This window comes from Colius striatus, chromosome 16 (assembly GCF_028858725.1).
Source record: "Colius striatus isolate bColStr4 chromosome 16, bColStr4.1.hap1, whole genome shotgun sequence".
In the NCBI taxonomy this organism is placed as follows: Eukaryota; Metazoa; Chordata; class Aves; order Coliiformes; family Coliidae; genus Colius; species Colius striatus.
This window is the reverse complement of record NC_084774.1, coordinates 9503172-9738067: the sequence shown is the minus strand read 5'-3', so window position 1 is coordinate 9738067 and position 234896 is coordinate 9503172. Positions and strand designations below refer to the sequence as shown.

General features: G+C 50.6%; 6 protein-coding genes across 8 annotated transcripts; 1 reads left to right on the top strand and 5 right to left on the bottom strand.

The window, feature by feature from the left end:
* Positions 1-5955: 5955 nt before the first annotated feature.
* On the bottom strand, positions 5956-21206 carry EEF1A2 (eukaryotic translation elongation factor 1 alpha 2). The gene is made up of 8 exons (XM_062009029.1): positions 21105-21206; positions 19485-19709; positions 15545-15724; positions 14215-14511; positions 9283-9433; positions 7633-7889; positions 7299-7533; positions 5956-6285 (listed from the first exon to the last, which is right to left on the bottom strand). Exons 2-8 carry the CDS (start codon positions 19626-19628, stop codon positions 6158-6160), a joined length of 1392 nt encoding a protein of 463 aa, XP_061865013.1. The 5' UTR covers positions 19629-19709; positions 21105-21206; the 3' UTR covers positions 5956-6157.
* Positions 21207-28796: 7590 nt separating this feature from the next.
* On the top strand, positions 28797-31601 carry PPDPF (pancreatic progenitor cell differentiation and proliferation factor). Its single transcript, XM_062009389.1, has 5 exons — positions 28797-28907; positions 29962-30051; positions 30714-30791; positions 30964-31060; positions 31241-31601. The coding sequence occupies exons 2-5, from the start codon at positions 29997-29999 to the stop codon at positions 31344-31346; spliced, it is 336 nt and encodes a 111-aa protein (XP_061865373.1). The 5' UTR covers positions 28797-28907; positions 29962-29996; the 3' UTR covers positions 31347-31601.
* A 2966-nt stretch (positions 31602-34567) lies between these two features.
* Positions 34568-43080, bottom strand: LOC104553890 (tyrosine-protein kinase Srms). The gene is made up of 8 exons (XM_062008932.1): positions 42597-43080; positions 40592-40713; positions 39093-39259; positions 38152-38290; positions 36906-37064; positions 35771-35952; positions 35475-35631; positions 34568-35148 (listed from the first exon to the last, which is right to left on the bottom strand). The coding sequence occupies exons 1-8, from the start codon at positions 42950-42952 to the stop codon at positions 34955-34957; spliced, it is 1476 nt and encodes a 491-aa protein (XP_061864916.1). The 5' UTR covers positions 42953-43080; the 3' UTR covers positions 34568-34954.
* A 2260-nt stretch (positions 43081-45340) lies between these two features.
* LOC104553892 (peroxidasin homolog) lies at positions 45341-89020 on the bottom strand. Its single transcript, XM_010196712.2, has 23 exons — positions 88857-89020; positions 78844-78915; positions 72343-72414; positions 72057-72128; positions 70139-70210; positions 68608-68679; positions 66188-66357; positions 63856-63973; positions 62191-62360; positions 61503-61775; positions 61228-61344; positions 59573-59731; positions 58210-58322; positions 56385-56541; positions 54310-54418; positions 53382-53539; positions 50732-52235; positions 50138-50272; positions 49308-49516; positions 48541-48655; positions 48118-48211; positions 47680-47797; positions 45341-46364 (listed from the first exon to the last, which is right to left on the bottom strand). Exons 1-22 carry the CDS (start codon positions 89018-89020, stop codon positions 47702-47704), a joined length of 4221 nt encoding a protein of 1406 aa, XP_010195014.2. The 3' UTR covers positions 45341-46364; positions 47680-47701.
* A 3315-nt stretch (positions 89021-92335) lies between these two features.
* PCMTD2 (protein-L-isoaspartate (D-aspartate) O-methyltransferase domain containing 2) lies at positions 92336-104997 on the bottom strand. Of its 3 annotated transcripts, XM_062009135.1 has the most exons (7): positions 104541-104840; positions 102019-102078; positions 101596-101930; positions 100133-100235; positions 98236-98407; positions 97163-97286; positions 92336-95642 (listed from the first exon to the last, which is right to left on the bottom strand). In XM_062009135.1, exons 3-7 carry the CDS (start codon positions 101900-101902, stop codon positions 95260-95262), a joined length of 1089 nt encoding a protein of 362 aa, XP_061865119.1. In that variant the 5' UTR covers positions 101903-101930; positions 102019-102078; positions 104541-104840; the 3' UTR covers positions 92336-95259. The 3 variants fall into 3 exon arrangements, with proteins under 3 accessions (XP_061865119.1, XP_061865117.1, XP_061865118.1); XM_062009133.1 differs by lacking the exons at positions 102019-102078; positions 104541-104840 and adding an exon at positions 104851-104997; XM_062009134.1 differs by lacking the exon at positions 102019-102078.
* A 13505-nt stretch (positions 104998-118502) lies between these two features.
* On the bottom strand, positions 118503-153340 carry MYT1 (myelin transcription factor 1). Its single transcript, XM_062008992.1, has 21 exons — positions 153286-153340; positions 151448-151478; positions 148466-148528; positions 147415-147664; positions 144720-145578; positions 143758-143892; positions 142280-142370; positions 140285-140398; positions 138687-138901; positions 136215-136339; positions 134781-135050; positions 133883-134037; positions 132049-132111; positions 131731-131799; positions 127678-127740; positions 127006-127089; positions 122019-122240; positions 121368-121459; positions 120345-120448; positions 120086-120229; positions 118503-118643 (listed from the first exon to the last, which is right to left on the bottom strand). Exons 1-21 carry the CDS (start codon positions 153338-153340, stop codon positions 118503-118505), a joined length of 3345 nt encoding a protein of 1114 aa, XP_061864976.1.
* Between the last annotated feature and the right edge of the window lie 81556 nt (positions 153341-234896).

Genomic DNA, 234896 nt, shown 5'->3' with positions numbered 1-234896 from the left:
GCACTGCCCCAGCTCCCTGAGCAGCCTGGCACAGGGGCTGACACCCCTCTCAGAGAAACAGCTCTGCCTCAGCTCCAGCCTCAGCCTCCCCTGGGGCAACTCCAGCACCTTTCCTCTTGTCCTGTCATTCATTACCTGAGAGAAGAGGTTGACCCCCACCTCATTACACCCCCCTTGCAGGTAGTTGCAGAGAGTGCTCCTGTCTCCTCCCAGTTTCCTCTTCTCCAGGCTGAACATCCTCAACTTCTCCTCATAAGATTTGTTCTCCAGACCCTTCCCCAGCTCTGTTGCCTGAGGGTCCCTGCAGGCAGGAGGGGCAGCCTGGGAAGTGATGGCTTCTGTGGCTTTAGAGACACAACATCTCCAAACATACATCAGGCAAAAACCTTCCTTATCATTGCAAACTCTTTGTCTTTTCCTGGGAGTTTTTGTTTGTGGGTTTTTTCTTGCTGAAATGACAAAATCTCCAGGTTTGGCAATCAAGACAATCAACCCCAATCACTGAATTACTCAACAGCTTTGAGAACAATTGTTTTATCTCTTCAATATTGAAAGAGGGGGGAAAAAAACCACCCCATTCCAAGTGTAAAAATCTGCTTTCCACTTTTTTTGCATGTATTCCTTTCCTTTTAAAACATTTAGGGGAAGATCAGGCTTTGGGGTTAATTAAGATCCATGTTTCAGGTTAAAAAATAAACCAAGGCAAGTATTTGGTTGGGAAGTTGCCAGGCAGACTGTCTCCATGCTCCTGCCTCTGTCACAGCACACAATGTGTCATACACAAAGAAGAAAGTCTGCAAGTAACTAAATGCATCGTTTCTCTGCACAGTGAGCTTTTGCTGCAGGTGCTTCAGCCTTCCAGCCTGGGCACCTGGGAAATCAGAAGAACACGAAGGGACAAGGGGTTGTGATTTATTTCTCTTTAACCTGAGGTCCTGAGGAAAGCTGCTGCTTGTGGATCTTCCTCTCTCTTCCTTTAGTAGTTGCAGAGCTTGTGGGTAACTGTTATTTTAATTCATTAAAGGTAAAGGGACCTTTCAAAATGCTACAAGTGAAACTATTCACTCAGGGGACAGAAACCCTGAGCCCCCTCTCTGAAGGAGATGGTGATGCATGCACACAGCTGCATTGACATCAGAGAGCCCACCCTTTGCCTTCCAAAACACAAACCCATGGGCTGCCCTGCTGCTGCTGCTCATGAAACTGCTGCTCTGTGGGCTCCTTTTGGATGCCACCTGAGGAGCAGAGGAGAGGCAGAGAGCCCCTGCTAAAGCTCTTGGTGCCTGAGAATTCATCAAGGCAGGCAGGAGCTGTGCCAGAGGGATGACACTTCCTCACTTCCAACCTTATTTTCATGCAGCCCCTGTTTTGTTCTTGCAACTGGCCCAAAGGATGTTCCTGTCCTCTGGGCACTGGGAGGCTCTGCCTGCAAAAACATCTCATTCAGCATCTCTGTGTCCTGTGTGTGTGCTGACAGTGGGCACAGCAGGGCAGGGTGGGCTTAAAAATGAGCTGTGTTTGTAGCCTGATGGTTGGCAATGGCTCAACTTCCCAGGCCACTCTTCACCTGAAGATGTGGTCAGCCTCAGCCACCCCTCCCCATCCTCCCTCTCCATCATCCTCATGGAGATTTATGGTCAGAGATGTCCTGAGGCACCAAAGCACATTGACGTGCAGCAGCACGCTTCCCTCCCAGCAATTGCTCTAATGGGAACAGCTCAGAGCATCCAAGAGGCAGCTCCATCAATCACAGCTGCACAGGCTGCTCCTCACTGCAGTCCTTCAGCTCTGTGCTGGAGGAGAAGTCCACCCCATGTCCTTGGAGAGGAGCTTGCCTCTGATGTGTGAGCAGAGGCAACAAATCCCCCTTGTACTCCCACTCCACAGCAGAACACAGGCTCAGAAACCTGCAGCCTCTGCTAAGTAGTTGCTATCACACCCATCATCTCCCCACAGAGGTGATATTTGGGGCTCATCCTCCCCTCTTTCCCCTTCCTGCAGCCCCATCCTAAAGCCTGGCTGCTTCCAAACTCATCACCCCTCAGTGGTGGGCAAGCAGGGACCTGCTGCCCCTGGCTGGGGATTGCAAAAAGCATTTAACAGATATAAGGCACCAAAATAGTGCCATACAAGGGGTGATTAGAAATCATTCAGACTAGGGGAAAACAGGCCATCCTCAATTTGCAGGGAGCAAAGGAATGGAGCTGAAATGAGTTATTTGAAGATGCTGCAGTACCTCTATGTACAACATTGGAGCTGTGGCCAGATGATACCTGAGCACTCAGGTAGGATGATGGGACACTGGTAACAGACTAAGGGAGCAATGGGAGAGGAGCTGCCTTCACCAGAGAGCCTTCTTGCACATTCAGCTACTGTGCTGCCTGAGCTGGGTTTCTGCAGGGTTGTGCCCAGGTTGTAGCTGATGCTTTCACTCCCTCTGAGTGAGGAAGGGCAGCAGGCAGTTCGAATTCCCCCAGCTCAGCATCTGCAGTGTGGATTCCACTTGCAGCCTTGCAAAAGCCTTATGAATTTTTTAGAGCAGCCCAAAGTGCCTGCTGAGTCAGCCAATCAGCTCTGGGGAACTAAGGAACCTTACCTTAAATTATTAACAGCACACAGCCAGACACCAGGCCCAGGGGGTGCAGGTGGGAAAGAAGTTATTCATTCCTCCTGCTCCAGTGGGTGCCATGAGAGCAGCCAGCCCCAGGCTGGGGATGGGCAGAGGTGTCTGCTCACACCTTGGAGGATGGTCCTTCTCCCTCAGGAGACCCCAGTGAGGTGTTACCCTGTGCACAGGACGTGTTGCATTGTGGCATCATGTCCATTTTGGATACTGGATGCTGCTCCACATCCACCCCCCCCCTCCATCTTCCTCTTCTTCCAGGTCCATTGCTTTCTTAAATAACCTCTTGAAGAGCTGATCTGCTGAACCAGCCTGATGCTTTTGGACTTTCCCCTTTCCCTTTAGTGATTCCCCACCTACCCAAGAGCTTTACATTTCAGGTAACACGATCACGTTTGCAAACCCTGGTCCCCAAAGAAACAGCAATGAGCACTTTGCTTTGCTGGGGACAAGCTGCCTGCCAGGGCTGGGCTTTACAGAGGTGGCCTGTGGGGATGGATTTCTTCTCCTTGGCAGCTGCTTAAGAAGGATTTTGTCGTTGTTTCCACGAGATGGCATCGCTGAGACTGTTACAGGGGGGAAGCATCCACTGCCCGGAGGACAGCCGGGGAAAAACACCTCTAAGTTCTCGTTAGTGAGGTCTCAGCACACCTGGCTGTGGCAGGGAAGGATTGGAGGAGAAGTCAGTGTTTTAAAAAGTATGTCTCCAGCACAGCCCTATATATCACCTGCCACAGGCCACACAGCACCCAGCTGCCTTCCCACGGTGCTGGTGGCTCTCACATCAACTTGAGCTCCCTGCAAGGTTTGCTAAAAGCCATCTGTGGCCCAGTTCAGGGGGATGCTGAGCTTCTTACAAGTTCAGTGTAGCCCCAAAATGGGTCACCTGCACCAAACAAGGATCATTCCCAGTGTGTCTGCAAGCCCTGGGGGGCTCAGGCGATGATTTGCATGGGGAGGGTCATCGATCCAGTCCCAAAATCCACATCCATGATGAATCTTCAGACCCAAGGCTTGGGTGGAGGCAGGTTATGGCTTCATTTGGTTTTGATTTAAGAGCCCCAGCAATTCAGCACACTTCATTCTTGAATCTCATGCTTGGAAGTGGGTCTGCAGTGGACTATTCCTGTTAATTCTGTCTAAAAAGCCCAACTTAAACCTCCCCAAACAAGGGCTGCTGATGCTGCAGACATCTCACTTCAGGCTCTGTCTCTTCTTTCTGATCCTGCAGCTTACCTGGGGTAGCAACCACATTGAAATCAGGCTGAAAATTGGGACCTGCTGTGAGCCATGATCAAGTTGGAGTTAAATCCCCTGGGGTTTGCTTCTTTCCCCTCTCTGCAGCTCCTGTTAATCACCACACCACTTGTGCATCACTCCCAGAGCACTTCCACAGCTTTCCCTGGCATATTCCTATGGAAACGTGGCTGGGGTTTTGTCAGCCTTGGGTTTGCTTTTCAAATCACTCTAGAGGAGCAGGTGCAGGCTTTGTGCCTGCTCTTCCCCATCCCTCACTCACCCCAATGTTGTCTCCATGCCTGCTGTGTCAGGGTCCAGCTCCTGTTGGGGACCAGAGAGCTGGAGGTACCTGCACAGCAGTGGAGGGGATGTCCCCATGGAAGCTCCTGTTTGCTGCTGCTTTTAGGGATGAAGGATGTGGTGATGTTCTCCTGTCCTACTTGGAAATACCCAGGCAGGGACACAAGACTGCTGTGCTGACTCAAGGACAGTGTGCCTCAGGAGCTGGGAAATGCATGAGGAGCTGGAAGATGAGATTAAATCATTAGTGGGAAAACAACCTCCACTCATGGTCATGCTGCTCCTGGGGGGATCCACAGGTCTCTTTCCAGTTTGTGGTGTGCCAAGGACATGGCACTTCAGAGCCCAAACACTGCAAAGACCTTGGGCAACACATTGATTTCTCCAGATGGTGGCTGTTTGGGACAAAGAGCCTGGGTGGGCTGTGCACACAGCTTGGGGGAATGGGGCTCAGTGGGCTGGTAAGTGTGTGTCTGCTGTCAGGCAGGGCCAGGGGATGGGGACAGCGTGGGGGGAGCAGTCAGAGGTGACTCCACACAACCACCTCTGAAGTTCAGCTCCTGGGGGCACTTAGCTCTGCAGAGTCACATGTTAATTAGGATCATTAAAGGCTCCTGTAACACAAACAGTGATGATGCTTGTGCCTCTGGAGCTCTCCTGGGAAGGACCTTGCATGATGCCATCCTTCACAGAGTCTGTGCATGGCATCACCTCCCAGCACTGTGGCTTCTAAAAGCCAAGCCATAAGCACAGACAACCTCAATGCTCCAGCAGCCTCCTCACCCCACTTTTGAGGAGGAAATAATCCTTGGAAATGTGTTTGGAGCCCTGTGGCAGGGTGAAAATAACACCCTCACACCTCCTCCCTCCATCCCCTGTCCCACTATCCCAGCCCCTGCTCCTCCCCACCCTCAGTGCACCCACCCTTTCCCCCTCAAAGCACCTGTCTACTGCATTTTGGTCACTCCTAAAAGCTCAGCAACCCCAAACCCTCTGGATTGGGGCAGGAGATATGGGGTGTGGAGAGGTGCAGACCTTGCCCAGGGCTGCAAGTTTGCAATGGGAGCCCAAAACACCATCCTGGGTGAAGCCTTTTACTTTCAGGGCTTCTTGGGAGTCCTGAATCAGGTCTGGGCTCGAGCCTGTGGCTTCAGTTGGGGAGAAACATTCCTGTTGTGTAGTTTGGTTGGGAGGATCCATCATGTGTGAGACAAAGAAGGGTGTAGGGAGGAGGCAGCCTTGGCCACTCCTCCCAAAATGGGGGGGTGTTATAAGGAATAAAGGTGATGCTGCCAGCCCTTGCAGGGGCCATGGGTTATGCTGCTTGCTTTCTTTAAATGGCACAGCTTTGGGGGATTAACTTAAACTTATTTTGCCTGGAAAAACAGATATTTAATGCCCTGAGGATTTATATCAGAGGGTTGATCAGGGGAAGGAGAGTACCAAAACTACTGCAAGAGCAGCCCTTGCTCTAGGCTGGGGGAATCCACCCACACACCTGCACTAGCTGATGGGCAAGAGCTTGGTGACACCCTGAATCTTGGTGCCCAACTCTCCTCCTTCCTCCAGCTCTCCATCCCAGCCCTGCCTCTGCCCATCCCCACCCTCTGCTCTAAGTGAGACTGCAGACAACCCCCCCAAAGCAGCCCCTTCTCAATGACAGACACACACACACACCGAGCTCCACGCCTTTGGGGTTGGTTTTTGCTTTGGTTGGGGCTTTGAGTTTCAGTTTGGGGTCGGTTATTTGGGGGGTTGGTTTTTCCTCCACTGTGGATGTTGTACCAGTTTTATTGGTAAAATTAACATGAAGCCTCACAAACGCTGGAACATGCTTTTCCTTTTAAAGAATTTCCACTGGACCTTAATGGTGAGCATCCAGTCGTTGACATATAAACTCTTACAAGCTGATGTGCACACATGCGCCCGGGGGAGACGGCGGCAGCGTCCTGGTGTCAGGGATGGTTTCTGAGCGATGCACTGCGAGCCCACGATTCATTTCCCAGCCTTCTGGGCCTTCTGGGCAGATTTGGTGACTTTCCCAGCTCCACCACTCTTCTTCTCCACGTTCTTGATGACGCCCACGGCCACGGTCTGTCGCATGTCACGGACGGCGAAGCGACCTGTGGCATGGAGACACACAGAGAGAGAGAGAGAGATAGAGAGAGGGGATGTGAGGGGACACAGCCTCACTCCACACATACCCAGAGTGAGGTGGGGGTTGGTGTCTTCTCCCCAGTAATGAATGATAGGACAAGGGGAAATGGGCTGAAGTTGCCCCAGGGGAGGTTGAGGTTGGAGCTGAGGCAGAACTGTTTCCCTGAGAGGGGTGTCAGCCCCTGTGCCAGGCTGCCCAGGGAGCTAGGGCAGTGCCCAGCCCTGGAGATGTTCAATAGACACATAGATGAGATGCTGAGGGCCATGGGTAAGTGATGGGCTTGGCAGGGTGAGGTTAGTGGTTGGACTGGATCTTAAAGGTCTTTTTCCAACAGTTATGATTCTGTGTGAGGGGAACACGACCATATGGCTTTCCCCAAGGCTGAGCTCTGGGATCTACACCCACCACTCATGGTACCACACATTGCCCCTGGCCTCAGGGCAGGCTCCTGCAGGAACAAGCCCTGAGCCATCAGCCCTTGTCCTGACCATCCTGTTGCTCCTTTCTCTTTAAATGACTGTTTCTCAAACTCAGATCACACCTGCTGTCTTTGGCATCGCTAAAGCTCCCAGATGGGCAGCATCATCCAAGGAAAGCAGGGCTTTTCCCTGCATTAAAAGGTGACCTCTGCTGAGAAAACTTCCCTCCTTTCCTCTCCTGGGATGGAGGAACTGAAATGTCATTCAGAAACTTTGGGGGTTTAGTAACCTGGAAGGAAAGGTCCTGGTGGTCCCAGAGGGAAAGCCCAGCCCTGCCTTTGGAAACCCAGCTTTGCAGAGAACCCATCCCACCCCACCAGCCCTAACACACTTCATGCATCAGCTTTGCACATGAAGGAGCAACAAAACATCCTCATCTCCCTCCCCAGTCTGACTGGTGGGGGTTACTGGGAGAGTCTCCACACGTCTAGCGTGAGCTCTGCACCCGGAGGAGCCTTCACCCACCTCTCAGGAGCCCTCCAGAGAGCCATTCCCTTACCAAGAGGTGGGTACTGGGAGAAGCTCTCCACACACATGGGCTTGCCAGGGATCATCTCCACAATGGCTGCATCACCAGACTTCAGGGACTTGGGGTTATCCTCCAGCTTCTTGCCCGAGCGCCGGTCGATCTTCTCCTTCAGCTCAGCGAACTTGCAGGCGATGTGTGCGGTGTGGCAGTCGATGACGGGCGAGTAGCCGGCGCTGATCTGGCCCGGGTGGTTCAGGATGATCACCTGAGGGACACAGAGGAGTGAGGGGGCAAGGCTGGGAGGCTGCAGGGAGGCGGCAGAGCGCCTGTGGTGGGTAGCAGGGGGTGGGGGCGCCGTGCTGACCTGAGACGTGAACTGCGCCGCCTCCTGCGGCGGGTCCGACTTGCTGTCCCCGCACACGTTGCCGCGGCGGATGTCCTTGACCGAGACGTTCTTGACGTTGAAGCCGACGTTGTCCCCGGGCAGAGCCTCGCTCAGGGCCTCGTGGTGCATCTCCACGGACTTCACCTCCGTGGTGATGTTGACGGGCGCGAAGGTGACCACCATGCCTGGCCGCAGGATGCCCGTCTCCACCCGGCCCACCGGGACCGTGCCGATCCCTGCGGGGGCGAGGGCACGGCCCAACGTGAGCGGCTTGGCAAGCAGAGCAAAGCCAGACCATACACCCATTTGGGTTGGAAAACAGCTTTTAAGGTCATCAAGTCCAACTACTGACATGTGTCCCTAAATTATGGAGATCTCTCCAATGGTTTTCACCAGACACCACGTTTGCTTCTTGCCCCAAAACTCCGACTCTTTAGCTGCAAGATCAACAGTGAGGGCTTCCAAAACATCCTGAATCTGTCCTTTCTACCCCATGCTTGGTAAAGAAAAAGGAGTAATCCCATAACCAAAAGGCCCTGGGCAATCCATGTGCCCTGAAAGCTCCTCCCTCCTCTGTAGCATGGAGAGCTGGGCACATAGTGTGCTGCACATCTCTGCTGGCCACACCAGCAGCATGTGACAGGGCCCAGCCATGCCAGGGCATGAGGGCAGCTAATTAAATGAAGGGGATCTCCTACACCCTGTGTCATCACTCACCTTTGGATACAAGTGAAGAATCATTAAGAGAAACAACCTTGAAGAGGGGTTGGGGAGGTTGGCTGGATGCATCTGCTCCTCCACACCCACCCTGCTGCCTCCACTTCCCCTCTTCCCACAGTGTCCCTGCTCTCTAAGGACCTGCCCCATGGTAAAACCAGATCTCTTTGCCCCAGCTGAGCCAGGGGAGGATGCAGACCTGCTCACCACCTTTCACCTCCATCACAGACAAAAGACTTGCATTGGAAACCCTGCTAAAGCCCACGTGCCTGGTCCCTGCAGCACACATGTCCTTGGAAAAGGGCTGGAGAAGGGGCTGTGTCTGTCTGATCCGGCAGCTGGGTGAGTCAGCAGGGCTGCCCGCTGCTGCCAGCAGCTCAGAGAGCTCACAGGGTATTTATAGCTCAGGAAAGCAGCCCCATCACTGCTCCAGAGGGAGAGGGAGAAGCGTGGGCTGCTGCTCTCCCTACATGGCTGCGCTCAGCAGATGGAGGTGCCGGTGATGGACACCAGCATTTGGGAAGCAGGGGCAGACTGTGGCCAAGCTGCCACACAGCAGCCTCAGCAGTGGTCTTGTCCCTTATCTGCCTCTCAGGGTGCTTTTTAGCAGCCTCCAGCCATGACCTCTGGGACATGGAAACTTGCAGCTGTGTTGGCATGGTGTGTTCCCTGGGAAGAGTAAATGAACCTGCTGGTCCCTGGGCACCTTTGGGCATGTTTAGCTCCACCCTAGACAGACAGTAGAGTCTTTGCCCTGGACCCACCACCCTTCTCCCCAACACTGTCTCCAGTCTGAAGAGTCCAGTCCCTCCAGTTTCTCGATTTCCTGCAGATGTCATTCCCAATTTACCATGGGCCAAAGACACTGGTTAAAGCAGAGGGAAGAGAGCCAGGGGCAAGCCTTTTGCTCACCTCCAATCTTGTAGACATCCTGGAGGGGCAGGCGCAGGGGTTTGTCTGTGGGGCGGGTGGGGGGCAGGATGGTGTCCAGAGCCTCCAAGAGGGACACCCCACTGGCATTGCCTTCCTTGCGTTCCACCTTCCAGCCTTTGAACCACGGCATCTGCAAACACAGCAGGGACATGGCTCTGAGCCCGCCTGTCCTCAGCATCCAGAGGTGATCCCAGAGAGATGTCCCAGCAGGAAAACCTTCATGGAGTCAGTCCAGCCACATCCTGGCTTTACCTGGAGGCTCTTTCCACTCCACTATCCCTGCAGGCTTCTCTGCAGCCCTTTGCTTAATCTCCCCCACTCTGCTCTAGAAACGTGCAAAACACCCATTAACAGGAGAAAAGGGATGGAAATGCTTAAAGCCAGCAAACTCACAGCCCCCTGTGTGAGTTCAAACATCAACCCATGGGTCCTGCACAAACTGCCTGGATCCTGCCCTCCAGCACTGGGATCACAGGGGATCCAGCCAAGCCCCAGCTACAAAGCACCCAACCTTCAGTCCTAGCAAAGGAGTTTCTTCAAGATGAGTCTCAGACAGACAGTTGTCCCTGCTTGCTCATGCCATCACCTCTCCAGGGTTTGGGTTTTTAACTCTGGCTTGGGAGGATGATGGAAACCTGGAGCTGCTGAGGAGCAGGATTGTTTTTCACAGATGCTCTCTGCTCCTGCCCCAAATAGGATTCTTGAAGTTAAAATTGGCCAGGAAAGAGGCAGAGAGGTGGGGAAACGTGCTCAGCAGGGGCCATGGTTGGGAGCAGGAACTGCAGCGCTTTCTTGGGCTGATGCTGCAGATTTGGAAGCTGTAGCAGTGCCTGGGGCTTGCCAGAAAGAGAAATTTACTCCTGGGTCTGAAACAGCCCTGATACAACAAACAGAGATCAGAGCCCACAAGGGCATCTCCCTTCCCTCTGAGTGGGAGCCAATATCTCCCACTCAGATGTAAAACACTGTTCGTGTGCTTCAGCACCACCACACATTATGAATGTGGCTTTTCCCTTGGACCAATGGTACAGGGCATGGGGCTGGGGGTAAATAGAACCCCAAAGTGTCCTCAGTGCCACAGCCATCCCTGGAGGGCACATCTGTGCCAAGGCTGGTTTCCCACCCTGCAATCTGCACTACTTTTGGGAAGAAGTGAGGGAAAGGGCCAGGTCCAGCCAGGGAATTCAGCTGCATCGAGTGTGTTGGGGTGAGCTCTCTTCAGAGGGTCACATCTGACACCAATTGTCTTATTAGAGAACCATTTCAGTTGGAAAAGCCCTTGAAGCTCCTGGAGTGCAACCCCTGCCCAGCCCACCACTAACCCCTGGCCCTCAGCACCTCAGCCCCATGGCTTTGGGATCCCTCCAGGGCTGGGCACTCCCCCAGCTCCCTGGGCAGCCTGGCACAGGGGCTGACACCCCTCTCAGGGAAACAGCTCTGCCTCAGCTCCAACCTCAACCTGCCCTGGGGCAACTTGAGGGCATTTTCTCTTGTTACTTGAGAGGAGACCCCCACCTCGCTCTATCCTCCTGTCAGGGAGTTGCAGAGAGTGCTCCCGTCTCCTCCAGGCTGAACACCCCCATTCCCTCAGCCTTCCTCATCAGATTTGTGCTCCAGCCCCTTCCCCAGCTCTGGACACCCTTCACCTCCCTGTCTTCCTTGGTGACAGTGGCAGGAGGAGCTTGGAGACACTTTTGCAGAGGGATCCTCCCTGGGCCACTGCAGCTATTGCCATGCAGGTGGCCCCAGTGCTGGGCAAACAGCTCAGAGCAGTGAGAAATCCCTCCTGGTGCTGAGGGAGCTGCATGTGATGCTCAGGATGACTCAGAGCCCACCACCCTTCCCCCACAGCCCCAAAGCTCTAGGCAGGTGCCCATGCACCAGCTGCCCTGGCAGCCACTAGCCCACAGGCTCTGCTCTGGAGGCTGATGTGTGCACACAGCTCCCATCCCTCCATCCCTGTGCAGCTCACGGGACAGGGAGAGATGGCAATCTCTGTCCTGTTGTGCCTGGCTGACAGAGATGTCCCTTTCCCTTTAGATGCTTCAGCCAGAAAGCTTCTGACATCCCAAGAATGGGATGAAGAGGCGTTTTAACACCTTCTGGGAGCAAATCTACTCTTTGGGTGAGAAGCATCTTCAAAACCTGGTTTGTGCAGCCTCCTAGGGCCACCCATGTAAAACGTGGCTCATGTGTTCCCCAAATCTGCTTCCCAGAGAGTAATCCCTATTCCAACACTCCTATGGAAAAAGCAGGATCTGAACAAACCCTTCAAAGTCAGACTGCAGGCTCAAGCCCTCATAAATAACAGCTGAGCTCCAACTCTTTTGCACCCCAAGTGCATTTTACAGAGCAGTTGCCTTTCTCTGCCTTTACTCAGACCATGAACATCCCAACACACTCCCCCCCACCCCCTCCCCTCCTGAGGCTGCAGCCCCAGGCCACCACAGCCCCTCAGCCCACAGATCAGGTGTGTTTGGGTTGCAGCATCCCACAGGGAGAAAGGCTGCCAAACCACATCATACAGCCCAGCTCTGTCAGTGCAGCAGCAGCAGCAAAGCTGGCTCCTCACAAAACCCCATCTGCCAAAAAGCTCTGCAGTGTCCAACTTTGATGAGAGCACAGCCCAGATGTCATGGGGTTTTCTGTAGCTGGCCTTGGGCTGCTGTGCAAGGGGACGTGGGCTGGAGTCTCCTACATAGAGCTCCAGGCTGATGTACCACCACAGCTCCCCTTGCCTGGAGGTGACAGGAGCTGCACAGACATCACAGCTCTAATCCCCACTTTCTGATAAGTCTTTCCTCTGACAGACAGACAAGTCACTTGACTGCCTTGTGCCTTAGTGAAACCCTGCCAGAAACTGCAAGTGAAAACCCATCAGAGCTTTTTCTGGCACAAGGGATGAGAGGAGAGAGATCCACCCCAGCTCCCTGCTGCAGCTCCCCTAGATGGGCTGCAATATGGAGAGGAGGAGTCTGTCCCAAGACAGTGGCCTGGCAATGGCAGGATGAGGACCTCCTGGGGACCACAGCATGAGGAGGACCCTGCACCTTCTCCATGCTGATCCAGACCTCTGGACAGGCTTTCTTCCCAATCAGGCAGCTCCTGGGAACCCACCCTGTGGCCAGCTACCTCCTTACAGCAGAAGAGTGAGTTATTTCAGCCCCTGCCTTCTCTCAGGCAGTGCATCATATCAAGAACATGCCCTGAGACCTGTCCAGAGGCAGGGGGTCAACAAGCTCCATCCTGCTCCATCCTCTCCTCTTCAGCCTATTAATAGAACTGTTTGGGATCATCTTCCCAGCCCAGCAGCTGCTGACATTTGGAGCTTGCCTGGTCTGAGGCATCCAGGAGCTATGTGGCTGAGTTTGGCATGGCCACAGCTGACCTTTATCCCAGCTCTTCTCCTCAGGGGACAGGAATCTCCCAAGCTTCCCAAAAATTCCTTCCTTCCAAGCAAGCCCCAAGGGAGCTGCCTTTCCCTCTGAAGGCTCTGAGCTGTGCTCCATGACGCTGTGAGGTGGCATTGCAGCACTCTTCTAGCTCAGGCTCCTGATCCCTGACCTCCCCCCATTCCTGCTGCACTCATCTGTTGCCTCCCTCCTCACACAGCCCTACAGGTGAAGTCACAAGAGCTTTCTGGTCTGAGCAACTTGCTCAAGGTGACCCAGAGCAGGGACCTTCCTCTGGCCAGAACATTTCTTTAGAAGGTTAAAGCTGGGGCAGCTTTTTCTCCAAAAAACACAGTGTCAGTGTGTTATTGGCAGCCTGTCTGCCAGGAAGCCCTTGTCCTTCTTCAAGCCTTTCTTTCTCCCCTGCTGCCATATGAAATTACAGCAAGGGCACACCCAGAGCACCCTGCCTTTGTGTCCCCACCATCCCCATCACTCATGCACAGAGGGAGAGGCATGGGAAAAATCAGCTGGACAGGGAGCAGCCCCAAATGGATGCTCTGGGAAACTGTGGGTTTGATGTGGGGAAACCTGGCACCTCCTCAAGGAAAAAAAATCCCCTTAAGAAGTGAGATCCCAGCACTGGAAGTGGAGCTGTGGGCACCACAGTGGCACAGAGATGGGAAAGGGTACATGATATGCAGGGAGTCTGGCTGTATGGTAGGGGCTGTTCTAAGCCTGGTGAGCAGAGCCTGTTATTCCCCTCAGAAAACAATGCCCTCAAAACACAGCCCATGCTCCTGCTGAGAGTGACAGCTGCTGTGCATGGCTCTAACATCACCATGGCTCTGCCAACGAGGAAACTTCCCACCCAAGAAGCAAAGCCATACAGACCATCTCCTGGAGATGCCCGTGTTTTAGCTGCTGGGGTGTCTGGCCAGGGTACAGCAGCCAGCATGCCCATGAACAGTGAGCCCATTCATCCTGGCTCAGGGCAACCAGAGCTACGTGACAAACATAACTGTGCTGGCAACACAGGCCACTACACACAACCATAGAATCAGAACAGTGGGGGGTGGAAGAGCCCTGCAGAGCTGCTCCAGCCACAGCCCCTGCTCAGGCAGGTTCCCCTTGCTCAGGGGGCACAGGAACGTGTCCAGGTGGGGTTGGAAACCTCCCGAGAAGGAGCCTCCACACCCTCCCTGGGCAGCCTGGGCCAGGGCTCCCTCCCCTCAGCACCAAAGGAGTTTCTCCTTGTGTTTAAGTGGAACTTTGTGTTCCAGCTTATGTCCATCACCCCTTGTCCTGTCACTGGAGACAACACAAAATCAGTGTCACCCCATCCTCCTGACACCCCCCTTGCAGTACCTGTGAGTGTCAATGAGAATCCCCCTTGGCTGCATTTAATGCAACAGATGCATGAAACGTGCTGGTGGTTTCAGAGCACGGAGATCAGCTTCAGCCTGGATCAGAACAGCCAGGGTGGGGGGAAAAGCCTAAGGAAAATGCCCACACTTACATTGGGAGAGGGCTCCAGCATGTTGTCTCCGTGCCAGCCCGAGATGGGCACGAAGGGAACTGTGGCTGGGTTGTAGCCGATCTTCTTGATGTAGGCGCTGACCTCCTTGACGATCTCATCGTAGCGCTTCTCGCTGTAGGGGGGCTCCGTGGAATCCATCTTGTTGATGCCTACAATGAGCTGCTTGACCCCCAGGGTGTAAGCCAGCAGGGCATGCTCACGAGTCTGCCCGTTCTTGGAGATGCCAGCTTCAAATTCACCCACGCCAGCAGCCACGATCAGCACGGCGCAGTCAGCCTGAGACGAGAGAGCTGGTGAATGGCTCCTGCCCCCAGAGACCACTGCTCCAGGTGACACTCCTGGGAGCTCTGAGTGAGCCACAGATGAACACAATTCATGGCTTGGATAGATTCCCTGCCAGTTGCTACCCATGACCCTGCTGATCTACCTCAAAACTGACCTGGGTGTGTTATGAGCTGTTTTGCCAACTGGTTTTGCAACGTGGGTTGGAAACAAGGGAGAGTCCCTCCAGGGTGCATGACTCAAACCAGGAGCTAATCAGGACAAGGCCTTATCTAAAACCCTACTAAAATCTTACCAATAATGTCCCTGGGTGATGGGTGAGACTCCAGCCATGGAAACTGTGCTCCCCAGGTTACTTCTGTACCCAGAGCCTAGAGGAGACGTTGCCTGGGTTTGGCAGAAAGCCATGCCCAGCCCAAATGGCACTGCAATGGGCATCTCTCTGAGCACAAAGTGAGGCTCATCCAGCACCCATCAACCACAGGGAGATGCAGGAATGTCCTGCAGTGTGGTGAGGGGAAACAACCCTACTCTGGAAGGGTTGACCATTGAGTTTGTCTGTATCATGTAGTTCATGGGGTAAAGTCAGCTCTTTCAAGAAAAGGGAAGGAGGAAAGATCCATGGAGCCTCCTGGAGCCAATAAACCTTCAGGGATTGTGGGAATATCTGAATATCTCCCTTGCCTGGGGCTAAAACAATGTGGAGATACACTCACACACAGGCCTGTAGCTCACAGCATCCCACCTCCCAGAGAGACCATATCCATCCTCCCCTCCTCCAAGTATGGGAAATGAGGTGGAGAAATCACCTTCTCGTGCCCAAGAACTCCCTTTCTCCCAGGCATCCAGGGAGGTGCTGGGTCCCCTGGTGCTACACATCCTCTTGTGTGGATCCTGCTCAACACTCCTTGATGTCTGCTGTCTCAATTACCCACCTCCAAGCATGCCCAGGTGACCCTGGGCTTGTCAGCAACAGTCAGCCTCCCCACCTCCAGCAGCCTCTCATGCCCTGGCCACCATTTCTCACCTGGGAGGTCCCAGTGATCATGTTCTTGATGAAGTCCCTGTGGCCAGGTGCATCAATGATGGTGATGTAGTACTTGGTGGTCTCAAACTTCCACAGAGAGATGTCAATGGTGATGCCACGCTCACGCTCAGCCTTCAGCTTGTCCAGCACCCAGGCGTATTTGAAGGATCCCTTCCCCATCTGGCCAACACAAAGGCAAGAGCTGGTGAGAAACACAAGCCCACTGGTGCTGGCAACCTACCCATCCCAAGCACTGAAGGCAAAATTCCCTACATTCCATGGCAGCCATCATTTATTTACTAATGAACACAAGTGAGAGGAGAGATTGTCCTCAGGGCTTTCCTCAACGGGATGGAGGAGAGGCTGGAAGATCTGTGGAGTGGGGCTGGGAGCTGGAGCCAGTGACCCATGAGACCTCCTGCATGAAACACCACGGTGCAGTGCTGCTGCTGGGAAATCCTGCTGCTCCAGAGCTCCACAGCAATGCTGGGAAGCTTCTTGGTGCATTTCAATCTGTTGCCTGAGCCTGGGAGGCAGCTGGCTCATGGGGAAGGGCATTGCTGCATGAGTGAGCCCATCACTGACAAGGCTGCAATAGGGGAATGGGTTAAAAGACAATGAAATGGGAGATGGTTGCTATGAGCACGATAGAAAGGGATTGATGGGGGTTTTTTTTGCCACAGAGTGTGTAAATTCACATGCAAAAGCTCCTGTGAGCTGCAGCCAGACCAACTGCTGCTGCCAAATGGCCAACATCTCAGCCAACCTTGTAATGCATAAGAAACCCCACTCTGGGTGAGATCAGCTGCAGGAAATGTCTCTGTGCTGGGACAAAAGCCCATTCCTCAGCAAAACCACAATGTCACTTCTGCATTGCTGTCTCCTTTGGGTCAGTGTCCTTTGACATGGTGCCATCAGGGAGAGCCAGGGCTTTCCCCCAGCACTGACGTGGTGCTCCCAGTCTGAGCTGGGCTCCTGCCAATGTGGAGATGGGGCAGGGGGAGACCCCCCCACACCCTGTGCCAAGCACACCATGTGCCAGGGAGCCTGGCTGAAGCAAAGGGTTAATAGGCATTGCTCATCAGCCTTTGGCCTCGGATGCAAGGGGTATTTTTAAGATGGAGAATGGAATTCGGGTCATTTGCAGGTCATAGAATCATTTTGCTTGGAAAAGACCTTTAAGATCAAGTCCAAGGTGATTTAATGGACTACTACTGTTGTGCAAGGGCAGAGCTGGAGAACCCTGCTCTCACCTTTCCACCCCAGTGCTCTCTGCAACCACAGTTTCTCCTGGACCATCAAGGCATAAAATTCATTCTGGGCAATTACAAATCACCAGAGGTTCCAGAGGGAAAGGTTTGCTGATGCTTCAGTGATGACCCTCACCAGGAAGGCTAATGCAGCATCACATCTGAGCCTGGCCTGCCCACACCGTGCCAGGGGGCTGCTGTGTCCCTGGCTCCAGCCCTCCCTCCAGCCCCTGCCCAGACAGCACAAGGAATTAAGGGTGACTGACGGCCCGTTTATGTAACAGCCGAGTGCTGCGATGACTTTGCAGCTTCCTCTGCAGGATTACAGGCAAAATCCTGAAGCCAGGAGCATGGCTCCCCCTCCTCAGAGGGGACACAGGTCAGAAGGGTGATACCCCATCCCCTCAGAGCAGCTGGGAGCTCTCAGCCTGAAGGAAGGGGAGGTGGAAAAATCCAGAATCAAATCCCTGCTCCTAAGCATCCTCCTGGCACCAGGCTCAGTGAGGGGGCAGAGCAGGAGCTTGGAGGTTAACCCTTTCCAGCATGCACATCAAACCCATCTCTTGCCAGGGAAAAAGAGAGAGGATTTATGAGACTGTGCTCATTTCCTGCAGGGAATGGTGGAGATTCACCAGGGAAAGGTGCATCCTGAATAATGCATTAACAACGGGGAGTTCTCAGGCAGGAGCTCGATCAACACACCCCACAGCCCTTCACCCACTGGCAGATGCCTCCTTCACTTCTGGGTGGGGAAACTGAGGCACAGAGCAGCCCCTCCTTGACTCTCCCATGGGAGCCAAGCAAGAATCAGAGCCATAGAGCCACATCCACCACACAAGCAACCAGCCATCTCGTGTGACACCCCCCCTGCCCAGAACTCAGCATCATACGGAGCTTGAAGACAAACAAGATCCTTTATTTAGCAGTTTCCCTCTGTTCATGGGGTGTATTCAGTTACCCAGAGCTGTCCTTGACAAAAAACCCAGAGCATTATCTAGCTTTGCACAATACCTTCCCTGTTCAGTGCCAGAAACAGCCTGATTTCCCTGATCAACCCCCAGCACAGGGACAGCTCTCTCTGAGGAGACCACAAACAGGGATGTTTTTAATAGAACAACTCCTCTTTCTGAGCTCCTGTTACCTCTGCCCTCCAGCCAAAGGGCAAAACCACAACCCAGAAACAAAAAATCCTCCTTCTTTGCTCTTAAAAACATCAGCCCCTGGGGTTTTGTTGTTGTTATTGGCTTTTTTTTTTTGGGTGCATTTGGCTTCCATTTCCTACGAATGCCACCTAATGGAAGAAAAGCTTTCCCCAGCCCTGCATCAGAAAATGGAGGCTGTAAGCTCAGTCAATAGGCTATTAATAGCAGCTCCCAGTCCCCACGTCTTCTTGGCAAGTCAGGGAGAGTGTCTGCTCCATTAAAATCCCTGCAATCACAGCTCTGGGAACCTGATCACACCAGACCCCCAGCTGTAGGGACGAGGATGGGGGGGGGGGGGGGGGGGGGACAGATGGAGGGATGGGTCTAAAACAGGGAGGAGAGAGATCATTTTGTAGGAAGGAAGAAGCTCTTCCACTCTGTGGTTCTGTGCTTTCCAAAGGGCTGGGAAATCAGGGGCTGGTGGAGAGGCAGGGAAATGAGGGGTTTAGCTGGGGTGCTATTAGCAGATCGAAAGGGTTAAGGCAGACAGACAGCCAGCAAAAGGTCTGAGCAAGAGAGGCAGCTGTGGAAACCTTTTTTTTTCCATTGAAATGCAGGATTTTGCTCAGAAAAAAACCCCCCATGAGAATAAGAAATGGAGGAGAATCTGCATGAAAGGTTCTGGGAAGGATGACGACAAGCCATCTCCTGAGAGATCAGATCTGCCCTATCAATAGCACAGCCAGGCTCCTCCTGGCTCACCCACCTCTCTAGAATGTACCATCATTCATTTCCAAGAGCTTCCAATTCATGGTTTCCTTCCCAAGACTATTTTCTCCCTCTTTGATCTCTGTATTTGCCACATTATGGGGCTTGGGTGGTGCTTTTCCTTGTACCAGCCCTGCTAAAATGCAATGCACCATTCAATGCCTCTAAATGCCACCATTATAGCAGCTGAACAAAAGAATTTAACCTAAATGCTCGTGCTTCAAGACAGCTTTTCTGTGTTACAGGCTACACTAATCAAGCTACACTTTCCTTAGGAGAAATGAGAGCGTGGTTTGGAACAAACTGATGCTGCACCTTGTCCCCAGCACTGGAAACAGATGCTTCAGAGAGAAATTCAGAGCCCTGCACTATGCAGTGAGGGATTATCAGGTTCTTCCTCCTTATGCATCATGTTTAGAAGGAATTTCATGCCCTGAAGCATGGTGGTTTGTGACTCTTCCAGAATCCTGGTGATTACTGCTGCTTCCCTCACCCATCTTTCAGTCCTGGCTGTGCCCTACCCCCATTACCAGCCCATGGCAGGGAGTCCCCCAGCTCCAGGGAACAAGGTGGCAAGAGCCCAAATGGCCTATTTTCCCAAGGCCAGAGGAGTCAGGAAGACCCAGGAGTGCAGAGGGGGGAAAAAAAATAGATGGGAACAAAGGGAGAAAGAGAAGGGATGAGAAGGGCAGCACCAGGAAGAGGGGAACGTTGCCCCTGGGGAGCATCCCTGCGGGTGGGAGCGCGGGCTGGGGGGATGCTGAGGGACGGGCTCCTCACCTCAGCAGCCTCCTTCTCGAATTTCTCAATGGTCCTTTTGTCAATGCCCCCGCATTTGTAGATGAGGTGCCCCGTGGTGGTGGATTTCCCAGAGTCCACGTGCCCAATGACCACGATGTTGATGTGAGTCTTCTCCTTGCCCATGCTGGGGGGCTGCGGGGGGCTGCGCGGGGCGGGCGGCGCTGGGGAGGGCTGAGGCCACGCGGCTGCGTTTCAGGGGAGGCTCTAAGGGGAAAGAAGGAAAGGTTAAAAAGAGTCTCTCCTGGGACAGCATCCCTGCAGCCCCTCAGGGGAAGAAGGAAGGGTCAAAAAGAGCCTCTCCTGTGACAGCATCCCCTCAGGGAGGGCTCCGCTCCCCTCATCCCACCTTCCCACGTGCCCCATCCTGGCCAGGGGTACCCGGCCTCGTCTGGCAGCTCTGCCCAGGCTGGGCTGGAGCCAGCTCAGTCCTGGAGGAGACCAGCTGGGCTATTTCTGGTCAGCAGAGTCAGCCTCCAAGTCTCAGCAAGGCACCACGTTCACCGGCGTCTCGGCCGGAGACCCCCAGTTCCCAGCGCTACGTCATCGGTGCCTCGAAGGTGCCCTTCCTCCCCTGGAAAGAAAAACCCAACCCCTTCCTCCAGCCCAGGGCTGCTCCTGCTGCCTTCTCGCTCTTTCCAAAGCCCAGGGCATCTCCTCCATGTTGTGGGTGCCCATCCCTGTCCCCTGTGAGCTGCCCTCAGCGCTCCCAAAGCTGGGCACGGTTCAGGTGTCCACAAAATGGGACAGACAAAAATAGCCCTTCCCATCTGCCCTGGGCAGAGGCTACAAATAGAGAGGGGCTGCAAGGCTTGGCTGGGGTGCTTGGAGGTGGTATGGAGGGGAGTTCATTATATTTCACTGCCACGGATCTGGATGAAATGGAGGGAAGAGGCTAAAAAAGCCAGAAGTGGCTGTGGCCAGCCCGGGAGCTGCTCTGGCATGTGCCGGCGTTGCCATGGCTCTGCAGCTGCCACACAAACCCGGCACCGTGAGCAGCTTTAATTCCACCCCTAATAAAATCCAATTCTACCAAGCTGCCTATAAAAGTAAAGGAGGTCAGGAGGAGTTTGCTGCCCTGATAGCAACGCAGTCATGCGGGTGATAACATCCCCGCCAGAAGCCTCTGCCCCGTGCTCCCCCCTCCACCCTCCCCTCGCCCTTGAACAGCTCCAGCCCGGATCTGGCTGTTTCGCAGCTCACGGAGATGCTCGGTCCCGGTCCCTGGCAGCGCCCAGCCCGCCTGCGGGTCCCTCTCCATCCCCCCGCACCCACGATGGGAGATGCGGGGGTCGCTTTAGGATATCCCCCCCCCCCTCCGAGCAGCTCAGGGCTGGGGGATGGGGGAGCGAAGCGGCTTCTTTCCCACCTGCGGGATGAAGGAACAACCCTGCCTCATCCTCTCCCTCCCTCCCTCCCCACCACCCGCGGGTACCCCGGGGCCGGCAGCACCCCACGAGCATCCAGCACACGGGGCAGGGGGTGTCCCTGAAGCCCCGCAGCCCCTGGGGCAGGACACCCGCACCCCAAAGGCCGGGGTGTGTGTGTGTGTGTGTCCCCCTTTCCCCTCGGTGCGCAGCGGCCCCGGCCCGGAGCTCTTACCGGAGCGGCGGTCGGGGCGGCAGAGGCTGCCAGGTTGGGCTCCGGCAGCTTTATCTCCCCGGGAGGGGCCCCCACCTATTGACGGCGGCAGCGCAATGCAGCGGCCCCCCCGCACTACGGCAATGCGGTACCGGGCGGGGGAGAGGGGGAGGCGCCCGCGGGAGGAGGAGGAGGAGGAGGAGGAGGGAGCAGGGCGAGGTGATGGGGAAAGAGAGACGGGGGACGAGGCTAGGAGAGAGGAAGGAGGGATGGGAGAAATGGAAGTTGGAAGGATGGGAAAGAGGTAAAGGATGGAGATAAAGGGATGGGAGGAAGATGGAGGGATGGGGGAAATGGAGAGGGGGGAGGGATGGGAAGGAGACAGAAGGATGAGAGAGAAGCAGATGGTAGGAAGGATGGAGGATGGAGAGGATGGGAGAAATGGAGGGGTGGAAGAGAGAGGGATGGGAAGATGGAGGAACAGAAGGCAGAGGGAGACAGCAGGATGGAAGACAGAGAGATGGGAGAAATGTGGGAGGGTAAAATATGGAGAGATGAGAGATGGAAGATGAGAAGAAGGTGGAAGGATGGGGGAGATGGAGAGACTGGAGATAGTGGGATGGGAAGAAGATAGAGGGACAGAGGGAGAGGGAAGGAAGGGCTTTTTGGAAGGCAGAAAAAGTGATGGAAGTGCTGCTCCAGGGAGGGCAGTGGTGATGGAGATACAGAGGGGCTTGGACCCTGGGGGTGAAGGGTTAGAACTGGCAGGAGACAGAGGCCCAGGACCACCAAGTACCACAGCTCTTGCTCTGCCCTGAGTGGGGCCAGTGGTGCAGGAGGGCTGTTTTCTTACCTGTGCTGGGAAGATACAGGTCCCTGCCCAGCACAGGGGCAAATGCCTCCCTGGGCAGAGCCCCCCAGGCATTGGCCCACATTTCTGCCTCGATGGGAATGCACCAGCCCTGGAGCAAAGAGCAAAACAGATTTCTGCACCTGCAACCAACGTTGCTGAAGCATCTGTGGCTTATTAATATCATCTCCTTTAATGGGAGATGGGGTTCAAGTCCTATGAGGTCAAGGAAATGACAAAGAATCTCTTCTGGTAATACTGCCAATAATTCTTTGCAGGAAAACAACAACATGTAGTGGTCAGAACATTTTCACCTGTGTCAGCTTTGCAATTACCAGGCTAAAGCCACTTTTTTTCTGTGAACCAAAAGGCAAATGTAGGCCAAAAGAAAGCTCATTTTGAATTCAGCTACATAATAGTCCAGGGCAATTTTAAGGCCCAGACCATCATTCCAGTGAATCTAACAGCTGAATCGGGTACTCTCAGATACCCTTATGACAGCACTCTCACCTGCATAGCCTAAGAGTTAAAACCTTACACCTCCTGCAGATGAAAATGTCACCAACCTCTCATCAGTGCTAAGAGGGAGAGTTCACTTTTTAATGGGTGCTACAAAGCCATTGGTATTTGCTTAGAAACATGATAGGAAAGATAATCTTTCCCTTTTATGCAGCATTCCTTGCAAAACATAAAATGCACTGAGTGCCAGAGAAAATAAGAAGAGACTTCCAAGAGAGAAGCTCTAAAGAAGCACCTCAAGGGATTGACCCAGCCTTGTTTTGGGGTAGGAATAGGAGTGTTACCTATTTGGATGTGCCAGGGATGGACAGCAAGTGTGAGAACATGGAAGAGGGATGGGTTTATACAAGCCTTCCTCTTCTTACCTGTATTTCAGTGCCTTGCCAAGAAATAATCTCTTTTTTCTCTTGCCTGGGAACTGCCCTCAGCAGGCAGCTGTTTGCTTGTGAAGATTTCAGCCTTTGTGGAGATGGAGTAAATCCCAGGTCCCACTGCTGCTTGGGCTGAATTTGCCCTCCCCAGGTGACTGTGTGATGCACATCTCCTCCCTCTGTTCCTTCTCCACTAAAGAGAAGTTGAATTTTCACCTCTTTTCACAGGCAGGATAAAAAGGGCAGTGCACTGTGCTGTGCTTTATAATGAAACAGAGCCTGATGGCCCATCAGACTATAAATAGCAAGGGACAGGAGTAGGAGAGAGGGCTGGCAGACCTGGATAATCCTGGCTCAGTTAAGCCACTTTATGCCCAGCCTCTGAGAAGCTCTAAAGCCTCAGCTGTGTGCCCAGGTCTGGCTGGCACCTGGAGAAAAGGACTTCACCCAACACACATAGTCCCTGGGGACCACCACAGCCAACTAGAACTGTCTTCCCTTCTGGAAAAGAGTGACAATCTGTCCTTAAATGTTCAGTCATGTAAAGTAAGAGACCTGAGCAGACAAAAATCCCAGGGTGCCTGAAGTTTAGCACCTTGTCTCCATGCTCCTGGCTTTAGATTCAGGTCCCAGCTACAACAATCCCCATGCATCCTATTTAGGCTTCATTTCCTCAGCCCTAAAAGCCATCCATCACTGAATGATTTGGGGCTCACTCAAGAAAACAGACCCATCCCCCAAAGGGATGGGCAGGCTGCACACAGGAATAGCAGGTACCTCTTATCCCTTTCATCACCACCTTGAGCATCCAGCCTGGCAGCCCCCAGGTTAGGACCTGATGCTTTAAGCTGTGCTAAAGTTACCCAGCCATAATAACTGAGGTTCCTTTCCTTTTTCCCCTTCCAAAGAGGCTCCTCACAGTGTGATTGGGAGTGTGAATAATCTGCAGTGCTGGTAATTGGTATGTATCTGGGATGTGAACACCCCAGGCTGTCTGCCTGCATCTGCCTTCATGCTGGGGGTGTTTCTTCCTCTGAGGAACACGTTCAGCTCACTGAGCACTCGTGTTTTTCTCACTGTAAAGTGCATCTCTGAAGGTTTGGGCAGAGCTGGCAGCAGCCAGGAGGGATTCCTGCCCTGATGTCACTCCAGAAGCCTCTCTCTTGCTGGGGAAAAGTTGTGGTTGGACACACAGGCTGTAAATAGCTCTTTTCTTCGTTCTTCCAGTGCAAAACAATAGAGGCATTACCTCTGAAAGGAAGAAATTCAGGGCACCGTGGCAACAGCCATCAGCAAAGCAGCTCAGAGGAGGGTAGGGCAGTGAAGAGCAGCTTCTCGGAAGGGCTGAATGCTGTCAGGTTTCCTTCTTCCCATAGTCAGGCTTCCAGATCCTTCCACATCAGTCCTGGAGGCTTTGCACCCAGACACTTCAGCATTTATCATCTGCTGGGAGTGGACAAGCTCAAAACACAGAGACATTGGCCATCCTCTCCTTGTCTAAACAACATGTATCCCATGGCAATCCTCAGTGCACACAAGCCAGGCATTCCCAGCTCAGTTAAACCTCACCTTAATCGAGGTTAGCATGGGATGAGGAGTCCCTGCTACATCTCCCACAGGTTTCTAGGGCATATTTGCCTGGGGTTGACTTGGAGGTCAACCTTTCCAGTCCTTGTCTTGGTGTGTCATGTGTCACTGTTTGTCTGGCAGCATTTCTGTCCCAAGGCACCAAACAGGAGAAGTCTTTATGAAGCTTTTGATGCCAGCAGGTTTTTCAGCTCATGCTCACACTGTAGACCTGGAAAGGGGAGATAAAGACCAAAGTAATGGGGCAGAAAGGCAGATAAAAGAGGAGGAGGGGAGCATTTTGAGGTCCTGCCCTCAGCACATGCTGCTGATACCTTTAAATTGGAGACAGAGGTTTAAAAATAAACGTTGGAAGCAATAACAAGATGCCCAAGCCCAAGTAGGGATGGTGTCTGGTGTCATCCCTGATGGGACAGCAGTGCACCCTGAGCAGGGCAGGCTGCACCCAAGGACCCACCATCATGCTCACACTGCTGGGACCCATCTCCAGGGCTTTGGTGTAGCCACAGCCATCGGGCTCTCGGGGCCATCTGAGGTCACAATGCTCAAGGGACAGAGCTTAAAGGCCTTAAAAACTGTCCCCATCCATCCTGGGTGGGAATGGTACCAGGAATGCCATGGACGTGCTCTGCCAGAAACCCTTTTTCCACAAGTTATAGGGTCAAGAGGGGGAAATCCCACCTCTCTAGGCTCAGCAGCACCCCAGGGGTTACAGGACACCCTTATGTTCCCATTCCCTGGTCTAACACAGCAGCTCCTTCCCCAAACTCAAATTTCCTCTCAAGATTTTAACTCCTGCATTGCTCTTCCCCTTCCTCACTGTCATTTTAATATTGCTACTCTATTTCTTCCGTCTCCCTGAGATGCCACTGGCAGAGAAGAGGTTGTGGAGGATAAACCTGCTCAACCTGAGCTGCTGTCCATCTGGGAAGCAGCCAGGATGCACATTTCCATGCTCTGAAATCACTTTTAATACCAGGGGAGGAGGAAAACACCACTTGAAGTACATCTCTTTAGGGACACTCTGACATGCCCATGCCTGGATGTAGCATCTGCAGGATGCTGACCCTGTAAATGTCCCCCTGTGCCAAGGAGAGGACAAACCTTGGCCCAGGTCAAGCACAAACGAGATGAGACACCTCTGCCCTGTGGTTTAATGCTGTTACAGGGTGCTGGCTTGCTCCTGGACCACACTGGTTTGACAGCTAGGGTATCTGGTGCTACATCAAGCTAGAACAGATTGATGTGTTTGTGTTGGCAGCCATGCACACCTCTGAGTTAGGAACAGCCTGCATTAATGCTGGGATGGCTTTCCTTGCTAAACCACAGCCACAGAGCAAAAACCCCAACCCTGGCTACTCATATCTCTGCTCACTTTAGTCCAAGGGCTGTTAATGGAGATACCTGGCTAACAGCAGAAGCTTTGCATGCATCCAGGGAGAGAAATAAGGACAAGGGAGCTTTATGAGGAAATGTGTTGCTGAACCAACCCCCATCAGAACCCAAGGATTTGTATCAGAGAGGAACTTGTTGGCACATGGCAGTGAAATCTCCCCCAGTCCCACAAACATAAGTCTCCCCTTGAAGTTCCAGGACAGCTCCTCTTTTTCTGATTCAAACAGGTGCAGGCAGGAGAAGATGACACAGAAGGTATGAGTTTGGCTTCTCAGCCACTCTTGCTCTGACCTCAGCGTGGCTGCAAAGGTGCTGGGAGAAGAGAGAAGAGGGAAGGGAGACAAGATTGCCCTAAGGTGATGTCTGAGGTGCTGATTTTGGCTGTATTTTATCCATAGGTGGCAGCAGCTGCCTGTGCTGGGTGGACACTGCCCGAATCCCAACCCTGACACTGAGCAACGCGACCCAGAAAATGCATCAGAGGAGGAGCAGCGGAGCAGAGCCAGAGCACAGCTCATGTCTGCTCCCTCCTCTGCTCTGAGAGGTTCTCAACACAGGGAGAAGGAAGCAAAACCTTCAGTGGTGGACATCAGGGTGTCTCATTGTCCCCAGCCTTACCCAACATCTTCTGTGCTGTCCCACGTATGCTGCTGGAGGCCAATGACAGCAGGTCCTTTGCTGCCTTCCAGGTGTTTCTGCCAAGCACAGGCTGTGACAGGAGAGGTGATTTCCCCAAAGCACACACAGCAGGCAGATAACAAAGGCCAGTTGCCAGCTGTAACATGGAGCCCTGGGAGTCTAATGGGTTTTTAGAGGAAGGAAAACACAGAACCCTTGTTCATAAGTAAACTGGAAAGAGTTGAGGTCCACTGAGAGGCTCTAATTAGAGGGAAAACAAAGAGGAAAATCTATCCAAATCTTGTCACCCACCTGCTTTAGAAACAACTGGTTCTTGATCAATACAAATGAAATGAATCTTCTTCTCCTCAGCACACCCAGGACAGGCTTTGACCTGGGAAACCAGACTGGATGCTCCATCAGTCTCCCCTGGCTGCTCTGAAGCCCAGCCACTGCTCCTGCTGCACCATGAAGGCAAAATGGCTTTGGGATGAAGAGCAGTGAGACATGTTTTGCTGGAGAATGTAGCTCCCTCCCAATCCAGCACAGCCCTGGTCCATCCCCCACTGCTATAGGTACAGCATCCTGCCCCTGGTGCTATCTGCTGCTTAATGAGCTGATCATTTAAAAAGCAGCCACAATTGTGGGGGTGAGGAAGTGTTTGTTCATCTCTCCTCCATCATTAATTAAAGCAATTAGCTCCCTCAGGCTCGGTGGGGTACAAAGTCAGCCAGTACCAGCTGGGAGGAATAGACTCCATTAGAGACTGTGAACTCTCCATCAATATTGCTCTGTAGATTATTAGAGGGGCTGAGGATGCAGCAATACATCTCCTGGGAAGGATTTGAGGAGGAACCTGAGAATTGGCACAACTTCACTGATACAAAAGTGACTTTTTGAAAGTGCTCAATTTTAACCTTTCTATCTTTCCCCTCCTGGGCTGAGAAATGTCCCCAGCTCATGCCCTGGGGCTGTCTCTGTTTTGCAGGGCTGGGAGCTGGACACAGGGACCCCAAAAATCAACCCTCTGATCACGAGGCACAGAAGTGAAGCCTAATGCTGGGCACAAAACCAACCACGTGGCTGTTTAAACTGCCCGTTGGTATTTGTCTACTCAAAGTCCATCCCAGCCTTCAGCCAATTCCTCCTCTGGAAAGCGCTGAGTCAGTATCGGCAGCGGGGAAACTGAGGCACGGCTGGAGGAACTTACTCCCGAGCGTCATCCACCTTGTTCTGTGGGTCAGGAGGGGGCACCTGGGGACACGGCTCACGCGGAGCGTTCTCGATGCCCGAGGAGCTCGTCTCGCTGAGAAACACAGTCCCAGGAGATGCTCAGCCCTGGGGCAGCTCCCTGAGCTTCGCGGGGACATCGATGCCCCACCGGGAGCGGCTCAGCGCTGCCTCCCCCGGCGCTGCCCGCCAGCCCCCGCTGCTTAACCAGCAGCTCCAGCTCAGTAAGGAAACAAATCACAGACTGGGCGAGGAGTGAAGCCCGTTGCATGAAGAGTTTGTGCCAGAAGCAGCCCACGCTGGGACCCTGGCACCCTCCCGGCTCCAAACCCCGAACCGGCTAAGCCATCACAGCCCATTCCCGCTGCTCCACCCAAACTCTAAGAGTTTATGGCCAGGCTTGAGCGTGCTGGCTGCAGCACCCTGCTCGGCACCATCACTGGATGTGAACGAGAGAACCCCCGAGTCCCGCGTCAGCTCCCGCGCACATCCAGCCGCCTGCGCGCAGGTACCGCGAGGCTCTCGCGTCTCCCCGCGGCTCTGACACAAACCGGAGCCGCTTTTTCTCTTCCCAGCCCCATTCCCATCCCACTCAAACAGGAATTTCCCGGGGAGTTGCTGTTTTCCTCTGCCACAGCCGCGACACCGGCTCCGCTCACCCCTCCGGGAGCTCTACCCTGCCATACCCGCGCCTTCCACCACAGCACCCAAACACGGAGATGGTGCGTTTCAGACCGTGCTGCAGCCTCTTCCTTCCAAAACACAGCATTCTGCCCCAAAACTGACCCAGCCCATCCCGCTCCCAACCCCACCAGATCCATACGGATTTATTTCTCCCTTCCCACTCCCAATTTTAAAGGCGGCCTCGGCCGCTTGGAAATGTTTCAGATCCTGTCTCTCCACACTCCCGGTGCCGTTTGAGTGTGGGGTGCGGGTTTGGGGGGACCCCGGCACGACCCCATCCCCATCCCCGGCTCGCGCTGCTCCACGCTGCGCACGGCCCGCTGGTGGGCGCGCGGGCTGGGAGGGGGCGTGGGCTGGGAGGGGGCGTGTCCTGCCGCGCCCCTTCTCCGATTGGCTGTTTGGCCCGAGGAGGGCGTGGCCAGAGGGCATATAAGGGCTGGGCGCGGTGGGGGGGCACGGCAGCAGCGCGGCTCAGGCCGTGCGGTGCCCAGCGGAGAGCGGCGCCGCCGCCCAGCGGCCCCCCGGGTCCTAGTGCCCGCCCGCCGGACCCCGCCGCCGCCAGCCCCCCAGGTGTGCTGCCCCCCGCGGGAAACGAGGCGAGGGGGAATGGGGTGACCTGTAGCAATGGGGGGGGTGGGGAGTGATTTAGGAACGATCCGAGTCTCTTCGGGGTGAAACTTTGTGTGAGGCTCCGTGCCTCAGTTTCCCCGCAGAGCGCTGGTGAGCGGAGGATGTTGCGTGTCAGGACACTCAGTAAGTGGGTGCATCGCGAGACGGTGGAAAGCTGCTTCAGGATCTGGGGAGGACCTGGCTCACAGCCCGGGTCGGTGCATTTTCGGTTCCTCGGAGCAGGGTGTTGGGAACTGCCTTGTGCTGACAAGGGGCTCTTTGACTGCCTTGTGGAGGTCGAACGGAAGGGATCAGGGCGTGGGAAGAGGCTGCATCTTAACAGAGTGGTGCTTTGTGCCAGGGGAAGGAAAATACTTCTCCAGCTCAAAAGTGGTCTTGTTGTGGGGCAGGGAGAGCAAGTCTTTAGCCCGTGCTGGAAGCAGATGTCTCAGGAGGGGGATGTGTTGTGTGAGAGGGTGCAGGGCTGACAGGTTTGCCCCAGCTCAGGGCTGATGGAGGCAGTGCTGGGGGCAGGCTGAGGCTGGAACTTCTTGCTTGAAAACCCTCGGTATGTGCCCTGAGCTAAACACTCCTTTGCTACTTACGCAAGCTCTGCCTGGGATTTCGTAACCCCCAGCTGTTGATACAACGAGGGGAACTGGATGTCTGCAAGGAAGCAAAAGCCCGGTGTGGGGCTGGGGGAAGGTGCTGTGCAGACTTAGCCAGCCTGTGCTCTGTGCAAGCTGTTGCTCTGCAGGGAGTGATTGTGGCTTTGCTCTTAGCCTGAGCTCTCCAGCTGCAGATTTAAACACCAGCACTAATCTCTGTACCCAGAGCAGTGCCCTGGGTAGGGATCCGTGGCAAATGGCTTGAGAAATCCCACTGGTACCATTTAAACTCCTGCAGCTCTTTGGTGTGTGTGGCTGCAGGTCAGGCCCCAGGCTGGTTGTGGGGGTCTGTAAGGGCTGTTCTGTGGCTCCTCAGCAGTGACAGCTGCCCCTTTGCCCTCCCCCAGGTTTGAGATCTGCACAAGAACCAAGATCAAGAGCCATGGCATCCATCCCATCAAGCGGCTCGCTCATGGCCACGCACAACTACTACAGAAGTAAGGGCCCATGCTGGAGGTTGGGGTGGGCTCAGGGTGGTGGGATGCTCTGCCAGGCTCAGGGAGATGTGGCTTCAGCAGAGATGCAGCCCAGCTCCAGTGGGAGAGCTCCCTCCTGCTGCCTGGACCCTCTCTGCCACTGCAGCCCCTGCCTGGTTGTACCAGCTGGAGATGGGGCTTGCAAACTCTCCTCAGGAAGGTTGTAGGTGAGGGGAAGGCGACACCTTCAAATGCATCTTGTGCTGTTGCTGTGGAAATGAGCTGCAATGTCAGTCCCTGGTACCTCTCCAGGAGAGAGACTCTCAGGTTTAATGGATTGCTCCTTTGAGCTGAAACCAGCAACAGGAATCTCTATCCTCCTGGCCTCAAGTCATCTGTGAAGGCCTCCCAGGTGTCACATACAGATGCAAAGCTCTTAAATCCCGTCCCTGGAGTTCCTACAGAGGTGTCCAGGTGCTTTTCTGCCACCTGCTCCTGGCCAGCTTGTCATCTCACCAGGGTTCCTTCCTCAGTGGCTTTTATTGGCCTGGCACTGGAGTGAGACAGTGCTGAGACTGAGCTGTGGCACCCCAGGGATGGCCACACCAAGGCTGTGCTCTGCTCTCCATGGCACAGCCCAGGGACAGGGGTGGCTCTGACAGCCGTGGTTTCCCCCTCCGCAGGGCGCCTGAGCTCTACATCCAGCAACAGCTCCTGCGGCAGCTCTGAGTACTCTGGGGAGGTCATCCCCCATCCCCCAGGTAAGTGCCACCCCCTCAGCTCAGGGGTTTGGGGAGTGGGGACTCTTCTCCCCGCCCCTCCACTCCAAAGCTTCCTGGAGGTGAGGCAGTAAGCGATGGATGAGATGGAGGTGGTGCCAGGGCTGCCCGGTTGGCACTGACCTGGACTTTCCTGGCATGTGCTGTCCCTCAGGTCTGCCCAAATCTGACCCTGGCCACTGGTGGGCCACCTTCTTCTTTGGGAAGACGACTCACCCAGCCATGACAACCGTGTCAGAGTCCCTGGAGGGGTGAGTGCTTCCCTCATGCCAGTGCAGCCCTCAGGGCACGTGGGGCCATCCCTGCAGCATCCTCACCCCAGGAGGCCACATCCTCGTGCTCTGAGCCACCTCTGCTGCCAAAAGAAATGCTGAGAGGTAACACAAGGCCTGAGTGCTGGCCTGACCCCTTTCTCTGCTCTTGCCTTGCAGCCTGGGAGCCCCAGGGGTGCCGCCAGCAGCGATGGGCTGTGTGCTGGTACCAGCCCCGGGACGGAGGCGTCACGCCAGCGAGCCCAGCGCAGGGCCCTCGGCCTGAGGGGGTCAGCGGCTGTTTCCCCGCTCCCTCGGCGGGCACAGCCCCTTCCCTCCCACTCCCCCTGTAGAATTAGGCAGGCTGCTCCAAGGCAAAGGTGCTGCTTTGCAATAAAGCCCAGCAAACCCACCCTGAGGATCCCCACACCAGCCTTTGCCTCGAGGTACAGACGGCGCTTCCACGCAGCCCCAGTAACACGGTTCATTTACCTTGTGCTCACACGATGGCAACTAATAAAACTGGAGCAGCCTTTGGAAATGCTGGGGGTGGTTCTTCATCATCCAGGGCAGGGGGACAGAGCCAGGGCTGTGGCTGGAGCAGGATGTGGCACAGCCTTCAACCGCAGCAGCAGCGTCTGGCCATGGCAGCCGTGCCAGTGACTCACCAGGGCATGTGTTTTGCATGTGAGCAAGATCTGTCTGGGCTGTGGTGATGCTGCAAATGCCTCCCCCACCCTCCTCCTCCTTACTTGGCTGTACAGCCTGTCCCTGCTGGCATTGAGCTCATTTTTGCTCAGCAAACATGTTGCTGCCCTGCCCTGCTGCAGTGCCTGGTTGGGGTAGGAGTGAGTGTGTGGGCCTGAGCTGGGGCTGCTCAGGGCTGGGGGGAGCACACCTTGGTTTTCTAGGTGGTCTCCAGTGACAGAACATGATGGACTTAAGCTGGAACACAAAAAACTCCACTTAAGGAGAAAGTCCTTTGGTGCTGAGGTGAGGGAGCCCTGGCCCAGGCTGCCCAGGGAGGGTGTGGAGGCTCCTACTCAGGAGGTTTCCAACCCCACCTGGGCACGTTCCTGTGCACCCTGAGTGAGCAGCTTTGGCACATGGTTTGGACCCCCCAAGGCTGTCAGTGCCTGCAGGTCACCTCCATGTTCACAGCAGCACATCACCCCATGGGTGATCTGACAGGACTTCCAGCTGAGCTGCACTTACCTGCATGGGGCTGTGGGGCACAGGAGGCACGTGGCAGCCTTGAAACTGCACAAGACACGGGAAAATACTGTAAACAAATCCTTTCTGAGTTAGACAAGAGGAGGTGGCTGTGTGGGTGGTGAGCTGGGAAGGGTGACTGGCACTGGCTCATCCCAGCCAGCACTGCTCTGGAGCTGCAGATTCAAGTGTGCACACACAAAGGGAAAGTCAATATTGAAGTATTTGCTTGTTGGTCTTGTGATCGTGGAGGGGGTCAAAGCCAACAGCTGTCCCCAGGCAGCTGGGAGAGGCTGTGGGAGAGCAAAGGCACCAAGTCATGTGTCCCTGGTTTTCATCTGGGCACCTTCCTCAGCCTAACCCAGCCTAACCCAGCTCTGGGTGAACTCACCAGCACATGGCTGCTCCTGGGCAACAGCAGCAAGAGAGCAAAGGGACTCTATATCACCCCCCTCCCTAAGCATCCCCCTTTCCATTGGGAGTGCTCCCATGGCACCAACCCTCCCCAGGGAAGCACATCCCCTCCTCTGGGGCTGCCCTGTGCTGCTGGATGAGCTGCTGGGCTTTGGCTGTTGATTAAATCACATATTTGGGCAAACACCAGCGGGTGCTTTGCTTCAGCCTCGGCCCTTGCAGCAGCCCTTGTGCCACCCCACTGGGAGAAGTATTTCCTTTCACAGCCTGCCTCTCACAGCCTGGGGAGTTTGTTGTTGTGGGGTTTGGTGGGGGTTTTTTCCCCCTCCAGCAGCTTTGCTTCCCCCTCACCCTTCAAAGGACTTTAAAAATAGAAGCAGCCTGTGCAGCCTTTGCCTGATGCACTTTTCAGATGCCACTGGGTCAAGCTGAATCTGCAACAGGGCACGTGCCAGGCTGAAACCAGAGCAGGAAAATGCCTTAAACAGCAGCACTGGCAATGCCCACTCCAGAGGGGCTGGGAAAGGTGTGGGGTCCTGGCAGCTGTGCCTGCACAGGATGGGGTTTGGGAAGAGCCCAATCCCTGCAGCAGCCCGATTTGATGGGGGAGCTGCAGTGCCCTGCCCAGGCTGAGATCCTGGGGTGAGGAGAGAATCTGGACTCCTGCCCTCTAACTCTACTTTTAGAAAGGAAGCAGTGACTCAGAGAAATGCCCAAACCCAGCAGACCTGAGCAAACCCAGGGCTGGTTTTTAATGCAGAAGGAGAAGCTGCCATGGGCAGCCCTGTGTCCCCATTTGCCCCTTGGCACTGCCACTGCAGCCAGCTTCATCAGCCTCTCTGCCAGCCCTGCTGCCTTCTGAGGGACCCCAACCACATCACCCCCATCACCCAACACAACTCTTCCTCCTCCTGCTTCATTCTGAGCTGCAGCTGGTGGCAGCCAGACCTGGAAACTTACCATTGTGTTGCTGCAGCAGCCCTGCCCTACCTGTCCTTGCCCTTTCTTGTTCAATAACCCATCACTCACCTGACATGGCCTCAGTCCTTCCTTTCTCCTCAGAGGGGGCCTGGGCTGCACACACACACACTCTCTGCTCCAGTGTTTGATCAGGCTGGGAAATGCTTTTGCCAAATGAGAGTATCTCTTACAACACAGCAGCAAACCCACCCTGTTGCTTTTTCCAGCTGGGAACACTCACCTGGAGCTGCTGCCTTCCTGGGGCACAGCTGCAGCTCCTGAGGGCTCAGCAACCACCTCACCCTTGCTCAGGCTTCAGAGGAAGCATGAATCACAGAATCCCTGAGTGGTGGGGATGGGAAGGGCCCTGCAGAGCTGGAGAATAAGCTGGAGCACAGGAGGTTCCACTGGCACAGGAAGAGAAAGTCCTTTGGTGCTGAGGTGAGGGAGCCCTGGCCCAGGCTGCCCAGGGAGGGTGTGGAGGCTCCTTCTCAGGAGGTTTCCAAACCCACCTGGACACGTTCCTGTGCCCCCTGAGCCAGGGGAACCTGCTGTAGCAGGGGCTGGGGCTGGAGCAGCTCTGCAGGACCTTTCCTGCCTCCAGCACTCTGAGAGTCTGTGATTTGAACCCAAACATACATCTTCCTTGGAATAACCACATGCTGGTGAGCAAGACAAGGAGCCAGAGAGGAGCAGCCTGGGCAGGAGCTGCCTGTGCAGGGTCCTTGGGGCACAGGGGGCTGCTTCCTGGGAAAGGGGTGAATGAACCTGGATGAACAGAGACTAGAGAGACATGAAGATGGTTCCATCTGTGATTGCAAGAGTGGGACTGGTTGGAACTCACTGCTTCCTGGGCAGGGAGGGGAGCAACATGGCTGGTCCCAGCAGTGCCCTGTCAGGTCACACCCAGATGGATGCACACACATTTATTGATAAATACACCAGACACACACGAATGAAGCTGAGTCACGACTTGAACACAAACTACAAACCTTCACATTGGTGTGGGGAGCGCTGGGGACCTCCCACACCACTAAGATGTAAACTCTGGGTGATGCCTTCACTACCACAGGGCTTCTCCTGGCTGCTTCACAGCCAAGCACTGGCAATGAGCTCTCTGCAGCTCGGTGCCTTTTCCCTTGGCCACCTCCCTGCATCCTGACCCAAAGGAACCACAGACTGGGGTTTTTTAGGGGGAATATGTGCTTTCCTTGGAACCCTGTCAGAGGACAAACCAGAAAGAAGGAGCTTCTTGGCAAGAGCTGGCCTGGAGGAGCTCGTGCAGGAAGGATGGTGGGAAGGAGACCCTCAGGAGAGGGAGCTGAGCAGCCGTCTGTAGATGAAGCCCAACTTCTCCCTCAGGGCCAGGAAGGTGGGCCGCTCCTCTGTGTTGCCATTCCAGCACTCCAGCATGATGCTGTAGATCTCAGGGGGGCAGGAGCTGGGCCGGGGAAGGCGGTAGCCCCTGGTGATTTGCCGTACGGTCTCTTGGTTCGTCATTCCTGCAAGGAAGGAGAAGGTGTCCCTCAATCTGACATCCCCAAAGGATGCTCTGAAGGTACACATGTCAGCTGGTGTCTCTGTGCCTCGAGGCTGGTAGAGGAGAGGCTGTGGGAAGATCTAAACCCAACACCACCTTCCTGCCCCAAGCTCCTGCACCCGCTCTGCAGGCACTGGAAACCCCTCTAAGCAATCCTCAAAGCAGACAACAACTTGCTCAAGCTCTAGGAGCTGCCTCTATCCTTTGTGGAAAGGACAACACTGCAGTTCCTGATGTGTTGGCTCTTAGAGCCCAAGGGCAGGCAGTGGGGAGGGCTGTCAGCCCTACCTTCATACGGGATCTGGCCGTATGTGAAGACTTCGTAGAGCAGAATCCCGTAGGACCAGACGTCGGACTTGAGGGAGTAGGTGCGGTAGTTGGCTGCCTCTGGGGCTGTCCACTTCACTGGGATTTTAGTGCTGCTGCTGGTGGAGTAAATGTCATCCTGACAAGCAATGGGAGATGGGTCATGAGGGATGCTGTGCTGAAGGCACGTGCTGCTTTGTGGCTTTGCTGCGGGTTGGGAAAGGGAGTGGTGGGGGAACGGCTGTGGCTCGGAGGACCAAAGCATCCCCCTGACTCACCTTGAGGAGTCGGGCAAGTCCAAAATCAGCGATTTTACAGGTGAGTTCCTCTCCCACCAAGATGTTTCTGGCTGCCAGGTCCCGGTGGACGATGTGCTTCTCCTCCAGGTACCTCATGCCATCTGCCACTTGGCAGGCGATGTCGAGCAGGTGGGACGTGCCCAGGGACTTCCCTTCAGGACCTGTGAAGCCAGACATTCCAAGCACTGAGGGTAATCTAGCAACATTTGGGGTGTTCTGGTTTGGAAGGAAAGCCTGTGCTGGCACAGTAGGACCAGGGGGATGTGTAAACCTCAAACTGAAGGTCCTGCCTGACTGTCTGTGTTGTACTGCATGGGAAGTTCAGCACAGCCACGTGCTCCTCACTGGGGTGAGCTCTGCAGAGTGCCCTGTGCTGCAATGAAGCAGCAGTCATCCATGGCTTGTTCAAAGCTAAAGGTGACCTTCTACCATGCAAATCTCCAGCCAGGCCTCTCAACCTGTCCTACCTGCAAAGCTCCAGCTCCTCCGGCACCAAATGCTGCTGGAGCCCCAACCAAAAACGAGGTCAGCGTGGGGGAGGAGGAGGGGGGGTGTACTCAGTAGAAAAACAGGTCTTGGTGGGAGTGGTTTGTCTCATTTCCCTTCAAGACTGATTACTACACCAGGAAAAGAAAGGCCAAGAAAAATAAACTGATGGTTGGGTGATGAGTGGACTGTGGCCTGTTCCTACCTCTGCACACAACCAAAACCCTGCTCCTGGCCCAGGCAGAGGTTTGGCCATTCCATTCCCAACCAAGGCAGAGGGAGTAGCCCAAACACAGCAGAGAGGTTTCTGTGCAATGGATGGGTGAAGAAGGAAGGATGAAGTTCCCCACAAACACACTTGGGCTCCCAGGCACTGACGTGGACTCAGGGCAGATGGACACCAGAAGGATCATGCCAGACTGTGTCTTTGGGCCTGGGGGTCAGCCAGGACTGTCCCCACCAAACACCCATGGGTTGCTCTGCACTTCCACTGATCTAAACAGGACTGACACCAGGTTTGTGCTCTCTTAAGATCCCCACTCAGGTTCATAGAGGCATTCTGGGGCACAGAAAGCATCTGCAGAGCAGCCCCTGCCCCAGGAGCCCCCTCCCCAGGGTGGGTACTCACTGTTGAGGTAGCTGTGGAGGTTGCCTTTGCGCATCAGCTCAGTGATGATGTACACAGGCTCATCCAGCGAGCACACGGCGTGCAGCTGGATCAGCTTCTCGTGCCTCAGGCGCTTCAGGTTCTGAATCTCCTTGGTGAAGTCTTCTGCCTTCATGTCAGCTGGGGAACAAAGCCAACAGGGCCATAGTGAGCTGTTTTCTCTTGTGGATGTTGGGAGCTCAGCACCTCCCACTGGGATGAGGACTTCTTTCCTCCTTACAGCCTACTCCTGCTCTCAAAGTTCATGTGTGCACAGCCTGCAGCTCAGATCCAAACACCCAGGAGATGTTTTCCACGGGGCTTTAGCTCCCATTTGCAATATCATGGTCCCACTAGGGCTTATCACAAACTCATTGGACTTGACTTGACGTGGCTCATGACAAACCCACTGGACTGAACCATTTCATAAGGGTGCAGCCCAACCTTAGGTGGCTCCACAGAAATAGTCCAGGGGCTACTGCCAGGTCCTGCTACTGTTTGCTTGATAAGATACAGTACCCAAGAGGACTTGGAAACAAAAGGCAGCCAATGATGTGGCAGTGAATGAGACCCAGCTTGCCTCTGTTAGCAGCTGCTTCTCTACTAAACTAAACATGAGCCAACAACATGCCCTCGTGGCCAAGAGGCCAATGGCATCCTGGAGGGATCAGGAAGAGTGTGGGCAGCAGGTTGAGGGAGGTTCTGCTGCCCCTCTGCTCTGCCCTGCTGAGGCCTCATCTGGAGTCCTGTGGCCAGTTCTGGGCTCCCCAGCTCCAGAGAGACAGGGAACTGCAGGAGAGAGGCCATGGCAGGGACACCAAGATGATCAGGGGATGGAACATCTTCTTTATGAGGAAAGGCTGCGGGACCTGGGACTGTTCAGTCTGGAGAAGGCTGAGGGGACCTTCTCTGTGCTGATCAATCCCTAAAGGGTGGATGTCAGGAGGATGGGGCCAGTGTTTGTTGTGTGGTGCCCAGTGACAGGTCAAGCTGGCACACAGGCAGTGCCCCTGGCCCAGGAGGAGAAAGTGCTTTGGTGCTGAGGTGAGGGAGCCCTGCAGAGCTGCTCAGGGAGGGTGTGGAGGCTCCTTCTCAGGAGGTTTCCAACCCCACCTGGACACGTTCCTGTGCCCCCTGAGCCAGGGGAACCTGCTGCAGCAGGGGCTGGAGGAGCTCTGCAGGACCCTTCCCACCCCACCACTCTGGGATTCTGTGTAATTCCACCTACCTTTTATGATCTTGATGGCCACTGGCACCGTGTTCCTCCACAGTCCTTCCCACACCTCTCCAAAGTAGCCTTCTCCCAGCTTCCTCCTCAGGCTGAACTCCCAGCGTGGTCTCTCCCACCCATCCCTCTCAGGTGGGGTCTGTAAAATGGACACTGTGAGCCAGGACATGGTTCTCCACCACCTGCATTGCACAGGGGCTGCAGCCTGGGCGTTGCTTTTCCCTCTGCTCAATGTTCATGGGAGGCATCAAGCATGTGGGGCATTCCCTATGTTACCTCTGCTGTGATCCAGCATAGCCATTACTCACACCTCACCAGACCTCAGAGGTGACTCCTCTCCATTTCCATCAATGAATGAAAATGACTAAATGGATATTATTGCACATTGTGGCTGGTTTCAACTTCAGCTCATTAGGCATCTCCTTTTTCTCACGCCTTTCAGTGTCTCCCTTGGCTCACTCACGAGTCTAATTGTCATTTCTAAGTCATAATCAATGGCTGAGATTCTAATCAGGAAATGAGAAGGCAATTTGAGATCAATACTCTAATTGGCTTTATGGCTGGCACGCTAATTGCCATGAAGACTCTGTATTAGCAGCGTGGTGCTATTCTACTCTGGGGGAAAGGCACAGGTATTTCCAGATTCAGCATCAAAGGGTTTTGTAAGGATGCAGTTTCTAGTCTCTGACACGGAGAGGACGTTTCAGAAGAGCCTCTGTGTTTTGGCCAGTCAAAAACATACAGAAACACCACATCCTGGCCTGAACCTGGCTGGTAAAAGGTGATGCTGGCAGCTGCACAACTGCTGTAGGTTAGATTTAATTTAGGAAAGCTCAAATCCCAACTGGATGGACGAATTCTGTCTGTTCTCCCCTAATTTCTGTCCCCTTGTTGCCATCCTGGCCGTGCGTGGGGCCGAGCCGAGCCGCCGGCGTACGCACCGCGGGGCTGCAGGGCTGCAGCAAGGGGCTCTGGATGACCTTCCAGTGCTCGGTGTAGAAGCTGAGGAGCTCCTCCATGTCAGGGAAGAGGTGTCCCTTCTGGATGTAGAGGCTGCCCCCAGGGCTCTTGCAGATTCGGAAGTGGCTGACCTTGGTGTGATTGCGCACTGTGGGAAGCCCAGGAGAGGGAAACTCAGCCCATGGACCCACTGGCTCCTTCCCACCCCCCTGCTGACTCTCACCCTCTCCCCCTTTCCAGGCACTCAGTCTGTTTAATTCACCCCAAAGCAACTCAATTCACCCCTGGGGTATCACACCCCACTTCACATCACCAGCTTCATTCTCACTTCCTACCTCAGAAGGCCACAGGCAAGTGGGGGTTCTTTGGACTGCAGAGGTGATGCTTTATTAACAAAGATCATTCCCTGCACAAACAAGCTGCTCAGAGAAGAGCAGAGCTCATGAGGTGTGCCCTCATGGCCAAGGAGGCCAATGGCATCCCAGAGGCATCAAGAAGAGTGTGGGCAGCAGGTCAGAGGAGGGCCACCAAGACGCTAAGGGGATGGAACATGTGAGTGAGGACAAAAGGCTGTGGGACCTGGGGCTGTTCAGCCTGGAGAAGAGAAGCCTGAGCTCAGGGGCACCTCAGCAACACTCACATGTTGGTGGGTGTCAGGGGGATGGGGCAACAGTTTTTTTCTGTGATCTCTAGTGACAAGACTAGGGGTGATGGACATCAGCTGGAACACCAAGTGTTCCACCTAACACAAGGAGAAACTCCTTTGGTGCTGAGGTGAGGGAGCCCTGGCCCAGGCTGCCCAGGGAGGGTGTGGAGGCTCCTTCCTGGGAGGTTTCCAACCCCACCTGGACACGTTCCTGTGCCCCCTGAGCGAGGGGAACCTGCTGTAGCAGGGGTTGGGGCTGGAGCAGCTCTGCAGGGCCCATCCAGCCCCCACCACTCTTGGGATTCTCTGGGTCTATGACCACAGCCAGGGACTGACAGGCAGGACACTGGGCTCGCTCTGTATTTCTCAGGGTTGTTTTGATGGGGGTTGAACTAGATCATAACAACACTGACTGGTCCAAACCCCCTTGGATTCAGGTTTGTGTCTGTGGGAGCAGCCCAGGCCCTGGTAACCTGGAGTGGCAGCATATTTACAGACAACCCTCAGATGACAAAAGCCACTGGAATGAAATCCTGGGAGTTAGTGCCACGAAACCATCATTAAGCTGCTGTGAATCCTTTCTGGCTTTCATAGCCTGGATGGGAGCAACATGCTTCCCTTTGCCACAGTCATTCAGCCATCCAGCCCTGCACCTCTGAGCTCTCCCCACGCTCTTAGGCAGTGGCCACTTCACTTTAACACGACGCTCTAAAGCGCTTTAAACCTATTTCCGTGTTTTTCACCCTGTGCTGACCAAGCCAGGAGCTGCCCCTAAGGCACAGCCTGCTTCCTTTCCCTCTACTAATTTTCTCTGGATAATTGCCACAGAATTACCTGAGAGAGAGTACTCGCCCTTGCTGCTCTCACTGTCCCGGACGAGGAAGGAGCCGTGCTGGTTGGGAGGTGAGAGCAGGAGCTGCTCCGCTTCGTTTCGGCTGATCTTGCTGAAGTACCAGCTGATGGGAGAGAGCAGAGGGGTCAGTGAGGTACAAAGAGATGGGCCACATCCACCCGAGGGACTCCTGCACTTTCTGAGCCAGGGAAAGGAATCAGCTCCCTCCCACAGTGGCCAGCCCGTGGCTCAGAGCCTGTGGCTACCACACACACCATTGTCAGCCCACGCCAGGGCTGCTTCACTGGCTTGGTTTTGCAGGAGCTTGTTGCATTTTATTGCAGCTTTCTGACTGCAAACCATTCACTCCAGCTGTGTCTGGTCATTGCTTTATCAATCTAGACTTGTCTCAGCTTCATTCTCCAAATCAGAAGGTCTACACCCATGGCACCGGGGCTGAAGCCTGCATGGAAGATGCTCTGGTGGGGTTGTACCCGTGTGTCCTGCCACAAAAGCAACAGCACAGGATCACTTTGCACTTCTTGACCTGCAGCTAATGGACACAACCAGCTCCCAGGAGCAAATAGCATCAATGAAAACATCTCTGGGAACTGCCTTTTGCTGCTCCAACTTAGCAGTGCTGGTTGGACACCTCAGCAGCACCCAGCCAGAAGGGAGGACGCAGCCAAACCCCTTTACTGTGCTTGATCAGCACCAAGGCCCCTCATCGAATCTCCAGGAAGAAAAGGCTGTCTGGGATGGAGAGAAGAGGGATGGATGGGGCTGTGGGGAAGAGGCTGCTTCATCCAGCCTAATGCAGCCAGGACAGGAGACACCAAAGGTTTCGTCACCAGCTGCAGCTGCCAGCGTCTGAGAAGGCGTGTAGGAAATTATACCTGATGGGGTTACAGCAGCTGAACAAATTACCACCCAGTTCCAACCTGCCTCTCACACCTTTGCTGCCAGCTGCCCTCCTGCAGTGCAGCATCCCCTCACACACACAGCTGCAGCCTGCTCAAGTGTCTTGTGCAATAGGACTAAAGCTGACCCCACAGTCATGGTCCAAACCAGATGGGATTTGCCTTTCCTAAAACACATGCAGGAGGTGAGGGAGGGAGGGTCTCTCCCACCTCACCAGCTTCAATCGCTGCCTCTGCACATTGGGGGCCCTTCCCAGGCTCTCCCCGCTCCTCTGCTTTGCCCTTGCTCCAGGCAGCACAGGGTGAGTGCCAGGGGAGCTGCAGGGTGATGACACCAGCCCCGTCCCTGCGCTTCCCATCACTCAGCGTGACTCAGGGCCCGGTACAGAGGGAGCAGCAATATCTCGGGGCGCTTTGCCTGCGTGTCGGGACCAGGCTGCCTTATGCAACCATGAGCTTGGGCTTTCCCCAGCTGTGAGAGGGCTGAGGCATTGACTCAGGCTCCATGGCCGGTCGGGGAGGCACCCACAGGGAGGGCATCCCTGGCCTCAGGTGATCAGGAGCCAGATGGCAACAGCAACACCATGGTTTGGCCTCACAGAGGTCCCAGGAGGGCCCAACCCAAATTGCTTCTCCCCATGCTCCTGAGCTCTTTGGAGCTGGCAGGGCTCAGGTACAAGCTTCCCCAGCTCCCTGTTGCCTCCTCTTTAATGTGGGGCAAGAGGAGCCAGAGAAAGCAGGAGCCCATTTATTCTACACCATAGCTGTACCCATGTGCACCTTCACACCTCATCCCAGCCCAGAGCCACCTCATTCTGTGCTGGGGCAATGAGCCTGGAAAGAGAGACCAACACCTCTGCCCCTCAGTGCATCCCCCAGCCTTTACCTGCCATGCTGAAACACCCCCAGCCCTCTGCTGCGACCTGCAGGGATGCCCAGGGGATCCCCACTCAGTCCCACCACCACTGATGGCCAAAGCAGCGGCCGAGGAGGTCGTGGGGAGTCACAGAGGGGACACCCCGCAGAGGGACACGCTATCCCAGCGCAGCCTCCATCCCTCCACAGCCCCAGAGCATCAGGTACTTACGGCCGGTGAGCGGAGGTGCCCTGGCTGAGGTTGGCCACGTAGGCAGCGGGCAGGTAGCCCATGGCCGGCTCCCCCAGCAGCCGCCGGGCTAACACGTACTCCCCTTCCTCTCTGAGCACACGCAGCTTGTCCCCTGCGCTGACGCTCAGCTCCTCCTGGCTCCGGGCTCTGAAGGAGTACAGAGCGATGCAGAGGGACGACTTGGGGAGGAAGGAAACAGAGCTGGGCTCGGAGTGCAGCGAAACGGAGTCAGAACCCAGGTAGCCCAGGGAGCAGCTCTCGGTCACGGAGCGGGGACGGAGCTTGTTCCAGAAGGAGGTCAGGAAAGTCAACCGCTTCCGCACAAACTCCTCCATGGCCGTGCGATGGGATGGGCTATGGCACGGCCGGGCTGGGGGCTGCAGGAGGGGGCGATGCCGGGTTCATGCTGCTGTCCCCTGTCCCTCCTGAGCGCGTCTGGGCACTCCTGGCCCTGCCCCTGCCAGCTTCCTATTTCTGAAAGTGAAACTGGTTCATCTGGTGGGACGAGTCTGCAGGTGGGACGAGTCTGGGAGGCGGGAGGGAGTCCCAGGCTGGGAGCCAGGGGCACATCTGGGAGCGGGGCACAGCTGGAGCCTCGCTGCTCTCCAAGAACAACAGCTTATTTTCCTTTTGCCCTTTTAATTATTAAGTGCTCTCTCCTGCTCGTTACCAGAGCACCAGTAAACACAGCTCTCTGCTCCTCAAGCAGCTCTTGTGACAAGTGGCTGACTCCAGTTAATAGACTCCATCTCGCTTGTGTGGGAGAGTGGGGCTTTACTTTCTTTCTTTCTTTCCCACAGGATAACAATTGCAGCCACAAATGTGTGAGAGTAAAAACGGAACTAAGGAAACAACCTCTGAAGAGATCTGAAGTGATCTGGGCATTTGCTGAGTGGACAGTGTGGGGGTTATAACACAGGACCCTTTTGGTCTGCAATGACCTCCCAGGGTCACCCTGCTAAAGTATTTGCCTCCTCCCACTAACTCCCCATTGCAGAGGATCTCCAGGGAATCCACTTCCCAGGATCTGGTGCTTGCTCAGCCTCCAGCAAAGACAGGTCCCCACTAGCATCAGCACCTCACAACATCAGGAGGTCTGTGATGCAGGGTCTGGATCAACCCCAGGTGTGTGTGTGGCATCTGGAGCTGAGCACACGACAGCTCCTGGTGCCACCAGCACACCCACGCTCCTCACAGCCCTGGCCACCCCTGCCAAACCCCAGCAGCCACAGCCATCAGCCAAGGCAAGGAGATTTCCACCTCAAGTCTTACACATGCACTTTGAGGCACCTGGAGATTGCTGCCCCGGTGAGAAATCCCAACCCCAACACCCCCAGCTCCTGCCTGGGTTTGGTTATTTGACTGTTCCATCTAATTAGTGGGAGTTTTGTGCCTGGTACCTTCTCTCCTGGCCTTGAGTCCATTATTTCAAGCCTCCTCTGCTTGTAATTGGGTCTGTGTGGCTCATTTTGGGTGTGCAATTGGGTTTTTAAAGAGGCTGCAGACTACAACTCTCTGGTGTAGGAAGAACCATCTGCACCCATCCCTGAGCCAAAAGCTCTAGGCCTGCTGTGTCCTGGCTGTCCCACGATGCCCAAACAACATGAAGAAGTTGGATTTCAATGTCTGGATTTGGAGGTGAGCTCTTTCCTCACCCTCTCCCAGGCAGAGAAGCCCAAGGCAGAGGGCAGGAGCACACAGAGCTTCGTGAGGGTGCCCTGCATGTTGCTGCACAGATGAGAATGAGGGAAAAAGAGAGCCTTTAATAAAATGTTCTGCTCCCTACTTACCAAAGTATCACCTGAATATGGTTAGTTCTCCTGAGCTGCCCAGCTCACAGCCTTGCCCTCGGTGGCACACGGGGCAGGGAAGAGAGGATGGAGCACAGAAGGGTTTGCAACACTTGAGGAAGGGATATCCCCTCTTGCTGTCCTTCTGCAATGCTTCTGACACTTCTGCTCCTCACCTCACCCTCCATCAGGAGGAAAAAGGGCTCCTTGGTTATGCATTGAGGGATTATCTGATTAGATGGAGCAGCAAGCATTTGTGCTTTACTGCTTTGAATGGGGACTGGGTAAACCTGTGGTCTGCAGAAGGAGACTGGAGACTGATTTACCTCTATTGACCTTTGCCAGATTAGGCTGTCTAGTGGTATAAGCCACAGCCAAGTGCAACTGATTTATACCAAGCCAGGCTTTGGCTCTTGATTTGCACCTAAATGAAAGAGTACTTCCAAATGACAAACACCCCTGAGGACTAAACACTGCCTCTGAGCTGAACTTCACCAGACACGGATAACACACACTCATCACTGCAACCGTGTGTCTGCACAGGACAGAGTCCTGGAAGCCAGGAAGCAGCTGATAAATCACAACCTTTATTTTCCTATGAAGTTCCAGGAGCATACCCTGCTGCTTTGAGTCCTTTTGGTACTATAAATCACCTAAAAATGGAGAAGAAGAAAAGGAAAGGCGTGTTCATCAAAGTCTCTTGTCCTTGTGCTGTGGAAGGATGCAGAAGTGAGGAAGATAAGGAAGGCACAGAGATCTGATGGATCAAGTATTTTCTCTTTAGTCCCTGTGACCAACTTACAGAGATGTATTAAAAACCGACCTGTCCACAGCTCTGGGGCTCTGGTGGGTACACAGGGACTTTCTAGTTCTAGCACCACGAAAAAAAAAGCACCTCCAAAGAGCAACAAAACCAGAAGGCCCTGTCAGTAGAGCTGGTGACACAGTCCTGGTTGAGTTGCAGAGCACCTGGCAGCAATAAACACAAACAGCATTTCACATTCACCGTGTGTCAAACACTGCACATCGTGTTCTCCCAGACTAATTGACAGCAACCAGCAGCTCCCCTCCACTAATGAGAGCACACATTACATCTAATTAGCTGAGGTTCTGTTCCAAGTCCTGTTACATTTGCACTCAAAGCACATCTTGCAGCAAAGAGCCTTTTGGGAAAAGAAAAACCAAAAAGGAAGAGAAACATCAATGTAATTCAACCCCTCAAGGGGCAGAAGGTTGGAGAATGAGGGTGATGCTGAGGAGCACTGGGCACAGAACGGTGGGTCACTCCCAGGGTCATGCTGCCTGTGACCCCAAAACTGGCAAAGCACCACTGCTGTGCCTGGAATCCCCTCCTGAAGCACCCAAAAAAACTGCTGGGAGACTTCCCCAGGCCTTGGGCTCATCTGCTTGCTACTGGCAGGGATGGAGAGCCCAGCGTCAGCTGTGCTTGCCAGAGCCCTGAGGTTCCTCTTGCTCTTTCTGTTGGCATCAGAAGATGGCTGAGGATTTGAGTTTCGTGTTTGTTTAGTTTTGTTCTCTTTTGGGATTTCTCCAGGTGCTTCCTGGCTCCACAGTGCACTTGAGAAAGGTTTTGCCTCTTAATGAATTGTTTCTGTTGGGTGCCCACAGGGCATTTCAGGTGAAGGGTGGTGAAACAGTGGCATTGAAGCAGCTTCAGCTGGTGACTGTGGAAGAAAGTGGCATCTGAGCAGGCTGCTGGTCTGTCCATCACCAAAGAGGGAACAGCCCATCCCTGGGAGGCTGAGGAGTGGTCCAGGGGCTGAAAAGGGCTGGTAGACAGTCAGTGCAGAGGGTTCAATTCGGGCAGATGTCGTTCTGGGACAGGGAGGTGTGAGAGGAGGCAGAGCATCGTGGGGTCTCGCGGCTGCTGTTTCTGAGCCCTGTGGGAGTGGGTTGGACTGAGTGGTGGAGAGCAGGAGTGCAGGTCACAGGACACCTGAAATGGCACAAGAATGCACACAAAACCCCCACCTCGATGGGAAGCAATGAAGGCAGAGAGAGCCTGGCAGGTCTGGGATGGGCAGGACTGCAGCACAAAGACAGCAACAGTCCTTTAAACACACAGAAACACTCTTCAGGGACCTTGTAAACCCTAGATTGCTCTTCAAGGATTTGAAATGATGGCAGGGAACAGCCAACTCACGTGTTACACTGCCATTTATGTCACATTTCTAAAGAGCAATAGCTGTTGGACTGGAAAATCTATGAGGACCAACACACCAAAGAGGCTGGAAGCAGTGTGGGCAGCCTACAGACCTCCCCTCTGCGTGCTGCTGAGATGCTCAGCACAGACCAGCTTTCACTTGCCCTATCCTGTAATCTAACTTCAGAGGATGCTCTTTCTAGTACAGACTGCCTGGCAGAACAACACTTCTGTGTAACTCCTCTGCTCCTGACCCTGGAGTAATCATTTGCAACACATAAAGACCATTAAACACCTCCTCCAGACCGGCAGGTGCCGGCGAGATCTTCCCCCTCTCTTGTGAGGCTGCAGGGATCTCCATGGGAAGTGGGCTAAGGGAGCTCAGTCTGTGCTCTCTGTGCCTCAGAACACCAGGGAGTAGCTTTCTGCCAGCACCCTGCCCAGCTGGGCAGCAGCAGGAGCCCCCAGGTGCTGGCACTGGCTTTAAATATCCACTTGCCATCCTTGCTGCCTTGGCTCGAGCTGAGCAAACTGAAGGTGCAAGAAGAGAGGTGCACAATGACTCAGAGGTAGAGGGGGAAATCTCTACCAATATGTAAGCAAATGATGGATTGCTCCATCTGCCCAGATGTCCTTGTTACCCTGAGGAGGAACCAGTCCAGCTACTCCATCACTGAGCTTTGTGGTATCTCTCCCCACAAAGGTCCTTTGGAGGCTGTTGGATTTGGGGTTATGATATTAAATGTTGTTAGAAGAAACCTACCCAGAGTCCCAGGAGAGAGAGGCCTGAGAGACCTCACCCAGTCCACCTACTCCCCATCCTATACTTATGTCTTTCCCCATCTTTGCCAAACCAGTTCTTAAAAGAACTCCAGGAACGGATAAGCCACCACATCCCCAGACAACCCATTCCAGTGAGTCACTAATCATTACTGGTAGAAATGAATGTCTAATCTGCTGCACTTAAGCCTACTGCCTCTTGTCCCATTCATCACCAGGTTGCTCCATTCCTTCCTGCAACAGCCTCTTCTGTGTGTGAAGAGTTCTGAGGCATCCCACTGCCCACTCAGCAGCACCACAGTGACCAGCCCAGAACAAACACACTGACCTTATACCAACAGGCAACGTGGTCATCTTGTCCTCCATTTGTCTTCAGTCTTCTTCCCCTGCCCTTGAGTGCTGGTGTTCCTGGGGTGCCACCTCAGCTGGCTCTCCAGTGCATTTACCTGGGGAGGGATGAGAAAGCAGCAGCTCTAAGAGGCATCTGCACCATTGCACAGATACTCTTTAACCCATCCCAAATACAAGAAGAAAGTGCTGGCTCAAGCTGCCTTCACTGAGGCTCAAACTTGTGTTTTACCCTACAGAGCTCAGCTTCATCTCTTCTCTCTCTACTTCTGTACCTGCCACTAGGTTCCCTCTGGATTAGGGGGTTGCTCATGGCTCTGGAGGACACTAAAGTCTCAGAGGCTGCTTGTAGCAAACAGCTAGATCCTGCTCTGGGGGTGACTCCACAGGAGACAAACACTGGGGCACAAGGTTTTACCTGTCTCCTTAGGGAAGCAACTGTCTTCTGCAGCTCAGCCACAAGGGACTCGAGGTTCTCTCTGGAGGAAGGGCTTGGAGAAGGTGCCTCACTTCTGGGGTCAGGGATAAAAAGTGAAAGGGATTATGCAAAAGTCAGCTTCCTGGAGGAAAGAGCCACTCTGCCCTCTCCAACAGCCAGGTAAAGCATCAATGAGAAGCGCCCAGCTGCCAAATTCACCTGCTGAGAGATGCCAACCAACCAGCCACCCAGCCCAGCTAGTTAAATAGAACTGGGAGGATTTTGGTGGAGCTCAGCATCTCCTGAAACAGCCCTGGCCCCCAGATCTCTGCAGGACGTCCACTTCAAAGGACTGGGTGTGCTGGGTTATTAAAATGTCTTATGCTTGACAAACTGGAGGTAAAAGAAGTGGTGATACTACACCTGGGGAAGGCAGGCTTGTGCTTGGCAGGGTTTTCCTCTGGGTAGCTGAAGCCAGGAGATCTCTTGCTTCGGAACCGCTGAGAAAGAGCCCTGAATTGCCCACGTGTCTGGCAGTCTTGGGAAGGAAGGGAAAGTCTGAGTGAGCACTCGTGATTAAAGCAGGATTGTGTGGGTTGCAGGCAGCACAGGGCAGCACTGCCCTCTTTCACCATCTACCCTTGACACATCTCTTATGTCAGAGGGGAGGAGGCAACAAAGGTGTTGACACGAGGCATGTGTCATGCATGGATTCCCATGTCTCAGCTGGACATCTGTACCCAGATATAGCACAAAAGGACCATGGCAGGGTCTGTGGTTTAATGCCAGAGTTTTACAAGAGGAAATGGGCTCAGGTTGCACCAGGGGAGGCTGAGATTGGAGCTGAAGCAGAACTGTTTCCCTGAGAGGGGTGTCAGCCCCTGTGCCAGGCTGCCCAGGTTGCTGGGGGAGTCTCCGGCCCTGGAGGGATCCCAAAGCCGTGGGGCTGAGGTGCTGAGGGCTGTGGGTCAGTGCTGGGCTGGGCAGGGTGAGGGCAGGGGGTGCACTCCAGGAGCTTCAAGGTTTTTTCCCACCAAAACCAGTCTGTGATTCTCTGATCCTTTTGCTTACACACAGTTCTCACAGCACAGGATGAAACCAGCTCCTGGCATTTCACCTCTGCTGACAGCACGTGAGAAATGCTCCCAGAGCCACCCCCACACCCCCCACTGCTGCAGCAGCCTCCTCACCCTCACAACAGTCCTGCCACAAGCGCAGGTCCACTGCAGGGATCTCCTCACAGCCAACCATGCCCTGTGGGTAGGATGCCACCCGGAACACATCCCTCTGGAGCTGCTGGATGTGGTCACTGTTGTCACAGATGACACGAGCCAGGGAGGTCTGTCTGAGCTGAGTCAGCTGCGCCGGCGTGAACACTCCGGGGTTCTCATACCAAAACCTGCAGTGGGTTGTAATCACAGCGTGACTCAGGAGAAGAACACGGGGAGGGAGGCTGAGAGACACACAAGTGTTCTGCTGCATCTATGTGGCAGCGCCCACACCCTTCTAAAGGACCTTCCATGCCAACCTCAGGCAGCTGTGAACACAGACTGCCCTTTTCTGAACACATGAACCCCTGGGAGCTGTTTGTACCCTACAGGTACAGCCCCTTGCAAGGGAATCCCAAGGCTCAGACAGCTCTGCTGTAGCAGGTTGGGATGGGGGTCAACAATACTCCTGCCCTAAGTGCGCAACCGAAGATGTGTCTCATTCACACAAGCATCAAATAGGAACCAGAAGGAAGCCTCTGCTGTCTTTTTCCAGCACCTTTGTGAGAAAATGGGCACATCCTCAGTGGTGCCCAGAGTCCTGCAGCAAGATGAGGATCATTAAATCAGCAAAAGACACATTGACAGTAACTGGGGCAAGTCCTTTTGCTAATGCACTGGGCAGGGAAGACTCTCCCTCATATCACAAGACAAGAAACAATCAAAAACTACAGGTCCTGTTCCTCCCTGCAGGGTTCAAATCCCTCACAAGCAGAACACCAAAGAGTCTGGGTTGATTTGGATGATCAAACCTGTCTCCATCCCTCAGCCTTCGGAACTGTGTTGTCAACAGGCACATGAGCGTTGGTCCAACTCTGGTCCCAGGGACAAGATCCTCCACCATCAGTGCTGGAAACAGGTCAATATTTTTGGCAGTTCCATATAAACTGCAGGATAACAGAGTACAAACAAGTTAAAAGGCTATCAAAGAGTGGAGAGGATATAAATGTTATCCCATCATAGGGGTTTCTGTGCAAGGAACTCATCTGGGCAAGATTCACAAGGGTCTTATCTAAAAGGCAACAGGACAAAGGCCTGCCTTGGAAAGAGGCAGCCAGGGCAGATAGGATGCAGTGTAATCTCACTGGAAAATAGCTCCAAGGCTCAACCTGCTCCCCAGCCACACCACAGCAGTGCCTGATGACATCCCGCCCAGAACCAGAGCGATCACTTGGGGAGACTTCATTTGTCTTACCCCTGCTCTTAAACCCCAGCTATTACCTTATCTAACATCTGTGGGTGGGAATATCTGGCAAGGTTATCTGATGGGTATCCTGGGAGAGGCTGAAACTTTTCACTGACTAATCTCCAGTGATTCTGACGCTTCCAAGCCCAGGCTACAGTACCTCCTGAGCTTCTCCCTGATCTCCAAGTTCTTTATCTCGTTTCTGAGGTCCTCAAACTCCTGTGCAGACGAGAGGTTGCAGAAGACCCTGAAGTCGTTGTAAGGTGGGATGCCATGGTCTCGCCCTCTCTGGATGTTGATAGCAGCCAAGTCCAGCGAGACAGAGTGAGCCATGGAGAAGAGTTTCTCCGTCAGCTCCATGTTGAGGAGCTCGGAGGGGACCCTCATTTTCCCAGGAACCCCAAACAGCCCCCGGAGGATGGGATCAATTCCCCCCTCCTGCGTGATCCTGAAAGGGGAGAAGAAGGCCTTGTGCAGGGGGAGGTGGCCTTGGCGGATGGGCTGGAAGGTTTCGTTCAGCCGGTACAGGATGGGGTTGACGAGGGTGTGCCCGAAGCGGAAGGCAGCAGTGGCGAAGGCGTTGAGAATCCCCGCGTTCACGTTGGGGTTGTAGCCTTTGTACTCACCCAACATCTTCATCCCAGCTTCCCCAAGGACCTTGGGGAGCCAGTGGGCATAGGTGATATGTTGCATCTGGGCACCCACAATCTTGCGTGCCTCGTGGTACAGGAGGTCTCCGTCCCAGTGGGGATTGAGGGCCGAGAGCTCCGCCGCCACGCGGTTGTGCTCCCGGAACCAGAGCGTGTGCATGGCCGTGAGCCCCAGCTGCTCGTTGGCACGGTGGTCTCCTGCCAGGAAGCAGGGCACGGGGCTCTCGTTCTCATCCCTCATGCACTCAGTGGGTGGCCCCACAGAGAAGGGAAGGAGATACTTTCCCGAGCTGGGCACCACTCGCCCTCGCTTCAGCAGCCCGTTCCGGCCGCTCGGATCCCGCAGCTCCCGCGCCTCCTGCTCTGTGCTGCCGTAAACGTTGGAGGCGTCAATGTAAGACGTCAAGTGGTTGATCTGCTCCCTGGCATAGACGGAGTTCATCAGCAGGGACGTCATCCCGCTGCCGCACACGGGGCTGGAGCGCACGAAGAACATGCAGCGGCCGTTCCTGACGCGGGGGTCGTTGGCGGGGATGGCGATGGAGAAGCAGGGTGGGTCGTTGCTGCACACCTGGCTGCAGGGTGCTCCGTCCGAGAAGCGGGACATGCTAATGGCTGCCACAGTCTGGTCCATGTCGTGGTCCAGGAACTGGCCCCACTGCATGAGCATGTGAGTGAACTGCTCGTCGGGGGTGATGGTCTCGGTGCCGACCATGGCGGTGGAGACGAGGCGAGGCAGAGGAAGGGGCAGTTCCCTGGTGTCTTCTGCTAAGGAAAAGCCCCTGGGGAGGTTAAATCCGTTCTGGTAGGCGGGTTTGAGGAGCCTCTGGAAGGCTGTGAGGGACGCACCCCACATTGGGTGCTGGAGGTTGTTGCAGGAGCCGTCGTGGGTCCTGTACCTCTTGTGGAAGCAGACGTGGGAGCAGTTGGGCGTGCGGCGGTGGGCAGAGCAGCCCGACAGGTTGGCAATCATGTTCAGGTAGTGAGGGGACACCAGGTCGTTGTACCGATAGCCTGAAAGGGAAGGGCAAAGCACCAGCTCAGACCACGGCCATTCCAGCACCCCCTGTAAGGGCTCAGCCTGAAACTCGCTGCTGAGACTGACAGGGGACACACGGCGAGGTGGGGGCTGGGGGTTGCTGGGTCATTTATGGAGCATGTGTCAGGCTCACAGAGAAGAAAAGAAAGGGGAAAGGGTTTAGAATGAAATGCAAGGAGGGGGGAACTAGAAATGCTGTGACTGGTGGACCAAACAGTAAGGGTGGCTTCAGTCTCCCTCCTGGGTTTATTTTCTGGGTTATTACTCCGACCTCAAGCACCATCAACCACCTCAACTGTACGTGACGAGGAGCAGGGAGCTGTAGGTGAGTGCCAGGATAATGCTGTGCGGATGCTGACGGGGCAATGGGGAGCAGAGGCCCAACCAGCCCAGACGAGACCTGCAGCCTGGAGAGACACACTCCTCACAGCCTGGAATACATCCAGGCAGGAAAAGAAGTCTTTTCAGGCCCCAAACGTAGATGGCTGCTGCATGGTGACTCACACATAGAGGCAGAAACGTGCAGGGGAAAGGGATGGCTGTTGTATAGAGAGGAAAGCCCAGCTGGCAAGTTTTGGAGTCCAGCTGCTGGATGCTTGGACCTCACTAAGTATTTCTGGTGCTGCATTTCTTTGTTGCTTGCTATCCTGCCTTGATAAAAGGAGCCTGAGTGGCTGGAACCCTCTGAGTCTGTAGCTAAGAGGTCAAAGTAGCAGAGAGAGAGGGGAGTGATATCCCCCTTCCTCTGCTACAGCACCCAAATACTCCAGACCTTTTTCTCGTGGCCACTTGGGAGGGCAGGAATCACCTCTGACCATGCTGCTGGGGAACTGAACCTCAGATCCACAAAGATGCTCCTGAGATGACTAAATGCTTTTAAAGATTAGGGCCACAGCAATACAGGGAACCGAATCCTTTTGCTGAGCATCAGGCTGGGAAGGTAAACCCAAGAGCACTCCTCAAGCTGTTATGAAAACCATGAGATGTGAGAGAGAACTGGAACCCAGACCACACAGTTCTTGACATACTCACAATTCACTTTTGGAACTCTATGGATGTCTTAGGCACTGTTGCTTTAACTGAACTCCGTGCTTAAAGGAGAGAAATGAAATCTCCCCTACCTGTGACGTTCATATCCACGATTAGACCCTGTTGCACGTGTTCCTGGATCAGCTGCAAGGTCCTTTCAAAGATCTCCCCTGCCCTGGCTGTTTCAATGGTGTAGGGGTCCCGGGGGTAACGGAACAGAGCCAACAAGTCATTGGGTGTCTTGGGGCGCCTGTTTCAAGGAATGAGGAGTGACACAGGAACACGAAAACAAAGAGACTCTGCTCAGAGCAATGAGACCCTGCAGACAGACAGAGTCAGGCTCTAAGCTTGGTCTGATGTGTTACCCCCCAAAGCTAGTGCACAAGATCAGTGTGGCTTGCCTGCATGGTGCAGATTAATTAGAAAAGCTCATTTTCCCCAGGAAAATACAGAATCACAGAATCTTAAGGGTCAGAGGGACCTCGAAAGATCATCCAGTGCAACCCCCAACACACACACTGAATTTCCTCAGCATCTCTGGGGGCTTTTTCTGCTATAGCAATTGAATTTAACCCAGAGGTTTTGGCCTTACTACAAACTGTCCTTTCAAGAAGGAAACCCCATACATTGGGGTGGAATGACCATTCGGTGCATGTCACTGTGCATTGAGGAAATGGTTAGAGTTAGTCTGTTGCTATTTCTGTTCACCCTACAGAAAGGCAGCTGGGTTTATGAAATGACCAGGCTGATCACTTTCTATCTCTGGAGGCAAAAGGTATGTTGCAGATACAAGTGACATAAGAGGTGACACTCAGAGTTTCCTAGAAGCCCAAATGCTCTTGCCACAACCTCACGTCTACATGGTGCAGCTCCAACCTCCAACACTCCAAGCGCTACACCGTAGCTTTCACTCGCAGGTTGCCAACGACAAAATGAGACCTCAGAAAGCTCCACTCATTCATTGCCTTATCTTTTTTAACATGTGATCACCTCTCAGCTGGTGATGCTCCAGGTACTTACTTGCTGAACAGCTCAGTGCGTGTTGAGTTGATGGCGTGGTCCACGCTGCTGATGGCTTCTCGTATGGACGTAGCTACGAACGTGTCACCGCTCCGACCCACATCCGTGGCTTTGCAAAGCAGGAACAGCAAACCAAAGGTTCTGCATTTACTTTGATATTCTCTTCCAAGCTCAAGAAAAACATGCATAGCACTACAATCCCTGCAGTACCCAACTGCAGGGTCTCTCTCCCTGCTTTGTTTTGGTTTGAAACCTTTTCTCCCCAGGTTGAGTCTGTTTTGCCTGTGAGTTGAATCTGTTTTGCCTGTGAACCCTAATTGCTGAGTGATCTCATTGTCCTTAACTCACAAACTTCTCATGATATTTCTCCCCTCCCTGTCCAGTTTAGGAGGGGGAGTGATGGAACAACTTGATGGATACCTGGATCTCAGTCAAGGTTAAACCATCACCAGGTCGAGCTGCATTTCTATTTGCAACACAAACAGCATTCATTTGGGTTGTTTGGGTTCCTTAAACAGATAATCTGAAGAAGAACGTTAATTGCCTGAAAAAGAAGGTGACTTTTTCAGGAGATGGCTGTGGAATATTCAGAGGCTGCTCCTGTACAGCTTTGCCAATAAGTGCCTGGTTTGGTTGGTGGTTAAACTGGAAAAAGGAAATGTAAAGACTCAGGGTGGATTCACCCAAATTCCTGGATTTACTTTCCCACAAAGGAAGCTTCTGAGAGTCATTTGAATTCATTTGAATGTGTTGCTCATGTTAATTTTCCACTCGTGGAACGCTCCTAGTTCAGTTCAAATTTAGTGCTAACGTGGCAGATACATCACTTGAAATAAAGATGAAAGTTGTTGTTGGGGTTCCTTCAGAAGTAAACACCTGGACTCTTACAAACCATAACAGAATGGGTTTTTAAAGCCAGGGCCTTTGTCCCAGCTAAATAAACCAGTTCTCATTTGGCTGACAGAACATATCAGCTGGAAAATGAGGTACCAGTCAAGAATAAATCACAGACATTATCTTAAGAGCAATGTCAAACAACAGAGGGTTCAGATGATTCTCAGCTCCTCACATACAATCCCCACATAGCAAATGATACCAGATTCATCTAATAAGCTGCTCACAGCCCATGCTGCTTATTCCTGCATGCTTATGTTTTTAACTTGATTGCTTGCCTTTGATTTCTTTTTTCCTTGTGAGTTCTTCCTTACCCTCTAAGAACTACAGTTTCCCCTCTTGACCTCTGGTTTGCCTAGCACAGGAGTGCTACTCCTCTTTATTCATTACAGCTTCCCTCACACACGATGCAGCAGGTTGAAAGCGAGGGACTTCCCATCGCCAAGGGGCTGGGCAACATTTAAAACCCTATATTGCAGCAACACTTGTTCTCCTTCTCCCTCCCCAGGCACTCCAGGTTACCATCAGAGGATAACTTGTGAGCATGTTCACAGAGTCATACAATTGCTTTGGTTGGAAAAGAACTTCAAGATCATTGAGTCCAAGCTCAGCACTAACCCCTGGCCCTCAGCACCTCAGCTCCACAGCTTTGGGATCCCTCCAGGGCTGGGCACTCCCCCAGCTCCCTGGGCAGCCTGGCACAGGGGCTGACACCCCTCTCAGGGAAAAAGCTCTCAGCCTCCTCTTCTCCAGGCTCAACACCCCCAGTCCCTCAGCCCCTTCCCAGCACCCTTGTGCTCCAGCCCCTTCCCCAGCTCTGGCCACGCTGCAGCCCCTCAGTGTCCCTGTGGCAGTGAGTGAGAGGCCCAGCACTGAACACAGCCCTGGAGCTACAGCTTCCCCAGGGCCAAATATGTTGGGACATTTTAATAAGTTTCTGCCTCCCAGCTGGGACAGGAACTTCAGCTCAGCTTGCAGGAGGCTGTTTCAGACAACACCTTTTGCCTTTGCAGGAAGCAATTGCTGCTCAGCTGAGAAAACAGCAAGGAGCAAGGACCTGTCTGCAAAGGGGCTGAAGAAATAACAGAGTTATCTGATCAAGGTGTAGATATCAACATAGCACAGCCCTTCTTTGTGTGACAGCAGGGGAAAACTGGAGAGACCCATGGGAGATACCATACCAGTGATGGTGAGCTGCATGGTGCTGGAGGTGAAGCCAAAGGGGTTTCTTGCGATGCACTCGTATCTGCCCTGGTCTGCCACACCGAGGTCTTGAATGGAAAGGGTCCCATCTTGGCTTATGTGGAACTTGCCACTCTCTGTGATCTGGATACCCTCCTGTTGCAGAATTGGAAGATAGAAAAGATGTCAGGGTATGCAAAGCTTCCCAGCGTGCCAACCTTCAGCCTGTTCACCAAACCCACAGGGATTACGAGGAAAGGCTGCAGGACCTGGGGCTGTTTAGTCTGGAGAAGGCTGACGGGGGCCCTTCTCAATGCTGAGCAATCCCTAAAGGGTGGGTGTCAGGAGGATGGGGCCAGACTGTTTTCTGTGGTGGCCAGTGACAGGACAAGGGGTAATGGACAAAAGTTGGAGCGCAGCATGTTCCACTGGCACGGGAGGAGCAAGTCCTTTGGTGCTGAGGTGAGGGAGCCCTGGCCCAGGCTGCCCAGGGAGGGTGTGGAGGCTCCTTCTCAGGAGGTTTCCAAACCCACCTGGACACATTTCTGTGCCCCCTGAGCCAGGGGAACCTGCTGTAGCAGCAGCTTGAGCTGATGAGCTCTGTAGGGCCCATCATCCAGCCCCCACCACTCAGGGATTCTGAGAGGGATGTGATGAACACACATGGCCAGCAGATGTTAGCATTGCTCTTCCAAAGGAACCAGAAAGCCATCCAAAACCATCTGCTCTTGCCTGGACCCACTGCCAGGAGGCACTTGCTCAGCAACTTCACCCTGCTCCACCTCCAGGCACCCACTGCAGGGCACAAACACCCCACAGCATGCCTCTGCAGGTTTCACAGCTGGGCTGGCTGGAGTGAGTGCTGTGCCCCTGCTTCATGGCACATAAATAAGCCTAAAAGTCTTCAGTTTTGGGACAGCCTGAAACTGATGGAATTTTGCTGACCTTGAACTGCATACACCAGCTTTTGCTGTCTGTGGGCAGCATCACTGATCCCACCTCTCAACCTGGCTGCTGCCACAAGTGGCTTCAAGTTTAATGGGTTTTATTCTCCTGTTTCTTAACATCTTTCTGCTGCACTGCCCCACTCTAATGCTTACTCCACTGCCTTCCTGGGCTCTTTTCTTCTCCTCCTACTGTTGGTTGGACCCCAAGGCAAGCTGCAAGGTCATCCTCTCGCGAGATCTCTGTGGGGTAACTGAGGCTCAAGCATTTTCCCCTCTAATTTGTTCCGTTCCTGACTGTGCTCACAGGTGAGGCAGGTCCCAGGGAAGGTCATGGCTGTTGTACTATGGCAAAGCAGCAAAAAGTCTGAAGAGCTTCATCTAATGAATTAATGCAAAGAGCAGCCAGGCTGCAGTGTGATTTTGAGGGGTCATGGCTTTGCCCCTTCAAATCTGAAGCAAGTCAAAATCATCCAGCTCCATCAGTGGGAATCCTGGAAATAAGGACAAACTACTCAGAAGAAAATCCCATCTTCTGGTTTTGTTCCTGGAACAGTCAATCAATCAAGTGTTTCTGACATCCTGGGAGGGCACTGGCTTCAAGTTACTCATTTGGAAGGAAGAACAAGAGAAAACAAGAATGTGCATTGCAAAGCTTGGAGCCTGAGAAGGAGCAACATCCTTTTAGACCATCAACCCCCCCAATCAGTGGAAATGTTGGTCCTTAATCTCTCATCAAACAGGATTTCTCCCATGTGTGCTGTGCAAACTGATTTAATGAGCTGAGCTGGAAGGTGTTTGATGAAAGAGCTGCTTCATGCCCTCCAGAAGCAGCACCCTGCTTTCCAGGGACTGCCACCCACATGGAATCATCTCTTACTTTCACCCAGGTGATGGTGGGCCGTGGATCTCCTTGGGCAGAGCAGCTAATGGACACGTCCTGGCCCGTCTCTGCCACCACATCTTGAGGGGGATGAAGGAACACGGGTATCACTGTGCAAAGCAGAGAGGAAAAGAGTCACAAGGGCAAGAAATGCATGAGGAAGAGCAGAGAAACCTGCCTGCCAAACATCTCAGCGTGGGCAGAGCAGAGCTGCTGGGCTCTTGCAAGGGCTCTTTAAAGGGCTGGCAGTTTACACCATGCTCTCTGTCTCTCTACAGAGTCCTCTGTGATTTACATTCATTATCCTCTGCTCCCCAGTGTCTCTACTTGGGGCAATTACACAGGAATGTGCCTGGTTCTCTGTCAGTTAAAATGGGTCAGTCAAAGACTTTCTAGAAAAGATGCTCTATCCACTTTAAAGGATGGCAAATGGCTGCAGGAATGGTTGGATGAGGCTCTCTGGCAGCTGTCAGTCCTCTCAGATTAAATAATCACATTTATTTTGCTGATCATGAAGTACTCTGTGAACTCTGTGCTTGAAGCACCACTGATTTCATGTTTCTAGGGAAGTTTCCTTCCCTCCAGCCTACCATGGGGCAAAATTCTGCTGTGCTTGTGAACAAGTGGGGATGTTTTCTTATCCAGAATGAATAACTGTGTGGGAACAAACCAAAAAAAGAGAGTTTAAATGTGAAAGCATTCCTGTGTGACTTGTGTTTCACTGAGGCCTGATTGAGGTTGAACCTGGAATCTGGCAGCTAATCTTTAAGGCAAATGTCTGTGGAGTCAGAGTTCAATCTTCCTGGGAAGGGATCATTTTGCTTTGCAGAATATTTCACTTTTAAAAGAAATCCCACAATTCCTTCTGTGGGAAAGACAAAGCTCAAAAATAGGGGGGGAAACACCCACTAAGAATGTACTAATCACGTTGTTTTAAATGGTCTTTTCCTCTATTTATGTTCTTAATGACAACTCCCACACTTACTAAAAAGCTTCACTTTTCACTCCAACCAGTCCAGTATCAGAACTCACCTGATGGGCATTAAATGCCATTTCTGACCCCACAACCTCACCCTAGTGACTTGTGCAGGTGCCAGCTGAGACCAGCTCGCTCTCTGCTCACACCAGATGAGTTTCATCCCCATGCTTGTACCTTTTCTAGACTCCCAGATGATTTTTCAAGGAAAACTGAAGCAGCTTCTTCAAATGATGGCACTCTGGAAACCTCTTCTAACGTTTCCCACCAGCTCTCAGGGCTACACATCTGCTCCCAGGCAAAAGCAAAGCCCCATCCCTGCCCTGGCAGACAGTGTGCTATCCACAGTGACGTTACATAACTGCCGTGGCTGTGCCAGCCTACCTCGTGGGGTCACTGTCAGCTGCACTGGGTGAGTCCTCACTCCAATGGCACTGATGGCATGGCACTCATATTGCCCTTGGTCATGCAAAGCCACCCTCATCACCCGCAGGGTGCCCGTGGAGAGGATGCTGTGCCTCCGGTCGGTCGGCAGTGGCCCACCTGGTCAAACAAGCAGTGCAACCTGTTAATTCTCTGTGAGATTTCCCTTCCCATCACTGGAGGTGTCTGTGTGACAGTTGAAAAACATCATTTCCTTCCCAATGTGGCATCAGCCACCCTGAAATACCATCTTCACCTTGCTAGGTGAGGAACAGCACAGATGCTGCTCTTCCCTCACTCAGGATCGTGACTCGGTGGCTGTGTCCAAGCAACTGGAAAGGAGCTGGTGCCCTCCTCCTTCCCTCACTTCTTAGTGCAAACTGTGATGCCTGATGGACAGCAAAACTGTGTCCAATTATCCAAACTGGCTGTTCAATCAGATGAATGGAAACACTCAGCATTGCCTGTTTTCATTTGCTCTTTTGATTTCCTTTGGTGTGGAAGCTCTGCCCTTTCAGTATCTCCTCTATTTAAGGAGAGAAGTTGAAAATTAACCATGCTTTCCCAAACCCAAACACAATCATTACAACTTCTGTGTTTAGCTACTTTTGTTTTTCAAAGGTTCCATTCTCCTCCAAAGAAGGGCTCTGTTTATTCATCCCCCAAATCCCAAAAGGAATCTGAACCCTCCCCACGCTGTCAAAAGCGGCTTTGAAACGAGTGATGCTCCACCACTCCTCCTCCTCCTCTTGTCTTGTTCTTAGCCTGTCTCCAGCGACCTTTGGATTGCTGAGTGACTTGGGAAGCCTGGTTACAACGCAGTTATTAACCTCACTGCCTGTCACTGTGTTCCCTTCCACATCTCTGAGGTATTTCTTCTGAAATCTGGGCAGTGGAGGAAAAGAGGTTAAAGGAGATGGAGAACACGCTGCTGAAGGGGAATTTCAGCTGGTCCTTCTTAACTCTGCATCAGGGATATTGCTGTGGAAGCTGGAATACAATAGCCATGAATTCTCCACAGCACTAAACCATTAATTATGGCTTGTGAAGCATAAGGAAAAGTTGGAGGGCCTCTGGGCCAAGTGCTATTGGCTTCTGTCCCAGAAAGTGCTGGATGGGATAAGCTCAGTGGAGCCAGTGCTAATAATCATCCCAGACTTTAAAAGTTCAACACCACCTGTTGTCCTAGAGTGGATTTTCCTAAGCTAAAAGAAACCTCAGACGTGTGTCAGAGGTGAACAGTGCTCTTCTGCATCAATGACAATGATGGAGGGCTGGTGATATCTACTGACTTGGAGAGTCCAGACCTTGCCTTTTCCCAGGAGGCAGGAAGCCAGTGCAGGAGGAAGTTCAAGGCTTTGCCTGCAGATGAAAACCAGCACACTCTTTCCTTTTGACACAATGATTTAGTGGGTCAAAGACCTTAGAGGCTCCCTCCTCAGTGCTTAATATCATCTTTGATGATCTACAGCATACCTCCTAGTGTGACTGGGTCTGTGCTGATCACCATCTGTCCTGTGCCACCGCTGCAAGACACCTCCCTGCACCATCAGCTCTGCTCTTCTCACACACATCCCATGCATGAGAAAGAAATCATGAGTCAAATGAGGCAGTACCTGCTCTGGTCCAGGCAATCACAGGTGAAGGGTGACCCTCAGCTGAGCAGGGGAAGTCCACACTTTGTCCCTCTGTTATTGTCTGATCAGTGGGAACACGGAGAAACCTGGGAGAATCTGGAGGGGAAAAGCAATGACTGAGCAGCAGGAACAACTCAGGCAGCAAGCTGGGCTTAAATCTCAGTTCATGGGAGCAGAATCAGCCACAGGGCTTAAACACAGCCCCCTGACCAAACACAGTATCCCAGCAATGCCATCAGCCTGGGGCTCCTCACCTTGCACTATGATCCTTGCCGTTGCCTGGATGGATCCCTCGCTGTTGCTGGCGTTGCAGTTGTACTGTCCCTGGTCTGAGAAGGTGACATTCTGAATGAAGAGTCCCCCAGAGCTGGTGATAGTGAAACGAGAGTCCTGTGGTAAAGGAGAGTCCGTGCCAAGGGTCCAGCTGATGCGAGGGTGGGGGTGCCCAGAGACCCCACACTCCAAGGTGACACTTTCCCCAATCAGCACTTCAGTGTTCTGCGGCTGGATCACGAAACTGGGCTTGGCTGGAAGGAAACGAGCGCTTCAGAACCCAGCAGCTCTGCTGCCTCCTCACAGCCACAAATTGCCTGGGCTCCTCATGCAAGCCAGCTTGCAATCACCTGGCTCTTCCCTGACTCCAGGTTCTCACTCCTCCCTCCCAATCCCTTAATGCTGGAGCATCCCCACTCGTGTGTCCCCTTCATGCTTGATGCCTCTGTGCTGCAGAACTCCTCCCAACCTCCCTCCCCAGCCCCAAATTACCTTCAAACCTCCAGTTTCCCACTCCTCTGAAGCTCAGGCCACGCCACAACTGTCAGCCACACTCCCAGCACACCAAGAACATCTCAGCACACCCAAAGCTGGGACTGCCTCTGACTTAGCTCCACTCCCAGCCCCAAAGCAAGATGAGCCTTTAAGGGATGCACAAGGCTCAGTTACCTGGGGTGCCAAAGTAGCGCAGCACCACTTCTTGTGTCTTGACCTCCCCAGCTATGTTCTTGGCCATGCACTGGTAGATGCCTTTGTCTGACTCCTTGGTGTTCTGGATCATCAAGGTACCATCTTGCAACAGGTTGAGGCGGTTGTCATCTTTCATGTCAATCTCATTGCTGGAAAACAGCCACAAACAGGCGAAATCTGTCAGAAGTGCAGAGAGGTGCTGTGCCCTGGGCTGCTGAGGCAGTGGGGGGGCTGTTCTGGAAATTTATAGCAAGAGTGATGCTTTACAGCACTGCACCTCAGCTCCAGCTCTGATTTCCTCCCTGGGTGAGCTAGTTTTTCTCTCACCACTGCTTACAGAGGACATTTACAGCCCATCAGGAGAGCACGCTGTTCCCACGCTGTGGCATCCTTGCTATTGTCAGGGCATCTAGACCCAGAAAGCTTCTTCTCATTATTTACTAAATGCAGATAGAATAATGAATTAATATTGTTATTGTGTGCAGCCATTTCTATTCCAACAGGCTCAAAGGCCTCAGGGGGGGCTAAAAAAACCCCTATGTCAGTCACCATGGGACCCCACCACAGCTTGGGCTCCAACCCAGCCCAAGAGCTGTGAAACATCTTCCTGCTTTCTACAATGACCTGCAGCTCCTGGATCCCAGCCCGAGGCAGAAGGTCCTGCTGCTGCATCCTATTTGTCCCAGCATGAAGGAATCTTGGATGGCTGCAGATGATTGAAAGTGGAGAAGGGACCTCTCTTCCCCCTGGGACAAAGGCTGAATCCACTGTGCAAACTAATATGCTTGCTGGGCATTTGTTTCATTCCCCTCACTCCAGTCATATCTCATTTGTGGAACATTTATTATCATTACCCCTCTTTACAATGCTATCTTTGGGAGCCTGCCAGCATTTTCCTAACAAAACCTTCCTTCCAGGGGGACTTAACTCAGCCATAAACTTTTGCAGTGTGCTGAAGCCCTGCCTGGTGGGGAATTAGCTGGAGAAGCATCCATTAATCATTTTTATTAATAACCCATCTCTATTCAGGCTCCCACAGACCAAAACCTCCTAAAGCAGCAAAGTAACTTCACTTCCACACTGGGCAACTCCTTGAGCTCAGAATATTTCCTCGTGTAGTATTCCCCAGAAACACTCTGGCATCCAGCACAGCTGTTTATCTTCAGCCTTGTTGTATGGAATGATAACCTCAAGGTCTGTCTTGCAGGGGAACCCTGAAAGTTCCCTTTGAAAACAAAGAGAAAAGCCATTCTAGCACACCAGGCCTTCAGTGAGAGAAACCTAGAGACTAGGAACATTGCAGCAGTTAATACATGGCAGTCATGGTGGCTTAGAGCAAGGTGAAGTACTCATCTTTTTCTTTCCTGATGAAAGAGCATCACCTTCAGCCTGCAGAGTATGTTTATGGGAAAGCTAGAAGCTCTCAGGATCCATTACAAATGCAGATGAGATATTTCAAATGCAGATGAAAACACCACTTGGATTAGTGGTCACCAGAGAATGCTGTTAAAAGGAAGGTAAATGCAACCCATGGAATGTCCCTTTCTGTGACACATATAACAGCTTTTGTAATTACAGCCAGTCACTGAAGGGCTCAGTGCTTGAAAACCTTTGCCACTCCAGGGCCCATTGTGTGAGACTTACTTGTTGTGCAGCCAAATAATTGCAGGCTTTGGGTTGCCTTCTGCCCTGCAGGTGAAATAAACTGTGTTTCCCAAGAGGACATCAACGTCGTGGGGTTCTGAGGTTATGCGAGGCCTCTCTGCAAAAGACCCATTTGAACATGACCAAGACCAGAGCAGCACAAAACCACCTACAGCCTATTACAGGGAGTAACACAACACCCACCCTGACACCCCTGAGTAAGCAGGAACCCACAGAGCACAAGGGCATCCACCCCAGGGCTTCTCACCAACAGCAGCAAACATCTGGGGCATCATTCCCCAGAGTGATTCCAGAGCACCGTTCATCTGAGCCCCCTAAAAGCCCTGCAGAATGCAACTGGTTGTTCCTATTGCCATTGTGTTGGGCATTGGATCAGCTCCTTGCAGACCCCCAGGCAGCACTGAACAAACACAGACCTGGCTGTCCACTGGTTCAACTAGTGCCACTCCAAGAGTTGTGGCCCTTGTCTCCTTCAAAGTAATAAGTGAAGAAGTCAGTGCAATCTTCACTTGGGTTGTTTTTCTGTCCATGGCAGCCTGTTGCTCTCAGCAACTGCCTGCTCCATCCAAACATAGTGCCAGCTCTCTGCAGACCACTCTGCCAACCACACAGTGCCAGCTCTCTGCAGATCACAGCACCTTCCTTTTGACAGGATTTCATTTATTATGTCCCTTACTCTTCAGCCAACCCCTACTCAGCCAAGCCTCTCACTGTGTGCTTCACTTTCAGACGTACTCGAGCACTGAGCAAGTTAAATGCTTAGCGGATGTGATAAAACAAAGGAGGGATTTCTGCACATGGTCTGAAGCACTTCATCTTAATTCACAGAATCATTTGGGTTGGAAAAGACCTTTAAGATCATTGAATCCAACCTCTCACCTCACACTGCCAAGCCCATATTTACCCACCTAATGATCTATATGCTCCCCAGAAATCCAGCAAAACCAGCTGAGTCATTCATCAGGTGAATGGAGAACCTGCCACCGCTGCAGGGGAAGGTCAGTGCCTTTCCTCCTCAGAGCACAAGGTGATGGCTTGGCAATTTCTCTCCCAACAGCCATGTCAGTGCAGGACCAAACCCACCACAGCCTCAGAGTACAAAATGCTGATCCAGGGCAGGTTTGCTCACTGGCTCACATCTGCTAGGAAGTGGTGGGTTAACTTGATGCCAGCAGCATCCATCCTGACTCAGATATCAGCTGCCTGCATCATTAGAGCCTTGTGCTGAATTATGCATCATTTGTCTTTCCCAGCTGGCACAACACCAGCATAAAAGCCTAATGCCAGCAAAATCTTCCCACCAGGTGCTCTGGCTGACTTCACAGCCTTCCCACTGTGTGCCCATGCCTAACCCAGAACAAATCGACACTAAGGGCTGTAGCGTGGCACCGGCTGTGTGGCAGGAACAGTTGTGCAAGAGGCACATCCTCTTCCAGTCCCACTCCATGTGTCCTCAGCTGCTTCCCCTAAACCCTGAACCCTTCCCATTCCCCTCTCCCTTGAGGCCACAGCCCTGTTTGTGCCAGTTCAACTCTTTGCATGGCTGTGCCCTAAATTAAGCTGTGAAATGGTCAGGATTAGACAAAAACAACAGATAATAACAAAATCATAGTAGAAATGCTGAATTCAAGGGAGAGCTCTTCAGAATCCAGCTGTTCTCTCTCACACACCTGGCTCACAGCATGGCCATGCACACAGCTGGACTGGCACATCCAGGAGGGGTGCTAATAGCTGGCCTGGCTGAGTGGGATGTCCTCAAACTGCCTCTGTCAGCAGTGAAGTATCAGGGAACCACAGCCAAAGCTTGTGCCCCTACTGAAAAGTCAGAGCTTTGTCTTTTTCTTCAGGAAACACTTCACTTTGGATGTTTTTCATGACAAAACCTTTCCTCCCCAAACAGCATTTTACAGTGAGCACTCCTCTAAATGTAAAGAACTGCTTAACAAACACAGGACACAGCCACAGGCAAATCACTCAGCCACGTGTCTCCCATGCCCTTGCTCCGGTTTTCAGTGTGTTCCCAGCCTTTGCCACTCTCCCTGTGTGAGATCTCAATGTGAGATGTCTCTTCTGGCTGCTGGTTGAGCCACCACAAGCACAGCAGAAGCTCTCAACACCAAGAAGACCAAACAGAGCTGCCTCCAACCCCCACACTCCCGCCAGCTTCAGCCTGGCAACTCACATCCTGAGCCACTTTCCTATCTCAGCAGGAAAAGGAGGGTGTTGGGACAGGGAAAAGGGAGAGAAAGAGGTGGAAGAAGCAGTTCCCGAGTTCAACCTGTGCCTGGGGGAAGGGTTTGACCTCGCTCACCGCAGTTGAAGTCGCGGGCGCTGAGGGTGCGGATGGAGCGGCCGTGCAGCTGGCGCGGCGCCTCGCAGGTGGCGGCTGTCTGGGTGCTGCCCTGCTCCGCGTATTTCCTCAGCAGCTCAGCCAGCCACAGCAGCTCGCAGTCACACAGCAAGGCGTTGGAGTCCAGCCGCCTGCGAGGCATGGGAAGAGGCACTTCATCGAATCACGGCACCACAGCATGGTTGGGCTTGGAAGGGACCTTTAGAGCTCATCCAGTTCAACCCCCTCCCTGCCAAAGCAGGTCCCACCTAGATCAGGTCACACAGGAATGTGTCCAGGTGGATCTTGAAGACTTCCAAAGAAGGAGCCTCCATGGAACTTTTTGTGTTGCATCCCATCCGTTGCTAGGTGCAACAGAAAGAAGGGATGTCCCAACCTCCTGGCATCCACCATTTATACACTTATAAATATCAATGAGCTTCCCCCTCAGTCTCCTCTTCTCCAGACTAAACAGCCCCAGGTCCCACAGCCTTTCCTCATAAGGAAGATGCTCCAGTGTCCTGATCATCTCGGTGGCCCTGCTCTGGCCTCTCTCCAGCAGTTCCCTGTCCCTCTGGAGCTGGGGAACCCAGAACTGGCCACAGGACTCCAGATGAGGCTTCAGCAGGGCAGAGCAGAAGGCAGAGAGATCTCCCACCACCCTCTGATTGCTGCCTCCACCAGGGCACAGGAGGGGAACAGCCCTCCAGAGGGAAGGGTCACCTGGCTGTCCCCCTCTGCATTTCATAGAATCATAGAACCCTTGAACAGATGGAGTTGGAAGGGACCTTAAAGATCATCTTTCCAACTCCCCTTCCATGGGCAGAGACACCTTCCACAGGCTGCTCCCAGCCCCATCCAACCTGCCCTTGAGCACTCTCAGGGCTGAGGCAGCCACAGCCTCTCTGGGCAGCCTGTGCCTCAGCACCCTCCCAGGGAAGAACTTCCTCATGTTTAATTGGATTCTATTCCCAATCAAAACTTGAGCTATTTCATTCCCACCATGTTTCAATAGGATGCTTAAGCAAGTCAGAAGGATTTCATTGAAAAACTAACATCACTCATCATTCATTTCAGTCTCAACTTACTCTGTTAAGATGGATTATGTAATTTTGGCTTAATTTGAGGCCAAGACACTGAAACATTGGTGTTTCCCCAATGGAGAAGTCTCAATGGATAGAGATTTCAGTCTTTGCTGAAGTCTGTAAGAGCGGCAGATAACACTGGCTCTGTTAGAGCTTTCCCTTCTCTTTCATCTCCAAGAGAACTCCCTCTTGCTTTTAGTGCACGTCAGATCAATCTCCTCCTGTGAGCAGCTGCTGGAGAAGTTGCAGCATTTCTGCATGACCATGAGAACTTTTTGCTCCTGCAACATCCACCTGAGCCCTGCTGAACAGAGCCCCAGCCACCTCCCAGAGCACACACTGACTTCATTCCTGCTCTGCCTATGGATCAGCAAAGTTTCCGCCTCCTTCCCCACTGGCACTTTTACAGTAGATGGGTCCGGGCCATTGGAAAACAAAATACCCAACAAAACTAAACCAACATGGAGTGTTATTTCCAGGGACAAACATTTGAGGGTGTGAGATTTCACACAAGGCCACGATAGAGCACTTTACAGACACCCCACCTTTTCCTCTGACACCTAAAGACAGCATTTCACAAGCTATTCCCTGTTAAAGGAAAGCAAAGCATTTTATACCTACTGCAGAAATCACAGAGGACTACAGGGAGAAACACTTTTATTTCCTTGTAGCTTAAATTCGAGGCAGAACACTACAATTCTTTAGTTTTGGCACTTTTTTCCCTCCCCACAAACCTCATCACAGAACTTATTCCTAGGGATCATTAAAGATAAACAAAGCAAAGCTCTGGGGTGTCTAAGCAAGCAAGAAGTAAGCTTAAGAGATAGCTAGGCTATGTGGGAGTGACACACCAGGTCATTCCCTCCTGGGAGGAGAATCCTGCACCTTGGCACCCCTCTGAGTATTTTCAGTCTGTAGCAGAAAAGTCTTTTATGACCATGGTTTTTCCTTCCATGTCAGATACTGATCTGGAGACACAGTCGAGGTCGTATCTCTGACCTGGACTTTCCACATGTCTGAAGGATGTTTTTATGGGTTCAAACCTCTGTGAGGACTTTCCAGGAATGTTCATTCCTGGGGCATTATTGAGCTGTAAGCAGATGACTTGTGGATTGTAATTAGACATTAGCATGGAGGAACTGCTAACTGGTTAAATCAGCTCTCATGGCCAATCACAACTGTTTTATAATCTTAGCTGTGGCCTTAGAAGTGCAACAACTAAAAGCTTTGCCAAGCAGGCACATTTTTCCTCAGGTCCTGGCCATCTGATCAAAGATAAACAATGGCTCTTTGCAGGCAATGTTTTCTTTTACTTACAGACGTTTGAGAGATTCCAGTTGAGAGAATGTCCCTGGATGAATCCTGGAAATCTTGTTGTTGTGCAAGAATCTGCAATGGGAGAAGCCACGCCAAAGCATTATTCAGGATCTGCACCACGCTGGTGGTAACATCCCAGGTCAAGGCTCAGTTTAAATACAAAGGCTTGGAGCTTAGTTTTCAAGTGCAGTGTTTGTTTCCACGAGCTGTGGGGATTTCATTCACTGGAGAGCACAACGTAAGGCGCCGGAGCGGGTGTGGAATGGAAACGGTGACTCAAGATGTGATGTAACAGGTTTCGGCTGGAACCTCAATGTGCTTCAAGCTTGCAAAGGGAGGAGAAAGGGCATGAAATCCCTACAGACTGGACCCACCCTACTGGGGCAGCTCCAGTGTAGAAAGGGCTTTTTCTTCTCCCCCCTGCAGAATCTACAGGGATTTTACAAGGGCAGCCAGTGAAGTGAGGCTCCTCCAGCACAAGACGCTGGACAACTCATGCCTTGGGCTCAGTGTGGTTATTAACCCAAATCCAGGGGTAAATCTAATTCAGCTTAAGCTGGGCTCACCTCTGAATGAAGCCAAGGCAAACTGTCACTTCCAGAGCCTTAGCACACAGACAAGACTCCTTAGGTCTTAGCAAGAAATCCTGATTGCAATAAAATGCATCAGTGGGGACCAAGCTGGGATCATTAACTGACTATTCTCATCATGGAGAGGGGAAGTTAGCCACGTTGGTTGCATCTAAAACTAATCACAGACCATTGATAAAAGACAGGAATCTGTTTTAGTAGGCAGTGGAAGAGGAAAGAGGTCCAACAGCAGCACAGCCTGCACACACACATTGAGCCTGGTTGCCCAGCCTGGACGCTGACAAACCTCCCTCTACAATTGAGCTTTTGTTGGAGCAAACACAGTGACTGAGCTCAGCTGGGGTGCACTCATCCAGGTCTGAATTTTCCTAAGGGAGTTAGGAAAATAAGGTCATGGAATCCAATCATGGGTGGTTAGAAGGCACATTTCCAGGGTCTGTTGGTTCCACCATAGAGTGGGAACCACCATGGGAACTTCTGCCCTAGTGTGTTACTACTAGGAGCAATCCTGGGGAGCAGGAGCCACAGGGCTTTGTTCCCCAACTGCTTGCAAGATGGATGCATGTTTTTCTTGTTAGGCTTTCTTCTGACTTTATTCCCTTTCCATCCCCCTTTGTTGCACATGCTGGCCAACAGTGACTAATGTTGACCTTATGGTCAGAGTGAAATTTCAGTTGGCTTGGCCAACTGTGCAGCTTTCTGTGGGTTTATCCCTGCTTAGGTGGAAACATGAACACAACGTGGGAAATTCCCTTCACATTCTCAGCAACCCTTCCTTCTGGCAAGCCTATAAAATCCCCTTCTTCATGGAAGCTTTATGTGCATTTCCCTCCATTTTGAAGATCACACTTCATGCTACTTGGAATTGTTACACAAAAAGAAGGAGGTTTTCCTCTTCCCATCACCCCTTTACTCCCAAGCAAAGTCCCATCTTTACTTACAGCCTTTCAAGTTTAGGCAGGTCGCTGAAAGTCTCTGCCTGCAGACTTTCCAGGTTGTTGAAATGCAGGTAGCTGTCACACACAAAAAGAATCACAAAGGGCAGGCATTCAGGTTGCAAGTTAAAAGATCTTTCCAGAACAATCCTCCAACACCCAGCAATTGTTCACCACACATCTTGGGGCAGATGTGGAGGAGTCAGCTTAGTGTCTCCACTTCCCACGTGCAAATGTGGTAACCAAAGCTGGCTTCTCCCTGTCCTGTGATTTATTCTCTCTCTCTTAATAAACTACAACACACAGAGGACAGAATTGCTCTTCCCTGAAGCTGGAGACCACCACCATCGCCATGAATTGCTTGTTGCAGTGGTGAGGGTCAGGATGAGAGCACTGCCCATGGAGAGGCAGCAGCAGCTGCTCCCATCTGAGCACTTTCCCTGCCTTTCCCCTTGTGCCTCAGCATTCCCCAGCACATCCTTGGCTCATCAGGGAGGAAGGAATAGCCTTACTGCAAGGCACTTGTTCCCAGACCAGGAACTGCAACATTTCTGAGTGGGATCCTGAGGATGCTGAGAATTCACTTGTAGAAAAAGGCCCTGAACGACCTTTTTGTTGCTGAAGGTGGGACTGAAAGCATCCAAAGTTCTCCTCCAGTCTGCATTTGTCTGTGACTCTAACAGGGGCTCCCAGCACTTGCATCCACTCAGCAAGAGCAGAAACATCTGGAAGCAGCTGCCACTGGGTTATTGTATTTCTGTGGAGGGAAGGTACAGTCTCTGAGGGCAGAGCTGGTGCAGTCAGCTGGAACACTTGGATCTAAGCAGCACAGTAACATGAAGAGCCCACTCCTTGCTAATGCAGGGTAATGGTTTTAGTTCCACTAGAATCTCAAGCGTGACCTGCTCTTCCAGAGCCCTGGGACACCTTCTACACTGCCCCAGGTCAGCCCATGCCATCAGCAAAGGAAAACCTGGAGTGGGCAGAGCAACACACCACCATACCTGAGACTCCCTGTTCCCACCAGCTGAGACATTCACCAGCATCTCTAAGGTGCTCCTGACATTCAGATGTGTCTTGGTTGGCTTTCAGAGCTGCTTACACTCTTCCCCCTTATTTTCACACAGGACACATTTCACAGCAGACCTACAAACACTCCTGCTGCTCTTGCAGCTGACTGTGTTGAGAAAGAACTGCCCAGGTGCCACATGATTTGTAATGGAAGGATTCATGATAAATGGTGCACTACCAGAGCACAAACTGGGAGCCTGTGACTCCGATTCTGCAGTGGAGGGCAGCGGTGGGGAGAGACACACACACGTTTTAATGAGTGTCAGATGTCTGCTGTCAGTGCTTTGGACCTCGAGCAGAGCAGCTGAGAGTGTCCATCCATTGGGTTAGACTTTTCCTTGGAAAGCTGGCTTGTGGGGTACAGGGAAGCAGGGTAGGATTTGAGCACAGCTAATGGTGCTGGAATCATGCCTGCCCGTGATGGAAAACAGATGGGACTTTTCAGAGGGCTGTTTGTTGGTTTTGTTGGGGTTTCTTTTTTGTTGTTGTTTTATTGGTGACATCAAGTCTGGAATGCTCATTGTTCAAGTATCACTGTGGCCAGCAGCAGCTCCTCTCTAAGCAGGGCTGAGCCAGTATCTGCTTCCTATGTTTTCTCCCAGGCATCCTTGCTGAGCTGGCTGATGAAAACCACCTTATGCACTCAAAGTTGGTAGCACACCTATTATTAAGCTTGCCTGAAACTTCCTATTATACTCTGTCCACTTCTGCTGTCAACCCAGAGAACTGGCTGGATCTTATCCCTTTTTACCATGGTTCTCTACTGCAAAGGCAGCACTTGGGTTAGAGGAGCCCATAAATCAGCTCTTACACACATCCCATTCAGCAACAGACAAGGCTCATTTGTACTTACAGCTGTTCCAGAGAATGGAGCCCATTGAAGGCATGCTGCTGGATGCTCTGAATCTCATTTTTATAAAGGTACCTTTCAAAAGGAGAGAAAGAAACAAAGCATCAGGCTGACTGATCAGCACTTGTGTTTGAAACAGTCAGAGACCTCAACCCAAAGCAGAGCTGGCTGACTGCATTCAACGTTTCACAGCTGTGACATTAACACACAGGAATCCTGAGCACAGAAAGTACATCCTTGGACACTGGAATTTCAAAGAGGTGAAGAAATTACCAAGCCACCAACTCACAGGTATTTCAGGTTCTCCAGATCTTCAAAGGATCTTCTTGCAATGTGTTTGATCTGATTGTTGTTCAGCAGCCTGTTCAAATCGAGAAAGAAAATCACAGCTGGTGAGTGCAGCACGTGTGGCATTTCTGTTCCTGGATGCCCACTGAGAAGTCCTGAGCCCATATTTCACAGAGTTTAAGATTTAAAGGGGTTAAGCAGATCAGAGTTTGGATAATCACACCTGATAAATCACCAAGAAGGTTTGTCAGCCAGAGGTGCCGAGTGCTTCCGATATGTAATGTACAAAGACTTTGTCTTTACCTTTTGCCACTGTGGTTTTCACCCCAAAGTGACAAGAGGTTCCAAAGGAACACAAGGAAAAACTTGTTCCCTGTTGAGGTGAGGGAGCACCGGCAGGGGCTGCCCAGATGGGCTGTGGAGTCTCCTTCTCTGGAGACATTCCAGCCCCCCTGGATGAGTTCCTGTGTGCCCTGCTCTAGGTGGTGCTGCTCTGGTGGGGGTTGCACTGGATGAGCTTTCCAGGTCCCTTCCAATCCTTATGATTCTGTGAATTTTGGCCAGGAAAGGGATGAAGACAGGGGAGACAGGTAGAAGAAAGTGGAGGGGAGAGAGGAATCCAATAATCCTCTCCTTGTGCAGTTGCAAATGATGGCCAGTGCCAATGCTCAGAAACACAGCTCACCCTTGCAACAACCACCCTGTGTGCACTGCTGGTAACCAAGCAGCTCAACACCACCAAACCCTCTTCTGCAACCACTGCCAAGCTCAACACTGAGAGAATGAAACAAATCACTTAGAAATAGCTCTTTAATAGACACCATTTGCTGCCCAACCACACTCCTGTGAGCCTCTTGCTGTGGTACCCCACTGATGTTCAGGTCTGGCAAAGCCCTCTGAGGCTGCAGTGCTGGTGGAACTTTTGGAAGTCAGAGTGATAAAGGCTTGAGAAAAAATGTCAGTATCTTTGATCTGAGCATCCTCTCTTGCCTGGCTACCCTGCTACCACGGCTGTGTGTGCCTACCAACTGCTCATTGCCCGGGTTGTGGACAAGCAGCCTGAAGAGGTTAAGGCAGAAAGCTGCTGGAAAAGTTCTGCACAGCTGGAAGCAATGGCTCAATACTCAAGGCTGAGGTTAAACAACCCCATTTCACTCAGAAGGATGCAAAAATGATGTCAAGTCCTTGGAACACACAATCTTGCTTTGACAGCCAGATATGCTGAGTGGAAACACAGCCCCTGAATGCCAACCCAAAGGTTTGTTTGATGACTGAACACCCAAGGACTGGAAATAACTGCTTGAGAGCAGCATGGGAGAAGGCTTTTGTCTGTTTACCCACAGGACAAAGACAACACAAGCACCAAGGGTGCACACTTCCTTCCCTGCCTTCTATCAGCTCACTTTCATCTCCAGCCAGGGCAGCTTGTTCTCTGTTATCTGATCCTTGGCCCTACTTCTGAGGATGTCAGATGGGCTGACAGATGGGTGCCAGCTCCCATGTCATTCCCATGGAGGTGAGCACCTGCCCCTCATCCCCCCAGCTGGCATCAGCCTCTCCTTTCCAGGAGACACATCAAAACAACCAGGGGAGCAGGTCCTGGAGGCAGGGTCACACCACCAGCCTCAACAACCCCACTCACCACGCTGGTCTGGACTCCTCCTCTCGACCCATCATCTTTAATGCAATGAGTTTGGACCAGGACTGAAGTCTGTGCTGTGGAGGGGGGGGAGAACTTCAAACTGCATCACATTGTGTGACAGCATTTTGATGCTATTTAAGAGCATTAATCGAGTCTGTTTTGTTGTCTTGGCTATTTTAGACACTTCAAGGGGGTGCAATCAGTGATCCAAGTGAAACTAGACAAGTCCTGGAAGTTCAGATGGCACACAGGGCTCTTATCTCATTCATCTGAGACCTGAAATTGCCTGATTGAAGGTTAAAAGGCGTGTGGAAGAAGCCATCTCTGTTTCCTGTCTCAGGATTCCCCATTGTAATAGAAGGATATGTCCTGGAACAAACTCAAAAGTGAGCTAACTGATGAAGCCCATCCTAGTCCACATATTCCAAAATGCTGCTTTCAGAGAAATCCACAGACCAGGCAGCACATCTGGCTCCTCCAAAGACTTTAGATGGTGTCTGCACAGCTGTCTGTTCCTTGACTCCTGTGCAGTTCACTCAGACAGGGAAGTGCACAGAATGCTGGCAGGACCTGGATATTGATCCCAGCTGCAATCAAATAGCAAAACAGCCCAAATTCCTGCTAATGTCAGAGGGTCAGGAGCTAAGGTGTGCTGCTAACCAGATCTGCTGGGAATAAAGGCTGGCAAGATCATTAGCAATGCCTGCTGGAAATACACCCTGTAGCAAATCCAGGTGCCTTAAAAGCACCAGAAGGACATTTCCTGGAGCCCATCAAAAGAGAGCTAAATGATGTGGCATCCCTTTCATGACAGCTGGTGAACTGGGCTGCAATGACTTGGTGGACTCAAATCACACAGGGTTTACTCCTAAAGCAAATGTCTTCTGGGAGGTTTGAGAGATCAGGCCCCATGAGATCTGCCCCAGATTCACCAAGAGAACATTTTACATTCAGTTTCCTTCAGGTTTTACGTCCTGACTGTCCCTCCCTTCTCCTTCCCCACCCTCTCTCCAGGTTGCCAAGCACAAGCTTAAGTTGCATTAAATGAGTAGTTTTCTGGTTTGAAGAGTGTATTAAATGATGTGACAGCACAGAACTCAGCCTCAGCCAGTGTACTGTTTCCTCTTTCCATTTGACAAACCACATGCTACACACCTTGTGACATAACAGCTCTGCCTTCCCTCCCCCATTAATAGAAATCATCATGTGGTGTATCTAAAGGGGGAGAAAAAGTGAGTTTAACTTTCAGCCATGCATCCTCCCTCATGGACAGAATGGCCTGGAACAGCCATGTCTCATCTCTGAGGGAGAAGCTTCTATTTTGAGACCCAAGCAGGCCCAGACATCTCCTTGCTGGCAGGAGGATGCTCTCTCAAAAGCTACCAGAGGGTTCAAGACTTGCTGTTATTACTGTTGTTCAGCCTGGAGCCCTTTACAAGGAGCACCTAAGGGACATCTGCAGAGCTCACCAGAAGTGCCTTTTGCTCTCATCAAAACAGGATAAAAATGATGGGAGCAATGACACTGATGGGGCAAAGGCCCAGGCAGAAGCATGTGTGATGTGTTCTCCACAGAGTCCCTTTTCTCTAGGGTGCTCGTGCCACAGGCACAACAAAACACACGCTGGGGAGGTGAAGAAATTGGTCCCAAGGTTGGCTATTTCTATAGATGGTGCTGGAGACACCCCACTCAACCAGCTGGGGCAACGTGGCAGGGTGCTGACCTCCTGTGGGAACAGTCACAGAAGGGTGTCATCATCCATCCCCACCCAAAGATGAGCTAAAGGAGCAAAAAGTGGGCAGCAGCAGGATGCTGTGCCTCACCATGGGCTCCCAAAGGGTTTGCTGCCTTCCACAGCCAGCAGCTGCTGTGGGCTCCTGCCAGGGTGAGCTGTGGGGATTCTGTGGATGGCACAGAAGAGGGTTTGTTCATCCTCTCTCTCCCTGCTACCCTATGGGGTTCTTTACCCAAGAGGACATATTGACACCAACATCTGCACAGGAACAGAGAAGAGGCAACAGTAAGGGGTGAGGGAACCTTACATCTCCAAGAGCTTTAGCCCAAGGAGACTTCTCCAACACACACAGCACCACAGGCAGCTGCCAAGCAAGCTCCCAGTGGGGCAGCATTGAGGATAATGGCTTATGACCTGTGATGCTGTACCAGGAACCCCCAGCAGAGCAGACAGTGACTCTATCTCCTCCACAAACAAGGCTCCTGCTTTTAACTTTAAAGCAGTGACCTGTAACTTGTCAAATGTCTCACATCAGGAAGAGAAAAGGAAAGAAGAGAACCAGGGGAAGGTTTGAACTGCTGAAATGCCCCAATGGACACTCACAGCCCATCTCACAGCTCACCTCTCCACATGCAATGCAGGGTACAAAGGTTTCCTTATCAGGGTGGGTTACAAACTGTCACACTTGGATATAACCCAGTCATCCTGCCCAAAAGGAGATGCAGACCAGAAGCTTCACCCAGAATCTGCTGCCCTTCCTCTGCCAGGGCAAAGTGTTGCAGGAAAAGGCTCTTCTAAAAGCAGGTATTTGGATGAGGACCATGTATTTAAGTGCCATGGCACAAAACTGCAAGTTCAAAGCTCTGCATGTGGAACCTGAGCTACTCTGTCCTCCCAGTCTCTTGCTTCAAATATTCTGGCCAAACCCTCTCAGCAAGTCTCTCAGGGATTTTAAAGCATTTGTTCTCTTTGAGTGATAAAGACCTACATGAGTCCTCAAGCAAAAGTTTACCATCTAAGAAACATCAGCAAATTCTTCATCTCTTGTCAGTTCTGATGTGGGAATTGGACAAGCCAAAGTTCCTGGAGGGAAATTTGCTTGAGGAGTGTGAGGTCTGACGTGTTCTCACTCAGTTATCAAGCTCCTCATCTGTGGGAGTTAACTGTTACAAGTGTGGGAATTACTGATGTTCACAGTTTGCTGGTCAGACCAGGAAATACAACCAATACAAACCAATCCACTTGAAGTACCACCTTAATGGAAAGGTTTCATTGGCAAAACCAGTTGATTTTCAGAATCCACACCTAAAAATGCAGTCTTTTGTTAGAGGAGTGTTTCACCTAGTCCTGTATTCCAGCTCTGATGATGGCTGTAGGGCAGCAGAGAAAGCAGGAGAGTCTGCCCACCATCTGTGTGCAAACCACATTCCTCTTCCTGCCCCAGCATCCACAATCATGAGCTCAGGGATGTTGGAGGTACAGCATCTGCTCGTGGACTACTTGTCCTTTAGATCCCTGTCCAGGAAGGTGTGGAGACAGAAAACAAGAGCTGGACACACTCATGGAGCACAAACAGGAATTACAGACAGATCTTCCTGCCTCAGCCTGGCTGCATATCAATCTCTAGCTTTCAGCAGAGTGGCAGGAGTCAGAAGAAAGAAGCAGATGTCAGAGACATGCCCAGAGTGAGGCACTGGCAGAGCAGGAGCTGGGACCTCGTACAGAGCTGCACAGGTCGGGTGGAGCGTTGCTCTGAGTGAAGGCTGCCAGCACCCTGAGCTTCCCCAGGGTTTGGCTGAAACGAGCCTGGCAGCCCTGCTGAGCTGCCTGCCAAACATCTGTCTGCATCACACACAGATGACATAATCTGGAACAGTTTGTTTGCTCGACTCAGGAGAGCTTCAGGGCTGGAAGAGCAGCTCTGGAGATCAAGATGCTTCAGCAGAGCTTTGTGATAAAGTCAGATCCTACAGACTCAGACTCCATTTTCTCTCTAGATACCTCAGTCACATCTATCCCCCTGTCTGCCCCATCTCCACTGACAGAAATCCATCCAAAGTATCCTTTCTCTCTATTGTTTTTGGCAATTAAGTACAACGTGGTGCTGTTTGAGAGACCAACACAGCCTGTTCTTGTGCCCTGCATGAGCAGCATCATTGGCAATGATGGTTAACTCCCACAGCAGATAACTCCCATGGATGAGGAGCTTGATAACTGAGTGAGGGAACATCAGACCTCACACTCCTAAAGCCAATTTCTCTCCAGGAACTTTGGTTTGTCCAATTCCCACATCAGAACTGATAAGAGATGAAGAATTTGCTGATGTTTCTTAGATGGTAAACCTGTCCTATGAGCAATGGCCTGGGCCACAACCAGGGTACTCTAAAGCACCCTGCAGTCATGGTTTGGCCAATCAAAGCCCCACAGGGTGGGATAATATTTAGCAATGCTGATTTTTATAAGACAGCTATTGAACAGGGCTCTATGGTAAAACCCTGCTGTACTGCCACTCTTACTGCAACTTACAACAGACCGAATTCCTTATTGCCCAGGATGACTTCTGCCAGCATTCTGCCACCTTTATGGGATCAGGGACCTCAGACCTCTCAAGGTCAGGCAGAAAAAAACATCAATCTGGGCTTTCTCTTGCCATTTGGGACCAGGAATGTGTGCACCCAGGATATCTCAGGGTGTTGCTGTGCTGTGCAGGTTCCCAGGCTACTTGGTTTTCCTCACAGAGAGATTCAAGCTTGGACCTGGAAATCTTATAGCTGTTAGCACCATGTTACAGCTCAGATAATCAGATCTGAGTCTCAGCAGGCCAATTACATCCAGCACAGTGCTGTGCTGACACAGCTTCTGTTCCTGATTTAGGAGCTGGTTTGTAGCTTCTTGGCTACATGGTGCAGATGTAGTTGTATCTATCTTCAAACCCCTCAGCCTTACAGAGACAAGCAGCAGCACGTGCTCCCACTCACAGAGAAGTGTAAAGCTTGAGCTGGATATGCACAACTTAGATGAAATAACTAAAGGACTGAGGCCACCTTTAAGCAATTAAAGTGGGGTAGTACTAACACAAGTAATAAATGGATGTTGTCCCTGCAGGATGACCAAGCAGAACTTACAGTGTGTTGAGGTTCTTCAGTCTCCTGAAGGCTCCAGGTTGGATCTCCTTGATGTGGTTGAAGCGTAAATCTCTAAAAGTAGAAAACACAACCATAGAAACAAGCCATCAGCATCATCCTGGGGAGGAGGGTTGCTGGGAGAGCCTGTCATGCCAGGGCTACATGAGCTGGAGAAATGGAGACAAAGACCAGGGGAGAGAGTGGAGGAGGAGTGGGGATGAAGGCTGGGGTCTGCAAGGTCAGCCAACAGCCAGGACAAACCTGCATTGACAAAATCCCTTTTCATGCCATAGAAAACTAAAGACTGGAAGGACTCAAGTGATCATTTCCATGAAGACTGGACAAAGTCTGCTGCTCAATACCCCAGGTTCACTTGCCTTTACACTTGCACCTCATCCTGAGCTGCAAGGGGATGCACATCCACACATGGAGCCGCTTTTTAGCTCCCCAGCAAAATTAGCTCTGCCCTAAAATGGTTAAATCTGACCAAATAACCTCACATAACAAGCATTTCCCATTCTGCTCCACAATGCTCCAAGCCTCAGCACAGCTTATCACTGCCTGCACTTCAAATCTGTGCCAACTTCAATTAGAATTAGAGGAGTCCAGGGGATTCTGGCAAATTTCAAGGGCTGCCCATGTAACTACATCAACTCAGAGCCTGAAAACGGGGGGTTCCCATTGCTAATGGGATCATAAAATAAGAGCTAAGTGGTTTAACCTGGTTAACCAAGTAGAAACACTTCTACAGGGAATGTGCATTGATTTGGCACCTTGCAGGGGCCAGGGTATTACAGCAACTCTCTAAAGACTGACAAATGGTTTTGCTACTAGTTTCTATCCAAAGCAGAACAATGAAGTTGACTCTGCTTTGCCTCCTACACTGCCTGATCTCTCCCATCTAGAGGATAGGCAGCTCTTTCTCAGCTAAAGGCAGCCTTTTAAGGGCATTTGCTTTAAAAGGAGTAAGACACAAGGACAAGCTGAATTGCCCATGGGAAGTCACAAAGCATGTGGAGGCAGAGTTTGAAACAAGAACTGCACAAGTAGCTACAAGTTGGACTTATTTTTAGACCAGACATGCACAGGAATCGTGGCTTTTGTAAAATGAAGGTTAGAAAGAGGAGCAGTCATTGCAGGCAGCTGTCAACTTGAGCTGACAGAGAGTACCCAGGGGGCCTGAAACCCCTTTGAGCATGAGAAGACACACAGGGAAGCTGGTTTTGGTTGAAGATGTAACAGTTCTTTAGCTGAACACTTTGCAAAAGTAGTTATTTGATGATAAGAAGAATACCCACTGCATTTCCTCACTTTCCAGGCAGAAAATGCACAGTGTCCTTCCTTAAGTTACTTACAGTGGGACATGACATCTCTGCCTGGGTCATCACTGAGTGGTGGCTGCAGGAGAGCTCTCACCCCTGTGTCATCACTGAATGCAACAGAACAGGCCAGTGGAAGTTGTCTTTTCTGTGCTGGTTGTTTTGATCCTTTCTATAACCTTTCAGCTCTCAACAAAGGAATGAGCAGATTGAGGCAGGGAGAAGCCTCTCCCCTTTCTTAGGGGTACCCAGAGAGGAGTTAAGAAGGCAGGAAAGAACACAGCTTCACTGTTTCAAAACAACAACCACAAGAGTGTTGGAACTGCAATTTACAGGCACCATTTGTCCCTTGCACACTGCAATCCCCAAGGATCACCTTCTGGAACTGCACATTCCAACAGCAACTTCACCTTTGGCATTTCCTGCTGCCTTTGGCTTGACTTGCATTGCTTCCAATGCTTGTTGCTCCTTCTTCTTGTCAGAAGGTGTTACACATCCCTCCTCCCTGGTGATGGGAATTTGGGGGTATCTGTTTGGATTTTCCAAGGCAGTGGCTGACAGCATAAAGCCAAACACAAAGGTGGCAAAGGTGACAGCAGGACTGGCTGACTGCTCTCCACAGCCTCATTACAAGGGAATGAGGAAAGACTAGAGCATGAGACAAAGAGGTGAAGAAATGCAAACTTGATTTATCCACTGTAACACACAGGCACCAACTCTGCCTGCCCTGGGGGGCTGTAAAGAGCTGTGTAATTAGTCCAGGCAGCTGGCTACAGGTAATAGGGAACATAATAAAGGGAAGAAATGCACAGGGTCAGGGCTGAAGGTGGTGATGCTCATGGAAGGCAGCAGGGAGCAGGCAGTGAAGTGGAAAACACCACTTTGGGTCACAGGCTGCAGGTGTGGGGGAAAAGGAAAATAGATCAGGGTGTTTTAATGAACAAAGGCAACTGCAAAGTTCCCCAGAGGGGATTGGATTACATGATCTCTAAAGGTCCCTTCCAACCCCTACCATTCTATGAACTGCAATCCTTCCCAGCTCAGCACTCACCCACAACTGCACAGCTCCCACAGCTGCAACAAAAGCCAAACCCCAGAACCACAGGTGACTAAAAACACCTCCAAAAACTCAGAAGAACACAAACCACAAGCTCCTCCAGTGCCAGGGTCTGTTCAACTATCGGTCACTTGCCAAAAATGACTCCTTGGAAATGGTGCTGGGGAAGTTTGCACCCAGGCTGTAGCTCCCTGAGCGAGTCTGAGCTCACAGGCCAGGGGTTTCTTCACCTCTGAGGGCAATAAAGCAATCCTGGGCTGCAGAACCTGGCAGGAGTGACCCTGGTGCACTGACAGAGGACTCACAGCTCTCCCTTGGCTGAAGCATCTCTCAGTAGTGCTCCAGCTGCTGAGAAGGACACAGATGGAGAGATGCCTCCTTACAGTTCCTTCTGCTGAAGGAGAGGGTTTGGTTTCATGCAGGAACTTTACACTATCCCCAAGCAGCATATAACAAAACTTAGCTTTTTATGTTAGTGACAGCTTGCTTTTTCTTTGGTTTTCTCTAAGACCTTCAGGTGATTTTCTGGGCCCCAGCTGCCCTGCACACCTTTGGAAGCTCACTGCCTCTCCACCACACAAAGGCAGCAGCTTTCCCCACTGACAAGAAAGGGAACAGTGCATGTCTCCACTGAGCACTTCATTTCCAGAAATGATGTGAATTAACTGGAGAGCATCCAGAGGAAGGCAATGGGAATGATCCCAAGCCTGGAAAACACGACAATGAAAAGAAGTGGAAGAGTTTATTTGGCCACAGATACAACAACTGTGTCAGAACACTGCTACAAATAGAAATGGGCAAATAGTCACTGACTAAAGCTGCAGACTCAGGAGATTTTAAGATACCTTAAACAGCAAGGCCAATAAAACCCTCAGAGGGCTGCAGCTGAGACAGACAGCAGCCACAGAGGGCTTAGGTAGGTGCATCCTGCCCTGGGTGCAGAAGGACACTAATGACACACTAAGACACCAGTATGATTGTCCCTACAGAGCAAAGCAAGCCCCAGGAGACACAGAGGAAATAACATCTTCCCCCTTACCAATGCATTAAAAGAGCCACCAATACTTTATCTGATCCCCAGTGTTTTCTCTCCAGCCCTTGCAGCAAGCCTGGAGCTTAGCTGGTAATGAATGCCATGGAGGGCTGCTCAGGGAAAGTCCTGGCTTGCATGCAGCTGATTGAGAACATTCCCTACAGAGTGTGTCCCCTCTTACACAGAAAGGTTGGCTTCTCTCTATTCCCAAGGCACTCACTCTGGAAACTTTACACTTCTTTTCACCAAGTGTGCTTTTCTGGGGACCCACCACACAGCTCCTCCTGTGGCAGCCTGGCAGCTGGGCTCCCTCACTCCCACCTCCTCCTCTCCACCTTGGAGTTTGCAAACTGAGCGGGTGGGGGGTGGAAAACAATCCCTTGTGATTGAACTCTTCCCCCAAGGCAAGCAGTCTGGGATTATAAGATACCTTTCCACAAGGAAAAAGGGGGATAGCTGCTGCTAAAGGATCCCACATCCTCTTCTACCTCCACACAGAGTAAGCTGGAGCCCTGGAACAGCAGCTGCCCTGCATCATTCAGCACTGATCCATTCAGACATTTCCAGCCTGACTGGCTCAGCACAAGAATCTCACCAAACCCTTGTGCCAAAGCACCGTGGCACTGGCAGGGAGAAACTGGCCTGGGGTAGGGGGATAATGTAGGATGTGCTGTTGGAATAACTTACCTTTTGTGACTCTGGGAACTCTTAACCCCACTGCAGAGGCTGCCCAAGAACACCAGAGTTGGCAAATGTCCAGTGAAACAGAACTGCACTGGATTCTTTCTGCCCTTCTCAGCTGTCAGAACAACCATTGCTGAAAGCAGTGTGTTAAATAATTACCAGTGATTAGCACACAAAGCAATCAGTGGCTCTTACAAGAAACCTCCACTTCTGTTCAGCCTGTCTGGGCTTTTACAGAATCATGCATTATTATGTTAACCTAAGCAGACAATTAGCTACAAGAGGCATTTCACTGCAGTTCCATGGAAATCCCTAGGTTTGTTGCATTGAAGCATCTTTTGTGTTCAAAACCTTGTGCACAGCAATGACAGGGACAGTTCTGGAGCATCTCACCCAGAACTGGTTCAGCCAATGGCAGCCACCCACACGTTACCAACAAAGACACAGAGAGTGAAGGTGGGCTTACAGACAGACATAAGACCTTGAGGTTGCTTCCAGTGTTCCCTGGGGAAGGGAGATGGTGGAAGGCATCCTGAGAACAACTTTGAAGTTTCCACTCTCTGGTGAAGTGGCTCTTCTTACAAAGGTGCTCATTTCACTCATCCACAGAACATCAGAGCTGTCTCTGCAGGTTCCCTCCTCCCACCAAACAGCTCCAGTCCTGGCAGGAAGGGAAAACAGCCTTGCTGAGATGGAAATGAAGTCTTCCAGACTCACTGTCATCAACTCCCCAACTCAGGAATGTCCCCCTCACACCAGTCCCCAAATGGCTTTAATAAACACCATCCTTCATGTCTGAATCCTTACATGGCCAGCTGAGCACTGCCACCTCTGCTAGACAGACAAGGAGACTGCAGGGAGGCTCAGGGATGGGAGGGTTTGTTTCCAAGTCATGCCTATTTTGGGGCATATTGGCTTAAAACATCAAGATTTGACTGTTCAAAGAGTGAAGAGGAAGGAAAATACATTCAGCATGGAAACACCAGTAAAGGAGATGACAGAGACCCTGAATCTGCAGATGCAGGGAGCCTCACTGCAGAACAGGCTGCTGCTCTTACACACTGCTCACACACTGAAGCTTTGGGGATGGGCACACTACATTTTAATTAAGAAATCACCACAGGCATTCCTGAAAGCAGCTTTTGAAGCTTTCAGCTCCCACAAACTCCCACAAAAAGGGAGTTTTCAAAAGGGCTTCTTGTGTGTGAGCTGGGATGAGACAGTGAGCAGGCAGTGTACCAAGCTGGTGTGATCTCACCTTTCCTGTGCAGGTAAGCTGGCAGTGATGTTGCACTTCATAGTCAGTGCCAGGGCAGGAGGGGTCTGCTGAGACTTCATCCCTGATGGAATCACTTCATGCAGTGCCACAGGGCATCCCTTTAGCTCTTGGCAATCAAGGCAGGAGCAAGGAATAGCTCCAAAACATACTTTTGGCCCTGGAGATTCCACAGCAAACTGTTGACCTCATCAATCTTTGATCATTTGAGCTATTCTGTATTAACAGCTGGTATGCAGATTAGGGGCTGATCCTAAGCAAAGCAGCTGAGTGTGTTCTTGGGCACTCATGTCAGCAAGGAGCACAACTCTCTTAACCTGATGCCTGTTTCCTTTGCACCATCTAGTTACAATACAGCCCACATCAAATGAAGACAACTTTCCCTCCTCCTGAAATGTGTTCTGACCCTGACCTGGAGGGAATAAGGGAAAACTTCTGAGTGCAAAGACACATTTACCTTCCTTCATGCAGTCCAAGAAGCAGCACCATGCCAGCTTGCATGAGCTGCTGGAGCACTCCTTAGCACCGAGTTTAATGTAGCACAGGTGCCAGGTGTCTCTTGCTTTTTAAGAACACAGCCATTTATGTCCCATTCTTTCACTAAAGAACACTGACTTTCCCTTAAAGAGCACAGGACAAAGTTCCTGGGACACCTATGGGGAGAAGCATGTGGTGAGGTCCATGAAAATGCAGACACTCAAGTGGGAAGCAGATGATGAAGCACTGTGAAGTTCAAAGGCAGGTTTCCTTGAGGTAGTGCCAATGCCAAGAGTTAGGATGTTTTCATCAAAAGGTGATGGCATGTTTCTAGGAAGGAAAGTGTGTCCTAAATGCCTTCCCTCCCCCTCTTCCTTCTGATGAAGGGACTGCTATAAACAGAACACATAGAAGACTTTGGTCACGTCTGAAAGGTTTAGTGAGGATTAAATGCTACAGGGAATGAAGCCAGAAAGGGATCACACCTGCACAGCCAGAGTGTGTGGGTGTGTGTTTAATGGCTCTACATGAGACTATCACAAGCAGAGGAAATGAATAATCCATTCTCCAACCCAAGCCCACGACAGAGACCACAAAGGGAGCAGCATTTCCAAGAACTCAGCCCTTTCCCCAACAAGGCTCCTTCTCAAAGCCATGCTCCTTAAGATAGCCTTGAGAGAGCTACACCCTGTCCTCCCACAGCAATGACTGAAGAAAGGAACTGAGCAGCCACCATGCAAGCAGCACAACAAGGAAGGGAAACAAAACTGGTGGAGCTGGCAGTGCTCACGCTGCCCAATTAGCAACCAGGTCTGTGAACAACTGGGTCACCTCCAGTTCATGCCAGCCATGCATTCAGAGCCCAGATAGTGCCTGTGCCCTCAGCTATGTTTCTCTAGGAGTGCCCACTCATTATGTGCCGTGCAGAATGCAGGGAGGAGAACAACCCATGGATAATTGGATTGCAATCCATTAGCTGCCAGCCAGAGGGGAACTTCTTTCCCTGGATCTCTCCCCCTCATGCCCACACGCTTCAAAGTTTATTGTTTCAAATGTCACACTGTAGAACAAATGACTTGGAAGCTTAAAGACCTATTGAAATTTGCAGAGTGTATGTTTCCCAGCTGTTCCCTTCTTTGGGCTGCTGGCAAAAAGAACCACTCGAATCCCAGCGGTAACCAGCAGATCACATCTGGATAATCATGTTCCAGTTGAACAGGCAGCAGCCAAACTATGTTTGCAGTTATCCACCATGAATTTTTATAGCTTGCTTATCTGTACATGTGTAGCCATTCCTGCCATCCTAGTCCCTGCTCAGATTCAAGGAGCTGACTTCATGACCAAAGATAAACAGTCTGTTGCTAAAGCCAGACATTGGGCCGGATCCTCAGCTGCACCCAGCTGGGATTGAGAAGGGAGGAGGGAAATGGTGACCAAAGAGGAGCCAGTAACAGCTCATCAATCCTGGAACTGGTTCCATGCCAATCCCAGCATCGCCTGGAGAAGGCTGTGGGCTGCTCTAAGCAAGGCCAGCTGGCTACAGCCCCAAGGGGGCCATGTGCCAAAGGGGCTTGTTGAAGCACAGCATGTGCCGGCTAGAAGACTTCCCCCAAGTCTTCAAGGGTTGTCAGAGACAGGGTGGCACAGAGTCACAGAGGTCAGAAAGTCCCAAACTCCCAACTTCAAAGCAAACTGCATCTGGAAACTGCAGCTGCTCTGTGAGGGAACCAAGCTGGAGCCTGGGATTGGTGTCACTGCAGTCACAGACCTGCCCCTACTCAAACCAAAGGGCAAATGTGGCAAATACCCCAACCCCACATTTGCTGCTCAGAAGAACTTCACGATGGAGGCTGCTCTTGCTATAGGTCTGAATGTTCACACTGGCACAATGGTCCTCCCAGGAGAAAGATCAACATCCCCAAAGGCTGGAGGAGGCAGGGGCTTGGTTAAGGAGCATTCTTCCACCTTGCACCATTAAAAAGGAAAGTCTGATTATTCAAGTGCTATTAATAACAGATACAATGGGCTGCTGCAAGTGCATTTACCTCCATTAGATCTTCAAGACACCCAGGAAGTCAGGATTTTTCCTTGCCCACAAAGGCAGGTGATCTGCCAACAAGAGAACACTCACCAGGCTCATGTGCCTTTAAGGGGATCTCTGCTCATCACTGTGGGTTTGCTTTACTATGCAGACAGTATTAAAAGAGGAATAAAGCAGATAAATGGCCTTAGAAACCACTGTCCCATAAAGATGGTCACCTCTGGAATGTATCTACTTTTACATCTCACACCTGTGCTGTTTAGTTCATGTTTAAAAACCCAGTTTCCCACTCAAGGTTGTGGCTCTTGTGTTAAACTAAATAAACCAGCTTTCCAAATGGTTAGGCAGGTAAACCACAGACCATTTACAAGCAGTGTGGAGGCAAACTAGTTAGCAGAGGGGAGAGAGGATGGAGTTTTACAGCCAACTCACTGCCACCAACATTACAGCAAGGTACTGCCTGGCATTCTACTAAAGCTGCAAGGACAAGCCATGGACCACAGGTTTTGCTCCCTGCAACACAGAAAGAAGGAAGAGCTTTGTGGCCAGAGGGCATTTAGAAACACACCATTGCAGTACTGGTGACCAAAGTAAACTTCCCTCCCTCTGCACTCAATGAATTTCTACCAGAAGCACACTCAAGCTACCCAGTGTGACAGTAAAGGCTGTCTCATTTCAAGCAGAGAGCAGAAATGAAGCTTTACTGAGCTCAGAAATCTCTCAGTTCAGCCAAGAAAACAAAGTCTTCCCCCATAAAGTCTATGTTTAAACAAGGAGAAACAAGTTACTTTGCTCAAATCAAACCATTCAAGGATGTTTTAAATGTTTTAATACTTCAAGATGCAGGGTGGTGTGGGGGGGAAAAAGAGTTTGGTGACAATTTGTAGAGTCAGGCTCTGCAAGTTCCTGTAACAGCAGATAAGCAACAAGTCTGCACCAAGCCCTGCAGCACTAGAGCAGTGCCACACTGTAGAATAACCACTCCATCACTTACCTAAGGAGAGAGCAAGTCCAGATTCTGCTCTGCCCCCATGTCAGGGTAACTCCCAGCTGCAGTTTCCCCAACAGCCAAGCTCTGAGAGCTGTAGCAACCCTTCAACTGATGCTACAACCTCTATGGTTTCCATCCAGCAAAGCAGATCTGGATGGCAGTAATTTAAATGCCAGCAACCTGCTCACATCCTGGTCCTCAGGCTGTCAGCAGAGGAACTGCTTTAGCAGTGTGAGATGCCTACAGGAGGAAAGCTGGTAGAGATGTTCTGGCTGACACCAAATTACAGGCACAGGGAAAAGGTTTCACAATCAGTAAGAGTTTAAGGAGGATGAGTGAAAAGAGAATTTGTTGTCTTTTGTTTACTTTCCTGTTTACAAAAAGCCCAACATTCCTCCAAGCCAAGGGATCAGCTCAGAGCACCACAAAGGGAAGCACTTTGTTACATGCCACTGCATCTTAACAGTCACCTTTAAGGCTTAGGATTAGTTTAGAATCCCAGGGATGTGCTCTGCTCTCAGGAAGAGCTGTCTAGGAGCCTCCAAGCACTTCATCCCTCACCATTCTGTTGAATGGACTCAGCCAGCACCCCCCTGGCCAACAGGTACCTTATTGCTCAAGGCATCTGTGAGTTACCACAGTTGTTGCTTTTCAAACCAGCCTTAAGTTTGGTTTGTATAGTTCAGGTAGAGACTGGAAAACCACTACTTAAAGTTCAGGAAAGAAATCATGTTGTAAGTGTTAGAAAGTGTTTCTTTCAGTAGAGCAAAACCCTGAACTGCTGTGTTTCCCCTCTCCCCCCTATACCCATATACAAAGGCTTCTCAAATGTCAACTGTGTGCCTTTCTATAAGCTCAGTTTAACATTTATGACCTTTGATTCTCCAGAAATGCCTTCCAGTGATTGCCTTGGCATCACTCATTAAATTCTACAACTCCCTGTCTGTCCTGTTACCAATTAACTGATGCCAAAGTCTCTGTTTTATGCTGTAAAAACATGAAGCAGTCTGTGATGCAGACAATTCTGCAGGAAAAAAAGGGGATAAAACCCATGCTTTTGGCCTGGATTCTTTGTCTTTCTTCCTTCTAAAGAGCAAATAGGTAAGAAAAGCAGTAAAATGAAAGAGTTACTCACAGTATGCTTGTCTGGGGTGGGACATCAGGGATGGTCTCCAACATGAGATGCATACATCTCACTGTAGTCCTGAAGCACAGGCAGCGACTAGGACAGGAGCAGGAGAAACTAGGCAAGAGGAGAAAACACAGAAAGCCTGGAAGAAGTGAAGGTTTGATCAGCATGGTGTTTGCTGGAGTGGATCTGCCTCAATTCTGAACTGCAGGGAGCTGACACACAAAAGTTTCCCCAGCTGTGAGGTCCAGGAGGAGGGGACTCATCAGCATGTGTTTGCAATTAAATTAAGGCAGTTTGACAGTCCAACCACCCACCCTCTCTGCAGCTCTGTACAGCACTGAACACCAGACTGTTCCCACCCCTCTTTAATTGGGCTGCTGAAATACAAACTCCTAGTTTTGATTTATTAGTGCCTCCTTTATTTTGAACAGCAAAATGAAGTCCTCAGACATTTACCCAAACCAAAGAAATGGCTTTGTGCTTTTGGGGCTGAGATGGGATGCAGGTGGCTCAGGGTCAAGCTTTTTGAGTCAGAAGTTTTTGCAAGCTAAGCTTAGCAGCTTCTTTAACAGCCTGTCAGAAGTATCAGGCAGTAAGGCTTTTCAGATGGAGGCTGTCTCTTACTGCATGTGCTCACAAGAGCCAGCAAAAGCCCATTTCCAGGCATTGACAGGAGTGTGGAATGCTACAGATGTGGCATTTTAAAAGGGAGATCACCAACAGAGAGAAACAACCTGCAAATAAAGACAATCCCCTCCCCAACCCTGATGGTGTGCATTCTGCAAAGCTTCTCATGCACACTCATTCATTGGAGGCTGGTTCATTCTAAAGAGCTTTTAGCAAGTGCAATTTCTTCCTACAAGGATGTCATTTGGGAAAATGTCAGGGTCTGGGAGAAATTACAGGCAATTGAAGGGAGAAGAGGGAGAGAAACAGTGAAATCAATGAGTCTGAGCTGTAGGACATGCAGAGCTCAGCTCCTTTCTCCCACTGGAGGATCAAATTGAGATGCAAAAGGGAGGACTTGTTTCCAGTTGAATGAATCACTTTTTGCTGTTACCAAACAGCTTGTTTTCTTCAGGTTCTGTGTTATCACTACACAAGATCCTAAAAGTGTGTGTTTAGCATGAGCCTGAGGCACTAATGGCTACCAGGACCCAAAGGTACCCGAGGAATCCCACACACAGCACCTTTCACTGCACCTGGAAGATGAAACAGAAGTTTCCCATCAAGCTGCAAGTCTGTGAACTACAGTTTCATTAAGATGACACAGATGAGCTCAACAAGTGTCAGCTCAACCTCCCCAATTCTCTTCTCCCTTTAGATTCTTTATCACTTGAGCACTGGAGGAAGAAGAGCATTGGGTTTTGGGGCTTCACTTACAAGTTTCATGTCAAGTTGTCTTTGTTCCCAGCTGGAGGACGGCATCACACTGCAGGCTTCGCGCATCCAGGCCTCAGACAACCCCTTGGCTTCTTTGCCCTGCCCATCACTTTGCAGCCTCAGCAGTCTGCAGTCCCTGCGGGCACAACTGATGATTTGGGGCAGAGTGTCCTCTAGCGGCCGCCTCTCCCTTGCTTACCAAAACAGGTCGGCAAAGGCTCAGGTACCATGGTCAACCTTTATTTAGGGAGCTGAGGGCAGGTTGCTGCAGGTGAACGGCAGCTTTGAATTCCAAGGGGAGGACTTAAGTGCAGAGGTGTGTCCTTCACGTGCATCAAGGAAGACAAGGCAGGTGATGTCAAGGTCTCCCAGACTTCAGTCCTGTGTTCTTCCCACACAATTACTCCCCAAATCACCTTTACATGACTTAGAAGCTGCTAAAGAGGATTTCTAGGAAAAGAAAGAGCAATGCACTCCTCAAACCCTGCTTCAGCATTTATCAAAGTCATCAATGTGTTCCCTGGCACATCTGGCCACTTGACAAACACACAGCTTGAGCTTTGTGCCTCCCATTACATCCTGGTACCTCAGCTCTGAGCTTTAAACCAACCATCTGTAACAAAACCCAAAGATGTAAAAACCCCTGTGAGGAGAGCTGGGCTCAGCATCACTCAGGTTTCCACACATGCTGCCTTTGCAACCTCGTGTCAGCCCTGGCTGGGAGCTGGGTGGCACTTTCAGGAAGGATTGATGGGATTCCCTGCTTTGGGGGAACGGGACCTTCAGCCAAGGCAGCAGATTTTACAGTGACCACAGCACAGGGGATCATTTGAGGGCAAAAAGGCAAGTTCTGCACCTTATCCATTCACTTAGAAGATCTTCACTTGCCCTTGGAACATGCCTCTTGTCCCTTATCCACCCCCTTCCTGATAAATGACATGTCACAAAGCACTTGCATTCAGTTCCATTAACTCTCCCATTCATTTCTCTCAGTTTCCAAACCAACAAGACAAGTGGTTTAAAAAGGAGTGTGCAGCTCTGAACAAGGACCAAATGTCAACTCCTCAAGCAACAGGAACAAAATGTCAGTGCTTGTGGCCCACACTGAAGCATTTCCAGCCTCTGCCAGACAAGCTGCTCATAGTGGTAGAATCCAAGGAAGCCTGGGGCTGGTTTTCAGGTGTGTGTGTATGAGGGTGGGGTGGTTCACTCCACACTTCTTTCACACTCATTTCTGCCCCAATAGAAAGATTTCACTGGAGGGGGTCTCCTGAGGAGCTCAGCAGGGAACTGTGACATCTTCCATTCTGTTGTGAACATCAATGTCATCTGACACATTCCATTCTCCTGACACCATGTTTGACACACCTGTAGCTTCCCAAAGGAGAAAGGGACCTTCAGCAAGCATCATGTGAGGGGAAACATTAACACTGAAGTAGCCTCACCTTCTAGTTGGTAAAAAGACAACTATCACACACACAGATGACAGGAAGAAACACAGACTCCAGGTAATTATGCTGTGGAATAAAGGTTAACAGATACATTTAATTAGCAGCAGCTGTATTTGCTGTGATGAGCCATTTCCTATCACTGCTGCAGCCAAAATATTGTTCTCAACACTAGTGGAAATGAAGCCTCAAACAGCAGCTCTTCAACATCTGCGTTAATTAAGCACTGAAACAGAGCACAGGAGACAAGAGGGGAGCTGCAGCTCAGAATGCATTCAACAAACTCCTGCCACATTTGGTTTGGACAATTCTATGAAGTATAGAAATGGCTTAAATGAACTCTTGATATCTGTTACCTAACAGCCAGGTAAGTGCATCCACTCTTAAACCTTTCTGATCCATTAAGTCTAGATCAGTTCTGGGTGGGCTAATTCCAAAACACACCTTGCACAACTCCTTACAGAGAGGTTTAGGAAGCATCAGCTGGGCAGGTTCTTTTTGAAAGGTGATATTGAGGAGTTCACCTAAAACCATGCACCTGGCACCATGTCAAGTGCTTTTTAAGTAGCCTTTTGCTTTCTTCACCTTCAGTTATGGAAATAAATACTGACCACCAAAGTCTTCTGAGCACAAGACAATGCAGAGCCATGGTAAGAAGGCTAAAAAGTCTTTACTGAATTTATTGATACAGAAACACTTATTAATCAAGTTCAAACTGAGAGTAACACTTTTGCATGCCTCAGGCCAATTGAACTCTAGTTTCTACACAGCCATCTTTCAGCTTACACACCAAGGGTTAAAGCAGCTTGAAGTTCATTTCCTTTTTGCAAACTCACTGCAGGTATCCAAACCTAAAAGGGATCCAGAGACAATGAAAAGTGAAGACTGCTGAGAATACAAAAGGAAACAACACAGGTAAAACCCCCCAGACAGCTCAGAGACCATCCATAAAACAACAGTTACACTACAATGACTGTAGCAGAGATGCTTGTGCACAGGGAAAATGGAGTTACAGTTCCCCTTCATTCACAGGCTGGAAGCAATACTATTCCACAGTCACATTCCACAGGACATTTCCACCATGTGTTTGTTTGGATCTGTGGGTTTTTGGATGAGGGGATGATCTGATAACCTAGAAGAGAAATCTCCTGTGCATACATTTATTTATTCAACCATATCCAGGCAAAAAAACCAGCAGTATTTTATGCATCTTCTAGAAAGCTACAAAGATCTAGCAAATGTAAGAAAAAAAGGCAGATCTGGTGAAAAACCTGGTAAAATCTCTTTGAAAAGTGGGGATCAAAACCATCAAACAGGGATAAATGAAAGGTAAGTCTCCCTCAACTGGTCAGCTTGAACTAAACCTCAGCAAGGCTCAGTAATGTCATTGAAGCTCATGTTAAATGTCATTTTGAAAGCAACTTCTGTAAGCTTTGTTATTACCTGAAGGATGACCTAGTAGCCAAAAGTAGGAGGCACCCTGTAGTATGTAGGAGAGTGGGAATTGTGCCCCAATGCAGAAAGGCACGTGCCTGGTGTGACAGCTGAAATGTTTTAATGGGCACAGAGGCAACAGCCTTTGGTGAAGCACAGATACCACATGTAGCTTCTGGGAAGCCTCTGTTTACCACCATCACCAGGATTTTCACTGGTAGGAATTCATGGGTACTTGCATGTTTGCAGGAAACCATCAGCTCAGTGGCAACAGAACTGCCCCATTTTAAAGAAAGCCAAAATCTGAGGGAGCAAGAGAGCTTGGGGCACCAATTAAACTAGTTATGAAACCAGAGGCAAGCCACAGCCTAGGGCTGTGTTCCAATAGCCACATGACACTGTATTAGCAGCCAATATTTTCAAAGAAACATAGTCTATTAAGCAAGGAAAAGCTCTCCACCTTAGGCTTACACATCCAAGGGCTACCCATTCATTTCAAACTGCACAAAACTCCAAAACACTCTTCAGCATTAGTACCATTAACTGCAAACCCAGGGTGGTTTTGTCAAGACTTGACTCATCCCTCCTCAGAAAACGAGGAGACAGCTGAAAAAAACAAAGATATCAAAGTGATACCAACTGGAGTTGCTTCTGATGGGGCAGTGCCTTAACACAGCTTCGTTACTTACTGAGGGGGTTTCACCTCCCTCCAGTTTATTTCACACCAATACAAGCTCAAGGGTTTCTCTCCATCCTGCACCAGTTTAGTCAGATTGTTTTCAAATAGGCTGAACCAAGTAAACTTTCCCCTTCTGTCTCCTTCCATCACCATTACAGGAAGACTTGGGAATATAAATAACAGTTGCCACCCACAGAACTGCAGTGGGTAAAGTCCTTCTGTGTGAGCCTGTTCAAACAGCTACTTCACTGTATAAAATAACCTACCAAGTCGAACAGCTTCATTCCACCCACGCTGCATGGACTGTGTGTGCACATGCTGTGTTCCAGCCACCTTGCCACAGCAGGGACACACACACAGGCACAGCCAGGAACTGCAGCAGTTTGGCTTTCTGGACTGTTTTCAGGCTCTACACCCCCTCCACAAAACTCCATTTGCCTGATTTACCAGGACACGAGGCACCCTGCTCAGGCTGGCAGGCTGCACTTCCCTCCCTTCAGCCCAGCACACACAAGCTCTCACACAACAGCAAAATCCACAGATTCTGCTTTCACAGTCAGTTTTCACAAACTCACTGCTCTGCATCTCCTGTCTCCTTCTCTTCCCCATTCACAACTGCTCTGTAAACCTCTCCAGAGACAGCAGTCACAACCCTGACCACCCCAGCACCCTGCCAAAGCTCAGCAGCTTTGCAATTCTCCACTTGCCTCTGTTGCTTTAAAAAAACAAACCAACCACCCAACAAAACCCCCAACTTGGCATTTCTCAAACTAATTCACTAGAGCTGGTGTTTCCCATGAATAAAACCAATATTCTGTAAAACATTTTTGTTTCCTTCTACTGGGAAGTTATATATGGTTTATGTGCAAAACTGACACCAGCCTAAGGGGAGCTGATGCTTTCCTTTCTCATTTAAAACCTGGATGCCACAAGGGTAAGACCAAAAACTCTTTCCTTTCTGTAAAAGTTGTGCTTTTTCAGCTTACTGGAAGAAACAAGATTGGCCAGGGCAGTTTTTTTAGTCACGATCTTCATCCTCCATTAAACACACACCACAGGAGACAAAGGGTGGGTTTAGTGGGAGAGAGCACAGACAGCAAAGGTCTTTGGGGAACCGCTTAATATTGAAAAGCTGCAACTCAGGAGAGCAGCCACGAGGTTTTTAGAACCTCTCTGTGCAGTTAGTTCCAGGGAATTCAACCTTCCTTTCCATAAGCAGCTGAGCACTTCACCAACTCGCTTCCTAAGGAACCCCCCTGCTGTAGGATAAAACTATAGCACACAACTGAGAAGAAAGAAGAAACTCAAAGAAGCTGTAATGTTTAAGTATACAGCAGCCACATTCCCCAGCTAGCCTACTGCCTTGGGTGGTCGTATTAGCAGGCAAGCAAGTGGTGTAACATTTGTCAAGCCCTAGAGCACTTGATTTTCTGCCTACTTCCCACTTGCTAAGAGAAGGAAATTACTTCTCCCTGTAATAAAGCAGGTAATACTTCAAGGGATCAGGCAGAGGCAGGCTCAACACCTTCTCTCTCAAAAAGTTTATGGGGGGATCAGGCTTGAGTTCAGAGGGTTTACTTTCTTCCTCTTCTCTCCTCTCATCCTCCACGTCCTCGCTGTTGTTGTTATCGTCGGAGGGGTTGGAGATGCGGCTGGCGAAAACCTCTTTGTCCAGGAAGACGATGGTTTCCATGCGCCGGCGCCGCAGGCGTCTCCGCTTGAACCTCGGCGGGTTCTTCAGCCCGCTCCCGCCTCTGCTCAGCGCCTCCTGCTGGATGAGTCTTTTGATGGTCCCTCGGATGGCGATCCGAGCCAGATCCTGGAGGCTGCGAACCGCCACGGGGGCTGCAACACAAGGGGGAGAGTCAGGGGGCACGGAGAAAGCGCCCTCCGGAGCCCTCCTAAGGAAAGGCGGCTTTGCTCAAGTTAAAGCCGGCCACTTGGAGTCGCTGCTGCTGTGACACGAGCAGCTCTGTCCCACTCCTGTCAACTCGGATAAACCCTGTGGTAACTCCATATGCACTTCCCTCATTAGCTGAAGAAGAATGGGATGGAAGAAGAGTGTCATATTTCGATGTCAAGCCCTCACAATCCTTAAGATACACACGTCTTAAAGACTGTAACAACACAGTAACTACAACTGTAATAACTTACAACAAGCTATTTTCCTGCCTATTTTCCTACCTGAAGTCTGTTTAATTCTTCCCTAAAACCACTTTTGTGTTGTGAAGTTACCTCAGCTTTGCCAAGCTCTTCACTTGTACAACACAAGTACTATTTATGCTCTTCAAAAACTGCTCCAGCCTCAGTGGGTGAAGGCTGGCTGGAAACCATTTGGTAAAAGTAATTCTAGAAGCACACAATGAGTTATTGTATTAAAATACCTCCTGTACTAATGGTTTGGAAGACTGTTCTGTCTTCTGCACTTATTTGCTGACAGCTCCTAAGTGCACAACAGAACTCATGCAGCATAAAGAAAAACCAAACCAAACAGTATTGATGCACACACATGCATGGACTACAAGGAGTTGAGACTGAAACAAATGAAGCACTCTTGGCTTTCTTCTACTGACAAGTAAGCATTCCTGTGACCTCAGTTAGGGAGCCAAGGGAAAAATCACATGTGATATATACACAGGTCTCACTCCAAAGCCACCACAGAGTATGCTGAAATATGCACTTAATGAACTTCATAGCACTGTACACTGAGCTGCTTTTTGTCATGCAAAGACACCTTTCCAGAATAAGAACAAAGCCTGACTAATCTCTTTATGGAAGTATCTTTGCCTATGTTCTTAAGAGGCCTCTCTACACTTAATCTAAAGATTGAGGCCACTGCATTCGACCTGCATTTTCAACCACCTAACCAAAAACTGCACAACTCCTGTCCCTCAAGCACTTCAGGTTCAGGAGCATTCTGAATTGCTGGTGGTGAGAGCCTTTGAGTAGACAGGATGTTTGCTCACAGGTACTGCCTGTGTATTTTCCAGCACCATGGCACAGTGCCTGTGAACCACAGGCAACTCAGGACTGAAATAGCTGACAGCATGAGCAAAACCAAGGACCAAACATCCCACAAAGTTAAGGTATGACTTCACAAGAAATTATTTGTATTTAGAATCTATTTAATGCAATTCTGATTCTTTCACCAGGCCTCTGCACCCTCAAAGACAGGCTGGGATCCAGCACGAGGCAACTGCTCAGAGAATGAAGCAGTTGGAGTGACTTTCAAAGGATTCATAGGGATACTTCCCTTTCAAATGTGAAAGGACTCATAGGGATGTTCCACCTAAGGAAGCAAGGTACAGCTTGTAGCCAAACAGCTGGAGAAACCTCCCCCCATAGTCATGAACATCTGTACTCACGCAAGTGAACGAGCCGTGACTTCCCCGAGTCTGCGTGGTTAGGCTGAATCAGTGGAGCAAAAGAAACAGCAAGAATCTTCTTGGTCTCCCAGGCAGAAGGACCAGTACGAGTTATCTTAGTCAACTAAACCAAAACAAGGAGGTTATTGTTCATTGTGTGAACTACAGGAAGGTTTTTCAACCAAAACCACACGAAGAATAAGTTACTTTTCTGCCTGGACAAGAGGTTCGAGCACTAGAAGACATCACAGTGAAAGTGAAGTGATAAGGAGAAAAATTGGTGGGTTTTTGAGAAGTTTGAGAATTCCTGACAGGATTAGCCCCAAATGACTTCATCTGTTGCAACAGAAGCTGGGCACTGGTGGTTTGGGTGACCCTGCTTTCCCAGATCTCCCTCGATTCAGAACAGCTACATCTGACCCCTGAAAAAACATCCCAGCCACTGGTGAACCTTCAAAGTGTGCAGACCACTGAACTCCTGTTCCAGCTCAAACCTCTTACACTAACTCACTGTACAGCATCTTACAGTGAAGAAACTCTGCACCCTGCTCATCTCAACTACCCCAACAGTAGTAAAAGGTCACATCCTACACCTCAGCCATCCAAGCACACTGAAACACCTTTACACCAAAAAGACCACCTGAATGACAATCTTAAGCTCACACACAGGGCAGTTACTCATTACTACTGAACAGAACCCACTGCCCCTTGCAAACAGGGACAGCTTGCATGCTCTTTCTTCAGCCAGGCAGGGTGTAACAGTTTGTAGGCTGCCATTAAGTACAGCAGTAAATGATGTAACTCAAACAAAGCCTTGCTGATGTTTTTCTGCAGCACAGAATAAGTTTGCAATTAACAAGAACTTTCACAACTAACATGTGGAGGACTGGCAGGATTAAGAATTTCTGAATTATTATGAAGCAAGCAGACTTCAGTTTCCACTTGTTGTGAAAGCTGGTGCATTTAATGCTCCCTTCAACCTGCTACAAAGAGGGCAACCTGAAAGAAGAGACTAAAATGAGATCAGAGTTAAGACCAACTGACAGAGAAATATGAATAGAAAAGCACTCAACCTTCTCTTCTAGGGGCATGACAAGAATCCCTCCAACTTTCAACAAGTTCTTCATGTAGTCTTCATGTTCTTTCTGCACTCCAGCACCACAGTAAACACGGTCATACTGAGTACAGTCTGGGGAAATCTCTAAGCAATTGCCGGTAACAAAGGAGGGCTCACAGAACTCAAACCTGAAAAGGAAGGAGAGGATCACAGAACATTACAACTGATCCAAGGAGTTATTTTAATCACCTGGGGAAAAAAAACATAAATGACACAATGCAAAATTCTTGGGGAAAAAAAATAATCCTCCAGTTTCATGGGATTTCTCCTCTGATGTCCAGATATTCCCCAGGATAGCAGAGCAGACCACAGCTCCAAGGCTCAAAACAGAACAACGAGGTGATCTTTCACAGGTGGAAATCTCCAAAGGACTGAGCTGCATAACTTCATACTTGAGCTGGATATAACTTTTCAGACCAGCTTTGTTTAGTCACCTGATGCTGACTCAGTTACAAAACGTGACCTGCAATCCCAAAGGTTTCAGTCTTTCAAGGACTGTACCGGGGGGGTTTGGGCATTTTCAACAGCTTTTAGGTGGTTTTCAGAAGAGGAATTATCACCTGATGCTTCAGGAATATGCTTTGCTGATGATAACTCAAGTTTTGCCATCAGCTTCAAAAGAACTGTGGTTTTACCCTTCATAAGAAGCATTTTTGCCCATTCTGACCCAGTTCAGCATAAAAATGATTCCATGATGCTTCATTTTCTGACATGCTGCAAAACCACCTCACTTCTAAAGCACTACATTTAAGGCCAGATTTTGACAGAAGTTGTACAACACATCCATTCTCCTACTGGTGCCTTGAAAGGCAGCTCAATAGAGCATCTGTTTATCTCCAAACACTTCTTGAAGCTTTCTGGGTTTGCAAAGAGTGATAGACATGGAGAGCAGGCAGCTAACAGCTCCTGCACACCGTGTTCTAACAGCACAACCCATCAGACACTTCCAGCAATGCCAATTTTCCAGTCATCCTGATTTCAGAAGTCAGCTTTTACTCCATAGCTATATTTGTCTGGAGAGACAGAGAGAGGAGGAAAAAAAAAGAGTCTTCCTTAAAGCATCTATTCAAACAATGGCAATGTGACTGAGAAAGAGTCCTGTCCACGCCAAAAACTTTCAGTCTGCTGCCAACACCAAGAAAATACAGCCCTGTCAACAGCAGCTCTCCAGTACAGCAGCAATAGCACAAGGCTGAGCAGTTTAAATTCCAGCATGTAATGACTTTAATTTTGTGCCTCCCACGAGGGGAGGGCTATCAGGTATCAGAAGCTTTACTTCTGTTTGCACAAGCTGTGAGATGGATCCAAAAATCCAAGCTACAACTTTTATTGCTGAGGTTACTATTGGCAATGGTTATCTTGCTGGCAAGTGATTACTTGTGACAGCAGTAAAATGGAGGTTCTAAGGAAGAACATAAATCAAATCCCAAGCAGTTTTAGTACCAACTTAATCATCATAAAAACTACCTTCATCTTTTAAACCACCGTTTTTCTTCTCAGATAAAACATATTAGGCCATTACAGAAATCAGTTCCTATTCTTCTGATAACCACAAATGCTCTCAAACAGAACCACTGTCATTATTTCCAAGCTTCAGGTTGTTCCCTGTGAGTGCATTTTGAAAGGAGTAACCTCCTTCAGCTTCCTTTGGGCTCTGCAATAGCAGCACTGCCACTAACAACACTGCAAGCATTTCTGAAGCTCCCCCACAACTCCCAGCAGTTTCAGAGGTCACACACTGCAGCTCAAGCAGCCTAAGGAGCTGGAATCCTGGGATTACCCTGAATCCAGAGCTGCAATGACTCAAGCCAAACACACAAAATGAAGCCAAAGGGGCTTTTCTGCATCCTCACTTGTCAAAGCTGTCACTTGTTTTAATGAAGAAGTCCAATTTCTGCTTCGCGTATTCGATCACATCGGAGTGAAGCTCCACACCGTGGTTAACACCAAAGGGACCTGCAAATTTAAGAAGATTGGGATAATGGTAACAGGCAACACCACAAAATATAACAAGATTGAATCCAGTTTGGGTTATTTCCTGTAATACATCGTTCCTGGAGCATCAGACAGTTGCCACTGGCACAGAGTCTATCTCAGCACTACAACGGCAATTGCAACCCTCCACCTGCAATATCTGGCAGCAAATGAGGCTCTTCTACACAACTCATTTTGAATCATTTGCTCTCAACTACGCTGGAAAATTCCACTGTAGGAGGGAAACACTCTGGCTGCACAACTGATCCCCTGAAAAAAGAAAATGCAATGCAGAAGTGCCTGTATGTTTTAATATATCACCCCAAAAAAAATCTTGATGGTGTTTTTGTACTTACTCCCTTGCTAATGTGCTAAAGATCCCCTCAAGGGAACTGAGAGCAGTCACCATAAAATGTACATCAACTAACAGCATAACTGGGAAGCTCAGCATTCCTGCTTTCTCTTCACAACAGAGAACTAGAGGGGAGAGAGAGAGAGAGGGGAGAACTCCAGAGAACTCCAGAGAACTCCAGAGAACTCCAGAGAACTCCAGAGAACTCCAGAGAACTCCAGAGAACTCCAGAGCCATACACTGACACCCTGCGTAATCAGGTGATCTTAAAAGTCCTTTCCAACTGAAATGATTCAATGATTCTATGAACAAACCTCTCAGAAAACCACAGAAGGGAGCTGGGCTCTGTCCCAACAACCACCACTACAGCAGTTAAGATTCCTGACACCCCCACAAAAGGAAATTATGTCCCCTGTAGTCATTTGCTGTCCATCCTGGCAGCTGAACAAAATACCTGAAGGTGAATTGCAATTGTACAACTGCACTTTGATGCTTTGCTTTGTGCCTGCTGTAGATGCAGTCACCAAGTCAGTTCTGATGGACTAACTGCTTTCCAGAGACTATTCCCACCTGTGTGCTGGTAAGAGTCAGAACTGGATCTCAAACATGTTTCAGGCTAGATAGGACAGTGTAATACCAAACAAGGCACACAGCAGCTATAGTCACAAGCGTCTGCAGCAGTGCTGAATGCTAGTTTAGACATGGTACTCCTGCTTAAGGGGCAACAAATGTGGGTTTGTATCCAGTCCTGCAGGAACCCACCTGCACAAGCTCATAGAGCCTGGTCTGAACCACCAACAGAAACCTGGATCCCATCCACTTCCAGAGAGAAGGTTGCAAGAATGTGCTAAATTTGCCAGCTGGATTAGTGCAACCTCTCCTTTCCTAGCTCCCTTTCAGTTTTATTACATGAGTACTTCACTCCCAATTTCAGAACCATTTGTGTTTTAGTTTAGCATCAATAGTTAACATCATTGAAGAGGTATTTACCCAAGATGAGTCCAACCATAGAACTCAGATAACCAGTGCCACTGCCAAGATTCAAAAACGACAGCCCTGGCTGCAGATCCAAAGCTTCCATCACCTCAGAGTAAATGCACGGTGCTGAGAGATGAATATTTCCATGCTTCCAAGCCAAGTCTTTGTAGGCATTGTCTTTGAACTCCTCCAGGTAGTAATCTGCTCTGTCAATGGCTCGGAATGCCTGCTCCACCAGCTCTGTCCGGATGTATTGGGCCTCCTTCAGGTTATCAATTAATTCATCATTATCTTCTCCTGCGCTCACTGCACCTCCCATCTTCAACAGCTTTCAAGGAGCACCAAACCTGAAAGAATAACAAAGGGAGGTGAGGTACAGAGCATGCACTTGAACACTACATCAGCCTGCTGCATGTGAAGTACTTTGAGAGATACCTTTAGGCACTGTAAGGACCACAAGCACCAGAAAAATATCACCAGCAGCACCCTCATGGCCTGTTCAGACAAAGAAAACCAAAATGCAGCAGATCTGGCACCTAGTACCCAACACTAGGAGGAAAAAAAATCACAACAGACAATTTAAGTGTGCAATGCCTGCCTTCAAACACCACCAGTATTTGACTAGCACGTCAGCTTTTCCACTGAACCCTTTTATATACAGGATTATTCTAGCTCCTGTGCTCATAGGCCATGTTTCATTGCAAATCCAAGCCCCAGTGTGAGTCTGGCTTGCCTGTCAGAACTCCTGCCACACAGACTTTGTATCTCTAACAGTATCAAGGGAAAATTAAGAGACTAACACACAGGCAGTAAGATCAAACCACATCTCTGATCATGCAGCAGGATGGTGATTTCACAGAGGTCAAGAAAACTCTGACCTACAGTACAAGCTTGTTTACTTAAGCAAATGCACTTTCACACAGCTCATCTATGCAGCCTGAGCCACTGTCATTACTAAAGCACTTAAGGACACACACAACAACTGCAGAGAGAATTTCCACTGAAGCCTGTGGCAGTTCTTAGGTTCTCTGAAGTTCTAAATGGCCTAAGCTCAATTTGGAAACTCTTCAGTGACACGAATTTCTGAATCACAAGCACTTCTGACCTCACCAAGGTGATCACATCCAGTGCTGTATTCAGGCTTCTTGGTGTGGGGGAAAGAAAAGCAGCACTTTCCTTAACTGTGTGCATTACACAAAGCATGGCTTAGCAGAAGCACATCTATAGGTTTGAAATGAAAAGGTATAGGAGGGGGAAAAGAACATAGAACTTCTCACACAAAACTAAACTAGCTTTTCTTCCCTTTCCATACCTTAAACAAAAAAATCTCCCTTTCAGAAAGCACAACATGACTTGTTTTTAATGCATTTCTTTACAGTGCCTTTCTCTGCTCACAATCACCAGAGAGAGTTCACTCCTGGGAGCAGATCTGCAACAAGCTGAATTGTTGGGGGTTTATTTGTTACATTCAGCAAGAGCAAATGATACACTTCCTTCTTCTTTCCAGAGGAAACAAAGAAAAGCTGCAAGAGCCTGAGAAAATTTCAGTTACTCTAATAACACACCAGCCTGATTACCTGGAGAGGCACACAAAATAGCACATACTTAGTGAGGGAAGCTGAGCCAGTTTTTAATCCATTTGTGTTTCAAACACATCAAACCAGTTCCAGACCATTAAAAAAAGTGCCAGCCCTCTCCTTTCTGTAGCTACTCCTTTATTTTCTCTATAAAAAACGATTGTGTTTTATTACTTCCCAGTGGAAACACATCCAGCTGAAGGCTTAGGTGGGCTCAACAGCCAATTTGATTCGTTTTACTCCTCTTACATCCACATCAGCTCATTGCATCTGCACACACAGCGCTGCTTAGGTCAGTGTGCTTTATACATTTGCAGGGAAACCCTCTCTTCCCTGAAGATGTTATTCCCCTTGACTTTATTTTGCATATTTTCTTCTTAGGCTTGTTCCTTCCTTCCACTGAAGCTCTTTTTTTGCTATGAGCAATCTCCCCTTTTGAGATTTGAAACATGAAGAGAAGGCTGTGCCTTTAACAGTGATCTACTTTGGATCCCAAACAAACTCTTTCTGATGTATGCAAGCTCCACTGCGACAACTGGTCCAACCTGGTTGTAGCTCAGCTAGGTGATAAACAACTCTTTTTCCACGTTCTACAACATGGAAACCATCTTCCTAATGAGATCAAGGAACATGCAAGTAGTGAAAGGTGTCAGTCACTTCTGAAATCATTGCTTTTACTGTACACCAGCTTACTCTCAATAAGATGGTTTATAAGCAGAACACTGAACTCTGACGTTTAAATTCCTCTTGGGATAATTCCACATCTCTCTTTAACCTTGTTGCTACTGGAAGGGAGAACCAAGATTAGGACTTCTTTATTAAACAAGCTTTGTAAAACAAGGCCCTTTCCCCCCACAATCAATCCTGTTATGCTTTCCATGCTCCGAGATAAAGCAGATTCCCACCAATCCCAGCAGGGACAAAGCTCACATCCAACAATTACGGTCAGTAGCTAATCACAACACTGGTATCAAACCAAAAAGCCCTTTAGCATGGAAACATCCCTTCAACTGCATGTTGTCACCTTCCCCTTTAAGAGCGACAAAAGGGGGAAACAAACAAACGCGACCGTGAGAAGCTGCATTCAGACGCCTGAAACAAAACAGAGACATTAACGCCATTTCTCCCAAGGCAAACACCAGCAGATGCACAGGGCAAAGACTCAAAACAATACACAAGGCACAAACATGTCATTCTTCACACCAACATGCTTCCAGGGTAATCCCTGCTCTGACCTAACAGCCGCTCCAGAAACAACAACAAAGGTGAGGCTATTTAGCGATCGGGCTAACGAAACGAACGAAGTTAGCTGGAGCAGCTCTCAGTCTGCTCCTTCCTGACCCTCTCAGGCAACAAATCCCACACGGTCACGCCATATACCTCAACCACTACTCGCGTTATCAGCCTGGCGCCGAGGCAACTGACGAGGATGTGAGTGGGAGGTCGCTCTGGGGAAGCGCGCTGCTGTTATGTCCCTCCCCGCGGGTTTCCACACAGCCCCGCCGCCTCCAGCCATGCCCGTACCGCTGCTGAGGCGGTGCAGAGGCCTTGAGAAGAGAGCGCCCCGGTGCCGGAGGCAGGGCCGCGCTGAGGGCGGGCAGCGGCCTGAGCAGCCGCGGCTCAGGTCGGGTCGAACCGGGACCGACCGCACCTCAGCGGACACGGTCTCGTCGCCCTCCCGTGGCCGTACCTGAGCGGCGGGACGGGCCGGGGCAGACCGGGGCGGCTCGGCTCAGCTCGGCTCGGCTCGGCTCGGCTTAGCTTGTCTCGGCACAGCCCAGCCCACCGCGATGCGGCTCCGCTCCGTGCCGGGCCCGCGGCCGTAAACACGGCCCAGCTGAGCGGCCGCCGCCTGCGCACGCGCGGCGCGTACCACCGCCGCAGCGGGGGCGCAGCAGAGGCCGTACCACTGCTGCCTGGGGGGCGCTGCCTGGGCTGTGGTTCTGCCAGCCAGCTCAGCCTGTGTGACCCGAAATGCAGCCCGAGTGGGCAGAAACGGCCTGAAGCGCTGACCAGAGCTACCGACGCGTTCTAGATGCACATGGGGCCGATAGAGCAGGCTTAAAGATGGCACAGGGCAGCAGGCTGGGGGTACTGGCCTGGTCTAGGTGTGGATGCAGAGCGTTGTATGTCCTGCAGCCACAGACCAGCCCAAATACTGAACACCAGGGTGCTGGGGGCTGGCAGGGCCCTGCAGAGCTCATCCAGCCCAGCCCCTGCTACAGCAGGTTCCCCTGGCTCAGGGGGCACAGGAATGTGTCCAAGTGGGGTTGGAAACCTCTGGAGAAGGAGCCTCCACACCCTCCCTGGGCAGCCTGGGCCAGGGCTCCCTCACCCTGCTGGTTCTTTCCCCATCTGTCTCCTGGGCATACCTCCCTGTCCCAGTGTTGTTGCCTTCTCCCAGCCCCATCCTCCCTACCCTGCCCTGATTTCCCATCTCTCAGCACAAGGCTGTGTTTCCACACCAGCTCCACACCCAGATCTCCCAGTCCTCACCTCCTGTGAGAACACCTCCACAGCACATTGCCCTGGCTCTGGGTGGGATTGGGGCTCGCTGGGAGCGGGTGCATGGAGCAGCCCGGGCTGGGGGGCAGCGAGGAGCTGCAGAGGTGCCAGTCTCCGTGCAGCTGGCACACGCAGCCCTCGTGCTGTAGCTGAACCTCCTGTGTGAAGCGTGGCCAGCACCTCATGTTCTGGTACCATCAGTCAGGCTGGGGAGAAAATCATGGGAACTTACACAAACACTCTGGGAGCTGATTGAGGTTCTGCATTTTGAGCCTGTGAACACCCAAATGGAGCCACAGGCTTGGATTTTCTTTCTTCCTGCAGCCATAAATGTACTGAGGGGAAGTGAGGTGCATATACACCTGACTCCAGGGGCTGGGGTTTGAAGGAAACATGGAGTATTGTGAGACTGCCACAGTATCTGATTTGCCATTTGTGCACTGGAGAGATCCCTGTCCCCTGGCACCAGATTTAGGTTTCACCCACCCACGTGGGCTCCTTCAGTGGCTGGAATGAACGTGGCAGAGCCTCAGAAGACATGGGGGAAAGGTGGCTCCTGTTGCCCATCTCAGACTGAGAGAAAACATCCCCTAAAAGCGTGTGTCTGCCTTCATCCAGGAGTGACCCACACAGCACTGGCTGAGGCTGCACAGCCTGAGTAATGCTGAGGCTGCAGATCAGACAAAATTATCTGGGCTGGCCTCAGATCTAGGACTTGATACCAAGTATGGCTAGAAAATGAGGAGAAAATAACCACGTTTAGACAAGAGGCTGCTTGATGTAAGTGGTTTGGATTTGAACTGTGGGGGGAAAAAAAAAGAACTAGCTATCCTTCCAGCCACAGCAGCCCAGGGTGGAAGAAAGGTAAGAATTACCCTGGTAAATGAGATTCAAATAGGAGAAAGTGAATCAGCATCCCAGGTACATTTCTGGTTTAAGGTGATTATGTCGGCTCTCTTTGTTAACATGATAACAGCAGACTCTGCAAACAGGCACAGGGTGATGCTGTAGATGCCTGCACTTGCATTTCACAGAAGACAGCTGCCTGGGAGAATGGGATTGTTTGTGGAGAGTGAGCCTTGAGAACTCCTCCTTGCTGACTCAACCAAAACAGGCCTTGGTGATTGCACTGGCCCCATCTGAATACAGAAAGCACTGGAGCAGAATGGCAAGGCAGTCGCAATCTGCCAAGGCAGAACAGGCAAGCTCCTTCCACGGGTGGTTCCAGGGCTTCCATTCAGCATCTGCTCCCCTTGCTGCTAGAACTGCTTGAAACAGATAACAGTTGATGTGTTTTCTTGCACAAAATATTGCTTGGCTAAAAAAAATAGATCCTATTATTGGTGGAGCAGCTGTGCTGCAGGCAGAGAGCTCAGACACAGGGGCAGAGGGGAGCAAACTGCTGCTAAGGCAGAGAGGAACATCCAGCAGCAGCTGCTGCTTTTGCAGCAAGTCCTTGAGAAGACTAGAAAGAGCTTGAGGAGCAGTTTAGGGATTCCCAAATACCCTGAGCCCTCCCAGCTGTGTTCCTGATTCTTTCCAGCCTTTCAGTGCCAGGATCAGAATTGCAGCTTCTCTGTTTCGAGACAGAGGGTTACAGGACAAAGCCAAGAGAAGCACACAGGAGTGACACTTGCCTACCCAAACTCCTCACCTCATTCCTGAACCCCAAACATCTCTGGGGACACAGCCATGGGGAGGGACTAGCTGAAGGGAGATGGTCAGCCCCAAGAGACTGATTGCTTTCTGTGCTTCTAGTTCACACACATCTCTGCAGCACGTGGCCACAACGATGTGCTAACAGAAGAGCTGTGCCAAGCTGTGCCTGGGCAGGCACTCTGCATGGGCTCACCCTCAGCTGCCCACTGGTTCTGCTTCCCTTGAGAGCTTTTTCCCCTCTGGCTTCTTTGAAAATGTAGTTCTTGCTGAAACACCTCTGCATATGTCATAGCCCCAGGCTCCAAGATTGTCATAATATTGCAGAGCAGTTGTGTATTTCCTTATTGCATGTACCTGTAATTGCTGATTCTTTGTGCTGTTTCTTTCCCTGTTCTTTAAAAAGCCTTCCTTTCATCCTTACAGCTCACCTGGGGCTTTGTTATCCATGAGTTATAGTCAGCAATAGATTAGGAAGTAACTCCTACAGCTTTCTTGTGTGTGGGCAGCTTCCCCTGGCTTCAAGAGCCCCAGCAGCCCCCGAGAGTGGAAAAAGCAGAGTAGGGTTGGGAAAGCAGGGTCTGGTGGCCCTGGTTAAATCCCAGCGTTAGGGTTTTCCTCAGGCACGTACCACAAGGTGTCTCCAGCAGAACAGACATTGCTCCCGGGTTTGGATTAAACCTCAGCATCTGCTGGGCTGGGGCAGCTGCCGACCCTTGTAGGCACAAGTGCAATCCCAGTCCCTACTCTCAGCATCTCAGCTCTGCAGCCTTACCAGCAGGAATCAGGTCTCCATCCTTCTTTAGCTGAGACAATTGCTGAGAGCAAGCAATTTTCATGAGGGTGAGCTGAAGCCACGAGTTTTCTTGCTTTTCCTTGCCTTTATCTCCTTGTGTTTTGCTTTTTAAGGAGAGAAGGAGGAAACTAATTTGTTTTATAAGTATGTTTAAAACACCATTCTGCATGAATGAACTTCCCAAATCCATCCTAGTGATGGTCAGTTAAAATGGGATGGGTTTATTCCTCTGTAAGAGTAAAAATGCATTTAAACTCAAATGCTCAGGCTGCCTGACCCACAGCCTTGCAATGCAGATAAACAGGGTAATTGGTGAGTGATGGGCTGATGCACATCAATGAAGAGCTGGAGGAGCATTAAACCCTGGGGCTGTATTTTCACCATTAAACCCTGGGGCTGTATTTTCACCATTAAACCCTGGGGCTGTATTTTCACCACTAAACCCTGGGGCTCTATGTTCACCATTTTCTTCTCTTTTTTTAAATTCATTTCATTTTGCCACATCTGCTCTGTTGCTTTTTGGGGTCAGTCTGGCACTGTGCCACTTTCAGAAGCAGATAATGTATATGCTTACACAGGCACATATGCATATATATGTAAATACATGCAGACACAGGCATTTACACTCATACTACTATTAACACACTGACAGCAAATCACTTGAGATCCTTCTGCCCATGCAAAGGGTTTATATATATGTGTGTGTGTCTCTGTCCTCTTGCCTCACTTCAGCACAGGGCTCTGTGAGTAATTGCTGAAGAAAGAGGAAGAACATATGTCTTGATTTCTGCTGCATTGCACTGTGCATAACCACTGCCACTTGGAAAAAGGACTCCTAAAGACCTGTATTCATCTCACTTAACTGCATCATCAAAGGAAAGCAGCCAGGAGATGGTGCAGCCTGGCTGAGAGTGGGAGAAAGTCTCACCAGAAGTCCCTGCTATTGGGGATACACAGCAGCAAAGTGCTTCATCTCTTCTTGGCACTGCCAGGAGCGCTGCTGGACCCCTGTCAGTGTCCTGGCTCTCTCCTGTCTCGTTGTGGCCCCTCTGCCATGATTTAGGAGAGGGTTGCCAAACAAAAATCTCAAACCCCAAGCTTTCTGTCTTTAGGGGGGAAAGAAAATGATTCCTGGAACTTTGGAGTGGTTCATGGCTAAAATCAAATCAGTGGATTTTATGGATTCACAACTATTAAAGATGCAACAAAGCAGCACCCAGATGACATTGCCCTGCTCCTGCTTTGCCTTTGGCAGTCCTACATGTCTCTACCTGCACACTCACCCATCAGGCTGCTCCAGCCACAACACTTGTCCATCTCCCCTTAAAAACCACGGGGGCTCAGCCATCCAGCTCCAAAGGCTTTCCCAAAACCTCCATCCTCCAGCAAGAAGAAAACTTCTTCAGATTGCCAATAGAAATCTATTCCTGGCCAAGATACGTGGCCACAACCTCTTACCCCTATTATCCTCTAACTTAAACCATTCCACTTCCTCCCACCCTGAATGTGTTTATGACAAGTAATCATATCCCCTCTTAACCTTTGTTTTTCTAAGCTAAACAAGCCAAGCTCTTTTAATCCCCTCTCCTAAGACAGATTCTCTGTTCTGCTGATCACCCTGCCAGTCCTTCCCTGCACCTCTTCAAGGATAAATTCATCTTTTCTTTCTCCATAGAGAGGTCCCAGAACTACACCCCAATATCCCCCACAAAGTCCCATTGACACCAGGACTAATATTTCCCTGTGTCTACTGAACAAATGACCTGTTGCATGAGCCTTTTCTTTTTGCCCAGCAGCTGGAAAATAGACACAAATCCATAAACTGATAACCATGGCACAACCTCCCTCAAGGAAATCAACGTTTGACTTGGGAGGGCGTTTTGCACCTTTGCATTTTTGGGTCCCTGTCCTCAGCCAGCCTCAATCAGTGGCTTTCCATATTTCATTTTACCCTGGATGAGTATCAGCACCTGGTGTAAGGAGGCAGCCAGGGAAGTCTTGTCTGTGTTTCACTTGGCCTTTGCTCTGGAAAAACTCTTTGAAGCCGTGGCTGAAGGTCTGAGTGATGCTGCTGTGGAGTCCAGCGATGGGGAGCATTTTGCATTCATCTCTTCTCTTGGCAAAATGATTTCCCAGTTTTACTTGGAGTTTAATTAAATTTCTGTGACCCAGGCAGGGAGTTCAGCCTTTCTTGATTAATGCTCTTTTAGGTGGCTCTGATAAGAATTTAGCATCAACAATTGAACTAACAAGCCCCAGTGAGCAGTTTATAGCAGGAGACTAATTCTATTAACACTTTGCAATGTCAGGACTCCACTTTGAGCTTGCAGACCAGAGGAGGGATGGAGGAGAGGGTGCAAGTGGAAAATTTGGCAACTAAATCACCAAGATTCAGCTGCTTTGTGGGCAGAGCTCATCTGGAAACTATTTGAGCTGACAATATCAGAATTTCACCTGTTCTTTCTCCTTTTTTCCCCCCTGGCTGATGCTCTTCACTTTCGTGGCTCAGTGTGATAAGGGCTGGGAATAAGGAGTGGAACTGAATGGTGCTGTTGATAAGAGAAATGAAAGGGTGATGTGATGACATGATACTGGGGTAGGGCCTCTGCAGTTATCCCTGCCTGTGCTGGATGTGTACCTGAGTACAGGATGGTCAGGACAAAGATGCTCACGCTGACAGTTGCAAATTAGTCTGTGATGAGGGGAAAATTGAGGTTAACACTCTGCAGAAATGTTTCTGTTACTCCTTGGTCACAACAGAAATGTCTGGCAGGTCTGTTGTGATTCACAAGCATTTCCTCTCTCTCTTTCCTCCTCCTCCTCCCTACCCTGCTTAAGGTACCACTAAAATCTCACTATCTGTCCTAAAACACAGCCTGATGTCATTAAACCACAATGCAGTCTTGGCCAAGACATCACAGTTGGTACACCTGTCCAGAGCTTCCCATCTCCAGCACCTGGAGACTCAACTTGGTACTTGTCTGCTTTGAGCTACCCACAGACCTCTCACAAGCCTCTTCTTTGTGGGAGTTTCATAAGCCAGAACACTATTTCAGGGATGTTGTTTTCCTTTCTCACCTGATCAATCATCAAGGATAACCAGATCACCTGGAAGTTACCTAAAAACAAAGCTCCTTGGTGCTCTCTGGACTGGAAGGAGAACTACAGTCACACCAAACAGTGGAAGGGAAACATCAGTGTCTGTCACTGCAGATGTTTGTCATTGCTTCTTGCCTTAACAGAGAGCGCAGATGCCTTTCTCCACTGTGTCTCCTGTCACTCACCCCTGCTTCCTCAAGACATCCACTTAAGCCTCCCACTCCTTTCTGCTTTGCCTATTCCATGTGGCTTGCAGCCCTCTGAGGCTTTCAGAGGACCAGGGATGCCGTGGCCAAAGGGGCTCTTCCAAGGCTGGTGCTGAGTGAGGAGTAGGGGCTGTGCAGGGGAGCTGTGGCTCCATGAGGACAGAGCTCTCCAGGAGCCATTCAGCACCCTTCAGTGCTTTCTGAGCTGTTTCTCCTGCCCTCCTCAAGAACAGGGATGGACACTAAGTGCTGTGGAGCTGGTCGCTCTCCAAGGGAGGCTGCAGCTGAGGGCTGCACCTATAGATGCTGAGGCCTGTGTCCTTGCTCACAGCATGTGCCTGGCTTTATTTGTTTTTATAAAGCAGGCTGAAGATTCAATTCCATTTTTCAGGCAATTTGATTGCCTCCACTGCCAGTGTGGTTGTTGGGGAGGATTAGCAGTGTCTCAGCTCCTCCTCAGCAGGAGCTGGTAGGGGGGAGGAACATCCCACATCAAACCCTGCCTCCTGCTCAAACCCTACCCCTTGTGAACTGCCTTCAGATGGCAGCTCTTTGCTGTCCCTGGGTGGAACCAAGGACAAAATATGTCAAAGGCACACAGACACTCTCCCTCACTCCCCCACCATGACTTTTGCTGCAGATTGAAGCTGCCAGCAGGGGAGCACACTCACCAGGGGCCTCCATCCTTAATCACTACAAAGAGGATGCGTGTATCTAAGTCCTGGATGCTCCCCAATATCAGATCACAGCAAGGACTCGACTAATACCCATGTTCACTCTCCTGAACATCTGAAAACCCACTGAGAAATCACAGACAAGGGAGGCTCTGACAACACTCCTGACCTCTCAGGACACGAAGCAGCTGAAGGGTTGGTCTCTGAAGGCTCCTGCCCTGACGATGCTGCTGGGGCCGGGCTCGCTGTGGGAGCAACCGGTGAGCACCGACAAAGATCCTCCTGCCTTCATCTCTCCAGCTGTTGGAAGTGGCCTCGTGCACAAAGGGCAGTGTCCTCATTAAATCTTGCAGAGGCATTGCCATGTGGCCATCAGAAACCGTGTTTTGTTTGATTTCGACCGGCGGCGCGGTAATATATTCACCAGCTCCACACGGAATGGGGTGACAGATGGGAGCTGGGCTCTGGCTTTCATGGGAAAGGCTCCTCTCAGCAGGAAGGCAGTAAGTTTCCCACCTAATCTTCTGTAACCTTCAGACTGCTAACAACTGTAAGAAGCAAAGCAATGGGTAGTTATTAAATTAATGACTTCATCCCCAAGCTGGTAATAAATATTTTACAGTTTTATCTCTCCACCCTGTAGACTGCTCCAGACAGACTAGACTGTTTATTAATCTAGCTCCTGGATTTATGCTATTTAATTGCTAAGCAGCCTCAGCGTGGTTGGGCTGGATTATTAAATGTTGGAAGACCGAGGAGTCCTCTGGCAAATGGCAAAACCTGAGGAGCTGATCCTTGATCTTGGACTCAATGAACTTCTCTGCGTTGTGCAGCCTCTGTCTGAGTCTAAGCCATTTGGCCAGTGCCTTGTGCTTGGTTTGGGTAGACTCTGGGACTCACTGGAGGTCAGGAAGAGGCAAGGAAAAGCTTTGGCACGTCCTTTGGCTTCAATAAGGAACTGAAGGAATTGAGTTATCCATGGCTGCAATGCTGCAGGGTCAGACATAGAGTCATAGAACATTAGGGGTTGGAAGGGATTTTTAGAGATCACCTAGTCCAACCCCCCATCATATCTTAGGCATCATATCCTGGTGTGGTCCAGCCTCTTGTGCTAATCCTGGAGCTCAGGCAGAGCGTATGTCCTTGCTCTATCCCTTCCTGGTTAATGTTTCTTCAGATCATCACAGATAGTCACTGCCATCCAAACAAAAGAGCGTGGCAGCTGTATAAATGAAAGCAGGCTTTAAGGGCTGTTATACTTCCTTGTTGACAGGGTTGAAAATGTCTTTAAATCTGATACTACCATTTTTACAACAATTGGTGATTTATTCATCCCACTGAAAGAAGGAGATGAAGGTGTCTGGAACAACAAGAGCTATTTGTCTGGAGAACGCATCATCCGTGTGCTTTCCTCCAGCCTCAGTCCCACGAGCCCGTCTGAACCAAGCAGAAGGTCGTTTCAGGATATATCTTCTCATAAAAGTGTAGAGGTGAATGTGTTAAGTGCAGGCTGGAGCCTTTAGTCCAGCCAAGCTGTGCTCAGTGCTGGTTGGGAAGGTGGCAGCTCCTAGACAGGAGCTGCTTTGCTGGCTGCAGTGTCATCTCCAACCATCTGATTGCTCCCCAGCCTCAGCATCACCTTCCCAGGGATGCTCTGAAGAGCAAAGTTGCCTGTTTTCCCCAGTAACTTAGTGGAGAATGAGGCAACCCCTTCCTGACCTCACAGCTGTGTGGTTTCTGGAACACCTTGGTTGTGAGAGCAGGGTGAGATGGGCCAAGCCTGAAAACTTCACCCAGAGCATCTCTGGAGCACGGGGACCAAAAATCAGGAAAAAAGCTCAAGCCTGGGATAGAAACCCCTTTCTGCTCACACCCAAAAGCCTGTGGCTCTCCAGGAGAGCCTAGAGAAATGTTGCCAAGTGGAAGGCATCACCTGAGCAGAAGAGTGGAGAGTTGGGTCATGAACAGTTTTCAACAGCTCACAGTGGCACCGCTGAGGCCAAACGATGCTCTCGTTGGCCAACGATTCGCCACCGTGTTTAGAAACAACCATATGCTGACAAATGTCTTTGCCTTTGCATCCTTCACGCTAAAGACCCTCCTCTGCCATTCAGCTCTCACCCTACATGTGATGGAAGAGGCTTAAGGGCTCTCCTAAGCACACCTATAAACTGACAGTGTACCATCTTAAACCCATTCAATTCCCTTCCCTGCCATAAAGGCCGCCAGTTTGGAGCAGATAACATCTCACAGTGATGGCTCCCAAAGCTGCAATTTCACACAGATCTGAGCACTCTATTATGCAGCACAGCCAATTCGTTAAGAAAGGACAAGTGAGCGTGGCTATTAGCTCTGTCATCATCATCATCAAGTATTGGCACAAGGAACTCGCTGCAACGTGCACCAAAAGCCCCCCCATCACAATGATGTGCCCTTCAGAAAAGCAACGTGCCAGCCAGCTCAGGTGAACCATTGCACAGGTCTGTCCCTGCTTTTCAAGGTGTGCAGCGCTTTGCAGAGGTGCCAGAACCCCATCAGCTCCATGCTGATGTCCAGCAAAGGCAACTCACCAGCAGGAAGCAAGGACGTGCTGCAGCCTTCCCAGGAGGAACCTTGTCTTTGCAACACAGCCACCACCTTCTGCTGTAACTCAACAGCTCTTGTGCCCCTGCACTGGGACAGACAGGAAAGTTCAGCTGAGTTAATCAGAGAATTGAATGTCTTGGCGATGCACCTGCCTGAGATTCCCATTTCCCCACTCACTCAGCTCCAAATGGTCTTAATATGATTTACCTCAGTTCGCCTTGGAAGCTACAGCAACGTGAAACCGAATTTCAGCAGCTTCAGAAATGACATTTCCAGCACAGACTAATGAGAAATCCTCTTCATTGCCACCACTTCACAACATCAGCTCTTTTGCCAGTGAAGAAGCTTCATTCTTCCAGGGCAGTAAGCTGTGAACAACGAGGTCAGGCAGATGTGAGGAAGTGTTAATTAAACCAGCGTTTCAGCTAAACCTCAAAGATCCATTTGGCAAGGCTTTTGTTTTGTAAATGCAGGAGGAGAAAGTGTCTGTGTCTATGTCCCACCCCTGGGCTGGCATCTCCTGATGGCACCTCCTCTGCTTCCCTCTGCTCCTGCCCCACTGGCCAGAGCATGAAGCCATGGAATCCCAGGGATGCTGAGAGCTGGGGGTGCAGGATGCAGCCTCTGCCCAGAGGAACTCTGCCTGCAGCCCTTCTGCCTTGGGGAAGGGGCTCCAGAAACCAAATAAATACATACCTTTGCTTGGACTTCTCCTCATCATGACATGTACATGATTACAGGCACCTGCTTGGCTGGATGGTGGCAGCTCCTTCCAAACCTCCAGAGAGAAATTGCCCCTAAATCCCCCAATTTACTAGGTGAGGAGAGCCAGGTTTGGAGTGGGCAGTCCCTGGTTGCAGCTCCGAGGCAGGAGGCTACACTGACCCTCCAAGGCACGGTGCATGAGCAAGGACAAAGCACACTGGGGACACGTTGAGGACATTGGCAGCAGCTTGAAGAAAGACCATAGGAACTAAAGTCACAAACAGAACTGGGTTTTATTACGAAACAACCCTGCCAGTACATAAGGAAGTTCTGTCTGCAAAATACATTTCCTGAGGAAAGTAGATCACAGTATTGGTTTTCACAGAATAACATGTAGCCTGCTATCACTTTCAATGTGACTCTTTATTATTTAAATATGAACAGTATTCCTTCACATGAACAAGTACTCAGTCATCACAGAACCGACACACAAACGACAAAATAAATATACAACAAGAGCACAGTTCATTTGTAGGGATTTTCTTCTTCTTCTTGACTTAAATATTAAATAAATAATAAATACAGAATTTTCCTTTCCTGTTCTCAGTGCCTGAAACCATACCAATGGCAAAGAAAAGAAAACAACAACAAAAAAACAACTGAAAAAAGTCTCTCTTGTGGGTTTTCCCCTCCCTCCCCCCCTCCCTCCCTGGTCCCTCCCCTCCCTCCCTTTTGCTCTCACCAAAAAACCAAACCAAAAAATTATCAAAAGGTCTCAGTTATAAAATATCTTTAAAAAAATTCCCCATTGTTAAAAGAATAAATAACAAAATATATAAAAAATAACTTGGTTGCATCAAAATTACAAGTAGGAGTTGCAGATAGGGGGGTTTTCTCTTTTTTTTTCTCTTTTTTTCATTTTTGAGTCTTTTTCTAATGGTCAAAAGCTTAAAGTTTTCCTTTTTAACTCCTTTTTCTTTGCTCATCTTCTTTCCTACGGTGTGGTGTCCAGTTGAAAACAAATGTCAAAGTAATAAATACCAAAAAAACGTTCAATAAATAGCCAAAAAAAAGAAAGCAACCCAAAAAAAAAAAAGCCAAACAAGTGAACATCAGGTGTTGTAAATATAAATAACATCCATCTGGCCAAAATGAAACCATTTACAGGATCATTAAACTAACTACTTTTTGTTTGTTTGTTTTTCCTCTCTTTCTTCCAGGAAGTGCAATTTCTCTACTTTTAAATACTAACTGAATTGCAGTCACAATCAATTTGGACTCTATTTACACCTTAAGAACCTTGTGTTTTTAACACCTCAGATTTTTAGTTCTTTTCCCTTTCTTTTGCGGTTTGCTTTTGGTTGGGGTTTTTTTTGCACTTGGAATGGGCTCTTAAAATAAGTGAACTCACTTATCTGATCCTGCAAACACTGAAGGAGGTGAGCAAACCCGCTCCCACCAGCTGCCCTCTTGAACTCAACAGGGGGAACTGACACCAGTCGAGTCACTCAGGGGCTTTGGGGATGGATCCAGTGGCTGCTGCAGTCACTGGTTTCTCTGAATCACGGATTACGCCCTAAATATCTGCAGGATTGGGCTCAAAATGACACCACAGTCTTGCCTTTAGTAGGGGTCAGCAAAATCCTCCCCGGCTCTGCCCGCCCCGCCACGGGGAGGGATGCGGGATGTGCCCCACAAAACTGGAACCCCTTGGGAGGGGATTGACCTCCCCTCTGCTTCCCAAAATGTTTGCAGCAGGGGCACAGTGAGCTCCAGATGGAAGCAAACGTAGGGGAGAAGGAAGCCATGGAGTGCCAACCATCTCCACGTGCGATGGAGCAAGTGCCGGAGAGCAGCGTCACAAAGACATTCATAGAGTTGTTCTTTAAGTGCACAGTGGGGCTGTGTGTACTGAGCTGCTTACAAAATGCTTCTTTGGAAAGATACCCAATACCTGAATCCTCTTGGGGTTGTTTGTTTTTCCTTCTCTCCTTTTTCTTTGGGGTTATTTTTTGGCAGAACGGTGCTTGCCAAAAAAAACCATGAAACCAAACCAAAAAGTCCCCATTGCCCTGTGGATACCTGTAAGACATCAACTCCTGACTCATGGCAGGTAAGCACTTTGCTGGCCCATCAAATAACATATCTCTGTTGTGTTGGATTTTGTTTCTCTTGTTTTGTTTGGTTCATCTCAAACCTTCTCTGGCATTGATGTATGATCTCTGGACTGGCAGCACTGCGCCGCTGGAAAGATGATCACAACAATGAAAAGAACCAGAACTGCTCATCAAACAGACTTCCAAAAAATCATATACACTGGACCGTGACACATTAAAGAATTCTTCTGTATGAAACATCTGGTATTGGCCTATTCATAATAGCTATTCTCATATTTAAGACAGACAAAGGAATACTGTAGTTGCAAACTCCAAAAGCTTCCCTGAGAACCTTTTTTTCCATTGAGCTTTCCACTGGAGATCCAGAACTGCTCTTCAGGTTTCTTTCAGAAAATAAAAATAAGCTACTTTATAATACTTCAGAGTTCCCATGCCCAGTGGATATCTGAACACCTCGGGGTTGGGAGGCCCAGCACAGGTTCAGATTTACAGGTAGCTTGCAGCTCTAGCACTTGTAGCAACATAGAATGTGATTCATGTGTGAGTAGGTGATCTGGACATAACGACCACAGACAACATGAGGGTTTAAGCCAGTCATACACTAGTCTTGGATCAGACAAGACCCTGTTCTTGTAACATTTTTAACCCTTGGATCAACTCTGCAAGAGCGTGGGCAACTCAGGAAAGATGCCTGCTCTTCACCAGCTACCAAGCCCCACAGCCTACTGGAGAATTTCACCTTCCATCCTGATCTACCTCGTGGTCCAGGTAGAAAAATCCCACATTTCTCAAGAAGGTCCAAAGTTAAGTAAACGAGAACATTGAGTTCGATCGGTTCCACGTCTCAGAAATGGCCTCTTGCTTGTGTTTTGGTCCTTTTTGTTTCTGTCCTTGAATTTTTAATTCATTAAACAAGTTTTCTAACTTGTAAACCTGAATGCTTGGAGGGAAAGTTCCATCTTAGAGTCCCTTCACCTGCTCGTCTCCATCCTGTGGCACTAAACCTGGATGCCCTTGACAGCTTGCTTGATGCTCTCCAGCAGGTCCTTGTTCTCTGGGTTCTGGTAGCACTCCTGGTTGGTGTACATGTCAGTCAGCGTGTTCACATATGCATCGAAGTTCTGCTCACTGATTGGCTCCTGCAGCCAAAAAACAACCCCAAATCAACGTGTTAAGAGTACAGCAGGAAGCAGCTGAGATGTTTCTTTGCAGTTAATCATCTTTATGTACCAACAGGCAAAGGTCTCCACGACAGAGCCTTGTTATGTATGGTGTTGTACATGGTGTTCTCATTGGGCAACCCTTGATCCTGCCAGACCTTAACTGCATCCTTAATTTTTAGGCATAGGATTTGTGGATCTAGTAACAGCAACAGATGAAGCCCATGTAGGCAGTTTGATGGGCTTGAGGCTGAAATAAGCCATGGAAATGAAGGGCTGGAGGATGAGGGGAGGCAGGGACTGCTGAAGCATCATTGCAGGGGAATCAAAGGCAAAGTTAGGACAGAAGCCTGGTCAGCTCGTGCTGGATCACATCTGCCCACAGCAGCACGCTGCTGCAGTGCAGCTTTTGCCTTTGAGGGGTGTCTTGGAAATCTTGCAAATATCTAACTTGGAGTGAATGGGGAAGAAAGGAAAGGGAGAAGGAAGGAAAAAGGGGTAAAATGAGCATACAAGTCTCGTGGGCATTATTTAATTGGAGTTGCCTGAAACCTTGAAAAAATATTTGCTGAACAGTTTATTTGACCTTTATGTGTCAAATACTTTACAAAAAAAAAGCACTCAGCAAGAGGTTTTGTGCCAGTTAGGCAGCTGGGTGAATGCTATCCAAAACTGCTCTGCTGGAGGATGGCTCCTCTCCAAGCAGCCTGAATTTCAATACAAACCCCAATGAAAAGGGTTCTCCAAATCCAAAAAAGAAACAACCCCAAAGTGAAAAGCTCATTCCTCTGATCATTGCAATGGGCTTTCTGAGTTGGAAGAGGACATCTTCCCCAACACCACCACCCCCCCTCCTCTGCCTCCCACCACACACCTGGTTTTGACAACAGTAATTACATTCCTGGGAATAAAGAGAAGGTAATTAATAGCCTTTTGTGGGTTTACTATTTTAATGCAGCCTTTTCATTTTGCAGTAACTCTGTGGTAACACGCTGTGGGCTGTTAGACCTTGTTAAATTAAGCAAAATACACTCTCTTTAAGAATGCTATTCTTTGGCTGCCAGCTATTCAAAACCGAATTGAAACTACCTGCATTATAATAGGAGCTGTAAGATCTCTCTGACGTTGAAATCAAATCCCTCCTGATCTCTGCTTGTGCTGTCTTAGCCTAAAAAGGCGCTGGGTGCCCTTGATAAAGTTTCCTATTTCGTGATAATGCTCCATGAGAGAGAACAATAGACACAAAGGCAGATCAGCAGAAAGTGACAAAAGGGAGATAAAATGCAAGCTTCAGAGGTAAGGCAAAATATAAAGGACATGCAGGTGTATGTGGAGACATTCTCCCACTCTTTAATTGTAGGTGAGCCTCGTCACTGATTGGGTTTGGCACGGCTGGGGCGAGCGCTCGCAAAGCCTCTTACCATGTGAGGAAGGCGGATATTGGCAAGACTTTGGATCAGAGCCTGGCTCAACCCTGAGAGCTCCAGGAACAGGGCTTCGTTTTGCTCCTCTATGATTTTGTTCTCCTCCTCAATGTTCTTCAGGTTCTTCTCCATGGTGGAGATCTGCAGAGCAAGCAGCAAGGCAAAGTGATGGTCCCTTCAGCGCCACTGCACCCACCACCGCCTCGTCCCCCAACTGTGACACCTTGTCTCCTGTCTCACGTCTGAGGACACAAACCTGCGACTGCAGCTTCACCATGGCTGCTTCCATCTCTGAGTTGGACTCGTTCAGCTCACTGATCTCCTTGTTCAGCTGTTTGATCTCTTCATCGTTCTCCAGAACTGCAGGAGAGAAGGTCACTGCCGGTCAGCAAATGCTTTTCGTGGGGAAAGCAAAAACGTTGAGCTTCCCGCTGAGCCCATCCTGTTGCAGACAGCACCACTCACAAAGCCCTCACCTTTGCTTTTAGATCCTCGACATGGGATGCACACCTCACCTGTTTGGGGTTTTGGCCACTGTATTTTAATGGTTTTAGTGTCATTTTTAGCATCACAGATCGATGGCACTTGGTAGGTCAATATGCAAATACAAAACCCAACGTCAGTGTAGCAGTTGGAGTCCGGCACCTCCACGCACCCTGCAAGGTTGACTGCCCTGAAAACTCAGATCAGCCTCTCCAGTCCTGGGTTTGCCATTTAAAAGGCTAATGCATCTCTTGATTAGAAATTACGAGGTCCATAAAATAAAGCGATATTTCTGGCAGGCTGCAAGTATTTCTAGGTTCCAAACTGTGAAAGCAGTCAAGTTAAACGCCTGAACCTTGTCAAATACCACAAAACCCTCAGTAATAGCACTGCAAGTGCAAAGTGCTAACACAATCCCAGACCCACAAATAACTGTAGGCTTAAAAGCCCTGAAGAGGTGAAAATCACTGAATGACTGCAAGGGATTTGTAAAAATGGCAGTGAATGTTTGAGGAAGCATCTCAGTTTCACCTTTCTTCTTTCCCCCCTCCCTGAATGGAAACTCATTATTTATCATTTCACCTGCTCCCTCCCAGTGTGTCACTTGGGGAGCAGCTCTGGTACCACACCATCCCCACTATTCAAGGGACCTGAGAGATGGATGCTCACAGCACATGATAAGCTTGCAAATCTGTGGCCAGATCTCAGCTGTTGACACCTCCCCAGCCTGCAAAGAAGATGTACAGGCTCAATACCCTGCACACACCTGCCAGGCAAAAGGAGTGAAAGCCCTTACCATCGCTGGTCTTGAACTTTGTGTTGAGTATTTCATCCCCTGAGAGTTTTCCTTTCTTCCCAGCAAAAGTAGCTCTTGGGCACCCTGACAAACTGCAAAGCAAGTAAAAATGGTTTTCATAAACTCTGGGTATTTATAGGTGCTTCAGTTCCCAACAAGAGCACAGACACGTGGAGTTCATGCAGCGACACTGTTCTTCTAAAAGGTTTTTACGGTAGAGAGGAAATTGCTTTATGAATAATGGCACAAAACTCCCCATTTAGAAAGCCAGAGCGATTTCCTCTGAACATAGATTAAAAACCTCATTGTTTCCTAAAAGCTAGAGCAGGACAGGTGAAGGAGGGTGGGATGAGTCTCATTTGGACACCAAATCCCTTGTTTGGGGTGCCCAGGTCCTGGCTTGCCCATAGAAGGATGTTATATGATCACTTTTCATGCCTTTGTCCAATCCTCATCCCACTGTTGCAATATTAAAGCAACAACACATTTCCTTCCACGCAGAAAAGCTCCAACCTCAGAGCAACCTGAGCTCAGCAGCAAACCCATCAGCTCCTGAAGAGCTGCACAACGCTCAAGCAGCACCTCTAGGGAAGGAAATTAAGTCCACCACAATGTGGCGATGCTCTGAGTGATTCCTACCCTGCCACTTACCTCCTGTGAGTGAGGAAGCTGCCGTTGGCGTGGCCAGAGCCGTCGCAGCCCGGGGTAGGGCACGTGGGGCCTTCGTTCTTCAAGGACTTCCAGGAGAAGGAGGAGCCGTTGAGGGATCCTTCCTTCTGCCTGCGGGCGGCCAGAGGACACCCCGAGGCGCTGCGGTGAGACGCGTACTTGCCGCTGATGTGCCCCAGCCCCACGCAGCCAGGAACAGGACACCTGGGCACAGGGAAGCACCAAAGGTTACAGCACAGCAGGGGAGAGGGAGCTGGGCAAATTAGGGGATGGGAAGGAAGAAAGGAGACTGGAAAGTGAGAGTTTGTGTTTGGGGATCTCACAGCATCCAGAGTGGTGGGGGTGGGAAGGGCCCTGCAGAGCTGCTCCAGCCCAGGCTCCTGCCAAAGCAGCTTCCCCTCGCTCAGGGGGCACAGGAATGTGTCCAGGTGGGTTTGGAGACCTCCTGAGAAGGAGCCTCCACATCCTCCCTGGGCAGCCTGGGCCAGGGCTCTCTCATAAATTTCTCCTTATGTTTAAGTGGAACTGTTTGTGTTCCAGCTTTTGTCCATTACCCCTTGTCCTGTCACTTGAGATAACAGAGAAAAGAGTCACCCCATCCTCTTGACAAACACTCTTTAAATACTTGTGTTGCTGAGATCCCTCCTCAGGCTTCTCTTCTCCACAGTCTAAACAGCCCCAGGTCCCACAGCCTTTCCTCCTCACACAAATGTTCCATCCCCTCAGCATCTTGGCAGCCCTGCACTGGCCTCTCTCTAGGAGTTCCCCATCCCTCTTGAGTCGAGGAGCCCAGAGTTCATCTGGACAGATGAGGCAGATGTTTAGTTGATGGAAATGACAAATGGGCAATGGAGAGCTATGGCTGCCCCTTCAAATGAGCCAAAGAGGCAAATCCTGCAAGAGGGAAACACTGGGGAGGTCACATCATACACTTGGGGTAAAAGCAGGTCTCAGTGGTGTCCTAAGCTGTGATGGTGCCTCATCAAGGGCAAAGATGGCAGGTTGGGCTTCCTGATGTTCACCAAGGCTGACACGCTCTCACCAAACCATCAGTCATCTACAGCCAGCTCTGCCCAGGGCTGCTACTGAGGAACCCAGGGTCATCATCTTACACAGTGTGATCCAGGAGCAGCATCTGTGGCCGTGGGGACACAGCCCTTCCCCATGACCCAGTCCCTGACACAGGAGCTGGTCAGGCTGCTACCTGTGCACCAAAAAGCTTCAAAGCTGCTCCTGCAAGAAAGGTGTCCAAGGGGTTTCTGAGCCCACATCCCATCAGACAGGACAAATCAACTCTGAGGCACTGCCCAGCCTACAGCTGTGGCACGGCCTCTCTTGCCTCCTCCTCCTGCTTCCCATCCCACAGCTACCAAGAGCAACCTGTGCTAGCAAGGGGATAAAAGGAGGAATTACCTCAAGGTGGCACATGAGCCCTCCCACCCCTGTGCTTCTGCTGCCATTTGTGGCTGCTTAAAAGATACAGGAGCTGCGAGGAGCATCATGGAAGCACTGACACAACTTGACCTAACAGCCAAAAGGGTATGTGTCTGTCTACAAGGCACCTCTTTCCTCCCAGCTCTCAAACTCCCCACCTAATTGGCCTGCTCCCTAAATTCAGCTGTTCCACAGAGCCTGGTGTATCTATAAAGGTTTCTGCTGTCGTTTGCATTTGTTTAAGGATGTTAGTCAATTATAAATACAGCTACAAGTTTATTACTCAAGGGAGGTTACTCTAAAAAGAAAAGGACAAGTGGGAGGAAAAGTAGGTAAGAAATGGCCAAAACAACCCCGTGTCCTCCTTTGAAAAGCCATTAGGGACTGAAGTTTCCCTGGCAAAACATGCAGTGAGCTGCTCCTGAGCATCACAAGCTGCGTTTCACGGCAGAAATGATTGCCCTGATTGTTTACATTCCCTACAAAAGGGAGATGACAGCAGAAGGATGGGGGGTGGGGGGGGGGGATGGGGGGGGGAGCTGCACACCCAGCCTTTTTCCCAAGATAATTTGAAAAATGCTGATCTCGATTTTAATCAGCTGCAAATGCAGCACAATTCACTGATAATATCCCTGCCAGCAGGATCCTCAGTAAATTCATAACATCATTGCTTTTATATGATCACGAGCAAATTACTGAATCCTCAGGAGGAAAAGGAGAAGGGGGAGTGGGGGAGGGTGGAGGAGGGGGAGAGGAAGAGAGAGAGACAGAGAGACAACCCCCAGCATTTAACATGCAGCCATTATGGGCCAACCATTACATATTTTACGGCCTTAATTTAACTTTCATTACATTTGCATTGTTAAAAACAAAATAAACCAGAGCCTTATTGTGCAAAACAGCTGGCTTGGAGGGGTTGGGGTTGGGGTTTTTTTTTCCTTCTTTTTTAAAAGTCATCATTGAACAGAAGCAGCAGCAGCTTTTGATCAATGAGGCAGCTCTGGATGCTCCAGTTTCCTGCCAGGGCTGGGCTGGAGGTTGAGGTGATCAGTTCAGTCACGCCTGTAGCAAACACATGAAGGATGAACAGCAAAAACAACGGGGGCTGAATGATTTTCTCCTCAGTGGGGATGTGCAAAACGTGGCTGAGTTCCAAGTGGCACTGGGTGCAGGCAGAGGAGGGATTTAGAGCTAAAAGTCCTTAATGCAAACCCACGCCAGGCACACCTTGCTGTTGGAGGCAGGACAGGAGCTTTCCAAGGGCTGGGGGGAAGGCAGCAACCAAGGAATGGTTGAAATGTGGTGTTTTGCACATCTCAGAGGGGTTTCTGCATCTCCCAGGCGTGCTGGAGGAGCAGGGGTTGCTGCCTGTGACACAGGATGCTGGGGAATCCCTTCACATCTTGGTGCCACAGTGACCTTCACAGCCCAGCCTGTACTGCAGCCAATGGAACAGCAGAGCCAGAGCAAGCCTCCAAGGCCAGTCCAGGGGTGGTTGGTATCAGCTTTCTAGGGTTCAGAAGATCCCAGCTCTGGTGATGCTCCAACCCCATTTCTTGCCACTTCAGCTTCCCAGTGTTTGCATCTTTAAGGTGGACTAGGAGAAACCCAACCCTTGGTGAGGATCAGAGAATCACAGAATCATTTTGGTTGGAAAAGACCTTGCAGCTCCTGGAGTGCACCCCCTCCCCTCACCCTGCCCAGCCCAGCACTGACCCACAGCCCTCAGCACCTCAGCCCCATGGCTTTGGGATCCCTCCAGGGCTGGGCACTGCCCCAGCTCCCTGGGCAGCCTGGCACAGGGGCTGACACCCCTCTCAGAGAAACAGTTCTGCGTCAGCTCCAAGCTCAACCTCCCCTGGGGCAACTTGAGGCTGTTTCCCTTTGTCCTGTCACTCGTTACTTGGGAGAGGAGACCAACCCTCAGCTCACTGCAGCCTCCTGTCAGGGAGTTGCAAAGAGTGCTGCTGTCTCCCCTCAGCCTCCTCTTCTCCAGACTAAACATCCTCATTCCCTCAGCTCCTCCCCAGCAGACTCATGCTCCAGGCGAGGAGGCAGGCAAGGATGAGTAAAGCCATGGCTTCCCCAGCCCCAAAAGGCCCTGGGGAACATGTGGAGTAGGATGACCTCCCAGACTGGGGGCATTTGGCTGCAGACAGAGAAGAAAATGTGCAAGAGCCATCAGCTGCACAACAGCATTGGCTGCTTGTCCTTTCCCTCGCTGTGTCACTGGTTAATGACACAGCATTGCAATGCCACCAGCAATTTAGCCTATTTGAGCCAAAAAAAAAGAGAGAAGCGATTTCTTTCCCACACATCCTGGAGTAGATTGCTTAATTTTTAATAAACTAAGTCCTGCTAATTATCACATGGTTCATTTAACTGGGAGGCTTTCCTTCCTGCAGACTGAGGAGGAAGAACAGAGCAGATGGCTCAAATATCATCTTCTTCTTAAAGGTTCTTCCCATGGCTGGCACAGCTCGGTTTCCCACAGCCCCTGCAGGGCTCTTCTGCACCCACTGCTTCCCATTCCAGCTCAGCCTCTGCTCCAGGGCAAAACCCAGGTACATCTCTGCTTTCTGCCAGGGCAAGACCTGCCCTAGGGCTAGAATGAGGAAATAAGATGTATTTAGGGCAGTCTACTGAGCCAAAGGGGTTTGGCCACATATGCCAGCACTCATGGACACCCCCCATCTTTTGGAGGGAGTGGATAGATTTTTCCATGTCTAGGTTTATCCTCCTCCACCTGCACTTGCTGGGTGAGTGGACAGGCTCTGGAAAGGCTGCAGATGCTCTTGGTTGACAAAATGCAGGATCCTGAACTCCTAGCCCTGCTGTAAAGGCTTTGCTGTCCTGTAGCTGCATGAGGGATTGAGAGAGACTCCAAACCTTGTGTCAAGCCCTGGATGCTGAGCCCATGTTGCTCAGGCTTGCTAAAAGTCAGGACAAATGGATTTCACAACAAATGAAAGCTCCTGAGGTGGACTAAGGGATTTAAAATCTGGTCCTGGTAGGAATAAACCCCCTGGGATGTTTTGAAATGAAAATCAGCCTCAGGCACCAGAGAAAATCTTGTTCTGATCACTTTGAGTGCTCAACCATGGCAAAGACTACAAAATGTGACTTGGTCAGGGTTACCAGATCCTGAACCGAGTTGGTGCTGGATAGTTTCTATTCCTATCGTGTTCCTGGGAGTTAAACAAGCCTGCAGGCACCCCTCAGCTGCCCAATGCTCCCCAAAATCCCAGGACATTTCACTTGACTGTAGGGTTTTACCCTCCTTTACAGCACTGGCGATTTTTCCAGGTATTCCACAAAGAAGGAGATGAGCTGCCCACGCCCTGCCAGCCTTCCTTTCACATCCACAGAAACCAACAAGAGAAAAGCCACTGTTACCTCCCACCCTGCTCAGTCTCCTCGTCAGATTTCAGAATGGCAGCACCATTTTGGGGACCCAGGAAAAATCCCCCCACACCAGCAGAAGAGCTCTGAGCAGCGCGAAAGGCTTCGCTCTGGGAGTTATCTCCAGACTTACTTCATCAGCTCTGGGTCTTCTTTATCATCCTTTGTCGGGGTGATCTTGATCCCACTTTTCTTGGCACGAGGGCAGCCTGACAGACTGTGGTTAAAAAGAGAAGAAAGGGCTGTCTCACTGGCAGAATCCCTGCATATGCTATTCCCCTGCTTCAGTCATCTTTCCCTTGGATTTGGCACAGTTTGTTTTTGATCTCTCTCGTTTTGCAGCTTCACATCACGAGGAGAAGTCAAAGGGAAAAAGAAATAGAATGGGAGATGGACAGTAATTAATGGTGCCTAGATAAGAAGAGATCTGGTAACAGCCCACGATGCTTAATGGAATTGTTGAAACAGAAAGCTCAGATCTCTGCTATTAATGCTCTAAAGTGATAATAGAAGTCATAAATAGGTGGTATTATTAACAGGAACATTGCATCAGCTAAAATCTGACCCTTTGTCTTTTATTCTGTTGAAGGGAGCTTCTAATCAGATGCTGGAAACATCAAAAAAAAGAAGAAGAAGAAGAGAAGACAGATTAAAGAGATGAAAATAGGCTTCAGTTGTCAGAAACATTAATGTTTTATTCAGAACTTTACAACTCTGCCCACTGCAGGGGAAAGAAAAAAAACAAACTGAACCCAAACCACAACAGAAAGAAGCTACAGGGGAAATAATTTCAGGGAGATCTTACCTTCTATGCGATGCATAATTTCCTGTTATGTGACCAGAGCCATCACAACCAGGAGTAGGGCACCTGCGGAGGAAAGGGAGGCTCAGATTAGCCTGGGGATGTGAGCAGGGGATTGACAGCTCGTTTCAAAGAGAAACCCAAGGGCTGGCAACACAGAAGCAGGGGGGTTTATAATTCCTGCCCCTTCCTCCTCTGTCAGAACAAGGGCTGCTTTCTCACGTCCGTCGTCGATGCGTCCACCAGTGTCGGCGCGTCGCTGCACACACGCTGGGGAGAAACATCAGGGGGAAGGGATGGGGATGCTGGGGGTGAGGTGGGAGGTGTAGAGTGACACAGGTCCCATCCTCACAAAGGGGACAGCTCAGGAGATGATAATAAACAGGGGAAAAAAAAGACCTCCAGGACAGTGTCTGTCTTCTCGAGGAAGACATCAGGAGACAGCAGGTACCATCCAGAGGCATTGGGTTGGGTGTGGGCACAAAGAAACCAGAAAATAACAGCCTGCAACTCTGGACAGTGGGGCCACCTTGGCCACCACCAAGAGGAAGCCCAACAGAAGGTCTTGGCTCAGTTTTGGGTGAGTTAGCAGTAACGAATCACACTGAGGACAAACAGAAACCCTAATGCAGAGGGTCCTCAGAGTCCAAAACTGGTCAATGTCCCTGATGGAAGGTAACAAAGGTATAGGAGGAAAAAGGTCAGGTGAACCTCAGGTCTCCTCTTTCCCTAACCCCATGGGTGAGGGACATTGGGGTCTGCAGGGAGACAGCTGCCTGTGGGGCTTGGGATCACCAGGTCACTTCATACGATGCACCAGCAGCTCTTGGTGCTTCAGTGCACAATCTGCCCCTTAATCCTGAGCCAATGCTGCTACAGAAGGGTCTTTGAAGATGCCTTTGTGACCACAGGTTTGAAAGTAATCACCAAGCACCCTGAGATGTGACTGAAAGCAAAGCCTGCAGAGTGCTTCTGCGATGGCACAAACCTGCACAGAGGCTGGTGGGGCTGAGAGCCCGAGCGAGCGGCAGCGAAGGCATTGGCACGAGTTCAGCACCGTGTCATTAAGGGCTCAGAAGCGAGAAAGGTGAAGGGATGTGAAGTACCACGAGCACAAAGATCTGCTCTGAGTGCTGTAGGTGACTTGGCAGACATAAAAGTTGTCATGGGGACAAGGAAGAGAGGCAAGGAGGGCTCGCTGAGGATCTGCAACAGCCTGCCAATTAGCCAGGGATACTGGAGTCCAGTGATAAGGACTAGGGAGAGGAAACCTGCCACAGGATGAGTGGGAGATGCTCAGCCACTCATTTCTGCTCCCAGGTGAGCAAAGCTCAGAGTAGACAGTGCCTTTTCTCATCAGGGGAGAGTTTTTTTCCATGTGCCTGCTTTCCCAGTCCCCATTTTTAGAGGCACTTGTGCCTGGTTTGGTACTGCTGGCTGGTATCCTGCAGCAGAGCAGGGACTGATGGATTCTCAGGACATCCCAGTGAACTGATGGGCAACACGTGGTGCAGCCTCAGTGGCCAAAGCCTTTGGGAAAGCTCATGCTTGAGCTGAGCAATGGTATTGTTGGGATGGCCCCTGAAAGGCAGTGGAGCAATAATTTCCACAATCTTCTTTTAAAAAGTCCTCTTTTCTGGGTTTTGTCAGAAAATAACACAATTCTCTTTGCAGCAGCTCTGAGGGAGGGTTTGACATTCATGGCTTATTGAATAGTCTCCACTGATGAAAAGCTTTGGCACCTCACCTATGGTGGGAGAGCAGGGAGCTGTCCTGCTCCTGGAAGGCTGGCAGAGAAAACTAAGTCAGAATCAAAGCTCAGCATGCTCAGACCCAGGAAAACATAAATACACAAAGGTCTGGTGCAGAGAGAAGAGACACATCCAGCAGGACCCAGATGAGGGTGGGAATTGTCTGACTCATTTAGAAATTAGAGGTTTAGCAGATGACTGACATTTCCCTGTTATATGCTGTTAAAGTAGAATGCAAAACCACTCCTTTGTCATTCTGGCTTCAGGGTGGGATGAAGTTATGAGAACACTAACACCAAACTCCTTTTGCCTGTCAGGAGTTTAAAGAGGGAAGTGATTTGATTTTTATTTTTAATTGTCTGGAGACAAATCATACCAACAGAGACCTTTTATTGCATGTTCCAGCCTGGAGCTAGGGCTTTATTTTCCCTCTGTATCAGCAATATTAACCCCTGAAATAGAATTTATAATAGAAGCAGTGACATGGGCTTATCTGCAGTTGTGAGAAGCTAGGGCTGTGCTATCTAATATCTCCAAATCCTTTTCCCTTCCTCCTTCCTCTGCTCCCATCCTTACCAGGATAAAGGAGAAAATACCCCAATACTTGGCAAATAATATTACAGAGCTTTGGTTTGACCAGAACTCTCCTGGTTTAGACAGTGTGCTTGATGAAAGGTGCTGCCCTGGGGTGCCCAGGAGGAGCAGAGGACGAGGCACATCCACGCTCAGCGATGACCCCCTTTGCTTTTCCTTCATGTCTTTACTGGAAATGGGCACTGTTCCTGAGAGCTTTTAATACCTTTAACACTAATTGCCTGATCACTGGGCTATTCTTTAGGGCTGTTGGAGAAACACCAGTTGAGCAAAGCTCTCTTAAAGGCTTTCAAAATGTGTAGTGTCTGGAATGCAGGAGTGTACTCAGAGCTAATCATGCAAGTCCTTCCCAGCCACTACCACCTATTCATATCAGCTAATCCAGCTACTTCTTCCACCCCTGTGATAAGGAGCAGGCACTTGAATGTTTTTCCTGGCACCAGCATCCACACCAGTGGCAGGGTGCAGAGCACTCACAGACCCATGCTGCCCTTTGAGCCTGCCAAGAAGGAGTTGGGGCTTTACCAATCACCTTAGTGGCCAAAGGAACTCCCAACTGACTGCTACAGCTCCAAACATCACTGATTGCATACAGGATATAGTGCACCATTGCTGCTTCTTTCATGATGAGCCTGTGCACTGTGAGGCCCTCCATGAGGTTTCAATTATGAATATCTCAGTGTCTAAATAATCCTGAAACTGGGTTCAACAAAGCAGGGAGCTCAAAGGGGAATCAGCCTCCTCAGCCTGGCTGCATGGAAGAGATGTTGAAGCTTTCCCCCAAAGAGGTGGATGGATGGAAGAGGTTTAGGGCCCCCCTCAGTGCCTCCATCTGTTTGAAATACAATTTCTATTCAATCTTTCTTTAGGGTAGGCAACCTAAGAGAGACTTTGAGAAACCCTCTTGTGAAGAATAAGCTCCTACTGAAAACAAGGAGTTTGGGGAAGACAGCAGCAAAGCTGAGAATAGGATTGAGAGGAAGATATTGGAATGAACATGTCAAAACCAGGCTCTTCCCTTCAACAACGTGGATGATCATGAGCCCTTTGCCACCAGCCCAGGGTCCAGCCTCATCAAACCTTTTTGCTTTCTCCCTTTCATCCCCTCACAAACCAAACACCCTTGGAAACAAAAAGGAAGACAGAAATAAACCTCTGTCACTGCACCCCAAATGAGCTCTGAAATTTAGCACCAAATTAGCATCCCAGGTTCTCCAAAAGAGTTGCCTTTGCTGTGTCCTGGCAGTGTTTTCCCAGCTGTGTCTCTACCCAAAAATAAACTGTGTGCCTTCATCCAGGCTTTGGATTGAGAGACGTGCAAGAAATGCTGAATTGAAAGGGTTACGGGCCAAAGTAGGGAACAAGAGCTTGGGAAAAGATGCCAAAGCACATGTCTACAGTGTCCAAAGGAAACCTGCCAGGGCTCCAGGTTATTTCTGATGGCTGCCATCCTCCCTCCCCTCCCCAAAATCAGCCTTTCCTCCGTGCCATCGCCTCTTCTCAACGTGGCAGCTGGAGGCTGGACTCCACCACAGCTCCTCGCAGGCGGATTTTCATCTTTGAAAGGAGAAGGGAGGGGATGGAAAAGCAAAAGCAGAGCAAAGGTGGGGTGGGGGGAAGGGGCAGGGAGAGGGAAGAGAGAAAAAAGAGGAAGGGGAAACAAAAAGGAAAGGAAAAAAAAAAAGGAGTTCCAAGTTGAGCGCAAACATACTTGAGGTCAGCAGAGTGGGCAGCCATGAGGTTTCTGAGGCTCTTGTCAGCAAGAGGACAACCAGAAAGGCTGAAAGAGAAGAGATGGAATATCTGGATAAGCAAAAAAAAAAAAAAAAAAGAAAAGAAAAAGGGGAAAAAAAGGAAAAAAAGGAAAAAGAAAAAGGGCCAAAAGGGCCAGGGAACGGGGAGGGAGGGAGAGGGGCAACAGAAGGTGGGGAGGAAACACAACCAAACTATCCACATGGTGAAAAAATATACTAAAAAGAAACAAAAAGTTGTCTTTGGAGCTCAAACCATGACAGACAGGTCAACCCACCTGCGGTGAGAGGCATAGTTCCCTGTTATGTGTCCACTGCCGTCGCAGCCTGGGGTCGGGCAACTGAGCAACAACAACAACAACAACAGGGAGTGTAAGTGTTGGGAAGGAATGGATTCACCCTAGAGCCACGGATCTGCAAAGCCACCTGAGCCCCCTCGGGGTCAGGGAGCTTAGCCCAGTTCCAGAGCCCTTCCACAGCTCCTTCCATCAGCCCTCAGCATGTATTTATATGCTTGCATGTAAATAAACCAGCTGTTTCCCTTTCACCTCCCCATCCTCCCTGGGAGCATTTGGCCTGGCAGGTTGGGTCTGGGGATGCAGCTATCCCTGCTCACCCCTGAGTCCTTTTAAGAGCCACAAAACCACTACAAAGACAGTGAGCCCTAGAGCCAGCACTGATGTGAAGATGCTCAAGCAGCAGCGATGTATTGCTACGTGGTACACACTCATAGCAGGGCAGGGAGACCACAGAGGTGAGGAGCATCCTCCCAGCAACTGCCAGCAGTGCCCGGAGATGGCCCAAGAACTGCCCCAGACATGGAGCATCACACAGACACAGCGGGCAAGTCTGCTCCTGACTTAAATACAGCCAATTCATTACAGCCCTTGGGCTAGGAATGAACAAGGATGCTAAATGGGGAGAGAAGGCTCAGGGCTGCCCATCACACCATTCATTTATTCCAGGGCTGTTTCCATTTAGGAGATTTCTCTACCCTCATAATGCAATTATAGCACAGGAGGACTTGAGGGCTCTACCTCAGAAATTGCTTTTCACATCGCTGCTGGGTTTTAAGAAAGCCTTTAGAGCTTTGCACAGGGCAGCTGGTTTGTGCTTTGTTCATTTAGGGAAAAGGCTGCTGCTGCTCTGCCCCCACAGATCTCCTCCCTGCCTGCCTGCTCCCTCAGCCTCCTGCTTGCAAAGCCAAATAACGAGCTACGTTGTATAAGGTCAGCAAAATTATGCCCACTGACTCTTCCCTGTTTAACATACAGGAAGGTCAGATGCTCAGGAGAGAAGCCAAGAACAGCAGATCAGCTGGGGTGACTGGGAGGGGAGACCTCCACATCACAGCCTCCAGAGTGATCCCAACAGGTCATTAGATCAGAGCTGGGTCCAAGCTGCAGCGTTTGGGTCAGACTCTAAACATTAACCATTAGTCTGGGGATCAGGGTGGATACAGAGCCATACTCCACTGACTAGAACAGATCTGGGTCTGTACTCCCACCTGCCCAATGCCATGAATACAGGAGCTGGATTAGGATCTCTCTCCACTGTAAGATGCAGCACGACAGCAACCTTGCTGCAGCCCTGCTTTGCATCTTGTGGCCCCGTAGCACCATGGTGATGGGACCCATTGCTCTACCTTAGGTAGCAAAGTCTTCTCTTCCCAACAAGGCACCCCCATGGAGAAGGTACTGAGATCCCTTGGGTGCTCTTGGCTCCACAGCATCACCCAGTGTCCCGACACAAAGGGACAGGAGATTAGTCAGGCTCCATCAGCACTCTTGCAGGAAAATATCAGGGAAACAGGGCCCTGCACAGAGATTTCCACAGCCCCATCCATGAATCCTGAGAGCACTGAGTTCCCTCCATCCCTGCAGAGTTTCAAGGCCATATGGGAATGTATTTTGCCTCAAAGATCAGCAGTTCTACAAGGATAAGATTTGTCTTTGAGCTTTCATTTGAGCCAGGCCAAGCACAGGAAGGAAGGGAATTACACTTCTCATTTTTAACACATATTTGATAAGGAATTTTGTCTCCTACCAGCCTGGCTGTGCTGGGCACATCCTTCATACACTTTGGAGGAAGAGACAAGGAGGTAGGACTTACGTGAGCAGCTCTTTCTTGATGTCCTTGGAGAGGAATTTAAGCTTGAAATTGGTTAAAGTAACTTCCCCTGGGTATTTTCTTTCCTCAAAGTTTTCCTCCACCACTTCTTGCTCATCAGCTTCCGAGGAGGCAAAAGAGTGGGCAGCAAGCTCTGACTGCAAGGAAACAGCCAGGGAAAGTGGTTGTAGTGGTGGCCATTGCTGCTGAACTGTGGTAGGAAAGGATCCTGAGTTCACCCCAGCTAAGAGTTATTGCAGCAGTTACTCCTCACAGTACCCAAACCAGAGCTCCAGTAGTCTGGCACTTCTCCTTTTAATAGGAGAAGTGTGTAAATCTTGTCTGCATAGGGATTTGCACTTGACTCTCCCAAAGTGTTGAAGGGATGAAGATCAGTGCAATCCTCCCCTACTCATCCTCAGTGGTGCTGCCTCCACTTTGCCCCACGGGCAGAGAGGCAGCATGCTGCTTCCAGAGCCAGGATGCTCCCCCCAGCCAGGAGGCAGTGGCTGAGTCTCCTCACCTGCAGCATGGATATTAGCAGCACACAGAGCCACATCTGTTAATGGCAGACATAAACCATCCTGGGGAAGGTCACCAGGAGCACCAGTGGTGCAAATGAGGTGGAAGGATTTACAGTGAAGAAAGCACTGCATATCCAGGGCAACACAAGCGATGAATTCTTCCTTTGCAAGAGCATCCCAACCAGTCCAAGAGCATCTGCCTCTTGCCTGATTGTCCCCAGCTGATGTCTGGTAGCACTGAAGAAGCTAACAATATTCTTCTCATAGGGTCAAAGGACAAACCAGGGGTTCTAGGGGGAAATAAGACAACTGTGCAAGCAAACATGGCATTCAGTCCCCCATGAGGTGTTATTCAAGCACCAAGAGTCAGCGCTCACCTCTTCGGGCTCCTCTTCCCGCTGGCGGTTTGGTTTGGTGTAGTCAATGGGCCCATCCCATTCATCCTGGCGGGAGGTCTGGCTGGACTGGGGGGATGTCATGGTGCTGCTCGTGGCACTGGTGCTGTTTTGGCGCTGGGACACATCTGGGGATTTCATGCTGGGACTACTGCTGCAGCTGCTGCTGCTGGGAAAGGTGCTCTCCCGTTTGCGGTGCTTGTTCATGCTCAAATCCAGAGTCCCATTCTCATCCACCTCAATGTCCATGGACTGAAAGGTTGGAAACATGCCCAGCGTTAGCAGCTGCCAACAGTTCCCTACAGGGATCTTCCCTCCAGTTGTCTTTTGCAGTGCAGGGGGCAGGTTATTCATGTCCCAGCCTCTCCACGCTCAGTTAGAAAGAACTGAATGCAAAGGGATGCTTTTTCACAAGTATCTCAGAGTCATGCCATGCAAATGCACCCCTGCACCACCAGTGAAGTGGTATTTTGACTCAGCTGCTTGAACACAGGCATCTAGTGCCACTTGAACTGCTCCACAGTGTCTAAGACATCTGCCTAAGGCTGAGGGTGCAAAATGAGACTTGTGGAAAACCTGCATTCCCCTGAAAAATAGCTGGAGGTCAGGCTGAACACAACTGGGGAGTCTCAAATGCCATCAGAGACAGCCCAGTGAGCAACTGAAACCAGCCCTGAGACTTTGCTTGGGAACAAAGCTCCCCTCAGGTGGGCAGTTTGAACCATGTTTCCATAACACATTAAGAGACAAGGTTACCTCCTCCATCCTGCATCACCCAAAGCAGGGAACAGAAGGGTGATATGATGAGTCTCTCCCTGCCCTCTGTGTTTCACAGCATCACAGAATCATTTTGGTTGGAAAATACCTTTAAGATCACAGAGTCCACCCTTGCCCTCACCCTGCCCAGCCCAGCACTGACCCACAGCCCTCAGCCCCACGGCTTTGGGATCCCTCCAGGGCTGGGCACTGCCCCAGCTCCCTGGGCAGCCTGGCACAGGGGCTGACACCCCTCTCAGGGAAACAGCTCTGCCTCAGCTCCAATCTCAGTCTCCCCTGGGACAACTTGAGGCTGTTTCCTCTTGTCCTGTCACTTGTTACTCAGAAGCAGAGCCTGACCCCCACCTCCCTGCAGCCTCCTGTAAGGGAGTTGCAGAGAGTGCTGCTGTCTCCCCTCAGCCTCCTCTTCTCCAGGCTGAACACCCCCATTCCCTCAGCCATTCTCAATCAGATTTGTGCCCCAGCCTCTTCCCCAGCTCTGAACATACTCCAGCACCTCAATATCTTTCTTGTAGCCAGGATTTAAGTTAAAATGAAAGGAAGGCTTCAATAAAAAAGGTGTTTCTCTCATTCCAAACTTGAAGTTTTAACCCAGTTGCTGCCTGCTGCAGCAACGGTCTCTGGGCACACTGGGCTCACCTTGCCAGGGGCCTCTTGCTGCTTGGTGCTGAGATTCTCAGGCATTTCCCAGCAGCGTGTGGAGAGGTTGAGGATGGCAGTGGCGGCCATGTGCGCGGCCTCGGCGTCGTGGGAGTAGTCGAAGCCTGTGGAGGAAGATGAAGTGCTCTTCACGTAACTGCTGGAGGGGCTGTGGCTGGGGGAAGAGGCCTTTGGAAAAGGTTTGGCTGGAATAAAAAGAGAAGGAACAAAACAAGGGTAATGTATAACCAGCACAGGCAGCAGCGACAGGTTAAATCAGCCTGACACAGCAAGATCCCTTGTAGCGTGCTTGAAAACTTGCAATTAAAAGTTACATTCACAGCAAAACCACAGCCATGTGGTGCTGAGCTTCCACGGATGATACCAGTGAAAGGTGGATTTTCTGGCAGCTGACATATCATTTAAACATGCCTGGATTTATTGCACAGCCACAGCACTGCACAGTGACTGTGTGCTGCAGCACTCAGCAGTGCAATCCTGGACATGCAATTTCTCTTTACACACTATGAAATGAAACTGAGGGTTTCCCAGGGTTAACTCACAATAAAACTTGCCCTAATGTGGAACCTGGTGCTGTTTAGGAAAGCCCTGACCACGCAGAGTCCCTCTCAAGTCAGTGGTTTCAGTGGGCACAAACAGGGAATCATCTGATTTCGAATAGTCCCAGGATTGTATTCTGAACCAATTCACAAGCTCTTCACATCCTTAACTCATTCCACTGTGCCCTTCTGACGGGAGAACATTCCTCTCTTCAGCAGGAGTCTCACCCAGGGAAGACTCCCAAGCTTTGACCCGATGATGGTGGAACAGTGAGACAACCTCAGCTGACGTGGCCACAGAGCAAAGCAATTTCATTATTCCCATTACAAACTCAGAAGATGAGGCAACTATAAAATGCTGATCTGCCCATGGATGCTTTCTCCCTCCTTGTGTGCTCATATAATGCATATTGACATTAATGGGAGTTCTGCACACACATGCAGGGGAATAGAAATCCCTCTGGATGAAGATCTCTTTAAAACAGGTTCTCAGTGAAAGGACCAGATTTCCCTGCTATGATTGGCAATCATATTCATCTTGTCGCTTTGATTAACTCGTTGGAGGCTTGCCCAAATGGTTATTCTCGTGGATGGCTGCTGGTTTCATCCCTGGCTTTGCAGCAGGGTGTGGGTATTTGCCAGCCCCAACCTGACAATATCCAGGATTGTGAGGTGCCAATTTCAATTTCACACCGTAAGCTCAGCGATGCTTTTCCTTTCCATAAGTGTTTCTACCACTAATAGACTCGCAATCAGCAAATTAGGAAAAGAAGTGATGAGAAAAAAATAGAAGGGATTATCCTAGTGGGTCTGCTGGAATTATTTTTGTCAGTACAATTACCCTGGAAATTCTTTGCTAATATTGCAAATAACACAATCTATTCAGCAAGAGAATCACTTGTGCTGGGAAACAAATTACTTTTCCATCAGCCCTAACCCGGGATGACAGTGGCAGTTGTGCTCTCTGGCCTCCATCCAATTTCATTGTCTGATCCTTTACAGATTTAGTACTGTAATAAAGGGCACTTCCATTGTAGTGCAACAACTGCGGTGCTCTCGAGTACCAGCACTTTTCTGAGAGCAGCTGCATCAGGATTAAACAGGATTGTGGAAGTGGGATTAGCCAAACAGAAAGTCCTCTTGAGGCTACTGACTTCTGCAAACTGGGCTCCTAAATAATCTCTTTTTTCCTCAGAAAGATGTCTTCAGGTGCACACGTGGCCTCAAAGGGAAGGGGAAGGTTTCACATTGGTTTGCTGCAGGCTGGCTCTCCGTGCAGCTCCCTTGCTGCTCCTGACAGCCCAGACCCTGAGGGTTTATTTAGGCAAATCATTTTCACCCACATTTCTGTTCCACAGTGTTGTAACCTGTGCAAGATCCCCAGTGCAGGGCAGAAGTGGGTGTCTACGACAGGAAAGAGCTGGGTGATAGGAGGTGGGTGATTGATAGGTTACAGAGCTGGAGAGCAGAGCACAGCAGCAAAGACAAATGGCCAGAGTGGGCCATATATAAGACGGAAGAGAAGAAAACTGTAATCCATTTAGCTAGATGAGGAAAGATAGATCAATAGATATGAACTGCAAAGCAGTAGGGACCAACTGAGGACAACTGTGTAACTTATCCCACCTAGAGACATCGCTCAGATTAATGTTCCCACCACTCGACGCAGTTGTTCCCAAAGCCAAAGAGACTCTCTCCTGAGCAAAGCTTTGCTGGCAGTCAGGGGCTCTTCCCTCCACCATGCACTTGCCACAGGACCCACCTCAGCCTCCCCCATCCCCACATCTCCCCCTGCTCCACATCCAGCGATTCAGCCCCGAGTCATCACCCCAAAGCCACGATCCCGAGAGCCTCGCGACACTCTGAGAAAGGCACCAAGTGCAAAGTCAGCCCATCCCTGCTCCCAACTTACATTTAAAGGCTTTAGGTGAGGTTTCGCTAGTCTGAATCTTTGGGGCAAGCATGCGTTTGCCAAAAACCTGAGCATCAAAACTTGCATAATCGAAGGTGACCTTGGAGTACTTCTCCAGCTCCTTGGCCAGGTTGGCCCGGGGGGTTGCTGGGACCATGTTGGGCCGGTAGCTTCCATACTGAGGGATCTCCAGTTGCTTCACAAAGCACATAGGCCTAAGGATAAAACAATGAGCAACAGTGATTCCTTTTTTCCCCTCAACGAGATGGTTGTTGGGAGGGCATCAGATGTGATGGGGACACGTAGCTGCACTTTGTCCCCAAGGGGTCACAGGAGAAGAAGAGGCAGCAAACAGCCCTTTTGCTTTCCCTCGAGTCTGCAGCTGGTTTGAGTCTCTCAGATTCCCTTTTTCTTTTTCCCCTCTTCTCCCCTTTTTTTTAATCCTTTCTCTCTTTTTAGGCTGAACACCACAGTGTCCATCCCACCCAAAAGAATACTCTTGCAGAGGGCTGTGGTGCAGCAGCATTTTCCAACCCCAGCAGGAACCTGGGCATCACCCACTTGAGGGACCAACGACACAGGATGGTACATGAAGGTTTAGCTCCACTCCCCTCTGCAGCTTCATTGCAAAGGCAGTAGGGCCTCTGCCCTGAGCAGAGTCCCTCTTAAAGGCTCCCTCCTGCTGGGCTGCCTATCATGAATCAATTTGTCTTGCATATAAATTGTATATAAATGGCCTATTGTTACTCTCCTTCCCGTGACCTCTTTCCACCAGCGAGTCCTTGGAGCGGGAGCTCCTTGGAGCATGGACCCTCCCTGTGATGGGCTCAGAGCACAGGTTCTACTGCAAATAAAGAAGTAATGGCCCTAAATGGCCTTTGCAAAGCTCCAGGCCCTGGTGCATTGGGGTGCTCAGCAGTCCTGGGGAGCAAAGAAATAAATGGCTCAGGGCTCAATGCCTTTGTGGGGGCTCCTGCTGTGGGTTTTACCCTGCGCTCGTTGAGAAATAACTGACCGTGTTACAATCCATCTGTAGCCTCGTGAATCACATCAGCTATGGAAACCAGCATCTATCAGTGACACCTTTAACGTGAGACAGCCCTTCCTCCCAGATGAAACCCCTTCCCAGGGTGAAATACCAAACACACACAACTGCTTTGGAAATGAGCGTGGCAGGTTTCTCTCCTCTGAACTGTGTGGGCTAAAGAAGAGAAGTGAACACACTTAGGAGAAACTGCCATCAAGTGATTTGTACTGTAGCCTAAATCTCCTCCTCCTCCTCCCCTTCCTGAGCCCACCCTACTTATAATGCTAATATAATAGCCATCATTCCCCAGCAGTTTGCATTGCAGAGCAATCGGCACAAATGCCTTCTGCTGCACTGGTAAAACCCCTTTGGCCTGTAGCCTCAGCATTAATTGATGCTACAGAAGCAATTCATTGTCCTCAATGCCCTCCCTGGGATCATCAATTAAACATCTCCCCACCTTGGCAAGACCTATGATGATAATAACAGGGCTCAGCAGTATGAGGATGATACAGCTGGCGGGAGCTGTGGCGAGGCAGGGCCAGGGCTGCGCGGTCACGGACCCGCTCACCTGAGGATCCGGTCAGAATTGGAGCTGCTCTTGGAAGGATCACCAGACTGGGTTTGTTGCTTTTCATGTGATTTGGCTAATTTTTCAGCAGCAGCAATGGGGCACCCAGATAAACTGCAAGAGGTTTGTCAGGGTTTTATGTGAAGAAGGAAAAAAAAACAGAGAGAAAAGGAAACCAAACGTGAGGGGTGAGCATGGAAACCATCACTGCAGGGACCCAGAGCTGCCCTGAGCCCCTCAGAAAACTGCATTTAAAGGGTTTTCTTTTCTATCAATGCCCTAGCTCACTTTTAGTCTTGGTAAGCAGCAAAGCAGCCAAACATCAAGTGCCAAATCTCTCCAGGATGAGCTCCGGAGCATCCCCAGGGCGCAGAGGTGGATCAAGGAGTCAGCCCCTGCAGGCTGAGCACAGCAGGGCACAAGGGGATGGGCTGCTTGCCTTGAGTGGTTTTAGCAGTGAAATGGCATTTTTTATTTGTGTTTTATTTGGATCTTTTGTAGGGGCTGCTTGAAGGGAGCCTTCTGAGGGGCACTTGCAGGGAAACGTTTGCACTCGTGATGTGCACAGCCGGTGCCTGGGGGAAGCTGGGGCTGTATTGGCTTTTGCTCACACACACTCTACATGTGGACCTGGCTTTGCCTCTTTGGGACAGGTTGGCTCTTACAGTGACTGCTCAGGGAAGGTAAAAACCTCTCACAAGGCTTCCAGCCAACCCTAAGCCATCACAGGCATCTTCATCACCAGAGCAGCCAGCACCAAGGGAACCCCAGCCCAGACCCACCGTGCCCAAAGCTCACCCCATAACCCACTAACACCAGTGGATCACCTCAGTCTCACTTCAATCACTTGCTCCCTGCACCAAAACAAGCTTCTCAATTAACCAAGCAGACTTCCTTAATTGTCCTCCAGCAGCTACAGCTATAACAGAGCATTCACCAGCTTCCTCCACGGCTGAGTGAGTACCGACACAAACTCACCTCACGCTTGCAAACGCCTTGGCATTCACAGAGCCGTCACTCTCTGCCAATTAAGCTCAAGTGCAACGAATGGTAAAGCATAAATTCATGAGCTCATCCCTGGAGCACAAGCTAGTCTGGCTTTTTTTGGGAGATTTCTAGCTTTTAAATGCACCAACCCCTCTGCTTGCTGCCTTCCTGATTGTAAAAGCATTCGAGTTTAAGCAAAGCCAGAGGAAGGGGAACAACTACAGGTCCTAAAATGCATCCCTGTCTCCTCTTGACCACATCTGGGCTGAGATCCTACAGCACAAGGACCTAAATCCCAAACTCATCAATCATTTCAGCCAAAATGCTGTGGAAATGCTTAGAAATCCTGCACAGTGCCACACCACTAGACACAAACATCAGCCTCCAGTCAGCCTCACCGCGCACTCTCTGCTTCCCTAGTGCCAAACACCTCTCCCATGAATCCCCATCTGCACCTGCCCTTCCCTACTTCCCCCTGTGAGTCTGAAAGTGTGGCTCTGCTCTTTTGCCCAGGCAGAAATCACTGCCTCCTCTTTCCCATATTATTCTTTAAGCCCTTTAAGCTCATTGAGTCCACCCCCTGCCCTCACCCTGCCACGGCCACCACTAACCCACGGCCCTCAGCCCCTCAGCTCCACAACTTTGGGATCCCTCCAGGGCTGGGCACGCCCCAGGCTCCCTGGGCAGCCTGGCACAGGGGCTGACACCCCTCTCAGGGAAACAGTTCTGCCCCAGCTCCAATCTCAACCTCCCCTGGGGCAACTGGAGCCCATTCCCTCTTGTCCTGTTGGTTGTAGCTTGGGGGACTGACCCCCAACTCTGCAGCCTCCTGTCAGGGAGCTGCAGAGAGTGCTCCTGTCTCCCCTCAGCCTTTTCTCCAGGCTGAACATCCCCAACTCCCTCAGCTGCTCATCGTAGTTGCACATAGTGCCAAGAGCAAAGCCAAGGCTTTTGTTTGCCCTGCTGCTGTCCTTGCCTGGGCTGTAACAGAGAAGTCAAAGCTGGTACCTCCTGTGCGTGTTGCGGTTGCTGTTGACGTGCCCCTGTCCTGTGCAGCCTGGTGTGGGGCATTTCAACACGTTCTCGTGCATCGCCAAGACTTTGGAGTGAGAAGGGGAAGGGGAGAGGGGAAGGGAAGCAAAAACAACTTGATAACAATCAGAGGATAAAACAAAGACAAAATCATCAAGTACATTCGTTTCCTAGAAATCAGGGGACGTGAAATGCTGTAAATTAGAATTTGTCTGCATAGAGGGAAAAAAACCTTCCCAAGGCAGCAGCGCTCAGGTCAGTGCTAGATTAGCATCTCTGCACACAGCCTGGGCTTCCTCCCCGTCTGCTGATTGCAATCCTGTTTCCCTCATCCAATCCCTCCCTCCCACCACTGTTTTGCAGCCAGGTTTCCTCATTTCAGGTAGCTTTAAGTGATTGAAGTCGTATCATCTCTGCTTTTATCCTTAGGACTAGTCTTTGGTTGATTTTTTTTTCCTCTCTTTTTGGGGTTTTTTTATACATTTTAATCTTCAGGATTAATGCTTCCTGCAGTGCTGACCTTAAAAGTAAAGAAAATCATTTCATTTGCAAGCTTTTTTCTGAAGCACACAGCTTGTCTTAGTTATTTATTCATATTTCTCCTTGCTTTCGGGCCCGTGTGGAGGCAGCTGCACTTTCTCCTTGTTTCCTGCAGTTCTCTGTTTATGGCAGGTCTGCAACCTTTGAAATTCCTGATAAGGAAGGGCTCCTCTTTGATTGGGGTGGGGTTTTTTTTGGTCTATTATGCTGTTCTCATCAACATACAGCACTGATTTTTATGTATATGTACAGGGAAAGCTATTTGGGACGCTGGTGGAAGGTAGAAATAAAATCTCTGTGCATCCATGTATATAAAAATATCTGTTGTGATGATGATAAATATTTTCTGTGGAACAGATGAGTCTTGTGAATTTACAGTGAGAGCACAGGAGGATCCTGCACATCCCAAATGCCTCCTCTCCTTTGCCTCATGGCAACACCTTCAGCACATTTGGACAGCAAGAGAGAACGCTTTCCCCTTCTCGCCAGCAAGATATCCCAAATAGGGATAAACATGTGACAGTTGGTGTAAAGATGGGAAGTGCTCAACACACCTCTGGAGGTGGGGAGTGATTTTTAAAGCACCTCTTTGATTTTCAGAGAAGGGAGCTCGTTCTCCACAGGATGGTGCTAAAAATCTTTAAGAAGGGTAGAACTTCCTTGTAATCTCCACAGTGTTTCCCATGAAGAGTGACAACACCTTGGTGGACAGAAGGAGCCTGGAACAACTTGGGAAAGCACCACCCCACGCCAAAAACTCTGTTATACCCCAGGGATTAACATCAAGCTTGGGTTAGGGACTCACTCATAAAATTCACATCATTTGGGGCTATTTTGGGGTGCTCATTGGCCTTGAGACAGCTCTACCCTGCAGGAAATAAGGCTTCAGAGTAATTGTGCCCACGTGTACTCACTCTCCGGGGGGATCCTGTCTTTGTGCGGACAACCAGAGAGGCTGCGGTGGTGAGGGTAGAGCCCCGTGACGTGACCAGTCCCATCACAGCCAGGAGTTGGACATTTGATTTCTCGCTTCTCAGGTCTTGAGGGATCTGGGGATTGTGGGGAAAGGGCAGTGAGAAGTAGGTCAGTGTATTAGGAAGGGAAGAGCTGGAAAGGAGAGGAAAATTGCTGAGGATGCTTCACACCAGCTTCCCAAACACAGAGGAACCTTTGGCTGTGGAGGGGTGTTTTTATCCTTTGAAGGTGGGATTGTATCACTAGAGGTTTCCAAAATTCAAATCAGCAAAGCAATTTGATTATGTAACCCAGCCAGGAGCATGGAGCACCCAAGGGACTCTGCAGCCCCTGCTAAGTCACTCATGTTGCCTCATGCTGGACTCTTACCTTAAAACCCATTTGGATTTTAAACCAGCCCTACTGCTCAGGCTGAGATCTTCGAGGTCAATAGGTAAATTAGCCAGGGAATTCCCCTGCTGAGATCCAGAGGACACCATAGAATCATAGAATGGTGGGGGTGGGAAGGGCCCTGCAGAGCTCATCCAGCCTAACCCCTGCTAAAGCAGGTTCCCCTGGCTCAGGGGGCACAGGAACGTGTCCAAGTGGGTTTGGAAACCTCCCAAGAAGGAGCCTCCACACCCTCCCTGGGCAGCCTGGGCCAGGGCTCCCTCACCTCAGCACCAAAGGACTTTCTCCTTGGGTTCAACTGGAACTTCTTGTTTATGTCTATCACCCCTTGCCCTCACTGTTCACCTCTAGGATGTCCCCATCCATCTGAGCACTGAGATTCGTGGTTTAATTCCCTCTGTGGGCTGTGAAACCCCCCAGCAGCCTAATTTTCACGTGGTGCTGAGCTGACAAATTCATCTCTTTCCCCGGGGACGGGAAGGGAGGAGACACACAAGTTTTCCCCCTTTACCTTTGCCATAGTAGCTCTTCCGGATGCTGTCCAGCGGTTTGCTCTGCTTCTCATCCACTTGGAAGTGCTTCCCGTGCTCCCCCAGCAGCCGGCCGGGCTCCCGCACGATTTTCACCTGCTCGGCTTTCAGAGCAATGGCTTGTTCCAGCAGCCCCAGGTTGCCCCTGGTCATCATGTCATACATCTCTGACTCGTCGGTCACGGCGGATTTCTGGGAGTGGGCGTCGTCGTCCTTGTCGTCATCCGAGCGAACCTCCACGATGACCGAGTACTCGGGCTTGGGGCTGAACTGCCCTTCACAGTGGCTTTTCTGCGTGTCCTGAGAAGTGTGGGGAGCTTCTTCACAGATCACTTCGGGAGCCATCTCCTCCTCCTCTTCATCCTCCTCCTCTTCTTCCTCTTCCTCATCCTCATCGTCATCCTCCTCCTCTTCATCTTCATCCTCCTCCTCATCCTCCTCATCCTCTTCTGCCTCAGCCTTCTGCAGTTTGCAGGACTCCTCGCAGGTGGCCTCGTCGCGGTGCTCGGGACACAACTCGCTGCTGCGCTCGCTGGTGACCTCGATGACTTCCTCTGCATCCTCAGTCTGGATGATGATCTCCTTGTCACACTCCTCCTCCACCAACTCCTCTCCTGCGTCCTCGTGGACCAAGTGCACAACGTTGGACGGCGGCTTGGAGCCCTGCAGCTCATCCTCAGGCAGCTGCCCTTCGATGGCGAGGGTTTCCTCTGCTATTTGGCCTAAGTTGAGGAGAGAGTTGGCGATTATTTCTTGGTAGCTGCTGTAGTTGGCCTTGCTGGGGCCAGATGTACTTGATGTTGTGTTTTGTCCGTAGTGGGATGATTTTGCTGGGCTTCTCTCTGAGGGGAGAGAATGGAGGAGAAGAGAAGAGAAGGGAAGGGAAGGGAAGGGAAGGGAAGGGAAGGGAAGGGAAGGGAAGGGAAGGGAAGGGAAGGGAAGGGAAGGGAAGGGAAGGGAAGGGAAGGGAAGGGAAGGGAAGGGAAGGGAAGGGAAGGGAAGGGAAGAGAAGAGAAGAGAAGAGAAGAGAAGAGAAGAGAAGAGAAGAGAAGAGAAGAGAAGAGAAGAGAAGAGAGAAAGGGGAAAAGCAGTGGGAAAGAAGGGGGAAGGAAGAGGGAAGGAAGGGGGAAGAGGGGGGAAGAGGGGGGAAGAGGGGGAAAACGGAAAAAGGGGAAAGAGGGAAAAAGAGAGAAAAAGAGAGAAAAAGAGAGAAAAAGAGGGAAAAAGAGGGAAAAAGAGGGAAAAAGAGGGAAAAAGAGGGAAAAAGAGGGAAAAAGAGGGAAAAGAGGGAAAAGAGGGAAAAGAGGGAAAAGAGGGAAAAGAGGGAAAAGAGGGAAAAGGGAGGGAATGGGGAAAGGGGAGGAAAAAGGGAGAAGGAAAAGGGGGGAAGGAAAAGGGGGGAAGGAAAAGGGGGAAAAAGGGAAAAGGAATGAAAAGGGAAAAGGAATGAAAAGGAGGAAAAGAGAAAGTAAAAAGAGAAATACATGTAATTATATAAGCTTATAAACATCTCTTTGTCTTATTTAAGCTTAATTGAAACCAGAGCCTGGCTGTTACACCCTTGGAGCAGCCTAATTTATTGCATTTGGGAATGGCAGGTAGAAAGGAGATTTCCATGCAGATGCTTTCATGGAGCTCAGATGCATGTGGCTTCCCACCCCCCACTGCTGGCAGCCATATGGCCCCTCACTCCCAGTGCTCCCCAAACCAGAGGCTCCACAGTGGGGAGGGACACAGTGCCAAGAGCTGGCTGGACACCCATCTGGTTTGTCACTCCTTCTCTGGGGCAGCAGCCAGACCCAGCCAGTGGGATGGCTCCTGCACTGGAAGCCCAATGAGCCCCTCAAGACATGGATATGGGACCCTGGCTGCCTTCCCCACCACCACCTGAGCCACATGGCAAGCACCTCTCTGCTTCCCACGGGCCTTTGCCCAGGGAGCTTCCCTGATGGAACAGCTCTCATTTTTAAGCCACTGGAGACAATCTGTGCATGTTCCTTTTCAGCTTAACCTGAGCTTTGCCATTGCACATCCACCAAATGTAATAACTGAAGGACCCATCCTGCCTGTAACTCAGAGTGATAACTCCTGGTTGTTAACACTCCCTGTCCCTTCACAGAATCAAAGAATCATTATGGGTGGCAAAGACTTTGAAGATGGAGTCCAAGCACTCACCTCACACTGCCAAGCACATCACTCAACCAAAACACATCCCTCAGCTTCTCATCTTTTGAGTATCTCCAGGGATGGTGACTCCACCACCTCCCTGGGCAGCCTGTTCCAATGCTTAATAACCCTCTCAGTGAAAAAGTTCTTCCTAATGTCCAATCTAAACCTCCCCTGGCACAGCTTAAACCCATTTCCTTGTGTCCTATCAGTTGTTACTGGAGAGATCCACCCCCATCTCACTACAATTCCCTTTCAGGTAGTTGTAGAGAATGATCATGTCTCCTCTCAGCCTCCTCTTCTGCAGGCTAAACATCCCCAGGTCCACCAGCTGCTCCTCATATGACTTTTTCTCATGACCCTTCACCACCTTTGTTTTCCATCTCTGGACATGCTCCAACACCTCAGTGTCCTTCTTGGAGTGAGAGGCCCAGAACTGGACACCCTATTTGAGGTGCAGCCTCAGCAGCACCGAGTGCACACAGCTCTGCAATACAATAATGATAAAGCACCTTCTGCTGGCTCAGGGCTGCGAGTCTCCTCCTGCTCCATGGCCTCTGCCTCGTCCTCCTCCAGCGTCCCCTCCGACTCATCCGACACGGACTCCTCCTTTGCCTCAGCCTCCTCGCTGCCGTCGCTGTCCACGTTGTAGCCTTCATCCAAGGCCAGTTTGAGCGGGTGGGATTTCCTCTTCGACACCAGATGTTCGGCCTCGGCATCCTGAAGTTTCCTCTTCTTTGCTAGAGGGCAGCTTTGTAAACTGCAGATGGGATCAAGGAGCAGAGAGGAGGCATTGCCAAGTGAGGAAGGCACGGCTGTGGCATCTGAACCATCAAGGCAAAGGGGGGGGCAAATGCATAGATGCTAACAAAAAAATCAACCAAAAGCTCACCCAGCTGCCCAGATTTTTAGCTGCTTTAACCCTTTGTGGCCAGAAGATCTGCTCTCAGGCCTTGCCTTTGTTTCAACTACATCAGTTTCTCTCAGAAGTCAGCATGAGGGTGCCAGGCTCGCCCCAGCAGACTGGCTCATGGGCAGTTGTTGTCCAGAGAGCAGCAGAACCACCAGCTCCCAGCACTGCTCTTGGTGATGGCCACCAGTGCCACCATGAAACCAGGTAGGGGATGCAGAACTGCCCTCTGAGGCATGTCCACCAGCTGCTCCCGTTTCACCCTCACAGGGTGATTGATGAAAGCCATCAGTTGAGGCTGGCGTGGCCTCCAAAGCAGCCAGTGTGCTCTCATTTTCCCTCCTCATCCATAATGGCACTGAGCAGACCAAAATCTCTGCCTGCTGACAGCTTCCATCGACCTCAGGCACCTGAGCCAGGTACTTGTGACATGGTTTGGGGTCTGTGGGAAAGCTACTGTCAGCCTGGTGAAGCAGATCCCCCAGGCTCCCTCAAGGACTGATGGAGGGACAGAAATAGGCTCTTTGGTGGGCAGATTTGGGGCAGGTGAGTTGGGTTGCTGCTCTGAACCAGCCTCCCTCCAATGAAAGTTTCAGCTTTGGGTTTCTTGCTTGCATCATTCCATCCCCACCACCTCTGGCCCAGCCTCACCTTCTGTGTCTCGCATACTTCCCACGGATGTGTCCTGAGCCGTTACAGCCTGGGGTCGGACAGCTTGAGAGGGAAAGGAACAGCCATCAGCAACAGCAAGAGGCCTTGGATAATCCATTTTTTAATTAGAAAGCTATAAACTGTGGTCAGTTAAAGAGGTCCTGTGCAACTGCAAAAGGGAAAAGAACGTCCCTCAAACGGCTGGGCCTGTGCCTTTGGATCCCAAGCGAGGAGGGCAGCAGAGCAGCCCTGCAGTTTGCTAAAAACTAATGAAATTACTCACCCCATTTAATTAGATGAACGGTTCATTATAGTTTTATGATTGTGTTTAATTAAAGATTTGCATGTGTAAGAGCAAGCTTTGAAAAAGACAAAACTCCTCACAAGCACCTCGGAGTCTCACTTCTGGGGAATGGATGGGATCAGGGTGTGCAGATCTCCCAAATCCCTGCGTCTGTTCCTGCTGCTCTGCAAAGATGACGAGCCCAAAACTTCCAGGGCCAGCACACACAGATACTGCTGCATCCCTGCCCTCCTGGGGTAATTAGTCCCAGCTCCAGGAGCTGTAAAGGCTCCAGATAAGGAGCATTAAAGCAAAGCATTTTTTCCTGGCAACACCAGATTATGGCATTGATTAGAGGATGCCCAAGTGACTTGCCTGATGGCTGAGGAATTCTGGAGTCATGTAGGATTAATAACCTCATTTAGCACCGTATCACCCTCAGCCTGGGAAGCTGCAATTGCTAATGAAATCTCTTGATGACAGTGCAAAGGGACGAGCCCAGAGGGGACCCAGCCAGCCTGTTATTCTTAGAGCAAACTACACAGGGCAACATTAAATAGCACCAAGTGCCAAGTCAGGCTTTAAGGACTCAGGATTTCTGTTCTCAGCAGAGAGCTCAGCCCTTGCAGAAAGCTCAAGCTAAGGAGGATATGAGTGCACTAATGGATGCAGCAGCTCTGGGTGCACTGACGGGTTATTAATGGTTCAAGTCTCCAGAACACTGTGCATAAGTCAGATTGCTGTGTTCAAAGAATATCATTCAACCCAAAACTGGGACAGGGAAAGGCTGCTGAACTGTCAGGAGAGTAGGAATCCTTCCTTCAGGGAGACTGCCTTGCTTTAGCTTAGTAAAGGTAATGCCAGGAGGGTAAATGATGGCAGGATGTCCCCTAAGGGGATGCAGCTTTCTAGGCACCTCCAGGCCCCTTTGCTCATGGCAACCCCTGATGCTGAGCATCCTCCAACACCATGGCTCGAGGGATGCCTCCCAGCTCCTTCAGCTTGCACATCCAGCCCAAGCCCTGCCATGCCTGGGGTCATGCTGCCAGCCAGCCATCCCTTCCCCAGCAAAACACTTGGGGTGATGCATAGAAAGATCTCATCCCCTTAACATGAATAACTGGGAGAGTGAGCTCCCTTCTCTGCTGATGATCTGAGAGTCTATTTAATTGCCCTCAGTCATGACTGAGGCTGCTCTGTCCTGAGCAGCCCCTGACACACTTTAAGTGACTGCAGGCTGAAAGGCAGCGTCGTGTTCGTGTCACCAGTGACTTGCCTGAAAAGGCTTCATTCGGTGGGAAACAAGATGTTACAGGCTTTTATAAGCTTTCCTGCATCCATTTAAGCTGATTCCTCCCCCCACCTCATTTTTGATGCACTGGAAACTAAGTAAGAAAGAGCCAAGTGGTTCAGCATCGAGGTTTTATCCCAAAGCAAGCGGTGATGTCTCTGGTTTTGGTGTGTAAATTTAACCCCTTTGAGAAGTACCAGCACAAGAGTGATGCTCATGGTGCTCTGGGTCAGACCTTCCCATCCCTCCTCTCCCCTGGGGAGGTTTCATGTATTTTGGCAGGAGTCCCAAAAGGGGGAAAAGGACTTCGAGGTCTATTAAAGCTGCTCTCCTTCCCCACAAGAGCCACCACACCGACCTACTCTCCCCCTCTCCAAAGCCTTCATATGTTTGACAAAAGGGCCTCTTATTGTTATGCAGACGATGCCCTGCTTCCAATTAGTCGATTAATCGTCCAGTTATTCAGGCAATTAGGTGACAGCTGCAGAGATGGCTTTGTGGAGTACTCTGTCCTGCCCCTTATATATGTCACCTGCTCCAATTACCACCTCCACTCAAGTGTTCAGCAATAAAAGTTGGAGAAGGGGCATGCCCCATGCTTGCTCCTCCCTTCTCTCCAGAGTAATAGGAGAGCAGAGGAGCAGAAATGCTCTGAAATTGGGTTGGTTAAGGTCCAATTACTCTTTGACACACAGGGCTCTCTGAAGGAGGCTGCAGGGAGAGGCAGCCCCTGCTATTAGTGCCTGTCCAGGTTAAAGACTCCTACCTCTTGTGCAAGGTTTAAAGGGAGCTTAGAGATGGAGGGGGCTGTTATTTCTAATGAGGAGCTCTGTAGGGCTGCAGAGGCTCACTCAAGCTCTTTTGGCTGCTGCTGTTGGCATGCCAGCACAGCTCAATGAGTGACAGGATCTCAGTGACTCCACAGGCAACATGGGGTCAAAGGAGGAGCATCTGGGGTGAGAAGTGATGGGACTACAGCCTTGTTTAGGGGTAACAAGTGGGTTTAAAACACATGCAAAAGAAACTGTGGTTAGTAGGATGTTGTCCCTTATGATGCTGCAAGACAAAATGTGGGCATTGGGTTTTGCTGGAGTTTAGATCTGGGATGGGACAGAGGATGGCTGGAGGGTCTTCAGTCTAACAGGATCCATCCAGAGCTTGTGTTTGCATCCCTTTAAGTCCTGCAGTTCCTCTAATGTGTGTTGTCAAGTGGTGCCTCAAGGACCTGAAGAGCCCACCAATATAACCCCCCACAAGACCTCCACCCCATTAGCCCCCTAGGTTTACTCCCCTCACCCAGATTCCCAAGGCTGTAAGGCGCTGTAAGGGACTTTGCCCAAGCCAGTCCCAGCACAGGGTCTCCCCTCCTCCCCTTCCTCCCACCCCTGAGGAGGAGCAGGGTCCTTACCTCACCTCCTGGCCGATGAGCTCCGTGGGCACTGGGAGCAGGAGGCAGCAACAGAAACAAACACAAGGTCAGAAACTCAACAGGGGTGTGCAGCCCCCCTGAGACATCCCCCATCTCTGCAGGATCCCCTCTTGCCTGCAGCTGAGTTTCTATTGCCTCCTCTGACAGACAAGGCAAATCTATCCTGCCATCCTTTACTGCACACCAGCCTGTAGTAAATCATAATCCTGGCCTTGTAAATCCTCATGCCTGTGTTTGCTTTCAAGCCCATGAGTGCATGTTTGCAGCATCAGGGACTGCCTCACTCTCTAGCTACACAATGACTCTCAAATCAAGGGAGCTATACTGATAAACAGGCATAGAACTCAATTTAAAGTAGAGGCTGAGTTTTCTCAGCCCTTCCTTCTCTATATTTGCCTTTAAAATATGCTTCTCAATGACCCTTTGCACAGTTCACTATTGTGTTGCTGCAACAGTCACATCAACAGGTACAGGAGTGTTTTCCTCCTTCCCTTGTCACACCAGACTGATGTGGGAGCCCCTGCCTATGGTCAGACACATGGCAGGGCACATGGAACTTGGCTTTTAGGTTAAAAACAGTAGTTGATAGGGGTTTTAGGCATTATTCCCCACTTGTGAATAAGAGAACATCTCACTGCTTACAATAAAAACCTACAGCCACGTCACATCACTGCTGAAACCTTACATCCAGCCAGGAATCCAAACAATCAGGAGTCAACAAAGCCACACCAATCCAAGCCCACAGCACAAGCCTAAATTTGCCCAGGCTAAAAACCACACCATGTTTGTTCAGTATGTTTGAGCTAATTGGGTTTCCTGGGATGCAGCTCCCAGTGGGATGACTCACAAGCTTCAACAAACTGGAGGCAGTGGCAAGTCCCAGGGTGTATGCAACAAATTACCTCTTCACATCAAGAAACTCAAATTCAAGCGTGGGGAAGGCAGGGTGTGAGAAAATAAATAGAATCAGGGCACTCATTAGCAACCTCAGCAAGCAAACAAAAAGCAACAAAGCAGGGGAACCTAAAGAGCCAAACTCTCTTCAGCACAACTGGAAGCACTGGGGTTTGAGCTTGGGTTTTTAAAGGGATGCAGAGAAAAGCGAGGAGGAAGGTGGGTCAGGCCAAATGAAGGTGGGTCCAGCGTGGCTGAGGGAGGGTTGAGGCTGCAGCCCCTGCCACCATCACTCTTTTTTGGCCAGCCCCATTCATTCCTCAGTTGCAGCTCCCTTTGCCAACAAAGCCACAGAAAGGAACCAAACCAGAGGCTGCTCTGGAACCATCACAGAGGGGACAACCTGGGGTCTGTATCAGAGCATCTCACCTTCTCCCAGACACAAAGCATGCAAAGACAGACATGCATGGGGTTGGCTTTTTTTGCCCAAGTCGGGATATAAATAGCAACCAAGGTTTGCCTTAAGGAGCTGTTTGTCCTCGTGTCCCTGCCAGGGACGGCCCCGTGTGCTGCTCCAGCATCAGCTACTTCTGCCAGCCACTCTCAGATGTGCAACTTCAAAGCCACTGGCAGAGTGTGCATGATGAAAGCCCCAGGAGCTAATCTGAAGCTCCAGTGATTGAGGTCCCCCCCTAAAGCAAATCATCCAAAGGGTTTGGGTTTTTTTTCCCCCTCCTGGGCACAGGGGCTGATGGTTAAATATCCTGAGGATCTGTAAAGGTTTGGAGATGGGAGTTTTCCAGGTTTGCAGACAAATTTCAGCGGGGTTGGCAGGGGAGTAGTGAGCCTGGACCTAAAAAATCCAGGTCTGTTTGGAAGAAGAGAAGTGCAGGGAGCTGAGGTGTCCACGAGCAGCTGCTCACCTCTGACAGACTTGGACCGCGTGCGTGCTCTCTTATCCTCATTCTCTAAACTCATCTGAAAAGGAAAGAAAAGGTAATTGTTGAAAGGCAACAAGAAAATTATTGCTGAAGGACAATCTCACTTGTGGTTGTTGCTCTGTGTAAATACCTGGGTGGCAGGGAAAGCTTTCCCATGCTCCTGAGACAGAGGTTTCTTGCATTGCTCTCATCGCTCAACCCACAGTGCCCAAACTTAGAGACCTTAAGTTCCACACCCTGGGACACAGAAGGATTATCTGCTGTGGCACAGGGGATCAACCCCCAAGGTATGATGGAAAAATGGCTGTGTCTGAGGTATCACTTGTTAAAGGCTGAACTGATTCCTCTGGATTTACACCATGACAGTGCTGTGAGGATTTAAGTGAGTAACCAGCACCTCTCTAGAAATCCCTGAGTGTGCAGCTATCTCATGCCCAAGAAGGGCAACTTTTCATGTAGTGCTCTAAAGAGCAACCTCTCGTCTCTGCTTAAATCTGACATAAAGAGGGTTGCATCTAAATAACCCCTGCAACATGGACATCAAACAGGAAGGTCTGCAGGGAATATGGGCATGAATAAGTAACATCAGGGACTTCAAAGTGCTTGACATTAATTAAACATCACAACATGCCACAAGGTAGAGGAAGGCTGAAGTGCAGCCACCTCTGGGGTTCAGCACAGGCTCCGTGCCCTGGCATGGGGGGAGCTTTGAAATGGGGCTGTGCCTGGAGGTGCGAGCAGCCAAAGCAGGGATCTCCCTGGCAGGGCAAGAAGATGTAGCCAGATTCATAGAAATTTCATTCAAGTTGCCAGGGGAGTTGCTGAAGTGGTCAAAGAGCTGGTTTTACATCTTGCCCTTGACACAGATGCTGTCTCTTGCAGGCACTTGCAGCCAACAGCAAGGCAGGACGGAGATGTGAGCAGTGAGGTGGGTCACAGCCTGGTGGGCTGGGGACAAGACAAGTTAGGGTTTATTGCAGCCTTCCCATCTGGGACATTTCCTCCTGGGATAAGGAGAAAGAAAAGCAGAGGAAAAAGACTATTTCCAAGTGGGATTTGAAACAATGAAAACAAATTCTCTTTGGAGTATCCTCTACAGGTCCCACTTGGAGAAGGATGCAATCAGCTCCCATGCATCCCAAAACAGGGAGGCTCCACAGCTAAGCCTCTGACACCCCCAAGAGAAGGGGAGACACAAATATCTGCTCCCCTTGCTCAAGCAGCAGGAAGGGAGAGAACACACTGAGAACACGTGGTGCTGCACTGGCAGCAGGGACAATGCACATGTGACACATCCCCACGTGCACCTTGAAACTCTTGATGGCTGCTGCTGGCCATTCCCAGCAGAAGGGGCCAGAGGCCCTCACTTATCACCTTTGAAGGATGTGCTGCTTGGTTTGGGCCTCTCCCATTTTCCCCCTGAGGTTTGGGGGTGGTAGGGAAGAAAGGGAGGCTGTTGGGCAGGAAGGGAGAAAGAGACAAAAGTCCCCAGTTCATGAGGCATTGCAGCCAAAATCATCTCAAAGCAGGGGGATGAAATTTCCCTGCCTGCCTCTCTCCCTCCCACTGGTACCCCCCCCAAAATCCAACCCTAACACACAAAGATTTATGTGATTTGTTTGATGGGGAGATTGGAGAAGGGGAAAAAAAGAAAGAAGGGTGGGGGAGGGATCAAAACCTGGAGCAATTTATGCATCCTGTCAGCATTCAGCTCCTGGCACCGCCGTCTTGTGCTCCACGTTTATTACAATCTTCCCAATAACACAGCAGACAATTACTATAATTTCTATTTTTTAAAGCCCTGGTTCCCTGTGGGCCAATGGCTCCTGTTTGAAGCGTGGAGAGGAGCAGGTGTCAAAGGGACTTCATTACATTTATGAGCTTCCCAAGCGCCGAGCCCGCTCGCTAATGCCACACACCGACAATGCAAGGGCTGCGTGTGATGGCTGGGAGGCTGCCTCCAGCCTAAATGCATTGCACACAAGGCTTCTTCTTTTCTCTTTTGCTTTTTTTTATTGTTGGGTTTTGGGGTTTTTTTTCCCCTCCCTTCTTTTCTTTTCCCAGGGAACTGGCACGTGTCGGGCTGGTGCCTTGGCAAGATGGGTTTCCTGCAGATGAATTATTCAAAGCAGCAGAGGAAGGCTGGCTGGAGGGAAGAGGAATGGCCACTGCCTGCACCAAAAGGAGGAAAAGCTGGGAGGCCACAGGGAGAGTGGGGAGAAAGCAGAGCAAAGCTTCTGTTTTCTTAAACCTGCCCTTGGAGGAGAGGCAGGCAGGAAAGGCTCAAGCTGCTTGTCTATGAACAGGGAAGATCCCATTGCATGCCACATTTGTCTTCAAACCTTAGGTGTCACATCTAAGATCCAGGCTCCTCACTACACAACAGCAATCCCTCCCACTGCCTCCAAAATCTCTTTCAAGGCAGGATCAAACAGGACAATAGGAACAGGATCCACCAGGACAATAGGAACAGTGTTGGTCACTGCATGAGCAAAGGTGACAGAAGCCATAAAAGGCAGTGATGGACCCAACCTTGCTGACAACCACAGGATGGGAAAGCCAGATGAGCTGCCTTGCCTGGCCTACTGCACAAGGAAACATTGGCTCTTACAATCACAGAATCATTGCAGTTGGAAAAGACCTTCAAGATCAGCCAGTCCAAGCACTAACCTGACACTGCCAAGCCCACCACTAAACTATGTCCCTAAACCACGTCACAGAAGCCTTTCTAAACAAAAGCAAAACACAAAACTAAATGGCTGGAGGTCTCCCCTGCAGGGGAAACCCCATTACTTGGTTAGAGAACTCCACACAGCCCCACCACTGTGTAGCTACAGCATTTTGCTGACGGCAGCAGAAGGATGGGCTGGGCTCTGCACATCCAGACTCTCTTTTCTGCCATCAGGCTCCTTTTTCTCAGCTGAAATCAACAGCAGCAGCATCCTCAAAGCTCAGAATTTCCCACCAAAGTGTAGGGGTGAAAAAAGAGATCTATTTCTGAGCTCAGTCCCTGCTTCTCTCAGGCAGCTGACGTGACCTGCCATGGCCATTGCTGCGCTCTGGGAGCCTCCGTGGTTATTGGGCTCGGATGCATGAAGGTGACATGAAACCTCTGTCCTTCCTTGTCTGTGTCCTCAGCAAGAAGCCCTCCAGACAGATGGGTTTAACGTGGGATGTCAGGTCACACAGTGCATGTTTGCAGTCTTGGAGACTGATGGGCTGCTTTCATTTGTTCTCTGTCTCTCTCTTGCATAACAGCCAGCCTGAGAAGCTATCTGGATTTCACTCATTATTTTAACTCTGAATGGAAAACAAAGCACTCTGAAAGGCATCCTGCAAATAAATTACTGCTGCCACATGCCAGCCTTAGAGTATGTTAGACTGGCTAGAGGAGACAGGGCTTTATCCTGCTCCTCCTCACCTTATTGCTGGATTGAGCCAAAATAAGCATCTAGCAGGTTTCCTCACCCAATAGCACAGGACTCTGTGGTGGAAAGGACACTGGGCTGGGTCTCAGGGTACTTGCTTCAGCATTCAGCTCCATGCTCTGCCCCTGACAGTCAGGGTAACCTTGAGAACAACACTCCATCTCTGGGTGCCCCTTCCTCCTCCTCTTTAAAGGTGCTGTTGGTGCAGGAGCTATTTCTTACCGTGTGTTTACCCTGCACTAAGGAGCTTACTGACACCACCATAACACAAGCTGTACTGATGATGTCCTGATGCTGCAAATCTGAATCAATGAGGTTGAGGCAGATAAACCTGAAAGACAGTTTAACCTGAGTACCAAATGAATTTTAACAGCCTTCCTCTGCTGCCAAGGCTCTGGCAACACAGCTCAGGAGCAGCAGCACGGATCTGAAGCTTAATTGCATGGAGTGCCCACAGAGTTGATATTTGCTTGATCTTTCTCATCTTAATACACATTTCTGCTGGAAGACCAAGGTGCTAACATAAAACTGCTGGAGCCTCCTCCCATGCACTGATGCCCAGGTGTGCCTGGGCTTTGACAGCAAATGTGCCATTAAGGGCCATGCTGAAATTCCCCATGGTCAGCAGTAAGGCTTTGTATGTATTCAAGAGCACCACGGAGCTCAGGGAAAATAAACACACTGAAAAAGCCTTCATCTGGACAAAGGAAGGTGAGGATTCAGCAGGAATGTTTGTTTTACTCTGAAAGCAGCAGAGCTTCCATCGGTGCTTATTTGTGGATACAGCAAAATGCCATTTGCAAGAAGCAGCCTCTGAATTTTCGAGGGACAGATGGACAGAGCCTCTATTTTTAGTTAAAAAACCCCAAACCTACATTTGCCAAGCAGCAGGTAAAGCAGGAGGAGGAAAATGCCAGGAGAAATGACATTTTTCCCTACAGGATTGTTGAAAAGTGGTTTTCTACTTGCTCCTTCCCCTTCCCCAGGTCCAAAGAGCCCCTTCTTTATCTCCTCAAGGTAAAAAGGTGGTACTGACCACCCCAAGGAGGTGGGATCCCACCACACCTCCCTCTGCCCTAGCCATGCAGCATAGGAGGATGGTCCAGCTCACACAACTCCATTCATGGCTGGGTTCAAAGCCAAGATAAGGGAAGGGAAAGGAGATAGATGCTGTGTGGGAAACCTCCACCATCACCAACCTTGTCCCAGCAAGCTCCTTCAAGCTCTCATCAGGGAAGATTAATTTGCTGGTTATTTTGCACCATTACCCACAGCTCCTTTCCTACACATGGATCAGTGTGAGGCAATGAAAGGAGCAAACACTGAGGTCCAGCTGGATGTAGACTATGAGTCAAGTCACAATCAGGCAGCAAAACTACCCCTCCATGCCCACCAAACTGGTGAGGATGGGTTTGAACAACCTGTCCTGATACCCTTTTGGAGGTTTTTTTCCCCCCATCCTATGAGGAAACCCCTCCTTGGCTGCTGAAGGCTTGAATGCAGGTGAAGAGACCTGGATCTGCATCTCTGAATCTCTCCCACCTGCTCTCTGCAAAGGGCCATGGCACCATCAGTCACTGCAGAAAATGGAGAGGGCTTTGTCCCACTGCAACTTCTCTAGCTGTTCATTCTTTTACAGCATGAGGAAGGAGTGATGGAGGAAGAGACACCCTCAATCAAGAGTCTGCCTCTAGGCTCAATAGTAGCTCCCAGCTGCTATTTTACAACCATGCTCTGTGGTTAGGGGATTTTTTTTCCCCCCCTTCTTCCTTTAGGGTCCTTCCTTGCTGCTTGATTTAAATCCTCCTGACATTCCACCTATTGTGAGCCCCGTCCTTGGGTGAATAAACTGCTGTCTGCCTTTTGCTTTCTCACTGCTTCCAGGAAAGGACACCCTGTGCAGTGTTCTCGGGGCTTGGTGTTGGGGGGAGGAGTTTGCCTTGACATCTCCAGATGCAAACCCCCAGCTTGTGCCCACCTCAAATTAAAAGTCACAGCTGTGTTGCAAACACCCTCCTGAAGCCTTGCTGTCAGTTTGCATTTGCAGAAAGAGTCCAAATCCCCCCACACCCCCCCCCCCCCCAGATAAAACCCACCAAGCCCAATGCTGCAAATGAGATGCTTCTCAAGTGCTAATGCTCTGTAGCCAGAGCTGAGGCACCCTCTGCACGTGGGAAGTGGACCAGAAAAGATGCTCCCGAGCATCACGTTTGACACAGCTACAGCTGTACCCTGTGCCTCTGCAGCACTGACATTCCAGCATTAGGCTGGGCTGATTTCAGATGCACTAGTTGAAGTTGACAGAGACTTTCCTCTCGACTGTTTGGAAGTGCTGTGACACGCAATCCCAACGCCGTGGCACACGCAGAGACACCCGACACTGTGGCTGCAAACAGCTCTTGTGCTAGAAAAGGAGGGGTAGGGGAGGTAAAAAAACCCATAAATATCACAGTTCAACCTCATTGTTTCCAAGTTTGGTAATAAGCTGCCTTTTTTCATAAGACTCTCCTCCAGCAGCACAACATGAGGCGACTGCTGGAGCGACCTGCGTGAAGAGAACAGCAGCAGCCAGCGCTCGTGGCAGGAGACGGGCTCGAGTGGCCCCATCCCCATCAGCCCCACGTGTCCTAACAGCAATCAGCCTTCAGCAACAGCCTGCCTGTTATTCAGCAGCACCCCTGGCTAGCTCACCACGGCACAGGGAAGATTTGAGAGAGAAAGAGTCCATCAGCCACTGTGATCCAGGATGAGCCCAGGCAGCAGCGTCTGTGCAGATGGACTCAGGTGGCTCCGTGCACAGAGCACCTCTCCCCTCTCTCTTCAGAGATCTCATTTCAGAGCTGTCATGGGAAATTTTATCCCATGCCTGGACTCCTTTAGAGGCAAAAATAAATAAGCAAACGTGCCCCACATCCCATTGTCCTTCACCACTGCACATCCTGTGGGTTACAAGCTGTAACTGGCACGAAAACCCACGTGTAAATACAGTATGTACTTGTGAGCACACGGGGAGGGTGCCAAGGTCAGAGGGGGAGGGAGACTTCTCTCCCTTCTGTGAGGTAAGAGAACTGCACACACACACAATATCCAGCCATAAACTATCCCAAGTTCTCCCTGGATTTTAGGGAAATGCAGCAGGAGTGAGAGAGGCAGAGAGATCTTTAGTATCCAGGGACTGATGGATTTAAAGTAACACACGAGGAAAACTTCCCATAGAGAGATGGCAACAGCTGTACCAAAGCCCCTTCCCATGCAAGTTTAATCTGCCTTTTATAACAAAGGACCAGATTCACCTATTGCTCACTTACACACCTCAGGCCAACAGGCTCAGTCTTGCAGCCAGAGATGGGCAGGATCAGGCCCTTGTGCACCCTCGACATCCCACAGCATAACTCTTCAGAGACCTGGCTTTGCAGGGCCAGCACTACCATCTGCAAAAGCTGCAGCTCCCCAAATCCTGCACCCACTTCAGATGCCCCCTCCCCACCTCCTCCTCTTGCCTCCAGACTGATCACTCTGTTAAAAACACAGAGAAGCAGGGCCAGGGCATGCAAGCAGCAGTTAATATCAGCAGTGTGCTAGGTAGAGTGCTAGATGAGCACCAGGTATCAGGAATATTACCTTTTGTAATCATTGCTTTATTAACACACAACAATCTTATTAAATCTAATCTAAGTGCTTATTTGGCAGGTTCAATAGAAAAGCCTTAATTGAGCTCATTTTAAATATAGCAACAACTGCTTACTCTGCTCTCTGAGAAGGTGTGAGCTTTCCTGGCGACACCTGCTTGCAGCTGACAGCTTGTTAGAGAAGAAGGATGGTTTTTAAGGGTGGATTTTTGCTACTTTGGGGTTTTCCCAGGGCTCAGTTTATTTGGGTATGCAGGAAGAGTCAGGTAACATCAGTCACCCTGTGATGGCTACTTCCAGCACCCAGGTGGGTCCATCCACCCATCTGAGACGGTGCCTCACTACCCAGAGGCCAAAACAGGGCAGGAAGGGCCATTTGTGTAACGAGCAGCCCAGTTCTATGGTTAATTGAAGCATCCTAGTCTGCTGGCAGTGAATCTGCCAGGAGGTTTGACAGCTTTGGCTGGACCTCTTTCATCAGCCACAGCTGCAGCAGTAAATGAGTGGCTCTGTTGAGGCTCCAGGAGCTGCCTGGGGTCCCAGAAGGGATGAATGCCCTACTTGTCTCCTCCAAAGGCACCACGGCTTCACCTGGTGTTCAAGGGGCTTCTTCCGGTGCCCTGGAGAAAGGGTCTATTTTAACAGGCCTGGGACTGACCTAAATACCCAGATCTGAGCCATCCTTGAAGGATGGGACCAGAGAGGAAGGCAAAGACGTAAATATCTGCACTCAAAGCCAAATGTTGCCAGCTGGAAGCCCTTTCTGCCCCCATTCCCCACACAGGAGGTTTGGCTGCAACAAGGAGAGACGCTTCGAGTCCTGCCCATGGCTTTGGGTACCAGCAAGGCTGGTTGCCCTGGGGAGGTCTGGTCCATAAGGGCTGGAGCAGCACGTGGCCCTCGTCCTGTGGCCAACACACAGGGTGGGGGAGGTCTCTGTACCCCAAAAGTATGAGTTTGTGGAAGACTGAGGGCTTGCTGCTGACCTTGATGCGTGTGCCGTGCAGGCTGGCGGCTCCCTCGCAGCTGCTGATCTTCTCTCCACAGGTCCACCTCTGGCTCAGCAGCTCACCCCGAAACTCATTTTCTGTGGAGGGAAAGAAAAACACAGGGTCAGGACACAGAGTCAACTGGGGGAGAAAATGAGACATTTAGTCCCTGTCTGCTTTCTCTAATGGGCATAAAAACCCTACCTGAGGGTGTCCGTGGCCTGACCCAAGAGCCTCAACCATGAAGGGTTTGTGTGCCCTCGGCCTACCCCAAACGCTGCAGCACGCTCAGCTTGCTTCTCAGTTTATAAAACACAGCATTAACAGCAAGTGTCACTGCTGGGCAAGGCCAGGACAGGCCTGGAAGCCTCACAGTGTCCGTGGCAGCTGACAAAGAGCTTCTTTCTTATCTCCTCTTCTCTTGCCAGAGATGAAGTTAATCTTTAACCTTTCACCAGAAGAAATGTGCACATCAGTAGCAGCTGATGGAACCCATTAGCTGGGCATCACTGAGAGCCAGGTGGGCATCCCCATGGCAGGCTTCTATGGCAACTGTGACACCAATGCTTTGGGTGTGGGTCACTATACACACAGTGGAGATGTAAAACAAGAGTCTCAAAGTTAAAGCTACGAGACACAGAGCTGCTGTGGGAGTGAGAGCAGGCAGAGAGGAGTCTCCACCTAAGGGGAAAGCTCATAGGATCATAGAATGTTTTGGTTGGAAAAGACCTTTAAGTTCATTGAGTCCAAGCCCAGCACTAACCCCTGGCCCTCAGCACCTCAGCCCCATGGCTTTGGGATCCCTCCAGGGCTGGGCACTCCCCCAGCTCCCTGGGCAGCCTGGCACAGGGGCTGACACACCTCTCAGGGAAACAGCTCTGCCTCAGCTCCAGTCTCAACCTCCTCTGGGGCAACTTGAGGCCCTAACTGTGGGAAACACATACTATACAAGAGGATTCTTAGCACTTTCCCTCCATCTAGTACAACTTCCAACACCTCTGAGGGGCTGGTGCTGGCCCTACCACATACGGCTGGATCTGCAGCAGCTGGGCCAGTGCTGAGCAGCTGCTGTGGCGCAGGAGATGCACCCACAGCCTCCCCTCCCACACAGTTATGGCTCACAGGGATGAGATCAAGAGTGTTTGCCCCCAGACTGTGGCCTCCAGGCCCCCAGAGTCACAGCCCACCTTGGCAAGCTGTTGTCGCTTTGGGCACTGCCGCCGTCAGCCTTCCCCTCACATCTTTAATTGCAGCTCCCACTGGCACTGATTACTGAATCATTTACTGCCTGTACTCCAAGCCCTGCTCCATTCATCTTCTACGACCAATGCAAAGGGAAAAGGAGAGCATCCCCCAGAAGGAGGCACGTGGGGAGCTCCAGGAGCCAGCACTCTCATTCATCTCCGGCTGCTAATAGCCCAGGGAAGAGCTCAGGGCAGAGGCTTCGTTTCCTCTGACAAACAGGCTCCTGGACTTGATATTTCTATTACTGGGGTGATCTCAAAGGCATGGAGGGCAGGGAGAAGGCTCACACACACTAAAGGAAACCTGTGGAAGGAGGGTGTTTCCAGCCAAGGGTGCAGGACACCAGCTGAGCAACTTTGAATCTGCTCTGCCACAAAGCAGCTTTTAAGGCAAAGCGCAGAAAGCAGCCAGGGAATTTATTCCTCCCCTGCCTGTGCCTGTTCTCTAGCTACAAGACATTAAGGAACAACCAGTATGTCCCACAGTGCTCTTGCAAGAGTGAGTACATTGAAAGACTGGGATAATTCAATGCTATGGTGATGTACAATCCCAGTCAGTGCCTAAGATAGATGACCGTGAAAGTCACCTTCATGTATTTATCCTAACCCAGAGCTGTTCTGAAGCCAGGAGGGAAGCTGGAGGAACTTTCCTAGGTTTCAGGGGAAGAAATGTCTGTGTTGGAGACTCCAAACCCTGCCTGAAGCACTGTGTTCCAGCCTGAGACCCCTAGCAAAGGCACAGGGCTTGGAAACAAAATCCAAGAGGTGCTGAACCATTATTGTGCTTTGGAGAAGCTTTGAGGAGAGGGAGCAGGGAGGCACAGATGGCCAGGCAGATGATGAAAAGCAAGCAAAATGTGGGAAAGAAGCTAGAAAGAGACAGAAGAAAGGAGAACAGAGTGGGGAAAAAGCACCAAATAAGAAATAAAGATGTTTCTCTAGCACATCCATAGGACAGTACAGCCTGCTTACGTGCAACATTTCCCTGAGCATCCTTCTCCCAGGCAGTGTGCTTGAAATGAGGAGCATCCTCTCTGGGATACAGTGGGGGCAAGAGCAGAGAGTGCATTCAACTGCAGAAACAATGCAATGCTTGATGCAAGGTCACCCTGAAGATGGCTTAGGAGAGGTTTGAAAGGTTGGGAAATCATGAGATTCAACCCTGAGGTGATAAAACAGCAAACCACACACACACAAGGATCTTTTTCAGGCCTGTTTTGCTCACATGTGCCTAAGTCATAGGCTAAGGGAGAGCTCCAGAAGCTGCTATGGTAAACCTGGCCCAAGATGCCAGCTTGTCCTTGCCACAGGCCCCATCCCAACCTCCTGTGCCTTCACTCCTGCGAGCAAGAGCAAAGGGCTGCATGTTGGGGTGAGGAGCCTCAGCCTGGCTGAGGGTGCATTGGCCACCCCAGCTCAGTGCCCTCCAGGCTGCCCCTGTCCCTCTGCCCAGCCTGGCTCTGATGGCCAAGGCAGCTCCGTCATCACACGGGTCAGATTTCCTCTACCCTGCGCTGCTTCAGTGCAAATGGTCTCTGGAGAGCATCAGTTTGCAATGCTGGCTGTGCCCTTTCCACCTCCCCTCTGGACCCTGGCTTCAGCAGAAATGCAGCTCCCTGGTTATGTGAAGGACATCTCTTTTAACCCCTACCCAGACCAGGAAGAGATGTGGCGTATTCCCTCCAAGGCAAGGTCTTGCCCCTGGGAAGCAGAGCTCAGAGGGAACAGCACATTCCAGGGTCCCCTCCTGGCACAGGGCTGGGACAAAGCTCACAGTGGGAGCACTTGCATACACTCCCCCTTGAAAAATAACCTAGATGCTCAGCTGGTGTGACACATCCCTGCCTTTCACATCCCAAAGGAAACCACCCCCTCCATCCTCAGCACCCATCACCCAGTCAGGACTGGACACACACTGGGAGCCCTCATTAGACAGGCTGCTGTTCCTCATCAACATTTATGGCAATCCACCATCAGTTTATCCTCTTCCAAATGAGGTTCTTTCCCAAACCTTGAATCTATTTGTCCCTTTCTGTCCTTCAGAAATACCTACAAAGGCAGCTGTGAACTGCAAGTTGTGCAGAACCCTGGAATGAAACATCAAGTTCTGTGAAACCTTTGGGTCACTCTCATCAACTCCAAACAAGATCTGGAAACTTGGGAGGGAGATCACACCCAATTCAGAGAGTTCATCAGACTTGGGTGGGTTTTACCTTCCATTGCCAATGACAGAAGAAAATTAAACCTTCCCAAGGATGGCAGAAAGTTTCCTCCAAAAATAACCCCAGCAGACCTGACAGGAAGCTTTGGGGTGCATTAGGTGAATGGAGGATGAGGAAGGATGCTGCAGGAGGGGCTGCCTGGGTGGTAGCCAGCTCCCAAATATGTCTTTTACAGTACCAGGGGAAGCCCTGCTTGCAGGCTGCCTGAGAGAGCAGCTCCAAGTCTAGGCAGGGGTTACATCTGCTACAGCAAAGTGATGGGGTGAGAGACAGGCTCCTTGGAGGAAAGCTGAGGGCTGAAGGCTTCATTTCCTCATCAGGTGCATCATTGCATATTTAAACTGAAAGCCTAGAAGGAAAACACATCAATCTTCATTTGTTCCCCCAAGGGCAGGAAAAGAAAAGGGAGGAGAGTAAGATTTTTCTCTATCTTTGCTCAGGCCTGATTTTCATGGGAAAGGTGAAGCCTGTGTTAACAAGGCAGCAAGGTGCTGGGAACAGGCTGGGTCCTTCAGTGGCTCACCAGACAATGGGGGCTGATGTCTCAGAGCAAACAGAGCAGCAGTGTCAGGGAGTGGACAGTGTCCTTTGGTTCCCAGAAAGCCTCAGATCCACATTTGACATCTTCTCTAAGCTGCAAAAGCCACCCCTGAGCTCCTCCACCCCCTCTGCACTGCTTGCTGGCTAATACCTGTGTGCTTTGCAGGGCATGGCTCACACACTCCCTGCTCCCTGTGCCCACTGGCCACTGCCTGGAGAACACTGATAGCTGAATTTACTTCCCTGCGTGGTCCCAAAGCCACAGAGCAGCCAGCCAGGGCTTCTCTCCTGGCAGGCAAAGTGAGTCTTATCTTTGATTGAAGGCTTTGGTCTCAGATCCTGGATGCACTGCTGAACCCCCACGACTCAGCCCAGCCCAGCCTGAAGCAGCTCTAATTGCCTCACGCTCCTGCTCAACCCTCGCCAAGAAAAGGCTCCTGTGAGCTCATACCCTGCACCAGCCTCTGCCAGCTCAACCTTTGTGCCCACAGGAGCACAGCAGCTCTGCATCAGTGTGCTTTAGTCAAGGTGGAGATGAATTAAAACTTCCACAGGGATCAAAAGGCACTGAGAAAAAAGCAGAACCCAGCTATTTTAGCAATTCTTCTCCATTGTTCTGAGGCCAAGAACCCCCTCTCAGGGCACAGAAATACTCACTACTCCAGGCAATTACTGCTGTTTGCTGCTGCTCTGCTACGTTCAGTGCTTCAAATTTAGCTTCCCAAACATGCAGCTAATTGAAGATCTAATACTGGGTGCTAATTGTATATTGCACAGCAAATGACTGATCATTAAAACATATTAATTGAGGTTTAACAGCTGTGTAATAGATATTACATCTCACACTTACCAGTAAGTATGATTTAATAACCATCAGGTTGGATGGGATGTATGGATGGGAGATGTAGCATGGCCAGCCAGGTTGAGGGTTCTTCTTTGTTACTCATTTCCTGACCTAAAGATACTTTTCCTTCATGTGTTTGGAAAGGAGTTTCATGATCACCATGCAGGTGTCGAGCCTCGGTGCTTTCACCTGTAAGTTTACCTAGACAAGCCTCAAACTGCTTCTGGTCCCTCTAAGAGGAGAAATGAGGGAGCCATGAGCAGTTTCCTCCTCTAAAGCTGGGGCTGAACTGCAGGGACCCAGCCCTGTGATTGCCTTTGCACTGACAGCAAAGCAGAGAACTGGTCACTGAGGAGCAGATGTGGGAGATGGTCATCATCATCCTCCCCAGCACCTGGGGGATCCTCTCAGTGCTGTGCAAGTGTCACAGCACCTTCTAATAAATAGCAACCCTAAATTAAAGCAAGTTGACAAACACCATTGCCCTTGATGAAGGGACACACCTATCCCAGCCTGCACACCCTGGGCTGGTCTCCAGGCCACTTCACCCCAGTACTCAGTCTCCCATCACTCCTATCCCCTGACTCCATCATCTCATTGACACACCACACACCACTCTCCCAGCATGGGGCTCACTGTTCCTCCTCCCCACATCACCCCCAGCTGTATCACTTCTCACTGAAGGGCAGAGCTGGTGAGGGTCTTGCTGCACCCAACAACTCACCCTACCAGTGAGCTGAAGTTTTGACCCCTTGGCCCCAACAAACACACAGCACTGGCTTAATCCACCGTGCTACCAAACCACATGCTGCCACATCAAAGGTTATGAAATCCAATGTGCACTCAGATCCTTCCCTCCCCCCTTCTCCAAAGGAAAGGAAGGGGTTTGACTTCACTAGGATGAAGCCCTGCTCCTGCTTTCACTGCCAAGCAGACACTTGTGGCACAGTGCATGTTGGTAACGCCGCAACCAACCAGCTCAGCATCAGCACAGCTCAGAGGTGTCTGCTGCCAACAGTCAAGCACAGCCCTGCTCAGCTTCTGCAGCTCCTGGGGGCTCAGGAAAGAGGAGAGGAGCACCAGGATTGCCATGTGACCATGCAAAAGGGAAGAGGACAGCTCACTGCTAGCACAATGCCATTGTTCCTCCATCTCCAGGCACAAGAATCTTCCAGCAACCCCAGCAGTGCCCAAAGGCCAACCAGCAGCCCAGGCAGCATCCCCCACCTCAGCTCCCTCCTCCAGCACTGCATGAAGCACAAGTGACTCAATGTTCTCCTTCCCAGCCCCATGCCAGCTCACCTCTTGACTCATCCTGCTCTTGATGCCATCAGCTGCCATCTCTACCCAGGCAGCCTTGTCAGCCCCTGAGGTGACCTCAGCCACGCCAGCTCATGCATTGCCCTGTGACGCCTGACACTTTTGGATGGTTTTGAACTCTCTGCCAGCTCCTTGATAAGAAAAGGGAATCATACCTTTCCCACAACCCTGGGACAGAACACGGAGCAACTGGCTTAATGGCAAGAAGATTCAGATCTCCCAAACGTGAGGAGAGGTTGCAACAGGGAAGGAGCATTGAAACCTGCTCCCTGGAGAGGGACCAAAGCCTCCAGCTGTGGGTTCAAGATCTATCAAGAGCAAGGCTCAGCCTTCCCATGCCTTCTCCTGGAGCCTTGCTTCCCTCCATCCCTGCCCAGCAGCTCTGCAACCCAGCCATGAAGTTCATCCTGTTTCTCATCTGGTTCTGTATCACCCAGCACCACAGGAGCTGATGCCCTCGGTGCACCTGTGATGCAAAGCAAGCAAATGAGGCTCCAGCCTCTCCTCATTAAGAGCAATATTCATGCTCCACTGTTCACAGCCAGCTAATAAGACTTTTTATTAGAGTCTTTTTCTGCAAAGTGGCCAAAGCACATCCTGCAGTGCTGCAGAACATGGCAAAGAAGGTGCTTTCACATCCTTGTGTACTCTTCAAGAGAGGAATAAATGCCTCGTGCCCACAGTGTCACTGCTGCCTGTGCTCTGCTCTTTGATGAAAAAGAATCAAGAGTGTACAATGCTCAACATCCCATCCTCCCTCCTCCCCTTGCAAAGCTGCTCCAAGCAAGGCCATCAACAAGATGGAAAACAAAGCCATGAGGTTCTCCACCAGAGAATGCCTTTGGAAATTCCAAGGCCCAGGGCAACAGCAGGGCCTGGGAAAGCTCTCAGCTGATGCTGACCCCCTCCAAGATGACAGCAAGACCTGAGCCATAGAATCATTTTGGCTGGAAAAGCCAAGCCCAGCACTAACCCACAGCCCTCAGCACCTCACCTTTGGGATCCCTCCAGGGCTGGGCACTGCCCCAGCTCCCTGGGCAGCCTGGCACAGGGGCTGACACCCCTCTCAGGGAAACAGTTCTGCCTCAGCTCCAATCTAGCCTCCCCTGGGGCAACTGGAGGCCATTTCCCCTTGTCCTGTCATTCATAACTGGGGAGCAGAGCCCAACCCCCAGCTCACTGCAGCCTCCTGTCAGGGAGTGCTCCTGTCTGCCCTCAGCTCCTCTTCTCCAGGCTCAACACCCCCATTCCCTCAGCCCCTCCCCATCAGACTTGTTCCCCAGCCCCTTCCCCAGCTCTGTTGCCCATCTCTGGACACTCTCCAACATCTCAATGTATTTCTTGTAGTGAGGGGCTCAACACTGAACACAACGTTCAAGGTGCAGCCTCAGCAGTACCATGGGTGTCCTGCCTTCACCCTGCCAGCCACTAAGTGTTACCCAAAGTGGGAATGTTCCTACTGCAACAGGAGGAACTTCATGTGAGCCTGCTGATGAATTTCTCTCCAAACACACACGAGCCTGAACAAAACAAACCAAAAGCCCTGGCTTATCATTTCTGAGTGATGGATGCCAACATCCTCCCTTCTGCCAGGCTCCTCCACAGCACAGACTGCTCCTGGCACCAACTTCACCTCCAGCATCCATCCTTTCCTGCAGGCAGAGGGGACCCCTCTCAGCAACACTCCCTGCCTGTGCCCAGGGTGTGTGCACACAGGTGTGGAACATGGCACGAGAGCATCTCCCACAAACCCCATGATGCTGCTGCTGCTGCTCCCTTCTTGCACATTTCCCTCATTATTTCATTCTAATTTGGCTTTCCTGGTACTTTCCCTACCCAGTAAAAGCCAAATGCAACCCCCCAGCCCTTAATCTCTGCAACAGCAGCTCACTGCTGAGAAAATAATACAGATGTAACTTCCAGCATCACACACTTTCTTTTCCATTTATATGCAAATGCTGACCTTTCACCCAAGCTGTCTCAAAGAAGTATTCCCTTAAAAATGCAAATAGCACGTTGCAGGCACTTACTCTGGCTGAGTCTTTCTTATATTATTATTATTATTTCTTTTAACCTTCCCAGCACTGTAAAACACAACTGCTAAACTGCACCCCGGTAATAATTGCTTTCCATATCAAATGGAAAGCCTCTCTGGAGCCCATGTGTCGAAACACCAGCAGGAGGAACCAGCACAGATGAATTTTGAGAGATGGGTTTGGAGAAGCGTGCCATGGGCCAGTGGGAAGGAAGCAGCTCCGAGACATGCTGCTGCCAACGGGAATGAAGGGCTCAGGGTGAGGCTATGAGAGCATCTTTGGTCTTGTAAAGCCCTCCCTGTGGTGTTGCTGACACACAGGAGCCCTCAGGAAGGGGAAAACAAGCTGTATGAGCCAGGGAGGTTTGCATGGGGTGTGCACAGGAGTACATCCACTGGCATCACACCTGTTAGACATGGATGTCCTCCCTCACCTGAGGTGGTCTGGGAAGACCTTTAGGGCTGTGTGTGTGTGTGCACAGTGTATCTGTGCCATACAAAGGGGCCCCAGTGCAGCATTAGGACTCCTGGGGCTGAAGATGAACAGGGAGAAGGACGGTTGAAGAAGAGGCCAGTGGGGAAGTGGCCATGATTAGATCATGCACACAAAGAACAAAACTGGGGGATTTCAACTCCAAGACCCCCCTGGTCTGCCTCTCCTTCTCCTGGCTGTTGAGAGAAGGGTAAAGCTCCAGGGAAAGCACTATGGTGTTGCTTCCATGTCCACCATGGCAGTGGTCCCAGTGCCAGTAGCCACGTGCCAGACAGCCCTTGGCTTGCATCTCCTCACCCATGGGGATGGGGTCATTCACCTGAACTGGGAGCACAAGCCCACTCTGAGAGGTTAAGTGGTGAAAGAAGGCATTAGCAACTGCTGCAGCCAAAGCCTTTCCTTTCTCACAGCTGCTCTATGCCTAGCACAGACAGATGTCAAACATACTGGGTTGGATGCATGACCCAGCTCAGGCATTTGACACTCTGTGTCCAAGCCACTCTGTTATCAGTTTGTAAATCAAGAGAGAAGAGTGAGGCTGAGCATTGTTCTTGCAGGGGGGGAGACGAGGCTGCATTCTGAAGGAAAGCCAAGTGTATAAAGCAAAGCTAATAAGTGAGGTTCTTTGCATGCAGAAACAGCAAGTGAGGAGAGTCAGCTCCAGGCAGCCTTGCTGGGACAGGGCAATGTGTTATAGATATCCCAAGTGTGCAGGGAAAGAGTAAGAGAAACACTGACAGATATAAACTGATATCAGCTGATCTTTCCTCTATCATTTTAGTAAGCTGTCAATGACTCTTTAGTTCCTTCTGGCCTCCAAACCTCCAGAGATGCCCCAGTGTTAACTGCCATAGCTCAAATGAATTTGAACCTGCTCTGGGAACTCATCCTCAGCCCTGTAGGTTTTGGGCAAAACCACAGAGCTGCAAAAACAAACCCCACAGCATTGCAAAAGAAACTCACCCCATATTGCTTTTGCCCACATTTGGCCCAAGCTGAGCACACAGCGGTACTGAAGGGCACAAACCCTTTTGCCCCCCAGCACAAGACCAAGGACCACCAACAGCATCTCCTCAGGCAGGTGGTTTTTCTGGAGAGGGATTTGTACATGTGACACCAGGTCAGCAGAGGAGGCAGAAGCTGCCTGCAAGAGCCAAGGGAGAGGCTGGCAGAGCCTCTGACGCAAAGTTAGATGACTAAGTTGGCTACTTCCCAGCTGCCAGCTTGTCTTTATGATATTAAGCTTTTCCTCTCTGCTGCCATATAAGAAGTGAAAAGTTGACACGTAAGCGTGTGTCACACAGAGTCAGAGAGACAGAAGCAATAAGGCATAAAAGGAGGTGAGATCATCATGCAGCAGCTCCTCTGGGCTAAGAGACAATGCTGCACAGCACCTACTGGTGCTCAGCCCCCCATCACCAGCCCTACTCATGGCACACTCAAACTGCAGCCCATTCCCCCCTGCCCCGGGGGCATGCACAGGGTGCCATGCTGCCCATCACCAAATGAGGCAACTCAACTGACCCTTCAAGGGGTTCTATTAAAGAGAAGCACCCACAGCAGCTCAGAGCTCTGCAGCCCTGATGGCACAGCCTCCCAGGGCACTGCTGCTGAACTGGGGCAGCTGCTGGGCATCATTTGCTGGAAAAGAAGGAGAAATATCAGACATGTGAGGTTTATAGCCCTGCTGGCACCACTCTTCATGCTGCTGTGGACCCTCAGTAATTGCAATTAGAGGTGAGTAACAACCCTCTGTCCTTCCAACACAGCCTGTGCTTGCTTGGGAATATGATGAGGAGATGAGGAAGCAGCTGAGTGTTCTCAGAGCAGCTTTCATCCCCTCTTCCAGCTGCTCCCATGGGCTGAGCCCACAGCACCACATCAGTTTTATCCCAAAAGCCCAAGGTCCACAGCACTGCACTCACTCCCCAGACCCTGCAGCCAAGGACTAGCTCATATCCCCTAAATGGGATGTTTATCTCCTCCAAATCCTCCCTTTTCCCAATCCTTCCTTTCCAACAGGGTGTCCCTGCTCTCCTCAGCAATGCTCCCACTTGGCTGGCTCAGCAGCCAGCAGCCTTCCCAGAAGAGAGCCAGGAGTTCCTAGGGAACGTGGGAAAGGAGTTGACAACTTGATGCTCTTCTGAGACACTGCAGAGTTGACTGTTTAGACTATCATTCCTTTTCTAAAGAAACAATGTGGCTCCCAGGCACTTCTTAAAACAGGAAAAAAAACCCCAGAAGGCTACTGACCCTCCCCTGTCACTTGTGTTCTTGGAAAGAGCATTGCTCTGGGCACATCAGCAAGTTGCTCACTGACTAATTACATCAAAATACTGAAAGCAACAAACAAACCTTTAACTCCACTTGCTGGAAGCTCACCAGAGGCAAAGCTTCAACATGATGGAGGAGAAAAGCATCAGCAGGAGAAGCTGGGACTGCAGATAGGCTCAGGGTCACCTCAGTATTCAGAAGCATCAACTCTCCCCTCTGCAGAGCCACTCAAGCTGGGCAAACTTTGCCCAAGGCAACTTCATCCAAGGTAACTTCACCCAGAGTTATTTCCTCACCCAAGGCTTTTGATTTCTTACAAAGACTTTTTGCCTTTACCAGGGAAGGGAATTTATCTTCTCTCCTTCCCACACAGGTGCTTGAGTGCTGGGTGCAGAGCAAGGACTGGACACATGTTCCCCAGGAAGGTTTGAGGCCTCATTACAAGATAGTTTTCAAACCTGCTTGGCTGACATCAGGAACTCAAAGCCCCTCTGACACCCTCAGTTATCCCAGCAGCAGCCTCCCCCTGGCATGAGACTCTGCAGACCTGACCCTTCCCTGCCCCAAAACTTTCAGCAGATATTCAACCAACAGGGTCTGGGCTTTCACTTCATTTCCATCCCATCACCCCCCTGCGATGTACAGCCAGAATGGGAAAAGCCAGGGCCAAGAGAGAAAAAGCCACTTCTGTGGTTAGTTGCTAAACCTGATCTTCCTTTGGGAGGGTTTGGATGCCCAAGAGCTGAAAAGGGTAACTTAGAATCCCAGAACAGTGGAGGCTGGAAGGGCCCTGCAGAGCTCCCCCAGCCCAACCCCTGCTGCAGCAGGTTCTCCTGGCTCAGGGGGCACAGGAACGTGTCCAGGTGGGGTTGGAAACCTCCTGAGAAGGAGCCTCCACACCCTCCCTGGGCAGCCTGGGCCAGGGCTCCCTCACCTCAGCACCAAAGGACTTTCTCCTCATGTTCCAGTGAAACTTCTGTGCTCCAGCTTGTGCCTCTCAGCCCTTGTCCTGGCACTGACTCAAAGGCAAGCTTTGGCCCCAGACCCCTGGCTGCCAGGCACACATCACCTTCCACTCCCTGAAAACTGCTTCTCCTGGGCTGGAGAACACCACAGGCAGGAACAGACTCTGCCTCTAAACCATGGCTTTAAGCAAAGGCAGCTGCTGGGAAGGTTTCTCTGCCCCACATGTGTGTTTCTATGCACAGGTAATTGGGTTCTCATCACCAACTTTAACAAGCTACACTTGGGGAGCTCAGCAACCAGCCCCCAGCAGAGTCATTCAACAGCAAATTGTGGCTTGGAGGGTCTGCTTAAAAAGGGGAAAGAACTACAAAAGTGCTCCAAGTGTCACCTACAGATCTTACCAGCAATACCTTGGCTTTTAAACCACTGTGTGCATGAAAGCTTCCCCCAGAGCCACCTCTTGTGCCTTATAATAACATTCACCAGGGGATCCCCCTAATGCAGGGTTTGAATCCAGGGCTGGTGAATACACCCGAGCCCTCAGCTCACGGGGTAAACCTACCCACGAGCTGCTGCCCAGAGACACCATCCCAGCCCTCAGCATCCAGCCCAAAGGTTTCATCCTGCCCCTGGGAAACCAGCAGCTTCCCAGCTTGCAGATGCTGTCCCAGAGAGAGCCAAATGCTTGGAAGCAAAGGAAAGGGAGGAAGCTGAGTCTCTCCTGCCGTTTATATTTAATTAGAGGAGAGGCAGCTCATGCAGCAGCTTCAGAGGCATATTGTCTTACAGCAGATTGGGTATTTGTACCTTAACAGCTCCACATCGATTTCTTTTACATAAAAAGAAGAGGAAGGGGAGGAGGGGGGGGAGGGAAGAGAAGTGCATGCCCTAAGTTGTGTCAGCTCCAACGAGACGCCTGTACAGCTTGGGCTAATGTTTGGAGTAATCAAAGGCGTGAACTCATGTTTTATGTATGGCACCAGAGTTTTCAGGCTTCTGCAAGGGGAGGGGGGGAAGAAAAACACACCCCCAGGAATCTCCAGCGTTTGGTATTTTGTTAGCAGGCTGGCACCATATGGCTCTCCCCTGCTGATATTCTTTCACACCAGAACTTTATGTTCAGATGCTTTAGTTAATATTTTACCCAGCAAGCATAAACAAGATGCAAAGATTGCAGTCGACAGCAACCTTCTCTCCAACCATATCCCCCTGTTAACAGCAGAGGCTTCTTGCAGCAAGTACATCACCCAACACATGCCTGCCCTTATTGGTTTTTCCTCAGGGGTCCAAGCTTGGCCAGTGAGTTGAGCTGCCTTAGCAGCACACAAAACACACACAGCAAGGCCAAGGAGGACGTTTTCACTCCCATCCTACTCCAAGGCCAGCACTGGCCGTGTGCAGGTGTCACACACTTAACGTGTGTTTGTGTACAACTTCAGGCTGCAGCTCTGCCTGGGCTTTCTGTTTCAGACAAGATTTTAATCCCAGGAAGGTAGAGCTGCCTCTTCTCTGCTAGTGAGGCAGGGACAGAGCACCAGGGAAAGCTCACAGGAAAGCCTCTTCAAAGCCCTAACAGGCTAAACTGGCCAAGCAAGACCAATGGAACATCCAACTTGACAGGCTTTACCAAAACTTGTGTTTCCTTCTTTCCTGTCCCAACTTAGACACAGAATCCCTTTGGAAAACTGCAGCTTGGAGATTTGGCTCTAAATATGACATTTCTCTTTCCTCCACACTTCCCCCCCCCCCCAGTTCTTATTACTCTTTAATATTCTTAAAACAAATAGGACCCAACAGATGTCTTTGAGCCTGTACTCTTATTAATGAGAATATTGTAAGAATGGAAATCAGGTCACAAATGTTTAATACTTTGTTTAAAAAGTCTTCAGCTTCTTTAAAGAGTTCCACTAATCCCAACATGACAGATGTACAAGGCAGTTTTGCTTGGGGCAGATTAAAATCCTCGCTCTGATTTGCTCTTTCATTTGGGTCTGATTAAAATAACATTGCTGCTGCTTGTTGAAAGCGTGCTGACTTCAAAATCAAACAAGGAAAGAAGAAAAAAGTGACCAGTAAAGGCCAGCATGAGCACAATAAAAGCAAATTCATTGTTGTCAAGGGCCAGGCAGCCCAGAGCCAGGTTGGCATTAAAGCTCTGGTACAGATAAAAGAGGGACCTTTCCAAATGATGGGGGTTGTTTTACTCCATTTGAAAGTGTTTATTAATCTATTCCCTCTGAAGCAAAAAGTTCTGTGAGAGACAAAGATCAAAAGGATTTTAATTCAGGTGAAAAGTTCTATTTTCTTGTATTATTTTTGGAAAGAAACCACCTTCCCCCCTCCCCAAAGTGCCACACAGAACATTGCAGAGTGGGGCACTTCACTCTGACACGGAACAGCCAGTTCTCAGGACAAAGTGATCTCAACCATTCTTTCCCCAAGCAAACTGTGAGTAGAAAGTGCCCAGTTCCCACTCCTCACCTCTTTTCACACCAGAACAACCTTCCTTGGATGGGCTTTCACAAATAGCTTCATTTCCTCACTGCTAGAAAACACACCAGGCACCTGAGTCATGGATGAGCATGGTGGGATGCTGGGGTGGGCTCAGCAGAGGAGCAAGGTGCTGGGATGGAGCCCCAGCCCACATCCTCTCCCCATACTCATCTGTAAACAAGCCAAAGCCACTCTTGAATGGCTTTGCCCTCTTGGGTCTGCCCAAAAACAGCCCCAGCTCCTAAGGCTGGGTCCCTCTGAGCACAAGAATCGTTGCTTTAAAAAGTGGTGTTTAAATAACAGTCCCCCATACTCCTGCTTAAAGGGACAAAGATCTCACACTGTGACCTAGGGCTGTTAATCTGGACCTTCCTGACTCAGAAACCTGCCCTGCCTCCCCGTTCCCACCTCAGCAAGGCCTCCCAGAGCACTGCAGGGATGAATATAACACTGATTTTGTAGTGTGTATTTAGACATTTCTCCTTAAAGCTCCAGCTTCTGCTGAGTCCACAGAAATGCTTCAAGTTTTTGAGGAGATTCTCCATTCAAGTGATTTTAATGATTACATTCTTGAAACATCAATGCTCAACACATGTTCAGGCCTCTGAGATGTCCTCAACTCACTTCCCACCCCCAGCTATCATCAGGGCAGAAATAGCCCACACATACACACACATCAAGCAGCTCCAAAAAGCTGAGGGGCACCCTCCTGCCCCACATCCCCAGGCAGGTGAAGCCCAGTGAAATTGCACTGGGAGGAGAAACTTCCCTTGACCTTCTGGGTCTCAGCCTCATCCCAAAGGACCAAGCCACTGCTCAGCTGCTCCCAGCAAAGCAGCACTTGCAGAACTTCCCTTTGACAGATTAACCTGCCAAGGGGGGAAAACTCTTTCCTCCAAACACACACACACACACACACACAAAGGCCTTTTTCTCCTTGGTGAACATATCTGTGGGGAGTGGAGGGTGGTAGATTTCTCTCCCATCTCTGAAGGATGCAGAAGGGATGCCCAGCCCTGCTCTTTGACATCACTCATGACCTGGCTTCCAGATCCCAAAGCAGAAGCCTCATGTACATTCATTTCACTGTAGGAGCAAAGTGTTTCTGGGCACTTCTCCCACCCTCAGAAACTTTCCACAGGATATGTTTATCACCTCACTTCTCTATTCACACCCTGATCTCCTCCTAAGGACTCTGTGGTTGATCAAGTTTCTAGTTTGCAAAGGTAAACAGCCTCAGGGGTGACAGAGAACATTTTAAGATGGGAGGTTTCAGGCACAGCAGCCTTAAGGATGTCAGAGACACCAAAAGAGTCTATATCACACCGGTGGGGGAGTCATTCTTTGTAGAAACCATCAAAACACAAGAGAAAGATGGAAAAAGGCAGGGGAAAATAAAGTGGAAAGAGTGAGGTTTCCTGAGAGCAGCTTCTGCCCTGTCAAAGCTCTAGAAATACCTGCAGACTGAGAGGATGGGTGGGAGTTAATCCCAGCCTGATAATCCCTTCCATGCAGACACTGCAGGGCTGTCTCCCAAAAAGACAAACAAACTGGAGTCACCTTCGGCTCCCTCCGGGGTGCCAGCATCCCTGTCTGACAGGACACGGCACAACAAACAGCTCCAAGAGGGGATTTGTTGGGGGAAGAAGAGTAACATAAAGTGGTGTATTCCAGGGTCTGGAAGTTTGCAGCGTGGATCCTCCTGTGTATGAAGAGGAGGAACAGCTATAAAGCCGACAGGAGATGTCCTTTGTCGTTAAGGAGAGAGCTGCAGCGACTCAGCACAGTTTACAGCCAGGGCAGAGCGGGACTTGCCCCTCACTTTGCCGTTAAACTCTCACGTCTGACTTCCCAGCGGCACCGCGATGCTGCCCCCGTCCCCCTCCCCTTCCCACAGCTGATTTCATGCCTTCTGGGAAGCCCAGCCCAGCCCAGCCCCGCCGTGGCGATTTCCCCCTCACGCTCCAGCCTTTACTGTAAACCCGACGCTTCCCCCTCCTCGCTCTGCTCTCGGGGGGCAGAGGGTCCCCCGTCCCCTCCCCCCCAAACTTCCGAGTGGGACAGACGCCAGCACTCCTCGCTAAACAAGAAGCCCCGGGTTGCAAAAGAAGTGCTCTATCCCTCGCTGGATAGCGAGCTAAGGACCACTTTGCATTGCACCGACATATGTGGGGGGCTCGGGAGATGAACTCACCTGCCCTCCTCAAGCCCTGATGCAGAACCACGGTCGGACTTGGGAGAGGGAGAAGAGTTTCTACTCTTGAGCTCCAGAAACCGTTTAATTCAGCCCGCTCGGGGTGTCCTGCTGACTTAGGGTGCACTGCTCCCCAACTCCCCCCGAACCCAAAAGCAGCAACGTGCCCCATCAAGAAGCCAAGTTCGGAGGCAGCACCCCAAGGCCGAGCTTTTCGGTGGGAGTGGAGGGAAAGGGGTGAAAGAGGGGAGAGTTTAGCACTGCCTGCTAAAATGGCAGCTGCTCTGACGCCGAGCTACGTCTTGCAAAGTCAGCCCTGCCCTCATCATCTGACTGCCGGGCACCGGGGCCGCTCCGCCGCCGCCTGCCCCGGGGGCTCGACGGGGAGGGCAGCGGGAAGGGCCGGAGCATCGCCTGGCCCTGGACCACCCCTGGCCTGCAGTTTGTCGCTTCGGGCTGTTGGGGACAGTCCCAACCCCGCAGGGCTGGTCGCTGGCCTCAGGACTCCCCCAGCCCGGGGCTGGAAGGCACCTGGGCTGTGTCCCCCTCTTTTGCCTTCCACCTCAGCCTGGGGCCGTTTGCAGAGCGCAGAGCACAGCTCAGCTCTACAAAACAAAATCCAGGGGAGGTGAGGGAACCGCTATCCCTACCCCTGGCCTGCGCTATCCCGACCCCTGGACTGCTCTCCCCCTACTCCGTGTCCCCCTGCCTCGGGGACAAGGATGAACGTGGGGACAAGGGGACCGACACCGAGCAGCAGCACGGACTGATGTGGGGGTAGAAGGAGGAGAAATCTGGGTTCTTCAGGGGAGGGGATTCTCACTCACTTCCAACTCAGGGTTTACCCAAAGAGGAGAGGACAGCTCCATCCCAAAGGCACCAACACCACCCTTAGCAATGACCCTAAGCACCGTCCAGCAGCGGGACACCCCCTCCAACCAGGCTGAGCCCCGGCGATTCCCCTGGCAAGGGCTCGGGGGCTGCCTTTCTGGCTCCCCTATAGTGCGAAGTGCCCCCACTGTCCCCTCGGCTTCTTCCTCCCTGACCCGCAGGGTAGTGAGGGGAGTGGATTCGGGGACAAGCGGCCCTGCCCGCCCAGACCCCTCCTCGACGGGACCTCCGCGAAGCTGCCACCCGGCCCTCACATAACGACACCGCGGGACAGAGCCGGACCCGCCGCTCCGGGGTACACGGACCCCCAGCTTGGCCGGGACAACACGGGGCAGCTCCCGTCTGCTTTTTGGGGAAGGATAAACGCAACTTTTTGGAGTTTTCCTACTCTTCTGGCGTTTGGGATCCCCCAGATCCCCAAAGCGCTTACATCGAAGGAAAAAAAATGGGGAGAGGGAACGGAAAAAAAGAAATGAAAACGAATCAAAAATAAGTTCTCCCCGGTGCTCCCGAGGGAGGAGAAAGAGGAGAGGCAGCTCGGAGACGAAGAGCTGGAGGGGACGAGCCGTGCCCGGGTTCCTCGGGCCGCAGCAGCAGCAGGCGATGCTCTGCGCTCTGCAACATGCGCCTGCTCCAATCTGCGCCGCTCGGGAACAATAAACAGGATCATACAAAGAAGTGGAAAGGCGGCATCTTTGCTTCTGGTTTCTATGACAGCATCAGAGACAAACCAACTATAAACTCTAATTCCTGGATTCCTCCTCCTCCCCCCAACCCCCCCCCCCCCCCAACCCCCTTTTGTCTGCCATTAATTAAAGTGGCCATATGGAAAAGGCTGATAATAACAGCAGATGAGGCAACGAGAGAGAGGAAAAGGGAAAGAAAAGGAAACAAAAAAATAACTAAAAGTAGCGGCAGGGCGATGGCGAGGATTTAGCCTGGGCTTTTTGCACTTGTTTTCAGCGGCCGCTCCGAGCGAAGGGGCTCAACAATAGCGGGAGGAGAGCGGAGCGGCGGGGCCGGGGCCGGCTGCTGCCCGGCCGGGGGGAGCGGAGACAGCCCGGCTCCGGGGAGGCTCAACATCTCCTGCTCCGAGAGGGCCGGTTCCCCGCGACCTGCTCCTTTGTGTGTGCGAGCTTCAGAAGGTCCTGAGTCTTTGGAGCCGCCTCCCCGGGTGGGGAGATGGGGGGGTGGGATGTCAGTCCTACCCACCGGCAAACTGTGCCCCAACTCAGCCTAACTCGCCGGGGTCGATGGCAGCACAAACACATCCTCCGGCAGCGACCCCCTTCCCTTGGCTCTCCCTCCAAAATTACCCACGAAACATCACCACCCAAAGCAGCAACAACAACAAAAAACTTTGCTAAAATTGATAAAAGGATTAGCCAAGCAAAGCCTCTTCCGAGCGAGCTAAAAATAAGAACCCGCAGCTTTCTGTCGCGGTCAATGGATAGAGAGAAATCCACAAACATGGCACACTTCCCTCGCTCCTCGCTGCTATAAATACAGAACTCTAAAGTAGTCGATATCGGGGAAAAGGCGGGGAGGGGGGGAGGGAAAGAATAACAACTAAAAGACTGGAAGTCTGCAGGCGCGTCCGCGGGCGAGACAAGAGCTCCGCAAAGCCCCGGGAGTACCCAACTGCGCACTTGGCCTGGAGTTTGGTTTTTGTAGTAAAGGGGTTGCGGGGGGGAGGAGGGCGGGGGTGTAGAGCCCGGCGAGGGACGCGCGGAGCCCCAGTCCCGCTCCGCGGGCGCGTACCGCCATCAGCACCTCCGAGAGCTCCGCGGCCGCGGAGCCGCAGCCGCCGCCACAAACTCCTCCCGGCGCCCGGGAGCGTCTTCTGCTAACACCGCGCACGCTTCCCTCCGGATAAACATCCACCGATCTCGCGGTCCACAAACCCGGCAAGCATCCTCTTCCAGAAATATTGAGAAAGTTTCCCGGCTGAAGGCGACGTTGGGCTTGTTAAAAACAACAACAAGCAATAAAGCTCCTTTCTCGTCTTATTCAACCTCTTTTCGGTCAGAAGCGTGACACGTCCACGAGCGTCTCGCAGCCAGCGAGCAAAGATGGACCTGGGAGCAGGATGATCATCATCATCATCAAAAAAAATCCCCTCGGTTCTCCGGTGCAATTCTCGAAACAACAAGCCAGCCTCGGTGCTGGAAAAGCGAAACGCCTGCGTCTGTTTACATCAACCGTGTGCTCCGACAGCCTTTCCCCTCTGCCTCAATCCGAGGGAGGGGAGGGAGGGAAGGAGAAAGAAAAAAAAGAGAAGGGGAGGGGGGGGGGAAAGCAGCAAAGGGAAAAAAAAAGCCAGCATTATCTGCCTTTGTCAGCAAAAGAACATAATATTGACTTACCTTTCCCCACAGCTATTGTCTGCCCCTTTGCAAAATGACATCACGGAAACCAATCATGAAATTTGCATGGGGGAGGTTGTGGGGGAGAGTTCTTGGAGGGCAGCCCACTTCCCTACCCCCGTACCACGCGTGTAAGACGGGTTGTTGGTTTCAATTAAATATCTGATACTCCTTAGTGTGTGAACTCTTAAGCCTGCTAAAGGCAATGTCTCATTTACTTAATGACCGCTCTCATTAATGGAAATGGCACAGAGGGGGCTTGCTGCGCCTTCCCTTTGTAAATACACTACCCATGAACCCTTGGGGTTGCAATATATCTGTTTACTCTCTGAGGTGAAATAAATTTACAGTATAGCATCAAAAAGAGCGAGCGAGAGAGAGATGGAGCCGCTGACTTGAGCGCACGGAGAGTTGGGGCTCTCCCAGCTCTGACAACCCCTCTGGCCTCACACTTCCCCCCCCCCTTCCTTCCCGAGCCCCAGCAGAAGGTGAGTGATTTTACCCCAAACCGATTCATAATTAATACGCACGAGGCTCGGGGCTCCTTTGAGAGCAGCCACACAAAAGGACGGCGAGAGCGACGAGCGCCGTGCCGTGTCCCCCCCCCCACGCATCCCGACGCGTGGTACGGCCCAATAATTCCTAATAGCAGCAAGCAGCGAGTGACAGATGCCCTGGGTTAGCACAGCGCCGGCGAAAGTACTTTACAATATTTATTGGTGGTTAGGAAGATGACCTATCACCATAAAGAACAGACTGGGAAATTTATCGCCTCTACCAACCTGGAAGGGTTGTATATTAGCTGATATACATATTCAAAAGTGAGTGGTTAAAAGGGGGATAAATATTATCTGTGTTTATGGGGTTTTTTTTCCCCCTCCCCTCCCTTTAGAAAAAAAAGAGAAGGAAATCATAATAAATGCCACAGTGTGTTGTACCCAGCAGGTATCAGCTCACCTCGGGAAGGACAGACAGCTCAGGTGGTTCTGTTTCAGCCTTCGGGATGGGAAGGACACTAACATAAGGATAAGTCTCCCCAAAAAAAACCCCACAGTGACTAAAGTTGGGGGATTGTTTCTAAGTGAGAAAAGTGTGTGTGCTTCCATTACACATCTTTTCTGCACAGAAAGAGCTGCACTGTCCAGGAGCTCGCCTCGTCTTGCCTTGAAAATGCTTCTGTTTGGTGGAGATCTGGGAGGAGAAAGCCCTCGTTGAGTAGGAGGGAGGTAGGCTCTGGGGAGAGACCCCCCCACACACTCTGCAGCAGGCAGAGCATTAGCACAGCCTCCCTACCAGACAGGAGCAGTCATGCTTAGATTGCAACTTTTTGGGCAATATTCGGGGGGAAACACACTCATGCTGGAGCCTCCCTGGGGTTTGGGGGTCAGCTTTCTACCCAATCCTTCTTGCTACACCCTCACACCATCCTCAGCATTACTGAGACAATTAAGACTTTACTGTCATCTTAATGATTTCCAAAAGGATGCAGGAGCTCACAAATGGACAGAAGCCCCAGGAGCCTTCAGATAACTGAGAGAGCAGAGGCAGAGCCTGGCAGGGAAAGCTGAATCCTGCTGGGGACACTCTCTCCCCTTGGGAAATTCCAGCTCCAGAGCTGCAGGAGCCCCAACTGCCCTTCTCCAGCTCCTCACTACCCTGGTCAGGTGCAGGCAGCAGGGGAAAAGCCTCTCAAGCTGCCTGTGGTTTCAGCCCCTGCCCATTATTACAACTTCCTGGCAGCATGGGCTCGAGCGAGTGCTGGATGCAACCCCGTCTCACCCACAGACTGTGACAGGGCACGTGGCAGCAGAGAGTGATTTGATTTCCCACTTTGGGCCTTTTATTGGTGAGAGAGTGACAGAAATACTAATTTTAAACTGTTGAGGCCACTTTGGAGATTCTTGTGATGCCTCTTTCCATGGCTCACAAGCCTGGTGTGCTCCTAAACCGTTAACATAGAGGAAGTATTCAGCAGAGAGTAGTCCTGAAAAGCCATTTTCTATCTCCTTTGGACACACCACGCAGACAGGGATATTATACATCCTAAACCTTTGGCATTCAGAAATTCTATTAAACTCTTATCTGCAGGCAGCAGGCCTGGTGCTACACCACATCTCCATTGTTCTGCACCAGCGATAGAATCAAAGGGAGGGCTGGGTGGACTCAGCTCCTCTGTGCTCACAATGCTGCCTGCTCCTCTCCACCGCTGTTTCATTTAGAGTCGCGGTGCTAAAACTTGAGAAACAAAAGCAGGATGGATAGGCTCGAAGGCAAGAGGGGAGCGTGCTTGCTTGTGCTTTTGCACACAGATTTGTGCCCGTGCACGCTGTGAGTATGAACACACAGACGTGCAAACGGACCCAGCACCTCTCAGAGCATTAGCACAGATGAATTATTATTGCTGTTGTTGCATTTATTCGCACGCGAGGCACCTAGCGAGCCCTCAGGCAGCTGACAGCTTTGATACCGTTCTGCTAAGCTCCGGCTTTTCTTTGTTCCCAAACTCGCCAGATTTCCCTTTCCCCTCCCCAAAACCTCCCAAACTGTGGCAGATAACGCAGCACCTCACCCCGACTACTGCCGGCCTCAGGAATTCCCATCTTGCGGCCCCCAAGTCCCTTCCATTATCCCCTAAAGATCTTCGGGACAGGCCGCCCGGGACCTGAAGGAGGTGGCGGGGGGCAGCGGTGCCACGCGTGGGCTGGCTGCCGGCGGCGGGTCAGCACCACGGCGCTGGACAGCTCCGCCCCGCCCGCGCCGCCGCCGCTCTCGCCCCTTTCTCAGCCTCTCCGCGACCTTTCGGGGTTTCGTTTACTAAGGGGGTGAAGGGTATGTGTGTTTTGTTTTTCAAGCTCTACAAAGTCACTTGGCAGCTGTTTTCCGGGAGGAGATTATTAGCGTGTGCTCCCAGGTCTGAAAGAGCTGCCGCTGCCCCAAAGGTAGCCGCACGGCAGAGGGAGAAATGAAATGGTCGCGGCGTTTCGCCTTCAAGAGCACGGTGTTCCCAGGGTCCCCACCGCCTGCTGAACCCAAAGCCGGGAGGGCTCTTTAAAAAGTAGATTAGCCCTGTGCAATGTGGGATTTTTTGTTGTTGTTATTGTTGCTTGCTTGCTTTAAAAAATAAACCTCACGATGTTCCTGTTCTCAGCTCAAGCGCTTCAAGTTTGAGGCGATTTGAAAGAAAAGCGCATTTGCTCGTGGAAATACGGACATGAACCCGCCGCGTCTCCCAGTCTGCTTCAAAGAAAATGAGATCTCAAACTTTACGCATTTGTAATTGGCACCAACTTCTCCGGTTACCAGCTGGGGGTGAAACATTCTTGTGGGGTTGGGCTTTTTTTTTTCTCCCTTTCCTTGTTTCTTTCTGAAAGCTTCTATGCAGATGGGCTGGCTGCCTTAATGCCTCAGACTACAATTAGTGCTGTTGTATGCCGAATAGAAATGGCCAGCATTAATATTGTATATGGAACAGCTGAAGGGTTGCGAAGAAACCTGCCCACTACAGGCCCCTGGCAGATGGAACAACATGCACAGGCACAAAAAAAAAAACTTTTAATAACCCTTTGCTCGCTCTCCAGCACGGCCCTTCTCCCCAATTTGGGCGGTTCCTTCCCGAAGAGGCAATGGCTTTGTCTAACCCAAACCTAGAGCTCTTTTCTCGCCGAACAACAACAATTGGAGCAATCTCCAGCTTTTGCAAAAGGCACCTCGCGTTATCACCAAACTTCCTCCTTTGTGCCTCTGTTAATGCAGGCACTGAAACACACTCAGCTAAACAGCCACCAACCAGCTTTTTATTTAATAACACCCCCATCGTCCCTTTATTATCCAGCAACGTGGAAGGGACGAGGCGGGGGAGGGTGCAAACGCAAAGCAAACACACACAGCAGAACTGTGACCAGAAGCCGCGCAAAACACTTTCTCCCTCCACCTCCTTTTTCCCTCTTCGTCCTTTGTAATGAGGTGAAACCCGCGGCAGCGGGGACAAAGCCCCGCCGGTGCCCGGGAGCAGCAGCACCGACGGCCGCCAGCCCCTCCCGCATCTGTAGCCCTTCGCAGCTGAGCCCGGAGGAGAACCGGCCGGGGAAGGGGGATGGGAGGCATGAAACCAGGACCTCGCTTCCTAAACGCAAACACGGGAAACCTGCGCTCAGAAACACACTCGGGAACTTCTCTCCACCATACCGTTGAAGGGGAAAACATCATAAAACAAGGGGATAGTTTGTGAGTCCTTCCCCCCCCCCCACCTCCAACCGAGCCCCTTTGCCAAGGCGTGGCTTAGGCAGAAATAAGATGCTCGAGTACTTTATAGGAGAAACGAGGAGGGGGGACACAAAGACACACTCACAGACACACACTCCCCCCCACACACACACATTCGCCGCGAACGGCTACGAACCGAGGAAAGTCCCGCAGAGCTTCATCCTTGCCGGGTAGCGATGGCTGCCTTGTCCCGAGGCTGGGGGGTGAAGCCGGGCGGTGGAGCGGGGAGTGGAGGCGGGAGGGGGGGGGAGGGAAGCAGAGCCGCCGCGGGGTCACTCCATCATCCCTGCGAAAAGTTGCCGTCCGGAGCAAAAACTTATGCGCGGCGGCGGCCAATGGGACCTCTCCGCAAAATCACCGCAGCGCACTCGGCGGCCAATCCGCGGGGGCCCCGCACAATGGCTCTGTCATGTGTGTGTGTGTGTCCCACTCTCTCCCCGGGACGTGCCCCCCACCCCTCCCGGCTGGGCAGGGGGGAGAAGCTGGGGAAGGAGACCCGTCACCACCTCCACGCCCCCAGCCCGCCGCCGTCCAGAACTCAGCGTCTCATTTCTGCCTTTAATTAGGAGTGAGATTAAGTGACAACGTGCATATCCCAGTGGGGGAGTGTTTTGTGTCCCATCCCCTCCCTTTCCTCCAGGTGAAGCATCCCCAGGGAGTCCCATCCACTTCCACTATATCAGGGAGACCCCAAAAGCTGTTGCATCTGCTTCCAGAGTGCCAGTATCCCCCCAACCCACGCTGGCATCGGGCAGGGGGACATGCCCACAGCCCTGCAGGTAGTCTCCAGGCTGGCACAGCTCTGGGCAGCCAGCAGTCAAGTCACTGGACCTCTTGCATATCCAAGTGTGTTTAGAAATGATGGTTACACTCTGCTTTTGGGATGCTTTGGTGGAGTCCAGGGTGTGTGGGGGAAGGGAATGAGGGGAATTGCTTCTGGGAGAGATCTGAAATGGAAGAGGGTGTGTGTGTTCCTCTGCCTCAAAGGACAGATGGCAACGTTGGACTGAACTGATCCCAGCTGGAGAAAACTGGCTATGGGCCAGTGAGGAACACTCTCACTGGCCTCCCAGATGGAAAAGCAGGGAAATAGTTACTAGGAAATAATAATAATAACATCAACAACAATAATAGTAATAATGGAAGGAGAAGAAAACTAACCAGGATTGTGATTGATGTGTATGGCAGCACTGAACTTTGTTACCCCGTTGGCTTGGAGGCCAAAGTGCCTTCTCTAGGCCCTGTGACTCAACTCACTGCACTCTGCTCATCACCCTTGATAGAAATAAGGCCAGCTCTTTCCGTGGGGCAGTCCTGGCCTGCAGAGAGAGGAAAAAAGCCATTTCTGAAAGTGGGAGAGGAGGGATTGTGTGGCAAAATGCCTGATTGCCATTGTAAAAATTCAGCACCCTGACCCAGGTGGGCAAATAAATGCATTTACAGAGAGAGGAGAAGCCCACCCAAGCCTCTGCTTGGGTAATTTGGGAAATAACCTAAAGGGAAGGGGGAAAGGCTGTGCTCAGAGAGACAGGTGGCACCAGTAATAAGGAGCCAGGGACAAAGCTGATATTAACTGAAGGAGAGCTGAATGCAATTTATCTCAGCAGGGCATGCTGGATATTTGGGTAATTTTTTATTTTATAAATATAAGGAGGGATGCAGCTGGAATAAAGATCAGCAAAGAGTGTAGAACAAGAGGCTAATTTGCTCTTTGGGGCAAGATCCTGGGCCAAACTCTTTGTTGAATACATCTGACTCTTTAATCCAGGTTTCTTTGAAGGCAGAGAGTTGGAAGAGGGAGTGAGGAGGAACAGCTTTGCTGGGCTGGGGCAGGGGTGTGAATATTAAAGTGCACTTTTCCTTCTGCACATCTGCCATGGTCTGCTGCTGGTCTCAGGGAGGGCTAAGCAAATAATAATAGCAATAATCACGATCATTGTCACTGGATTGAGTTGAAAGCCAGGAGTTTGAGTAAAACTCCAAGTGTAACTGTTGAATAGGTGGATTTCTTCTCACATCCCTGCTCTTAGAAGGGCCAGATCACACATCCAGGCTGGATGTGGCTCAGGAAAGGAGCTGGAACTGGGCCCTCATACAGCAACGTCTGACTGCACAGCTCTCCCTGCAGAAGGGGGTGTGAGACAGCCTGTTTGGGGACTGGCACCTCTTCTGTCTTTGAATTAGCAGCTCTGGCTTTGCAGAATATTCTGTGCTTTATTGTCCCTTCAATCCCCACCTCGGAAGATGAGAGGTGACATTGAGGAGAGCTCTGTGCTTGGAAAATGACTTTCAGCATTACATTCTGGCAATTTGAAACTTTCACTCTCTCATCTTCAGCCTCTTGGGGCTTTAATGGGAGGCAGCAAAGTGCCTCTTCCTCCTCCCCTCTTTTCTTTTCCTCCCCTGTTCTCCTGCAGCTGCGGCGTCCGGGATTCAGCAAGGTCACTCAACTCCATCACTTCCTGCAAGCAGGAGATCTCAAATTAAGGGGTGTTGGGAGCAGCCTGTAGAGATGAAACAGCCTTCACTCAGCTCCAGCAAGCAAGGAAAAGAAACCTATTCATAGTGGCTCCAGTCTGGCCAGCCTTCCCCTTGCATTAGCTGGGGGAAAAGGTAAAGACGCCGGGGAGCAAAAAGCAGAGTGAAATGAGTCCGTCCTTGAGCTGGAAGCTGCTGCCTTTTGTCTAGCAGAGGGAAACCCAAAATGTTATTGTCAGACCTTGTGGCTGCAGCTGCCTTGACTGCTCCTTCTTGATGTTTTCATCAGCATCTCGCCCTGGTTCTTGTTTTCCCCCAGATTCCTGCTGCAGCCTCCCTTTCTCCCCCTTCACCAGCGAGGCAGAGCTGGCTCTGGCTCCCTCCATCCTCTTGTCTTGGAACACACTGCAAAGACATGGGAGCTTATCTTATTATCCCTTGGGCCCTGGGCTGCCAGCTGTGTGCTTGTCTTCCCAGTTGCCACTGGCTTCAGTCCTGTGGAGGTGTGAAGGGGAGCAGAAAAGAGCAGAAATGGGAATAAAGAAAACTCCCAGGAACTCCACTGTTACCTGGCTAGTTCCCTGCCTTGAGTCCTGAGAAATCACATGGCTCACACAGAAAAAGACCAAAGGAAACACCATCCTTTCATAGTCTGTGATGTCTGCTGATGCACTGCCAGACTGGGTGGGGGAGAGAGTTTTTTGCTGCATGTGTGCAGTTCTGCATCTGAAAGAGCAAAAACCACCCAGAGGTTTCTCTGCATACCCCAACACCATCTGACCACCTTCACTCCTCTTAAACAGCTCTCCAGGAACCCCAAGTTTGGGGCTATTTTTTCCCTGCAAAGAAAAGGAAAGTTCCAATTATCTGTTGCCTGTTTTCTTCTGTCTCTTCCTCCAGAACCTCTCCTCACTGTGCAAGGCAGAGCCAGAGAAGCAGTGTGCAGATACTGTCAAGCTCAACTTGATAGGTACTGTCAAAACTGCCAGAGTGTGGTGACAATAAACATTTGAGCTGGCTAACAATTTGCTGCAAAAAGGGTTGACCCTGAAATCAAGTTCTGCTGTAATGAACACTTTGTCTCCAAATATTTGCATTTTTGCTGACAAGGTTCACTCTCCAGGAGATTTCCTCCGCCCGTGAGCAATCTGCCTTCCGAGGAGATGGAGGAGGGATGTGCTTTCCTGAGCCATTCTGTTGTCTGCTGTGTGTGGGGGGGATGTGTACATGCCCAAAATCAGCCCAGCCACAGTGGGTGAGGGATGCCAAAACAAGGGAGCAGCTCAGCTTTCAGTAAGACAGCTCTTAGCTGATAGGTTCTGAGTGACGGTGCAATGCTGAGGATGCACTTGCCTCGTTAAACAAATGGGGAAACTGAGGCACGTGGTGAGGTGGGACCATATTGCTGAGCTGGAGAGGGAGTAGCCAAGAACATGACAGTGGGTGCACACTGCCTATTACCCAAGGCTGCCCCAAAACAGCAGCAAGAGGAGGCTGAAGCTGTGATGGTACAGTTTGGTGTTCCAGCTGCTCCTTTGCTCTGAGCACACAGCGAGCTGGGGCTGCCCACCCTCAGGAGCTGCCATCTTCTTCCACCCTCTTTAAAGTGATAAATGATTTGACCAAGGTTACACAGAGAGTCACTAGCAGAGCTAAGAGCTAAACATCATCTTTCTTAGCCCAGAGTTCAAAAGCCCAGCCAGCTCCACTGTACCAGAGGAGGTGCTCAGAGATCCCTTGCTGCAAAAGCAGAGATGCAATGCTTATGCATTTGAGGATTAAGTTTCACAAGACAATAATATCTGCAGGATAATCATCACCTCAGTGGCTATATTTTCATCTGCTCCCATTAATGGTGCACAAATGACTCTGCATCATTTCCCTGGGACAGTGTTTCCAGCCTGGACTGGGAGGATTTATTGTGCCTCTGTGGAATAAGTGTCCTCCAAGGCTTACCTGTGCTGCCCTGCCAAAGTCAAGCATCTCCTGAGCTCTGCACCAGCTGCAGAGTTCAGCCCCACAGGTCCCTGAGGTGCTGCATGTGGGAATGTCCATTGACAGATCACAAGTGGGTTGGTACCCACCAGCATGGCCTCAGGGCTCACATGAGCAATTTGTCCCAACATAAGGCATGGGGCAAAGCAGCAGCACAGGCAGGGTGCTGCTTTCTACTTGAGGACTTCAGCATCCCATCTGCACCCCATTGCAACAATTAATCCTGGGGAACAAAAACTCCCCAAATGGGCAGGGCCTGGGAGGCAGGAGATTTGGATTCCATTTCTACTCCTAGGGGTTTTTTTTTGAGGGTGGCCATGGGAAAGTCTCTTTATCCTTTTTCCCTCTGACATTTGTGTTCTCTTCTTCAAGCAGAAGGTGCTCAGAGCACACCCTGCTTCTTACTACAGCTATCAGCAGTGTTTGCCAAACTGAGACTGTTTTTCTTGAGATGCCTAAATTCCTAGGCAAATGCACATTGTAATAAAACTTCTCAGTGCTGCAGGAAACAGGGGAGGGAAAAACAAGACAGAAAGAACCCTTCCAGGTTTGTGAAGAGGACATAAAGGGAAGAAAAGCACAGCTTATGTCATTTTTATCTCCCTTTCCCCTCCCTGCTGTAATGAAAGGCAATTTTCACTAGCAGAGAGTTGTCATTTTGCTGAAGAAAAAAAAATCACAGTTTTGGCCAGAGAATGGGCTTTTTTTTCCCCCTTTTCTTTTTTTCCCCTATTCATGACAGAGAGCTCTTGTGTTTCTGGCAGCAGTGGCAACACTGTGCTTTGGAAGCCACCCAGGCCCCCACCTTGATGCTCTCTGCCACCTCACACTCCTCAGCAGCCCCAGTATGGCCATCACCTCCCAAGACAAGTCCTGTCAGCTGATGGTGAGCACCTCAGAGTAACAGTCACCATGCAAGCTGGGCACAGAAAGGCACTCCCCAAGTGCTCTGCTGGTGTGAGGAGGGAGAGTTAAATGCAGAGATTCCATTTGAAATGCAATGCATTAGAGGAATATTGATTGGTTTGGACAGACCTCACCAACTGGGCACTACTGTGAGAGTTCTTGTCAGTGAGGTAACTAAATGGGTGCTGCTGTGCCCACTTGTCCAGCCCAGGAGAGCTCTGTGAAGGAAAATGAGAGATTCCCCCTCAAAAGCAAAGCCTCCTCACAGATACCCCCAGAGGACCATGCAGGTGTACCCACAGCCTTGAAATCTTCTCACTATGACCCCTCTGTAATCTCTGCTGGGACTTTTTCTCCTCCTTCTTGTTACAAGGGAATCTCTCAGCCCTGGCAGACATCATTATCACCCTCTCAGCCCTTCTAGGCTTCTCCATCTCCTTGGGGATGTCCCAAGGTTACCCTTATTTTTCTTCTCCATTACAAACTTCTGGAGCAAGTGGGAAAAAAACCTCATCCACGTTAAAAGCTACAAGCCAAGCTGACTCCAAAGACACGATTCTCTCCTTTTTCCTCCTTCTTCCCCTCTTTTGCTCCTCTCTGGCACAGGACAATTACCACAGCCCCGAGACACACACCACGAGCCTCTTGCCAGCTGAGCTGTTTCACCCTGTCCTCATTGCAAGCCGTGCTGGGAAGCCCATAAAGCACAAGGGAGGGATAATTACTAGTCCCAGCACTGCAATGATAATTAATACTCTGCTAAAAGGAGCACTTGTCAGGTCAGGGAGCAGAAGGAGGGATGGGAAAGCAAATAGGCAAAAATCAAACCTGAGCAAAGGTTTGCTGTGAGGAAGGGGCTGGGGACAAAGGGGCAGGAGGAGCTGTGGGGTGCAGATGGCCAGGGTGGTGGGGATGGGGTTTGTGCCCATCTGCAGGCTGTTGGAGAGGAAAGTGGGTGTTTGACCCCCATCAGTGGGCTGTCAGGGAGCTTTACCCTGCATCACATCACATCACAGGACCCCCCTCCCATCCTCCTTCCGTCACTAACGGGCTGAGAGCCAGGCGAGCCCTGCAGCCAGCACCACGCTGAGCCAATCTGGACCAGAACATATTTGCCCTCCTGAGGAGGTGAGAGGGGTCAGGTGAAGATGCCCCCAGGTTTTATCAGGTCAGCCAAACGTGGAGGCTGAGCAATTCCTCCAGCCTTAGGACTCCCTGGCAGCCCTCAGAGCAGAGCTGCGGCTCCAGGTGTCTCCTGCTCCCTGATCTCTTTCAGCAAGGGAAAAGCACTTTGCACGGTGGAGCCCTGGCTGGGCTGGTGTCTGCAGGAAAGGCCATTTGCATTGCTGTGTGTTTGGATGACTGCAGCTCCTCCTTGGCAATTTGGGCTCCCTCAGATGCAGGCATTTGCCCAGCAGTGTGCATTTCACTGTCTGTGTGTCACAAGAAGTGATTTCTCTTCTCTTATTGCTCGCTTTTAAATTAAACATTCTCTTTCTCAGGAAAGAAACCCTTCACAAGTGCTCTATCCTACTTTCCTTCTAAAACAGTGTCTGTTATTTAGCAAACAACCCTGTTCTCCCAACCAAAGTAGCTCAACTTCTGAGCAGGCATCCCCCAGACCTCCCATCAGAAAAGCAGGACGTTCAAACAAGTAAGAGCATCTCCTCGTGCACACAGATGGCTCCTCACCCCCTGAGTTACAGCTCTCCCTTCTTTAGGAGCTTTATGAATTTAAGACTAACTTCACCAATCTGGGGGACATCAGAATCCACCTTTTAATTAGGGTTGGAGAAGGAAATGGAGAAGGAACATAAATAATCCCGTGGTAGCAATGGGGATCTGGAAACCTAAACTTCATAAATCTGAACTCAATAAATCTGAGCAAGATGAAGCATAAGAGGAAGGAGGATGCCAGCCAGGGAAATGTGAGCTTGGGGCTTCCTCCTAGAAGCAGCTCCTGGGCAGCCTTGGGCAAACAGGTTCCTTTTTCTCTTCTTTGCTCCCATCAGCTGGATGCTCAGCAAAACACCTCCATGTACACTGTGTGTCAGCCCACTTTGCAACAACCGAGCTCAACCCAACAAAAAGCCAACCCAGAACCCATGGTAAAGGGTGAGAGAAAACAGAGAAGCTCTGGCAAGGGAGAACAATATGTTTTCAGACAAGATTTAGAAAGGAATGTTATGTTAATAGTAGTTTGGCGTCACGCTGTCACAACAGCATCAAAATGACATGCTGTCACCACTAATGCGGCTGTTGGGGGAACAGGCAACATGAACAAGAAAGCAACTCGCTTAGAAACAAACTGGGATGAGTCTGTATATTGTAAGAAAACAGAAAGATGCTGCAATCCAAGGGAGGACCAGACAAATGCTCCACAGTCTCTGCTGACGGTGGTGCAGATGGGGAGCAGAAGCTCTGAACAGAACTTGCTCCTTGTTCTCCGTGGCCTTTTAGCCTTGGCTGAGATAATCTGCTCAGAAGAGAGAAACAGTTTAAGGACAGCTGTTCTGGCATTAATTAAAAAGCCCTACAGCCCTTTCCTAATAAACCCACTTTTCTTCTCAGATCTTCTTCCTCGATTTGTTCTAATACCTGTCCCTAATTAAGTCCAGTGAGAGGAATTCACTACTTCAAATGAGTGGAAAACACACGTTCTCAAGGCACCTGCATCTGAAGCAACTGATTTTTGAAGTCCATGAATTAGATTAAGGGGGGATATTTTCAAGCTGATCACTCCCTTTTGATTAGCACAAACGAGCTGCTCTGCCCCTGCTCTGCAACGTTCAAAATCATCATGATTGAGGGTTTTTTTTTTACCTGGCTAATTTGGAAAGAGTTCAGCTGTTAGGGTGCTAAATAGCCACATTAGAGACTCCAGACCTGCAAGTGAGCTCAGGCTGAGTTCTTCAAACAGGACATTTAGGAGGAGTCTCCTCTTTTGAGAAGAGGCTGAGAGGGGGAATGTCATTAGTACTTATAAGTATCTAAAGGGTGGGTGTCAGGAGGATGGGACAGTGCTTTTTTGCTGTGGTGTCCAGTGACAGGACAAGGGGTGATGGACAAAAGCTGGAACACAAAGAGTTCTATTTAAACATAGGGAAAAACTATTTGACTGTTGAGGTGAGGGAGCCCTGGCCCAGGCTGCCCAGGGAGAGTGTGGAGGCTCCTTCTCTGGAGGTCTCCAAACTCACCTGGACACGTTCCTGTGCCCCCTGAGCCAGGGGAACCTGCTGGAGCAGCTCTGTGGGGTCCTTTCAACTCCCACCACACTGGGATTCTGTGAGGTTCAGCATCCCCTCACCTGAACATGCCCCTCTCCATGGTAGCTCTGGTAACACACTGCCCAGCAGCTCTGACAACACCTTGTTGACCAACAGGACAAGAGGGAATGGGCTTAAGTTGCTCCAGGGGAGGTTGAGGTTGGAGCTGAGGCAGAGCTGTTTCCCTGAGAGGGGTGTGAGCCCCTGTGCCAGGCTGCCCAGGGAGCTGGGGCAGTGCCCAGCCCTGGAGGGATCCCAAAGCCGTGGGGCTGAGGTGCTGAGGGCTGTGGGTCAGTGCTGGGCTGGGCAGGGTGAGGGCTGGGGGTGCACTCCAGGAGCTTCAAGGGCTTTTCCAACCCAAATGATTCTCTGATTCTATGAAAACCGAGAGCTGAGATGTATCAGATTAAAGACAAACTGCTGGTATTTGCTGAGCTCCTGTGCTTGCCCAGACCTCTTTCACAGCACAGGTTTCTCCTCCATGCCACCCCTTTAACCCCAACCAGCTCCATCAGCTGCAGAATTAAGCCAGGAAGATGCCAGTTGCCTCACTCCTCCCAATGCAGCATCAACCTGATCCAAAAGCAGCTTGGAGCCTTTTTGAGGGTCACTGTAATGCCAATCTCATACCTGTTGTCAGAGCCTGCAGAAAAGGTGATCAATCCAGAAGGGGTGATGTGCCAGGACAGGGAGCAAGCTGCTGGAAAGCCACCCCATCTCCAGCTGAGCCTGGGGTGAGCTAAATTCATTCCCAGTGTCAGTCCAGCGAAGCACAGTGAGGCAGGAAAGATCCCGGGCTGTGCTGTCGAGTTACGTTAGGCCACCGCACCAGGAGCTGCAGAGATTGCAGCCAAGAATTTGCTTATGGAAGGATGAAAAGCCGCCCTGTTCAATCTCTTCCTTCCCACCTGCTGGGCTTTATCTCTTAAAACCTGAAAAATAAGGCAGAAAGATTTGCTCTGAGAGCTTTGACCCGTGAGTTGGTTTTTCTCATGTCACTAACAGCTGAGCACGTAAAGAAATCAACCCCAAGCCCAGCCTTTGCCATCCAGGATGAATTACCCGTGTTGCAGTGGGTCTGCACAGTGCTAGGCTGCTTTCTGCTGGAGCTGGGAGTTTGCCATGCTTTCCTAGAAAAGCTCTCTGCCTCTCTCCTTGCAGCATCAATCCTGAAGCACGGAGATGGAATGAAATGTAGATCTGAAAGCAAAAGCCACGAGGCACAGAGCAATATTTAGCTTTCCTCTCCCAGAGGTCTCACCTGTGTTGGCACTGGTTTAAAGATGTTAGAATGGGATTAAGGGGCTAAATCAGAGATTTTATTAGTTACAGGAGCCCATTTTCCTGGCTAAATAATTGAATGCATGCCCTTAAGGCAGGAGCCTAGGCTGGCCCACTAAACTCCAGGCTGAGGTCTCCCACAGGATCAGATGGAGTTTGTGGCAGCTGATTTTCCTTTCCTCTGCACTGGATGCTGCATGTTAGCGTGAATACCATTTCCTGGGGTATTGCTGGCAAGGATGGACATGAGGAGACGGAATAAACCTGAGATTTCTTTAGAGGAAGTAAGTTTTCTTCCAAATAAGAAAAAACAAAGGAGCTGAACTTGTGTCTTTGGGAGGGAGGAAGGTTTAGTTGGTTGGTTTGTTTGTTGGCCAAATCTCTGTGTAGGATAAGAACTCAAAAGCCTGGTTGGGTTCAGGTCTTCATGTGGTGTCAGCCAGTCCAGGAAAGGAAAACACTGAGAAACTTGCAGCAAAAGCCTTCTGATGAATCTTTCATCTATTCTGCAGATTCAATACATTAAAATACTTGTGAAGACACTTGGAAGCTTATTCATCTCTGGTGACACTTGGTGCCTTATCATTTGTAGCTGGGCCACAGAGAAGAACACATTATTATGGATTTTTTGGTAAATCCCCCAATTTATAAAGCTAAAAAGGTTTCCAAGCAATGGAGGCTTTCTCTAGGAGTTCATGTCATCTGCTATTTATCACCTGGGGTCTGCTGAGTCTGCATTCCTAATCAATGACTTGACAACCTGAGTTAGTGAACACTTAAAGATTATATCCCTGCAAAGTAAAGGATGTGGCCAAAGCAGTTTCAGTCTCTCCAGGGGGATGGGGACACCTTGGTCACCCAAGATGTTGTGTGCATGTGTGGTTGCATTGCCCAGGGATGGGCACTAACAGCATCACCATTTCCCCACCTGAGCAAACACTACTCTTGCAAAAAAATCATAGAATGGATTTGTTTGGAAAAGACTTTTAAGCTCCTGGAGTGCACCCCCTGCCCTCATCCTGCCCAGCCCAGCACCAACCCACAGCCCTCAGCTCCACGGCTTTGGGATCCCTCCAGGGCTGGGCACTCCCCCAGCTCCCTGGGCAGCCTGGCACAGTAAATCCACAGAAGCAGGAGCTGAAATACCCCAGGATTCAGTCAGTGGTGGAAAACCTTCAATTTCCAAGATGTATAATTGCATTCTGCCTCCTTCAGGCCTCCCTGGGGCCAGGCCAGAGGTGTCTGTCCTTGCAGCCATTCATCCCATCCCCACCTCAGCGATGCTGCTCTGGCTTTCTGGCCATCTGCCACACTCACCCCCAGAGGTGGCTGCCTCCACTGTAGGTGAATGATGATGGTGTATTCAGGGTGTTACAGGCGCTGGGAGCCTTCACATCACTAAATAAATGTAATGAATATATATGATTCCATTTCCTCCCCCCTAGACACATTTCTACACTTTCATTTAATCTCGTTGACATACTGCAGCCTCGCTCCCTGTAACCCACACAGACTCCACACACCATGGAGACAGGAAACCTGGTAGGTAGGAGCTTCAGGTGAAAGAGACCCCAGCACTGTGTAGGAATGAACAAGGAGCTGGCAAAGTCCCACATCTCACCTTAGAGGTGCCCCAAGAGCTGAGGGCACCGTGGCTTCTCATCCCATCCACAACCTTGGCACCTCTGTGCTCGTCCATGTGTGTGCACGTGGAAATGTGAGCACAGGGCAAGTGTTTTCAGACACACTGGTGGCTCAGGAGGGACAGGGATGCTCAGCAGATGGCTGCTGCCTCCACCTTGGCAGAGCAAACCCATCTTTCAGCCCTCAATGGATCTACTCCTGTGAGCCAGCAAGTGGAGGTCAGAAGACCCTGACAGAAAGCAAATTCCTGCAGTAACTTCCTTTCCCCTCCACCCAGGACATCTCCCCCACCATGGCAGAGGAGCCAGGCAGAGCAACACCCTTCCAGCCTGGCTGCTGTCTCCTTGGGGCTCCCCAATGTTTGCTCCTGGCCATCTCCTCCTAGCTACAGCCTGACATGCTCCTCAAGCTTTACACACTGTTGTGGCAATGACTTGTAAACTCACCCACCAGCATCCCCCATTGCCCCAGCTTTGGCTCGTGCTGCTCCTTACAGCTCCTGCAGCCTGTGAGCAGAGAGTTACCTGCAAAAGAAAGCAGATTCATTAAAAAGCACTGTGTCCAGAAGCAGAGGCACAGTGCAACTTTGCACTCTCTTATGTCCCTCTGTCAAAGCCCATGTCCCTTCTTATCCTCTTTGGGGAGGTACTTGAAACCACCCATCTCAGCGATCTCTTACAGGTCCCCATCCCAAACCCTGCCTTGGGAGCCCCCCTCAAGCACGAGGCAACACCTTCATGGGTACAAATTGACTGAGCCTCACAAGGGCTGAACTCCCTTCCCCAAACCCCTCCCATTTGCTTTCCCAAATGGCCCTGGTTAGGAGGGATGAACCCAGGTAGGGACAGGGTAAGTTACAGCTCCCTTTTGCAACGAGGACAGCCCGCCGTCAGTCACAATGCCGGGCAAGAAATGAATTAGTTGGGTTAGTTTTCTTCACCACTTAATTGTTCCAGAGAGGCTTGAGTTCTGGGGAGGGTGATGAATCATTGTTTATGAAATATTTCTTCCAAGAAGATGATTTGAAGAACACATTTATAATTTATTGCAGCCCTCTTCCTTTCCCAGGGAACGGCAGCCAAAGGAGGCGAGCTCCTCCCTCCCCCATTCCCCTTCCCTCACTTCATTATCGCTCTAATCTTATCTCTGTAGCCTCTCCTCACCCTTTGAATATTACATCTCCTCCTGCTTGTGTGTGGAGGTGTAGCTGTGTGCAGGGAGGGGAGGGAAGGGGGGGGAGAGCCGGCGGGGAGGGGGAGACTGGGACAAATCGTCACATATTTCAGGCTGGCTCTATTTAAATGAGTTTGGGATTGTGCTTCGCTGGAGCAGATGGCCCTGGAGATAATGATGCCTGAGCAGCAGAGGCTGGAGCCCCTCTCTCCTGTTGCCATGGCAGGCCACGGGGCTGAAATGGATTCTGCTTATTAAATTTGCGAGCTCTTGTGTACTCAGGATGAATGGTGTTCAGTCAGAAAGAGGCCCAACATCCTCGTGTCGCTGGATAGTTTTATCTTAGAAAGCCAGGCACTCTCACTCAGCCAGACGAGCCTCTCATTAACCTATGAACAGCAGCCCTGGAGGAGCTGAGCCCACGAGGCCTTTGAGCAGGGAGAGCGGCGTGTTTCCAGGAACGTGCCACACACCAGCAGCCTGAAACCCCAGTGAGAACCAGCAGCTGGGTGGGAAGGGGAGGGCTTTGCTCAGAAAAGGGAGAGCTGAGCATCTCTCGGCCAGGGGACAGCTCCCCTCAGGAGAGGGAGAGCTATGACCTGTTCCGTGAGCACGTTGCCCTGGGATCTACTGCAACGGAGCCTCAAGTGTTGCTTGAGCTCTGATAGGAGCATTAGCAAGAGGTTGGGTGCTGAGCCAGCCAGGCTTTGCAGAGAGTAACAGCCCCTGATCTGCAATAGAACCTCTTCTTCTCACATCAAGATAACATACAAGTGTGTGATGCTGCCTTTGAGCAGGAACTGGGCTGGACAGAGATCACAGCTCTTGATGGGAATTGCAGGAGGAGAAAACAGCAAGATTTGAGCTTTAAAGGACAAGTTTCCTCCCAAAAAATAATCAGAGCTAGGATTGGTGCAGCTTTCCTTTCTGACTTTCCTGCAGGACTGGTGTTGGCTGACACTCCCATAGTGACAACCCTGAGAGACTCAAGACACTGCAGATTACACAGAGCAGGCTGGGAGGCTTTACCTGCAAACTTCCACAGCAGGCTGTGGGTTTGGTTCAAGTCAATATCTAGACATCTAGGACTGACAAATCTGCCTTTTCCCAGAGCATTGGAAACAGGTATTTCCTCCTTTTAGCCCTTCCACCCAGCTTTGCTTGAGGTGAAGTGGTGACACTTAAGGAATCACAACTTTCATCAGTACAAAAGCAAGTTTCAGGGTTTTGTGTTGCACTTCCTTTGCCTTTCAGAAGCAGGCTGATGGTTTGGAAGAATGGGGACTGGATATGCAGTGAGCCAACACATGTCACATTACCATGCAGTTTGATTAAGCAGGGGTTGGTAACACAGCACTGCACTATATTTAGTTTCACATCACTTCTTTTTTCACATGTTATTATGCAAATGTTTCTTGCATGAGCCTTATTTCAAATGCAACCCAACTGTATTTTCCTGCCCTCTTTGAGGGGAATCTGCATACCTGCATGGCTAATAAACACCCCACCTGCCCATGCTGCTGGGTGGTCTCACTGCTCTGGCAGCACCTACCTGCCCACACAGCCTTGTGATGTTAAATGCTCAAAGATTGTCAGCACTGGACTTGTCTCCCCAGGACTGAGATGGAGGTGAGGTTTGGTGCAAGTCTTCCCACTCCAAGAAGAGACCAAACACCTGCAAATACCTCCATGACCTAGTGATGGATGAGTGGTCTGTAGCCATAAAGTTGATGGGAGATTGTCCAAGGGATCTTCATTGAAAATGCTCTTTCGTTGGAAAGTGGAGCATTCATGGTGAAACATTCATGGACCAGAGGCAGGTCTTGTAGGGTTAGCAAGTCTTCCTTCTTCCATGGGAGCTGAGCAGGGAACTTGGCCATTTTGAGTCCTGGGATGTCTTGGCAGGTAACTGCAGAGTCATGAATAAGGGGCTGGAAAGGATCTAAACACTCCTCCTTGTCTTCCAAGCCTCTTGTCACAGCTGTGTAAAACACAGGCATCTCACAGGGCTGGTGCAAATCATCAGCCCTACTGTGGAAAGTTCATCCTGGGCTTTTTAAGTGAAGCACAGAAGTCAAATCCAGCCAAATTTCTTGGCATTCAATTCTTCATCCTCCTTCATCTCAAGGTTAATGTTCATAATGAAATGGTGGCTAAGGGGATGTTCACAAGAGTTTTGTTCACTTAGCAAAGCCAACTGAATACTTCAACACTCATTCATTTTGGTGAGTGCTGAGTACCTACATCCTGCAGTTGGCTTGGAAAGTCATGCTCTCATCCAGGAACTCTGGACATCTCCCCTGTCAGCTGCTGGCCTTGGAGCAACTTGTGCAGCGTGTGCATCTTCGAGCTGAGATGGCATGAAACCCAGCCCTTGCTCTACCAGCTATTTAGAAGGCTCTGCACACCAGAGGAGCAGAAACACGTGCCCAGATTTCCACAGAGCTCTCAAAATACAGCCTCAGCAATGCTGGGTAGATGCAATTCAGGTTTGAAAAGGCTGACTGGAGGTGTTGGTAAGGTGTTGATGCATTTCCTTGTTTCCTGCCCTTGTTCCTCAGCAGCCCTGCTGACCTGGCTGGCCACCAGAGCCAGAGCTGGGCTGAAGGCCAGCTTCATGGATGGGTTGAGCGTTAGCACACATAAGCCTGCTCTGGCACCCATGTAGATATGGTCTGAGACACTTATCCAGGGTCACCTTGAGAGGCTGTGTGAGAGCAGAGGGCTGGAGCCACGTCTCCTGTGCGTTAGGTTGGTGCTCCCACCCCTGACCTGCTGCCCTCTTTGTTCTGAAATCCCTGTCATTGGGGAGGCTGGAGGAGCAGGCAGGCAAAACGCTTCTGGGGCAGCTGCCTACGAGTGTGGGACCATAGAAAAGGGATTAGCCCTGTCTTCAACATGCAAATCCCCTCGACACACGCCAGGCTCACAGGCACTCCTGGAGCCCTTTGCCCAGCCCTGACTTGCAGCTTTTACACAGGCACGAACGTGCCAACTTAACGCCGGAGGTACCAGCAGTGGGCAGTTCAAAACAGAGCCCACACGTGGAAAGCAGATTAGCAGGTGTTAAAAGGACATTGAGACAAAGAGGCCACAGTGATGGAAAAGCTCCTGGCCCCCACCTTGCTTTGTAGCACAACCCCCTCCCCACTCTCTGCGGCTCCTTTGCAGTGTTCTAATCCCCCTGCACAGGAACAAGAGAAGGGGGGCTTCTGCAGACTTCTCTGTCAAATTCTGTTCCCTAAATCACACAGAACTACAAGAAGAAAAGGAGAGCACAGCAGGCTCCTTCCTCTCCAGATCAGCCCTACACAGGGTGGCTGTTGGCACCAGGATGGTTCTCCATTTCCACTGGGGAATGTTTTTATGGATAAACATGCCTGAGAGGCTTTCACATGTGCTGGATGTGCAGAAGCCATCAGAGTATCTGGAAAGCTTGCTCAAGCAGTCAGTAAAGCTGCATTTTATCATCACTCTTACAGCCCAGACCCTCTCATTCCTACTCTGCAATCAGTACCTACACACGTTCTCCTAAACAGGACACTCACCAAACTGGGAGAGTTGGATTGCCAAATCTTCATTGTCTCTCAAGACCTGACTACCCCATCAGATAGACTCAGCTGCTGCAAAGAAGTGGTCTTGGCCCAAGACAGAAGGAGTTGGGATGGTCAGTAAAGAGTTCCACCAAAGCTGCTGCAGTAGGAGCAGTTCACAGAAAGCTGAGCCAGGGCAGAGAATCACTTTCCCTGATTCCCAGAACAGGATGAACTTCAAATGGGCCAAAAAGGTGATTGAGGCTTGTGGGAAGGGAAAGAGATGGTGACTTGTCATCATCACTTACCAAAGCATTGCTCAGGAGAGGCTGCCACAAGGTGGGTGCAGGAATCCTCACCCTCATGGGCTTGTGTCAGCACAGGGCACCTGAGGAGCAAGCAGAAGATGCTGAGACTGGTGATCAAAGACCCCTGTGTAATTCCTGAGACAGTCAGTTTTACATCTCAGGATTTATGAAGCCAATTGGCAAAGGCAAGTCTAAAACACGGGGTAAAGACTGGGCTTTCCCCTCCCTTTGTTACCAAACAAGCAATTTGGTTTGAGGTTTTCTTGCTTGTGAATGCCTCTTGTGTCTTCCCAAAGTGGGACATACCCACAAGCAATTTTGTAAATTGAAGACAAACACTTCAGTCAGGAAGGCAACTTCACTTCACAGGGAAAACAAGGCCAGCATTAACCCAGCCTTCTTGAAGCAACACTTTAGGGGCTTTTTTCCCTGCTAAAAAATAAATTACTGCCTAGGGAAGGAAGAAAGGAATCATTTCACTGGCATAATTGCAAAGCACACAAAAAAAGGTAATTTTTTGCCTGACTTACATTTAGAGCATGTCTCAGCTTTTACCAAACAGCCTTGGCTACCAACAGAAAGCAAGCACTGAAATATGCAAATATTTAAACACCAGAAAGCAAATCCCTGGAGAAAAAGGAACAGGAAAGGAGTGCCAGCAGATACAGAGGCATTTCAGGCTGGGAGCTGCTTTGCTGAAGCCTCTTGGAAGTTTTCAGCAGGGGCAGCCCAGGAAAGCAACAGCATGAGGCCATCCTACTCCGAGGTGCAGCTCTCAAGGCACCCTCTGCCCACTTGAACCACAAAAGCAGGTCTCAGCTGGGCAGGCTGTGATGCTTGCAGCAGCCTCAGCCTGCCCTCACACACCCTCAGAGCAGGAGATTGAAATGCTCTAAAAAACACTACAAAGAAGGGATAGCTCACATCTCTCAGCTCTTTCACAGCCTGGATAAGGACCAGGCAGATATTCCAGCTCCTCTTTACACCTGTGTGACATTGAAGGTTGTGTTGTAAATCATCAGACCTGGAGATTTCATCTTCTTCATCAAATCAAGACCTACATTCCAAAGCTTTCATCCCAGTGATTCTACTTGCCCTTGGTGACAGGGTCTATGTCAAGTGACTGGTCACCCTCAGCCCAAGGAAGGACCATCTGTGAGGTGGCTTTGCTCAGGGAAAGCAGTTGGGGTTTGCCACTTTCCTTGCTCTTTGTTTGCATATTGCCAATAGTCTCTATGGATGTGTGCTACCAGTTACCCCCAGAGTGTTTCCATTTCTAAAATGCTTTATAGGCACTTAAGCTTTCCTTCTGCTGGGTAGTGACTCTCCATGGCAATAAGATGGGCCAGGTTGGGGTTTACAATGCAGCAAAGCCAGACAGGCTGCAAGTTTGAAAGAGGCAGAAGGATGTGAGTTATTGGTAGAGGTGTGAAGGGAGCTGCTCCTGAGAGAAAACAAACGATGCACGTTCAGAGAGCAACAAGCAAGCATCTCTCCACACTGACTTTGTGGCTGATGCAGGAATTCCTGGAGCCCCAAATCCTTCTGGTTAGGTGGAAGACTTTGGAGGAAGCATCCCATTGCTGTTCAGCTGGTTCCTATAGGGAGCAGTTGCTATGGATCTGCAACCCCCCAGGTGCATCCATCCCTCCTCATCCCCCAGCCCGTGCCAGGCTGTCCCGGCGACACGGGGCAGCCCCGGCTGAGGTCGGTGGGTGGCAGCGGAGGGTGAGCGTGCGTGTGAACCCCAGGAGCTGGGCGCATTCTCCTCCCCGCACGCTGACACGGCTTGCCTTTTGTCTCCTGAGTAAATAGAAAAGCCACGGTAGCAGGAAGGAGAAAGGCAAAGGCAGGGCTCAGGCAAGCAGCGCCTGTTTACAATGACAAAGGGCTCTGCCACACTTCGGGGAGGAAATTTTCCTTCCAGACTTCAGGGCTCATTAAGTGAGTGGGCACAGCTAATAGGCTTTGTGTGCGAACGGCCCCAGCCTCGCAAGGTCCAGCTGTCACTGGGGCGAATGTCAAAAATAACAGCGGGCTCAGCCGTTCTCCACCCCGAGCCGGCTTTAACATTTCTCTTTAAAAGGGGGAGGAGTAGGCAGCGAAAAGTAGCAAGCAATTAATGGGAGACAAAAGCAAATGGACCCGCCGGGGCTGATTGCAGGAGGAGGGGGGAAAAGTCCCCCCCACGGAGCTGAGCTGGAGGGGAGAAATAGAAAAGGAGAAGAACCCCTCTGACAAGCAGCCGTGAGAAATGCACGGGCTGGGAGGATGCTGAGGAATTGAGGGTCCTGGTGGTCCCTCTCTAGGCTGGGCTGATGCAGCCATCTCCCTGTCACACGTCTTCACTCCCCGAAATCTCCCTGGCAGATGGTGCCTCGGAAGCAGCGAGCACACGCCTTCCCTCCCCGGGTCGGGCTCCTCCGAAGTTTCGTCTCTCACTGCTGACAAAATTATGCAGAAATAAATATGCTTCTATGTTTAACTTTTCTCTTTCACCCCATCCAGTCTCAGCCTGCCCTGAAGTGATATTTGCATGCGTTTGCTTGATTCCCCCCCCCCCAGCCAGCTCCGTCTGGAGGGAGATGCACAAATGGCTCCTTGGAGGGTGTTTGTGATTCATGTGATACATCAATGGGGGGAGGAAAAAAGGGAGGGGGATTTTAAATCTCCAGAACTTTTAATAGCTTGTTGGGTCTTGGCATCCACAGCCCTGCAGGACGTGCCTGCTGTATTTTTGGCTAACCTCGAGCTGACTGGTTTCAGGCAGCAGCGTTGTGCAATCCAGAGTTCAGCCCTGTTCCTTTGTTTTGAGGGATGTGCCTTTATTCCCTACCCAAAGCTACACGTGTTTTTAAAACACATGAGGACATGCCTTCACTTTTCCTGCTGCAGTCTGTTTTAACATGACTCTTCCAGCCATTGGGTCTCTGCATTAAGATGAGATTGTGCCTGATCACTCTGAACTCATGACATTTATCCAGTGCTTTTGCTACTTCTGGACAGAAGTGAGCTCAAGCAGTGGGTTCTGGATATCAGATAACTAATGGAGAAGTGCTGTCTTTGTGTCAATTCTCTAGATCCCCTGTGTGAAAAATGGGGTTCCTGAAAGAAAGGCACTTGCAGGGATCTGCCTTAGCACAAGGATTTAACCAGAAGGTTTGACATCATCTCTCTTCAGGCCAATTACAAGTTCAAGCTGCAGGAACAGTTTGGTCTCCCAACATCCCAGAAGTACAAACTGGAGCTTTCTTACCTTTAAGTCCAGGCAGAGCTCCAGGCTGCCAGGAAGGGCTGGGATGCAAGGTCAAGGCAAAGGATGTCCATGATAGACACAGTCCCAGGGGGCTTCAGGGCACCTTCTCCAGAGCCAAGCAGCCTCAGGAAAGAGATGCTGCCACATTGGATTCAATTCTGCCTTCAAACACCAGTTGCACACCTGTCCTGAGCCCCATTGCACTCCTTGTTTTCTCATATGCAGATACACTGTGATAAAGCATAAAGAAATCTGGGAGTGGGAAGTTTTGGGTTAAGTCTGAGGCTTAAAATATGGCAACAGAAGAGGTAAAATCATGCCTGGAAACCCTGAAGGATCCCAGGAAACAGCACAGAAATTTCTCCTGAGTGAGTCACGCTGGTGAGAGCTGGAGCTCTCAAAAGATGCAACAATACACCTTGATGGGAAGGAAGCAAAGAGAGAGAGAGGGAGAGAGAGAGAGCCTACTCCAAACACATCTGCTCAGATCCAGGGTTCAGCTTGTTGCACTTGTACAGGGAAATCTGTGCAAACAAACAGTTATTGAATGGGTCAACTGAGCAGAGGGGCTGAAGGAGCCAAACAATGGGGAGGTTTATTCACTTAATGTATGCCAAGGCCATTCAGCACCAAAGCACCTCTTCAGAAGCCACGTGATAAACAGACTCAATTTGCCATTTGCCGAGGTCAGCGTTGGGATGCCCTGGACAATGTTTGCTGAGGGGAGCTACAAGGACAGGGAAGAAGCTGCCTTATTCCCAGCACCTCCACGGTGTTGGGGGTTTTTGTTGTCTTTAATTGTGTGTTGGTAGGAGAGGGGGTTGCTGAGCTCCTCGTTGAGATGTAATGTGTGTGGCTCTGGTATTTTACCTCTCCGAGGTCTGGGAAGTCACTGTGTGCTGTCCCACGGTGCCATGTGTCCCTCCTCTGCCAGATCCTCCATCACCAGCCTCCTGTGCAGTAAGGTTTGGGGACCAGCAGCAAAGACAACGTGGAGCTGTCAACATCTGAGGAAGGACATGCAAAAAGTGGGTGATGAATTCAGTGTTTCATTCAGATGCAACCTCAGCCTTCTCCATACTGCAAAACGCCCAGAGATCCAGCTGTACAAACAGCAGGTCTGACAAATTCATCTTCTCCTCCTGCCCAAGGACCCTCCATAGCTGCTCACAGCTTCCCTGCATCTATTTGCTACTCAAGCAGATTTGATGGATAACTTTGCTTAAATTAAGCAGAGTGTTTATGGAGCGTAGCAGCCCCCAGTTGGAGTTCCTCTGATGAGTGGGGCTGAGGGCATCACAGGCTGTAGTTTTATCCCCTCATGTTGATGGAGGGTTTGTTCATCTCTCTGTGGCCTGCAAAACCTCCTGCTTTTGGCTGAATTCCCACCTTTGGCATGGGATGGGGACAAGGTTTTGCACCGTTTGTGCAGTCAGGTGGGGTTGTGCTCTGGGTGAGAGAGTGCAGAGCAGTTGGGAAGCCAGTTGGCAGGATCTAAACACCTTCAAACATTACCCTGGGTAATGTTTTCATCAATGGAAGAGAGCAGAGGGGGAAAAGCATGAGGAGAGGCTGATAAAAAAAAGGGAAGAGAGGGAACAAGTGGCAGGGGACAGACAGGGCAGGATGGTGCTGCGTCATGAGGAACGTCCTACATCCCTCTGGCTCACTGGGCATTGACCAGCCTTTCCTCTTTGCTTATAGCAGTGGTCCCCTTCCCTTCCCCCTCCTCTCCCCGCCCCCCCGAAGCCGGGATTTCCTCCGCATCTGTATGCAAATGGCACGGCCACTTTGTTCCGAGCATCCCCGGCACAGCTGCGCCGCTTCCCGGGCCGGCCGCAGCCCTCGGGCCGGGTGCTCCGCGGGGTGTGGGACGGGGAAACGCCGAGAAAAGCCTCGCAGGATTTTAGGGAAAGACCCCAAATGGTGTGTGTCCCACAGCCGTGGCCTGTCAGGAGTGTATGAAGGGCTGAGCGGGTCTCAATCCTGCTTTAGTGAGGCATCAGGGAGGGTGTCTGGGAAAGCAGGAGGCAGTGAAGGGCTGAGGCAAGTTTGGGAGCCCAAACTAGAGCTTTTTCTGTATTGCTGTGGCTCCTCAGGGCCAGCTCAGTGCCTGGCTCTCAAACAATCTGCTCCCAAGCTGGAAGCAAATCCTTAGAGCTGAGAGTTCCCTCCAGCCTGAGAGGTACAAAGCAGCCCCTGGTCCCAGCTACAACACCTTTGGTTTTCTTCAGCATCTCAGCTAAAACCCTCCTCCTCCTGCCTTCTGCTTGAATTGCTTTGTTGGATTTCTTTTTCCTGCTAAAAACCCATCACTTTCTGGGGAAAAACAAAAACCAAGCAGCCCATTGTCTCCAAAAGCTGTTTGTTTTCAGCCAGAAGTGTGTGCAGGGCCCCAGTGAGTTCCCAGCTGTCTCTGCAAACAGAGAAACCTGAAACACCCTGCCAGGTGATTTTTTGCAGCCTACCAAGACAGGAGCACTAGAAATCTTTGCCAATGCTGAAATGAGCCATTGCACCCCAAACCACAGGATGATTTTGGAAAGCACTGGCCCTGGGGAGCCATGTGAGATGTTTATCTGTCAGGTTGGGCAAACTACAGCAGCCTCCCAGCCCCAAGCAGCCCTCCTGAGCCCAGGCAGCCCCCATCTCCCCTCCCCAGCATCATGAATCATGGCAGATATTGGGAAACCCCCTCATTGGGGTGAATGTTGCTCACAGGACATACCAAAACCAGCACAAAATGGGGTTTTTTTCCCCATGTCAGGGTGACCAACCTGTGGACAAGGCTCCTGCTGCCTCTCCCGTGCTGTCTTCACACTGAGTTGTCATTTGCAGCTCAAACAGCCTCTGCCTCAGGGGATCTGTTTGTTTTCTCCTTTCTGCTGGACGAGATTCTCTGGCTCAACACTTTCTAAAAGCAGTTTTCACTTTTCCCTTCATCCCATGTGACACAGATGCAAATGGGGAACAGTAGGATGCCAGCTTATCTTTCATTTGTGCTTTTAGGTTATAATTGCAGTCTGAATCACTGACTTTCAAGTTACTCTCCCTTCTGCCTCGGCAGAGAAAGGGAGAGGAGCAGAAACAGGGAGTCATCCCTTGAAGTTCAGGAGCAGCAAGCAGCCTCTGCCTTCAGACAAAAAGGCATTTGCAAGTGTTCCTCCCTTTCCTACGTGAAAGGCACAAACAATTTCCGTGGTGAAATAATGAAGAGAGTTAATTGAGACAGAGGAAGGGGGAGAAAAATCATCAAACAGGAAAGGCTGCTTTGGTTCCTGTGAGACCATCCTGCTCTCCAGGGTGGTTAGCAGTTTTCCAGTTCTGTTCTAGGGACTTCAGATTGTTTCACTCCCCAAAATCATCATTTTGGTGATTATAGGATCCCTGAATCCCAGAGTGAGGGGGGTGGGAAGAGCCCTGCAGAGCTGCTCCAGCCCAAGCCCTGCTAAAGCAGGTTGTCCTCACTCAGGGAGCACAGGAATGTGTCCAGTGGGTTTGGGAACCTGCTGAGAAGGAGCCTCCACACCCTCCCTGGGCAGCTCTGCAGGGCTCCCTCACCTCAGCACCAAAGGACTTTCTCCTCCTGTTCCAATGGAACTGTTTGTGTCTCAGCCTGTGCCTGTTACCCCTTGTCCTGCCACTAGCCACCACAGAAAACAGACTGGCCCCATCCATTCTCCTGATACCCACCCTTTAAGGTATTTATAAGTGTTGATAAGACCCCCCCTTCAATCTTCTCTTCTCAGCAGCATTGCTGTAAAGCCCCAAGCAGCACAGTCCCAGCTGTGCAAAGAGCATTTTCACTCAATACTGAGCCCTAACTTCCTCTTGAAGGATGTAGGAGTTTGGTTAGCCAACTCCATAGCATCAAGTGAGAGTAATTAGAGACCTCCTGTTAATGAGTAAACAATGGCTCAAGAGCCTGATGCCTCCAAGCCCATGCAGATTGCTAATTGCCAGAGCTGGGCACACAGCCTCAGTTAACCCATATTAAACCTTTCCTAGGCTTCTAGGATATGAATAAGAATCCTTCCCTCTGTTCCTAACACCAGGCAATGGGGAGAAACAGAAAGGGCTGTGAAATGCAAGGTGTGGGGATGGGTGCTATGTGCCTTTCTCCCCTCTCCTGAGGCTCCTGAGCAGACAATACCGTGTCCTGCTGCCCCGTGTGCCCCCGGCCGTGACCCTGCAGGACCACCCTCCTCGGAAGGTGAAGGCTACAGCAGCAGCTCTGCTCCTTCAGCCCTCTCAATCTTCCCCAGACAAAGCCTGTCTCAGGAGAGCTGGTCCTGGGGAGGGGGCCAGGGCAGGGCTGTGGCTGGTGGGAAGCAGCAAGGCTGAGTTTTGGAGGAGAAACAGGAGAGCAGAGGTGAAAGGGCAGCCCTCCCTTCACACCACCCTCCCTCCTCACCACCCTGGCTGGCTCCTCCTGGCCTTTGCTCCTCTGTCTTGCCTGGCTCTGGAAAGAGGGGAAGCCCAGCACAATCTGTGGAGTATTTCACTCCCAGATAATTTACAGACACAGCATCTGCCAGGCATGGGGGACACTGCTCTTCATCTCAGCTTCCCTGTCCTCTAACCTCTTTCACAATGAGTTTGGGTATTATTCAAGCAGTTGGACTAAATGATCATTGTAGATCCCTTCCAACTGAAACACTCTGTTCTTTTTCACCTAAAAGGTCCCCAAAAAGCACCAAATGTGCCTCTTTGATGCCAATTTTAGGTCTAGCACAGTTCATCCAGGCCAACTGCATGGAGAAACACAACCCAAGGGTTGTGCCTCAGCCCATGGGAGCTCAGGCTTGGGCAGGGTGTGATGGAAACACCCAAACCAACTTTCACTTCTTTCCTCTGTACACAGCAAGGACCCAAACCTGTCTCATCAAGCAAAGCCTTCCTTAAAGTAGGTTGATATTAAGGACTTCAGAAGCTCCTAAGGACAGGATGAACCCAGACAGGTTAAACCAAACACCTGAGCTGAAAACAGAGGTGGAAGCAAAAGACAGTCAGCAATCAGAGCTTTGCAATGCCCCTTAGCACACAGCTTGGGTACCCCAGTGAGACATCCCTGCAGTTCTGCCTTTCCACAAGGCAACAGCAGAGCCTGGAAGTGGGAAATGGACGTTTCCTTCACGTCAAAAGAAAGACAACCCCACCCTTTACCAGAAAGAAAAATCACTCCCATCACTTTGCCAGCCCAAAGCTGCTCCACCCCAGCTCATTTCCCATCCCAGCCTGTGTCTAATTGTGAAAATTAATCGTTGGGGCTTGTTATTTACATCTCCTGCTGCCTGGCTTGCTGCAGCATCACTTTGGGCTGCACACACGGCTTGTAGCCCTTCTCCCTGCAAGCAGAGCCATCCCTGTGTCCCCATCCCATATCCCCAGGCAGTCTCTGGGTACTGGGAGCATGGGGCACAGATCAGATGCATACTTTCCTAGGAGACTCACTAATGGCCTTTCAGGTACAACATTATTATTTCCCTTTAATGGCCGTGCTTTTCTCTCTTTCTTCCTCACTGGCTCATAAAAGGCACATCATAACTGCAGAGGGAAGGAGGGGGGGGAATAAAAAGGCAAAAGCTTTGCAAATTACAGCAATCAGAGAGCCTGAACCATTAGGAGCATCTGGGACTGCATTTTACATAACAGTGGACACTTTCTTTGAAACAATTACAGCTAATAATGAATTAGGATTGACTGGGCTGTAAACGTTTCCAATTGCAATTCAGAGAGTGTCACTCCTCACCATCCCCTTCCTGCTGGAAAGAGGCCTCTTGGTGAAACTGGGGCTGTTGTGAGGAGATGAGCTTCTCCATCACCCTGAGGACTGGGTCCTATGCCATGGGCTCAGCCTGAGCTCTGTTGGATTTGGGATCTTGCCTCAAACTGTGGCCCGTGGAAAATGCTTCAGGGGAAGGGTTAACAGCAGAAATTGATGTACCAGGGTGATTTGTCCCAACCTGTTCCAACTAATGCCAGTGTAAGGATGGATCAGCAGGCTGCCTTTTTCTTCTAAGGAGCAGCTTTCCCAAGGTACATGGGGATGGCCCCTAAGCCATGCTGTGTTGTGGCCCATGGAGTGTCCTGTCTCCAGCTGCCCCAGCCCCGTGAGCCCAGTGCTACCCCGACACCTCCAGCCTTGTCCAGGCCCAGGTTTCTGTCCCACACCACAGGATCTGTGTTGCCCTGGGGTTTGAGTCTCACATGTACCCACAGCTGATACCATACCCCAGCAGTGGCTCAACAGCCATCACAGGCTGGGGCTTTTTCAGCCTAGTTTGGGGCAAGGAGACCCTCCAGCTGTAGGGAATTTCACAAGTGCATGAGTTCAGTAAAAATGGAAGTGTTATAGCTCTCCTCACCTTGCCTCTGTTGGCAGCTCTGGCTCTACACCACCAGTTCTTGGGAAGCCACCATCCCTGCAGGGACAGGAGCCATCCCTGAGCCCCACTCAGACCCCCTGAGCAGAGCAAGGGCAGAGCTGGGGAGTGTCTGTGGGCTGATCCCCACCATGGGCAGCCCAAACGCTCCAGCTGGGCTGTGCATCCCCACACACAGACTCCCACCACAGCTGCCCAGACAACACAGGTACCCAGACACAAAGTTAAGAAAAAGACATCAATCCCTTCACTTTTGTTGGAATCAACCCTTTTCTTTCAAAGGCAGTGAATGTAGAGATTGAGAGGAGGGAACATTTGGGGCCTCTCTGCCGGGAGTGCAGATGTGGTATAAATGGGGCAATCTCTCCCCTCTCAAAGCCTCCTTCTCTCCCAAGTTGGCAGATCCTAAAAGGCCATTTGTTTTGCCACTTGGCTGCTGTCTCACCCACAGTATCTCCCAGGGAGGCACAGAGTCACCTCAGCTTTCTAAAATCACTCACTCTGGCCAATGCTCATCCCCATCTCGCTCTTGTCTCCCATTCCCAGGAGGGTCACACAGATGGAACCAGAGGGCACAGGAGTGGGGAGGAAGGACCTCAAATCCTCCCAACCCTTTGTGGGGAAAAGCAACATACTCAGAGATGACAAGAGGCAATCTCAACCTTAAGCAAAAAAACCCTACAGCTCTGTGTCAGATCCCAAAGCACCTTTTTGTGTCTACTCCTTGGTGACAGTTGAGTTCTGAAACGCTTGGCAAGATGCATCACTGCCATTGATCTGCAGAGCACAGCTGCCACCTCTTGCACCCTGGGCCCACCTTTCCTTCCACCTAAAGCTGCCAGATTTTCAACAACAGCACCTCTTTCCCCTCTTTGGGAAACCTGAAGCCTTGCAATAAGTACTTGTGGCAAATGGCTGCCCGTTTTATCGAGGTGCCTCACACCAGCCTTAAAACTTTAATTATAGAAGAATAACAAGGCTCTAAAGCTCAGAAGCACTTAGCTATTATTTCAAGCCAACCAACGAGGAAGTTACAGCTGCTGTAATTAAACATGACACAGAGAAGTCAAGCATTAAACACAGGTTCATTAAGACAGCACAGGGACTCAGTGATCCATAAAGGCAGGACCTTGTAGTCATGGGACAGGCTGGGAGAGATGCAGAGAGGGGAAGTCTCACCCACCTACCTCCAGAAGGCAGCAGCAAAGCTACTCATTGTGTTTGCCCTGCTGATAATGAGCCACTGGCAGAACTTTTTGGAGCAGAGCTCAGTTGCCAGCTGCAGTGGCATTCCCAGGGCATCACCCTGTGCTGGGCTGCCAGCCAGGCACTGTGCAGGGTCAGCACTGCACACAGCCCAGCGCTTCCCTCCCTGCCTCTGAGCATGGCTCACACCAGGGTGCAAGAAAGAAGAGGAGAAGGTCAGGCCTTGCCTCCTCTTTCCCAGTTCCCTCCCAGCCTCCATCCCCCTGAGGTCCCATCCCTGAGGCCTCAACCCCTTGAAGGAGTTTGCAAACAAACGTGCACTGATTAAGCAGATCTCTGGCCCAGGCATTGATTCTGTGGCTTTCAGTGAGACTGTGGGGATCCAGCAGACTCCTGCCTTTACTACAGGAAAAATAAATCCAAACTCTAAGCAAATGCTCTTGCTATTTTGTGACCTGATCTAGGTGAACCTGCTTCTGCAGGGGGGTTGGACTAGATGATCTCTACATGTCCCTTCCAACCCTACCATTCTATGATTCTATTTAGGTGCTGCCTCAGCAGCTGGTACCTCGTGCTCCCCAGCCTGCTGCTGTGGTGTGTAGGGCAGGATTGAGCCCACTAGTGCTGAGCCTGCTCAGTCTGTAGGATGCTGGCATGAGGCAGAGCTGTTCTCTTCACATTTAAGTGAGCCCAAGGCTTTTTTCACTTGGGAATCACAGAACTCCCCCCAACTCCCTACACAGCATCCTAGGGCCATGAGCCACGATCCCAGCCACAACACAGGATCACCACCTCACTCAGAGCCCTGAGAGGAGGAAAAACCCCCTGTGGGGAAGGGTCTCCAGTTAGAAACCTTTATATACCACCAAAACCAACCAGTAACCCCCAGATAGCCCAAACCTCCCCACGATCCTATGTGACCCGATCTAGGTGACCCTGCTTCTGCAGGGGGGTTGGAGTGGATGATCCCTAAAGATCCCTTCCAACCCCTCCCATTCTATGAAACCTGAAGGGAAAAAACACAACCCCAACCAAACCCAAGACAGCAAAAGGCAGAAGAGAGGATGAAGAATAGAAGAAAGGAGGGATGAACAGCACGACCCCCCCTGACCCGGAGCATGCAGCCCCAGCTTTGTGCGAGCCCCTTCCCCCCTGCAATGAGGGCAGCTGCCTGGAACGGGGCCTGCTGCCACGCAGGAGAGGGCAAAGGGGCAGAGAGTAATTTATTTACTCCTTACAATGTGCTGTTTGAACAGACTCCCAAAGAAAACGGAGGAGGAAGCAACACTCTGCCAGGCGGGAGGAGGAGGAGGAGGAGGAGGGGGCTGCGAGTCCTAAATGGATTAGAAATTTACCCTGCAACTGTGGGGCTTTAATTGATACATGGGGAGGGGGGGGGGGGAGAGGGAAAATTCCCCTCTAATTGTATTAAAGATACACTAATTAGGTTGATTAAAAACAGAGAGGCTGTTTCTTTCTTTCCCCAGAAGGCCTAAGGGATGGAGATGGGGATGGGGGGGGGAAGTGCAAACAGATTGGGGTTTAGAAAGAAGAAGAAAAAGAGAGAGAGAAAAGAAAACTGCTGAGTCCCTGGGAGAGGTGCAGCCACATTCTCTGCCCAGGGCACCAGGGAGAGCAGCAGCAACATCCCAGGCTGGCCCAAGCTTTGCCTTTCCCCCAGAAACAAGGTGCCAAGGTGCCACAGTCACCCTCAGCAGCTCCAATGCCCCCCCAAACCCTGGGCTGTGCTTAGCTGCAGTGCCCTCAAATTGAAGCTTCCAGTTTGTTTTGCCCCTGCCCTATGAGTTTTTGGTCAGTCTTATCACCACTCAGGTCTGTAAAACCTCGTGGGTGTATAGATGTGGCACACCTATTAGAACAGAACAGAGAGAGTGCTTTTGCACCAGAGACAATAAACCTAAAGCAGTAAAACTGCTCAGTCCCCTCCCAGGTGATCCCAGCAATCAGAGGATGAGCACAGTGAAAAGGAGAGGATGGGCAAGTTCATCTCCATCACCAGAAGCTCTCATTATTGCAGGAGATGTTTTTCTCCTCTGTTGGAAGCTTCTGATCAAAAGAGAGTTCAGTCCATCCTCAGCCCAACAACCTGCTGGCATTTTCCCCCTAAAAACCCTCTCATTTCTTGCTCAACCCCCATGCAGCACCTGCTGAACAGGGTCTGTCAGCCTCTCTGAAAGCCTCTTGAGGGCCTGTGGCAGCTTTTTACCTGGGAATTCCTGGTCTGAGGAATCACCTGGCCTTTCCTCTTTCTGCAAGGACAGCAACAAACTTCTCAGCCAAGGGAAAAGGTTCCCCTTGGAAGGGTTTTGTTGTTCATGTAGGCAGTTGCTAATTGATCTTTCAAATGGCCAAGTTGTAAAAAAGGGAATGGCAAATAAAGAGCTGTGACTGACTTTCAGGGAGATAAACAATCTTGTGGGTTTTCTTCCTCCTTTCCTCTTTCAAATGACCATTTTCTCCCCAAACCACGGGATGAAGGGCAAACTCAAATTGAGGAAGGAAGCTTGATGATTCCTGATGCTTCCATTACTGCATAATCAGGGACTGAAGCTGCAATCAACAGAGCCAGCAGCTTTCAAAACAAACTCCAGTGGAAGGAAGATCATTTTCTTTGTGGGACTTTCTGTTCCTGAGCCATCACCTCTTTTCCACTCCTTTTCTCTTAATGTTTGTCTAGGGAAGCTGAGAAGTGGAAAGCCCAGGGGGGACACACAAGCTGAACACAGCCAAAGAGTGGTTTGGTTGGAAGGAACCTTCAAAACTCATCTAAACCCAGAGGTCCAGGGCACAGTGATGCAGGGTAAAGGCATTGAAACCCTGAGAAGTCACCAAAGAGGCTAGAAAAGTGTATTTCTTCAAAAAATGCCATTACCCAAAGGATGAAGGGACCAGAGGAAGCTTTTGCTCTTTCCTCCTTGAATGAATCCATCCTTTAGGTTGTTTCAGCCTGGATCTGTCCCTACTCTGAGCTTACCCCTGTAAAGAGACACTCATCTCCACAAAGGTTTCAAAGCTGGTTGTTTAGGTGCTTGCTCACAAAATTCAGCCTCAAGCACCATCCCATCCCCCTGAAGCAGCAGGGCAGGGTGGCTTCAGGGAGTTCTCCAGTTAAGATCCAGGTCTGCTTCCACCACATGGGAATGAAACATCCAGATACAGAAGGGGAAAGTAAAAAGAGGGGTTTTTTTATCCAACCAAAAAGAGGTTTTCCCATTTGCCTGCTTCCAGTCACAAACAGCCAGCATGGCTGGAGGTCCTTGGTCAGTGCTGAGCTCACCCAGCCTGCCTGGGGGATGCTGAAATCAGAGCTGGGACTGTGGTCCTCAAGCAAGCACAAGCTTGGGCTTTTTGCATGAAGAAAACTGGGTGATCTGGATTAAAAATATCTCCCTACATGGGTCTTTCTTTAACAGATGAGGATTATTGTCAATATTTCCTACTGCTGAGGCAGCTTCTGCAGCTTCCTGAAGTTCTGGGAAAGCCTCCAGAGAGACATTTCTAAGGCTACAGGATGTTTTTGCCAGGAAACAAATGCTCACAAATTGAACCTGCTCAGCTTTGCATGGTTCATCCAAATCCTTGACACTGCACCAAACTAAGCAGGGACTGGCAAAGGCAGAGCTCCAAGCTGAGGCAGCCCCAGGGCAGCACGTCCCTGCTTGCAGCAGCACACAGCCCCTGTGTGTCAGCAGAAAACCTGCCTCATGCCATCACCCCCACCTAGAGCTGCCATTCCTTGGTTTAAGCTTCTCCTCTGGCCAGAGCACTCACTCACTTGACAGCAGGTAACTGGGATGTGCTGCAACAAGAGGGTGAAAGGTGTGTAAACTCGGTTTCTCTCTCCTTCAGCAATACCAAGTGAGCTGTTCTGAGCCTCTATTGACTGTGTGCATCAAGCCCAGAACTCCTGGGGTCAGGGGATGTGAAAGCAAATGTAAAGGCTCCAGATTTTCATAAGTCCTTCATTGTATTTTATCCAGTGTTCAAGGCTTTGGCAGGGGAAGGGTGTGCAATTGCTGCACTCTGGGGCTGCAGCAACAAGCACATAAGACAGCAAAACCTCTCATCCTTTCATCTCTGAGTGATGGGGCGCAGACCAGAGCATGTACTCACTCCCTCTCCTCTTGAAAGCATCTCTGGGCTTCAGAGGCTTCCTCCTTCCCTTTGACAAACACCTCCAGCCTTTGTAGGTGACTATCACGCTCTGCCATAAGCAACAAGCCCTGCCAGCTATTCCTTCTGCTGCACAAAAAGCATCACTTTGAAGGCAGCTTTTGACTGCAATCGAGTTGGCTGAGATGTGAATAGGCTCCCTCCCAGCATCAGCAGTTGGCCCTGGCTGGAGGAGGGGTCCCAGTGCCTTTCCAGGGCATGCCAGGAGGATTGGAAGTGTGGTGGCTGCTGTCCTGGCACTGTGTGAGCAGACAACCCTCTTGTAGAGAATCTCCAAATGGAAGGGTGGAAGGGCCCTGCAGAGCTGCTCCAGCCCCTGCTACAGCAGGTTCCCCCTCGCTCAGGGGGCACAGGAACGTGTCCAGGTCGGTTTGGGAACCTCCTGAGAAGGAGCCTCCACACCCTCCCTGGGCAGCCTGGGCCAGGGCTCCCTCACCTCAGCACCAAAGGACTTGCTCCTTGTGTTTAGGTGGAATTGTTTGTGTTCCAGCTGATGTCCATCACCCCTTGCCCTGGCACTGTAGCAAAAAGATGCATCACAGGGCTGCCCATTCCCCTGGAGCCTCCCTGTGCTCTCCTGGCTGAAGCACCAGGACAATTCCCTGAAGCCATTTGGAAGCTCTGATGCAGCCTTTGAACCAGGGATGCAGCAAGGGAGTAGGAGGAGGAAGGCACAGAGACATCATCCACCTCCCAACCCACTCCAGCTTTGTTTCCTGCCACCAGCTCAACGTTGGCACTTGGGGAACTGCTGTCACTCCTATTCTAAGGGACTAAATAGTGAATAAAGCTCTTACTACAAAGTCACACCTTCCTTTTGCAGCGTGGAAACAACAACCAAGGTTGTAAGGCAGTGGCAAGCTCAGCTGCCCAGGTTCCCTGTTGCTCACAGCTTTCCAAACACACAAAGGCAGCATTTTGTCTTTTCTCTCTAGTGCTGTGTTTGCTGGGAAACTGAGTTGCAGAAGGACTAAAAATATTAACAAATTTAGGTTGAGAGACTGGGAGGAGGGAGAGAGCTGATCTAAAAACAAATGTCAAAACACTCAGATGCAGCCTTTTTAATGAAATGTTTCACTTCAGAAATGCCAAAACATTTTGTTTTGACATTTTCAGAAGGAAATGGAATGATATCTTTCCTTGGAAACAGCACAGATTGCTTTGTCATAACCTGAGTTAGGGGGAAAAGAAAGGAGAAAGGAGAACAAAGCAAAGGCTTGATGGCCACCAAAACAGATCAAACTCTTCAGCATCCTCCCAGCCCTGCACTGACATGGAAAGAGCATCTCCTTTTGCCTTCCCTCCTCCTGCCATCTTGCCAACAAATGTAAGCATTTTCTGTTTCACTTCACATTGCACTAATGAGTTCCCCCTGCTTCTCTGCACTGAAAACAGACTCTTGCCTTCTCCTGGCTTCCAACATCCTCCTTTCTGAAGCAGCTCTTCCCAGGCTCAGCCCTGCTGCAGGAGCAAGGCTTGCTATGAAGCTGGGGAAAATCCCTGTGGGTGTGCTCAGCCCACTGCAGCTCTCCTGTCCCAAAGAGCTTTGAACACAAGCAGCAATTGCTTTCTCCTCCTTTGGAGAGGAGCTGCCTCCTCTACCCCTTGGGTGCTGAGCACCCTGCAGAATGAAATCTCCCTCTGTGTCAGAAATCACCCTTTCCCTTGGTCTCAGGACAGACTTTGGAATCAGAGCCACCATCCCAGGCTGGAGGAACTAGAGGACAGGCCAAATGAGTAAGTGATGCAGGATCACACCCAAACCTCTGGCAGGGCAGAGGGACAAGGGCTGGTCCATGGATGTCCAGCAGCACCCTGAGCCCTCCTCCTCTGCACACACAGTGATAAAAGGGACCATGAAAGTTTATCAGCCATGAACCAAATGGCTGTTTACATGTGTTTATTATGCAATTATTTGTGATCTGCAACCCTTCTTGTAAAGCCTCTTCCATAAGAGTTCCCATCCTGTGCTGAGCCCCTGCAGCCCAACACCAAACAGTGCTGCCTCAAAGAGCTGGGGATGCACTTCTGGAAGCAGCACTCATGAAAAGGATAGGAAAGAGAAGCTGAAGAACTCTCAACTCCAGGTCAGGGCTCTGGGGCACCAGGCACTCCCCAACATGTTTTGGAGCTTGGGGTGAGACTCCTCAGCCCACTGTGGGGTGAGGAGAATCCATCACACAGCATCAATCCAGGCTGAAGCACAGACATCAAGGGCCTCTCTGGGTAAAAATAACCCTTGCAAAGGGAGAAACACAAATGGAAGGAGCTGCAAGCTGTGAGAAGAGCAACTGAAATCCCCCAAAATAGAGTCAGGTACCTTTTGCAGCCTCCTCCAGTCAGTTGCCAGCCCTGGGATGAGCAGCTGCAGCTGAGTCCAGAGCTGGGGCAGCTTGTGGCTCCTGGGAAGGGTGCATGGAAGGTTTTCTTCTGCTAGGTCAAGAGCTGATGCAGTTGTGAGCAGATATGTGAAACCAAAACATGCCACAAAGAAGTGAAACCTGTGTGAAGAAGCAAAAGCAAACTTTGTCACTTCTGCTTGGATGCCACACACCCAAAGGGATCAGCCCAGGGGAAGCCAAATCCAGCCAACCCTGGCAAATATTGCCTGAGGGAAGGAACTATCAGAGACCCTCATAACCCTGCCCCATCCCTGAACCACGCTGTGTGAGGCTGGCACAGGGTCCAAGCCTAGGAGAAGGCACTCAAAGCCCTGAGCAGCCTTTGCTCTATGGCTCAGACACAAGTTTCACTGGGGGATGTTGTGCTTTGCTCAGCACAGGAGAGATCAAAAGCCATTACCTGCTTGCACACTCCCTGCACATGCAGACCCACATTTACACAGGGCAGTTGAATCCTTGGGGGTGCAAAGCCAAGCACATCCAATGGGTTTACATCAGGCTCCTTACCAGGGCTTGCTTGGAAGCGTCCCTGTAGCACCAAGACTTGAGGACTGAGCCACAGCAGCCCCAGAGAGACTGATAACAGAGGGCCAGGGAAACGTTTGAGGATGCCCTTGACCACTTTGCCCAGTGGTTACCTCTGCAGCAAGGGCACACTGTGCACCTGGGAGAGGGAGATTGGTCCCAGCACCTCTGCATTTACCAATGAGAGTTCTACATCCTATTTAAAGGACAGTGCTGCCTATTACCCAATTTCCCCTGTTCTAATTGAAATGATCTAGTAGAGCAGTGCTTGTGCTTGCAGCTGGGTGCTCCCACCTGACTGCAGTCTCTGGGAGAGGCAAAGAGATTCAAACACAAGCAAGGAGAGGAGTTTGGTGCTGGGAGAACATTGCAAGCCCCAAAATGTGACCTATCCCTTTAATTCCTCTCAAGGCCAAAGCCCAGAGACTGCAAAAACAACATTTTCATTTAAATTGTGATTCCACATTCATTCATGGGAGCTGGCTCTGAGCAGGGATTTCATTAAAGGCTTTAATAGATTTGATAGGACTTGTCAGATCCGGAAAGGTTATGGAGCAAATGCATTTGCTCTGCTTCCAGCATTGCAACAACAGGCTGGCTAAACAAATTCACCATGAAAATGCAAAGAGTCCAGCCTTGTACAGACAAGGAGAAATGAACTTCATCTCACTGACTTAAAGGCACCCAGCTGCACTGGCTGTCCCCTTCCCAGCTCACCTCTCTCCACTCCTTCCCCTTAGCTCCTCGCTCTGCAGCTTTGGGGATGCTTCTCCTTTGCTTGATGCAAAACCAGACAAGAAACAACATCTTTTTTTTCCCATAGATTAGATTTGGATTGAGGAAGATGAAGCAGAAAGTTGGCAGCTGTGGCAGCAATGCACAGACAGGGGTCTTAGGGCTGCTCACAGCCCTCCCATCCAAGAAGCGGTGAGAGCTCAGGCAATGGATTGACTCAGGGGGATGGGATTTGCAGCTAGGAATTGTTTTGCTGGAAAGCTCTGGGTATTTGGGGACAGATGTGTGTCAGCTGGTGAAGGTGGTGCTGCCATGGGAGAGCAAACAGACAAGAGAGCTAACAACAGCCTCAGCTTTGCTCCCAACCCATCAAGCACTTTATTACCTCCTGGTTCAGGGTCTCGTTGACCAGCTCTTTCCATTCATCAGGGAGAATGAAGCTAATTTGGGTTGAGCAGCCACATATGCACAAGCTCCAACTAAATATCCTGCTTCTCAGAGTCTTTTCCACCTGTTTGTTTGCCCCTTCCAACTGAGGCTTGAAGGCAGGTCCTGATGTCAGGCCCAGGAAGGAGCCCACCAAGGGTGGGTGAGACACTGGGCTGCTCAGCCACAGGGCTGGCACTGGGAGGTGTTGGGCATCACTGGTTAGAGCCCAAACTGCAGGAGTCAAAGGCTGATGCCTTGGCAACCGACCTGTAGTGATGCTGAATAAAGTGAAGAAAAGGCCTCTTGTTTTTGGATGAGCTCTGTAAACAGAGATGAATGTCAGAGGAGGTTGTGCCTGAGCATCATTTATAGGCTGTGTAGTGGCATCACAGGGAGAAATCAGCTTGGAGAAAATGATAACCAATGCAAAGCTCCAAGCAAAGCCTTTCTTCTGTTGGAGAGGAAGACAAGTTGATGACTTTATTATTATTATTAGGATGATTATTTTCCCTCCTTATGACTTTGCAGTTTGAGATTGACAGGCCCTAAACACAGCTGCTCTGGATCCTTTCCCAGCTCCACAAAGACAGAGAGAGACGTGGTGTGAAAAGCAGGGGGGGTGGCTCCAGTGTTGCTGGAGGGGTGGGAGAGGGGATGAGCAGCTTGGCCACAGAGAGTCCAGAGATGCAGGAACTGGTGCTGAGAGGTGTGAAACATCTGGGAGCCCCTTTGACAGGGAACAGGAGCTGCAGGTGCCTGTGGATGGGGCTGACAGCTATGCTGTGATTATAGCAAGCAGGGAAGAGAAGCAGATTTAAATCAAGTGACTGCTGAATTAGAGCAGGAGAATTCCCTGTGTCATTTATGATGTTATTAAATAGCCTCAATATTCTGGCCTCACAAGTTACTCTCCCAGCTAACAGCTCTCATTTTTTTTTTCTATGATTCACCTTATTCTTGATTTTCCTTCCTAAACCACAGTGAAGTTTCCTCCTGCACTGGGTGATGTATACTCCACATGAGCCATGTTCCCTGGGACATCAGCTTGCTAAACTCCTGTTGCATCAGCTGAGAGTGAAGCTTTAAATCAATTTACTCAACAGAGCCTTCAAATGCACTGTAGGAAGCCTTGGCATGGCTGTACCTGGGGCACAGGTATGGATGTGGCTTCAGAGTCCTGATAACTACCAGTGTGTCCCAGATGTGTTATTTGCAAAGTGTCAAACAGCCTGGATGGTGCTTCTGAAGACTCATCTATCCCAGCTCAAGAAGGGTAACAGTGCAGTCAGCTTTAACACAGAGAAAACCACAAAGGGTGGGTGTGAGGAGGATGGAGCCAGGCTGTGCTCAGGGATGGCCAATGACAGGACAAGGGGCAACGGGCACAAGCTGGAACAGAAGAGGTAAAACTTGTTCCCTATTGAGGTGAGGGAGCACTGGCAGGGGCTGCCCAGATGGGCTGTGGAGTCTCATCTCTGGAGACATTCCAACCCAGCTGGATGAGTCCCTGTGTGCCCTACTCTAGGTGGTGCTGCTCTGGTGGGGGTTGCACTGGATGAGCTTTCCAGGTTCCTTCCAGCCCTTGAGATTGTGTGTTACATTAACCCATATGAGTATGATTAGCACACACAGACCAGAGTGAGAGATCAGGCTGGCAAGCCCAGAAAACCTCTGGATATCCCTAACCCAACCCCCAGCTGTGTTCAAAGTTACCTCAGTATGTCAGAGCCTTGTTGAGCTTTGAAAACCTCCAAGGATGGACGTGCCACAACCTCTCTGCCAGCACAGCCACGTCTTCAACTCATGTTTCCTTTAACAGGAGCCACTTCTCCCTCCTGGCCACGAGGCACCAGTTTGTACCAAAACCTTTGGAGTGAAGTTTGCTGGGAGCATCCCCACTCCAGTCTCACCAGGCACTTACAGGCATCTCCCACACACACTGAGCCCTCCAAGCTGGAGCACACAGAGAAAACTCTCTGGCCCCTTCAGCCATTAGCAGGAAAATACTGTCCAGGGCAGCAGCCACAAAGAAGTAGGAAAATTATTACCCTGCTGCCATTTGCATTTGGGTTGAGGCAAGGGAATGGGCAGGGGAGCAGGGGAAAGGCTGGACTGGTAACTGCTGCAGCTCTTCTGAGCAAAGGCTTCTCCATCAGCAGCCGGGAAGTTGCTGCCATCTATTGATGGGAGGGACTCGGCACAGGGATGCTCTGAGCAGCAGCCCAGCGGAAAGGATGGCAAGAAATTGACTGTCAATGAGATCTGCTGAGCTGCACAGACCCGGGAGCCTGAGGCACACGGTCTGGTGTCCCCACTCTAACAGCTTCACTTTTAGGGGCCCCCAAAACTGGCCAAGCTTGCCATGCTGCAAAGAATGTCCTGCTCCCTGGTTTCTGTCCTGGCTGAAGTTAGAGGACAGTGGCTGAAGCACCTTTTTGGCAGCTTCCTCTGTGCTTCTCTGAGGGAGATTTAACTTGTCTCTGCACAAAATCCTTCCCCTCTCTGATGGACACCCTGTGGCTGTGGTCTCCAGCCCCACACTGTACCCCTCCAACACTCCTTTGTATGTTCCCAACAGGCATTTTCCCCCAAGTCCTGGTGGAAGAGAGTTCTGCCATCCCAATGTGCCAGAGACAAGCCCCATACCCTCCCAGGCCTGGGTGGCCAGGGTGATATCTGCCTTTCCCCTTTCTTCCCTAAATACCCCCAGAGCCATGAGCTCATTCTGGCAGTGCTTTTGAGCCAGGTTTGTCTCCTGCCTTCATCTGCTGGGATAATGTCTTCTCAGTGCCATCACCTGAATTCTGAATGCTGCTCTACCAACCCCAGATGGGATTGTAACCCTGTTACCCCTCCAGGAACACTGACATTTACAGACTTATGCAGAACTTCTTCCAACACTCCCTGATGGCAAAGGGATGAATCCTTACATCTGCTCCTCAGGCACCACACAGAGCTCTCACAGCAGGAAAGGAGAGAGGAGGAGGATGGCTGAGTAACTTCATGGCTTAGGATCAAAACATTCTGTTCTGTGCATCTTTGGCTTCCACTGCATGGTGAAGTTACACCTTCACCCTCTCCAGACAACTGTTCAATGTGCATCTGCTGTTCTTTCCTTCCTTGTGCTCCTTGGGTGATGAGCTGGATGGAGAGAGTCCCCTGGTCAGAGCCATCTGAGGATAGGAGAGGAATTCAAACCACGCTGAGAGCGCCAGGGCAGAGCTGATCCAGCCAAGCAGCAATGACCAGGAGTCACACAGACCTCTGGTGACCAGGGAGCCAGAGCAAGCAGTGGCTTGGCAAGTTCCCCACCTCCCCAGGGCAGCTGCCACCCAGCTAAGGATGGCAACAAAACCAGCCACAGACAACAGGGGCAGTGCTTCAGGGCAGGATGCTCACAGGGCTCCAACCTGTGCTTCTAATCCAAGGGAGGTTTGAGAAGAACAGTGATAAAGGACCCCAAAGAGCTGGTTTCTTTGGGGGATGTATGAGGAAAGAGAGCAACACAGCTCCCACCTGGGAGAGATCTGTGGGGAACTTGTTCAAACAACCGTGAGAGCAATGATGCTTCTGGATTAATAAAGCAGAGAGAATACACAGTGGTGTGTGCTGCAGGGGAAATGAGGTCAGGCTCTGTGAATGGATCCTTCAGCAAGCAAAGACAACCCTGAAATGCCTCAGACTTACTCAGGAAGGTTTCAAGGACAAAAAGGACCCTCTCAGCTCAGCCTCCTCCCTCAATGCAGGCTTTGTGATGCTCCTACTTCCAGGACAGGCAATATTCCTTCCTGCTCCATCTTCCTCCAGCCCCAGGGTGGCAACAGAGCCAGGTTTGTTGGGTGGCACAAAGGGACCACACAGCAGCTCCCCCAGATGCATGGCAGAGCTCAGCCCTCCTGCAGCTGCCCTGTTCTGCTCCTCCTCACTTGTTACACACAGCATGAAGCACTCATTTCCCAGCTCCAGCCCAAATAGCAGCTCAGTTTAACAGCCAGCATCACCCACGTCTGTGCTCTGCCCTGGCTTCTCTGAGCCCAACACGCTTCACAGAGACTGTCTGTCACCCTCATTGCACCTTCTGTGGGGAAGAGACATCTTCCCCCACCCCACAGCTGAATGCAGGAGCAGAGGGGTGTGAGCACTGTCCTTTCCAACAGCATTCTGCAAGGGGAAATCCATTCCCTCCAAGAAACAGCTCAGGAGGGAACAGAACAGAATGGCTTTTGCAAGAGCTAAAAAAAACCCCAACCATCATGGAGAGGAAAGGCAGGGATGCAGGGGAAGGCAGAGCTCAGCCCACTGCCAGGCTCTGCCAGCATCATACTAAATGATCATGTCCAACATTTCCCCCCCCCTCAACACCAGCACTGCCCCAAAGGCCAGAATAATTCCTTTGCTCTGGGTACAGATCAGTTGGCAAACAAGCTTTCAGCCCCAATTAGTTTGCCCTGAGAGGATTCTGCAGCTGCTCCTCTTTTTCTTGAGATCAATACCTAAAGGCTAATCCTGCAAGATTATCCTGCAGTTTGGTGGTGTCAGCTCCAGCTCTCTTGTTTGCTTTATTCCCTTTATGAATTACAACTCCTTCTGGTGAGGGGAAGCAGGGGTTTTGTATTCCACACTCCCACAAACAAGACCTGCTCTCACCCATTGTCTGCAGTTAGGCAGCAATGAATTTTGTGGGCTTAGTTAGTCAAACTGGGGCAGTTTTCTGAGAACACACCCACTCCAGGGGGTGACTCTTCCCTTTCCACAGCAAACCACAGCAACCACCTCAACAAAAGCAGCAGAGTTCTCTCCTCTAAATCCAGCAACTCTGTTCTTTGCAGGCAAATCAAGGCTGGAGGAGTTTGTTTTCCTGCAAGTGCCATAGGTGGAAGGCAGCAGAGACCACAAACAGCTTCTTTGCTAGGAGAGGTCCTTTTCAGTTGCTTTTAACCTGTCACATGGTTCTGACACCAGCCATGTGCATCCAGAATAGCAGCTCATGACTGTTTGTTGCTCAGAAGGTTCCCAGGTGGTAAAACTTGAAGCAATGGGAGAATTTCACTCCCAGGACTGCTGCTAGAGTAGTGCTTTCCCTCAGAGCAGAGTATTTGTTTGCTGCTCAATTGATCAGACTCATCAGACTCCCTCAGCAGTTCATCAAAAGCATCCTACAGGTGGGATGAAGGAAACTTCAGAGCCTGAGGGGCTTCTGAGGGATTGCTGGAATCTGAGGGCTTCTGAACAGCCTCTTGTGACAGAGGTGGACACAGAGAGCTCCAGCTCAGCCCCTCCATGAGCCTGCAAAGGCAGAGGAAGAGCTCCCAGGCTTTCCTGAACATGGGGCATTGATGTGGCAAATCTGTCTTTGGTGCTCTTAGAGAGATTTGTTTTTAAGCAGATGTTGACAGCAAAGCAACCTTGTCAAAGAGAATCACACACTCACTGAATGGTAGGGACCTCTAAAGATCATCTAGTCCAACCCCCCTGCTAAATCAGTGCACAAAGACAAACCATGGCAGAGCTACCAGGAAGCCTGCCATGCAATCATAGAACGGTAGGGTTGGAAGGGAACTTTAAACATCATCCAGTCCAACCCCTCTGCAGAAGCAGGTCAACCTAAATCAGCTTGCATAGGAACTGCCATCCTGCTTCTATCCTTCTCTCCCCTGCCCAGGCTTCTCCTGTCTGCCATCAGCTAAAGGTTTCAAGGAGCAGCTCAGCCCCACTGATGAAGCAACAGATCAAAATACATGACAGTGACTCAAACCTTGAAATGCAGCTTCCTTGCAGCAGCATCACTTGCCACACAGGGTTAGCACAGCTCCAACAACCCCACACCTCAGGGACATGGATGTGTGGTAAATCTGTCCCTTGCAGGGCTGTGGCACTTGGTGCTCACAGTAACCCCCAATCCATCGTGTCTGGAGCTTAGAGCCAGCAGCACACTCATGCAGCTCAACACTGGAAACCAATAGGCAGCAGCAGAGCTGGGCACAGCCACTGAAGTATCTCCCTCCCCTTGGTAAATCCATCACATTGGTGCTCAAAGTGCTGTTGGTCAGTCAGGGAGAGACAGGCATGGGAAGGAAGTGCCAGTTTGTGAACCTCAGCAGCCCTGAGAGTTCTTTCCCCTCTATTTATCTGCTCAAGGCTCCATCTGAAGGTAAATGTTAATTGTTGCTTGCAGGAAAGCACAAGGAAAAACTATTTGGCTGTTTCAGTGGGGGAGCCCTGGCCCAGGCTGCCCAGGGAGGGTGTGCAGGCTCCTTCTTGGGAGGTTTCCAAACTCCCCCTGATTGAGGGGAACCTGCTTTAGCAGGAGCTGGGGGAGCTCTAGAGGTCCCTTCCAAGCCCCACCATTCTGGGACTCTAATTTCCACCTCCCCAGTGCAGGATGATGCTGAGCAGCACTTGGTGCTGGCTGCATCACCAAGAAGGGTGGCATTTCACAGCAGGACCCATCAAAAGCTGCTTTGGCTTCTGCCATTGGAGCAGAAGCAGAGGGAGATACAGGCAGGCAAGTGCCACACTTGCCCATGGGCTGTGTGACTTGGTCAGCACACAGGTACCCCCACAGGGCATCAGTGTGGGCTTCAGCTGGCCTGCAGCCACCTCCCTGAACCAGCAAACACCTCGAGATGCCACACACCCTCTTGCACTGATGTGCAGCCTTTGTTCTGCCCCTCTCACATCCCTGCAGATCCCACCCAGGTGCAGTGTGAGTGCTGGAGAGGTGTCAGGAGAGAAAGAGTGGCAATAATAACCACACATTTCTTCCCTGGGTACCTTTGCAGCACCAGGACCCTCCAGCCACAATCTCAGGGTCTCTAGTGATGTGTTCCAAGGCATCACTATTTGTTAAAGCACTAAAGGTATAAGGTAAGGGAAAAGACCCTTTGGGTATGAAACCCAGCGGGTGCCAGACGACAGGGCTGGAGTCCCACAAGGTGGCAGAGCTCCATCGCGAAAGGATGCTGCGAGCTGCTGGGAAACGCGAGTGCCGGCTGCTCTGCAGCAGGGGCATCCCCGGGAAGCACTGCTGATGGCAAAGGGCATCCTTGCTCTGCTGCTTCAGCTTTCCCTAGTCGGAAAAGGGGTGTCAGTTAAGCGTGTGGCAGCTCAGAAAGCAGGAGACACGCTTCTGGCACAGGGAGGGGGAAAGACAAGACCAAACCTCCAGTTTTCATCTGTGCTGAGGTTTCTAAGAAAGTTGTGTCAGGAGAGACTTCAAATGACCTGAAGGGACTCAGGGAATTTTCAACTGAGAAAGCCAACTCGACCTGTCAAGTGCACAAGAGTCTCTGCAATAAGCTCCACAGTGCTCCAGAGCAGAGAAGGAGCTTTGATGGGGTGCCAGCCCTGAGGCTGAGCACACAATGGCCCATCACAGCAGAACTCCAGCTTTGCTGCTCCATGCACAGAAGTTGCCTCCTGCTCTTGCTTGGCTCACACCTTCAAACCACCTTTTCCTCTAAACCCTTCTTTGCTGAAGGCAGAGAACTAGGCATGGTGCTGGGAAGAACCATGGCTGTGAGGGATTGCATGAGGAAAGCTCCTCAGTGGGGATGTGTCTAAGGAGTCAAACCCTTTCTTTTCAGCACCTGACATCAGAGTTGCAGAATCACTTCCAAACTGCTCAGAAACAGCCCATTTCTTCCTGTCTGTCCTCTCTGCAGCTGCCCTGCTGCAGCTCTCTGCAACTAATGGCCATGAATATGTTTCAGCAAGAGACTGCCACTGAGTTTCTAAGCTTCAGAGTTATTAAACTCCACCAAAAAGAGTCTGAGAGGAGGAAGCACCAGCAAGAAAAAATAGTTAGCAGCCCTGTTATAGTTTTGGATTAGTTTAGGAAGAGCTGCAAAGTAACTGCAGTCCTGCAGTGCCACAGAGGTTAATCATCACTCCCCATGGGCACAGAGAAGCTTGACTCAGTTGGGGTAAAGCAGCTCATTCCTGCAGACATGGCTTTTCACTGATGTCCTTGGACCTCAGAGCAGATTTGGGGGGTTTCTACCACACAATCCCCTTCCTTTCAATAGGCCTCAAGTCTTTTACCACTAAGAATTCCTTTCAGAGCTCAGTGTGGTTTAAAGCAGCCATCAGGGTACAAGCTTGGAGATGGTTCTTCCAGTCAGTCCAGGGAAGGGGCAAATGAAAGGTTTCACACCCTGAGTGGAAATCAGACAGATGTCATCTTTACCAGGGGCCTTCTCTGAAGCAAAGGGAAGCTACAGCAGGAATTTTCCACTGGAGGAAAAAAACAAAATCACACTCCAAGGAATGGGCTAATTTGCTGAGGCAAAATTAAACATTCCCTCAGTCAAACACCCAAATGGACAGCCTGACAAACAGTTACCATGGCAACTGGGGGGAAAAAAAAAAGTCACAGAAGGCTCAGATTTCTTTCCTTCTCATCTTTTTTTACCCCCTCCCTGATGAATTGAGAAAAATCAGCTTCCAAGTGCACTGAGCATCACTGTGAGTGTCCATGGCAAAGCAGCCACAGCAGCTGAGCCAAAGAGGCTGTGCAAAGGGTTTACACTGTGATGGTGTGGACCTGGGGCAAAGCTCATGATTTGTTACTGCACACCCTTCCTCTTCATCAGCCTCAGAAACCATGCAAAGCCCTGACTGCTTTGTGAAGAGCTTTGCTTGCCTGTTTTCAAGGAGAAGCCCTTGATGAAGCCAATTTAACAGCTGGATTTGGTCCATGGAGCCAAAGAGCTCCAGGTGCATTTGTTCCCAGCCCTTCCACCAGACCTTGGGCAGTGCATTTCCACAAATGGTACTTCACAGCTGCATTTCTCTCTTGAGCTGTGCAGCTCCTTGCAGTCAGGTATACAGCAGCTGAAAGCAAGTGAACCCCAAAAGCCATGAACCTCAGCTTTCCCTGCCCTAGGGCTCCTCAGGAGCTCTCTCCACCAGCTACATGTGATAGGAAGGACAAAAAAACCCTCCCAGCTGTGACACACACTGGTCTCTGCCATTGAATAGACTCCTGCCTTGATCCAATTAGTTCAATTCCTTTGAATAACTGCATTGATGTTGGAGAAGTGTCATCAGGGGAGTGTTTGGTGGCCAAGGATGCTGTTGCTGTCAGGGCAAGCACAATGGACTCTGTGGACCATGAGCACTGCAGAACCTACCATCACATCTTAAAGGCTTTGCTCCTACATCCTTGTGCAACATGTGCATCCTCCACCCTGGGCATCATCCCTCACCTTGGAGCTCCAAACTCCAACAAGCTGGGCTGTGATCAAGGCATATTTGCTGCTGGTCAGTTAAAACCTCTTAAAAAAAACAACCCCAAACCACATTAAAAAGAAAATCACCTTTGTAAACATTGCACCTCTCCAAAGAAACCCCAGCCAGAGCAGACAGTGCCCTGCCTTTTCACAAGAGCAGCCTTCTCCCAGGCCAAGAGGTAATTGCTGGCTCCACAGATGCCTCTGGCATACCATTTGTAGATATTTTTATCTTGCCAATAGAAAACCCAGCTTGTTGCAAGGAGCCACAACTTGCCTGTGAGCCTCTTTCTGTGCTGGCTGCTCTGCAGGGTTTATCCAAGCCTCACCACACCACTAAGAGCCTCTTCTGCCTTGCTCCACCCTCCTTTTGTGCCTTTTCCTTAACAAAGTGGCTTTTAATTCTGGTGTGGTGCTTCCAGTTCTCAGAAACTGGCAGGGAAAGGACATTGCAGTCCCCTCAGGTTTATATAAACATGTCCTGTTTATTATCCTTGGCAGGGACTGAGCTGAGACACTAACATTTGGTAAAAAGCACCAGAGATTGGATGCACCGTTTATTGTGCTCACACGAGGCTGGGAGCTGCTTGAAGGAAGCAAATAAGCTGCTTATCAAGAGAAGAAGTTGTTTAATGGTTGAAAACCTACTCTTTGGTGGCTTGTTTTCTTCTTGCCCAGCTCTCCTCTTGCTCCAGCAACCCCTCTGTGAGGCTGAGCACATAGACTGGCAAAGTCACATCAGCAGCCAAACCACCAACACTTGGCCCCAGCCTGCACCCATCCAGAGGGTGCTGGTCCCAGCAGCATCCCAGGCAGGGAGATTCCTCAAAGCAGCCAATCCAGGACAGAATGTTTTGCTTCTCCCTTATTTACATCCCTTCACCAAGTCATTAAGTAAACACATTCCTTACTCCTTTTGCACAAACCATCATTTGTGGCTCCAGCTGATTTGTAACACAGCAACAAGGAATTGTGGAGAGGGATCGTGGGGCAAGGTCTGATACCATCAATGTTCAGAGGAATCAGTGGGAGTAGACTTAAATATGACCATTCTCACTCCTGTGTGTCTTTCCTTAGGGTGCCCACCACCAGAGCACCAGTGCCACGTGCATTAATTAATTGAAACAAGATATTTACATGATTAGGGATTAACTCCTGTGCTTTTCCTTTGGCTAATTACTGTATCTATAGATCTATTTAGAAGGAAAATACCTTGGGGAAGGCAGAAGCCTTCAGAGCTTGTTTCATATAAACTGGCTGTCAAATTCAGGGATTAGAATAAAAATGCTCATTGCTCCCTCCTCTCCCAGGGCTCCTTCTCTTTGCTGGGTTTATTCCTTCTGATTCCCAAGTTTTATCATGAAAACACTATTGGATTTTCCCCTCCCCTCCCTCCTTTTGCTCCCCAGTTTCTTGTTGGTCGTCATCCCTGGGCTTCTCACAGATTCCATGGTGGATTAATTAATGTTCCCTGCTCAGGATGCTCCTTCAGGTCTCTGTGCTCAGCTCCCAGGGAGCAGAGTTCTGTAGTTTCAACATGACAAGGCTGGTGAGCCCAGCTCCAGGAGCCCTTCCCTGACTGCACACAGCCTGGGCTTAGGGTTTGGATACAGCCACCCTGTGCATCCTCCTTTGGTTTCCATAGCAAACAGAGGGGATGACTGGATTCCTTATGGGCTCCTGTCCACTCCTTCACCTCCCACCTTGCTTACATCTCCCCTAACCCCAAAGCTTCTGTTTCCATCAATGTTTCTCAGCCTGTGGTCCCATGCAGGTGGAGGCATCCTGGTAGTGCACAGCCAAGGGATGTTGCATTCCTTCTCTGAGCACTCCAGTGACGGGTGAAGTTGTCCTTGGGATCTCCATCACCTGCCTTGCAGCTTGCAAGAGGCTCACTAAGCTTGGAAGACTTACTCACTGAGCTATTGAAAAGCCTGGAGAAGCAGGGGCTGTTTAGACATAAAGCACAGAAGAATTCTTTGGAGGAGGAGTGAAGGAGATTAAGAGGATGAAGCTTTTTTTTTTGCTGCTGAAACAATGAGTCCAACCCAAAGTAGATTTGAAACAAAAACTTTAGCACTGAAGGAAACAGCAAAACCCTTTTCTGTGGATTTCTGGATGAAAAAGAACTCTTCCAGCCCACTCTTAGGAGAATTCCTCCCATACACACTCCTCAGGAGCTGAGACACAATTCAAAGCAGCAGCACTGCATTGTGCCAGCAGCGAGTGACTCCTCAAGACCAGGCTTTTTTCCTCTCTCACATGAAGATGTGTTTCTTTTCAGGGATCCCTACAGCTGGACAGTCCCCTGGAAAGATGTCAAACAGTGGCCAGCATCAGAGCCAAAGCCAAGAGCATCTCTTTTAACAGCACTTCCCTCTAACAAGTGTTAGGAACAAGAACTATGCAAATGAGCTGCAGAGACCCAAATCCTTCCAAGAGCACTTGGATTAACCAACCACACAATTAACTCCAGAGAAACCCAAAGGAAAAGCAGAGACTCTCCCACTTCTGCCCATCAGGACAGATGTTTCCTTTTGTAGGAGACAGGGCAAGGGAAGAAGAGGAAAAGCTTCCCAACTCCAGGTGAAACACAGCTTTGCCTGGAGTAGTCTGAAGCTACAGCTCATAAGCTGCCTCTTCCCCAACAGAAAACTGCACAGAATATTGACTTTTAACACCAAGTGACCCTCCCAAGTGTTACCTCATTGCACAATAACTCCCTATTGCTGCTCAGACAGGAGAGGCTTTGCTTTCCCTGGTCTCTCATGAAGGCTTTTAGAGACCTTCCTGCTGGCTTAAAGGCAGCACTTGAAGAGGGAGAAAAAAAGCAATAATAAACACCTCTTGTCTCTTCAGAGCCTCACTTAAATGTGCCCTGACCAAAAGCTCTACAAAATAACCAGCTTCAGCATCACCTGAACCCAGAAGCTTCACTCAGGAGGGAGTGCAGAGTCCATTCATTAGTCCCCTGTGCCTGATCCAGGCTTATTTCCTTCCCCAGCTCCCACAGTGCAGGTTTCTACCCTCATAGGTGATGAAGAGGAAGCCAAGTCCCATCCTCCCACTGAGCATTCATGGGGCAGAACACAGTAAACTCTGGCAATGAATCTCCTCACCTTTACCCCTTTAGAAAGCTTTCACTCTAAAGGAGAGGGAAATGCTTGCTGGGGTTTCTGTGTAGCATAAATACCCAATATGTTAATATTACCCCTGCACTCTGCACATCCTTATTAGCATACTCACATCAACATCAGCACATTGCCATACTTTGCTCACACTGTGCATACTGCTGTAACTCCCCAGCACCCCAACACATGCAGATGTTCCAGCTTAGCTGCAAGCCCCTTTCCTGCACTGATGCACAGAGGACTGGGCCTGCTTTTCTGTATCTGCTCCCAGGATCTCACCCAGAGGTGGCTGGGGAGCAGAGCTGCTGTGCATCACTGGAGCATGTCCTTGGATGCACAGACAGGAGGAAACTGAAACAGCAGGATGAGTGTTAGAGCTGCTTTTTAAATACAACTCCCTGACAGGGGGTTGTGGTGAGATGGGGGTGAGAATTGGAAGCAAGTGTGCTGCCCTTCCTGCTACAGGCAGGGCTCAGTCCCCAGCCCTGGCTCAATTCCTGGCTCTTCAGCATTGCCCAGCCCTGGCTCACTGTGCAAATGCCCAGATTCACACTGGTAAAATAAAAACCAGCCAGCCCTAAATATTCACATGATCCCCCAGCTCCAGCACCTGACTGATGGTGAGACACTGGGAGGAGTTGCTCCAGCTGTGGGAGGAAAGGGGATCACACTGAGCAAAATAAGCCTGACACTGCTAATAAAACCCACCTTATCCTATTGATACAGCTTGCTTTGGGGATTCTGGATCACCAGAAAGTTAGTTTCCCTGACCAAATTAAAAGTTACAGGTGGAATATGTTGACCCTGTGTTCATCACCACAAGATTTCTTGCACACTGCAATGCCACCAGCTGCAGAGCTGGCTCCCTGCATTCCCCACTGCAATGGGATGGGGAGCCAATTTAGAATCAGAGAATCATTTGAGCTGGGAAGAGACCTTTAAGATCATTGTCCCAGCCAAGCAGCAGGAAGAAAGGTGTCCCCAGGGTGCCACCACTTCCCCTCTTCTTGGTGTGCAGTGGAAGAAGCAGAGACTCCAACTGGTGCTTTCCCCTGTCCCAAACTGGGGCTGTTTGGAAAGGATGTTTCCTTAGTTTGAAGGAAGGGGACACATTTGGAGAGTGGAGTTTCTGATCTATTGTTTTTCCTTTAACAGACAATTCTGCTTAAAAATAAACCAGCTTCTGATTAAAGCAGCTCTTCCAAAAACGTTTGAAGTTGGGTTGCAACCTAGTGACAGTTGCTGAGGCTTTATTCCTACTGCAAAGAGAGGGGGAAAGGAGACTTCTTCCCATGGAGTGACAAAAGTCTTTCCATGGAAA

Coding starts and splice junctions, on each gene's coding strand:
- EEF1A2 (XM_062009029.1), bottom strand. CDS start 19,628: ATGGGCAAGGAGAAGACTCACATCAACATCGTGGTCATTGGGCACGTG. Junction 15,725..19,484: donor TCGAGAAGGAGGCTGCTGAG/GTGAGGAGCCCG, acceptor TGTGTTGGCCAG/ATGGGGAAGGGATCCTTCAA. Junction 6,286..7,298: donor CTCCCAGTACCCACCTCTTG/GTAAGGGAATGG, acceptor TCCATGCCACAG/GTCGCTTCGCCGTCCGTGAC.
- PPDPF (XM_062009389.1), top strand. CDS start 29,997: ATGGCATCCATCCCATCAAGCGGCTCGCTCATGGCCACGCACAACTAC. Junction 30,052..30,713: donor CACGCACAACTACTACAGAA/GTAAGGGCCCAT, acceptor CCCCCTCCGCAG/GGCGCCTGAGCTCTACATCC. Junction 31,061..31,240: donor GTGTCAGAGTCCCTGGAGGG/GTGAGTGCTTCC, acceptor CTTGCCTTGCAG/CCTGGGAGCCCCAGGGGTGC.
- LOC104553890 (XM_062008932.1), bottom strand. CDS start 42,952: ATGGAGGAGTTTGTGCGGAAGCGGTTGACTTTCCTGACCTCCTTCTGG. Junction 35,953..36,905: donor CCTCCACAGCTACCTCAACA/GTGAGTACCCAC, acceptor CTGGCTTCACAG/GTCCTGAAGGGAAGTCCCTG. Junction 35,149..35,474: donor CGGCCAGATCCCGTATGAAG/GTAGGGCTGACA, acceptor CCTTCCTTGCAG/GAATGACGAACCAAGAGACC.
- LOC104553892 (XM_010196712.2), bottom strand. CDS start 89,020: ATGCTGATCAAACCTTCACTTCTTCCAGGCTTTCTGTGTTTTCTCCTC. Junction 68,680..70,138: donor CTGCCTAAACTTGAAAGGCT/GTAAGTAAAGAT, acceptor CTCCCATTGCAG/ATTCTTGCACAACAACAAGA. Junction 66,358..68,607: donor CTGGAATCTCTCAAACGTCT/GTAAGTAAAAGA, acceptor CATGCCTCGCAG/GCGGCTGGACTCCAACGCCT.
- PCMTD2 (XM_062009133.1), bottom strand. CDS start 101,902: ATGGGAGGTGCAGTGAGCGCAGGAGAAGATAATGATGAATTAATTGAT. Junction 98,408..100,132: donor ACAAGTGACAGCTTTGACAA/GTGAGGATGCAG, acceptor CTTCCTTTTCAG/GTTTGAGTTCTGTGAGCCCT. Junction 97,287..98,235: donor TCATGCCCCTAGAAGAGAAG/GTTGAGTGCTTT, acceptor GTTTTGGTTTAG/TTGACTAAGATAACTCGTAC.
- MYT1 (XM_062008992.1), bottom strand. CDS start 153,340: ATGAGTTTAGAGAATGAGGATAAGAGAGCACGCACGCGGTCCAAGTCT. Junction 131,800..132,048: donor AACTATGCCTCTCACCGCAG/GTGGGTTGACCT, acceptor CTTCTCTTTCAG/CCTTTCTGGTTGTCCTCTTG. Junction 122,241..127,005: donor GAAGACCCAGAGCTGATGAA/GTAAGTCTGGAG, acceptor CCCTGTGCCCAG/GTGTCCTGTTCCTGGCTGCG.